Here is a 264,369-nt window from a genome sequence, read left to right as displayed (position 1 = left end):
CCAGACTGATTTTTACCGGCCCACACTGAATGAAAAATTAAATAAAATACAATTGTACTGTACAGAAGTATTGAAAGTAAATATCAAATCATCAGAATATTGATTTATAAAACAGTTTTGCATCTGATGTGACACATGAGCTGATACAAGCAATTCCTGTTTACATAAATATGATGCAACATAAATTAATACTTTTTAAATTATAGTCATCAAAATATAAATATCATTATCATCTTTTCAAAAAGATATTGGCATTTGATGTGACATATGAAAGCTAGTTTGTTTGCAGGCTTCTTGTGTGTCACTGCTAGTAATCATTTAGGCAGGCGTAGTTAACATAACACTTACCCTACTTGGGCACTTTATGCTAATTTCCAGTGAGCGGGAAGTGACGGAGTTTGGCGACTATCAATGTCAGATGTTCTCTTCTTTGCAATTTTTTTCTACTCGCTAGCTCAATCACTCAATCACTAGTTAGAATAAATGACGAGAAACGTAATAATTAATTAACTGCGGTGTCTGGTATCCCCATTATTTATTATGCTTTTCTGGCTTCATATAGAGATATACAGTTATGCCCGGAAATAACTGGACACTGACACAAGTTTCTTTTATTTTGGCTGTTTACCAAAATATATTCAAGTTACAGTTAAATAATGGATATGGGCTTAAAGTGCAGTCTCTCAGCTTTAATGTGTGGGTATTCACATCCAAATTGGAGGAAGGGTTTTGGAATTACAGCTGTTTAATATGTAACTTCCTCTTTTTCATGGGACCAAAAGTAATTAGACAATTGCTGTTTCATGCCCAGGTGTGGGCTACTCATTCATTATTTCTTCATCAGTTACGCAGGTAAAAAGGTTGATAAGAGGAGTTGATTCCAGGTGTGGCATTCACATTTGAAAGCTATTACTGTGAACCCACAACATGCGGTCAAAGGAGCTCTCAATGCAAGTGAAACAGGCCGTCCTTAGGTATATTCTGGAGAAAAGAACTGGTCACAACATCTGGACACAAAAAGGACTGGACGTCCATGGAAGACAACAGTGGTGGATGATCATAGGATCCTTCCCATGGTAAAGAAAAAACCCTTTACAACATCCAGCCAAGCGAACAACACACTCCAGGAGGTAGACATATCATTATCCAAGTCTACCATGAAGAGAAGAAGCAAAAACAGAGGGTTCACCACAAGGTGCAAACCATAAGCCTTCAGGAATAGAAAGGCCAGATTACACTTTTCCAAAAATCATCTACAAAAGCCAGCCCAGTTCTGGAACAGCATTCTTTGGAAAAATGAATCTAAGACCAACCTGTACCAGAATGATGGGAAGAAAAAAGGATGGAGAAGGCTTGGAATGCCTCATGATCCGAAGCAAACCACATCATCTGTAAAACATGGTAGAGGCAGTGTGATGGCATGGGCATGCATGGCTTCAAATGGCACTGGGTCACTGGTGTTTATTGATGATGTAACAGAAGACAGAAGGAGCAAGGTGCATTCTGAAGTGTATAGGGATATACTGTATTGTCTTTTCAGATTCAGCCAAATTCAGCAAACGTGATTGGACGGCTCTTCACTTTACAGATGGACAATGACCCAAAACATACTGTAAAAGCAACCCAGGAGTTTTTTTAGGCGAAGAAGTGGAATGTTCTGCACTGGCCGAGTCAATCACCTGATCTCAACCCGATCAAGCATGCATGTCACTTGCTGAACACAAAACTTAAGGCAGAAAATTGACAGCTGCAGTAGAGGCCTGGCAAAGCATCAGAAAGAGGGAACCCAACGTTTGGTGATGTCCATGCATTCCAGACTTCAAGCAGTCACTGCCTGCAAAGGAATCTTGACAAAGTATTAAAAATGAAAATTTTATTTATGATTGTGTTAATTTGTCCAATTACATTTGAGTCCCGGAAATAAGAGAACTGTGTATGAAAATGGTTGCAATTCCTTAACGTTTCATACAATATTTTTGTTCAACCTGTGAATTAAAGCTGAAAGGGTGAAGTTCAATGGCATCTAGGTTGTTTCATTTCAGTTCCATTGTGGTGGCGTACAGAGACAAAACTATGAAAAATATTTCCAGGCCTAACTAACAAGTGAAAATTCAAGTGGGAAGAGTGACAAAGATGACAAACAAATGTTTTAATACGATGCTATGAATTTAAATGGAGAAATTGAGCAGTACTGGCCTGACACTAGATCTTACTGGACCCGGGCCAACAGGCCATCGTTAATGTTGAACCCTGCAGTCCAACCAACTTTCAGGTCTCAATTATATGTGTCTCTAAGTCTCTGAGATCATAGTTTCCCCACTGGAAGAGAGCCAGAGGGTCGGTGTGTTAACAGCCATCACAGGAGGAGAGAGAGATCGAGACAGACTCCCAGGAAATAGAGTAGGAATACAGTACACTATGATTCAGCGTGTGTGTGTGTGGGCAGATATTCCCTTTTCACCAACAATACAATGATTCCTCTCCTCTACTGTGATGGAGCCCATGATGAGGAGGTTAGTGTGCTTCAGTCATACTTCTCCCAACCTCTCCCACTCACATGCATTCACAGAGTATTTCAATAGCTTTTCTCACTGCCCTTCTCAAATGCAAAATGTTAAAAAGCAACTTGGTGTATGGTTGTTGACAGAACCTGAAATATCTCACACATCCATTGTGTGTCAGGAGAATGGCTTTCCCCTTATATTCCATTAATGTTGCATGTCCTTGTTGAATTATTTATTTGAACATTAATGCTTTGGCAATTGACAAAGGCTTTCTTGAATTATATGTGCTCACTCAATCTAAACTGAGAAATATTCAGAATCTAATGAATATCTAATGGGATATAAGAGATTGTTTGCATGCATTTTTTATCACTCCATTTAATATTCATCAGGAGAATGGTTTCTATAGAATGGTTTCTATAGAACCTACCGGAATTCAAAGAGATGTAGAAAAACGACAAACTATAAACACCCATTAGACATTAGAATCCCAGAATTCTGTTGAAAATGACTGCACTAATGTGTGATCTATTCCTCTAAATGCCTCCCATAGTTGTTCAAGTCTCTCTGGCGAAGACATTCCTTGCATATTGTAGGTATCAGCTGGTGTAATCGTTTAGTACTGAGTATTCTAACAGTCCTTACCACCAATAATTATTTTAATCAAAGTCAACATTGTAACACGTACAATAAAAGTAGTCAGTGTAGGGTACTCGTGCCTGTCCCATGGCACTTACTAGGGGGTTAATCCGCTTTTACTTAAAGTCAAGTGTAGCTGGCTGTTTTAATGCCTTGTCAGCCTACTTGGCAGGCTAGCTGTCCGAGCAGGAACCGGAAGAGGGACAGGAGTCAGGACAACTGGAGATCTGGGACCTCTCCTACCTGCCGGCAGGGAGTTCAGCACAGCATTCCACGCAGGGACATAACAACCTGGTCAGGTCCTCTGACCTCGAACTCTGTCACTGCAGGTTTTATCTTCCTGTGGAAGTTATGCAGTTCTAGCCAACTGACTTAAAAATAAACAGGGCTTGGGACTGCATAACTCCCACTTGCCTTTCCTCAGAAGGTGAGTGTGTAACCAATATGCACAAGTTGGCAAATTATGAGTCAATCCAGGAAGGACATACTTCCAGTAAAGCCTGTGACACAGTGATGCAATATGTACTCTGACTTCTTAATAGGGAGGTCACGCACTGAGTCACGGCACAGCCCTGCAACACAACATAGAAAGGCCCAGGGACAATATGAGAAGAAAACAGATAAAGAAAAGAGGGGCTGATGGAGGAAGAGTGGAAGGGGGAGGGGTGAGAGCAGAGGACGGATGATGGAAGACGGGGTGAAGGGGGGTGGGGTGAAAGAGAAGGAGGGAGGATGGAGGAGGGGTGAAGGGGGGTGGGGTGAAAGAGAAGGAGGGATGATGGAGGAGGGGTGAAGGGGGGTGGGGTGAAATAGAAGAAAAGAGGGGCTGATGGAGGAGGGGTGGAGGGGGGTGGGGTGAAATAGAAGGAGGGATGATGGAGGAGGGGTGGAGGGGGGGTGGTGAAAGAGAAGGAAGGATGATGGAGGAGGGGTGGAGGGGGGGTGGTGAAAGAGAAGGAAGGAGGATGGAGGAGGGGTGAAGGGGGGTGGGGTGAAAGAGAAGGAGGGATGATGGAGGAGGGGTGAAGGGGGGTGGGGTGAAAGAGAAGGAGGGATGATGGAGGAGGGGTGGAGGGGGGTGGGGTGAAATAGAAGGAGGGATGATGGAGGAGGGGTGGAGGGGGGTGGGGTGAAATAGAAGGAGGGATGATGGAGGAGGGGTGGAGGGGGTGAGGTGAAAGAGAAGGAAGGATGATGGAGGAGGGGTGGAGGGGGGTGGGGTGAAATAGAAGGAGGGATGATGGAGGAGGGGTGGAGGGGGTGAGGTGAAAGAGAAGGGAGGATGATGGAGGAGGGGTGGAGGGGGGTGGGGTGAAATAGAAGGAGGGATGATGGAGGAGGGGTGGAGGGGGGGTGGTGAAAGAGAAGGAAGGATGATGGAGGAGGAGTGGAGGGGGTAAGGTGAAAGAGAAGGAAGGATGATGGAGGAGGGGTGGAGGGGGGGTGAAAGCGGAGGAGGATTGTAAGAGAAGGAGGGATGTATGAGAAGAAATCATGGAGAAGTCATAGAGAAGGAGGAGGTAGACGAGGAGTGATGGAGGAGGAGTTTTGTGTGGAAATTAAAACCTTTTACCCAGAACCCAAAGACCAACATCTAAACATTGTAAGAACCGGAAAAGGAACCAGACAAGCCTTGTTCAGCCGTCCCTCAACTAAAATGGATTAATATTATCGCTATCACCAGATTTGTACCCAGATCCCCAACATGAGTGACAGTGTCTTAACTCACTACACCACAGTGCTATATGTTTGCTGAGTGTCGGGATAGCATCTCAGCATTAGATCATGTCATGCATTAACATCACGCTAAGTTTGAATATTTCACCATAAAATGTTTTGTTAAACTGACTAACGTTTCTTATAATGTTAACCTCCACCACAAATAGCATCCATGAAATGTATGGCTTTTTCCACTGACAGCTTATTATCCAGCATTATGCTTACTAGTATAACTTACTACTTGGAATTGTCATAAGATTTGAGCAATTTCTAGCGAGGCTGTATATGAACTTAACACAGCCAAAGCTATTTCATGGCACAAAAAGTTTGTTTTTCTTTCATTCGTGAATGACATTGATACAATAACTATCAAAATAGGTGACGATAACTGACTTTTTCGTCAAGAGAAAAGACAAGAGAATTGAGGAAACCCCCACTCTTTTACTGCGCAAGGGTTTTTTATCGTACTTCGAAAATCCACCAGAAATAGTCGCAATATAAACAGTTTTATTTTAAGCTTACTATAACGTAGCTACTGAAGGTTGTAGCCAGCGATGTTTTCTCTATTCTGACACAAAAAGCATGCACAGACGCATACTTCGAAAATCAACCACAAATAGTCACAATGTAACGTGAACAGTTTCATTTCAGGCTTACTATATCGCAGTTACTGAAGGTTGTACCCAGCAATGTTTTTATCTACCGGAACCAATCCTAATGCATAATCTGCTTTGAATGTAACGAGATTCAAATGCCGTCTACGTTTGAATAGTTGCAGGTTCGCGTCTCTAACCACTACGCTGTTCAACAAGGCTTACTCAATTAGTCAGTCAGTCAGTCAGTCACTCAGTCAGTCAGTAAGAGACATTTGCTCTACTTACCCGGCTCGGCTTACACTGTTTGGCAAAAATAAGATTCATAAAGAATATTTTAGGCAAAGCATTGCAGATTGATCAGTAAAGTCTTGATATCTCTGATAAATTTCAAAGGATTGTCCAGAGGTGAGACTAAATCTATCACCATGCAGAAACACTGCCACCCCTTTCTACTAATCTGTAGATCTGAGCTCAACATAAAAACCTCTGCGTTTCTGTCCCTTAAATCATGTCAGATTTAAGGCACTTTTGCAAAGAAGTGTGGGCAAATATTGCCACGTCAAGATATGCCATGCTAATAGACTCCTAACCAAAAAGACTGAGTGCTGTAATAAAATCAAAAGGTGCTTCAATAAAGTATTAGCTAAAGGGTGTGCACACTTTTGCAGCCAGGTTATTGTAATGTTTTTATTTTTCATTTTTCCCCCTCGAAGATTTCAGATTTTCAATTGAATTGTTCACATTATAGGTCACATTAAAAGTGGAAAAGGTTTTGACATGATTTATCTTTGTCTCATTATTTTACATCACAAAAACCTGGCATTTTAACAGGGGTGTGTTAACTTTTTCTGTCCACTGTATGTCTGCATTGTACTATTTTCTAAATAACCCATATAGAGTCTTTGTGTGGATAGGTAAATAGAGACATGTATTAATAGTCATTTAATGTACGCTTGGCTGGCTGGAAGACGGACTGCTTGTTACCATAATCACTGCTGTGCTGAATCTGAGAGGATAGGGGACGGGGGGGGTACATAAATGGGTCTGTTCTCTACATATTCAGTGGACGTTCACACAAACACACACAAAAACACACACGTTCAAAGGTAAATCCAACAAATACTGTAGATTACAGTACACAAAACAAGCCTTTTCCCAATAAGTGAAATGAAAACTGCACAGGCGTCTTCAGCAGCCGGAGAGGGCTCACTACCTGACAGCCCCTGGAACATACAGTGGGCCAGCTGAGACCCCGGCCCGGCTGCCATCCCCACGGTCGGCTGGTTGCTGGGGTTTATTGTGTATCATAAAGAGGATTGAAATTGGGAGTTTCCCCACATTCCATCGCCCACTTTATCTGATGCACAAAGCTGACTGAACCACTAATCCATCTTTTAACTGCAACAGGGAGAGAAAGGGCGAAAGATGGAGAGGCAGTGGGAGAAAGAGAAGGGAGAAAGAGAAAGGATTAAGAAAGAGATGGAGAGAGAGAGAGAGATAGAGATGGAAGGAGTGTTAGGGTTAGATGTATCGTATATTAGTGTATCCATGGCTAATTTATGATAACAGGCCGTTCAGGGTATTGATCTCTGGGTCTCCGGAGGCTAAGGCTCTCTCTGGGCTCAGTCATTCCCCAAACGGATCAATACAGCCTGGGCTGACACACTGCTGACTGGGCCTGACTGGGACCTTCAATGGAACAACCCCCACAATAACGCATCACACATTAACACAGCACAACACATTCAGCACAGAGCTAATCTCGCAAATGCCGTAAAACACACAGTATCTCAGGAAAGCCTCTAACACGGCAGGATTACCTCACTATTAGGGACTAAGCATCAGTATGGCTTGAGAATCGTGCTATTATTCTAGACTGATTTATGCAATGTCCCAAACAACTGCTCCTCTTGAAATGTCCTCAGAAAAATTAAGCTATTATTTGATTGCCTCATTTTGTACAGGCCTATTTCGCTGTCAACAGTCTGAGTCCTGGAAGGCATTCCACAGTCAAACATCACAGGATGTCAACAGGTCCTCGAACCTGGTAAACAGGGCCCAACAGTGTTGTGAAACTGCTCCAGGAAACACCAAGCGGCAGATCTGGAGTAATACACTTTAATACAGGTTAATACACGTTAATACAGGTTAATGCATGTTAATGTAGGTTAATACAGGTTAATATAGGTTCATATGGGTGTTTTTCTCAGACTGAAGGTCTCTCTCTCACTCCCTCTTTCTCTATCTTTCTATCTCAGTGTTTTTCTCTCTCTTACTACCCGCTCTCTCACGCACTCACGTACTAACACACTCATCCATGAGAGGGAATGAGACCTGTCTGTGTAGGGCAGACTTGTTTGTAGCTATTACATGGTTTCTGTCTTGCACAAGCTGCTGACAGACAGCCTCTGAGGTCCAAGGGGAGTACGGCTGTCAGAGAGACTAAATTAATAGCAAACATGTGGAACTCTCTCCAGAGACAGACAGATATAACAAAGGCAGTGAGACTGAGGGAGACACTGCTTCAGCAGTCTGTCAGTGTCTCTGAGACCCTGTTTCTTTTTCGCTCTTGGAAGTTGAGGGTTTGACCCCCGGGGTCACCCCTCAATGACGAATGAATGGATGATAAACCAGTGCACTGGCCAACACGAAGATACCCTGAGAGGAGTCTTTATTTAGCCTAGCCAGTAACCGCACATGGAAAAATAAACACTGCATTTATATCAAGGCAACATGACATGGTGTGTTTGCTTTCACAGTACATACTGTAACATTATAGTAAATACTTTAGCTGGGCCCATTTGTATTCTAGAGTAGTAAGCAGAAATGAGCAGTGTCAGACATTAACCACCCTCGCTAGACAAGGTCAGAAACTAGGCTAGAATTCCGTAATGGTAATTGCATGCTTCTGTAATGAGATTGTGGTAACGCTGGGAAGAATATGACCAGATGAATTACTTCAACATATCATCTACTCCAGGACCTTACATCTGGAGGCGAATGTCTCATGTTCAGGGGCTGCCACGTTAATGTCCAGTGAATCACCAACCTGAATGTACTAGTGTATGCGCGTGTATGTGGGTTTACACAGACAAACGAGAGCTGAGAGAAAAACAAATACATGCGCTCCCATACACACACACGCACACAGATAAAACTGTTGTAATTCAAATATAAGATGATTTCAAATGATCACCCGAGTAAGAGACAGAATTAGAGCCAGAAGCTTAGAGCCGAGCCAACTGGACGATGTTTCTGATAGCAGGAGAATATCGGGTTGACTTCCCAAATGGCACCCCATTTTCTATTCATCACACCCCATATGCACCACCACCCATTCAATATGCATCACTACCCATTCCATATGCACTACACCCCATATGCACAACCACCCATTCAATATGCACCACCACCCATTCCATATGCACCACACCCCATATGCACCACCACCCATTCCACATGGACCACGCCCCATATGCACAACCACCCATTCAATATGCATCACTACCCATTCCATATGCACTACACCCCATATGCACCACCACCCATTCCATATGCACCACACCCCATATGCACAACCACCCATTCAATATGCACCACCACCCATTCCATATGCACCACACCCCATATGCACCACCACCCATTCCACATGGACCACACCCCATATGCACAACCACCCATTCCATATGCACCACCACCCATTCCATATGCATCACACCCCATATGCACCACCACCCATTCCATATGCACCACACCCCACATGCACCACCACCCATTCCACATGGACCACGCCCCATATGCACAACCACCCATTCCATATGCACCACCACCCATTCCATATGCACCACACCCCATATGCACAACCACCCATATCATATGCACCACCACCCATTCCATATGCACCACCACCCATTCCATATGCACCACCACCCATTCCATATGCACCACATCCCATTCCCTGTGTACCACACCCCATTCCCTAGGCACCACACCCCATTCCCTAGGCACCACACCCCATTCCCTAGGCACCACACCCCATTCCCTATGCACTACACCCCATTCCCTATACACTACACCCCATTTCCTAGGCACCACACCCCATTCCCTAGGCACCACACCCCATTCCCTATGCACTACACCCCATTCCCTATTTGAAAGAATTGTCAACACTGTCCGAGGGTTTAATATTAAAACGGGTGCAAGAAAGAACTGGTTCCATTAGTAGAGCAGACAAGCTCCCTCTAGTGTTGAAGCAGCACAGTGATGGTCTCTGTTACACCTGGGACTGAGCCCAGCCACTACAGTTGAATACCCTGCAGAGTGAGGGAGGGTCGTGAACCTCGAACCTAACAATTCACCCTTGGAATTTGTAATTGCTGCAGTCGAAGGCAGTTAGTGTGAGTCATGAAGTAGGATGTTTATATTGACATACCAGGAATTTGAAACATTTACAAATAAATAAAGGGAAATGCATTAAAGTAATTATTTCATCTATATACTCAAACTAATAGGAAAATGTTTTTCTAATATAATCATATGCTTTCTAAATCAGAATCTATCCTCAAACCCAAATATTTCAAACCAATAACTTATACTCTTACAAACTAGTGGCAATAAATGTATGAATGCAGAGAAAATATAGCCAAAATTCAACAAACCACAGCAACCATACCAAACATACCGCCAACATCTACATGTACTGACCATCCTACCAAACACACGGACAACATATTAATGTACTGACAATCCTACCAAACACATCGACAACATATTCATGTACTGACAATCCTACCAAACACATCCACAACATCTTCATGTACTGACAATCCTACCAAACACATCCACAACATCTTCATGTACTGACAATCCTACCAAACACATCCACAACATCTTCATGTACTGACAATCCTACCAAACACATCCACAACATCTTAACTTACTGATGACCTACGAATCGTGTGAACCTCTGGAGAACCCAAACCTTAATCTAAATTAACTTTATTGATCAACCACGTTAACATCAATGCAAATCCTCCCAGCAGTTAATGTGTTTCCGGAGGCAGCTAAAGCTAGATTAAGTTCATAGACAAACATGCCAGTCAGTGCATCCATAAACCCCTTGATAGGAAGAGAGAGAGAAAGGAATAGAGCGAGAGAGAGAGAGGGAAAGAAAGAAAGATTTATAGAATTTTCAAAATAGTGGCTAAAGTCTCACAAATGTACCCACAAATATTGAAAAAATTAAATAGGCCCTCACAAGATTTTTTGCCCCGCTAGGGAAAATGTGATCTACGACTCAAGGGTTAGGTTGAGGGGGAAATGTATAATTGGGCAAAGTGCTAAATCGGAGTTCCTTTCAGGTCTAGGCATTAGCAGTTATGTTTAGGGCTTGGGAACAGGGAAAAGTGAACATGGATTTTCTGAGTGAGGTTTAGATGTCAGGTCCCCACAAGAATAGAAAACAAATAATTGTGTGTGTGTGTGTGTGTGAGTGTGTGTGTGTGAGTGTGTGAGTGTGTGTGTGTGTGTGTGAGTGTGTGTGTGTGAGTGTGTGAGTGTGTGTGTGTGTGAGTGTGTGTGTGTGTGTGTGTGTGTGTGTGTGTGTGTGTGTGTGTGTGTGTGTGTGTGTGAGTGTGTGTGTGTGTGTGTGTGTGTGTGTGTGTGTGTAATTGATGGGGTTTTGGGGAGATTTCCTGCGCAAGCAGGGCCATGTCAGATTCTACACAGGAGTGGACCGGTAATGTAAACACCACAGGAGGCAGAAATGTAGCATGGATTAGGTAGACTTTAACTGGAGTCTCTGATGATTCATCCAAAACTCTGTCAGGTTTAACAGATAATATCCTGTCTTTGGTGCATTAGTGACTGAGGTGTAGGATTAGCTAAATTATGTCAAATAATGAGCAGAGAAAAAAATCCCAGACAATTATAATTTGTGTAATGATGGGTGTGGCAAAGATCAACCTATCTGAGAGCATTTCACTGATGATAATAATAATAATAATAATAATAATAATAATAATAATAATAGGTTTAGCTTCTTAGGCACTTTTCATTATGAAAATTATGTGAAGACAAAACAGACTATGAATATGGGAAGGCAGAGATGAGACGGTAATTTGTGGCAGAAAAAACTTCTCAGGGCAACTTCTTCTAAGCAGTTGACTTGTATGAGATTAAGTTTGCTGTGAGGTCCATACTCAGTGCAGACAGCCCAGATAAAGCATTGGTGGAATGTTCCAAGTGAACGATGAATACACTACAGCCAACTTGTTGTCCATTGCAGTCTTCCTGAAGTGGTTAGAGACACCAGACTAAACAACACCATAAACAAAGTGGTGTGGCTAGGCTGTTCAAATCAAAACACACTAACTAGCTAGTTTGATAGGATTGTTTGCTAGCTAATTAGAAGAGCTGATTTGCCATCGGATTGCCAAGTAGGAAAATACTGTAATTAACAACGTTGCCAGTCCAATTAAGCCATTTAAAAGAAAAAAATTATCAGTCAAACAAAAATTACAATTAGAAATAGAGAAGGCTGAGGAGAATAGGTGTATCCTTCTCTACAGGGAGATATCCATGTTACTCACTAGACCTCACCAAAAAAGACATGATAGTGTTCTGGATACTGACATTTTATTGGTGGACACATGGTGGAACACACATGTCACTGATGAACCCAAGCTTGTTCTGGCTAATCAATGGCTATCCGCCATGTTAAGAGGTGAGGCTCAATGATTAAGTAGCATCAAACACAACTTGACTGTTTCAGATGGGCAAAGCAATGTGTTTAGGGAGTTCAAGTTCCTCTACATCCATGAGGCCAGTTAGTTAGTGACGCAACAAACCAACAGGGACAAAAAGAGAGATGAAGAAAAGAGAAAAGAGAAGAAGAGAGGCAAGGAGGGCATTTCCTAATACTTGACAAGGAGATGGACACAGACACAGTTCGGAGAAGGGCCAGGACAGGGAATGTTGTTGAGACAAATCACTCCTCGGACAAAGCAGCGCAGCTGGAGTTTGTCAACCTCCTCACAGAGCTCCATTAACAACCAGTTAAGGGGTTTAAAGGAGGAGACTCAAGATAAGATCTCAGTGAGGCTAAGAGAAGAAAAAACTGTGACCAAACAGAACTGGGGAAGAAATGAACACTTACTCCTTTACAGCATCCATTTCATCCTACTGATCTACACTGTCAGGGAAAGTGATAAAGGACTCTTATGACAGTAACACCATCCTGTCCACAAACTGGACATCATCAAGAGCAGCAAAGAAAACACGTCAACTTACAGTTGCTGTTTAAAAGGCTAAAGTCCACTCTTCGAGAGGGTTTCAGCAATTAAGACTAAGAGTACCCCTTGACTAAATAATATGTTTAAAGCAGAGTTGTTCGCGTGTATTTACAGTAGGTTTAAATCGGGGTCCATTACACTGACTAGAACATAGAATTAAGCCCACTGTGGGGTGCAACCGCCTCACAAGGCAGCTGAGTGAAATGCAGCCATGTGTTCTGGATGGAGCGCACCAACAGGGCCTGAGGCGCCCAGCAGAGGGCAGCGGACAGGGCCGCCTTGTTCCGTTCCGCTGCAGCAGCTCCTTGTGCAATAGCCGTGGGAATGTTTTTATCAGGGCGGTGCTGATGGCTGCGGGGGCACCAATTCTTTTGTGCTTGATCGTCCGCCTGCTGGCTCAACACCTGTTGTTGGCCAGGAATGCATTCTCCTCGGGCACACGTGAGCTGGCAAAAACATGCTGATCTGAGCGAGACGTGTGTCACCAAGTGTAATAAGGAGTGCGATAAGAAGCAGAATCACTTGCTTTCAGAGTTTTTCAGCAAAGCCACAATCCGGGCGTTGCGAGCATCTTGCACTGCCAACCGAACGACACATGTAGTTCAAGAGCACACCTTTCCATCTTCCCGTAACTGCAACAGAGTGGTTGCGACGAGGCGAGGACATAATCAAGAATTGGAAGTTTGGACGTTTGGGGGGAAAGGACACACCTCATCTTTTCTATTGGTTACCTGTAAAACCTAAACCTTGGGATCCCCCACTTCTCTAAACACATCATGACATTAAGTCAAAACACTAAATATGAATGTCGCTGTATATTCCTTTCTGGACCCGATCTCGCCACTCCCTGACAGGGACATCCAATTCCCGTCGATCACTCCCGTTTCTAATTATAGCCCCATGTCAACACGGGGCTATAATTGGACAGAAAAGATTATGATTGAAAGCAGTGGCAGTCTGGAGTCCGGCATCCATCTTCCATTTCAGATTAGAGCAGTGGAAATGGAGGAGAGGCAGATCTGCTTAGTGGCCAATGAGTGCATGTGTATAATGTCCCTGTTAGCACTATCTAACATAAACCATGGGCCTGCTGCATAAAGATGACAATTGAGGGTTAAAAAAATGGGGTTAAAAAACTCTTCCGGAAGTCTCTAATGGTTTTGATATTTTGATGTTGCCTGGTAGTCTGTAATAAAGCCAAAGCCATGCTGTGGTGAATCATTTCAGCCTGGGGTTCCTCTCCTTGGCCCATGCTCCACAGTTAATAGCGTTCACACAGAACCCTTGAGTTTGTAAGCCCTGTTCAAACGTGTCTAAGTAACAGCTAAGACAAAGGCCTGGTTTTCTGGGTTTGTGTTGGGAATTTCCCCGTTGTTAATGACTTTACCGTGAGGATATTATCCGGCCTGATATCTACTACATCACCAAAAGAAACATCCTAAAATCATATTGGTCTGGGTAGCAAGACTAACACCAAAAGAAACATCCTAAAACCATATTGGTCAGGGTAGCAAGACTTAACAAATGTCGGCCTTATTGTGTATGTGTGGGTGTGCGCATGTTTGTATATGTCACTTCCGTTTGGCACTGGGTTGTGTTTGTGTGAGTAGTAACTCACATGGGAAACCTCCTTCAAGGAGAAGCCCAGTGTGAGAAGTTACTTACAGGATGAGAGGGAATCTTATACTCAGCATGGAACAGAAGACACGACCGTTCTCTGGTCCAGACACAGGAGATGACACTCACTGATCACCTGCCGGCAGGACTGACTTTCAGAACTTCATAGTACGGCACCACACACAGGCAGCAGATGTTGGCCCCGGTAATCAACAGAGGCAGACTTTCCCTTTGAAGCTGGGATAAAATCAGGGTACCTCCAGTTCACTTCATGGGACGTCAAAAATACCAGTGGTTTAGTGAAGTAAATGCAAAGCAAAGTGTAAAGCAATCCCTCCACAGGGAATTCAGTCGTCACTGTGTTGAAACACGTACTTTATAATCACGCAGTAATGCAGATATTGTCAGGCTATCAGTGGATTCAGAGAAAACACACCCTCTTAGAACCACATCAGCAGTTTTCTGGCTCCTGTTTGACCTCCCACAGTCTCAAATCCTCACTCCAAACTTAACCCCAATCCTAAATCCAAAGTGGAAGCCCATTTAACAAAATAATATCCACACTTACTCAGGCCAATGCTACCAAAGACACAAAAACACTTACTGGTTTCACGAAAACGAAAATCAAGTTCTAGTATGCACTCCTAGACACTAATAGCTCTAGCTAGAAATGTTGGATTATTTTGATCCCATTTCTGGTCCGGGAAGTTAAAAGCGCATTCCAGCTGCTGAGGGGCGTTACCGTAACATTCCAGGCCATAGAATCCCCCCCAAATGATCAGGCTGTTGTTAACTCCACAGACAGGAATACTAAGGCAGACTTCCAGAGAGAGGTTATGATAAATGCACATATATTAGCAACTGTAGACAGACAGAGAAGTTTGTGTTTGTGTTCGCGCATGTCCGTGTACGCGCGTGAGCGTGCAAGTCCTTGTTTTCCATGCGTAAACATGTGTGTGTGTGTGTGTACTTATGTGATCTTCACCTGCTCAGGTGACTGTCCTCTGAACTGCCAGGTGAGGTGTGAACAGGAAGTGACACTTGATAATGATTGCAGCTTCCCGCACACCTGTCAACAACACTTCAGGAACAGCACTGACCCTTACTGGAGAACAGCAACCTGGGTGCCTTTCAACAGCTTCAGACAGACGGCCGTCCACCTGCTCCCAGACCGTCCCTTGTACCAAACATGAGACCTGTCCGGGACAGGCTGAGAGAAGGATGGATTCCTGTTGTAGGTTGTTTCACAGCATACAGCCCATAGATGTATTTTACTATTGCTTTCATTCCATCACATTTTGAAGAAAACAGGCATGGGCCTTTTGTTAGCCTGTGGAAGACAAATGACTTGAGGCACAGTGCAAATAAGGCTCAATTCTCCTGAATTCCTGGTTTTATTGGGGAAGTCAAGTCTGTCTCTTTCCCATCTTCAATTCTAAAGTGGGTGAACTGTGTTTAAACTTTCTATCACTCGCTTCTCTCTTAGCCTCTCCTTTATTTTCTCTCTCCTTTACTTCCTCTCACTCTCTTTCTCTTTCTATCTTGTTTAAACTTGAAGAATTCCTGCAGGGAGAAGCGCTAGTCTCCTCTTTGTGTTCGCCAAGAAAACGTCCTGGTTGGAGAGACTCCTCCATCTCTGACAACCCAGTCCCCGTTTTGACCCTCCAGTGGAGACCTCAGTCACTCTTCTCCCCAACTCACGTCAACCTCCGTCACCCTCCAGAGAACCTGACTCTGTAAACCTCTACAACATATACAACTCCTCTTTAAAAGATGATTCCATCTGACCAGGATTGTTACTGCTGCGAACCAAGTACAAGGGGCCGTTGGGATCGTGTTTGGGAACATGATTGGGAACATACAGTAGTGCAGTCTGTTGCTTAATGGATTGGCAGACTGTCATGTATTATACACTTTACTCCACTAAGATCTCCATTGGGATGACAGGATGACAGGTTGACAGGTGACGGCACTGATCAGGGTCGTAAGGAGCATGGGGTTGACATGGGGGACATGTTAGAAGCAGATAAATTGCCCCCCCCCCCCCCTCACAATGATAAGAACACTTTTCAAACATTTGAATTGTGCCCCCCCCAATATGAAACTCACTCCTATGCCCGTGGCTTTGATAAAGGCCAGACAAAGTCCAGCCCTTTGAAGTTACAAATGCATCAAATGACATATTCGTAGGCCTGGTATAACCCCATTACAGGAGCAAAATTGCACCCTATTTCTTGTGTACTGGCAGGAAGGAGTGCACTAGATGGGGAATAGGGTCCATTTGGGTCTCACCTCTATCTACCATCTAGCCCGCTATAGCCACCATATCTGCTGATAGGAGAGGAGAACAAACACGCTGGAACAAACTGGTCAACTATTAACACAGTGAAACACTCTATTACTGACCTGGTTTAGGACAGAGAGCAGCTGGCTGCCTGCTCTTGTTGAGCTCACAGTGTATTATGAACACTCATTAACAACCTCAGACACATGTGCACGCACACAAACAAACACACACACAAACACACACGCGTGCGGACGCACACAAAAAAAACACTAAGCACAATATTTGCACCCAAGAAAATTATGACTTTTTGTTTGAACCTGGTCCACATGTATAGGCGCCACTTACTTACAACTCACACACACAGACACACAGACACACACACACAGCCCTGAGTCCACATAGTGTCTTACTGAGGTACTGCTGAAGCCCAACCAGAATGAACCCAGACCTACCTCACTGCTGACTGCTTCATGATCCCGGTTCTCTCAGTCCTCTCTTCCTGCCTCTTCTACCCTCTCTGAGTAGACTGGGTCTCATGCACCTTTGTCTCAGTCTGGAAATGCAGTCCGCACTGCCCTCTCTCTCTGCTACTTCCTCTCCTGTTCTCCCTCACTCTTCACTTTTTCTCTCTCCCTCACTCTTCTCTTCCCTCTCACTCTATCACCACCTTTCTATCCCTCTTGTCTTTCCTCTCCCTCCCTCCATCGGTTTCTTCGCTCCCCCCCCCAACCTCTCTCTCCTTGCCTCTCCCTGTCTGTGTAGTACGTTGACTCTGAGCCAGAGTCCAGGGGCCAGTATGAGTGGAATTTAAACAGGGAGAGAGCAGAAACAATCGTTTATTTGCAGTTAATATCTTTTATTTCTCCCTGAGCTGAACTCGTGCCTTCATATGGATTACATTCCCCGAGGACAGGCCAGCTGGACTCAAGCACACCCCTCACTCCCCCCTCTCCCCTTGCTCCTTCACTCACCCCTCACTCCCTCCTCTCCCTTGTTCCTTCACTCACCCCTCACTCCCTCCTCTCCCCTTGCTCCTTCACTCACCCCTCACCCCCTCTCAGAGTCTGTCTGTCCAGTCCCTTCCTCCGTCACTCACCCCTTTCTCCATCCTTCCTTCTCTGTCTGTCTGTCTGTCCACTCCCCCTTTCTCTCACTCGCTCCCCCTTACAGCCATGTCGGCTCCCTCGTTCCCCGCCCTCTCCTCCACCTCTCCTTTCCAATCATTAACTCCTGTCAGAGGAAGTGCCAGCTACCAGCTTAACCCCTCCAGCTCCCCAACAAAACCCAACCCCAAGGCCACACCCATAATAGCGTAAACTTCACTGCTGAGGCTGGATACCCAATCACGTGGAGGATCCATGTGGGACTGTGCTGATTGGCTACTGAATGTTACATAACAGCAAACACAAGAGGTATGAAGACATTGTTGAAAAGCAAACACTACAAGTCAGGAAATCATATAGTCCATACTGTGGGCTTTGTGTATTTGAATACAGTTGTTACATTAAATATTTATTGTGCCAATTTATGTAGTCTGCCCTCAAGAGAAAATAACCAGTAGTCAGTTTAGAGTGGTTGTTGGTCTAATCTTAATCCTCCTGGACCAGAACAAACCAGGACCAAGTGTAACCAAGCTGTGGCAAGAATTGGCTTGCAAGTTCCCAGAATTTAAAAAAGACTCACAAAACAAGAAACACACAGAGTAGCTTGTTACTAACTTGTCCCACGTCAGATGACATAATTATGTAGCCTACATGGAAGATTCACATAGAACCAGTTACCTTGTTAGAAGACAGCAAGCATTTGCATTCTTACATTTAAGCAACTTAACAAAGACTGACAGACAGAAAGCACTTACATTAATGAGTGTATACATTATAATTGTATTTCGGCCCCCTGTGGGATTTAAAACGACTTTCTCTACAAACTAAGCTACAAGCCTGCCCCCGATAACCCTAACCCCAGGCCGTCTCTGGAGACGTTCTCCCTTTCTTCAACTCACGAACTACATCAACTCTGACTTCAAAATGGCCAGAGGCCATCCCCTCCTCAAGAAACCAGCTCTTGACCCCTATGATGTCAAAAAGAAATGACAGATCAATTCCAGATTGTAATGTCTCTGACCAACTCCATTGTAACGATTTTCTTGACCTTAACCAGTCAGGCTTTGAAACAGGTCACTCAATCAAGACCACTCATCTGCGTCACAGCGACTCTTTGTAGTGTCCAAGCTGACTCAATTCTCTGTTCTCAACATCTCTGCTTGGCCAAACTCAAGCTCAAACTTGACAAGACAGAGCTGCTCTTTCACTGAACAATGTTCCCGCATTAGCGAACATTAGAGACAACTTATCAGCCAGTGTATGTCCCAAACTTATATTATCATCCGACAATATACATAGCAGGACTCAACTACCATCTAGTCGTATTTTAAGCCGTGACTTTGCAACTGACAAAGGTGATATCTACGCTAACGTAGGTGATATCTCCCGTTAAGCTGTGTCACGACTTTCTCTTTCAAATTTTTATCTCATTATAAAGTTGTCTCTTTTAATTTTGTTTAATCAAAAATGAAATCTTCTCTCTCACCTCTTTTTTCTGATTCCCGTAACCTCGGATTCCAGATATATGCCGTCTACCACTAGCAAAACCATGTAACCAAGCCACGTACTGGGTACCTGCAAATGTTGCTACAGTAGGAAATAAAAGGAGATTCTGATCCTGATTCAGAAAGGAGAACTACCCCTCATTATCTTCAAGTTGTGCTTATACCTTTCATCCCAACCCATGCACTTCATTCTGTTACCTCTTCACACAAGTGTTACCCCTGTTCGTAATGAGTCAACCTGACGCCACCTTGAGATTCTCCCAGCATTATTCTGATGAAGGCCAAGCACAATGCAGTGTTCCACCAAGCCTTCCACACATTTAGTTGTAAGTGTCTGTGAATAAGAAGAAATCGCTTAAGAAACACTTTTCAACCAGCATCAACACAAACACCCAGACCCACAGTCCATCAACAGACCAATACAAAACAACCTCTCTGTTTGGCTGTTTTTTTTGTTTGCCTGTGAATGTTAGCAAACATGTGCTCTGGTTCAGATTATATTTAGTAACCTGGTTGTATTTAATGTAAGATATTAAATAGGTTTCCTAGCATTAGCTTGGTCAATTATATTTTATTGGATGGTACGATGACTAGTCCAGGGACTGTCCCTCTAAACAGAGTGAGTTCTGAAACACAGAAACACAGATCAGATAGTCTCTGATGACCTGATTAAAAATGCCTGTTTCACTCATTGTCCCCATAGTTATTTTGGGTATGCATGCGCACGCATGCATGCGTGCACAGACAGACAGACAGACAGACACACACACACACACACACGCACAGTGCAAACACTCTCGCTCAGACAGGTGGCCAGATTCTGCCTCAGAGTAACCCAAAGGCTACGTGGGGCGGTTGGATGCTTCGGAGGGGGGGGCACTACAGTTGTGACAGAAACTCAGCGGACTAACATGGCAATGCTCTATTTCTCTTGATTACATAACCTTTTCCACAGGCTCAGAAACACACACACACACACACACACACAGACACACACTTTGGAGTTCTAGCTTGTGGGGGGGTTAGTTGAGGCAGAAAGAGAGGGCACAGTGAGGTGTCACAACTAATTACGATCAGCAGAGCATTCAGGTCATGATACACACACAAGAGAACATGGTAAGACACACATCCATGTTGCAGCGCTGACTCCATCAGAAGCCAGGCGATACGGTTGAAACACGCCACTGCTACAAACTACACGTCTGGATCCCTGTCGGAACATGTTCCTCAACTGTTATCGCGTGAAATACCAACACATATGAGGGGTTCACCTCATTGACCCCTCAACTTCAAAATCAACTCAAGTTATTTTTGTGTTTTAATGTTTTGCTAGCCGGTTTAGTATCTCTTCCCCTGCCTGGAGACACATTTTGATACACACGTAGACACACACACCCAGAGACACACACTCAAGATTCAGAGCTATAAATAAAGTCACAGATGTAAGACCTTATTTATGAGAGTCTGGCCAAACAGCAGCCCACCACATCCAGGGGCCTCTCTGTTTGTCTTCTTGCTCCCTCTTCTCATTCCACTGCTCTGGGATTCAATGGCACCCAGAAGCTACTAAACCCTCCTTTTCTCCACACACCCCCCCAACCCCTGAATCTCCCCTGTCCCTAGCCAATTAGAACATTCCAGCACCACATCTTTTGTTTTCTCTGTGGAAGATTAGCTACTAATTTACTGCTAATCTGTAGTGCAACATGACCGCCGGGCAAGAGTGTCTCCCCTCACTGCTGTGTGGGTTTCAGACAGTCAGGGGGCTTATGTAATAACACACACACACACACAAACACAGTTGCATACAAATGAATGCATGCGCACACACACATGCGCACACACACACACACACACACCAGCTGTCTTCTCTCACTGCCTGGAGGAGGCTTTAAGCTTTTTCTACAGTCAGGGTCTGATCCAGGTTTATTATAAATCATCCACCTCATGATCTGTGTTAACCACTAACATTGCACATGTAAAGCGGGTAAAGATGGAGACAGCGTCGCGGACAAGGAAAGAGGACAGGGAGTATTGAGAGGGAGGTGGAGAGGGAGTACGGATGAGAGAGAGGAGGAGGACTACGGAGATCATTCTATTATTGGGAGCGTGACTGAGGAGGAACAGGTACAGACAGGAGGAGTGAATGACAGGAATGTGTTGCTCACTCAGCTTCCGACAGGTGGAGGCGGACAGTCACCCTCCGAACAAAAACACACACGTGCGGTTTCGTGTTGAGACGCGATGTCCCTGCTCAGCGCGCGTGAGTTCTCATCTCTCAAAGAGGTCGACATCGACACCCTGTGGCCACACTACTGAACTCAACACCACCGGCTCAAACTCAATGCGTGTAAGTGTGTGAGTGGACATGTTTCTGTGTGTGTCAGCGTATGTTTCATGTGATTTTCATTGAATGTTGTCATGTTGTCATCACCCACTTGTTTCCCAGTCACAGGCCACGGTTGTCAAAACAAAAGGCCTGTCTTCGCCTTTCCTGTACCTCATCCACCTGGTATTCTACAGCTGCCCTGCCAAAACGTACCTCATCAACCCATCCTCCTCCATAAAGCTGAACTCCTAGGAGGAACATTTAACGGTCGGTTATCATGGACATATTGGCCATGTTGTTATGAAAAATGGGTATAATAAGGTGTGTCTGTTATAAAGAGGTGTGTCTGTTATAAAGAGGTGTGTCTGTTATAAAGAGGTGTGTCTGTTATAAAGAGGTGTGTCTGTTATGAAGAGGTATGTCTGTTATAAAGAGGTCGGTCTGTTATAAAGAGGTCTGTCTGTTATTAAGAGGTGTGTCTGTTATAAAAATGTGTGTCTGTTATAAAGAGGTCTGTCTGTTATAAAGAGGTCTGTATGTTATAAATAGGTGTGTCTGTTATAAAGAGGTATGTCGGTTATAAAGAGGTGTGTCGGTTATAAACAGGTCTGTCTGTTATAAAGAGGTATGTCTGTGTTGTTTTTTATTCAACTTAAGACATTAAAAGCATGAAACATCAGTTGAACAAATAACAAAGCATCGTCCTTGGGCTCGAGAAATATAACCACGCTGACATTTACAGACAGACCTGTGGATGCACGGTTGATAATATTATAGTTTGGTTCATGTTTTATTGCTGTAGAATTTATTTTGATTTACCTTGCTCACAAACACTGAACAAAATCAAGCTGATAGTTTGTGTTCTGCTTTGGTGCAACTTACAGAAATATTTCTTAATGATATAATTAAGTGTTTTATGTATACGTTCTAAAGTTGATGCAGAAACTCCAGATTGCTCTTTGGAACCTTACCTTAACCAATTACAATAAATACTTACACTGACTACTTAATCTTAACCTAATACCTGACCATAAACAATAATAACTAATCCAAACCAACCCTGACCGAGGGCCATTGTTTCACCCAAATACATATTTTCTCTACATAAGATGTGTCACTGTGAAATCTTGCTGCATTGGCCTAGGTATTCAGTTTAAATTAATAGGTAAGGCCAAAACACAGTCATCTGGACTCTATCAAGTTCATACTTGCTGCATTGCAGCTGTGTGTTGTCAGTCTCATTCCATTGTGTGCTCCAGATACTGGGACAGAAGAATGGTTTATGATTGTGCAACTTAAAAAATCCAATCATGGGAAAAATATCTACTGCTCCTTGATGCAGGAAGATGTTTTGAGTTTAAATTTTCCTGTTTAGTAACAGGAAAATGTGTATGCCTATATTAGATATATTAAGAGAATAATCCAATTTGTGGAATTTTCTGACATGAAAAAATAAATGTATATACAAATGTCATGCAATTCTACATAATTTTATCATATGTTGTTTTTAGATTATTTTTTTAAATACCATTAAAAAAATTGCAAATGGCCTGAAAGGCCAAGGAAGAATTCTACAGTAGATAACCAAAGTCCGCTCAATATAACGCAGGAAAAGAAAGTGTCTGACAGATCAGGAACACTCTCCAGGAGGAAGGAGCGGATGTGACAGCCACTATTATCCAGAGAGGACATCATCACCACAACAACAGAGGCTAGACTGCAAACCACTAGTTAGCCTCAGAAACAGAAGGCCCGGTTACAGTTAGCTAAAAATCACCGGAAATGTCTTTATTTAAAAAAAATCACATCACATTTCTAGTATTGTAAACACACAAAGCGTGAACAAAAGTGGACTGAAAATCCAACACTCGACTATCCCTTAACAGATTATCATCTGTTTAAACATGAATCTGTTTAAAGTTTACCCTCCCCCTCCGTCCCTCCATCTTTCTCCTCACCCTCGTCTTCATCTCTGGAGACAGACTGGCTGGGTCTGGCCATTACAGGTCTCTGCTGGTCTGTGGTGTGTCACCACTCATGTAGCTGGGAGCCCGAAGCTCTGTCTTTTCAATCATCCCTCTGTCTGTTCCTCCCTTTGTAGGCTTGCAGACCCTGACAATTTGGAGGTAGTCTAATAATTACTCTAATGGGTAGAGAAGACTTGAAAATGACAGGACGATGACAAGCCTACACCCTAGAATATGGTGCACGCTGTGTTTAGTGAATGATGGGGCTGTGTTGGGAGTGGTCATGGGGAATCAACACATCACAGTCTCCAAAAACCCAGACCCTAGGCAAGTGTGGCATTTCAAAATGGTGGGAGCCAAACGGATGTCTGCAGTAGGTAGACTAATCGCCTCATGGTTTATGTCTAGCGACATTCGGAGTGTGTGGCTCTCAACGACAACCAGAAATGCTCTGATATAGCCTCGCTGATGTTAGTGCTGTAATTGAATTGTCCAACCACAGTGTAATTACAGCTCTTTGGTTAACTCTTTACCACATAGTAGCCGCTAAGCCATAACCACTTCCCCCACCCAGTATCACCCACCTCATTTTCCTCCACAGAAATAAGCAAAAGGAGTCATTGGTGACGACCTACGCGTGTTCAGAAGGGACCACTAGGGGGTCTTGACCACGACTTTAGGATGCTTTAAGGGAGAAGTGTGGGCTGGATCTGCCCCAAGGCACCTCACCCATGGCAGTGCCTTACTTTTGACCTGGGCTCATTGGGCTCAAATGTTTAAGTGTGTAGGAAATAGGACGCTGTTTGGAATGCATGTCTAAACTAGACCCAATAGGGGTTCATATAGGGACATAGAGGTTGGGGAATGACAGGAAGCCCAGTGTATAATCACTGCACCTCAATTCTCCCCAGCTCACTGCTTAGTCTGCCTGGTACGACGACGAAACCACCAAGGCCTGACCCAACGACCAAAGGCTGACCTAAACACCAAGGCTTTGGATGAAATCAAGGGCCAGTGAGCCATGCCAAGGGCTCTTTGTGAGGATAGTGCATAACGTTGGGTTGAGCAGTTGTGTGAAGCACGACGGGTGCCCAGTGGATGACTGACGTTTGGTCCGCACTCTGAAGGATGACATCTGACAGTGACAATCTTCCTCCGCAGTGGAAGATTCTTCCAGAAAATAATGATTAAACATGGCCTTTCAGGAACATTTGGGCACTCTTTAACTTACTTATTCAGACATACACACACACACACAGAATATTCCGGGAAGTACAATAGTAGTATACATCTCTTTTCTCTCATCATTTCCCAGTTCATAGGCCTTTGTATGTCTGTGGGTCAGGATGAATTGCAATTTCAGCCCAGCTAGCCACCTTTTGGGGGAGAATGTGATCGCTCTGTGACCAAAGTCACAGGACATCTACTCAAATGTTTGACTTTATTTTAAAGGTATGCTTCATGATTAGGGGTAATTTCAGTTAAATGCAATTTCTGTATTTCTGTGTGCAGTTCTAAGGAAGTTGAATGTAGCATATGGTTAGCTTAGCAGAGTTATTTGCATTGTTTGAGCAATAGCATACTCCAGTTCAAATCAAGCTTTTTATGATTCCAACGACTAGTTAGTTTTAGTCTTACAAAGCTATACATTATGCTATGCTCCACTAGTTATGACATTGATGATTCTCCACTCTATTTAAAACACTGATACTGTTGCACTCCTTTTAAAACAATGATAATGCTCCACTATTTAAAACACTGGTAATGGTCCACTCTCTTTAAAGCACTGATAATGCTCAACTCTATTTAAAACACAGGTAATGCTCCACTCTATTTAAAACACTGATAATGCTCAACTCTATTTGAAACACTGATAATGCTCCACTCTATTTAAAACACTAATAATGCTCCACTCTATTTAAAACACTGATGATGCCCCACTCTATTTAAAACAGTGATAATGTTCCACTTTATTTAAAACACTGATAATGTTCCACTCCATTTAAAACACTGGTAATGCTCAACTCCATTGAAAACAATGATAATGCTCCAGTCTAGTTCAGATGCAGAGCTTCCCCTTGTCTAGTCAAATCATCTGTAGCTTGTAGTTATTCCCTGGTCATGGCTGTTTTGTTAGGTTTGTTAGGTTAATGTAGTTATTGGAGACAGTGTGGGTAATTTCAGTCCTGTCTTTACTGACACCCCACCCTGCTGTCATCACCTCTACAGGGACTGGCTTCCTCACTGCTAAGGCTAATAGTAGCTCATCTATCCCAACGTTAATAAGCACCTTAGCATTTATTCTCAGCCTATATATACCAGGGCAAATAGCATTCTAAACCTAAGACTGAGATAGTGGCATTCAAACAAGTGAGGGAGGAGGAGTACATTAACTCTTTTTCTGCAACCAAATAAATTCATTTGGGTAATTATAGATTAGCAACCAAATGCTAATCTGAGTGGTTAGCATTGGGATACACAATTAGCCTCCCCACTAGCATGCAAATGAAAGGGGACAGCATGTGGTGTGTGGGGTTAGCCACTGGTATTAAAGAAAATGTCAGTCTTGAGGATGACATTAGCAATGGACAATTGCTACTAATACAGAGCTAACCAGAATGAAAGAAACATAGCTACAGGAAGAAACACCACCCCCCCCCCCACACACACACACACACACTCACACACAGAAACCCTTTAAACAAAACCACATGCTGACCTCAGTTTTGATTGTATAAAAAAAGCATCCTAGTAAGCAGCCACCTGGTAATGTGGCTGGTAATGTGAGAAGAGGAGAGGACGACTGTTACTTATTGGCCCCAGAGCCACAATAAATACTACAGTAAATCTGTGTTCCCCGTCAGTCCCTGTTTCCTATATTATACCCTGTTTTCAACCAGAGCCAATGGGGCTGACCAAAAGTAGCGCACTATGAAGGGATTGGAGTTCCATTTAAACCTAAGGAGGAAAGATGTGTGTGAAACCTGGTATTCCACACCTGCACATTGGCTAGGCCCTATTTAACACTAACCTCATCATAGGACAAAACATTACAGGCGTTTACATATTTCAACATTTCTTTAATAGAACCAACCCATGTGTGGTTATTCATAAGCCCTACCAAAAATGGTTCCCATGTGGTATCACTTAGTTCCAACATGTACCTCTTTATATTTACCAGGGTACCTCAGAGTCTACACAAACACCTACAATCACACATACACACACCTGTACGTACTCTACATCCCCAACTAACACGTGCAAAAACGTCTGATTCACTTTTGGTATGTTTTTACGCACTAAGTCTGCATGCATAAAAAATACAAATGCAATCACAGATTGTATATACATAGCATCCATCGTTCAGTCCCACCCTGCAGACTTGGTTGAACGTCTCCCTTCAGCTGCCCTCTGACTCACACTTGAAAACACACTTGCTTTTCTTCAGTTGTGAGAACATTGTTTGCATCCAGTTTCACTCCCAAGGACGGACAAGCACCCCCATACAAACACCCACACACACACACACACACCCACACACCCACACACACACACACACACACACACACACACACACACACACACACACACACCCACACACACACACACACACACACACACACACACACACTCAGAAAGCATGGCTACATCCGCCGCCAAGGAAACAAGCAAACAGAGGCAGAATCCCATAGAGAGATGCAAATGAAGAGAAAGCAGAAACCTTCTCGTTTCTGCCTCCCTTTATCCCGCTCAGAGAACAGGGGAACGGGAAGCATGTGCTCTACATACCTTGCAGAGTTTCCTTTCCTTATTTTCTCTCTGTATCCCTCCTTCTCTTTGTGCTCTCTTCAGTAAGTCTCAAGTGTTCCTCTTAGTAATCTCCTACAGCGTAGAGAGGCTTGGCTGGAAGGGGGCGGAGGCGAGAGAGGGTTTGGAAGGAGGGAGGGAGAGAGGGAGAGAGAGAGAGGGAGAGAGAGAGAGAGTCAGTCAGTCGGCACGGAAGCGGGAGAATGGAGAGCTCCAGGGCAGAGGAGAAACATGAAACCACCAGTGGTCCTGAAACAATCATCTCTACCTCCCTCCCTCCCTCTCCTTTCAATTTCCCTCCCTTTTACCACTATCGTTAGCTCTCTCACCCTCACCCCTCGTGCTTCCTCTTTCTCTAATCCCCCTTGTTCAACTGTTCCTTCTACTCTTCTCTCTTCCTTCCAACTCCCATTATTTACTGCAACTTTCCCTCTCCTTTCTCATCTCCCTCATTTCTTCTAGCTAGCTTCTCATTTCTCCTCCCTCCCCTCTGCCTGATCTTCTTCTTATCCTTGTTATTTCCTGCCACCCCCCTCACCTCGCCTACACATCACCTTGCCCCCCCTCCATCCCAGTCTTGCTCCCTGTTCCATTCCTTTCCTCTGCCTCCCTCCCTCCCTCCCTGTCCTATTCCCTCCCTCCGTCTCCCTCCCTCCGTCTCCCTCCCTCCCTCCCTGTCCTATTCCCTCCCTCCATCTCCCTCCCTCCCTCTCCCTCCCTCCCTCCCTCCCTCCCTCCATCTCCCTCCCTGTCCTATTTCTTCCCTCCCTCCGTCTCCCTCCCTCCCTGTCCTATTCCCTCCCCCTCCCTCCCTCCCTGTCCTATTCCCTCCCCCTCCCTCCCTCCCTGTCCTATTCCCTTTCTTTCTCCATCTCTCCATCTGGTTCTTTTCCTTCTCTGTCCCTCATTTGAAACCGAACCCCTCCCTTGGTCTTAAGCCGGGGAAAGGCAAAGCTTTTTTCTTTCTTCCCACAGTTTGACCAAGAACAATTTATAGCCTTTATTTGGGTTCTGCCTTCTCCCTGGAGCCTGCCAAAATATCCCCAGCACTGTAAGGGCAAGTAGACATCAAACTAGACTTGATATTTCACGACCAGAGTGTGTGTGTGATTTGTGTGTGTGTGTGTGTGTGTGGGTGGGTGTATTGTAGTCAGAGGGCGTTAAACTAGAGGTGTTAAGGTGAGTCAGTGTTAGTCAGACACAGGTGTGCTGAGGGGGCCCATCCGGAGGCCGACCACAGGTGTGTGTGTGTGTGGGGGGGTGAACAAGACCTAAGAGGGGGTGTGACAGTGAAGCACATACATCAGCATACAGACACACACACACACACACACTTCACCATACAGACAGAAACACACACACACACATCACCACCATACAGACACACACACAAACACACCACCATACAGACACACACACAAACACACCACCATACAGACACACACACAAACATACCACCATACAGACACACACACAAACACACCACCATACAGACACACACACAAACATACCACCATACAGACACACACATAAACACATAAAAATACAGACACACACATACACATCACCATACAGACACACACACACACCACCATACAGACACGCACACACACACACAAACACACCACCATACAGACACACACACAAACACATAAAAATACAGACACACACATACACATCACCATAAAGACACACACACACAAACACACCACCAACCAGACACACACACATCACTATACAGACACACACATAAGCATACAGACACACACACATACACATCACCATACAGACACACACACTCACACATCATAATACAGACACACACAAATCACCATACAGACACACACAAATCACCATACACACACACACACACACACACACATCACCATACAGACACACACACACAAACACACACAAACAACCAGACATATGCACACACACACACACACATCACCAACTGCTAATATTTAACTACAACACAGTCAAACAAATGTACAAGAGCAACAGAGAAGAGAGAGAGAAGAATAAAGAGAGAAGAGAGGGATAAATAATGAATGAGATTGTTTGAGCTGTGTTTGTCTTGGACTGGGCTGCTCTTATAAAGTGGTGAGACAATTGTTTTCAATAAAATCCAATCTGCATCCAGTTTCAGACAAGACTGTCAAAATGTGTTTTGGTAGTAAAATGTCCACTACACACAATCAATTATGCTGAAACAAACACAAACATGAAGGGGGAAAAGTAGTAATATAAAATGCACAATGAATATAAGTTGGAATGTGTTCTCAGGCTACAGTTGTTTATTCCTGGAAAACTGTAACACATCATGTTTATGTGTCAAGGCTCCTCAACAGAGGCACAAGACAAACTAATGTCAACACAACTGCACAGTAACAAATACACCACACACAGCTATGCCAATCCCAAATGATGTGATGGCGTGTCGCATCTAGTGATGTAGAGAAATGTTTCTGCTACACAGGCTGTCATTGGCCCCTGTGTTGAGGAACATGCCAGGCTGACAGAGAAAACACAACTACAAAACTAAACAAATAGACAACTGGCCACATCAATACCTCACAGAAAGGACCAGGGAGCAGCCACTTTCTCCGCCTGCAGGCCTGTGACTCTGAGAGCCTAACAGGTCAGGTTTTAAGTGATGACAGACGCTTTAATAAAAACATTCTGAGGCCATAAAACAGGAGCTAAATGCCCCCCCCCCCCACCCCCAAAGTACACACACACACACACACAGAACAATACAGACATGTGCTTTTAGGTCGACACAGGCATATACAACACAACGGTTGTTTGAGTCACTGTGTATTTGAGGATTGGAGGACGCATTCATGCATTTGATACGAGATTATTTTTCTGTTGTTGTAAAAGCAGCGTGCTTCTCCTACTAGAGTCCTGTAAACACACACACCCTACTTTAGACTGCACTAAATCTCACAAATCTAATTCTAACCTTAATCCTAATTCTAAAGCTCAATTTAACCCAAAGTGTGGTAAGGTTTTTTTGGGGTTAGCGTGCTTGCAAAAGTTGTAAAAACTATATTTTTTGATATGATGAAGCTACATAGCGACAGTGAGGAACCATCAGGGCCCTCTATGCCCTCAGAAAGGGCCTAAGGATAGATGCATATCTGTATATATTTTTGGCAGTTATAAGTTGGAATTTTGTTTTCATAGATGTATTCTTTTTTTGCCTTAATTGTAATGATCTTCCAATTGAATTTCTTCAGTTTGTGTTGGAAAAAGGATAGTTAATATCCAAAAGAAAAAAATACCCAATTAGAACATATCTTTGGTAGTATCTTGGTAGAATGTATCTAGCTGTGCCCTCAGGCTTTGAGTAGAATGCACCAGCCAACGTCATTGACATTAACTTCAATTAGAGCAGCATTTTGGAATGACAGAAGAATCAACCAATCACAAATTCTCTTGTAATAGGTGGGGCAATTGTATGATGCCTCAAGGCCCTCTAGAGGGCCTAAGTACACGTGACTAATTAAAGGCCAATAGCTAGCCTTACCTCGTTCATGCTTGATCCCAGCTAGCTGGCTAGCTTTTTGCAGTGAGCATATGTAAGGATGGGTTGATCTCAATCCTAAAATAAATTATTTCAGATTTAAAATCAAAAGACAAGCTACATGAACCTGGCATTATCCATTTCATAGAGAAGGACAGGAGAATGGATTTGGATTTTAAATGATAATCATAATGGTGAGTGGACTTTTTGTTTACATCTACAGTACACCTTGGTTTTTGTTGCTATCTCATTTATATAATTTTGAATAAAATGTGTAAAATATTATTTCAGCTTTAGATTAGTAGTTGGGTGGTAAAATGTAGTGACATTGCAATTGGAAGTTTGTACAAAAAAGCTAAAATATGGCAAGAAATATACAAATAGAATACATAACATTGTAAACTAGCAGCAATATTAGTGTAGGATGAGGAATATGAAGTATTGAATATTGCCGATATAGTAAGTATAGCAATAATATACATAACTATGTAAACTAGCAGCTAAATCATAAACATGGAAGGCATGCTAGGATCAAAGAATATTCGAAAGCTATCACAAATTCTTGAACGGGCATAGTATTTCGGTGATTGGGAGCTGGGAGGAGTGCTGCGTTTGTTGTGATTGCGATCTGGAGGATCTTGGGATCTGGAGGTTATATGTCATCCTGGTGATGTGGTTGAGAGATGGAATTGTGAACACATATGGCAACGAGTGAAACCTCAAGTCTCCTATCCCACATCCTTTGTACCATTCTTATGACCACGGCACAATTACAAATATAAATCTGATTTCCACCGATGAAAATGGGCTAGCTAGGCGAAACAACTTATCTTCACATAGCTTGTTGAGGTTAAAGATCACGCTCACCTCGATGACATCACTGCCGAAGAACAGAAGCTGTGTAGTGGCTATAGGAAATAGTTTGCTAGCGCCAGTTTGATTTCAGCCAATTCCGCTGGTTGTTTCATCAGAATACAGTTTAAAACTGCATTCTGCATTTATTATAATGGGACGCACAGTTTACATTGATGAATTTGGACGATGTTAATAATGCTAATTAAGGACTGGGACAGAGCTGAATAATGGATTGTTTAAAAAAATTACTGTGTCTGAAGGAACAACTCGGGGTATGTGGACTGTCACCAAAAGATGTTTCTTGAAAGAATTATCCCTTTAAAACATGCATCCAGAGATGTGAATCAAGCCAAATATTTTGTGACTTGAGACTTGACTTGGTAAAAGAGAAAACACTTGACTTTGACTTGATGCCTATGACTTCAGACTCAACTTGATTCTCTTGAGCTTGTTTAGATTTTCCCGCATCTTCCTGGCGTCTTCTCTCATCTCTGTCTGCTCATGATGCCCAACACTATAAGACCTAGTGTTCGATGTTCTCAACACACATCCATTGGGTCAGTGTGGGCGGGATGACACAACGATACTTCACTCTAGTATCACTTCTCTCAATGTCACTCAAACTAGGCCTAGCGTTCAGCTGTCAACATTGGGTCGTCAATTCGGATGTGATTGAGAACTCGCCATCATGGCATCTGGATGTGTTCTGAAAATAGTTACATTTGAAATTTGAGGACTGTGTCGAGGTGTGGAGGTAAATGACAGCAGTATGCAAAATATGCAAAACAAAAATGTTTTGAGACACCTGACATCCTACAAGGACAGGTAAGAATAACATTACGGTGGTGCTTTGCCTATCCAGCTGCGTTAATGTCAGAATGAGATAAAATAATGTATCTAGCGTACGTAATAGCGAAATGGAGAGATTCATTTCCTGGTGATTACTTTATCAACAGTCTGATGGCATCTCCTTTTGTTTTTAGCCAGGTTTTCTGGTAATATTCTCAAATTTACTGGCATGCAATGGCTGTCCCTAGCATTTTTTTTCAAAGTGGACAGCATTTTTTTTTTTTTTACATGGTACACTATTAAAACATACACTCACCTAAAGGATTATTAGGAACACCATACTAATACTGTGTTTGACCCCCTTTCGCCTTCAGAACTGCTTTAATTCTACGTGGCATTGATTCAACAAGGTGCTGAAAGCATTCTTTAGAAATGTTGGCCCATATTGATAGGATAGCATCTTGCAGTTGATGGAGATTTGTGGGATGCACATCCAGGGCACGAAGCTCTCGTTCCACCACATCCCAAAGATGCTCTATTGGGTTGAGATCTGGTGACTGTGGGGGCCATTCCAGTACAGTGAACTCATTGTCATGTTCAAGAAACCAATTTGAAATGATTCGAGCTTTGTGACATGGTACATTATCCTGCTGGAAGTAGCCATCAGAGGATGGGTACTTGGTGGTCATAAAGGGATGGACATGGTCAGAAACAATGCTCAGGTAGGCCGTGGCATTTAAACGATGCCCAATTGGCACTAAGGGGCCTAAAGTGTGCCAAGAAAACATGGTAACAAGGCATGATGGATCCATGTTCTCATTCTGTTTACGCCAAATTCTGACTCTACCATCTGAATGTCTCAACAGAAATCGAGACTCATCAGACCTGGCAACATTCTTCCAGTCTTCAACTGTCCAATTTTGGTGAGCTTGTGCAAATTGTAGCCTCTTTTTCCTATTTGTAGTGGAGATGAGTGGTAACCGGTGGGGTCTTCTGCTGTTGTAGCCCATCCGCCTCAAGGTTGTGCGTGTTGTGGCTTCACCAATTCTTTGCTGCATACCTCGGTTGTAACGAGTGGTTATTTCAGTCAAAGTTGCTCTTCTATCAGCTTGAATCAGTCGGCCCATTCTCCTCTGACCTCTAGCATCAACAAGGCATTGTCGCCCACAGGACTGCCGCATACTGGATGTTTTTCCCTTTTCACACCATTCTTTGTAAACCCTAGAAATGGTTGTGCGTGAAAAAAGATTGTGAAATACTCAGACCGGCCCGTCTGGCACCAACAACCATGCCACGCTCAAAATTGCTTAAATCACCTTTCTTTCCCATTCTGACATTCAGTTTGGAGTTCAGGAGATTGTCTTGACCAGGACCACACCCCTAAATGCATTGAAGCAACTGCCATGTGATTGGTTGATTAGATCATTGCATTAATGAGAAATTGAACAGGTGTTCCTAATAATCCTTTAGGTGAGTGTACATACACACATATACACACACATATATATAGGAAGTTTTAGAGCACTTCATGCTTCCTGCTGCTGACCAACTTCATGGAGATGCAGGTTTCATTTTCCAACTGGACTTGGCACCTGCACACAGTGCCAAAGCCAAGGATACCATGCCAAAGGACCATGGTATCCCTGTTCTTAATTGGCCAGCAAACTAGCCTGACCTTAACCCTATAGAATATCTATGGGGTATTGTGAAGAGGAAGATGCGATACGCCAGACCCAACAATGCAGAAGAGCTGAAGGCCACCATCAGAGCAACCTGGGCTCTCATAACACCTGAGCAGTGCCACAGACTGATCGACTCCATGCCACGCCGCATTGCTGCAGTAATTCAGGCAAAGGGAGCCCCAACTAAGTATTGAGTGCTGTACATGCTTTTCATGTTCATACTTTTCAGTTGGCCAACATTTCTAAAAATACTTTTTTTGTATTGGTCTTAAGTAATATTCAAGTTTTCTGAGATACTGAATTTGGGATTTTCATTAGTTGTCAGTTATAATCATCACAATTAACAGAAATAAACATTTGAAATGTATCAGTCTGTGTGTAATGAATGAATATAATATTCAAGTTTCACTTTTTGAATGGAATTACTGAAATAGATCAACTTTTTGATGATATTCAAATTTTATGACCAGCCCCTGTATAAAATTAAGAGACTACTGCACCTTTTTCTTTCCTTTCCAAAAAAGTTGAAAAGGAAGGTTTTGAGTGAGGAAGAGAAGGGTTAAAATTAAGAGACCACTGCAAATTGAATGCTTCTGATCCTCACTGAAAACATTCCTTTTCAACTTTTTTGGAAAGGAAAGAAAAAGGTGTTTTTCCAGAGCTATGAAATGACATTGTGGGCATTTTATTTTTTTATAAATGAGAGGGCATATCTAATTCATATACAATTTGCGGTGTTTATGGGGAAACAAAACTGGGGAAGCACAGATTCTATATGGAGGACCATTGCCCGGCTTTTCCCCCTCATTGATCCAGGGCTGATTTCATCTAAATACATAAATACTTGACACTTACTTGTGACTTGCAACAACGTGACCTGATCCCATGTATGCATGCGTCAGCCACATTATGCAGCAGTCAGGAAGTTAACTGACTCAAGATCACCATGTTCCGGTATAGAAGAACTAATCGTAAACATTTCCACAGATCTACAGTATGATACGCTCCCATTTGGATTCACTGCTGGTAGCTTCTTTGTTTTAATACACTTGAGGGCACCTTTGAAGAATAATACCCAGAAATCCAGGGCTCGTCAGTTTGGCACAATTTGTTACCACCGGAGCTGACCCCTAAAGCATGCTGGGTAGATCAAGCTCCGGTAGCCTGAGGAAATGCAGGATCATCCTTGGTTGAGGTTTAGTGCTGCTATACTACTTAGACAATTACTACTGCTATACTACTTAGACAATTACTACTGCTATACTATGTAGACAATTACTACTGCTATACTACTTAGACAATTACTATCTCCACTGACATTAATACGAGTGACTCTAATATGAGTGCTACTATTATGTAACAACTTCTGGTGTAAAAAAAGGTGTCAGACACAAAGGCGGAAGGCTGTGGTAACATCTGGGGGTACCCTGGTTCAGTGTGCTGCAGGCCATCCTGACAGCATTCATGTGGGGATACTGCCTCCGTGTCTCCCTACATCTCCCAGTACTGTGACTGAAGGTGAACTGGACACAGCTGGATAAAACCGGATGGAATCTGAGCGAGATCGATGGTGAGAGGTGGGAGGGTGAAAAGGAGAGACGGATGAAGAGAGAGAGGTGGAAAGAAGAGGAGATGGATGAAAGAGGGAGGAGAAAGGGATATATAAATGGTGCAGAGAGAATTGGATGGAGAGAGCAATACATAGCTAGATGAGGAAAAAGGAAACTATTGAAAGGGGTTGACAGAAAAGCCTGGGAGAGGAGTGGGAAAGGATTGACACATTGGGAGAGACACACTCAGGGACCATCAGGGAAAGATAAAGGGAGGGAGGGAAAGAAAGTGGGCGTTTTGAAAGAGAAAGAAGTTGAGAGAAGAGAGCGAGGGAGGTTGAGATTGAAAGAAAAGAGAAATGTTCATAGAGAGAGGACATACAGAAAGTATGATGAATGGAGAGAGAGGGAGGGAGGGAGGGAGGGAGGGAGGGAGGGAGGGAGGGAGGGGGGAAAGAAAGCACTGGCAGAAGATGGAGTGAGACAGAATAGGGCAGTCATGCCCTGAGACCAACAGAGAAAGGTCTTCTGGGAAGATGTTTGGCAGCACCATCATGTCCTCAGAGACACACTGCCAACAGTTGTCATCTTATTTTTAACGCTGTCGCTCACTCCCTCTATAACTCTCTGTTTCTCTCAAGGCCACTCTTTGTCTCTCACTCTCCTTGTCTCTCACTCTCCTTGTCTCTCACTCTCCTTGTCTCTCACTCTCCCTGTCCCTCACTCTCCTTGTCCCTCACTCTCCTTGTCCCTCACTCTCCCTGTCCTTCACTCTCCCTGTCCCCTCACTCTCCCTGTCCCTCACTCTCCTTGTCCCTCACTCTCCTTGTCCCTCACTCTCCCTGTCCCTCACTCTCCTTGTCCCTCACTCTCCTTGTCCCTCACTCTCCCTGTCCCTCACTCTCCTTGTCCCTCACTCTCCTTGTCCCTCACTCTCCCTGTCCCTCACTCTCCTTGTCCCTCACTCTCCCTGTCCCTCACTCTCCTTGTCCCTCACTCTCCCTGTCCCTCACTCTCCTTGTCCCTCACTCTCCTCTCTCATTATGTTTCACTCCCTGTCTTCCTTTCTTTTGCCCTTGCTACCTTCATATTTTCCATCACTTCTCTCTCCATCTCTCTCCAAATTAATTATTGTTTCATTGCGCTTTTTCCAACCATCTCCACCCCCCCCCCCTCTCTCCAAATGTCTCCCTTTTCCTCTCTCCAACCCTCTCCCTTTCGTCTCCTTCTCTAAACCTTTTCCTGTATCCCTCTCTAGCTCTTAGCCTCACCAGGGGATGTAGGGTAATGTAAGATGCCTTGACTTTCCACTCAGTCCCTAAGAAACTACATCTGACTGAGAATTACACAGCACTCCGGGATATTTTCTTAAAGGCTCCCAAACGCATACAGACATGCAAGCTCACACACACACACACACACACACACACACTCACAGTCCTCTCAGTCATTTTTCAGTAATGACTTTAAACTTGAATTCTCTACTGTCATTAGAGTCACAGTGCCAGGCAGGCCTGATTAGCATCCAGTCAGAGGCTCCCTCCCCTCCAGTCAGTCAGCCCCTTGGTCCCAGCCATGGCAGCTCCTCTGAAGCGATTACGGCACCAGGCACGCAATCACAGTAGGCTGACTGGCTAGAGAGGAGGTGGGGGCAGGCAAGAAGTTCGAAAACAGAAACAGAGAGGGGCAGAGGGAAAGACAGAGGAGCACAGAGGGTGACAGAGGACAGACAAGGACAGAGGGTGACAGAGGACAGACAAGGACAGAGGGTGACAGAAGACAGACAAGGACAGAGGGTGACAGAGGACAGAGAAGGACAGAGGGTGACAGAGGACAGAGAAGGACAGAGGGTGACAGAGGACAGAGAAGGACAGAGGGTGACAGAGGACAGAGGAGGATAGAGGAGGATAGAGGAGATCAGAGGAGGATAGAGGAGGATAGAGGAGATCAGAGGAGGATAGAGGAGGACAGAGGAGGACAGAGGAGGACAGAGGAGGATAGAGGAGGACAGAGGAAGAGAGAAGAGGATAGAGGAGGACAGAGGAGATCAGAGGAAGATAGAGGATGATAGAGGAGGACAGAGGAAGACAGAGGAGGATAGAGAAGGACAGAGGAAGACAGGAAGACGGAGGGGGAAAGAGGAAAACAAGAGGACAGAGGAAGACACAGAAATAGACAGAGAGACAAGATTGAGAAAATCGACTTGCAACTACGGGGAAATGTTGATGTCTCACGTATTTTCTGAAAATAGGACTAAAAGTTACGAATAATACCCAAGAAAAACCTAAAGACATTTGGCCGATCCTCACTGGCTTGTAGTTAGGCTTAGCATTAAGGTTAGGATTAAAATTAGCGTTGGAAGTTAATTTAATGATTAAGGCTTTGGGGTTAGGGTTCTACTTCCAACACAACCTTCAAGTAATTTAGCCAATGCATTTATTCAAGGCTTATTGAGGGCATTCATTTTTTTGACACTTTATTAAACTGGTCCCCATGATAATCCAACCCACATCGCAATTGCCCTGCTTTACCAATTAAGCTACAAAGGGTTAAGTTAATGGTTAAGCCTGGGTTTAGGGTTAGGGAAAATAACACAGCAATGAAAATGTATGTGTGTCTGTTTTTGTGAGTGTGTGTGAGAGAGAGAAAGAAAGAGAGAATAATAGCCCAGTTAATGTCTATCAATGTCCCAGTTAAGATCCAGCTATGTCTAGCATATTTACATTACGAAAAAGAATTAAATGCTAGATAGACTTATTTTAGTTTGCATAATAATTTCCATAGTGTTACAAGGAGGGACAGGCTTAATGTTACTGTTTAGTTACAAGGAGGGTTACAGGCTTAATTTACTGTCTCTAGTTACGAGGACCGGACAGGCTTAATGTTACTGTTTAGTTACAAGGAGTGTAACAGGCTTAATGTCACTGTCCAGTTACAAGGAGGGACAGACTTAATGTTACTGTCTAGTTACAAGGAGGGTTACAGGCTTAATTTACTGTCTCTAGTTACGAGGACCGGACAGGCTTAATATTACTGTTTAGTTACAAGGAGTGTAACAGGCTTAATGTCACTGTCCAGTTACAAGGAGGGACAGGCTTAATGTTACTGTCTAGTTACAAGAAGGGGACAGGCTTAATGTTACTGTCTAGTTACAAGAAGGGGACAGGCTTAATGTTACTGTCTAGTTACAAGAAGGGGACAGGCTTAATGTTACTGTCTAGTTACAAGAAGGGGACAGGCTTAATGTTACTGTCTAGTTACAAGAAGGGGACAGGCTTAATGTCACTCTGAAAGTAGAGAATAGGAGAAGGAGTAAGGGCCTGTGATTGACTGACATGAGTTTACCAGAGCTGAGAATCATTATCTTAAATGTTCAACTGTTTGAGCTTTGGTTCTTCTTATAAAACACTGGCTCAAATGAAAAGTTGTGGTCCTTATTTATTTAAGTCCAGGTCAAGCCCTGAAAATGGAGGAAAGGAAGAAGTGAGTGGGTGTGGATGATTCTGGGAGGATAAGAGGAGATGATTAAATGTTATTGCAGCCAGCAGTGCTGTTTACCTCCCCCACCGTTTTCTCTCCCGGTCTCCCCCTTTCTCCCCCTCCTGCGCTACCAATCTAGCATCAGTAAGCTTGGTGTCATCACTTTGCTCCCAGAAAGGCTGTCATCGCGGGAAAAGAAGGAGGAGGCACGCATGTGTGTCAGATTGAGCGTGTGCGTGCGTATTTGTGTGTATCTGTGTGTTTGCAAGCATGAGTGTGTGTGAACTGGGAAGGCAGGGATTATTTCTGACACAGGGAAGCTTATGATGACATGGCAACAGAACTACAGCTGTACTGCAGAAACCCCAGAGCAGCCAGAGATTCAGCCAAATTCACAAATATACAGATCTTTTCCTGATGAACACAGAAGAAACAGATTTCCATCGAAATTGCAGGCAAGACTGAATTAAACTAAAGATAGTGGTGTGAAAAGAATGTGTTACGGGGGTTAAAGAGATTATGATAAATCAAGACAGGGTTTGATGGGTGAAGACAGTCTTATGGTTATGGTGGGTAAAACAGGGTTTAATGGGTAAAGATAATCTAATGGTTAAGGTGGGTAAAGACAGACTTATGGTTATGGTGGGTAACGACAGTGTTTAATGGGTAAAGATGCATTATGGTGGGTAACGACAGTGTTTAATGGGTAAAGATGCATTATGGTGGGTAAAGACAGTGTTTAATGGGAAAAGATGCATTATGGTGGGTAAAGACAGTGTTTAATGGGTAAAGATGCATTATGGTGGGTAAAGACAGTGTTTAATGGGTAAAGATGCATTATGGTGGGTAAAGACAGTGTTTAATGGGTAAAGATGCATTATGGTGGGTAAAGACAGTGTTTAATGGGTAAAGATGCATTATGGTGGGTAAAGACAGTGTTTAATGAGTAAAGATAACATTACAGTGGGTAGATAGCGTTATCTCTGCATCCCGTTTGCTCATGCTACCCTATTACATTACTTGCCCCATTGCACATTTAGAATGCCATTTAGAAATTGGCATTACACTATACACTATACCTGATTCTTTCTGCCCCCCACTATTTGCCTTAATGGCATATTTAGTATTGCCATTTGTACTACATTTGCCTTCATTGAACATCCAAACATTCCACCTGTAATGCACGTATACTTAGTAGTTGTAAATACGTGTGCATTTTCTGCCCTCTATTTGGACTGCTGGTTAGATGTTTACTGCATTTCGTTGTACTGTACTTGTACTGTTCAATGACAATACAGTTGAATCTAATCCAAATACAGTGTTTAATGGGTAAATACAGCATTATGGTGGGGTAGGAGTGGGTAACCGTCCATGCCTTCTTCGCCTTCAGGGTATGGCATAAATACTGATACAAGTATATATTTGTATTTATATTATCTGTTTGTATTATTTCATACGTTTTTTATTGTTTAAACATTAGTTTAGTTGGGTTATAAAGAAAGGAAAATAATATCCAATCAAAAGGCAAGGCCTTCAGAATATATGCAGAATTTAAGAGTATTAGGGCTGTGTTTGGAAATGGCAGTAGAAATAACCAATCACAATTTCACTAGCAATGTGTGGGACTGTTTGTTAAGGGGGAAACCTTGATTATGTCTTCTAGAAGGCTCACTAATGGAGAGCAAATAGTTTCCTTGATTTTGCACACCTTTTGAGCTTTCTGACATTGGCTTTTGATACAGCAGGCATGATAAAGGCAACAACTCTGTTGGCTTATTTGTTCACATTTTTCATTTAAATGTTAACTGTCAACAAAACTTTAGTTTAAAATGTTTTGTCATCTGGTAAGTGCCACATTTGTTTTTACAACAGTAGATAGACAGTATTTTGAGATAGACAGTATTGCATTAAAACTGTGCATTATACTTGATGGCTAAATTATATTTGAATTGGACATAATATAGTTTTGTAATGTCATTTTTGCAGTTAACTAGAATCCTTTTCCATTTTGCTGTTTGTATCTTGTGTTATGTTAGCCAGGTATTTCATAGCATGGTGTGTACTTGGTCATCTACTTCTGTAATTATTTACGCTGCTACTATTTGCTTTAAAAGTTGCTTATCTGAAAGCAAATGGTAGCCAAAATAATTGTACAAGGGCAGAACATTTCAACAGCAAGTTGTTGGCTTTACCAAAATATGGAAGGGGGCTGAAGCTAAATGTCTAAACCGTACTCCTCCTTAACCCAATAATGGATGCTCGTGTCCAGCTTAACCATGCTCATACTCTGGCTGCTTGATTAATATGGGATGTCATCACAAAACAGAGGTATATTAAATGTCAGAAACATAAAGCAAATGGGCTATTTGCTTTATGTACACTGTGTCATCTACTGTATTATTAAAGTTGATAAATATTTTACAGGATCAATATTTTAGAAGACATCAACAGACCAGAGGTGTGTCACAGTGAAGGGGGTGTGCACTTCACCACAACATGGCCACACACTCCCACAGCCCCCCCCCCCCTCCCCCGACCCACCCACAATCACAGATGCTAGGGTAGCATTACATTTCACAATCCACTGCATTTAAACAGGGAAGCTGTGTTTGAGTGGTTATGTACTCGTTTTCACATCCTTACAGGTGTAGTCAAATGTCTGCAATTAAAGGTGAGCTGCTTGTGGTTGGGATAGAGTTAATGTTAGGGCCAGAATTAGTAATAACGGTTAAGGAAAACTCATTAAGGTAAACATTTAAGATCGTTTTTGTGCGTGTAGCTGTGTGTGTGTGTGTGTGTGTGTGTGTGTGTGTGTTATAGTAATCCCTGATCTACAGGCTGTGTTTTAGTGCCTGCTTTCATTCCTCTGCATCCCAACTGAACCATTTCTGAGACCAGAGCCAAAACAACCCAACCTGTGTGGAAAGATACAAGGCAAAGACCCGATAATAACAAGACCTCACTAGTCATCTTCCTAGCTTCATCTTCCTGTGTTGGAACAGGAAGACACAAACCTGGCAACGCTAACCAATCATTGAATACTACATTACAATGAGTTGAAGATAAATTATAAATCTATGCAATCACGACTCAATGCAATCAGGAGTTGGAACTGTTTGGTTTAAACTATTTGATTTAATACTTTAATTTAAACAGATAATAAAATGTTCTACCCAAACCACAGTGTTCACTATTTTTTGAATTGTCTTACTACATTGATAGGCCGAGTAGTTCAAATGACTTTCCAAAACTCCCCAACCCATCACAAATCGACTTTCCCCTATTTTCATGAGTGAGGCACACACAGGTGAATGCTACTCATCTTGCCAAACCCGACTGAGAAAAGTAACGTCGGAGAAATGGGCCAGAGAAAGGAACATTTAGGAGAAAGGGAGTGACAAAATATCCCATCCTCCATCAACTCTCTGCGGCGACACGGCCTTCGGTCTCCAACGTCTCCATTCTCCCTGTCCATTGTATGGATGAGGAGGAGGGGGACCAGAGAGACCAGGGACTGGAGGGAGAGCTTTTGTTTAAGGGTTAGACATGTGGCTGATGGGTGGAGGGGTGGAGAGACAAAAGGGACAGACCATGTCAGGTTGAGTGTTCGGTTTAGGGGTTGGGTGGAAGTGTCTGTGTGTGTTTGTGTGTGTGTGGGGGGGGGGATACAGCAGAAGATATAAGGCTGGGATCCATTCTACCGCACACAATCAGAGAGAGAGAGGGAGGGAGAGAGAGTGAGAGAGAAAGAGAGAGAGAGGGAGAGAGAAAGAAAGTCTGTCTCTCAGATCATCAGTCATAACACACATACAATCTCCCTCACACACAAGCAAGCAAATTCACAAACACACATAATCCCACACAATCACATACTTTCAGCCGTATCAGTTGAATCAGTTGGACAGAAGTCTGGATTTAGTTAGAAGGAGAACACAATAAAACAACCCAATCATCCCTTGATGTCTGACAGCAGTCTGGTTGTACCTTATCCTCATCCTCATCGGTCAACACATCCATGACACTATGCTTCCTCCAGTCCAGTATTCTCTACAACTTTCTATCTTCACTTATTCATCTTGATCTTGATAATATTCATACCACCTACATTCATCTTTAAAAAGGCTGTATAAGAATCAATTGACTCTATAAGCAACAAGAACATCACATTCATACAATGATATTTGATGTTTGGTCAGGGGAAAAAAGTCTATGAAACAAAAGGACATGAATATCTGGGTGAAGTGAAAGCAAAAAGAAGTGTGTCTGCATGAAACTTTGGAGTTAAAGTGAGTGGCTTAACTTAACACCCAAGTCTATTTAAATGTAATAGGGTTCATTACTGTACCTAGTGCCTGCTTTTCAATGAATTATTTAGATGTCTTTGCCACCTGGTACATGTCTGATATAGATGTCCGCTGCAGTGATTACATGAGGTAATTTTTTACCAAGACGGCAGAACTTCTTCTGCCTTTCCATCATGTCCCCTCCACTGCTCCCCTCCTACCTTCAGTAGTGGTCGGTTGTATCCTGTCCCATTCATTAAAGACGGAGTTCTACCTGGCTCCAGGTATAATAAATCAGCATAATAATAGCAGCACCTGTGAATGTTAGCTTCAGCTTCTAGCATTAGTGGCCATTCGTCAATATGGTTAACTTTACCCGGCTGTTAGCGACGCAATGCAGAGTCGGCTGTGTGCGAGCTAGAACATGTCCCAGCTGGAGCTCCAAACGATATGAAGCAGGAATGTGTGTTGTCGTACAGGTTCAGCCTGATGTTAGCTAAAACGCCAATGTGGGTCCCACAGAGAATCCCAAGCCGTGACTTAGTTACAGCTTAAGGTGCACACGCGCACACATATGCATGCACATTAATGTACACATCCAACATGTCAGAGACATTCAGCTATATATCCTGCCAGCTCTCCAGCCCTACGGATGCATTCCATTCATCCCAGCAGTATCCCAGACACTGTGCTTCACTGTTTTAAATAGAGAATTTTACATCACTATCTTGAGTCGCCATATTTCTGTGAGCATTACTACATTCATTGGTTGTTGTCTCTCCTACAGTGTTAGTATGTGTGGGCCTCTGTCTACTCTAAATGGGCCGATGCTGTCCCTGAAAAAACTTGTTTTCAAGGACAAGAGAGAGTGATAGAGAAAAGAGAGATTAGATAGAAAGATAGAGATATAGAATGAAAGAAAGAAAGAGAGCAAAGAGAACAGGAAGAGAAGATAGAACACCCTGGTGCTGCACGCTACCGACTGGACGTGCCAGTTCACATATCAGGACCAAAAACGAACACATTGATAACACACCCACAACACTAATACAACACACTCAGACGTACAGAGTACCCTACACAGTTATCATCTCAACAACTAACACATTGATAACACACACACGACACTAATACAATTACATTTATTTTTAAAGCCCCTTTTACATCAGCAGTTGTCACAAAGTGCTTTTACAAACCACCCAGCCTAAAACCCAAAAGATCAACAACAGTGTTGATGCACAGTAGCTAAGAAAAACTTATAAAGAAACCTAGAGAGGAACCAGGCTCTGAGGGATGACCAGTCCTCTTCTGGCCTCTTCTGTGCCAGGTAAACATTTTAAGTACAAATTGTAGAAATTAATAAATACATATGGGCTGTGTCCAGAGTCAATAAAACATCATCCAAGTCGAGTAGAGTGGCAGCTAGAATCATCAGGCATTGTTTTAAGCTGCAACACAACCAGGAGGACTACAACACACATTGACGACACATCCACACTATTGGAACACTATTGGTAACAAATTCACAAAACGTCTACAACACATTGGAGTAAAAGGATCTCACAAAATACTAACAATACATGTTTGCAAAATTTCTATAATAATTCCACAGCTATCTGCACCATGGCTGAATGAACAGCAGCAATGCCACTTCATTAATCACTGAAGGATAGAGAGAGAGAGAAGGAGAGAGACTGACTACACTCCAACATCCACAGGACTTGCTATCAGAGGATAGACTAGGGTCCACAAACCACACAGGAAGTGAAAAGCAAAGAGTTCAGTAGAATAGTGAAAGCTTTTACCACCCAACTCGCAGGTGCTCTTCACCCTGATACCAGATGAAAAGACATCCGCCTCCTATCACACAGTGAGTAAACGCAACAATTTCCTGTGACTGTGCCTTACAAACACATAAAACCTGCCCACCATCTACCCTGGACTTTAACAGCCTATACGATCAGGTCCACCTTTACAAACGTCCCTTTTGCCTAGACCCTATAAGAGAATGCCTTCAACTGCAGCTTCTTCACCACCGTATCATATCAGTCCTGCACCCATCCTGGCCCTCTGCTGACCCCAAGCTCCACTCACCACTCATTTTCCAAAGCTAAACCACACAAAAACAACACTGTCCTATGGAACAAAAACCTTTAATCTAATCCTGGACAATACGTGGTCTGGATTCCCCTGTCTTTTTATTCTGGAACATATAAGGTCTAGGATCGTCTGCATTTGGCCTGAATCAAAGACTTCACCAACAAAATTCTACCAGAAACATGGTAAAGAAGATGGATCACTGATTGTCCTACTGGTTACACGCAGCTGGTAGATAAGCACATTTTCTTAACAGAGAGAAACGTCCTCATATGTGCTACCTACATCCCCCTCTTTAGTCTCTGGTGACCTAAACTGAAAGAACTGAAAGATAAGCTTAGAAGACAGGGGGGTGAATACCTAGCTGGAGTTGATAGCATTCCATTACCAATATGCCCCTGTCTACCCAACCACGACATCTAACAATAACAGACGGCCAATACAGTTACGGAAGGGTTTCAGAGCACTCCGGTGGTGGGTACACCCCACCCCTCTGCGGCAGTAAGGCTACTTACTACTCTATAACCAACTTTAACCCACACTCTTGGAGCGCTAACATTCAGCCCATTCGCACCACTTCCAGACAAATTCCCAACCTACATGAACAGAGCAATATTGTGCCTGAGACATCAAAACCCAACAAAAGGTACGCTATTAAGAAATGTAATAAAGGGAAGGAAGGTAGCGTAGAAACCTGCCTAAGACAAATGTTTCAAAAACAAATCCCATACCTGCTAGATGTGCTCCAGAAGAAATAGTGTAGTGTAAACACGGCAGTTGAGAGTTTACATGGCCTGTTTGACCTATCCGCCAACGCACCAAATAAAAAACATTCCAGGCAGAAAACCTAACAAAATGGAGGAAAATGGTTTGACAAGAAAGTGTATAACTTTGAGGTGTCTGTGACTTTTGCAAATAAGAAAAAGTTCCTTTAAACCTTTCATTTTGGGCTGGATGTGTAATATGCTGTTTATCTGTAATCTAATTATTTATAAATAGAATCATTACCATGCCTCTGTCAGCCATGAAATTCCATGTTTGAAAGCAAGTAAGATGTAAATCTTATTCAATAATCTCAAAATCAACAATTAAATTAGTTACTGTAAACAATTGCAAAATCACTTACACAAAATACACTGTAATTTTAGCAGTTAAAAACGTGACATGTTCAACTTCATAAGGATTACTCATAAGGATTCAAATGTGTCCCAGCTAACACCCAACCTCTATGGTTATCTAAGTACGTCCTAAAGGAATGGAATTTTGGGCAGGTTACTAACAGTTTTTTTACAGGAGAGAGGGGAAGAAAGATGAAGAAAGAAATTTGGATTAGGTGGGTTAGTACCAGAATGCTGTTCTTGTCTCCTTTCTCCTCCTCTAATATCCTGATTTGCTTAACAAACATCACATCTCAATAGGTGGTCCAGGTTTGATATGGCACATTGGGTTGTCTTGTATTGATTTCTATATTCCTACTTAAGCAATTGGAAAGGCCAATCACACTTGAATGTCTTACTACTTTATTTTGCAGTTCTGTTTAAAAAACAGGTTTATTGTCTTTAGTGTATTTATACTTGGGATATAACTTTTCAACAGGAAAAGTTTGAAAATTGCTGGAGGACAGATTTTAAGCTATTTCTTGTAATCCTCTACCCCTCCCTGGGTCACGTGGTTTGATTTGTGTTCCTGCAGATCTTGGGGATTAGGATTAGACCACTTGAAAGGAGGGGTGTGTGTTGCATTCAATCAGTTAAAGGAGATGTGTGTGTTAGGGGAGGTCTTTGGAAGTGTTCCTGGCAGGATGACTACATGAGGTCATTATAGAACCATTTAGCCTTATAGAGCAGACAGAGCAGAGGCCAATCCCTGAACATTCACCTGATCTCATGTTACACGTCTCTCCCAGTCTCTCTCTCTGTCTCAAAGAGAAAGAGAATCAAGCCCATCTTTCCAATTCTTCTAATTCTCTGCCTCCTTCACAACAGGCATCTATCCTTGCCACTTAGAACTGTGTTGTCTGTACCCTGACAAACACAGACCAGAGGAAACCTGTAGGCACTGGCAGCGCCAGGCTGGGACGTGACGTGACAAAAGCAACCCCAAGAATACCCCCAATGATTCTGGAATTCAAAATAATTAGATCAGGAAAATAATAACTAATTAAAATTTCTGTGGACAAGACTAACTTACTCCATGGAATACAGTATTGACTTATGGTACTAGACATGAGTATTTAGCAAAAAGGCCCGAAATCTGTCTGATAAGGTTATCTGTTATTTGTGGAACTGATTGACAGGGTGCTTTTTCAGACTTGACATCCTGCAAACTTGGGAAGAGAGTGTTATGACTTCAAATAGCTACCAAGGAGAGAGTTTTTGGCAGTGACCCAAACATTGATCCCACAAGATGAGGTATTCCCTCATGATGCAACCATATTCAGGTAATATACTGTAAATGCTGCTCTGTCATCCCAGTTCGAAAACAGGGCATGAAGTATTATATATACAATAAGCCTTCATGCCTTCATGTAAATTTTCAACATTAATGACTTGTTTACTTTATTCCAAAGTTCTTCTGGTCTTGCCATGTAGAACCACAACTTCAAAAGCTAGAAGGATCTCTGAGATTTGCTTTAGCATTTATGTTGTAAGACAGAGAATCCTGGAAGTTGCCTTTCAGAAAGCTGAGACTGTCGTGAGGGCATGCCTTTTTCTCAACAACTGCTGAACCTCAGACACTGAGAACACAGATACCACAGAACATACAACTCATGTTTGTTGACGACCCATCACCCATGGGCAAGGTGCCCCCTAATGAGTGTAGATAGATGGTACAAGGGAACATCAGCTTCTTGGACACTGGAAATCGTGTATCTCTGCAGACAGGAAAATTGCAGACACGTCAAACATATGCTGCTACTGACGTAATCTGCTAGTTACACCTTAACTCTCAGATGAAATATGTGATGAAACTAAACTCAAAGATGAAATGTGTGATGAAACTTAACTCTAAAGGAAAAATGTGATGAAACTTAACTCTAAATGAAATATGTGATGAAACTTAACTCAAAGATGAAATGTGTGATGAAATTTAACTCAAAGATGAAATGTGTGATGAAACTAAACTCTATGAAGAAAACATAATTAAGCAGCATATGAATTAATTAATTTCTCCAATAACAGTAAGGAACAGAAATAATTTGAAACTGACACAAGTTCTGTTATTTTAGGCTATTAACCTAAATATATTCAAGTTACAGTAAAATAATGAATATCGTCTGAAAGTGCAGTCTCTCAGCTTTAATTCACATCCAAATTGGAGCAAGGGTTTAGGAATTACAGCTGTTTAATATGTAACCCCCTCTTTTTCAAGGGACCAAAAGTAATGGGACAATTGACCCAAAAGCTGTTTTATGGACAGGTGTGAGCTACTATTTCTTCATCAATTAAACAGGTGAAACGTCTGGAGTCGATCCCAGGTGTGGCATTCGCATTTGGAAGCTGTCAAAGGAGCTCTCAATGCAAGTGAAACAGGCCATCCTTAGGCTGCAAAAAAAAACAATCCACAAATGATATAGCAAGAACATTAGGAGTAGCCTAATCAACAGTTTGGTAGATTGTGAGAAAAAAAGAACGCACTGGTGAGCTCTGCACCACAAAATGGCCTGGACGTCCACGGAAGACGGTGGTGGTTGATCAAAGGATCCTTTATATAGTAAAGAAAAAAACCTTTACAACATCCAGCCAAGTGAAGAACACTCCAGGAGGTAGGCATATTATAATCCAAGTCTACCATAAAGAGAAGACTTCACGAGAGCAAATACAGAGGGTTCACTACAAGGTGCAAACCACTCATAAGCCTCAAGAATTTAAAGGGCCTGATCAGACTTTGTCACAAAACAAAACAAAAAGCCAGCCCAGTTCTGGAACAGCATTCTTTGAACAGATTAAACTAAGATCAACCTGTACCAGAATGATGGGAAGAAAAAAGTATGGAGAAGGCTTGGAACGGCTCATGATCCAAAGCATACCACATAATCTGTAATACTCGGTGGAGGCAGTGTGATGGCATGGGCATGCATGGCTTCCAATGAAACTGGGTCACTAGTGTTTATTGATGATGTGACAGAAGAAATAAGCAGCCAGATTCTGAAGTGTATAGGGATATATTGTCTGCTCAGATTCAGCCAAATTCAGCTAAGTTGATTGGACGGCACTTCATTTTACAGATGGACAATGACCCAAAACATAGTGGGGAAACAACCTAGTAGTTTTTTAAGGCAAAGAAGTTGAATATTCAGAAATGGCTGAATCAATTACCTGATCTCAACCCAATCAAGCATGCATTTCACTTGCTGAAAACAATGAACAAACAACTGAAAACTGTTGCAGTGAAGGCCTGGCAAAGCATCACAAAGGACGAATCCCAGCATTTGGGGATGTCCATGCATTCCAGTCATTGCCTGCAAAGGATTCTTGAAAAAGTATTACAAATGAACAGTTAATTATGTTTGTGTTAATTTGTCCAATTACTTTTGAGCCCCTAAAATAAGGGGACTGTGTAAGAAAATGGTTGCAATTCCTAAACGTTTCATACAATATTTTTCTTTAACCCCTTGAATTAAAGCTTAAATTCTGCACTTCAATTGCATCTGGGCTGTTCATTTCAAATCCACTGTGGTGGCGTACAGAGCCAAAATTACGAAAATTGTGCCAATTTCATGTGTATTTCTATATGACCTTCACATTTTGGTGCTCATGGGTCTCTTTACACGGAAAAGGAAAACTGTATAATTCTCAAAGTGTTTTTGCTATCTGATGACTTGGCTCTCACCCTCTCCCCTTTGAGCTCAGAATGCTAAAAGAGCATGGCTCCCACATCAAAGGGCTGGTTCTTATCCTCTGCAGCAGGGATGAGCATCCAACCGCCCATTATGAGCATATCTGCTAGAGTCAGGGCCTTGGGAGGATTATTCTGAGCTCTGAAACTCAGCAAGCAGTGACGTGACGTGGCTTTGAAATCCTCCTCTGAAATGACACAGCATAAACTGCTAGTCATCAAACCAGAGAGCAGCTGCCAAAAATAGAGAGGGGCAACATCAACCTGCCTGCGTGTAACCACAATGTAACTATTCACCGCCGGCTTACTCACAGTTTACATATTCACTATTCAAATGAGCTGAAGGGTTGGGAAGGCTGGAGAAATCAAAGGGTGTTTGTATGAGCCTTGCCGCACAGAGGTTTCAGAGGGAGCGGGTTTGTCAATGCCTCCCTGTCTCTTTAAATCTATCCATCTCTGGAGCACAATGAACCACACAGTCAACATAGAGTAAGAAGAGAGAGAAGGAGAGAGAGTGTTATTTTGTTTAGAAAATACCTTGATTATTTTGTTTGTTACAGACAGGCAGATGGACAGAGAGACAAACAGGGAGATAGACGGACTAAACACATTGCAGGTCCGGCTGTCTTATTGTAATCCTATTTAAAAGGTGGATATCTTCTTCCTGCTCACCTCTCTAAGTAAGAATGAGACAGGAAGAAGAGAGAGGCATATATTACAACATATACAGGTCAGAAAGAAAAAAACACTGCACCTTTTTCTTTTCTTTCCAAAAAGTCAAAAAGGAAGGTTTTGAGTGAGGAACAGAAGTGTTCAATTTGCAGTGGTATCTTCACTGAAAACCTTCCTTTTCGACTTTTTTGGAAAGGAAAGAAAAAGGTGCAGTGGTCTCCTAATTTTTTCCGGAGCTGTAGACAGACAGACGAGTACAGACCAGTAGACAGACAGACAAGTACAGACCAGTAGACAGAAATACATGTAGACAGACAAGTAGACAGACAAACGAGTAGACAGACCAGTTGACAGAACAGTAGACAGACAGACCAGTTGACAGACAGACCAGTAGACAGACAGACCAGTTGACAGACAGACCAGTAGACAGACAGACCAGTTGACAGACAGACACTAGTAGACAGACCAGTTGACAGACCAGTTGACAGACAGACCAGTAGACAGACCAGTAGACAGACAGACCAGTTGACAGACAGACCAGTTGAAAGACAGACCAGTAGACAGACAGACACTAGTAGACAGACCAGTTGACAGACAGACCAGTAGACAGACAGACACTAGTAGACAGACCAGTTGACAGACAGACCAGTAGACAGACAGACCAGTTGACAGACAGACACTAGTAGACAGACCAGTTGACAGACCAGTTGACAGACCAGTTGACAGACAGACACAGTGTACAGCCTGCTGCTGGGTACTTGGCAGGTCCCCGATACACCATCTGCTCCTCTGGCACCATCTCTCCTTTTCCCCTTCTCCTCTCCCAGAGCCTGTCCCCATCTCACCCACCTCCTCACCCAGAGCCTGTCCCCATCTCTCTCTCCTCCTCTCCCAGAGCCTGTCCCCATCTCTCTCTCCTCCTCACCCACAGCCAGTACCCATCTCTCTCTCCTCCTCACCCAGAGACAGTCCCCATCTCTCTCTCCTCCTCACCCACGGCCAGTCCCCATCTCTCTCTCCTCCTCACCCACGGCCAGTCCCCATCTCTCTCTCCTCCTCACCCAGAGCCAGTCCCCATCTCTCTCTCCTCCTCACCCAGAGCCAGTCCCCATCTCTCTCTCCTCCTCACCCACAGCCAGTCCCCATTTCTCTCTCCTCCTCACCCAGAGCCAGTCCCCATTTCTCTCTCCTCCTCACCCAGAGCCAGTCCCCATCTCTCTCTCCTCCTCACCCAGAGCCAGTCCCCATCTCTCTCTCCTCCTCACCCAGAGCCAGTCCCCATCTCTCTCTCCTCCTCACCCAGAGCCAGTCCCATCTCTCTCTCCTCCTCACCCAGAGCCAGTCCCCATCTCTCTCTTCTCCTCTGTCCCAGGAGGAATTCTATTGACACACACATTGCACAAGAGAGGGAGCAGACAAAGACATGAATACACACATACAGTCGTAACGAAGACACATTCACCGACACACACACACACAAACACACACACACACACACAAACACACACTGCACTGAGAGGGTCTCCTTTCAGTCCTCAGTGTGTTTGGGGGAGGGGAACTTAAAGGTGCAGTCAAGGACAGAGGAAAGCCTGGCTGAGAGGGAATCAAGTCACTGTACAGGCTTAAATCGACCTCATCCATCTCTCTCTTCCTTTATCTCCTCCCCCATAGGGAAGACTTCCTTCTATCCGTATTCTTTATGCTCACCTCTTTATCCCCTCTCCCCTACCACTAACCCAACAGGGGACATCCTCCCCGCCTGTTAACACCTCCTCCCCCACTCCCAATCTCTCTCTTTCCCTCTCTCTCATTTTCCCCTCTCCTTCCCTCTGTCTCTCTCTCTATCGCTATCTCTTTTCTTTGTCCCTCCTTCTCCCAGTGTGGAGGGGTTGCCTGGCTTCACCTGCTTAACATGTTGCTATGGTAACACCAGGGGGTTTCGGGGGAAAGGTGAGGGATGAGAGAAGCTTTACACTTTAATCCCCAATGCCCGGCATCCATCAGAGAAATTAGATACACAAAACCACACACACTAGGACACAAGACACACACACACACATGTAAAGAGACTAGATCTGGGAATGAAGCCTTGAGTGATAAATATATTACATTACACTGGGGGAGGGGAGGAGGCATTGAGAAACATGTCCCTGACAAACACATACACACACACGTTAACAAAGATAGCCACACACTCCTCAGTCCTCCTGGATCCACACACACAATGCCGTTAAGTCCTTACAGTATATACATACACAAAGACCCTCAGGAGTCTATTATGTGGTTACACTCTGTGACTTAACACAGCGCTTACATCTTAACACTAATCATGAGCCAGCCCCTCTGACTGGTGAGAGTGACATCATAGGTGTCAAACCACAGAAAACCAAAATGATAAGAACACATTATTATTATTATTTTTTAGATCTTAGATATTCCCATCCTTAGTGAGGTTGTTAAAGCAGGAATCATCAGGTGAAACACTAACTAACGCTTTCTCCCTATCGCAGTTTCTGTAAAAATAAAAGGTGAATGTTGGTGTACAAATGTAACCCCTTTGAAATTCATAGACAGAGCTAACAATGCAAAGACTGACCATTCATGATATCAATCATAGTTTCAAACATGTCAGGACTGTAACATATATCTATATATACTTTGTTCTGGAAACATTGGAGAGACACAAGCTGATTTTGGTTGATTCTGATCGGTATAAGGCTTAAAAGAATCTAATTCTCCATGTTCTCCTGTAAATTCTATTCTTCAGGATGAATGAGTGAAAATAAAGCAGCAACTCCTCCTGACTGGCCCTTTAAGGAGACAAAAATATGCTTTTGTCCAACACATGTCTATGATTGGGTAATGAATGAGACAGGGGTGGGGATGAAGGCAAAGCGAGAGACGTTGATTGTGTTCGTGTAGTTCTGCAGCACTGCTCTGCAGAGAACCAAAATATTGGCTCCTCTACCCTGCTCAGTATTCTACTGAAACACTCCATGAGCCTGTGTGTGTCTGTGGTGTGTGCACGTGTTATGTGTGAGTGTGTGTGAGTGTGTGTGTCTGAGTGCACGCAAGTGTGAGTGCGCACTGCTACGTGCCTACATTTCTGATCACACCCTCTGCCAGTCTCCTTAGCTTACTCCCCAAATCAAGTACTGCGACAATCCCACTCCTTGCAGAAACACACACACATTTACACACAAACACACAAACTTTTTCTCATTTCGAATTCTATTTTTTCTAACCATTAACAGCTAACCTAACCTTAACCCACAAACCAAAGCTTAAAGCTAAACCTAACCCTAAGAGTAAAACCTAACCCCTGAACCTAATTCTAACCCAAATCTCAGGAGTTACCCTTAATCCTAATGTGTTTTCTTGTTTCCCACTCATTCTAGGGGATTTTCAGTCAAGCAACATGTCAGTAAAACTTGAACACAGACCTCTCAGTACGACTACCACAAACGACATGTTGACCATCACAAAAGGAAGACGGCAAGTTGTCCGCAAACGCAAAACAACCTTTCTATTTTCATTGTGTCCACAAATCAACACAGAGAACAGGCTGGGGTGGAATGGATGGAAGGAAAGAGAATGTGAGGGGAGGGCGAGATAGAAAGACAAAGCCAAGAAAGGGAGAGAGAAAGACAACATTCGGGTCTAGGGACATAGGGGTTAAACAGATCTCTCTCTACTTTGGGCATCCCGTCAGGCCACACCCCTTGCAGTGGCTTGGCATGACCCTGATGCCATGGCAACCTGAGAGGGTGTGTGTATGTGGATTGTTATGCTGGTCAGAATAGAAAATCCTCAAAATTGTAGTAATCCATTACAAATGGGGCGAAGAGAGCGTCACTACAGCATTGGGCCCAGTCCTCTGTACCCCCCCCCAAAAGAAACAGGTGTCCGGCAAAACCATCGCAGATCTGTGGTACTCAACTTGGCCTAGTCCCGTCTCCACTTTAAACCATCTCCTTCGGCTGCAGAGCCAACAGGTCTGTGGATGACATTGTTATGGGTCTCCGATAGATCCTCCAAAATCTCCACCACCCAAAGATATACCCAAGGATACATACTGTGGACTTCAGCTCTGTACCTAACACCTTTGTCGCAGAACTACTGCTAGACAAAACCCTCCCATCTGAACGTGTCCAGCTCCATCTGTCAATGGATCTCTGGTTTCCTGACCACCACATAAAAACGGGTAACAGAACCCTGGAAGGATTCCTGCTCTCGCCCCTCGACTCGATCTACACCAACAACCTCAAAAAACTTTCTGTCAAAATACTCAGGTTTACTGCTGTCACTCCGGTCGATCTCGTCTCTAATGGCAACAAGACCATGTACCACGGAGTGGTCGACCAGATGGCGGCGTCCCAATAACCTGCATGTCAACATAGGCTAAACTGAGGAGGAGGTGGTTGACTTCAGGAAACGCCCTCTCCTTCCCTCCTTGACACTGGGCATCAGTTGTTAGTTCGGCCGAGTCACTTAAATTCCTAGCGTCCATCATGTTCCAGAAGATCAGGTGGGAGGACCTCGAAGGACCACCAGTGGATGTTTCACTTATGGACAGTCAATCCTGATCCATCTCCACGCACCAGTCGTTGAGTCCATCCTAGCTCCTACATCAGGGTCTAGGTTTGCGTCTGTATCACTGACAGTCAGTCAGTAACTCATTGTATGGTCTGCAGACAGGATGCATGCCAACTGCCCCAATTGGAGGGCCTATGTGCCTCTCTGGGCAAAGAAGAATGCAGGGAACAATTATCCTGCTGGCAGGTCAATCATAACTTAAAGATCCAGCCATCTGATCAGTGTCTTGCCCTGTGTTGTGGCCCTCAATAACCAGCCATCTGATCAGTGTCTTGCCCTGTGTTGTGGCCCTCAGTAACCAGCCATATGATCAGTGTCTTGCCCTGTGTTGTGGCCCTCAGTAACCAGCCATCTGATCCGTGTCTTGCCCTGTGTTGTGGCCCTCAGTAACCAGCCATCTGATCCGTGTCTTGCCCTGTGTTGTGGCCCTCAGTAACCAGCCATCTGATCCGTGTCTTGCCCTGTGTTGTGACCCTCAGTAACCAGCCATCTGATCAGTGTCTTTCCCTGTGTTGTGGCCCTCAGTAACCAGCCATCTGATCAGTGTCTTGCCCTGTGTTGTGGCCCTCAGTAACCAGCCATCTGATCCGTGTCTTTCCCTGTGTTGTGGCCCTCAGTAACCAGCCATCTGATCAGTGTCTTGCCCTGTGTTGTGGCCCTCAGTAACCAGCCATCTGATCCGTGTCTTGCCCTGTGTTGTGGCCCTCAGTAACCAGCCATCTGATCCGTGTCTTGCCCTGTGTTGTGGCCCTCAGTAACCAGCCATCTGATCAGTGTCTTGCCCTGTGTTGTGACCCTCAGTAACCAGCCATCTGATCAGTGTCTTTCCCTGTGTTGTGGCCCTCAGTAACCAGCCATCTGATCAGTGTCTTGCCCTGTGTTGTGGCCCTCAGTAACCAGCCATCTGATCAGTGTCTTGCCCTGTGTTGTCGCCCTCAGTAACCAGCCATCTGATCAGTGTCTTGCCCTGTGTTGTGACCCTCAGTAACTAGGCATGTCTTACAGAGACTGATAAGACTGTCTGTTGTTTACTGTCTTACAGAGAACTACAAACTGTCTGTTGTTTACTGTCTTACAGAGAACTACAAACTGTCTGTTGTTTACTGTCTTACAGAGAACTACAAACTGTCTGTTGTTTACTGTCTTACAGAGAACTACAAACTGTCTGTTGTTTACTAAATGGCTCCACTAGGATCAACCGCAAATGTACATATGGGATATAGTCACATCTCATATCCCATTATCTTACATGCTCACCACCCATTGTATGTAATAGTCAGCTTTGTGTAGTTCTTTTTCATAGATTGTTTTCCTAACTGTTGTTTAACAATAGCAGTACCTTTAAACCAAGTACAATTTGGGGTACTTTCAAACGTTTAAAACCTCCTTAAATGTCTGAATCAGAATCACCTAAGTACACACACACACACGTACACTTACAAACACTACAGTACCTTAATGCTAAGACTGAGGCATTCACATGGTGAGTCTAAATCCTTCATCAATGTCAGGATGTATTAATGCCAATGCTAATCAGACACGTAAAACACACACACACACACACACGCACGCACACACACCACAACGTATGGCTGCCTGTTGAAGTCAATCACGATGATCCTCTGAATCAAAGTCCACCTCATCCCCACTGCTTTGGCTCATCTCTGCATGGCATGGCTTGGATGGGCTTATTCCTGCCCTGAGCCAGTTAACATGCAGCAGTGCTACAGCCCAGCCGCCCTGTCGGAGATAATGGAGAATGGACTGTGCTGTTGTGGTCACGCCACTTTCTGTGTGTGAATACATGTGCAGCGTGTGCCTGCGTGTGAGTGAATACGTGTGCAGAGTGTGTCTGCGTGTGTGTGAATACATGTGCACTGTGTCTGCGTGTGTGTGAATACTTGTGCAGAGTGTGTCTGTGTTTGTGTGAATAGATGTGCAGTGTGTCTGTGAGTGTGTGAATACATGTGAAGTGTGTCTGTGAGTGTGTGAATACATGTGCAGTGTGTCTGTGAGTGTGTGAATACATGTGCAGTGTGTCTGTGAGTGTGTGAATACATGTGCAGTGTGTTTCTGCGTGCACGCCTCTATGTGTCAGTGCGCTTGTGCGTCCAAGGGCGTGTGTGTGTGATGTGATGGCACAGCCGGGGTACCCTCTCGGCAGACGATGCCCATCTCCAGTGGGGCCACAAAACTGGCACCAAAGACCTGGCGACTGGTGCCAGCAACATCTGAGCCCCCAAACCCAAACCATCGCAATAACTCAGTGTCCACCCAACTGGTACCAGGCTTGAGACAACCCTATTACAGAACATCCTTCACAGAGCAAGGCACACAGTCATCACAATATACTCATAGCAGCTAGCACACAAACATGCTGCTGGGACCAACCTACCGCCGTTGAAACCCTAGTCATTAGTGCTCCTCTTGTGTGTTCATGCAAAACCAAAACATGTACTGAACGCGCCACACACGGGCACACACACAAATACAACTGCCCTTACCGACCACCTGCTGATGTGACGTCTCTCCTCTGTCCTCCCAGTCAGTCAGTCAGTCAGGTCAGAACCGTGTACATCCATCCATACATCCAGGAGACAGCACAGAACAACAGGAGAAACGAGACTGCGACCAAGACGGACCCACGGTCTACCTACCCCTCCATGGCTTCACAATGACAGGGGAACAGCAGCTCCGTTAGGCAGAGAACCAGAGACAGACAGCCAGCGACAGCCTACAGTGTGACGGAGCCTGGATACAGGACAATAATAGGCATCCTCTCCTCAGGAAAGAGGGATAAAGGAGGGAGGGAGAAAGGGCGGGGGGGGGGGGGGGGGGGGGGGGGGGGGGGGGGGATGCATTGGAGCATGCCCAGTCGAAAATACCAGGGTATTTAAATGTCACATGACCCCATCCGTGCTGGCAGTAATTCTGCAAGCATTGAAGATGGAGAGAGAGAGAGAGAGAGAGAGAGAAACAGGGAGAGAGGGAGGGAAGAAGGGAGGAAGAATGACAGAGGGAGGGGGGGAGCGTGCTCTTTGGATCGGTGGTGGCTGTGTGACGTCACAGCTGCTCCAGAGAGACGCCTGTAATCTGCTTCCAGGCACCACCCCCCAGGTATCCGAGTCAGCCAATCAGATGAAGACATGGGTCAATCCCAGATGAACCAGTCCTTGGCTCAAAGGTAACTGCAGAAGGAGTACAATACCTCAGAAGAGACCTCAGAAGGACAAAAGAAGCTCTGCTGACAACCATGGAATGGGATGACTCCAATGGAAATCAGCATTTAATCTTAATTGGCACACTGTTCCTTTGAGGGAGAAGAATCGATTCAACTGTATTGGATCTTCTTAAAAAAATCATCACCTTAAACAAGGTTTTAATGCCACATGCGAATCAAAGCATCAGTGATGCCTGGTTTTTATCCCTGCAGCAAACCATCGTAAGTGCAAGCTAATGCACATAGAAGTCAACTCCAATTGAGCATGCTTTGTGGCAGTAGCTCAGGGTCTAAATAAGGCTCCATGGCCCTTTTACTACACCACACACTGAAAGCTACTTGGTATTGTGAAAAACTACCACGATACACGTCAATACATTCATACATAACACAGCAAATTAAAATGTTTGATAATCTAAAGCAGAAAGCCCAGTCCTGTGTCAAAACAGGTCCTCTCCTGCTGAAAAAAGCAAGAGTGACCTCTAGTGGAACATATACTGCCTTTATGACTGAAGCTCCCTCTGGTGGCCAAATACTACATCCAATGGTTTATAAATTCACAATAAAATTATTATCATGTATCACATGGATAAATATGACTTTATCTCCACGTACTTACACATAACATACCTAAGGGCAGCTGATTTAATAAATAAAAAAGGAGTTCACCAGGTGAGTCCATTTAGCAGGCAGGAAGCCCCGTCCCAGATACCACACCTACACACTGAAGCCCTGTCCCAGATACCACACCTACACACTGAAGCCCCGTCCCAGGTAACACACCTACACACTGAAGCCCCGTCCCAGATACCACACCTACACACTGAAGCCCCGTCCCAGGTAACACACCTACACACTGAAGCCCCGTCCCAGGTAACACACCTACACACTGAAGCCCCGTCCCAGGTAACACACCTACACACTGAAGCCCCGTCCCAGATACCACACCTACACACTGAAGCCCCGTCCCAGATACCACACCTACACACTGAAGCCCCGTCCCAGGTAACACACCTTCACACGTTGGCCCCCGTCCCAGATACCCGTTACTGCACCTCTGTTGTTTTAAAAACCACTGGACTTCAAGATTTGCATTTAATATATGTAACTGTCTGTTAGCAAATTTCATTTGGTTCAGAGCCATGGTCTAGCAGTAACTAGTAACAGTCACATCTCCATTCAACTGTTCATCTCCCCACCTGAGAACTGGGTTTAATACCGTCTCCAACCACCACATTTGTCGCTACTGAACTTCTACTAATCATAAGATTATCTGCAGTCAACCAGATGAAATGAGTTTCCCAGAGCTGCATGTCCGCCATCTTCTTCAAGCCCTCATCCATCTTCTTCAAGCCCACATCCAGTGTCCCGCTTGAGTCCAACTACTTCAGAACAGGAAATGATTTGAGGCTAGAAACATTGTTAATAATTTAATATTGATTTATTTTCACTGAATATTAACTTCTAAATGTATAAGGAACAGTTATGCAGAACTCATCCTAAAATGTTTACAAAAATAAAACAATTTCATGTTAATTATACTGACTAAATAACACCAAGTAAAATTTGTTATATTCTTCAGATCGGAGTACATCTTTAATGGTCATTTTTTTCATTCTGAAAATCTCTTCAGAATGTGCATTTCACGTCTCATCGTCCTCTCCCCATGCTCACCGTAGAAGTCATCCCTTTATCCAGAGGAGCGTACTCAACATGTTGACCTGGGGTACAGGTAGGCCATGCTTTAACAGTGGGGACAGGTGCCCGGAGATGGACCGCTTCGATTCCAAGATCATCACTATTAGAAGCAAGCTTTAGAAAGGTGCAGGCGTCAATTCAAAGAAAACAACCGAGGGGCAAACGGTCAATGGATTACAGCGACGTTGTTTTATTCTAGGAAACAGTGGCCAGTGAGGGCAGCAGATGAGAAGAGGCAAAAAAAAAGCAGGTATTCAACCCTCTCCTCGGGGACCCCCAGCCATCCACGGTATTTGATCTATTCAAGAGATAACCCGATTAGACTAGTCAGTTAATCATCAAGCCCTTGATTAGTGAGACCGAAGTGCCTGTTCAGGGATACCAGAACATTGTGAAACATCTGGAGGCCCGAGCAGAGGTTTGAAGACCTCTGGACCAAAAACAAGGTTGAGGATAACACTTACACCTTCATCATAAGACTTCACTGCAGCTCAGAAATAACCACTGTGCACAACCTAGAAATACCTGGTTGTCCAGCGTAGACGGAGCGGCAAGGAAAAAGGCACCACCCCTCCTTTATGTTGCCTTGTACATTTCCGTCGAGGCCATCCACCGCCAGAACAACGCTATTGTACATGATGGTTATTCACTTCCAACTGTGGACTGCAATAAGGAAGTGACACCTGTTACCTGAGTCACTGAACAAGTACAAAGCTGGAACAGGAGCTGGTTCGGGGCAGAAGTGACGCGTGTGTGTGTGTGTGTGTGTGTCTTTGGCGTTATAGTTTTAATACACGTGGAATAGAACACAAGTCCATGGCTAATGAATGACACCAGGAAGACACCCGGACAAACAATGAAGGCATGGTTTCAACACTCCATGTTTTACACACTTAGTTACCATACTGTAAGAACCCTGCTTATGATCACATCACATAAGAACACTTGCAAGCATTATAGGCTGTCTGTCTGTCAGGATTTAAAGGAAGCCTTGACAAACCGGTCCATCTTCAACACCATGGTGACGGTCCAAACGCCCCTGAAGCCAAACGTGCTGCGGGGAAAGATGCGGCACGGCTGCGATCAGGTTGGCCTGTAACCTGAAGCTGAGAACACTACAGACCGCAGACCCAGGCAGCCTGAGCCAGAGAGGACGGAGCGACGCCAAAAGGGGCCATTTAAACCAACCGTACGAGAAAAAATAAAAAAAAATAAAACCACTTTTAAAAGTAAATATCAAGGAAACAGTCTTAGCTGAAGAGTCTGGTGTAGAGTTCTGTTTTCGCATCATGTTACTGAATACCTGCTGTGTTCTGACATAGGGTTCTCCCAGAGGAACCAGTAGGCCGTTCTAGACCCTAATGTTACCAGTACACATTCCTTTCGCACCCCTCCCAGCATACCGCCCTGAATCAGATCATTAATCAGCTAGCCCAGCACACCACGGAGTCGATCAAAGGATAACGGCAATCAGCGGTCACAAGGCGTTTCATCTCATTTAGCCGACACCCTAGCCAGACGAAGACGGTGGTGGTGTCAAGGGGTTTGGAGGGGTGGTGTAGCCCGGAGCTGAACATTTCAGCTGTGATGCTGTAGTCTCTGGTATACAGTGATGCGGAAGGTGGGGCTGAAGACATAACTGATGCTCTCCTCCACCTCATGAACACGCCGGAGGAAACGGCAGCGGTCTCTGGCTAGCTCCTCCCATGGCCCACGGCGGTCCTCGTTGTCTTCGCAAGTGTAGAACTCCTCCACCTCGTCATGGAAACGCACCTGGAAGGAGACAGGAGGAGGCAGCTCAACATCCTGTTCACAGAGACCTCGCAGGACTGACACACCAGGGTCGCCGTTAACCGCTAGCTGACAGATATCTGAACAATGGACTCATGACTATTTAAAGATCTCATCCATCCTCCAAACTGCACGCTCCCCCACAAATGTATTACAGATTTATAGTGCCTCTCAATAGCATTCACTGCTGGGTCAAAATATTCTATCCATTTTGATTTCATGTCATCACAGAGTAAAACGCGGAACAGTCCAAGCAGGAGAACACTCGAGATCCATCGTATGATGTTTACATTGATCGATGTGTGCTGTGTGGATCAGGAAATTGTTTGAAGCCATCGTGTCAAGTCTTTGGGTACAGTTTGAGAGGTTGTTACCTGAAGATCATGAACCACCAAAGGTGGAACTATCTGGAGAAGGGGCACCATTACATGAGAACCATCTCAATGTGTTGCTAGTACTTCCCTTAGTACAGGATCTCTGCTGAAACTTACTAATTTAAATACAACCCATAAATAATTCATCAGATGCGTGTCCTGAAAGAGAAACCCGGACACCACAGAGCAATGAAGCAAGACAGGATGGGCGAGCAACACAGAGGCACCCGTAATCCATGAAAGAGAAGCAGAAAGTGAAGAAAACACTAAGTAATGAGCAACTTTCCAACATGTTAAAATAGATATTGAACTTCCAAAATGATTCCAGGGAATCCAATTATACATAGGATCCTCTGCTTCCATGGATACCAGGGGAAATGATCCTCCTGCTAATTGTTTTACGTGATCGTAGAACTCACTGGAAGGGATCTGAGAAAATTCCATCAGAAATCTAATTTATTTGGGTTATTTTAATAGCAGCTAGCTTTTTACCCACCAGCCCCAGCTTCACATCCAGCCTAGTGCTGCAGTAACTATCTGGAATGAAGCAGAAAGAGGAAAGAGTACAAGGAAAGGAGAAAATGAGGAACAGGCACAAAGAAAGAAGAATAAAAAAGAGCACTAGAGAATAGCACAAGAGAATACGAGGAAAGAGATCAAATAAAGGAGAATAAGCCGAATTAGCAGTAGAACTGTGAAATGACCATGCAATTGAGGGAATGTCATCACAGAGACACTCAATCTCCATTGAAAGCAGCGACCCACTCAGGCTTGGACAGCGAGACGGCCAGCACACACTAGCAGAACCATGGTTAATAACTACGGAGATGAAAGACACAAATCTGCTCCACTTTGGCTGGAGGGTTCCGAGAACATTGTGGAAGCATTATGAGAACGTTATGAGCCACTGCTCTGAGCCAATGGAGGAGGGGGGGGGGAATAAGGCCATCGGAGAAAAGTGATTTCCCTCCCTCTTCCACAGTTATCACGGTTGCTAAGTAACATGGCAGCAGTACTGCGCTTCTAACAGGGATAATGTGGGGCACAAAGGCATGGAGAATAAAGCCTGACCACATCAAAGACAGCCGTGTGATTGGGCTCATGGATGACTAGGTCTACTGTCATGGTCATTATCTTCCCTTCCACTAACAGGGACTGTCCTCCTGGCTTCCATCTATCCAACAGTAGTCAATGCTGTCCTACTGTCAGAAGATGAGATAAGGTAAGGCCCAGGCCCAGGCCCCCCCCACCCCACCCCACCCCCCCCAGGCCCAAGAAGCAGCGGTCCCTCTAGGTTGGAAATACCTGCAATAAAACATGTATAAGGAGTGTTTATCAGAATAAATGTAATTATTCATGACAACCCTTTTGAAAAAATTATATTGTTATAATATTTATAATATTTTCCAAAGGGGGCATCACTATGAATTACATATTTTAATAGACCCTGTTACAAAACTGGATGAAACGTATAAAAGGGGGCCCTGGTGGAAACGCAGCGGAAACCCGTGGGTAATTTATTAGGGCATTATGCAGAGACTCTGTTCTCTGTGACTGTGGTCTCCCTGGAGATGGAAATATGTGGATCTGTTACATCACCAGATCACAGAAGAGAGAGGAGAGGGGTGTTGCATGGCTTTACATCACATGTACAGACAGGCTGATGGGAATTCATACACACAAAAACAGACTGCTAATGGGTAAAACATTCAACCTGCATTCACAGACCAGTAGAATCCACGGTTCTAAACCTATCATTTACAGGAACATTTAAATTCACTAAATTCATTAGAAAAAGTCAACCACATGGTCAAGAAAAGCGCCTTACAAATAAAACAGTCAATTATGACAATCAGGTTAATGTTTTTCGGTCGGCAAGGTGGGACAGCCTAATCTTTGGTAAAGGCAATCAGGTTTGTTTAAAGGGATTTTGTCTTCTTGCAGATGTTTCTCATTATTAGGTCTATGTTTTTAGTGTATGCTAAACCCAAACAAACCATTTTGATCGAACTCTGTAAAGCCAGTAGAATAATGATATAATGAAAGAGCAGCCTGTCCCAGGCCGTTAAACCCAAACCAAATGGTAAAGAAGAATTGCATGTGCAGCAGTTCATTTGGGGAGGGGGCACATTGCTCCCTGCTAGATAACACGTAGAGAAGAGAAAAATGGTTAACTACTCTTTATTTGCTAAATGTTGACTTTTCAAATACAAAAAAATAATACAGCAACCCCCCCCCCCGACCCTCACGCCCATGTTCCTGCCATCTGTTTAAACACAGGTCAACTATATTAAAGACACCACCTGTAAGAGTTTCACTGTACTACCAGCATAAACGGCCAGAAGACATCCGGAGCGAATGCTTTTAGCTAACTTTTAAAATGTTGTTTTCTACAAAACTGTGCCGGAGATATTCCCCGTTGAATTTTTCCCGCCGGTCTGGTCCGACCTATCCGTTTGTATCGACTTGTAGACTAGCTAATACTATTCTGGTCTTGTTCGGGAGGGGAGGAGGAGATAAAGTTGCTTTATTCTTTAAAATTCCTTCAGGAAAAGAGAGGCAGGATTCTACACAGCGCCCCTTTAAAGCACAGAATAATGGAAGGGCTGCCATTTGAAAACGCATCTGACTCCTGATGAATGATTAAAAGGGGATGGGCTGAGAAACATCAGGCTGTTGTGGTTAACAAGTACTCAACAGATTACGAAAAACAAAATGCTTCCTCTTCAGCTAGTCATTAAGCAAAGTTACTACATTGACTTATCTGTTGATACATTGACTCATTAATGTAGTGACATTTTACTACAGTCAAAAGCATGTGAGTGATCTGCTGAGGCTGTTGATACATTAATGAGTGAGTGTAGTGACATTTTACTACAGTCAAAAGCATGTGAGTGATCATGTTCCAGAGATGACAGATTAAAAAGGTTTTTTTTAACTACCCATCTTAAAAAAGCATACTGAGAAACAGGTGAACTGAACTGAAGACCATACTGACCTTTTTTACTCTGTGGCAGCCCACGGTCGTGGTCTCTGGAGTGGGATGGGACTCTGGGCTATAGAAGGTCTCTGAGAAGCCACTGTCCAGTCTCTCCTCTGCCTCTTCCGCCCTGTACTGGGGAGGCGAGTGGCTCGGGCCCAGTCCGTGACGAGGGGACGGTGGGCTGGGCTTGCTGCTCCTCTTACGTGACCCTGTTCCAACCTGCTCTCTAGTCCTTAGCGGGGCTTGGAAGTTGAAGGGGCTGTAAGGGTCTGAGGAGGCGCTGAAGGAGTTCCACAGCCTCAGGCTCTCAGCCTCATCCACGTCACTGCTGCCAGACTCATCCTCGGAGCTAAACTCCTCTTCCGGAGAGCAGGAAGAGAGGGGTTGCTCCCTAGGAGAGACGTGTGGGGAGTTGACCAGCGTGGCTGCGGAGGAGGAGGGAAAAGTCAGAGAGGTGGTGCTGATTGGGGCGGTGAAGTTCTGGGGGTTGTATGGGTCTTTGCTTTGGCACAGTGAGTTCCACAGTCTCTCCGTCTCAGAGTCTGCCTGCTCTGAATCGGACCCATCCTCCGGGTCCTCCTCATCTGATTCGGTGTCTGAAAATTCTGATGAGCCCTCGCTGTCAAAACCATCATCATCTTCCTCGTCGCTGAGTGAGTAGTCTGATTGGCTGTCGTCACTGCAGGGGCTGCCCATTATGTAGGCAATGGCCTTGTTACTACACAGGGGCGAGGGGGGAGCCAGAGTGGCAGCTCCTGCTTCCTCTTCATCCTCGGAGTCTGTGATGTCAGAGTCCTCAACTTCCTCTTCCTCCTTCCCCACCTCTTCCCCCTGCTCCCCTTCCATGCCGCCAGTGGCCGGCGTCTCTCCCCCTTTTCCCTGCTCTGAGGTGATTGTTTCTGGCCCGCTCTCTACAGAGCTCGTCTGTGTTGGCGCGTCCGGTGTGTTGGTCTCTTCCCTAATCTTGGAGATCCCCTGAAGCTCTTCACTGGGAGGGCTCCACATGTACATTCGGATAGCGGAGTGTTCTTCTTCCAGACTGGAATAGCCATTATCCTGGTCAGGGGTAAGAACTGCCACCTCACTGCAGGCAGTGACAGCTCCAATAATGACTAGATTATCAGGGATCCTGCCTGTTTCCCAGTGGTCTAAATGGAGACCGTCAGGGCTAGGGAGAGATACTGGCCGGGTAGCCGTTTGAAGGCATCCATTGTCCATTAACTCCTCTTTGTAGCAGTTGGGTCCAGCGCTTTCGCCGTCCATTGATTCACCATAAACGCGTTGTATAAACAGCTCTGTTGGCTTGGTAACGGTGGTCTTTGTACCAGACTCCGGTTGAAAACAATGGCCGCCGCTGTTGTGATTTACCCTAGTTCTCTCTTGGCTCCTCGACAAATTTGAAAGCCATCCTTGAGCACTGTCATCTGTTCCCCACAGCCCGCCCCACCAGTTACCATCAGTAATACTTTTTGTCCGGGTTGACAACGTGTCCGACGTACAACCGTCGCCACCGAGGACTTGCCTTTGCTCAACGCCTTTTATTTCCTGGGCAGACGCAGCGTTCAGTAAAACATGACTAAGAAACCCTCTCAAAGTTGCGAGAGATCCAACCGGACTTTGTTGTCTTATGTTTAGGTCAATTTCGGTAGATTGAATCCCTAACTCGGTAAGAGATTCTACTGTCAGCCAGCTTGGAGTACTAATACCTGATGCTGCTCGCCCGGCGTTTCCATGCTGGTATTGCAGGTACGCTAGGTGGTGCGTATGGTGCTGAGATCCGGGCATGATTTCGTTCAGTTGACCCAAAAGCGCGCTTTCTGCATCAAAAAAGTTCTGCTTGAAATCCCCACCGACCCACCCTGACAGAGGGACATTGTCAGGCATGGTAGAACGAGCGAGAACTGGTATATACTTTTGCAGAAATGACAACGCGGGCCTAGAAACCACGGAGAACAGGCCCATCCACGAGCTCTCCTGGTTTGGTTGCCGGAGAGAGGGCACTTCGTGCACAGTGGGAGTGGATGGAGGTGTCTGGACCCTAGAGAAATGTTCCTCGCGATTGACGTTTCCAAACATTCTGATCGGCTTGTGGTTAACAATGTTCGAACGTTACTAAGCAATCAGGAATAATGCTTGAGTGGAAGCTTTTCGGTAAGTTACACGTGCAGGAAAACGCAATAACGTTACAAGTTATTTCTCTATATGAATACGTAATTCATTTATTAACTAGAGTGCAAAAATAAAATTTGAAGATCAACACGATTAAACTTTAATATGGCAAGCAATGAAAACTTCGTCGTAAACAGCTTGTCTTGGATTCGTTTGCAACTTGATAACGTTAGCTAGCAAGCTAGTGCTAATAGTTAGATAAGCTATTTAACAGCTGTTAGCAAGCTAGCTAAAGTCATCTAGATTTGAGATTTTGTATATTTCGCAGATAGTTGCTAACGAGAACTCAGAAAATATTAACTTAGTGTGCACTTCTGAGCACTGTCCATAGCTGCCGGTGAAACATCCATTACTGTCCTTTATCCATCTTCTTACACCGAAAAGCAAGCATTAGCATACCGGTTAGCTCTTCTTGGGTTCCAGTGAATAGCATCATCGTCCATGTTGTCCGCGGCTCTCGCGGTGCTCATATCGGGGACATTTTCCTGAGAGTGGTGGTTACACTTCTTCCGCGCAGTAAGCTTCATAAAAACAGTGGTTGGGATAGTATAAACTGAGCAGATACTTGAAGAGTCGTTAAATATGTAGAAGTCCAGTTCAAACGATGATATGTAAGCCATGTTCGTTTGGGTTGGAGAAAAAGCTCGTTAGTTGGGTTCCCGCACGTACACTACTGAAACTAACGTAAGCCAGTTGCACAAACCTTAATCAAATAGACTTCAACGATCGAAGCTCAAGCCTTCACTAAAATTACCTAATCGAATAAGACCGTAAAACAAATATGGTCTTTACTATATTTCGACCGAATAGTTCACCTCAATGTTGTACTAATTATGTGCTATTCTTTTTCAGCTTGTCTCAGTCGTTCTTTCTTTCCCTTGTACGGTCGACGGTATAGCCTGCTTCCTAGAAAAGGATTTCATCAGAAAATCTAGGGTCCATCGCAAAAGAGCCCTCGTAGAGTTTTAGGGACCGTCGCTCATTTACCATCACACGGAAACTTCATGGCGGTTGTGCAATGTGCACTTCATGGCGGTTACAAAATGAAAGTGACTCCTGTAATATATAGAAGCAAAACTCACTGTGTTGAGTATGTGAACGGATACGGGATCTGGTTAGCAGAACAGTGGTGTTGGCAAAATTCAAAAAACAAAAATATATATTTTTTGTAAAACAGATAATAATATGGAAATATATTGAAGTTTTTCAGGAAGATCATTAAAAAAAATCACAATCATGTTTTTATTCTAAAGAGCAATTACATTCAAATTGAATGAACTGACCTCAATATTCCATGTACAAATTAACAGGTTTTAAGGTATGTTATTTGATTTGTGGTGGGATGAAGCAGCAAGAGAAAAATAGGTTCCCCTGAAATGATTGTGGAGAATGCCATTCATTTGGTTTTAAGTCTTTTCAGATCCTTAAACATTAGCTCTTAGGATTATACAGTATATAGACCCCTAAAGGCTTTGTGTATTGAGCACCAAATTTCTGCTCCAATCTGTTTTACTCTCCAGTTACATAAATGCACAGATACTGTACTGGAACAGCACACGGAGCTGAACCCTCACGTTTCTGGAGCATGTGAATAATGAAGTGGCTGAAGTACACTCGACGAGGACACCGCTAAGACAGGGATGGGCAATGTCTGTCGACAGGGGGTTGATTGGAGTCACACTTCTGCCCCAGACCCGGCTAACATGCTAAACTCCTGTTTGGACTCCTGTTTGCTGGGGATTGGGGAAATGTGTCACTACTCTGGCCTGGCAGGATAAACGTGTGTTTGGTTCAGTTTGCAGCTATTAGCTGTCCACTGGTTCGGCCCGTAAGACGTGGCTGTTGCCCGGTTGAGTTGTCGGTGCAGCAGTATATTCTGCTGAGACCACCTAATCATGAATGCATTCATGGAGTATGCGCCATGTCCCCGGTTCTCTGAGTGCTGTCGGCACTGTCTTCTCTGAGGCATCAAATATGCATGAGAAACATTTCTAATTCCCATTTTTCAAAGGAGGATGAACATCAGGAGGATTCTTAATGCTGATTTTCAGATCTTCTGGTCCACCGTGACTGAAATGTATGAGAGTGCCTCATGCCAGGTTGCAAATTGGTTCAGTCGGGGTGGCCTCCATGGCTATAGGAGTGTGCAGATAAAGCAGACTGTAACCTTTATCTTTCTAATATACAGCCAGTATAACACTGGTATTGACTCATAGCCGTTGACTGCCATAGACTCATCATGTATTTCTTTTTCTGTGGGGTCATCATCTGTGGTCTCTTTAGCCAGTTGATCATGCAATGGTGAGCCGTGCTTTGCATCATCTGATGTCATTGTTACCTCAGTAGTGGGACAGAGGCCTGGGTGTTTGGGAGGCAGACATGGAGATATGCAGACTGAGGCGTGGTCTGTCCTCCCTCCCTCCCTTCCTCATAGTTGAGATGATTAACAGGGCACGGCCAATGAGTTAGATTCAGATTTAAAAGATAAAACACAACGGACTGGTTCAGTTTTTGAAAATGTTTTGACTGCCAATGTAAAATATACTTTGATTGGATAATAATCTAATCTCTGAGTCAACACAAGCAATAAACACATTTGGCTGGGATTTAATCAGTAAGGTCTTGTTGGTTGTCTCTAAAAGCTTTGCCACACTTGCATTAGAGTGTTCAATATTTAGCAATTATTCTTTCCAAATTTGTTGGGACTCGGTCCAGGTGCTGGGGATCATGGCTAGGCTGCATGGCTAAGTCTTGCCATGCGTTTATTAAAAAAAAACTATAAGTAAAAAACCTAATTTGGCAATAACATTCACTGTATTCATGGTAAGCAAGTCCATGTCTAGTCTTTTGCCTTTTGTCAGTTAGAATTCTCTCATATTCTGGGAAAAGCAGACCAAAGCAGGTTGAATGTAACAAACTTTTGAAAACATTTTTTAAATAACCCCCAAGTCTTTACAGGTGTCAAGCATAACAATAACATGATCCATCCACCATCATACTTCAAAATAAGAAGGCAATTACTCAGCAATGTGTTAGTTTAGTTGCAAGTTTTGGAATATTTCTCTTCTGTATATTTGTATTCTTTTCCTTCTTACTTTTAGGTCATTACTGAGGAGTCACTACAATTTGGTTGATCTATCCTCATTTTTGTTTCCACCCAACAATTTAACTGTTTTAAAATCCCTTAAGAACAGTGATGGAGTATGAATGATTTAAACCTAATATGTGAATATTAGGTTTAAATCAGTAGAAAAGAAACAAGTGATACAATAAAGTAGAAAACAAACAAGTGATACAATACTTTAAAAAAAGCTCCCTGGTCTTTATATGTGAATCAGTGCTTGAAATACATTTTAGTACTTTACAGACTGACCTGATAGGTTTTGTATGTATGGGGTCAACACACACACGCACACACACACATAGACACACCAGTCTTTTAGATTCAAGTTTATTTTGTTAATATTTAGTGCAAATAAAATTACAAAACACGATCATAAATTCAAAATGCAGTTGTTTAAATCTAAATAATAAAAGCAGGGTAAAATTATATATGGACTTAAAAAAAAATCACATCAATGAACTTCATATTCATATTTACAGTGCACTTGATCCAGTTTGTTTTGTAACATACATTCTGTCCCGTTTTCCCCGAACGCCAGGTCAAAGTGTAGTCTATGGGGGCTGACCTGGAACAATCTAGGTCCAACCTTTTGCCCATTTCTAAATCTACCCCTAGCTATACCCCTAGGCACTAGATTCAGATCTGAATTAATTACACAGAAAAAGTATTTTAGTGTAGTTGGACTTTCATCACACTTAAACCTATGCAATGACTTAAGATCTACACTTAGTATTTAGTATACAGCTAGGGCCTAGGAGCTTGGTTTGGGGTCAGGAGTCCTAACACTTCCAAAGAATCCTTGTCCTGGTCTCCATCTTTTCAGAATTACTGTCTGTATTAATTCACATAAGAGCATCAGGGCCACTAGATTCAGAGTGGATGGTTGGTGGTGCTGGAATATTATTATAAAAATACCTGTATATTACAAATGTATCTTAGTAAGCCCAAAAATATATTGTATTTTAACATAATAATAATTTCAATAATAATTGTATATAAAAATGTGTTATGCAGAACATCTGTTGAAGGAGAGACAGCACGCTAATACATGATCTAGTCTCTTTTTTGTGTGGAAATTATACAGGAACAGATTTCCTAAATTAAACTCCTTTGAGCTGGTGATTTTACAGTATTTTTAAACCAAACCATTATTTCTTACCAAATCTTTGCCCACCCCCCCAAAAAAAATAAATGTAAGGACATTTAATTTTTTTCTGCTGAAGAGATGACTCTACTCTTTACAGTTTCAAGATCAGCATTTAAGGAGACAAGGAGAAGGAAGTCCACTGGATTCCTCCTATTCCCCATAGTGATAAAAATAACATGGGGGTAAATCTGAACCTTTCAATTCAATATCTGTCCTCAGCTTTATAGCACACGAAACACCAACACTCATCTTTCAATCATTTAGTTATAACACACTACAGCGCGTAAAGCTGCACTGCAGCCATATGTACTGCTGTGAAGCTCTGAGCATAGGTTCTTCCTGTTCCAGAAACACACATTCAAATGTTTCTGGAATGTGTTTTCACCAGAGACATTCAAATGGCAGTCAAATAGTTTTTTCTATTTGTGGTTGAGTGGTTAAACAGGTTGCTTTAGGCATCCAGGGATTGTGAGACTGCTGGGGTGTATTTATATTCATACATTTTCCAAACAAGATATTAAGTTGTGGATTGTTTCACCAAACACAAACTGAACAGAACTAAATCATCAAACATATTTTGAACTGTTTTTGTTTTGTTTGCTTTTTTCTGTTGAAAAGTCCTGTAACACATTTCATTTTTTGGCAGGATAAATTTGTCCCTGCACTTTAAACCCACAGGTTCTTAACTAAAGTCTGAGCTCCTGTAGTCATTCAAAGCATATACTGCCTACTGCTGTTTCTAAAACTGATATCTAGTTACTCTTTGAAAAACCTTTTCAGATTTTAAAATAATAACAATGAATCATGAGCAAAGTTTGACATTTAAAGGATAATTCAGGATTTCAGCATTTATTTTACATTTTATTATTTATTCACTGTTATTTTACTGGCCATATTGACTGACAACTAATTTTCATGAACTGCAAATATTTGGGGAATGAGCCAGTTGGATGCTCACTACCTTGGGGCATTTGGGTTGTTATATAGACCATAGGGAAGAGTGCCCCCTACTGGCACTCCAACACCACTTGCAGCAACATTTAGTCTTTCATCCAGGGACCGACCGGGAGTGACTCTACCTAGCTCCAAAGGCAAGGCAAAAGTAGAATGTAGGGTGCCATGTTGCTGGATATTTCAACAGAGTGAAATATCCAGCAAGAAACTGGGTGCAAGAAACGCTGTCAAAAGTTGGTCACCTGCTAAGCAGCATGACTGAATGCTGTCCAGTCAATGTGCTAATGAAACAACCTCACATTTATCATACTGGATGTAGGTATATTAAAGTGGTGTCCACGCATTCATCTGACTCTGGGAAAATAAATTGAGGGCCTCATTGCCAAAATCCTGATTGATCCCTTTAATAAATACTTTCAAAACAAGGCTGGTAAATTTGTCAGCAACATGGAGTCTGATGGTATGTCAAATCTAATCAAATCAAAATTGTATAAAACATTTCAATTGGCAAAGGATGCTGGTACAAGGTCCAAAAAACTGATATTACATTTCAGAATTATTTGAAAAACAAAGACACCATTGAATTGTAATAACTTACAGATGATTTATTTGAGAAAATAAATGGTTTACCATATGGCCATGACCATGTAAATGAGCAGGAACAAACCTGGCCCTAGTTACTGGCAGGTGTTCATGGTCAGGTCACTTCCTGGTCAGGTCGAAACTCCTGGTGATAATTAATGTGATAAACTTTCCTCTAGTGGTGAATGAAGAAAACTGATGTGTTATTCTATTACATTGCCCAAAATCCAATGGGTTGTTCCACAAATAAAATATATCATGCATCCCTTTGATATATCACCAAGTTACACTACCAGAATGTACTCAATTCATGGAACGATCCATTGCAAGAGGTCACAGTCGTTATGCCAAAGTGAAACAGAGACAATGTGTATATCTCACAACAAAATGAGAGGAAAACATTGCTGTCAATAAAGTCCGGTTGTGAACCTCCAACTATGGTAAACTACCAAATGACAATCAATCTCCCCACGGCAGAACACAAATGAGCAGAACAATGTTCCTGAAGACGGGGCCTTTCAGATACGCGCGACGTAACACACGATCATTGTTGTTTCTGTGTTTCCTCTTACATCACGGGACAAGACATAAGCAGGATCCCTTTGAAGTTTGACAGAGTGCAATAATTCCACTGCATGCAGTTTAATGGCGTTCCCCAGTTGACACGGTTTTCTTTGTGATACAGACAAACAGATTCTGTCTGTGGCTCCAGGAAACCGTTTAATGTTCCCCACTTAGACGTTGGTTGTATAGAAGCACACATGCAAAAAATAAAATAATACTAACAATTAGGTTTCTCCCCAAAGACAGCTTTGTTTATTCAATATACAGTACTACACTTGAAATGCAAATCGTTAATTGTGTGCCCATCAACTGTTCAAATAAAGCTCATAGGTACAGCTTGGATTACAACAGCTACTCACCAACGGGTCACACTCGCACCCACGCGCACACGCGCACACACACACACACACACCGTTCCTACCTGTTGTACAGTAGACTAGTTAGAGCTACAGAATCAGACTGGAGTGACATGGACCATGACATTAATGCTAGTTTTAGGGTCCTGACATACCACAGGCAGGTCACAGGGGTCATGTACATCTTCACACCACAACAGAACAAAAGCATCAACTGACTGACTGTTAACAACACCATTCACATATCATTACATTAACCCGGGGGGGGGAAACACAAATCGATGCGTACACCACACAATCAAACTGAGCTCAAAATACTGCTGAACTAACAGAAGGATAATGTTTGTGAAAGCAATAACTTAAGGTTTCCCTTTGAAAGACAACTTGGAAGGGGATTAATACATCCGTTTAACCAGGCGGTGAGCCAGGCAGCTTTCCATTGGCCCTAGCTAAAGGGAAATGATAAAGACTAGGGCGGAATTCACCAAACTAGAGCAAGCCTCTATAAGCCCATTTGATCAACAGACTGTGATGTGACAGACTGTGGACATCATTCAAGTGAATATATGGTGAATTGCTGCCAATTTCCTCACTAAAATTCTACAGCCGGGTCGACTAAAATTGTGTCAAAGCAACGGTAAAGGACATAAAAATATACATCTCCCTTGTCGTTTAACGAGAACCACAACAGACCTCGACGACAGGTGCTTTTTGGAGAATCTCAGGTTAATGTCGCTAGTGAAGCTGCCTTCTGGCCATATTTTCACTGAGCAATAATGCCTTGTGCTTCCTCACACGGTTCCTTTGAAGCCATGTTGTTACCAGACAAACAGACGGGTCATCTGATCATCTTCCCTGGTGCCGGTATCACTTCTTCTTGTGGTCTGAGGCCAGCTTCATTACAGTCCCATGGATATAGTGTTCAGTGACAACTGACCGTCAGTGATTCTAGCAACACACACACACACGTCCAGCCTGGCCAGGATAGGGATAATGACACCCCCACTGGGGGAATAAAGTGGCCCTAAGAGGCTAGACCACTCTGACCTGATCAGTCATTCCTGGCTCCCTCACCCTCCACCTCCCGATCTCAGCGTGCGGACTCTGTGCTGGGCATGCTCAGTTGGTGCCAGTCTGCCCAGCACTGCCCGGGCGTCAGAGTCTTCAGGGGGATGAAGGCCTGGCCGAGCAGGGTGTTTTCCCAGAATGCACCATCCCCCAGCACCCTCAGGTGTATTACCCTCTGTTGCAGGTCCCCTCGGGGGATGCGGTCGTACACCAGCTAGGACAGAAGGGAGAAAATCAGTGTGGCTCTGGTGACCCCGTTGCGAGGTGGTGACCCCGTTCTATTGTCTGGATGGGAACCTGGTCTCACCATCTCATTGTAGGTGGGGTTGCAGGTGCGCCGTGCGGCCTTGGTCTTCCTCTTGCTGGTTTTCTGCGGGTCTGGGAGGAGGTACAGCTTGACATACGGGTCAGGGTCTGTCCCGTCCTGCAGGGGTTGCTGGGAAAGAGACAGACGTGGGCGGGATGAGGGTGTCCGCAAAAAACAGACCAAACAGCTTTAACACCATTCCACTGGCAGGCGGCGCGACAATCCCAAACACTCACCAAGCCTCGTATGTGCATGACCATGATGAACAGCTTGTCACTCTTGTAGGTGATGGACAGCTTGACCTCACCGGCCACTTTACCAGAGACTGGCGGCCAGCATAACTCTGCTGGAAACGACACAGACAGAAGTACGTGAATAAAGCAGAATATATTCCTCAGCTCAAAGCAGCCAACTTAACGTCTCACTCTCCATCTTCGCCAAAAGCAATACGCACTTGAACTGCTCCCAAAGCAAGGAAGAAATGATAAACGATGTAAGCGTGTGCGTGTGTGTGTGTGTGTGTGTGTGTCTGTGTGTACCTCCATGTCTGCCATTATGTGTGATTTCCAACACATTTTCCAAATGTGTGATAATGATAATCACTCTTCTGCGATTGGTTGAAATGACGGGCGCCTCTACCACCCACCAAGGGCACAGTGTGAGAGTCACATGACTGGCAGATCCTGACAGTTCCTCTGGACTCTGCTCTGCCTCGTCTACGCATATTTGTCTTAGTAAGAGGTTAACTGAGCTCTACAACCTTTTGCCAACATGCTGTTTAAATAAGATTATTTACACAGTGGTTCCAATCGATGACCATTGATCTCCTTAGTCACCCCAGTTAGAATCATCCAATGTATAATACACGGTGTGTGTGTGTGTGTGTCTGTATTAAAATCCAGTGTATTTATGTACCTGCAGGTTTGCTCTGCAGTGCGTTCACCACTGTTCCAGGTTTCTCGTCTCTTTGCAGAGGATGGAAGAAAGTGTAGATGAGGTCACACTGTGAGAGAGATGGAGATGGGGGCAGAGAGAGAGAGGTGAGGGCAAACAACAGTTCTATAACCAGCTGAACACAACACTATACGGATATTAAGCGTCGGCATCGATTCTGTTGATTCTGAATGGTCACAACCAAAGAAACAATGACAGGAAGCTGAAATGCATTTGAAATGCCTGTTTTCTAAAAGTTCTTCCTATAGGAAAATAGGATCCTGGAGATGGGAGTCAACCCCCAATTTGAAGCAAATATTAGCTAGCTAAACAATAACTGCATGTACGTGAGCGACAACAAGTGGTAATTGTGCAAACAAAAGGAACGTTTGAAATAATCATGTGGAGAAAATAAATGTTGTCCTTCATAACAGCTTCTTCAGGTGTAACTGTCTACCTAATATCAGCCTTTGCTGCTTTGTCATTTATATTTACCAATTAACAGCCATGTTTGGATACATTTGTAAGAATCCAGCAACGAATTCAGCTACATTTTATGCCCCCCCCCCCTTCTCTTTTGGTTAGACTAGAAGTTGAGGCATGTGTGTTAGGGTGTGTGTTTTAGGAAGTGTGTGTTTGTGTCTGTGTGTGTTGACAAACTGCTCTATTACAGATATAGTTGAGGGAGGATTGCCAGCACTCAGAGAGGCAGGACAGTCCTGATATGGGCTTCCAGGACTCGTGTGTGTGTGTGTGTGTGTGTGTGTGCGTGTGTGTGCGCGCGCATGTTTGTGTGCATATAAGGCAGTAAAGCTGCTGTGTAGCTGCTTCTAAAAGGGAGTGACTGAATTCTAAGAAACAACAGTCAAACTAAAACTACCAACAGACCATGGACTTTGTACAGATCATTCTGCCTACACTTGAACATCTCCTGTCTGTGCACATTACAGTGTTCTTACATGACTACAGTCTAATATAGAAATATCACATTAGTGTTCTTACATGACTACAGTCTAATATAGAAATATCACATTAGTGTTCTTACATGACTACAGTCTAATATAGAAATATCACATTACAGTGTTCTTACATGACTACAGTCTAATATAGAAATATCACAGGAGTGCAAACAATCCCAGTTTCATATACTACATAAGGAGGGGTTAATAAAACCCCGGGCCAACATTCATGGCTCATTATGTACAGGATCAGCAGTATATTCCTGATTGAACTGATTCACCACATGACTAGTTAAGGCTGAAACTGAATAATGAAACACTGAAGTGTCCCAGAGGAGAGCTTTCAATAGAACTGGCTCAGTCAGGGTCCTCATGACAGCATGACGAAAACAGATCAGGTTGGCAGACAAAGCAAAAGTGATTGGGTGCCTGAACCAAAGGTCAAAGGGGACTGTTACCTGGGCGACCTCAGGTGCAGCATGCACCAGATGCCACACGTATCCATTCAGCTCATCTTTCCTCCTATCAGCCATCGCCTCTCCTCGAGAGCGCCCAATCAAAAAACGGCTAGGAAAACTGGAAAAGGCATCAAATAACATGGTTACACTGTACAGTTGGTAGTTACTGAAGGTAGTTAGAATAATGACATATCATTGATTATAGTTCCTACAGTTAGAATAATGACATATCATTGACTATAGTTCCTACAGTTAGAATAATGACATATCACAGACTATAGTTCCTACAGTTAAGATAACAATCAAAGACTCAATATTATATTATAAAATATATTCAAAGACATAAATTACTATTACTTGTTGCAGTTAATGCTGTTCTTTCAAGAGAAGGGTGATGTTCTACATGGTGTATCTGTATGTGTGTGTGCACATGCACGCGTCTGGTAATGCATTGTTACCTGGGTAATTTGGATGAGGGGAAGATGAGACGCAGTTTATTGTGTAGTTCGTAGAACTCCTCAAAGCTCCTTTGAACCAACACTGACCCCTGCTGGCCCTCTCGATCCACCTTCACCACAAACATCTAGCAAGAGAAACATAGGAGTCACAACATTAAGGATGTTAGGAGGAGACACTAAGAGGAGACACATCATTAAGGATGTTAGGAGGAGACACTAAGAGGAGTCACATCGTGAAGGATGTTAGGAGGAGACACTAAGGGGAGTCACATCGTGAAGGATGTTAGGAGGAGACACTAAGGGGAGTCACATCGTGAAAGATGTTAGGAGGAGACACTAAGAGGAGTCACATCATTAAGGATGTTAGGAGGAGACACTAAGAGGAGTCATATCGTGAAGGATGTTAGGAGGAGACACTAAGAGGAGTCACATCATGAAGGATGTTAGGAGCAGAAACTAAGAGGAGTCACATCGTGAAGGATGTTTGGAGGAGACACTAAGAGGAGTCACATCATGAAGTACATTAGGAGACACTTAAAGGAGTCACATTCCAAGGGAGGTTAGGAAAAGACAATTAGAGGAATTTCATCCTGAAGGTTAGGAGACACTTAGAGGAGTATCAGTAGCATTGTGTATATATTGACTCACATATCCTTTGCTGGGGCTGTAGGTCCGGATGTGTTGGCAGACAAAGAGGTTCCGGATGAGTCCATCGGTCTTGAGGGTGTATACACGTGGGGCAAATGAGAGCACAGGACGTTCCTCGGATGAGGCAAACTTCATCTGGGCTAAGTTATGGATGAAGAAGTTCAACTTAGTGGCAACGCTGCCTAGACTGGACTCAATTAATCTAGAGAACGAGAGAAATGAGAAAAGACAGATAAGATTCAGTCTAAATACAAAAAGAAACGACAGAAACACGGCTTATAAACAGTCTATAAGGTCTATAATCAGCATTTATCTAGAGTAGTTCTATAAAGAAAAAGTGTGTAATTTTGTACGTGCGTGCGTACGTGCGTGCGTACCTGGTGAAGTACATTGTGGCGTCTTCCTCAGACTCGTGAGGTCTCAGGGCGTCGTAGACATACTTCAGATCATCCAAGTCTGACAGCTCAGGAATTCCACACGACAACATCTAAACGGAACACAAAGACAAACTTCTGACGTTGTGTTTGTGAGCGTGTGAATGTGTGCATTGTGTTTGTGTGTACGGTGTGTGTGTTTGCGTACCAGTCCCAGTAGGTTGAGGAAGAGGTGTGTGTGTTTGCGGATGAGATTGTAGGCCTCACAGCACAGGTCTACAAAGTCATGGAAGCGACTGGAAGGTTTGTCTCCTCCGTTGATGACATAGGCCATGTCAGAGGTGAACACAAACGGAGCCCGGTCCCTACCAATCACAAAAACACACAGAGAATGACCAATCAGAACACGGTGCTGTTGTCCATCAATATCAGCTGCAAAACAAGACGTGATCCACTGTCCTAACGACAGGGTACGGATACATTGGGAATTATTTCCCAGCCTCCTCTCTGCCCTCCCGGCTCACCGTTTGATGTTGCCGAACATCTGGGCGTGTCCTAGGAACTTGCCGAAGTCGATGTGGAACATGTGCCCGCTGGTTTTCAACATGATGTTGTCGTTGTGGCGGTCGCAGATACCCAGGATGTAGGTAGCCACACAACAACCAGCACAAGAGTAGATGAAGTTCTCCACAGCCTGCATGAAAAAACACAGGACGAGGTAAGTTATGGAACTAAATCTTTTTTGTGCTAGCTTGAGAAAGACAGAGGGAAAGAGTGACAGTGGGAAAGAGTGTGACCATACTTTTTCGTACTCATCCTCTTTTGGGTTGTGTTTCTGGAGCCAATCTGCCAGGGGGCGGTCCTTAAAGGAGCCAGTCACACCATGTTCCCCCTGTATCTTCCTGAGAGTCTCAGCCTGAGGAATCATCTCTACCATGCCTGACAGACAAACAGACAGACAGACAGACAGACAAACAGAGAGTGAGAGAATGAGAGAAAGACAGACAGAGAGAGCGAGAGAGACATGGACAGACAGACAGACAGGGACAGAGACAGACAGACATACACACAAAGACAGAGACAGACAGAGAGAGACAAACAGACAAAAACAGAAATAGACAGACAGGGGGACAGAGAGACAGACAGGGAGACAGACAGGGAGACAGAGACAGGGAGACAGAGACAGGGATATATGAACGTGTAGGGAGGAAGAGAAAGGAAAATGGAAGGAACAGAAGAGATGGGGGTGAGTAGTGTAACATCCCCAACTAAGCTCCCTGTAATATCTTTCTCTTATGTGTGCTTGTCCTTCATCCATCCATCCATCCATCCATCTCTCTCCTCCCCTCTCCGCCCTCCTGTCCTTCCGGGCTCTCCTCACCTCTGCCTCGTCCAGTAGAGAAACATCTAAAGATGACCATCCTCATGTCTAGTCCCTCCTGGATCCAGATCTTGTTCATGATGCGGATGATCTGCAGGGTCAGCATGTCCTGGCGGAGGTCGTCTCCTGACTGGAGGGCAGAGGGAAAAAGATCCAGACATCAAACACAGGTTCTGACAGGAACCACCAGGCTTACTGATTAAGAGTTTAGAATGCATGCCTTGAAGATGACGTTGATGTTGTCTCCTCGAGGGTCCATGTTCTGGAAGGACAGTTTTAGGGGAACAGCGTTGGAGTTGAAGTAAGAACATAACTGCAGGTAGGACAAGAAAAAACAAATGTCAATCACACAGATGCCCACAGATGCATGTTACGTGGTCACAGAAACAACCCAAGCACTGGCAGATACCTTTATGTTGATGGCTTTGACCAGCAGGCCAGGGTTGAGAGGGAGCCGACAGCTGCTGTTGACAGAGAAAAACTGCTTGACCTCCTCGAGGCCCTCCCTAAGCACGGTCTGCCTGCCAGACGGAGATGCATCCCGGACACCCTGGGCTACTTTAGCCAAGATGGAGACCAGCCACGATTGTCTGTCAAACTCCTCCCTCAGACCTCGGCCCACACAGCAGAGCAAGGCCGCCAACAGGTGCTGGTACCGCCCACTGAACTGACTATCCTGAAGGTTGTCCTTCAACAACCTGGGAGAGATGTTCACATCATGAAGAAACACCGGTTTACAACTATTGCACTGTTGAAATCCTTCAGAAACACATCCCATTCTTAATTGTTCCCTTCAGGAAATGAAAGATCTATATGTGATGCGATTTGTGTGAGTAATACTTTTCACCCATTCAGATCTACATTAACTTCAAGGAATGTGGGAAATGCATATCTGATGTAACAGGGCCGAAATGTAATCCATTAATCATTTGGTCCGTTTTGCAGAACACTTTGCAGTGTGAATTGATTAACCGGTCTATTTTTGAGTACTTTGCGTTCTAACGTAGTCAAAACTATTTCTAGGAATCCACTCTGAAAATCATTACTTCTCCATCACTGTCGCTTTGTCATTTCCCAATCTGTCCAGCAGGTGGCAACATGTGAACACATTTCTCTTACTGAACACTGAACGTGTCCTACATGAAAAAGCGCCGTCATTTTCGGCTGCAGTGCTTTCGTGTGCGGATGACTGGGCGTCTCTGTGAGTCATCAACAGTCTGACGTCCATGTGAAAACGGGACATAAAAATGTGCGTGTCTGTGTGAGCTACACAACGGGGTGTGTGTGAAGAATCTCACCAGAAAAGGTAGTGTGCAATTCGCACGTCTCCTATAGCTCTCCGCAGCAGAAACCGTACCAACGGGCAGTCCAGGTAACACTCATACTTCAGGGCCTTGTTGAGGGTGGGGGTGGGTTAGGGTCACAGTTGGTTACTAGCTCCACACCTTCTAAAAGGGCGACTGCAAAGCATTCACAAGATGTCCACAAGGCACTCATAAAGGGTTTACCTGCACCAGCTGCGGTAGGAAGTCCAGCAGTTCGGGGTCAGAGATGGAGTCCATCCACTGCACCGCTGTCCGCCGCAGCTCCTGATCAGGAAACCTGATACGTGTGACATTCGGTTACTGCACCCGCTTTCATTCACAATGTGCACACACTGTACGGCTGCGCGTGTCCTCGTGAATCAACGGTCATTCTCAGAGGATAAGCTCCATCCACATTTCACGGGTAATGTGTGCGTGTGCTTGTGTGAGTGCAATACATGTTCCCCTAAAGGCGCGCTAAAACGGGAAATGACATATAGGCGAGTGATGCCAGCCATGTTGTCAAGCTGAGGTCCTAACACATCATGGCATCAAAACACAACGGGCTGCTGGCGACCGTTGCCCGTGACTACTGTTACTCCGGTAACGGTTTTCCCTGGTGAGTGTCGCCCCAGAAATGATCGCCTGGCGCCTGCACATAGACGCGCGATGGTCTTACGTGGCATGGAGCAGGCCCAGCGCGTCGAGGTGGTTGAGACACGCCCACTGGCGGAGCAGGGCGTAGATGTCTGGCAGACACGCCCACTCCCAGCGGGGGGCGCTGGCGAGCACCAGGGGCAGAGCGCCGCTCTCCGTCTGGCAGAAGGAACGCTTCTCCCACAAGAGACGCTTGTCCTCTGGTGTTAGCCTGGACACAGAGAGGAGGGAAGAATAAAAAATCTCATTACCTGGTATTGATATTTCAGAGGAAAGACAGAGATGTGGATAGAAAGTAGGAGGAGGGAGAGAAAGGGATGAGTAATATGGAGAGTGAGAGAAAAAGAGGGGTATATGAAGAGGGATGGAAGAGAGAGGACATGGGAGGGAGGAGAGACCAGTATAATGTAGAGATGCAGACGAAAAACCTCACCCTTTACTAACTACAGGAAAGAGCAGAAGGTACTGAGGATTTGTTCTCTGTAGTATTAGATAGACCCTCCCCCTCCCCTAAATTAACAAGTAGTATTGTAGATTTGTTCTCTGTAGTATTAGATAGACCCTCCCCCTCCCCTAAATTAACAAGTAGTATTGTAGATTTGTTCTCTGTAGTATTAGATAGACCCTCCCCCTCCCCTAAATTAACAAGTAGTATTGTAGATTTGTTCTCTGTACTATTAGATGGCCCCTTCCAAGTAGACATTTTCAGTGCAGCCACTACATATTAATGCAATCTCTGTTCCGTGTATATGAAAACCTGACTGCTTGTCCTTCCCTTAACCTCACACACTACTGTCAAATGGTTACGCCGATAAAGAGTAATTAGAACGACTGACTGCTTGGAATGTGTTTAAGTTGGGGTAAGTGAGAGATGGGGGATGAGGAGGAGTGATAAAGTGAAAGATAAACAGAAGATGTACTGCATATATCCACTGCCATCTAAAGCTCAGTGCATTCACACTCATCAAACAGTGATGTGCAGCAAAAATGCAGACACACACAAATTAACATAAAGGATGCAAATGTAGATCATTCTCCTGATCTACTTCCTGCTTAGAGCCTTATGGTGGATGGCATTGAAGCCAGGACACTAGTGTAAATGGAATGACTGCACTTTTAGAGAATTCTCTTTAAAGAGTTCTCTGGAAATACTGACAGATCTGGTTTTTATTCATCATCTGGGAGCACTACTAAACGGATCCGGACCCAGGGCTCAAGACTAGAACCAAATGCTTTCATATTGCAACCTTTTATCTTGGCTTTTCGAGAAACCTTTTTAATTGGTTGCACCAGTGCGACTTTCTAAAACAAACAGTGTTTCATGACTTGGTCAAGTGTTAATGTGATAAGAAACTCTGTCCTTGGGTCATGATGTGGTCAAGCGTTCATGTGAACCATTCTGTTCCTGATAAGAAACTCTGTCCTTGGGTCTGTCTGGCGCATTGCATGTGTGGCTGTATGCGAGCCCCTCCCTCCCTCCCTCACCTCTCCTTTGAACGTCCCATCACTTGTCCTCATTGACCACACTGGGACTCCAGCATGCCAAACCACAAGGTATTCACTCAAATCCATGATATTAATAGCTGAAACAACCCAAGAAAAATCTTTTGATAAAAAAAAAAAATGAATGTTCTCTACAAGGTGCCTAACTGGAAGACAGCCTAGTGGTGAAAGCATCTGAACAGTAACAAAAAGGTAACTAAACCAAATTCCAGAGCCAGCAAAGGGACAAAGCTGTTGTTCTGTTAAGGCAGTTAACCCAAAACTGCTCCCAGATCACTGGTGTAAATGAGGTGTTCTGTCAATGTACCTGGTGAAATAAGGCTTAAATATTCAAATAAAAAAGCAGAGACATTCCTGGTGATAGGGATGTCAAGAGAGTAGAGGATGGGCCTATTTTAAAGTGATTATCAAACAGCACATTCCCCCTCCATCTGTCACAGACCCCAAGAACCCCAGAAACAGGAAACCGCTTGGATGCAAACACCACAACAGTGATCCAGGATAATCACTGCCCATCTCACAACACAGATATCATTGATTATGACAGCCAATAGGCTAGACATATCACTCACACACAAACACACCTGTCATTATCGCCTTTTTGTACTGCTGAGTTTCTCTCTCAAACACACACACACACACACAGGGACAAAAGAGGAGAGGGGGAGTGAGGGAAGAAGAGAAGAGGGGGTGGGTAGGAGAGAGGAGGTATATTATCTAGGGGATATTGGCCACCAGCTGCTGCTGCTATGACATCACTCATCGACTAAAACCCCTCCCCTTCTCACCCAGCCCCCAACCCCCAGCACCCCTCCCTTCTCACCCATCCCCCAGCACCCCCCCCCAGGTCCCAACACCATTCTCAGACCCATAGCGGAGTGACAGACAGACGGGCAGGCAGAAATAGACTCACCAGAAGAGTGATTTCTTGTGCAGAACATCCTGCAGTTGTCTCTGGCTGTGCTGGTCCAGTCTGGAGAAGTCATACTGGGGGCAGAACTCACCGGGAGCCGGCGTACTGAAGAGCACCTCAAACGACGACGTGGGGAAGTCCACCTGACCAGAGAGGTTAGGGTTAAAGGATTTCATTCGATTTTTTTTGTCAACTGCACAGACGTTTCGACAAAAACGTCACATCTGCTTTTAGTCCTCTGTAGCTCACTTGACAAGAGCATGGAGCATGTAAAGCCAGGCCTGTGGGTTTTATTCCCATGGGGGACATTACTGGAAAATATGGAAATGTCTGCAGTCAACAATAAGTGGCTCTGGATAAGAACATTAATGGCAGACATATAAATATAAACTCAACACCTCCAAATTACAGAATGGACAAGGGGACCGATACTGTGTCCATAGAATGGCCAGATACTGTGTGTGTGTGTGTGTGTGTGTGTGTGTGAGGGGGGTTACATTTGGATTAACTAAAGACAAATGTATGCCAGGCCCCAGATATGTCTCATGCAATGTGGGGTGTGTGTGTGTTCTCCTCTCAGTGAAGTATACCACTGTATATCTACACTAAATAAGGAATTGATAAAGAGACACACTGGGTGTACACCAACACACAGCCACACACTGGGTGTACACTAACACACAGCCACACACTGGGTGTACACTAACACACAGCCACACACTGGGTGTACACTAACACACAGCCACACACTGGGTGTACACCAACACAAAGCCACACACTGGGTGTACACTAACACACAGCCACACACTGGGTGTACACTAACACACAGCCACACACTGGGTGTACACCAACACACAGCCACACACTGGGTGTACACCAACACACAGCCACACACTGGGTGTACACTAACACACAGCCACACACTGGGTGTACACTAACACACAGCCACACACTGGGTGTACACCAACACACAGCCACACACTGGGTGTACACCAACACACAGCCACACACTGGGTGTACACCAACACACAGCCACACACTGGGTGTACACTAACACACAGCCACACACTGGGTTTACCCAAACACACAGCCACACACTGGGTTTACCCAAACACACAGCCACACACTGGGTGTACACCAACACACAGCCACACATTGGGTGTACACTAACACACAGCCACACACTGGGTGTACACCAACACACAGCCACACACTGGGTGTACACTAACACACAGCCACACACTGGGTGTACACTAACACACAGCCACACACTGGGTGTACACAAACACACTGCTGGCAGGAAACACACTCAACCAACCCGATCAGGACACAAAACACTGTAAAATAGTTGGTGGGTTTGGAGTTGAATTGAAGGTAAGTTGGGTTTAGGGTTAGAATTAGTGATGGGGTTTAAGGTTGGGGTTAGGGAAGAAAAGGTTAAGAAGACAGGACTTTAAATGAAAATATTATTTTGTCCCTGACAAGGACAGACACTCCCAAAATGTGTGTGTAGTGTGTTTGAGCAAGCCAGAGAGTGCAATGTTGGGTCGTGAAGTGAGGAGGTTGTGTCAGAACAGAGAGTTTACAGACAGACAGGGAGATCAGGGCCATCTGACCTACTTCCATGCCCCTTCTGCTGGATGAGCTGTGTGAGTGTGTGTGTGTGTGTGTGTGTATGCCAACGACCACCTCTGTTTTGGTGTGTTTATCATGTGGATAGTATTCTGGACCAACAGACAGGGCACGTCCCCATAGCTACGAAACAGTTCTGCACACCTCTACGTGAAAGCCTTTCATAGGCTCCTGATTGAAGCCAGCCAGTCACTATCATCCAGTACAGTTAAACACTGGGTCAGAAGAGGAGGAGGGAAGAGAGGAAAGGATAGAAAGAGAGTGATTAGGATAGTAGGGAACCACACCTTAAAAAACAATGGGAGAGAGAGGGAGGAAGGAAGGAAGGAAGGGAATAAAAGGTGTGTGTGTGACTAGGCCAGTACCTGCAGGATGACGCTGTCAGGCTGGCTGAAGTTCGGGGAGCTAGAGCGAGCCTTACTTCCTGGAGTTGAAGGCCACAGTCCCAATAACTTCCTCCCACACGTCAAGATACTGGGTAAGAAACAGGATGATGGTCATCACTCTGACACACACACACACACACACACACACACACACACACACACACACACACGGTCTTGTGCACTACACTACTCACTGTCTGAAGTTGAACAGGGGCATGGTGACCCATCCCAGAGGTTCAATGCTGCGACGCTGTTTGCTGCCCTTCTCCTCCGCACCTCCAGGGGGCGGCAGAGCACTCGCGTACAGAGTTACCGTCAACTGGGTCTCCCTTGGTAACTGGTTGATCTGGATTGGGAAACACACCCTGTAGGAAAATACAGAGATATGAGAAGAAAGGAACAGAGTAGGAGGGGGAGAATGTGGGGAATAGAGAAAGAGAGAGAAAGGGAATAGAGGAGTGTGTGGCAGATCATAGAAAGGGGGGAGAGACACATAATGGGTTGTTGTTGATTGCTTGTGAATTACTAGAACTGAGTAAACTAGAACTATTCTTACTGCAGGCTGTACAGGTTAAAGAATAATTCAATGGTTGCCTATGGGCTAAACCCATGGGGGGCCTGCAAGCAAGCTTTGCTAACATGAACATGTTCCGTTCCATGCCTGATTGTACTGTATAGACAGGAGCCACATGATCAGTGTTGGGGGTCAGTCAGTTTTGATACACATTTTACGGTAACAGAATGTTCCCATTGTACTGTTCCAGTAATTATTACAGTAATTATTACTAAAATATAACCGGAATTAGTACTGTTAGACTAATTCCAATAATATTACAGATATTTATTAACAGTATTAGAGTTATTAAGCTTTCAAACTGTCCAACATTACTGCACCCTCTGTATAATATTGGGTTGGACATCCGTAACTCTCTGGAGACTTAGTGTGTTTACATTTCTAAGGCCACACTTCTCGTTTTACCGGTGCTCCTACATTGTCTTACAGATAAATAATGATCACCTACAATCAGATTACACTGTTTTGGCCCAGGGCACACAGCTGTGCAACATGGCATTCCAGTTCTCTGTTAGCAAGAATCAACTGCCCGAAACAAAGGGAGGTTAAGAAGTTTCACCCTGAATTAGGGTCTGTCAATGTTTTGAACCCTCATTGCGCCACAGCCCCCGAAAAAAAATCTCAAGTTTGTCATTCAGTAAATAGATCAGTCTTAGACTCAGTCTTAAACGGAGTTGTAATGTGCTTCGAAACTGTGCGCCGCATTTTATCATTGTCCCACAGTAAGGCAATACAGCAAAACCTATTCGTAAGGAATTTTCATTCATTCCATGAAATAACTTAAAATCCTGTTGCCCAAGACTAATCGTTTTTGTTGAGTTTGACGAAATCTGACTATAACTCCTTTACAGTGAAGCAGATGAAAATTGGCTAAAGCGGCTAAAACACTGACCACAGCTGCTGGGCCTGAAACCTCATTCTAACAGCCACGAAGGCTTGATGCTAATGGCTTGAAGGCTTGGTCCAATGGTGTTGACATTGATTTACTAGTGTAATGTGTAATGTTTTACATTGTAATGTAAAAGTAATATTACCAATGTAATTATTTGTTGTCCTCTGGGGAAGTACTGCTGCTTCAGTGTGTCGTAGGCAATGTTACATTTTTTTGAGCAAAATCCCCTGAATTGCCCATAACAGGCTCTTAAGATGAGTCGTCCAGCCAAACAGTTTACATTCAAGACTTAAGCAACCAACTGACCAAGAGCAGTACTAAACAAGGATTCAGACGTTGTGAATCCATCCTGAACAGATGTGTTGCAGGAATCTGCTGCCAGGTGGAACATTACTCAAGGATTTTAAATCCTTAAAGAAAAAACGATCATTTAGATACTACACCCCCGGTCCAAACCAGCAGTCCAGCCAGAACGAAAAACGACCTGTCAGTGTTTATTCCATTTGGTCTCAACTGCTCCACCGGGCCACGCACGGAAGTTCTGCTGTCTGGGAGGCACCACTAAGCACTCTGAAGGGTTAATAAATCCACCCGGATACTGGAGGACTAAAAATATCATTTCAATAGAGGCTCAAAATAACCCCAGGGATAATTCCTCAGGGACCGGAGGTGGAGAGATCACCGAAGAGACACTGGATGTTGCATACTGTATGAAGCCAAGGGAACTATTCACATCCTGCAAATAGCAAGCCATCATAAACTGTTTACATCTACTTCAATAAGTGGAGGCACACAGGCACGCGCTCGTTCACGCGCTCACGCACACACGCGCACGCACGCGCATCTCTAAGGTTGGTTAAGGTGTCTGTAACATCTGATGTGATCTGTACAACTAGTTAAGTAGCTAATGAAGTCTGTGGTGATAGGCTGTAAGTTTAGTAAAGGTTCTCATCAACCAATCCCATCCTTCCCTCAGCTAGATAGGAGTCCTACTGTTTTCCTTGCTCTGGTCTCTGCACTCGTATGGTGTTGCTACAGTATGGTTCGTTCGTCAGATTGTGGCTGTGAAATGTCTGTTGTGTTTCAGTTGTGTCAGGGCTTCTGTCTTGGCTAACATGTTCATAGACTGCTAAAATCTGTCATCATTATTATATTTCTAGAACTTAGTTGTTAGTTACTTGTTGTGTTTGACTCATTAACTGTTAATTGCCATGTGGTTGGGTGAGTGTTTAGGCTAGAGGCCCTTGGGTATACATACCCCCGTAGAGTACTTCTTGTCTATACCCCCTAGGTAAGATCTGGGCGGACCACCACCTGTATTTATTTAGTTAGCCAGGCTGGTTTTTACTTATTTAGCCAGGCTAGCACCAGCCCATCACCACTGTTCCACCACTGTTCCACTGGGCTTAATTTAAAGTTGTTTCTAAGGTCTGTGGTGGTCGTGTTAGGTTGTGTACGTACCTCTGATCCCAGACCACCAGGTGAAACAGGTACTTGCTGACCTGCTGTTTGCTTGTGTGTTGTGGGGCACAAAGCTCCTCCCCTCCATGGGTCAGGGAGCAGGACAGGAAAAAACCCTCATAGCTGGCAGGAAAAGAACAAAGGAATCAGTCAATGAGATTGTAAAGCAGATGATAGGCCAATGGGATACGAGTGTAGACGATTGGCCAGTGGGGTTTCATAATGAGAAGCTAGGTCGGTATATCACATAACTTTGAGCCAAGTTGGAGCCATATTTGTGTCCGTATATGGGTCAAGTTAGCAAATTAGTGATAAATCTCTATGTATCTCTCTTTCACCCACCCAACCAGTCTCTCTCCATCTTCCCATCCTTCTTCTTTCCACCTTATCTGACCCTCACCCTCCCTGACTCCCCCACTCTCTCTGCCACTCCTCTCAAATTTTTTATGAAAGTTGCATTATTAAATGGGCACTGGAGTACAGGCTGGGTGACTTTCTAAAAGCAGAATAAGAAGAGGCTAGTCCCTACAGAGGAGGTACAAAAGAGCGGCCCACCAAACAGCACTGGGACAGAAAAATAAACAGATAGGGAAAACTTTCCATGTTAGTGACTCAAAAGGAAAGCATTCATAAATCTTTTTTTTTTTTTACGTTACAAATCTTGTATTTTAGCTACTTATTTCTATCAATAAGGATAAAAACATTTGGTAACAATGTCCAAAAGAAAAATTACTCCTATCTGATAATCTGGACTACACAGAGGATATACATTGTGTGGAAGATTTTGTGAAACATGTATTTGTCTTCACACACAAACATATACGCCCAACAGATGGTACGCAACACTGACGGACTGTTACCCAGTGACCAGCAAGTGCTTAGACCCTCCCCGTTGGGTCAAAGGTGAGGCAGGGTTCCCAGACTGTCAATCAAACTTCATCAGGAACCAATCACATAACAGCATCAGTTTCAGGGGGAGACACAAAATAGCCAGACAACAGGAGCCTACAGATAGGAGGAGGCAAGCCATTCCAGTACCCAGCAGGAGACACCAGGGAGGTGACAGAGTCAGTGGAGGCACCAGGGAGGTGACAGAGTCAGTGTGTGGGGAGGTGATATGCCAGGGAGATGTGGAAAATTCAGGGGGAGGGGTAAGGCTAAGATTAAAACACTCAGAACAAAACAGAAGGACAGGAAAACTGGGTGCAGGAGAGGATGGGTGGCGGGGGGGGGGAGGGGGCAGATTAGGGGAGAAGCAGTTTTGGGGGACGTTTCTCAGGCCTCTCTGTGTATGTTGCTATGCTCCTAAATACATGTAATCCTCATGGATAATAGTGGAGAAATCCAGCCTGAACAGCTGGCCCTGTGTGTGAGAGAATGTGTTCGGGGCATGTGTGTTACAGGGGCGCGTGTGTGTGTTACCGATGCTTGTGTGTGTGTGTGTTACCGATGCTTGTGTGTGTGTGTGTTACCGGGGCGCGTGTGTGTTACCGGGGCGTGTGTGTGTGTTACCGGGGCGTGTGTGTGTGTTACCGGGGCGTGTGTGTGTTACCGGAGCGTGTGTGTGTGTGTGTGTGTGTTACCGGAGCGTGTGTGTGTTACCGATGCTTGTGTGTGTGTGTTACCGATGCTTGTGTGTGTGTGTTACCGGAGCGTGTGTGTGTTACCGGTGCGTGTGTGTGTGTGTTACCGGTGCGTGTGTGTGTGTGTTACCGGTGCGTGTGTGTGTGTGTGTTACCGGTGCGTGTGTGTGTGTTACCGGTGCGTGTGTTACCTGGCAGCCCATGTGATTGGGATACGGTGAGCCGCGTAGACACTGAAGGACAGCACGTTGGTGACCAGCCCGGCTTCCTGGGTGGGGGCCGTGTGGCGGCTGCTCTGCGGTGTGGTGTGAAAATTGGCGTTGAACGTGCTGCAGTACAACTCCACCAGATCCAGAACCGCTGCTGTCAGCTTCTCCACCACTTTCTCTGTCGACAAGGAAGGGAAACATTTAGGGGCACATAACTGATTAGCGGACAGTCATCCGGGCAGTCCTACACTAAGTGCATTCAATTAAGGAGGGCTAAACATCCACTTCACCCAAGCATTAGGAGTCAATGTTCTTCAATAATACAGTAACAGTCGTGTCCAGAATGAAGCAGGTTATATAGAGCCACTGATTCACAGCCGTGGTCTCTCTGTAACGCACCTCATACATCTCACTGCACTTCTACAGCTCATCACTCCTAAACTCTATGACCTCTGTTGTGTGATTCAACCTCTTGATAATCTATCGTTTCTACATCACCAGAGGAATATCAAACACTAAACATTACCCCATCATCACATGGCCCTGCCCCAAACGCCACCCTATTCCCTTTACAGTGCACTAGCTTGGGCTCATCAGGGTGTTATTTGGACCACAGGCCCACTTGGCATGGGTTCAGTGTTTACACGCGTCTCCTCAGACAGCCAATGGAGCAGCTCGGCTCTCCCCATGGTAATATCCCTTATCTCTGGCGGACTGACACAAAAGAGAGGATGGATGGAGGAAGTGCTTCGTGTATCTGTGTCCTGTATGAAGCGGTCCTTCCTGTTTGCCTGACTACATCTGGTGGATGACATCCTATTGCCTGTAGTGCACTTCACTAGAGCAAAGGTTTAAAGCAGGGCACTATATAGGGGATAGGGTGGAATTTAAGATACAGACTGGGCATCCATAGAGGAACAGCTGTGTAGGACGTCACAACAAGTCAAGGACATGTCCGCTCTGACACGCGGTGGTGCTACTGTCCTCCTTATCCCACTCTGCAGTGTCTCTGTCCTCCTAACCCCACCCTGCAGTGTCACTGTCCTCCTAACCCCACCCTGCAGTGCTACTGTCCTCCTAACCCCACCCTGCAGTGTCTCTGTCTGTCCTCCTAACCCCACCCTGCAGTGTCTCTGTCTGTCCTCCTAACCCCACCCTGCAGTGTCTCTGTCTGTCCTCCTAACCCCACCCTGCAGTGTCTCTGTCTGTCCTCCTAACCCCACCATGCAGTGTCTCTGTCTGTCCTCCTAACCCCACCCTGCAGTGTCTCTGTCTGTCCTCCTAACCCCACCATGCAGTGTCTCTGTCCTCCTAACCCCACCCTGCAGTGTCTCTGTCTGTCCTCCTAACCCCACCATGCAGTGTCTCTGTCCTCCTAACCCCACCCTGCAGTGTCTCTGTCTGTCCTCCTAACCCCACCCTGCAGTGTCTCTGTCCTCCTAACCCCACCATGCAGTGTCTCTGTCCTCCTAACCCCACCCTGCAGTGTCTCTGTCTGTCCTCCTAACCCCACCCTGCAGTGTCTCTGTCCTCCTAACCCCACCCTGCAGTGTCACTGTCCTCCTAACCCCACCCTGCAGTGCTACTGTCCTCCTAACCCCACCCTGCAGTGTCTCTGTCCTCCTAACCCCACCCTGCAGTGTCTCTGTCTGTCCTCCTAACCCCACCCTGCAGTGTCTCTGTCTGTCCTCCTAACCCCACCATGCAGTGTCTCTGTCTGTCCTCCTAACCCCACCCTGCAGTGTCTCTGTCTGTCCTCCTAACCCCACCCTGCAGTGTCTCTGTCTGTCCTCCTAACCCCACCCTGCAGTGTCTCTGTCTGTCCTCCTAACCCCACCCTGCAGTGTCTCTGTCTGTCCTCCTAACCCCACCATGCAGTGTCTCTGTCCTCCTAACCCCACCCTGCAGTGTCTCTGTCTGTCCTCCTAACCCCACCATGCAGTGTCTCTGTCCTCCTAACCCCACCCTGCAGTGTCTCTGTCTGTCCTCCTAACCCCACCATGCAGTGTCTCTGTCCTCCTAACCCCACCATGCAGTGTCTCTGTCCTCCTAACCCCACCATGCAGTGTCTCTGTCCTCCTAACCCCACCCTGCAGTGTCTCTGTCTGTCCTCCTAACCCCACCATGCAGTGTCTCTGTCCTCCTAACCCCACCCTGCAGTGTCTCTGTCTGTCCTCCTAACCCCACCCTGCAGTGTCTCTGTCCTCCTAACCCCACCCTGCAGTGTCTCTGTCCTCCTAACCCCACCCTGCAGTGTCTCTGTCCTCCTAACCCCACCTTGCAGTGTCTCTGTCCTCCTAACCCCACCATGCAGTGTCTCTGTCCTCCTAACCCCACCCTGCAGTGTCTCTGTCTGTCCTCCTAACCCCACCATGCAGTGTCTCTGTCCTCCTAACCCCACCCTGCAGTGTCTCTGTCTGTCCTCCTAACCCCACCCTGCAGTGTCTCTGTCCTCCTAACCCCACCCTGCAGTGTCTCTGTCCTCCTAACCCCACCCTGCAGTGTCTCTGTCCTCCTAACCCCACCTTGCAGTGTCTCTGTCCTCCTAACCCCACCCTGCAGTGTCTCTGTCCTCCTAACCCCACCCTGCAGTGTCTCTGTCCTCCAAAGCCCACCCTGCAGTGTCTCTATGCTTACTGGCTTATTAAAGGAACTTACCTCGGTTCTCTCTAACAATCAGCACTGATGGATCCTGAAAAAATACAAAAAATTATCCCACAGAGGTACATTATATATTTAATAAATGTACTCCCTTTGGTTCTCATGTTATAGGAGTGCCGTATCAAAGAAATGAGTTAATCTTTAGGTATTCAGAACCCACTTACTCTGACCAAACAAAAATGTGGTTTAGTAATGAAAAAATTATATCTTATGTTTCTATCCAAAAACATGGATTTCGTCTCTTCAAACAACATGTGTTGTTTATAGAGGAGTTTCGCAACAATAATCTTTATTTATTTTACTTTTAGAGCTATTATTCCTGATATTCCACCAGGTTACATTTTTTAGCATTACACAACTTTTCTAGTCTTTTGTTGCCGCTGTCCTAACTTTTTTGAAACGTGCTGTTGGCATCAAATTCAAAATGGGCACTTATTTTTCCAAAAACAATAAAAATTTCTCAGTTCAACATTTGACAACATGCTGTCTTTCTACTATTTTCAATTAAATATAGAGATAAGTGATTTTCACATGATTGCATTCTGTTTTTATTAGCATTTTACGCAGCATTCCAACTGTTTTGTAAGCGGGGTTGTCGTATAATACAGTAGTACACATTTTGCTACTATGAGTATTGGAATACAGCTTTCATGTCATGTCTATCTTACCTCTATTTTTTGTGTGTGACAAATTTAAGAATGATATCAAGTTCAATGGGAAATCCATGAAGTTTGTGTTTACCTCCATAGTTTTAACCATGTTTTGAAGCTCTACATTGTTTATTTACATGCACAGCAATTAAAAGACGATATGCTTGTGTGTGTGTGTCTGTGAACATACTTTCTGAACTCTTGGCTGCAGACGACAAGGGCAGGCAGGCAGCTGGTTGAGGGCAGAAGTGATGTCAGGCGTTTCTACAGCTGCCAGTGAGCTGCAGAGAGCCTTCACTGATTGGACGAGCCGTTCTACGTGTAAGCTCATCTCCACCTATAGGGAGTGGGTGGCAGGAAACACAAAGGTCAACTGAACACATCTGCTCTCGGAATAAAAAAGACACACCTGTTTGCCTACAATTTCATGTGTGTACATGTTTTCCTAAAATATTCCCATAAGGATTGTAAAACAAGGCACACTTGACCTTCCAGGAAATCTCAGCTGGGAAAAGGCTAGTTTTTAGATTAGGAGGTTCAGGATAAAAGTTACAATTGGGGTTGGGTTAAAATTAGCGTTAAGGGTATTTATGTTAAGATAAAATATGATTTTAAATAGAAATTATTGTTGGGGTGCTCACGAGGATAGTAAAGTATTGTGTGTGTGTGTGTGTGTGTGTAAGAGTGTGTACTGCTGCAGACTGTTCATGTGTAGTGGGTTACCTCTGACAAAAGGAAGGATTCAGCCTCGTTGTGAAAGGTATCCAGCAGTAGAGTCAAAGCCTCTCTGTTCAAACAGAGGAAATATTAGTTAGACTGACAATCACGCCTCTTCCAATCAAAGGCCTGGTATTGCTCTTGGAAACAAACCTTCTGTAACATATTAGAAAAGCTGACTGGGCTGATCCATTTGGTGTCCACACCATGTTTATTTCAATTCATTTCACAGGCACCCAGGTTATCCAATCAGATGATGGATCTCCTTCAACGGTGCATCTCTTATTTAGTAAACAGTTTGAGCACTCTAGACCCCTCCCCCTCACCTAGTAACAGTCTGTTTGATTGGTCGCTCTTGCAGCAGGATGCTGTGGTTCATCGTAGAGGCAGTCTTATCATCTTCCTCCTGTTAATCACAATACATTAACATCATCTGATGTGTGACTGTGTGTGTGTGTGTGTTGGAAGAGACAAATGTCTCTTCCAACACACAGAAACACAGAAAAATATAGTAGTTGTTTCTGTTGGTGTATTCACTTGTAGACTCAGTGTCTTCACTACTATTTTGTTGTATTTATTTTGGTCTGGTCATTGTGTAGTGTTGCCAGTTTAAAAGAAATAGTGATTATGCTCTGTAGAAAACTGAAATAAACACAGGCAATCAATTCAATCAATGGAGGGACACATGAAAAGCATGCTTTTGGCCTTATTTCTGCTTGACAGGTATAGCCTATACATGGAAGGAAGCAGCTAGCTACCTAGCTACACAGTATCTATGTCCAGCACTACTAGCTTAGGTAGGGTGACCAGATGCCCCGTTTTTCCAAGGATAGTCCCGTGTTTCAGTCCATTTTCAGGTGTCCCAACTTATTTATTTAGAAACAAGAAACCAGGCAAGCCTAGTTCAGCCGGCCTGCAATATAAAGTGTTTCAAACCCGGGTCGCCCGCGTGAAAGGCTGTGTCGTTAACAACTACAACACAGAGCTGTATGTGCTACTATAGCCTCTTGTCTCTATCGTGAACAAAACCTCTTCTGCCACTGGCCGTTTTAATAGTTAATTGGCCATTCGTGAATGAAATTGATACAGTTAAAGTGACTAACGTTTCTCACTAAGTTCACCTCCACAAATAGTGGCTATGTATTACGTTTTCCACTGGCCGTTTTAACAGCGTATTAGCCAGTAATAAGCTTTACCAGTATCTACTAACTTACTGGAATAGTCATAAGAACTTATTTTTTTAATTCATGGTAAAACAACATACTTTTTTCTTTCATTCATGAATGACATTTATACAATAACTATCAATAAAGGCGACGATAACTAACTTTTTCATCAAGTGAAAAGATGAGAGAATCATGGAATCTACCAGAAAAAATTAATAAATGTCGTTGCTCTCAATTGATTTGAGCGTAGGTCTTCCATATGAGAGACAACGCTATTTAACAAGGGGTAGTCTGTCACTCAGTCACTCACTCACTCACTCAATAAGAGACATTCGCTCTTCTTAGCCGGCTCCGCTTACACAGTCTGGCAAAAATCATGTTTTGGCCCGTATTTTCACTTGGTCCTGTTTTTTGATTGGTCCGACCTAGTGCCCATTCGAATGTGACTGGTTGTCATGATTTGCCACCACTGTCAGTCTTAAAGTTCCTTATATTTTACAGACTATGAGCCAATCACATTTCAGTTCTCACGAGCTGCCAAGCCCAAGCGGCTGTGCGCAAAAAATCCTAACTCGCTATAACAACCATCCATGAGGGCAATGTTATTTGTTCGAGTAAATTTTGCATTAAAATACACAGCTTTCTATGACAAACTCATTAAAGACAAGTGGACTCTGAGAAAGATTGGCTCATGCGAAAACAGGCCATCGGACTCCACACCCCATGAATCAAATTAGCAAAAGTGAGTAGACTGTTACGTTATTACAGTTGTTACTGTGTACACCTGAAACAAAGGCAGTGTTAATTGCCGGACCGCTTAAGTGGAGCCGGCCAAGAAGAGCAGATGTCCCTTTCTGAGTGACTGACTGACTACCCCTTGTTAAATAGCGTAATGGTTAGAGAAGTGGCCCTGCAAACGATTGGTCTCGCGTTCGAATCTCGTCACAGTCAAAATAGTATTCTGTATTTGGATTTGTTCTGGATAGACAAAAACTTTGCTGGCTTCAACCTTCAGTTGCTACGTAATAGTAAGCCTGACATAAAACAGTTTACCTGCATATTGCGACTATTTCTGGTGGGTTTTTTCGAAGTATGCATCTGTGCATGTTTTTTGGGGTAATACAGACTTTACAAAAACCCCTTGGGCTGTAAATTGTAGGGGTTTCCACGATTCTCTCGTCTTTTCATTTGACAAAAAGACAGTTCTTGTCACCTAAACTGATTGTTATTGTATCAATGTCATTTACGAATGAAATAAAAACAAATATTTCTGTGCTATGAAATGGAATATCTTTGGCAGTGTAATCTTCAGTCTTGGTAGCAATTGCTCAGATCTTATTAATATTCCAAGTAGTAAGTTAGTAGATACTAGTAAGCCTATTACTGGCAAATAAAGGGTTAAAATGGCCAGTGGCAAAAGCCATAAAGTTCATAGATGCTATTTGTGGTGGAGGTAAACTTAATAAGAAACTATTTAATTTAAAACAATGCTTAATGGTGTCTAGAGAAATATTCAAACTTGGCGTGATGTGAATGAGTGACAAAATGATCTAATGTTGAAATGCCATACCGGCACTCAGCAAATGTATAGTTCTGTGGTGTAGTGGGAAAAGACACAGTCTCTCACATGGGACACCCGGGTTTGAATCCAATTTGGGAAAAAAAATTATCTGAACTAGGCTTGCATGGTTCCTTTTCTCAGAGCTTAATGTGTTCACGTTATCCGGAATGCAAACACTCACTTGTTCTTGTTTCAATCCAAGTCATTAATTTGTCACATATGCAATATTCTGTTATAGTATACCTTTTACAGTGGAAACAGTTAATCTTTGCCAGAGAGAGGCAATGTGTTGTTCTGAGTGAAACGCTCTTTTGTTGCTTCAATGCAATTCACTCGGTACAAACACAATGTACTGTATTTGTGTACTGGATAATATGATTTGATGTACGGTAAAGTAGTAGGCCCTTCTTTTTGTGCATTGTGTGTAGGTGGTAGGTGGGTGGGTGTGTGTGGTGTGCGTGTGAGGTGTGGGGGGGGGGGGTGAAATGACTGTCCCATATTTCACCCTCTTGAGTCTGGTCACCCTAAGCTTAGGCAGGAAAGGCAATAAAAATGAGAATTCTGGACCACATGTTATAACGTTAGCTGCTAAGGTTAACTACAGTTGCAAATAAACAATTTCTCCTTTAAGTACAAGCCCCTTGTTAGAAGCATGGACAGTAAATATAAGCGGCTCTGATATCTGGCAGAGCGCGGCCTACTTGTTCCCTTTACTTTTTGTGTTTCAGCGAGGGGACACTGTACCCTTGATTGTCCCACATTCAGGGGCTGTTGTGATATTTGGGGCAACACGGTGGTCCATAGTTACAGCTTCTGACCAGTAATTGAAAGGTTGATAGACCGAAACCCGACCCAGCAATGTGAAGAATCTGTCATTCTGTCCCGGAGCAAGGTAGTTAACCCTAATTGCTTCCAGGTCAGTGGGGCCACATGCGAATGTGTTTTCAGTCATACTAACCGGGTAAAAGGTACAGTACCGAACAACATGGTTGGATCCTTTTTGATAGGGTGAATTCAAGCTTGGGATCTTAATAAAGTGTGCTTGCGTAATGAGCTTGTGCATGCATTTGTGTGTGTGTGTGTGTGTGTGTGTGTGTGTGTGTGCGCTGCTCACAGTGCGACACAGTTCAGTGTTGACAGATCCTCTCTTGGTAAGAAAGAGACAAATGTCCCAATCAAACTTCAGACACTGCTGAATATACTCCAAACCTGCCATCGTCTGGGAACTGAGGAGAGGGATGAGACACAGAGAGGGAGAGGGATGAGACACAGAGAAGGAGAGGGATGAGACACAGAGAGGGAGAGGGATGAGACACAGAGAGGGAGAGGGATGAGACACAGAGAGGGAGAGGGATGAGACACAGAGAGGGAGAGGGATGAGACACAGAGTGGGAGAGGGATGAGACACAGAGTGGGAGAGGGATGAGACACAGAGTGGGAGAGGGATGAGACACAGAGTGGGAGAGGGATGAGACACAGAGTGGGAGAGGGATGAGACACAGAGTGGGAGAGGGATGAGACACAGAGTGGGAGAGGGATGAGACACAGAGTGGGAGAGGGATGAGACACAGAGTGGGAGAGGGATGAGACGCAGAGTGGGAGAGGGATGAGACGCAGAGTGGGAGAGGGATGAGACGCAGAGAGGGAGAGGGATGAGACGCAGAGAGGGAGAGGGATGAGACGCAGAGAGGGAGAGGGATGAGACACAGAGAGGGAGAGGGATGAGACACAGAGAGGGAGAGGGATGAGACACAGAGAGGGAGAAGGATGAGACACAGAGAGGGAGAAGGATGAGACACAGAGAGGGAGAGGGATGAGACAGAGAGGGAGAGGGAAGGAGAGAGAGATCTGAGTAATAGAACAAATACATTCATCAGAAATACAATGGAAAACTTTGCCTATTAGAGAGAAAAATGTATCCATGGGGACAACAATACTGTGATGCTGCTGTACTTAAAAATACACTGAGGAAATCTACAATAATACATGCCATTCATTGGTAGGTGATTGTTTTGCTGCATAGATGAGGAGGGAAAAGAGGGGGAGAGCTGAAACATCAGTGCAACAAAGCAGCAACTTGATTGACAGCTCAGTTCAACAATGACATCAGTACACAGAGGAAGTCCCGCCCACTTTTACCAGGTTATCAGGGGAAAACATACTTCCTTCTGCTGTTCAGCTGTAGGCCTGAAAGACAAGCGTGCAGCGCCCAAGAACAAACAGAAGCGCACATACAAACCTAAACACACAGACACACTCACACACACGTCTTTCCAGAGGAAATCAGCAAGCTCAGATGCGTTCTACAGATGCTCCACAGTGAGCCTTATGTGATGTAGTTCTAGCCCAGAACAGCTGCATGTGTGTGTGTGTGTGTGTGTAGGTGTGTAGATTTGTTTGTATGTACTGTATGTGCGTTTCTTTTCTTCTCGAGCCCAGAGCAGCTGCATACATGTGTGTGTGTGTTGGAGAGGGGGCATGTTTAGGGGGAAGCCCATTGTGGCTAGACATGCAGTTACTGTGGAGGAACAGGCTAGTGTCTGTGGGTGTATGGAGGAAGGGCCTACTGTCAGTCTATGTGTTCTTAAAATAACTGTTTTCTGCATGTGTGTGTGTGTTTAGAGGGTAGGGGCTAATGTCTGTGGGTGTATGGAGGAATGGCCTACTGTCAGTCTATATGTGTGCTTACAGGAACTATTGTCTGCCTGTTTGTGTTTAGAGGTAGGGGCTTGTGTCTGTTTGTTAGCATGTTTGCATGTTTAAATGAAGGGGCTAATGTCTGTGTGTGTGTGTACAGGGACAGGGGCTTGTGTCTGCGTTCAGGGGAAATACATTGAGGTTTAGTTCAGCCCACAGACATCAGTAGAGCTTGTTAAAAGCAGCCACAATTGAGGGCTTCCATTATACAGTGTACATTAGGACCAGAAACCAAACACACACCATTCTGTCTTGACTTTTCAAAACTAATATATTGTGTCACTCAAATGCCTACTTTCTCAAACTTAATCACCATAAACTAAGTTTTATACCTAAACCTTCTTGTGAAGTTTGCTTCTGAAAAGGTACGTAGAGGTTGTCCCTGAGAAGGGGCTAGTCACAGTTGGTGGGGCTCCCAACATGTGCCACCGGAATCCTACAAAAGCCCACGTGCTGCTCAACCTTCCCACGTTATCCCAAGTCCCTGTGCTCACTCCGCTGGCTTCCAGTTCACAGCTCGCATCCACTATAAAACCACGATGCTTACTGTAAGTACATAGCCAAGGGAGCTTCCCTTCACTAACGTCAGGCAGTGCTCAAACCCTACATGTCCACCTCTGCATTCCGCCACATATGGGCTCTCGGCCATCCCTCCACTCCAAGAGGTCAGTGCCCGATCCGCCCAGTCAAACCTGCCCTTGTCCCGATGAGGCCAGCACGGCACGGCATGGCCTAAAATAAATAACCAGCCACCCTGTCCGTTGCCATCATGAACGAACGCTTGCTATGTTCACGTATCGTCTTCCTTCTGACACAGACGTCTGGTGAAGGCTACTTCACTGAGTAGAATGTATTTACTACTACAGAGTTGTATGATTGCCCCATCTGGCTTATGCATTTTAAATGCACGCAGTGGTTGCAACCCTCAACTGAATGACTAACATGGAAATGCAGATATGGAATCAAGTGCACACATAGCTCAGATCTCTCCCTCCCAAAAGAGACCGAAAACTAAAGTACACTGTCTGTTTGATAAAGCCTCAACATATTTTCAGAGACCTCTTCCATGTACACCCTCCTACACACACACACACACACGCGCATGCATGCACGTACGCGCACACACACAAACACACACACACACACACACGACAGGATTGAGAGCAGAGCTATAGCCAAGGCTCTCCTCAGTCCTGATAAGGCCCTCTGCCTTACAGAACAGCCGTTTAATCACATGCATGTGTGTTCACACTCTCCACCTCTCGGTCCCACCCGGTCCCACCCGGTCCCACCCGGTCCCACCCTCGGGGCCAACTGAAGACGGCTGGTGATGTATTATGATTAGTGACAGTCTCTTCTCCTCATTCCACCCTGACCGGGCCTGCTCCGCGGTGGGGGTGGACCGGACGGCACCGCCTCTCCCTCAGCACAGACGGGCTGCCCCCTGGCACCCATCCACAATGGGCCGGGCATGGAGCCCGGAGAGAGGGAGGGAGAGGAAGAGGAAGAGGGAGAGAAAGACAGACAAAGGGGGGAAGGGGAGGGTGGAACAGAGAGGAGGGAAAAGAGCTTTGTGTTACCAAGCCAACGGCTTGTTAGGAGTGTGAACTGAAAGGGTACGTGCCTGTGTGTTTGTGTGAATGTGTTCGTCTTGCCTCCGTCAGACAATGACCTTAAAAACACTCAAATACTGTAAGCCTGATGCCAGCTGCCTGTTTTAATCGTACTGTAGAATGCACACAGTCATAACGTAGTAGAGCGCACAGTCATACCATAGACCAACAGGCAGGAGAGAAAAAATAATGGAGAATAGGGAAGGCGTGAAAGAGGCAAAAAGGAAGGGGTTGATGGTTTTTCCTTACTTCTGTAGGAACTCGGCCTGACCACAGACTTTGAGGAGATAGTGGTCAACATCAATGTGGTCGAGGTCATCATGAGCGTAACATAACGTCTGGTAGATCAACAGGTCCACCGTTGATGACACTAAGACACAGAGATTAAAGCCGCTTTACACAACACACATTTACATATTACGGTAACAGAATCAGAGGCAAAGATCAGACAATATACAGACATACAGTACATTACAGTACATTAAGAGAGAGAGATCTAGAGAAGTATTACGGAAACAGAATCAGATGCAAAGATCAGACAGCGGATTTACAGTACATTACGGTAAGAGAGAGTACAAGGGTGTTCTTTTAATTTTAACTGTCTGATCTGACTGTATTGGTGGAGAATGAAAAATGATTGGTTAGCAGGGGAACCCACAGTAACCTAGCTATTTTACTGACAGGAACAGTGATCAGCAAAATACCTAGTAACTGACAGATGGTGTTTACCACAAAGACACTTACATGATGAAGCAGCAGGAAACAACTACTGTGTCTGACAGGATTGGAGGTTAAAGAGCGAGTGAGACATACAGACAAAGACAACAAACACCACATGCAGAGCAGAACAGTGTATAGATTGACCATGTACAGACTCAGTGAGCGCAACCTGACCACTCAGTGAGCGCAACCTGACCACTCAGTGAGCGCAACCTGGGAGAGAACAAGCTACAGAGCAAATCCTCCTAACACAAAACACCTCTGGATACTGAATGCACACTAAACTACTATATACAACTTACCTACCAACAATTCAAATTAGTCGTCCAAAATTATACTCAGTTTCTGGCATCTTCCACAATATTTGGAGACAACATCTGATCACCCAACCTGGAAAATCCTTAGTCAGTTTGTCAGAAAGGTAGTAAAAAAAATATTTCCAGAAAATGTGCAGCTGCCAAGAACAAAACCAAACATAGACACAGATGCTGTAAAGGAAACAAAAGAATCCCTGAACCTCTGCTTAAACCTTAGCACCTGAGAGACAAGGCAAGACCAACATAAGTCAACATCCCAGTCAAGATCTATCTTAGAATTCTCCATCAGTTATAGGACCCATTGTCGTCTATGGTAGTTACATCTGCTGTTCACTTTCTAACCAGCTGCTCCTAAAGTATCCCCAGACTACAGCACAAAACCACAAATAAGGCAAAAATCACAATCCAATAAATATCTTTTGAATTGCACACTCACCTCAAGGAGAGCGATTCACCATAATAAAGCCTTCATTACAGAGAGATTAACTTAGAGGAGAACCATGTAAGCAGCAGGTTTTGGGGTTCGGTTTACAAACACTAACAAACCCAACAGAACCTCATGACAGCGACATAGCTAGACCTAACCAAATCATAACAAAACAAAAACCGAAGTATTTCACACATTAAATAATCAAGTCCCAAAAAATCTGAAAGAATTGAAATGCTACCTTGCCCTTGAGAGAACACAGTGGCAGAATTCCTGACAACTGTAACTGACACCAAATTAGGCAAAGCCTTGGGCGACCTCGTGCAGACTCCATGATCATAGCCTTGGTATTGAGAGACGAAGCTATAGGCAGACTCTCTCGAATTCAAAATAAGACAGTCCACAGAATTAGGTGAAAACTGAGCTTTACTCCCTAACCTCGAGCCAAATGTATGAACATATAACATACAGTACTTCCCACAGATCATGCAGATACCGCAATGTATAATCAGGATTGACATATTTTTTACAACATTGTACCACTAATAATATAATGTAAATAACCCCACTCTCAATATTCCACATCCTGGCCAAAACATTCCCAGGGGAAAACTACAGTGGCTTGGACAAGACTTTGGGAAGCAAACATCCTATTGGCTTAGTGTGTGAGAGAGAGGTGACAGCAGGTTGAACCGGTGTGTTCAGCAATGAGTGTGTCACTCACCGTCACAGGTAAAGGTGATGGGTTCTCTGAAGTGATCACTGATGACCGTAACCTTGACGCTGACCCCTAACCCCTGCTGAAGCTCTTCGGGCCCCACTGAGGGTGACCACACAAACCCAGAGTTCTTAGAATGGACGCTGCACGGATGTGCCGACCTCAACCTGAACAGAACCACAACAAACAGGAATTATTAGTTATTAACAGGTAACACACAGCCTGACAAAGAATTGACCGTAACCGCAGACAGCCATTACTTCAGGCCAGTTTGACCACAACCACAACAATATCCTTACTGAGGATGACAGGGTGATGGCGCGACACGTTGATACTTACACGTCAAGCATGTGACAGAAGGCAGCCACCTCCTCGTCTCTCTCCTCCGACACCTGGAAGAGTTCGTAGCCAAAACCGTTCATCCTGGGACCCAGGGACACCTGTCAATCACAGAGTCAGTGTGACAGTCAGTCATGAAACTAGACTTTAATAAACGGGTCTGGACTGAAATAAGCTGGGTTAAGACCAAATGACACATTGCAAGAAGTTCCTCTGTCCGAATGGAAGGTGGACCCCTGTGGTACTATCCCGGCGTCAACAGCAGAAACAGTCTTTAAATGACCACGTACCATATTACCCAAACAGATGAAATCACAAACCTAAAATGTCTGGAACGGTGGATGTCTTCCATAGGTAGACAGAAGGTCTACTTAAACACTGTACTAGCACAAGTGTTAAACAGACTGTGTTAAAAAAAAAAAAACGTCTTGATAATTTTTGTATTTCTGTCCTGTTACAATCCTGTAAATCAATGCATTAGAAATTATAAATTGCAAACTAATCTATTTAATGCCATCAATCACTAATCTTTTTTTTTTTTAAGAAAGCCCAAATATTAACTAAGGGTGAGATAATGTTCACAATAGGAAAAGGCTGTATTTAATCTAAGCCATGTAATGAAGCTGTCAAGAGTGTCATAACCCTGTCATAGTTACCGGGTCGGCCGACACTCGGCGGTGGTTCTTGTTACTCTTCTGCACAGGTACATATGTACGGGGGGGCACCTGAGGGGGGAGGGTCTTACTCCGAGCTACCGGCTTCCCTGACTGGTCTCCGTTGGCCCGCCTACCCCTTGGCGACGACCAATCCCCATTGAGTTTGGAGAGGGCATCGTTGAGGCTCTCGTAACTAAGCATCTCCCCGGACGACAGTTTGGGCTGGTCCACCTCAGGGGTGAACAGGTTGACATCCCGGGGAACTGTAGTTTGTCTGGGGGCCAGGAGGGACTCAGACGACTGGGCAAGGGGGGTTCTGGGCGGTACAGTGGGGGGGACGTCACCTGGAGGAGGGTGGAAGCCTTTTGGGGGGGCCAAAAGAGGACCATAGCTAGACCCTGACCCCCCATAGCTGGAGCTCAGGTAGTCTCCCTTTCCTGGACTCTCCAAGATATAGAGCGGCTCTTTCCTGTAGATGTCCCGTGGAGGGGTGGACCTGGCTGGGGAGGGCCGCGGAGAGTGGGACCCCCCAGGCTGGAGGTGGTCGAGGGAGGGGTCAGAGCCAGACAGCCCTCTCAGCAAGCTTCCCCCTCCGGGAGGACTGTGGCCGGGACGGGGCGGGAGGGCGGGGCCATGGCTCTGGCTCTCCCGAGGGGGCAGCACGGGCACTCTGCCCACACCCTGGCTGCTAGGCCCCTGGCCGTCCACCCCCTTGTCCTGCTTGAGTCTGGACAGAGCATCATATTCCATCTGGAGGGCTTCGGCCAGTACCAGCTCTCTCTGGCTCAGGCCCAGGGAATCCAGGCCCCACGGACCATCGCTGTCTTTCTGAGTCTGAGCTGCCGACATGGTCCCACAGGGGGAGCCACCGCCGACAGGAAAGGGAGGGAGGCGAGGAACACCGGTGCTAGGGCTTCCCCAGAAGAAACATGGAGCTCAGAATACACTCTGGAACGGGAGAGAGAGGGAGGTTATCAGAAAGAGTCAAACAGAGGAACCAAAGTCAATGTGAGAAAAGACTAACGGTTGTGAATACATGCCAATGTAATGCCTGGTTCAACTCAGCAGAATTACAGGCCAGATTCCTGATCCCCCCATGGGCATGTTTCAACCATAATATGGCCTCACTCCTTCACGGTACACAGCTGAGGAAGTGCCCCATGAGCACTGAAACATGTCTAAAGGAAAGAAGGTGGTTCAGCATTCTCTAACCTTATACACCTCTTCCTCTTACCCTCTCTCACAGGAGATTCACATACGACATCCCTCTCCATCACTGTCTCGGTCCTGAACCAGACAAGCCAACACGAGGCTAGCAAACCTGGCTTGTCTGGTTCAGGACCGAGACAGTGATGGAGAGGCATGTTGTATGTGAATCTCCTGTGAGAGAGGGAAAGAAGAGGTCTGTGAGAAGACAATGGAAGACAGAGCTATAACGCCGTTTTTTACTGCCTCTGTTACACACGAAGGACGGGGGGCACCTGACCTTTCCTCACCCCGGTTACCATGGAGACCAGGCGGGCCACTCTCACAGAAACACAGAGTCTGACCTTTGACCCAGAACACCCTCCTTCAGGAAGTTCTCACTGGTTGGGTAGGCATTAAGTGATGGAATTCCAAAGAAATGGAGAGGCCTTTTCAAGTCTGCTCAATTTGCAAGATAACTTTTCTTTCATTTTAAATGACAAATTAAAACAATGACTCCACCATGGTTTGACAGTTAAATATTGTCTCAATAAACACTTATAATCACATATACAGGCTAGCCATAGTCAGCAAAAGATCAATGAGCAAAATCTACCCTCATAATAGGATGAAGGCTAAGCAGAATGGGAAGCTAAATGAAGCTATTTGGAAAACATGGTTTGTTTTGTATTATAGCACTCAGGTCCCAGGGAGAGAATATGCTGACTCAACACAGAGTGTAACATATGGGCCATTGGAAAAGCAGACTGAAACAATACAGTCCTTCCAACAAACCTTGTGTACTGTGTGCGTGTGTGTGTGTGTGTGTGTGTGTGTGTGTGTGTGTGTGTGTGAAAAAGAGAGAGGGACAGAGAGTGAGTGAATTTGAAAGTGGAATTTAAAACTTTATCAGCACACAACCTATCAACACCTTTGGCAAACAGCTTCCATTTCATCACTCTGTTCCTTTTAAGAGCTTTTGTAAAATGTGATGTGGCCAGATACATTAGGGAAATAGATCACTCCTTCACTGAACCAGACTGGCATGAACAAAGCATGTGAGAATACATTAGAGACAGCTCATAACTCCTGTACTGAACCAGACTTAAGGTGTGAGGAAGCATGTCAGCCAAAACCCAAATGTGTTTATAAACACAGGCTCAGCTCCAGACATCAGCAGATGAAGAGTTTGACACACGCACAAACACGCACACGCACACACGCTAAATCCCCAATGATCCCATTGAACAGAGCAGTCCATTTGCACATTGACGCGAGCTTCCACCATATGCATATGTTTCCCAGCGCTGAGGGAGTGGAAATGGTTGCTAATTAGAGCCTCCACTGGCCCCTTTCTGCAAGTCTGCAACGATGCAGCTTTTATTACTGAAGTGAAAAGCCCCATGACATTTCTGAGAAATCTCAAAGAAAATAATGGATAGGCGTACCAAATTATTTAAAGCGTGCAGTATATAATATTTAATTTGAATTTCACGCCTGTTTTATTTAAAAAGTAGAACATGAATTAGATCAAGTCTGTCCTGAAGTTGACTGTCACACACACACACCTGGATTATCATAGGTTTCTGAATAAAAAGAAATACAAATATAAACTTGAGGAAACAAGTAAAAAAACACTTCAGGGATACCTATACTTGGGGAGACACAAAAAGTTATTTCCATTCAAAATCTAATCTTCCCTAACCCTAAACCTAACTCCTGACCCTAATTGTAACTTTTTGCCTAAACCTAACCCCAAAGAGAGAAAATACCCTTTAACCTTGGGGTCTCACCAGATGAGAAAAAAATGTGAACACACACAAGAGATAGGGAAAGAGAGCAGTAACAAGAAAATGCAGATGTATGCTGTCTCTCTTACCAGAAGATATTAGTCAACTGATCCACTAGAACAATTCGGACTATTCTGGAGGCTCTGGCATGGGAAGGCCAACAGGGCCTGACCCAATAGCCCAGAGGGAGCAGCACAAAATGAGATCAATGAAAGAAGGGAAGGTGGGGCTGGATCCTACCCTCCATGGATTCTTCACACAGGGGGCAGACTGCAAGGCTTTTAGCCCAGGGGAAGCAACCCAGAGTGGGGCTGAGGAGAGTGGAGGGAGGTGGATACAGAGGCAGCGTCACATTGTTGGAGAAAGATGAACTGGGAGTGGTTAGAGAATGGGGGACTGAGGCCAGATTCAACCCCCTGGAATCTGTCCCCCAGAGGGATATAATCCCATTCAATTGGGGGGTCCCCAGATTGAAAGAACAAAGGATGAGTAGGGGGGGGTCTGTGTGTGTCACGTGAGTACGGTCAGACTCAGACACGTTCACACGGCTTTGCAATACAGAGACAAAGAGGCCGCTGTCATCGCCACACCCCTCCCCCTCCGACCCACCCACCCACTGGCCAAAACTATTAAACACACACACACACACACACACACACACGAAGCACTGAAGAGATACACCAGTATCCCTCACTCATCCACCCCCCCCCCCTCTGTCATCCACCATCAGCCCTTCGTCAGTCATTCAACATCAATCTTCTTGTCTTTCATCCACCAACCACGCTCCAATCCTTCATCTCTGTCCCCTAAGAGTCTTTAAACAACCTGGACTGACAAAGCGTTTCGGAGTCAATAGTGAAGACCTGGTTTTAGAAAATGTGTCAGAGTCTATAGTTAACAAACCTGGTCTTAGAAAATGTTTTGGAGTCTATAGTTGACAACCTGGTCTTACAAAGTCTTTCAAGGCCTATAGTTGACAACCTGGTCTTACAAAGCCTTTCAAGGTCTATAGTTGACAACCTGGTCTTACAAAGCCTTTCAAGGTCTATAGTTGACAACGTGGCCTTATGAAGTCTTTCAGAGTCTAAAGTGACGACCATTGAGCTTGATTATTGTTAACAGAAGCAAAGACTCTCTATCTATCTCTATCCTTCGTTAGATTGCTTTTGTGTGTGTGTGTGTGTGTGTGTGTGTGTACCTGCATGTAGTCTTAAAATGGATTGGATACTGTACACCAATGCCAACTCATTCAGTCAGAAAATTAGTCAGCACTCAACATCCCACAGTATACAGCAGGGGTATTAAAGACAGACCTTCAAAGCCTGTTCCACTCCCTTTTTCCTCATTAATCAGGGACAGAAAACTCCGGCCCCCGTAGAGCAAGAGTTCAATATTCCAGGACTATGGTACGAGGTGTGTATCGGCAGATAGAAGCCATGGCAACATTTTACACTCCCTTGGCATATGTCCCAGGTTACCATGATAGATCTTAGCTTTGGTTTTCAAAATAAACACAAGAAAATCAGGGCAGGATAAAGTCAAAGTACACCGCAACTGGAACCTACGACTTTTAACACTTCATTAGTAGATCTCCTGATGTAAAGCAAGTTTACTGTGCGCCGCGGTTGACATCGACATGATATAAACAACAATAATACAAATGCCATTGAGGGCATGTTGTTTCCAAAGACATATTACACATCATTATCAATGATGTTAGACTGAGGTCGCCAAGGCCAACAGACTCCCCAGCTAAACCCAGGTTAACTCCTGACATCAGTGAAATGTTGAAGACACTTAGGATTAAGAGGGGTTGTTAGACCAGTTAGACCAGTAGTGTTGAAGCGCATGCATTGTTAACAATCAGGGGCTTTAGGAGCAGAAATGCTAATATTAAACGTCTACACTGCTAAGAATAAACAGGGAATAGGAGTGGGTTTATTCAAGGCTGTGGAGGTGTGGATCATTTCTAAATGCTTGTAAGCTATTTTATTAGCTGCAGTTAGGCGATCCTACTTGGTGCGAGCTGAGCTCGGCCAAGAATCACGTCATGTTATGTGAATATCTCCAATAAAAGCAATAGGCTTTTATATTATGGCATAACTTCCTCTGTTTGGAGCAGAACAATAGGACAGTTGATCCCAGAATGGAATTAGGTAGAGCCAATCTTTCCTATTCATTTAGGATTAAGGCCTGGCTTGCAGATTGCTCCTATTAAGGCATATTGCCGGGTCTGTTCAACAGATGGTGATGAGTATGCACTTTGCACTACATTATGCTACTTTAGACCAGGCTCAACCTCTGAATGTATGTCGTGTGGCTTCGATTATCATTTTACAATATATTGAATCAGATTGTTATGGAGAGAAAGAACCTGATGCCAGGTCCAAACCTGGCCACCTGATAAATACAAGTCCTGAGGTATGATTAACTTTGATTATAGCATGACCTGTCACTTTAAGGATAGGACTGGCTTTGGAAAAACTGATCCTGTCAGTTGTTACTAGGCTGGGAGTTACACCAGCTGCAGTTTGGTGAAGAGTGGGAGAAAGACAGAGAGCCAGGAAGAAAGGGGGGGAATGAGAGCCACAGGGAGGGTGGGAGTATGCATGTGTTCTGGGTTTGGGGCATCTGGTTCCCATATTCCAAAGGTTACATTAATTTACAGATCGGATAGAAGGTAAACACTGTCCTTCATAAAGTTCAATGCAAATGCTACATGGTCATATAGCTTTTAGACATGCATAGCGACCTGGCTCTTAATAACATGTTTTTTCTCCTATGGAAGTGAAAATAAATCAATTACGTTTCTTTCGCTCTCTAGTTTACAAAGTGATGTCAGCCGGACATTTTGCATGCATGTTCAATACTAAGGCTAGGTGTGTATTGTTTATTTTTCGTTATAAACCTGACACATTATGCACATATGCCACGCGCTTTTAAAACTCCCAACTCCTTCCTTAACATTGGCACAATTAGCCCAGCAACATCTGTTTGAAGTCACAGTTCGGTGGATATTTCGTGACATGGCCGACTGAATGAAACCTACCCACTTGACAGCTTGTGACTTCAAAACAATGTCACAGCGCATATCTCGCTTTGGTTGGTTTCACCGTGGCACCCACCTAACTTGTCACGCTGTTTCATGTCATAGCCGAGGTTTGATTACTAGGATACGTTGTACCAACACAAAAACATCTCCAAATATTTATTTATGTTGCCCACATTGTGGGCCTAGCCTATTTTGTTTATCATTTCGTATACTGCTTCGATAATGATTATAGAATCATCTTAATAGCTAGACCCAGTTCCTTGGTCTGCCATTGAACAGTGTTAGCGCGACAGCAATAGCGCAGTCGATATTTTACTGCAAGCAGAGTATGAGCGACCAACTTCATTTCTCACGAAATGCACCATGCAACAAAACACATTTTTCCGTTTGCTATGTAACGTCTGCGTGGACGTTGATTATGAATTCCAGTAGAAAAATCCCGTACCTGCTTCTGCTCTATGGCCGCCAACGGGTTGGTGCCATAATATCCGAATTATTCTGCTTTCAGGCTGCTCAAATATTGATTCCACATATTGTTGTTTCCAAACTGTATCCAACAATTAATCGGCCGTAGTTCCCGGTGTCTGATATTGTTGATATAATACGCATAACCCCGATCGCAAATTCGTAACCGCGTCCCTAATTGTTGAACAATACAGCAGGCTCCTCTCGCCACCATAACCCAGTTATTTTGTCACCGAGTTGCTGAGGTTTTAGGTTTTTCTGATGCGCTGCGCATCGCTTTCTCATCAGTGTTTGTGGTGTGTGGTGGTTCGAGGGGTGTGTGGTAATAACCTGGAGGAACGTGACCTCTGGCGGTCAGATTGTATAAAGCGTCCCCTATTTTCTATCACCATTTTTAATCATATCATAATTTCACAGTCAAAACAAAATAATAATACAGAGACGACGGATAATACAGACAAATCAGAGGAGAAGGTGACAGTGTGCAAACAGGCAATACATAGGCTACACTAACACAAACATGGCGCAAAGAATACATTACAATAAAAGGGACAAAACGTGAGATTCGAAAAATATCAGGGATTCCAGTATTGAACGTTTGCCAGGTGGATTGAGCACTTTATCAGTAATGAATACAGTCTGGTGAGGACAGGTATCTGGATTCAGGGCTGGGTGGAGATGTGGGCCTCTTCATGAGCATGGAGTTGGGGAAGCCCTGAAGAAGATAATACACTTCAAAGCTTAAAGGACACATACTTGAACTAAAATGACAAACATAACATAAGCTTGCACTGTGAGTTTTCACCTTGTTCTCCAAACATGAGTCCACCACCTGGAAGTCCATTGGCTGACCATTCCATTCTATGCCGCCTGACTTGCACCAGTGACCTTGCCTTGTGTTACCTCATGTGTGATGATCCGAAGTGACTGCTGCTGCTGCCAAAAGAAAAACTAGAAGAGAAAGTTGGGACTCCTTTTGAGAGCCCATTAGCCCAGTACCCCCCCCCCCCCCCCCCACCTAGGCTTATGGCATTAAAGTGATGGAGTGATCAGTGTTAATTCTGCTTTTGAATAATTTAACAAAGTTTGCTTGAAAGTGATTAACACTCTGTACAAATGCATGCACTTGTTATCCTGCTACAATTACGCCTTGTCCAAAGTGTCACACGCCTCATCGTAAACTACCCATAAAGTGCACATTCAAATAGGAGACAACACGCTGTATTTGTGTGTTGTTAATGTATCATGTGTTCTGCAGTAGTAAACTAGGTCACACACATTTATCTTTATGACATTCTCTCTCTTTCCATTAAAAGTAAAATATTCCATGAATATAAAACGAGGGTGATACATTTTATTAAAAAAATCCAATACAGACAGACAGCTGTGGTGAGTCCACAGAGAATCTTTCTAGCTCACACTGCTGGTTGTGGTGGTCCTGGGTGACAGGGAGCTATGCCCTGCTGATGAGCCATGTTGTCCCAGAGTGGTCCTCTGGAGTGTACTGGGATCTACGCTGAGCGAGGACGCAGTCTGTCAAGATGCTTGAAACGCTGCTGGATCTGAGGACCTGTGAATGTTTGGACCTCCTAACGGGGAAACGGCCCAGATATATGCTTTCATCACAACTGTGTTAAAACCGAGTTCAAATTCACTTGGTTTCAACTATGGGCGTTTCGAGTTACTGACTGATGACTGATGATGTTGTCTCATCTGCATAGCCAGGTAAAACAGTTTGGGGGATAAGGTCATTTGCAATGGCAGACTTACCTAGACACAGTTTAGGACAATGTACATATTATCTAATTAGATTGCTGGTGTAGAAAAAGCCCCCAATTAAAGGCACTGTAGGACACTATTTCAGTCACTGGCTAAATCCCATATAAATTGCAATGAACCCCATCTTCGTCCCCTCGGCTCTAAAGGAGTAAAGGAGCTGCTAGTGGAAGACAACATATAGGGACTGTTTAAGCAACAAGGACATGTTACACAAAATCCACTTGAGCCAACATTCACAACACAATACACAATACTTCAATTTGTGACCATATGGAGTGAAGGAAAATTAGATTAGATTAGATTAAACTTTATTTTAATTGAACAGTGCTAGTACAGTACAATGAAATGCAATTAGCATCCAACCAGAAGTGCAGAGGGCAGAAAATGTACAAGTATTTAAAGGTATATAGGTATACGTATATTACCAATGGAATGTGTAATGTGCAATGAATGCAAATGCAGTACAAATGTCAATACTAAATTAAAATCATATTAAAGCATATTTTTTACCTGAACATTCATAAAAAAACCTAGGCTATTGAATGCAGCTCAGTTTCCTCCAATATAGCGTCAATGTTGGGAAGTACCATAAAACAATGCAGGGGACGGATGGAACCAATTAAATTAAGGAAATCTGCAAGACTTCAGTAAATCCCCGCTAAACATGTCACACTGTCCTCCCCTCTGCCCTCCCAAAAAACTCAACCCTCCCCAGAGCAAAGATAAACGTTCCAAAACCCAGCCCAGTAAAAATCTGCCGGCCCCTAGTAGGAGGATGAAATAAGAATTTTTTTGTGAGATAATATCTGCCTTATTACTTTAATAGCTACATAAGCCTGCCCTCTGGAATTAAAGGGTAATCTTGAATTGGTATGAACACAATGTCCTTTTGATCTCATGGATGATCAATTGTAGTTCTGTCTATGAATCTGAGAAAGATAGCATTATCTTCAGCTGCAGCTCATAGCTGTTGGACAAGAAAAAATGGTGCTTTATCATTTGAATACACACATGTTTCACAGCATTTTAGACAAAATGGTGCAACTTCTCTTATGCATTCCCACATTTCTCGTAGTTACATGAACACACAACAATCTAATACAGTACAAAATTATTTTGAAAGGTTTTAGCATGTTTTTTGGTTGATTCAGTTCACATTTAAGACAGATGCATATTTGAGTTCATCTTCATACAGAGAGTTGTGTTTTTGTATTCATGTTTTTTCATCCATCCCTTTTTTCCTCTCTTACACATTATGTTGTCATATCCAATTGTATCTCCAGCCCCGTCTCATCGGAACAACTCCCTGTCTATTTGAGAGAGAGATTGTGGCAAGCCTTCTTCTGAGGTTTACTTGACAGAGCCCTTTGCATTTTCCACCAGGAAGTCTTACCAGGAAGTCACATGGGTCACATGTGTGGGGGCATGCTCAGTCATCTTTAATTCACAGATTGTGTTTACAGATTCCCAATCAACTACATTTTGTAGGCGATTACATTTTGGAAATGCATTTTCAGTTTTGCAAAATGCCACAGAATTCTGTGTTTTGAGATATTTGTATAAATCAGCATTGTTCCAAGAAATGGTTTTACTTCACTGAGAAAATTGTAAATTGATCTGCTGTTGGGATTTTTTTATGTGTGTTCATTCATCATACTGTGAGGTAAACCCTATGTTTTTAAAAGGTTATTTGAGAAACCATTTTAACGTGGATTCTTTGGAGAACTCTAAAAGCCACCCTCAGTAAAAGATCTCCAGATTTTCCAGGAACCTTTTCTTCTTGCAGAGTGGCATTTTGACATAAGATAGTGACTGATGCATGTCCAGTCATGTTTTTAGTTTTTTGATCTTTTCTCACATTTATATAGTCTTGATACATTTAATGTGAAGAGCATCACCTTGTCAGCATTATGCTAAACACGAGGTACAGTACATTACATTTGTCCTATGCTACTTCTCTTCATGTCCTTCTGTTTGCTTTAAAGTTGATATTTATAGAAAAACAATGCGTAGTTAATGTTCTACCCAGAAATAGTCTTATATTGTCCAAGAAGATTACACGAAGACACCCAAACACACACTCACACTCTCTCTCTCACACACACAAACATATTTGCAAATATATTTTGGGGGCTTTTTAGTTGTTTAAGGGGAGAAGGCTGAAGGAGAGGTCGCAAACCATGCCATATTATATGAAGAGATGGGCAGACCACCTACTGTCGTTGTATGACTCCTGTGCAGATGTTGGGCAAACCAGTGAGTAAAAGTAGGTTAACCGCTTAATGATGTCTTAACATTTTGATCCAAGCAGAATTATTGTCTTCCAGCTTGTCCTTTCCCCCACAATGCAGGCCACATGCCCACACCCTCTCCTCTATCTGTCTCTCCCTCTCCCCCTACTCTCTGGCTCTCCTTCTAATTCTCCCTCCCCCTTCTTTTCTCTGACTATCAGTTCATGACTAACATAAAGTTCAGATGAACTTTGAGAATAATTAAACATCATAATAGACTTGTTCTTTTGTTCCTTCCTTTTTTCAACTGTGTTCAGTAGGATTTCAGGCGTGTTAGAGAAGGGAGGAGACAGGGAGGGAGTGTGAAAGAGGGAGAGAGAGAGAGAGGAGGGAGTTGGAATCGAGAAACTGAGAGGAAAGTAGAGGGATGGAGCCCATCTTTTGTAAAGGGTATCAAATTAACAACATGCCAAGGGCTTCCATTTACAAAAGCTTCAAGGGCTTATAGCTCTACCAAGAAACCCCTCCACAGCCCCCCATGGCTTCCAACATAATCAAGGCGGATTTGATAACCTTGGAAGATTGGGGATGGGGGGTGGGAGGGTTTATTCTCTGTCTGCCCCCTGCCACCTTGTTGTGTCAGTGTGGGTTAGGGTTAAAATCTTTTTCTGAATGTATTCTGTGTTTTTCGTATTTGAGGTGTTAACTGCATCATGTGAGTATAGTAACCTTGGGTGCCACATTAACAACTCTGATTGAAACTAGTCATATCAGAGTCTCGTTCTCCATCTCTTTCACCATCTCTCTCTCTCTCGCTTCCTTCTTTCTCTAATTTAATTTTGAAAAGGACTGGAAAGGTCCCCATATTAATGGCCACTTACAACCTCCTTCTCCAGACAGCTAGGATACAGTACACACCTGCTCTTCCTTTGTCTTTGGCTGAGTTGCAATCTTGCAGTCTACAGTGGATATAAAAAGTCTACACACCGTGCCAGGTTTTTGTAATGTAAAAGAGTGAGACAAAGATAAATCATGTCAGAACTGACCAATAAAGTGAACAATTCAATTGAAAAACCAACTGAAATCTTTGAGGGGGAAAAATAAAAAATACAAAACTCACAATAACCTTGTTGCATACGTGTGCACACCCTTAAACTAATACTTTGTTGAAACACCTTTTGATTTTATTACAGCACTCAGTCTTTTTGAGTCTATTAGCGTGGCACATCTTGATGTGGCAAAATTTGCCCACTCTTCTTTGCAAAAGCACAAATCTGTCATATTGTGAGGACATCTCCTGTGCACAGCCCTCTTCAGATCACCCCACAAATGTTCAATTGGATTCAGGTCTGGGCTCTGGCTGGACCATTCCAAAACATTAATCTTCTTCTGGTGAAGACATGCTTTTGTGGATTTGGATGTGTGCTTTGGGTCGTTATCGTGCTGAAAGGTGAACTCGCTCTGAAGGATTTGTTCCAGCTGAAGAGAAACAGCCCCAAAGCATGATGCTGCCACCACCATGCTTAACTGTGGGTATGGTGTTCTTTGGGAGATGTGCAGTGTTGTTTTTGAGCCAAACATACCTTTTGGAATTACGGCCAAAAAGTTCAACATTGGTTTCATCAGACCATAACACATTTTCCCATGTGCTTTTGGGGGACTTGATGTTTGTTTATGCAAACTTCAGCTGGGCTTGGGTGTTTTTCTTTGTAAGAAAGACGGCTTCCATCTTGCCACCCTAACCCATAGCCCATTCATATGAAGATCACAGGAGATTGTTGTCACATGTAGCACACAGCCAGTACTTGCCAGAAATTCCTGCAGTTCCTATAATGTTGCCCCTTGGAAGCCTCCCTGACCAGTTTTCTTCTCATCTTTTCATCAATTTTGGAGGGATGTCCAGTTCTTGGTAATGTCTCTGTTGTGCCATATTTTCTTCACTTGATGATGACTGCGTTCACTGTGTTCCATGGTATATTCAATACTTAGGAAATTATTTTGACTGATATCTTTCAACAATGAGATCCCTCTGATGCTTTGGAAGCTCTCTGCGGACCATGGCTTTTGCTCTGAGATGCAACTAAGAACATGTCAGGAAAATCCTACAAGAACAGCTGAACTTTATTTGTGATTAATCACAGTCACTTTAATTAATGGCAGGTGTGTAATGATTTCTATTTAACATGAGTTTGAATGTGATTGGTTAATTCTGAACGCAGCCACATGGTGTGCACACGTATGCAACCAGGTTATTGTAAGGTTTTTAATTTAAAATGTTCCCCCTCGAAGATTTCAGTTTGTTTTTCAATTGAATTGTTCACATTAAGAGTGATAAGTCATATTAAGAGTGGAAAATGTTCTGGCATTTTCACAGGGGTGTGTAGACTTTTTATATCCACTGCATTTACATTACCAAGAATATGAAATCTCAGCCCCACCAGCTTGAGCCTGTATGCGAGACTATCCAAGTCTGCTACTAGGAGCTGGCACATTTCTTCAAGTCTTGGTCCATGTAGCCATTAAAGTAGCAACATATCATTCAAAATGTAACATGTAGTCTCTTTTTCCTCCTCCATAACAACACAATCTGGCTAATTAGGGATTCTAAATATTTTGTACCAGATTAAGCCACAAAATAGAAATACGATTGAGATGTGCACCTTTTTATTAATGCCAAACAAACACAGGAACAGATAAAGGCAAATAGAGAAATGGAAAACAAAAAAAAATTATGTATAAAATAAAACACATACACGTATATACAGGTGCTGGTCTTATAATTATATCATCAATATAGAATATCATCAAAAAGTTGATTTGTGTCAGTAATTCCATTCAAAAAGTGAAACTTGTATATTATATTCATTCATTACACACAGACTGATATATTTCAAATGTTTATTTCTGTTTATTGTGATGATTATAACTGACAACTAATAAAAATCCCAAATTCAGTATCTCAGAAAATAAGAATATTACTTAAGACCAATACAAAAAAAATATTTTTAGAAATATTGGCCAACTGAAAAGTATGAACATGAAAAGTATGAGCATGTACAGCACTCAATACTTAGTTGGGGCTCCTTTTGCCTTAATTACTGCAGCAATGCGGTGTGGCATGGAATCGATCAGTCTGTGGCACTGCTTAGGTGTTAAAAGAGCCCAGGTTGCTCTGATAGTGGCCTTCAGCTCTTCTGCATTGTTGGGTCTGGCGTGTCCTCTTCACAATACCCCACAGATTTTCTATAGGTCAGGTTAAGGTCAAGCGCATTTGCTGGCCAATTAAGAACAGGGATACCATGGTCTTTAAACCAGGTACTGGTAGCTTTGGCACTGTGTGCAGGTGCCAAGTCCTGTTGGAAAATGAAATCTGCATCTCCATAAAGTTGGTCAGCAGCAGGAAGCATGAAGTGCTCTAAAACTTCCTGGTAGACGGCTGCGTTGATCTGGGACCTCAGAAAACACATTGGATCAACACCAGCAGATGACATGGCACCCCAAACCATCACTGACTGTGGAAACTTTATACTGGACTTTAAGCAACCTGGATTCTGTGCCTCTCCTCTCTTCCTCCAGACTCTGGGACCTTGATTTCCAAAGGAAATGCAAAATGTACTTTCATCAGAGAATATTACTTTGTTCAAAACCCTTTAATGATGAAAAAGATTTTGAGGACCGTGACGTCGCCCGGTATGGTGCAGCCGGGGCCCCACCCTGGAGCCAGGCCCGGGGTTGGGGCTCATATGCGAGCGCCTGGTGGCCGGGCCTATCCCCACGGGGTCCGGCTGGGCTCAGCCTGAAGGAGCGACGTGGGGCCGCCTTACCGTGGGCTCACCACCTGCAGGAGGGACCATAAGGGGTCGGTGCGTAGAGGATCGGGCGGCAGTCAAAGGCGGGGGCCTCGACAACCCGATCCCTGGACACAGAAACTAGCTCTAGGGACGTGGAACGTCACCTCGCTGGCGGGGAAGGAGCCTGAGATTGTGCGTGAGGTTGAGAGGTTCCGACTGGAGGTAGTCGGGATCACCTCTACGCACGGCTTGGGCTCTGGAACCACACTCCTTGAGAGAGGATGGACTCTTCACCACTCTGGAATTGCCCATGGTGAGAGGTGGCGGGTTGGTGTGGGTTTGCTCATAGCTCCCCAGCTCTGCCGCCATGTGTTGGAGTTTACCCCGGTGAACGAGAGGGTTGTTTCCCTGCGCCTACGGGTCGGGGATAGGTTTCTCACTGTTGTTTGTGCCTACGGGCCTAACGGCAGTGCAGAGTACCCAACCTTCTTGGAGTCTCTGGGAGGGGTGCTGGAAAGTGCTCCAACTGGGGACTCCATCGTTCTACTGGGGGACTTCAACGCCCACATGGGCAACGACAGTGACAACTGGAGGGGTGTGATTGGGAGGAACGGCCCCCCTGACCTGAATCCGAGCGGTGTTCAGTTATTGGACTTCTGTGCTAGTCACAGTTTGTCCATAACGAACACCATGTTCAAGCATAAGGGTGTCCATCAGTGCAAGTGGCACCAGGACACCCTAGGCCGTAGGTCAATGATCAACTTTGTTGTCGTTTCATCTGACCTGCGGCCGTATGTCTTGGACACTCGGGTGAAGAGAGGGGCGGAGCTGTCAACTGATCACCACCTGGTGGTGAGTTGGATCCAATGGCGGGGGAGGAAGCTGGACAGACTCGGCAGACCCAAGCATACTGTAAGGGTCTGCTGGGAACGTCTGGCCGAGTCTCCTGTCAGAGAGATCTTTAACTCCCACCTCCGGCAGAACTTCGACTGGATCCCGAGGGAGGCTGGAGATATTGAGTCCGAGTGGACTATGTTCTCCACCGCCATTGTCGAAGCGGCCGCTCGGAGCTGTGGCCGTAAGGTCTCCGGTTTCTGTCGGGGCGGCAACCCCTGAACCCGGTGGTGGACACCGGAAGTAAGGGATGCCGTCAAGCTGAAGAAGGAGTCCTATGAGGCCTGGTTGGCTTGTGGGACTCCTGAGGCAGCTGAAGGGTACCGGCAGGCCAAGTGGAATGCAGCCCGGATGGTTGTGGAGGCAAAAAGTCTGAGGCCATGGAGAAGGACTATCGGCTGGCCTCGAAGAGATTCTGGCAAACCGTCCGGCGCCTCAGGAGAGGGAAACAGTGCCCTACCAATGCTGTTTACAGTAGAGGTGGGCAGCTTTTGACCTGGGGATGTCGTTGGGCGGTGGAGGGAGTACTTCAAGGATCTCCTCAATCCCGCCATCACGTCTTCCATTGAGGAAGCAGAGGATGAGGGCTCAGAGGTGGACTCGTCCATCACCCGGGCTGAAGTCACAGAGGTAGTCAAGGAACTACCTCTGAGATCTGCCCTGTGTACCTCAAGTCTCTGGATGTTGTGGGGCTGTCTTGGTTGACACGCCTGTGCAACATCACGTGGCGGTCGGGGACAGTGCCTCTGGGATGGCAGACCGGGGTGGTGGTCGCTCTTTTTAAAAAGTGGGACCGGAGGGTGTATTCCAACTACAGGGTATCACACTTCTCAGCCTCCCCGGAGAAAGTCTATGCCAAGGGAACTGGAGAGAATACAGCCGATAGTAGAACCTCGGATTCAGGAGGAACATTGTGGTTTTCGTCCGGGCCATGGAACACTGAACCAGCTCTATACCCTCTACGGGGTGCTGGAGGGTTCATGGGAGTTTGCCCAACCAATCCATATGTGTTTTGTGAATTTGGAGAAGGTATTCGACTGTGTCCCTCACGGCATCCTGTGGAGAGTGCTTCGGGACTATGGGGTCCTGGGGCCTTTGCTAAGGGCTGTCAGGTCCCTGTACGACCGAAGCAGGAGCTTGGTCCGCATTGCCGGCAGTAAGTCAGACTTGTTCCCAGTGCATGTTAGACTCCGGCAGGGCTGCCCTTTGTCGCCGGTTCTGTTCGTAATTTTTATGGACAGAATTTCTAGGCGCAGCCAGGGGCCGGGGGGTGTCAGGTTTGGGGACCACACAATTTCGTCTCTGCTCTTTGCGGATGATGTTGTCGTGTTGGCCCCTTCAAACCAGGACCTTCAGCATGCACTGGGATGATTTGCAGCCGAGTGTGAAGCGGTGGGGATGAAAATCAGTACCTCCAAATCCGAGGCCATGGTCCTCAGTCGGAAAAGGGTGGCTTGCCCACTTCAGGTTGGTGGAGAGTGCCTGCCTCAAGTGGAGGAGTTTAAGTATCTAGGGGTCTTGTTCACGAGTGAGGGAAGGATGGAACAGGAGATTGACAGACAGATCGGTGCAGCTTCTGCAGTAATGCGGTCGACGTATCGGTCTGTCGTGGTGAAGAAAGAGCTGAGTCGCAAGGCGAAGCTCTCGATTTACCAGTCAATCTACGTTCCTACTCTGACCTATGGTCATGAGCTTTGGGTCATGACCGAAAGACAAGATCCCGGATACAGGCGGCCGAAATGAGCTTTCTCCGCAGGTTGGCTGGGCGGTCCCTTAGAGATAGGGTGAAAAGCTCTGTCACCTGAGAGGAGCTCAGAGTAGAGCCGCTGCTCCTCCACATCGAGAGGGGTCAGCTGAGGTGGCTTGGGCATCTGTTCCGGATGCCTCCTGAACGCCTTCCCGGGAAGGTGTTCCGGGCCCGTCCCACCAGGAGGAGACCCCGGGGAAGACCTAGGACACGCTGGAGGGACTATGTCTCCTGGCTGGCCTGGGAACGCCTCGGTCCCCCCCCGGAAGAGATAGAGGAAGTGTCTAGGGAGAGGGAAGTCTGGGCATCTTTGCTTAGACTGCTGCCCCCGCGACCCGGCCCTGGATAAGCGGAAGAAGATGGAGGGATGGATGGAACATAACTTTGGACCACTCAGAAGCAGTCCAGTCCTTTTTGTCTTTATCCCAGGCGAGAGGCTTCTGACGCTGTGTCTAGAAGCACTGACTCCAGCTGCAGTCCACTCTTTGTGAATCTCCTCCACATTTTTGAATGGGTTTTGTTTCACAATCCTCTCCAGGGTGCGTTTAACCCTATTACTTGTACACTTTTTTCTACCACATCTTTTTCCTTCCCTTCGCCTCTCTATTAATGTGCTTGGACACAGAGCTCTGTGAACAGCCAGACTCTTTAGCAATGACCTTTTGTGTCTTGCCCTCCTTGTGCAAGGTGTCAATGGTCGTCTTTTGGACATGTCAAGTCAGCAGTCTTCCCCATGATTGTGTTGCCTACAGAACTAGACTGAGAGACCATTTAAAGGCTTTTGTAGGTGTTTTGAGTTAATTAGCTGATTAAAGTGTGTCTTCCATATTGAACCTTTTCACAATATTCTAATTTTCTGAGATACTGAATTTGGGGTTTTCATTAGTTTTCAGTTATAATCATCACAATTAAAAAAAATAAACACTTGAAATATAACAGTCTGTGTGCAATGAATGTATACATTATACACGTTTCATTTTTTTAATGGAATTACTGAAATAAATCAACTTTTTATGATATTCTAATTATATGACCAGCACCTGTATATATATATATATATATATATATATATATATATATATATATATATATATATACACTGAAATGTGCCAGTGTGTGACTGATATAGGCTAAATTCTCTGGCTGTCAATGCCCACACTGTCTTTCTAACAGAAGAGCATTGTGGGAGATAGAATGGGTTTGGGCCAAAGGGGACGGATATGGCTAGATGGAGTAATCCACACGCAGCTGTCTGTCTGTGACAAACGTGATATTCGTTTTTTTCCCCCAGAAACAATCAGATGAGAGAAAATAATATTGTAATGCCCGACATTTATTAAAAACAATACAATAAAATTAGCAACACACCAGCAGGTTTTATTAACGCCCCCCGGCAGCCACACCTGTCCAGCGGTGTCCCGGGGCGCGCATTATGCACTTTTCCTTCTCACATCGCGGGAGTGTGGACCAGAAGCGCGTCAGCGCGCGATTGAGCAGGGGTACAATAGAGAGAGGAGAGAAAAAGAGGGAGGAGGATAGGATCCATGAGAGACCTGTACCGCATTACACGAAACGAACACAGGCACACACACACACTCATGCACAGTACATGCGACATCAGAGCTGACACACAGCGGAGAGAGAAGGCGCGGAAACAGAAACAAAAACATTTCCGCGGCCAAAAGACACACCATACAGGTAAGCTACAGCGGCACTGTATTCATCTTACAGGCTTCTAGTGATAGCACGTAGTCTACTTGCGCATCGGGTGTTGTCATTTCGTCTAGCCGGTTTATGAAGAGTTGTCGATGGGGACATGAAATGATGCAGTGTCTGTGATAGGATGACATGGCTTCGGTGAAGACGTAAAGGTTGTCGGCAAAGCCTTGGCCTTGCCGGTAGACTAATCTGCAGTCGTTCCTGGCCGCAGCCTTCCCTCACGTGGCCAAGCCGAGCCCAGTGCACTGCGCATCGCTGCATGATGCTGCGGCTGCGGTGAGTGATTTTTGCTGCTGTGCGCAAATTATAAAGAGGGTCAAAATCCGTGGAGGGTACAGTCGTTTATTCCCCATAAACACGTGACATTTACGTCGAATATGTAGTTACACCGTTTGATACAATACTGAATTGGAAAGGAGATAAACTAGCTATTTAATAGTTGTCAGCGAGGTTGTTTTGCTAGGCCTGCTGCTGACGGGATGGCTGGTCGACTGGCCTACTGTAAGTGATGAGAGGGAGGATGATACTAGCGGTCCCCAAAGTGGAAGAGTGTTGTCGCCACAGAGAATCTTTGAGCAGACCAGTCATGCAGAGATAATTCAAGTGACCTGTTTGTTTATCTACCTCATTTCATGTCACCACACGAGTGGCCCCTAGCTTTTAGTCAGGAGAATTTATTTCAGTATTGGGATTTATCCATTCGTTAGGCCTCTCTATAAGTACACACTAGCTATTCACCGGTTAAAGGCTACATTTTGGTGGAACTTAACACAGCTTCAGCTGAGTTTAGTTAATCTACTGTATGTAACAAGTGCATGTAGTAAAGGGCCAATATGCTTTCGGTATCCAGGATCAAGTTTACCCACCACCAATCCTTAATATTACCAATGAAGAGGGAAATGTATAAATGACCTGTGATCAGATGCCAGAGCAGAGGTCCTCTTACTTCATAGGTCATGTAATGAGCTTTCACGCCATCATGTGTGACATTGGGCCATATGATGTAACCTTCACAGGGCTGTATTGGCTGAATAGCTACATCTGGTCTCTATCTTTAATTTCAGTGTGAAATTCTAGAGCATACAAGGTCCAGAGCCTGCTGGTTTTCTGTTCTACCTCATCATTAACGGTATCCACCAGGTGTCACAGATCAAAATATGTCCCTGATTAAAGGTTTGCAATGACAAAATGTGATGGAACTGGCTTCAAGGTTTAGAGTTGAGTCTGAGAGTTATGGAGATGCATATTCAGTCTCTCTACTACATATCAGCGTGTATGTGCACATATGTGTGTACTTGAATTGCTATTAAAGTGAGTTCTATTCTATTTAAGTGAGGATATTTTAAGGACCTTTTTGCTGATTGTCACACGGACATACAATTCTTTAAGCTGTGGGCTGTGGGAACATCTGTCCCTGTCTTCTCCGTTCCAGCAGGCCGTCTCTGGGTAAACAACTTAGGATCCATGCTGAATTTAGAAAAGCAATCACAGTAAACAATAAAAACATTCTTTATTGAGCATTTACATTGCCTTATGGGCACCAGAACATCTTAAGGCTACTCTTCAGGGCGTTCCATGAGCTTGCTAGTCAGAAGCAGGTTTACCTAACTCTGAATATCCTGTGCTGGTGATTTCTAGGACCAGGAAGTTTGGGAGTCCCAATCAGCTTCAGTGTGTAGAAGAAAGTGATGTATGTGAAAGTTTTCACCAGTAATACATCTCAATGCTGCATCCAGAAGGTTACATTCAGAAGGTTAAATATTGATGCTGATACACAAATCACATGCATGCATAGCACATCGGTATCATTTTGCACTGAACATCCCACACAATTTAATTTCTGTGCCGACATGACCTGTATTTCTGTGACTGTAAATGTGTGTGTGTGTGTGTGTGGGGGGGGGGGGGGGGGATTAGGTGTAGTCACATTCATAGTTGCAGTCACAGTTACAGGTAATCACAGTCACAGTTAGTCACATAGTCATAGTTGCAGTCACAGCTACGGGTAATCATAATCACAGTTAGTCACACAGTCATAGTTTCAGTCACAGTTACAGTTAATCAGTGTGACAGTCTCACAGTTGCAGTCACAGTTACAGGTAATCAGAGTGGCAGTTAGTCACACAGTCACAGTTACAGGTAATCAGTGTGACAGTCATACAATCATAGTTACAGTCAGAGTTATAGGTGATCAGTGTGACAGTTTGACACACAGTCACTGTCACACAGTCATAGTTACTGTCCCAGTTACTGGTAATCAGAGTGACAGTTAGTCACACAGTCACAGTCACACAGTCATAGTTACTGTCCCAGTTACAGGTAATCAGAGTGACAGTTAGTCACACAGTCACAGTAACACAATCATAGTTAGAATTACTGTCAAGGGCTAACTTTATATTAAATACTGAATGCTCGAATGTCATTATCTTACATTCTCACCATCCATTGTATATGTATATTTGCATTGATTTAGTGTACTTGGTCCCTATATGTTGTCAACATCTAGCAGCAACATTATAGTAAGGAGGATTCTGGGTATTTGTACATTTTACTAGTTTCTGATTCTGACTGACTTGGAGGTTGACTGACTGGTTGGCTGATTAACTGGCTAAATGGCTGTTTGACTGGCTAAAGAGTTGACTGACTGATTGGTTGAATAATTTGTTAAATCCTGCTCCTCAACTGCTGCCTTATTCTCTCTGTTATTAAGTAACAATGTCAGACCCACACACACGCAGGCATGCACACACATGCGCGCACACACACACACACACTCACGCACAAACAATGCCTTGCCATAATGGGAAATTGGACCCCTGGAGTCAGATGTCTACATTTGGGTGGAAGGCTGTGGGCTTCTAATAACAAAAAAACGAGATGCGTGTGAAGGTTTGGAGACAGTAAAATTCTTTGAGGACTGTAACGAATCAATCACAACTTCCTACACCTGTATGCTCTCCACCTGGTTTACAGGCCAGGGAGGAGCTGAATCCCTCCTACAACTCCCACAAAAGCCATTTGGATCTACCACAGTGGAAGGAACGATGAGGAGTCAAGTTGTAATTGGGCTAACTGACTTTGGTGGTCTGTTCTGGTGGTGGCAGCTGAGGATTTGTGTTGCAGTACACATGTTTCACCACCAGGTGCTGATGTTTCACCTAAAACACGAATGGTATTGAATAGATGGGTGTTTATTTGGCCTATTTCAGACAGACTGGGTGTATTATATGTACGTGCAATAAAAAAAAATCACCTTGTTTGCTCGACCTAGCAACTACTTTGTTATTTACCCAACATCCTTGACCGTAGTGCCACATGCTGCACTTGCACAATGCTCTAATATTTACTGACTGGTAGCAGAACAGACCTTCTCCAGTATCTCTCACTCTCATCCCTAAACAACCATTGGATGTTGATGTCTGACATTGGAACTGGAGCATGTCAGACATTACAGTGCTTCTCCTACTTCCCTTAATACCAAGTTTAGGTTGAAAGGGCGTCAAACCCACAGGTTTTCCCACTATCATCTCACAGGGATGTTTTTTGTGTGTGATTCCAATATGATAGTACCAAACAGAAAGTGTATTTTTAGCGCTTGGACGTCTCTGTAGTGAAAGGTCCAACTGTTAAAATGTGTTTTGTGTAAGCATTTCATTCGACATATGTGGCATGGCATTTTAGCAAGTGTCATTCCGCCTTTTCTGTGGGTTCTGTTATTGTATGCTGACCATAGATCTATGTTACATTGAATACATAGGCCCAAAAGGGATTTAATTGTGTTTGATAATGTGTGCTAGTTTTTGAATAACTTTGGACTGTCACAGTTAGTCAGTTAACTGGGGTGAAGTGTTTGTAGTATTAATGAACACATTTCTATATTAACTGCATGGTCTGATGGGAGAGAGAGAGAGGTAATGAATAGATGGGTGTTTATTTGGCCTATTTCAGACATACTGGGTGTATTATATGTACGTGCAATAAAAAAAAAATCACCTTGTTTGCTCGACCTAGCAACTACTTTGTTATTTACCCAATCCTTGACCGTGGTGCCACATGCTGCACTTGCACAATGCTCTAATATTTACTGACTGGTAGCAGAACAGACCTTCTCCAGTATCTCTCACTCTCATCCCTAAACAACCATTGGATGTTGATGTCTGACATTGGAACTGGAGCATGTCAGACATTACAGTGCTTCTCCTACTTCCCTTAACACCAAGTTTAGGTTGAAAGGGCGTCAAACCCACAGGTTTTCCCACTATCATCTCACAGGGATGTTTTTTTGTGTGTGATTCCAATATGATAGTACCAAACAGAAAGTGTATTTTTAGCGCTTGGACGTCTCTGTAGTGGAAGGTCCAACTGTTAAAATGTGTTTTGTGTAAGCATTTAATTCGACATATGTGGCATGGCATTTTAGCAAGTGTCATTCCGCCTTTTCTGTGGGTTCTGTTATTGTATGCTGACCATAGATCTATGTTACATTGAATACATAGGCCCAGAAGGGATTTCATTGTGTTTGACAATGTGTGCTAGTTTTTGAATAACTTTGGACTGTCACAGTTAGTCAGTTAACTGGGGTGAAGTGTTTGTAGTATTAATGAACACATTTCTATATTAACTGCATGGTCTGATGGGAGAGAGAGTTTGCTCTTTTGGTCTCATATTTAATTTTGGAAAGATGAATGTAAAAGAATACATAAAAAATATGAATGTATTTTTGTAAATAGATATTGTAAATACTGTAAATATATTTCCTTAGTCGTGTGTGTTCATATGTGTCTGAAACCACATATTAATGTGATTAAAAAAAGACTAACGAGGTGTAGATGTACTCTATATGCTTGCCCCACTGATTCATCTCTGTCCATCATACTGTTTGTGGGCCATATGGTGTCTTTCTCCGCGATCCCCATCTCGGGCATGCCATCCCCTGATTGGGTCACTGCTTGTGATTGGGTCACTGCTTGTGATTGGGTCACTGCTTGAGTTGTGGGTAGACCCTTGGAGGTGTACAGCAATAGGTCAATTAAATCTGCATTAGAGAACTCTGCTATCCTCTCAGTGGCTCTCCTGGCAATGTTTACGTGTTTGTGTGTGTGTGTGTGTGTCTGTATGTGTGTGTGTGTGTGTGTGTGTGTCTGTGTCGTGTCTTCTCCATGGCTCAGCTGGCACTGGACTGAGTCAGGCAACATGAACTGCAGGTCTGAATTCAGAACCTGGCACTGAAGTCTTATTCTGCCGGTCTGTTGGAGACAATCTGAACACACTACGTGTTGTTTACAGCTCTACACACACATACAAAGACACACACACACACATCTACCTACCCACCTCCCTCCCAAACCCTTCCCTCCTCACCTCTTGGCCTCTGATGTTTCCCATGGTAGCATAGTATGTATTCCTAGGATGGTCCAGAAGACTTGGTTTCCAGTTTCTATTTTTACACACGAAATAGAAACTACTCCCTGAGGGTAGGGCAGAGCAGAGAGGAGCGGGAAGGGAAGAGGGGAAGGAGACAGAGAGAAGTGCGTCTGGGCGAGGATACTTTCAAGCCCAGTGTTTGGCAGCGAGCCAGGTTGGAGGGGAACGTCCTGTAGACTTTGACCCAGGCAGGAGCAGCCAGAAGGGGGTTGGAACACTGGCACGGCTCCAGGGTTGATCCAGGCCTCCACTGAGACGTCAGCCTGGAGCCAGGGAGACGGAGGGATAGAGAGAGGAAGGCAGAGAGACGCTGAGACGAAAAGAGGGAGCGCGAGCGGGAGAAGCTTCAGTAAGCAGACACTGTAGGGAGGTGAGAGTGTTCCCTGACCCTACAGCGTCTAATGTATGGTGCGCGGTTTGCTTTGGCAATGGAAATACGTTTCCCGGGCCAATAATGCCCCTTTGAAGTGGTTTTCCATAGAGCAGACAGCATGAGGAAGGCATGGACAGAATTAAGTGTGAATTGGACTGATATGACCACTATAATGCTCTGGGTGTTTTCAGGTTATGGCTGGGGTTTGTGGTGTTTCTCCTTAGAGCAGTTGTATGTGTGTGTAGTCTATCTTTTCCTTTAATATTGACACAAATAATGTGTCCATTTGACTTCTGAAGTTCTGAAGTGTGAGCCTCACACTTGGGGACCGGGGAAACCGGGTTAGAGCACTCATTTTCCTCCACTCTGAAAGCCTGGAAGCCTCTGGCACTTGCTGCAGTGGTGGTTTGTCTTTGTTGGGATGTTAATTAAGGGACGGATTGGCTGAACCGTGTACATGAACCAGACATGAACTGGATTGTGTAAAACCCCTGGAGGCCGGCATGAGGCCCTGCACCACGGGTATGACAGTATAGATACATTCTTTGACTGCGTTGATCACCAGTTCCTGGCGTCAACCCGGCACTGCGGGTGCTGTGGTATACGGCTGTTATTCTGTGGCTACGTGTCCAGCGCTGCATCATGCATAACAACAGCCACACCCATCTAGTGGCCCACACAACGCTGACTTGGCCGTCTGTGGTGCTGTAAGTCCAATTACTTTACCCATGGTGCATCGCTCCTGCCCTCCCCAGTGTGTCTGTGCGTGCCTGAGTGTGTTTCCTGATTCACGCCTGCCCTCCCCAGGTTGTCTGTGTGTGTTTTCTGATTCACATCTGCACATAGCACTGCATCATTGGAACATATTTATCGAGGACATGTCCAGCAGGTCCCGTTTGACAAGGACAACAGCAGAGCATGGAGACACTTGAGTAAATGTGTTCAGAGATGTTTCTAACACTTGACTTGTCTGACAACTAGATGTGTGTGCTTCCTGTGTGCTTACCTTATGACTTGTCTTATATTTTTTATGCATCATACCTCTCCCTACGTAGCATCATACCTCTCCCTACGTAGCATCATATGCCACCCTACGTAGCATCATAGCTCTCACCTACGTAACATAATACCTCTCCCTACGTAGCATCATAACCCTCCCTACGTAGCATCATACCCCTCCCTACGTTACATAATACCCCTCCATACATAGCATCATACCCCTCCCTACGTAGCATCATACCCCTCCCTACGTAGCACCTGTTGACCTTTGAGCCCATAGCTGTGTTGATGACAGATGAAGAGCACACACTGTCTTCATGGCCTGAACCTGCCAACAAAGGAAAGCCTCTCTCTTGTCTGATTGGCTTATTAACCCCATGGATTTTTGCCAGACATGTGTGTATGTGCACCTGGCGTGCTGTCTGTGGTGCACTGATTGTGTTAACCCATCAGTGGATCAATGAAAGTCACATCCCGACTGTCAGCTGATATTATTGAATTTGTTACATTGAGAGTGGGAGTGGGGCTGGATATTTTGAACCCATGACCGCCAAGGGGTACAGAGGTGTGTGCACTTTAAGGAATGTAGGGGTTGGAGGGTGAAATGTGACCCAAAAACCTTTAAGGGTCACAACATAATTTCTGTTGAGTGTCCGAGCTGAGAGAGAACAGAAGGGGTCTCTGAGTGTATTTGAATTGATTCCTCCGTTGAACAAATCTCCTGCCTGGTTAACACCGGTCCTGTTCAACCAATGGTGTTAACAAGGGTCTGTAGGGAAAGGATCCAGTGGTTCTTAGCATAGAATGAATCCATTCTTACACCATGGTTCTTACTCCATCACCTCTTTGTTGTCCATCATTAACACCAGCCTCACCATTTGCATTTCTCAACAGAAGCAGCTGTACTGTTGAGCAATAGAAGTGTTTTTTGGGATACATTTCTTCTTGCGACACACTTCTGTTGTTCAACAGAACAGCTGCTTCTATTTGAAAATGCAAAAGCACCACCCTCCCTCTCTTCTATCAGCGTCCCGAAGACCGCAAAACTGGTTTACACATCCACACGTCCCACAGCGTCCCACAACAAACTGGTTGACAGATCCACACGTCTCACTTGGGAAGTATTTCTGATCTGTCTGGCAGTTTCTTCTTCATTCTGGTTAGCATTATTTGGTTGTTTCGATGTATCGGCGTCATGATGGTCAGCTTGATTTGCATTGACAATTCTGGGGTCCCCCAACAGACTCTGAAAGCAAATGAAAAGCCTACACAAGACTGGACATTGAAAGGCCTCTAATGCATGCACAAAATTCTGCAAACAAACACACAACACTTCCTAACGGAAGCTGTGAAACAATTGTGCTAATTCTTTTGGCACCCTAAAAAAAATTGTGGGGTGACTGTCTGAAAGCTTTGTATCATTTTGGATTTAAAATGCTGGAATACAGACACGAAAAACCAAACATTTGTCAATGTCAATATACTTTGTGTTCAGTGCAGTTGCCCAGAACAGTTGAATCTGTTTCATTCATTCCCCTCACAAAATAAACTGTTTTATTGTGTATAGTGTACAATGTGACAATGTGAAAAACCTGGATTCCAGCCGACCCTTAATTCACCTCCCCAAGCAGGTGTGTCTGTCGGCCAGATAGCACTGGAGTGATGGCGGCTGATGGAATAAGGTCAGGGGTCATAACCCTCCATTAGGGAAACATGTTGTATGCAGGGGAGTGGAGGAAGGTGTGTGTGTGTGTGTGTGTGTGTGTGTGTGTGTGTGTAGTCTCCAGGTGCTTGTTGAAGCTACCCTAGATGAAGCAGGTCTAATTAGTGGCATTTTAATTGTAACTAATGATGATGGTCTGTTTTCCTGTGTGGATAAAAGGCTCATTGCTGTAGATTTGGAAAGTGAATTGTCTGCATTGTATGAATGGTCCATATATTGTGGATATTGTAGATAATACTGCTTGGTTTTCGAAAATACAGGGGCTGGGTGAATGGGTTGGTGAATCCCCCCCCCCCCCCATAGTCACAACAACCAACTGCTGTCCGTTCCTGATCGTCTACCCCTTTCTCTGTCTTGGCAGTCTGTCACCATCTACTTGTCCCACCATCTTTCCCTCCATCTCTCGTACCCCTTCCACACCTCTCCAGCTCCCCTCTCCTCACCCAGCAGATGGACGGTGGTGGCGCTCTGAGGGGTGAGGATGTCTCTATGGGGTGTGAGGTGGGGGAAGTTTGGGTCTTTTGATATTTAAACTGGCCCTCTGCTGGCCTCAGGGGACATACCATTGTCTCCATTGTTCTCCCGAAAGTGGGCCAAGAACTAGAAAATGTAGGGGGGGCCAATGGGGGTTAAGGATGAGGAAACGATGGCAGGATTGATTGGTAAGAGACTAATGAACACTGGACACAGGGAGGAATCTATAAGAGAAAGATGGGGCAAGTGATTGGAAGTGATGTTCTATTTATTTGACTGGCTGAAGTGTTTTTGTGGGATAGTAAATTATGGTGACCATAATGTGATATGGACTCAATGGACCATGGAGAAGGAAAGGTCTCGTAAATATGAATGCTGTATTTCATCCAGAAAATCTCTCCCCACTTCCCTCTCTTTCACTCTACCTCTCTCTCTCTCTCGTTATTAAAGTTAAAACAGATCAATTGCTAGCTGTAAAATATAATACCCACAGCTAGTCAGTATATTGTTAGAACAGGAAATAACATCCACAAAAGTGAAGGGGGGGAGGGGCCTACAGCCAAAGGCAGATGGATGCTGTCATTACAGGAATTATAATGAAGGTCATGCACTGTTTGGCCACACTGTGCTTTTAGTTCCTTAAGTGTGCCATGTTGAATGTGAAGCTCGCACCAATACAACATATACAAGAGAAAGCTCGAACAGCCCACGTCTGGAATACAAATACTTGGTTCCAGTCTTGAGCACCGGATTGTTCAGATTGTCGGAGGCTTTGGGGCTAGAAGGTGTTAAAATGTTATTTGTAGTTAGGTCTGGAAATAATTGGACACTGACAGTTTTGTTATTTTGGCTGTTAACCAAAATATATTCAAGTTACAGTTAAATAATGAATATGGGCTTAAAGCGCAGTCTCCCAGCTATAATTTGAGGTTATTTACATACAAATTGGAGGAAGGAATTACAGCTCTTAGGAATTACAGCTCTTAAATATGTAGCCCACTCTTTTTAAAGGGACCAAAAGTAATTGGACAATTGACTCAAAGGCTGTTTCATGGACAGGTGTGGGCTATTCCTTCGTTGTTTCTTCATCAATTAAGCAGGTAGAAGGTCTGGAGTTGATTCCAGGTGTGGCATTCGCATTTGGAAGCTGTCGCTGGGAACTCACGACATGCAATCAAAGGAGCTCTCAGTTCAAGTGAAACAGGTCATCCTTAGGCTGCAGAAAACATAAAAGACCCATCGGAGAGATAGCAGGAACATTTGGAGTGGCCCAATCAACAGTTTGGTACATTGTGAGAAAAAGAGAATGCACTGGTGAGCTCTGCAACACAATAAGGCCTGGATGTTCACGGAAGACACCAGTTGTGGATGATCGTAGGATCCTTTCCATGGTAAAGAAAAGACACTTTAAAACATCCAACCAAATGAAAAACACTTTCCAGGAGGTAGGTATATCATTTTCCAAATCAATCATAAATAGAAGACTTCATGAGAGCAAATACAGAGGGTTCACCACAAGGTGCAAACCATTCATAAGCCTCAAGAATAGAAAGGCAGATTAGACTTTGCCAAAAAACATCCAAAAAATTCCCAGACAGCACATATCTGGAACAGCATTCTTTGGACAGATTAAACTAAGATCAATCAGTACCAGAATAATGGGAAGAAAAAAGTATGGAGAAGGTTTGGAACAGCTCATGATACGACGCATACCACATCATCTGTGAAACACGGTGGAGGCAGTGTGATGGCATGGGCATGCATGGCTTCCAATGGCACTGGGTCACTAGTGTTTATTGATGATGTGACAGAAGACATAAGCAGCCGGATTAATTCTGAAGTGTGTAGGGAGATATTGTCTTCTCAGATTGAGCCGAATTCAGCAAAGTTGATTGGACGGCACTTCACTTTACAGATGACCTGTGACCCAAAACATACTGCGAAAGCCACCCAGAAGTTTTTTTAGGCAAAGATGTGGAAATTCTGAAATGGCTCGAGTCAGTCACCTGATCTCAACTTGATCGAGCATGCATTTCACTTGCTGAAGATAAAACTTAAGGCAGAAAGTCCCAGGAGCAAAAAACAACTGAAGATAGCTGCAGTAGAGGCCTGGCAAAGCATCACAAAGGAGGAAACCCAGCGTTTGGTGATGTCCATGCGTTCCAGACTTCAAGCAATTATTGCCTGCAAGGGATTCTCGACAAAGTATTAAAAACATTTTATTTATGATTGTGTTAATTTGTCCAATTACATTTGAGCCCCTGAAATAAGGGGACTGTGTATGAAAATGGTTGCAATTCCTAAACCTATCATACGATATTTTTGTTCAACCCCTTGAATTAATCATTTCAAATCCATTGCGGTTGCATACAGAGCCAACATTATGAATATTGTGTTACTGTCCAAATATTTTCGGACACTGAAATGTTTTACTACCGGGCTGATTTGTCTGGATGAAATCCCTTTGATGACCCCAATGAGACTGGAGTGTATGCGTGTCTGCTTGTCAGACTACAGAAGATGTTTAATGAAATACAAAACTCCAAGGCTTCAGAAAGTATAATCGCTGGAGCTGGAAACAGGACATCAACTCATTCATCAACGGCATATCATGTGACCCAAATAAAAGGCAATTATCTGGTTTGGTTCACACCTCCTCAATATGAGAGCATAATCACAGTTTTACGTCATCAAACGTAAGTCAATGATAACTACATTAATTCAACTACCAAATCCTAGATATTATGATCAACCTGGAATACTAAACCACATGCAGTGTAGTGGCAGTGTAGAGCCAATCAGGGGCTGGATTTATAATTTGTCGTTTTGTCATTTGAGGGAACACCCCTTATGTTCCTAAATGCTATACAACATCCCAAGGGGACTAGACTCTGTATACTCATCATATGTTCACTAACACACACACACACCACACACACAAATTGTTTCCCGGGAGACTAGTCATGCTGTATTCATAAAGCATTCATAAACACACAGGGCAGGGTTGTAGGATGATTGACAGACAAGCAGATGAGCCCCTGGGGTGTCAACAGGCTGTCATTGTTGCACCATAGCTATAGACAGAGAACTGTGTAGAAGACGTCCTGTAGGGTTGGGTATGTATGCTTTACTACACACTACTGTAACACACACACACACACACACACACACTCACACACATGCATGAACACACATTCACACTAATCCACATGGGTAAATAGTACACACAAATTCACATACTGTATGCATGAACACAAACACACATGATATTCCCCATTATCAATGTTAATTTGATCTCTTTAGACCCATTAATAGCCTTGTTTCCACCACAAATGACCCGGAACTTTGAGTCCCATGGGACTGCTATTAAAGGAACTAATATGCTCTATTTTCTTAGCCATATTTTAAATGCTCTATCTTCATAGCCACATTATAAATGCTCTATCTTTTTAGACACATTATAAATGCTCTACCTTCTTAGACACATTATAAATGCTCTACCTTCTTAGACACATTATAAATGCTCTCTCTATCTTCTTATAGCCATTATAAATGTTCTCTTTATCTATTTAGCCACATTATAAATGCTCTATCTTTTTAGACACATTATAAATGCTCTATCTTTGTAGACACATTATAAATGATCTATCTTTTTAGACACATTATAAATACTCTACCTTCTTAAACACATACAAAAAAATATATTTATCTTCTTATATCCATTATAAATGTTCTCTTTATCTCCTTAGACCTATTATACATGTTCTCTCTATCTCCTTAGACCTATTATACATGTTCTCTCTATCTCCTTAGACCTATTATAAATGTTCTCTCTATCTCCTTAGACCTATTATAAATGTTCTCTCTATCTCCTTAGACCTATTATAAATGTTCTCTCTATCTCCTTAGACCTATTATAAATGCTCCCTCTATCTCCTTAGACCTATTATAAATGTTCTCTCTATCTCCTTAGACCTATTATAAATGCTCCCTCTATCTCCTTAGACCTATTATAAATGTTCTCTCTATCTCCTTAGACCTATTATAAATGTTCTCTCTATCTCCTTAGACCTATTATAAATGTTCTCTCTATCTCCTTAAACCTATTATAAATGTTCTCTCTATCTCCTTAGACCTATTATAAATGCTCCCTCTATCTCCTTAGACCTATTATAAATGTTCTCTCTATCTCCTTAGACCTATTATAAATGCTCCCTCTATCTCCTTAGACCTATTATAAATGTTCTCTCTATCTCCTTAGACCTATTATAAATGTTCTCTCTATCTCCTTAGACCTATTATAAATGCTCCCTCTATCTCCTTAGACCTATTATAAATGTTCTCTCTATCTCCTTAGACCTATTATAAATGCTCCCTCTATCTCCTTAGACCTATTATAAATGCTCCCTCTATCTCCTTAGACCTATTATAAATGCTCCCTCTATCTCCTTAGACCTATTATAAATGCTCCCTCTATCTCCTTAGACCTATTATAAATGCTCCCTCTATCTCCTTAGACCTATTATAAATGCTCCCTCTATCTCCTTAGACCAATTATAAAAGCCTGATTTATCTTCTTAGTTGCCTGGCTACCTGAAGAGAGGGTTGAAAGAGGGATGAAGAGAGGACGAAAGGGATGAAGGAATAAAGAAAGGAATGACGAGATATAATGGGAGGGACAAAGGGAGATATGAAGAAAGGTGTGAAAACAGGAATGAATAGAGGGATAAAGAAGGATGGAAATATGGATACAAATTGAAATTAAGGAATGAAGATAGAGATTAAGGGATGAAGAGATGAACAGAGGGATGGAGAGATGAACAGAGGGATGAAGAGATGAACAGAGGGATGAAGAGATGAACAGAGGGATGAACAGATGAACAGAGGGATGAACAGAGGGATGGAGAGATGAACAGAGGGATGGAGAGATGAACAGAGGGATTAAGAAATGAACAGAGGGATGGAGAGATGAACAGAGGGATGGAGAGATGAACAGAGGGATGGAGAGATGAACAGAGGGATGGAGAGATGAACAGAGGGATGGATATCTGTAAAAGGGAATAGAGGAAAGTACAGGCAGATTTTACATATTGTTATTTGTCCTTTCGGGTTGACCGTACAACCAATTATGTCCCAGACCTGAATATGTCAACCAGCTAATAGGAAAACACGGCCCAGTAGCTAAGGTGATTGGACAGGCACTGACAAGAGTCAGAATGAAAGACCAATCACTGGAAATGCCATGTGGTGAGGGAGGATGGGTACCCAGAATTTTGATCGCTGGGTGACCACTGACTCTACAATAATTAGACTGTACTGCTCTTTATGACTGCAGACACAATATGGAGCACACACACACACACCCACACACACACACACACACTGATAAGAGGGGGACACACACCAAATTGCTTGTCATTGTGAATGATATGTCATTACTGCTCATACCGGTGTTATGAATTGTCTCAAAATGGTTTGAACCAAATGAAGGCATGGTGAAGTTCAAGGCTATAACCCTAAAGGTCAATGATTCTGGATGAGAGGTGGGGAGATGCTATTATCTTAAGGGTGGTCAGGCATTTAGCAGTCTTTATCCTCATTTAACATTGACTGGCCATGGCGGTTGTGTGTGCATGAGTGTGTGTGTGTGTGTGTGTGTGTGCTGGTAGGTTGAGAGTTACTGTGGTTATCTCCCTAGGATGGGAACCTTGACATAGATCTGGCCACACACACACCCACAACACACACACACACACACACCCACAACACACACACTCCCACAAACACACACCCGGAAACACACTCCAGAGAGAGAGGTGAGGTGTGTTGACAGGATTATGGTAGGTTTTGTTTAGAGGCGATGAATACAGACCAATGGTTTTAAAGAACTCAGACCATTTGTAGGGTTGTCATTGGAATTCAACATTCATCATCATCATATTGTCAGTTAATTTACAATTGGAACGTTTTTGTGTTTGGCAGCTGAGAAACACTGCTGTCGTTTGTTTCATGAAAGCGTAATTGAATATGGCTTTTGTTTTATCCCAGCAGAAACACGTTATTCCAGTAATCTTGACTGTAGACGAGGATGAGTTTAATCAGGTGTGCTTAGGCTGTGGTACAGTGAGTTAATATGTAACCCTGTCTGCTGTGGTCATCTCTGACCTCTGGGGTCTGTCTGCCTGGTTCAGTAGAGTTGGGTGTCTTTTTATAGTTCAGGCCCCACGGGTCTCCTGTGATGTGTGATGCATGTAGGTCACCCCACCACCTCACTGCACATACATACACACACACACACACACACACACACACACACACACACACACACACACACACACACATACATACATACATACATACATACATACATACACACACATACACGCACGCACACACACGCACTGCATCAGCAGGGGTCATCTACCGTTGCTCATACAGACACAGAGGACTGGAATGGGTAAAGTCTATGTGACTGTTTCAGGTTTAAGGTCTATTTGTCAAGTGCACTGAAAAACACGGCTTCATCCTGCAAAAATGAAATTCTTGTGACATGGCACCCTACAACTACGTAGTGAGAGTTAAGAAAAATCTATAAGCAAAAATATAGCCTGACCAAAGAAAAGACAAATAAAGCAACAATATACACCGATCAGCTATAGCTTTATGACCACCTTCCTAATATTGTGTAGCTTTATGACCACCTTCCTTTTGCCGCCGAAACAGCCCTGACCCGTCGAGGCATGGACTCCATTAGACCTCTGAAGGTTTGCTGTGGTATCTGGCACCAAGATGTTAGCAGCAGATCCTTTAAGTCCTGTAAGTTGGGAGGTGGGGCCTCCATGGATCAGACCTGTTTGTCCAGCACATCCCACAGATGCTCGATTGTTGTGTTTCTTAAACCATTCCTGAACCATTGTTGCTTTGTGGCAGGGTGCATTATCCTGCTGAAAGAGGCCAATGCCATCAGGGAATATCGTTGCCATGAAAGGGTGCACATGGTCTGCAACAATGCTTTGGTAGGCGGTACATGTCAAAGTAACATTCACATGAATAGCAGGACCAAAGGTTTCCCAGCAGAACATTGCCCAAAGCATCACACTGCCTCCACGTGCTGGCCTTCTTCCCATTGTGCATCCTGGTGCCGTGTGTTCTCCAGGTAAGCGAGACACACCCATCCAGCCGTCCATGCGATGTAAAAGGAAACATGATTCATTAGACCAGGCCACCCTCCTCCATTACTCCGTGGTCCAGTTCTGATGCTCACGTGTCCATTGTAGGCACTTTCAGCTGTGGACAGGGGTCAGCATGGCGGCCACGCAGCCCCATACGCAACAAACTGCGATGCACTGTGTGTTCTGACACCTTTCTATTATTACCAGCATTAACATTTTCAGCTATTTGAGCTACAGTAGCCACACAGGCCAGTCTTCGATCCCCACGTGCATCAATGAGCCTTGGCCGCCCATGTTCACAGTTTTTCCTTCCTTGGACCACTTTTGATAGGTACTGACCATTGCAGACTGGGAACACCCCACAAGGGCTGCAGTTTTGGAGATGCTCTGACCCAGTCATCAAACCATCACAATTTGGTCCTTGTCAAAGTCGCTCAGATCCTTACGTGTGCCAACAGGGTAAACTAGCAACAGTTGGTAGAATTATTGAAGATATTAGATACATATGAGTATAATAAGCTTATGAATGGTGGCATAGACTATAACTATGTAGTGAGAATTTAAGAAGAACAATTTATACCCAGCAAAAATATAGCAAGAAGATAAAGCAATAATATACAATACACTGTACATAGCAGCAGTTTAAAAAGAGTACTGTAAACTAGCAGCAATATTGGTAGTAGTATTGAACACTGTAGATATGGCAAGTATGGCAGTAATATACAAAAAAGTATAAACTAGCAGCAATTTTGAAAGAGTAGAAGCATCGAGTATTATAGATACATATGAGTATAATATGCTTATGCGAAGGAATATTCTAATGCCCATTAAAAGTACCTGAAGGGACATCAGAGCAACTGGAAGGTTTGTGTGTGATCAGTATGATCATGGATCATTCCTCTGTTCCCATCTCTGTATCCGTCTCTCTTTTCATGTCTCTTGCACACACACTTTTTGTTTTCCATCTCTTTCCTCTGCTCCCCTTTCCTTCCCATCAAACATGTAGAATGCAATTACAGGCAGATACCCAGAGCTAGTGGCCTTTGGGTTGTGTGTGTGTGTGTGTGTGTGTGTAGTGAGGTGTGTGTTATTAGTGGTTATAACTGACTATAATCCCTTTATAACATGTCAGGGGGGAGGAAGGGCTCACAGCATGTCTGTAGTATTGATCCGTGACGGCCACTTTTCTTATTTCATAATTGCCATTCACTGTAGTGCCATAACTGGTAAGCCAATAACCATATAAACCTTGTGAACATGGGGCAGGATGGACAACAAGACAGCGGAATAAATCAGAGAGCCCCTGAGCCGTGTCGAAACTACAGACTGAACCGCTGTGATCCATCACAAGTACATCTTTGTTGATAAAGCATGATTCTAACACGTCAAAACTCAGCAGTGTTGGCGCAAGGTCATTGACCAGTGAGCAGCTGTCTATGTGCCTGGTCAACGTGGGGGAAACATTATGATGTGTGCAGCCATATCTGAAGAGGGGTTGCGAGGACATAAGCTCCTTCTTGGGTGTTACAATGCTGCGGCTGAACACCTCATTGAGGTCCTTAGTGAAGTTGTGTGTGATAATGTTCCACCATTCAGAGGTGATTCGGGAATGGTTTTGGGCCAATCCCTGATTCCTGACCCTAGACCTGCCCCCATAATCTCTTTTTCATTAAGGAGGTGGAAGGTCTATGACCACCGCCCCCATGAGCGCGTCACCCTCCTACACCTCATGGATAAGCCATGTCATGACATCACTAGTGACCAATGACAGAATATTTTTCCTGCAGTGCATGGCAAAATTAAGATATTCATTGTGACGTGGACAAGATATCATGGCCAAATGCCGAAGACAGAACTGAAGCAAATTAGTGCAGTGCTATACTTTGACAATTATTGTATTTCTTTCTGATAGTATTTGTTACAGTTGATTAGACAAAAAAACATGTTGCAGTAAAAGTAACTTTCTTTGCATTAATTATTGTAGATGTCTTCACTGACCACAGTTTTGATTATGGGAATTGTTTTCTATCAGTAACGTTTATTTAGTTTTATCTAATGTGAAAACAGTGAAATAAACTGTAACATATTACCTTTGGCTCTTCAAAGAGTGATTTTGAAACACATGTCTCAAAGTGTTGGCAACATACTATAGATAATAGTACCAAAGCAACTGAAAAAAACTAAGGCAGATAAGCCTTAAGTGTGTGTGTGTGTGTGTTTGTCAATGCACAGGTCCACATGTTCCCTCCTGGGTTATTGGCTTTAGGATTTGTGAACTTTGTTCTGGAACACGTGTTCTTTTCCCTGGAATAAGCAACCTGCAAGTGTTTCTCTGAACGGAGAAGGAGGAAGTATGAAAGGAGGACAGAGAGAGAGGGGGAAAGGGAGAGGGGGAAAGGGAGAGGGGGAAAGGGAGAGGGGAAAGGGAGAGGGAGGAAAGGGAGAGGGAGGAAAGGGAGAGGGAGGAAAGGGAGAGGGAGGAAAGGGAGAGGGGGAAAGGGAGAGGGAGGAAAGGGAGAGGGGGAAAGGGAGAGGGAGGAAAGGGAGAGGGATGAAAGGGAGAGGGATGAAAGGGAGAGGGATGAAAGGGAGAGGGATGAAAGGGAGAGGGAGAAAGGGCGAGAGAGGAAAGGGAGAGAGAGGAAAGGGAGAGGAGGAAAGGGAGAGAGAGGAAAGGGAGAGAGAGGAAAGGGAGAGGGGGAAAGGGAGAGGGAGGAAAGGGAGAGGGATGAAAGGGAGAGGGATGAAAGGGAGAGGGAGAAAGGGAGAGAGAGGAAAGGGAGAGAGAGGAAAGGGAGAGGAGGAAAGGGAGAGAGAGGAAAGGGAGAGGGGGAAAGGGAGAGGGGAAAGGGAGAGAGATGAAAGGGAGAGAGATGAAAGGGAGAGAGAGGAAAGGGAGTGGGGGAAAGGGAGAGGGGGAAGGGAGAGAGAGGAAAGGGAGAGAGAGGAAAGGGAGAGGGGGAAGGGAGAGAGGGGGGAAGGGAGAGAGGGGGAAGGGAGAGAGGGGGAAGGGAGAGAGGGGAAAGGGTGAGGGGGAAGGGAGAGAGAGGAAAGGGAGAGGGGGAAAGGGAGAGGGGGAAGGGAGAGAGAAGAAAGGGAGAGGGGGGAAAGGAGAGGGGGAAAGGGAGAGGGGGAAAAGGAGAGGGGGAAAGGGAGAGAGAGGAAGGGGAAAGGGAGAGAGAGGAAAGGGAGAGGGGGAAAGGGAGAGAGAGGAAAGGGTGAGGGGGACAAGGAGAGGGGGAAAGGGAGAGGAGGAAAGGGAGAGAGAGGAAAAGGGAGAAAGAGGGACAGTAAGGCTTGATGACCCCATACTGGTTGCACCTTTAGTCTTGACCAGTACTAATAATAGTAAGTAGGTGGAACGCCTCACATCCTGTTGGTGTTTCTGACAGAAAACAACGAATTAAACAAATGGCTACACCCAGGAGGTCGGGTCTTCTGAACACCCTGGAGGTCGGCTCTTCTGAACACCCTGGAGGTCGGCTCTTCTGAACACCCTGGAGGTCGGGTCTTCTGAACACCCTGGAGGTGGGTCTTCTGAACACCCTGGAGGTGGGTCTTCTGAACACCCTGGAGGTGGGTCTTCTGAACACCCTGGAGGTCGGCTCTTCTGAACACCCAGGTGTTTGGCTCTTCTGAACACCCTGTAGTTTTGGCCTGTTTTACAGTGTATGGAGAATTGACAAAATTAATTAAAGCTTAACTCTCATTTAGTAAACCTGTATATTTTGGCCTCTAAAACCCAATGTATGTAAAGCTATTTCTAATAAAATGTGTCAGGTTTGAAATATGTTTCAAATACCCCTTCTATGGATGTGTTTGTCTGGACATAAAAAAGGACCATACTATTAGCCCTCATCAAGAATACATAAATAGTATAAGTTATAAACTAGAGGTGATTAGATTTCAGATTTAACCTTATAACACGTGTTTGCAACTTTATGCAGAACTTTCCTTGTTTTTTCATGTGTAAATTGATTGAGAAATTGAGAGATACGTGTGTGAAAGCGTGTCTGCGTGTGTGTATGTGTATACATATGTGTGTCTATAAAATTGATTTGAGGCAGATGGCCCATTTTACAGATGGTCAGTCAAAACCAGACCAGTCCTGTGTTTTCTTATGTTGTGTTGGCTAGCTGATGATTAGACATGCAGGCCCCTCTCCTCCCCTTCTCTCTTCTCCTTTTTTCTCCTCCCTTCTCCTCCTCTTCTCTCTTCTCGTTTCCCCTTATTTTCTGTGTGTGTGTGTATATATGTCTGTCTCTATATGTGTGTGTTTGAGAAAGCTCCAGCAGGTGTGGGAGTCTGGTTGAGTTGTCTGCTCCAGTGTTTGTGTAAGCACAAGAAATGGGGAGTGAAGAAAGTGTGTCAGATCAACAAGGACTGTGCGTGGCTTGACCGTCTGCCCGTATGTTCCTCTGATCCTTATCACCCATATGTCTGATGGTTTGTTGAGGAGGAGGTGGACAGAGGAAGGAGGCGGGGGCTGTTCCCAGCACCCTGGCAGGCGTCCTGGCACTCGGCTCTGACCCTTGTCTCCTTCTGGCCTTCTGGCCCCGACACTCATTAACTGACGAAATGACAGCACCTCCTGTTGCTGCGGGGGCTCTTAAGACATGCCGTGTGTGTGTGTGTATGGGGGGGGGGGGGGGGGGGGGGGGGGTCAGGGGTCGGGGGTCAGACAGTAGGGCGGTGGGTGGCGGGTCGTGTTGGACTGACAGTCAGGGAAGTGCTTCTGTTACAGAGTGTGAAGACAGATTCCCCCTGGACAGCAGAACCGGCTGTCACGACTGACTGGGTTAAAACATGTCTGCTGTGCCGCGCTGGATGGGCCTCCTGCCTCACTCTCTCCCTCTGTCTCCTTTTCATGCTCTGTGACTCTCCCTCATTCCCCTTTTCTTCTACCTTCTCTCTTTCTCCTGCACTCTCAGTAGCACTGTCTCAATACCAATCTCTCTCTCTCTCTCTCTCTCTCTCTCTCTAATTCAATATGATTGAATGACAACTCAACGTTGCAAAATAAAAATAAAGCACCCATTGTATGAAAAACACAGCAATAAGAATAGTATATAGAAAAACCCCTCTTAGAACTCTCTCAGCCCGTTCATATTGGTCTCTTTGTGTTTCGGAAGGGTCGCAGTTCACTGTAACATTTTCTTTGTGTCGTTCGGTGCATAGTATCGTGAAATAAGTGAAGACACATTTAGACCACCAATAATAGCAAGCCTTTCATTTCAGTGGGTTCAACTGCATAGAGACCAGTGAGGGCCCTCTTATCACCACATTGGACATCTGTTGTCCAGTTTCTGTTAAGTGTGAGTGTGTTTGGACCTTCTGCTGCTGACAGATCAACAGGAAGTTGTCTGTTTGTGAGGAGGCGGAGGAGATGAGTGATACGCATCACCGTAGTCATGACAATGCTTAACCAATTATCGTCTGGGCTTGCTCCCCCTCCTCTCCTTCTCTCTCTGTCTCTGGATGATTCTCTCTGTCCTTTGTCTCATTTTCTGCACTGGTTCTGTTAACGATGGCTGTTGTGTGCTGTGAGAACACACCTCAGGCAGGTGTTCAGCACACTCTGTCCTTTGGTGAGAGGTCGCATCTCAGTAACGGAGTCACACAACCGAGTCAGACATGTTAGAACGTACTGGCCCTTAATATGGTTGTGAAGGTTTTAAAGACAGTTGTAACCTTCGTTTCGTCACAAAATCAAAAGCACATTGCACTTATCACTAGGCTGACCACTAACCGCTACTGATCCTCATAAAAAGTTCAAAATGCATCAATGCTTTGGTATAAGTAAATACAATATTTACAGGTTATAAAAACAGGTGGAGCTGCAATGCATTAGATGTTGACTACAAAGAGAAGTTAGGGAACTCTACTCTACCCTGATTTAGTAATGTGTTCCTTGTTGTTTTCTCTGAATACATAGTAACTGTCTTGACTGCATCAAAGCCAGAGAAGCTAATTAAAGTAGTTAGCTAACGTTAGCAAGGCTAATTTAGAATACATACATCATTTTCGCGGAATTGCTAGCTTCAATGTTTTGGGGCTTTAGCCTGCCCTCCCCATTTTTACTTTTAGTTCTGTCATTTTAGTTCCCTTAATTAGCCGGCTGTATCATAAGAGCTTGCCACATAGAGGCTCCTAGTTCCAGTTTGCTCTCATCCAGACAGTAGAGCATACGTGTTCATTTCTTTTTTGTTCTGGCCCTCTGTGGAAATATAACCCACAACAACGGGCATTGTAAGTTCTGTGCACTTCATGTGCACGTCATGGGTCCGCGTTGACGAGTAACTGGATGACAACACAGCTCTTTTATGAAAAGGAAGACACAGCAGCAGCATGGCATAGACAATTAGCATGCTTATTCATGAAGAAATTTCCGATTTTTTTTTTCTTAGAATTTGAACGGAAAACCAATGTTTCAGAACCGGTCCCGGTCACCGCCCAGTGACGTGGTGGTAGCATGGATCCAAGCAGCCTTGACCAGACACTCTTTTTCCGCTCTGTCTCTCCAGCCATGGCCTGGTATATCTCCTCATAAAACCAGTCAGCCACTGCCTCCATGTCCACAGGTCTTATGGCCCCATTAAGTCACATATAAGAGTGTGTGTGTGTGTGTGTGTGATTCATGTGTCCCTTAGCTGTCCTCCTGCACATTGGTGTTTCAGAGAAAGCCCCGGAGATGAATGAAGTCGGGGCAGTCCTCGGCACCTCCAAGACCCTCCAGCAGAGCGCCCATCTGCCCAGCCCACCAGCCCCACCCAGGGCTCTCCCCTTTGGGGTTAACCTGCTGACATGTCCCCTGCTGCCCCAGGGTTCAGTGTCCAGAGAGGACGGCGATAGTCAGTAATACTGTTTCATTGTGGTCTGTGGCATGGCCTACATGCAATGCCCGCATTACAGTTATGCTCAAAAGTTTGCGTACCCTTGGAGAATTGGTAATATATGTACCATTTGTAAAGAAAACATGAGTGAGCAGGCAAAACACACATTTTATTTCTTATGGGATTCACATTCAACTTTAGGTCATAACAGAATGGCACAATCATAAAACAAAACATGGCAACAAAGAAAGAAAATGAACTGACCCCTTTAATTGCCATTTTCACCTGTCTGCATACATTTATTCCTTAATACTGTGTATTACCCCTTTAGCATCAATTACAGCATGCAATCTTTTGTAATAATTGTCTATGAAGCCCAGAATTCATGCCTCCAGGTCATGCAAAGTCTTTGGTTGTCTTGCATGAACCGCACGTTTGAGATCTCCCCAGAGTGGGTCGATGATGTTAAGGTCAGGAGTCTGTGATGGCCACTCCAGAACTGTAGGGTCAACTTGGCCTTGTGCTTAGGAACATTGTCGTGCTGGAATGTCCAAGAGTGTCCCATGTGCAGCTTTCGTGCAGAAGAATGCATATTATCTGCCAGTATTTTCTGATAACATGCTGCATTCATCTTGCCATGAATTTTCACAAGATTCCCCAAGCCTTTAGAGCTCACACCCCCCAAAACATCAGTGAGCCACCACCATGCTTCACAGTGGGGATGGTATTCTGTTCACTATAGACCTTATTGACTCCTCTCCAAACATAGCGCTTATGGTTGTGACCATAAAGAAATGTTTTGGTCTCGTCACTCCGAAGCTGTGAGGCGTGTCAAGTTGTTGTTCGGCTTATTGCAACCAGGCTTTTTTGAGGCATTGGCGCAGTAAAGGCTTCTTTCTGGCAACTCAACCATGAGGCTCATTTTTGTATTCAAGCATTGTCGTATTGTGTTCCTTGAAACAACCAGACTGTCTTTTTCCAGAGGAGCCTGTATTTCTCATGAGGTTACCTGTGGGTCTTTCTTTGTAACCCAAACAATTTTTCTGGCAGTTTTGGCTGAAATCTTTCTTCGTCTACCTGGCCTTGGCCTGGTAATAAGGGATCCCTGAATTATCCACTTTATTATAAGTGATTGAACAGTACTGACTGGCATTTGCAAGGCCTTGGATATCTTTATATATCCTTTTCCATCTTTATATAATTCCTTTACCTTGTTACACAGGTCTTTTGACATGGCTCAGTATCTATCTTGCTCAGTGCATCCACGTGAGAGCTGAAAAAGTCATTGAATATTTATTCACAGACACTAATTGCTATTTAAAACACCACAGGTGTGGGAAATTCACCTTTAATTGCCATTTTCGATTTGTTAGCTAGCGGGCAGCTGACGTTTGCTAGCGGTTAGCTGACGTTTTCTAGCTAGCTACAGTAATAAATCAACCAACTTTTGCAGCTCTTAGAATTCGAGTCAACGAGAGAAGCTTGCAATGCAATGCATGTAGTGTTCCTTACCTAGCAAGGTGACTGTTCAAATGCTGGCGTGAGTTCAAATGCTGCAGAGTACCGAAGTCACGTGCAAAAAAAACTCACGCTGGGGGGTCGGTAAGGGATATTTGAAACTCACGCGTGAAAAGGTTAAAAAGAAGCCAAACAACTATGTGATAATAAATGGCTTCATATGATCACTATCCTTGTATAATACAGTCATATTTTTAAAATCAATGCCAAAATGTCACAATTTCTGCCAGAGTATGCATATTTATGAGCACAACTGTATTACAGTCAAGAGCATAGGAGGCAGACCACCAGAGACACAACCCAGACAGACGCAGACTCTGATAAAGAGTGACAGGACACCCTATGCATTCACTGTGTCTGGTCAGAATGACTCATCGTTTATGGTCATTTGAACCCTTGATGTTCTGTAAATAGGCTTAAAGTCCTTGGTCAGTGGCCCTGAGCAGCAAAAGTAGAGAAAGTAATTTAAATTCTGTTGATTTTGTTGTTCATCCTTACCGGTCTAGTATAGATATCTGGTTGCTTCATGGTGGTAAAACCATGTAAAAGCTCATAAAGCCTGTCCTGAATTGGAGTGTAACTACGTTGTGGTATATCTTCATTCAGTGTTCTTCTAAATGCAGTTCTACAGTTTTCTATCAAGGCTAAACAAACAAATATAGTCCCACACACACACACAGACACACACACACTCTCACACACCCACCCACCCACACAAACACACTCACACCCCAACACACACACACACACATACACACACACTCACCCACCTACTCACCCACCTACCCATCCACACACAAACACCCACCCACACACACTCACACACCCACCCCCACACAAACACTCACATACCCACACACACACACTCACATACCCACCCACACACACACACTCACATACCCACCCACACACACACACACACACACACTTGGCGTATCTACAAACCTTGTGTTTAGTTGCTAATGAATCTCTCTCTTGCACATTGATTACTACAAGAGGAACAAAGGCTTCTGGGACATCCTGTTTGTCCCCCAGTGTTCCGCTCCAGGGGTCTAGGCCAGCTTAAACACTCTAATGCTGTTAGCTAGCGCTCCAATTATTATTTCATTTTTTCTCTTTCACTCCCTGCTCTCTTCATCACTTGTCTTCCTTGATCATTCATGTCTGTCTTTCTCAGTTTGATAGTAACTAGAAGCCCTGTATTCTCCTGTTAAACCCTGATGACAGACTCACCTCTCTCTGTCTCTACCATCTCTCTGTGTCTCTCTATCGACTCTCTCTGTGTCTCTCTATCGACTCTCTCTGTGTCTCTCTATGGTCTTTCTCTCGACTCTCTGTGTCTCTCTATGGTCTTTCTCTGTGTCTCTCTATGGTCGTTCTCTGTGTCTCTCTATGGTCTTTCTCTGTGTCTCTCTATGATCTTTCTCTGTGTCTCTCTATGGTCTTTCTCTGTGTCTCTCTATGGTCTTTCTCTGTGTCTCTCTATGGTCTTTCTCTGTGTCTCTCTATGGTCTTTCTCTGTGTCTCTCTATGGTCTTTCTCTGTGTCTCTCTATGGTCTTTCTCTGTGTCTCTCTATGGTCTTTCTCTGTGTCTCTCTATGGTCTTTCTCTGCCATTCTTCTGTCTCTAAACTGCCTGTCTCACTCTCATGTGTCTGCCTCTCACCCTTCCTTGTTTCAGGCAACCCCCTCCTTTTCTGTGTCGCTTTAAATATTTAAACAGCTCAATTAGTGTGGTACCTGATGCCGATCAGAGAAGCAGCCTTTTATGTTTGACTGTCTCTGTGTGTGTGTGTGAGTGTGTGTGTGTGTGTGTGTCAACCCTCTTTGCTAGCCCCTTGTGTACTGTAAAACAAAACAAGCTTGGACACACAGACAATAGTGGCTAGTCTCTTTATCCCCCATGTTTTTCTCTTTCCTCTCTGTATGCAGACCCTTCACCCACCACACAGAGGCCCCCCCTTTAACCAGTACCTCTGGGCTAGCTAGCACAGGGCCCACACTACAGACGGAATGTGATACATTCTCCCTCCACCGATAGAGAAAACCCACTGTGGCCTTTAGAAACACAGACATAACACATCCAAGCCAACAGTGTGTGTGTGTGTGTGTGTGTGGGTGGGTGTGAAATGTTTTTTTCCATATCACAACTCCCCCGGAGACACCCTCAGAGAGTGAGGTCACAGCCATGGAGTCAACCATTATTGTCAGGGAACAATTAAGCTTAACCTTTAAATGTATACAAGGACCCTGTTTTAATTAATTTGATTCAGTCTGTTATAAGAACGGTAGCCCTCAATGGGGTCTGTCGCCAGGTGTCTTACAACTTTTAGTGTGACCTACTAACATGGAAATCTGCTTATTTTTTTTCTTCTTCATGTAACCTATTAAATAATTAAGTGGTGCTAATGTGGGTTTAAATTTGAATCATGAAAATAACTATAGTTGGCACCCTATTTTATATTACATAAAAACCTCTACCCATAAAAAAAAGATGGTTGAAAGCTGGTATACAGTATCTCACAAAAGTGAGTACACCCCTCACATTTTTGTAAATATTTGATTATATCTTTTCATGTGACAACACTGAAGAAATGGCACTTGTAAAGCCATGTTGAACTTCCAGTGACCAGTCTGAGGGAGGGTAAGAGCGATAACACCAAATTTAACACACCTGCTCCCCATTCATACCTGAGACCTTGTAACGCTAATGAGTCACCTGACACCGAGAAGGGAAAATGGCTAATTGGGCCCAATTTGGACATTTTCAGTTAGGGGTGTACTCACTATTGTTGCCCGTGGTCTAGACATGAATGGCTGTGTGTTGAGTTATTCTGAGGGGACAGCAAATTTACACTTATACAAGCAGTACACCCACTACTTTACATTGTAGCAAAGTGTAATTTCTTCAGTGTTGTCACATGAAAAGATATAATCAAATATTTACATAAATGTGAGGGGCGGGCTCACTTTTGTGAGATACTGTACAACTTGAAGGGCGTGTCTACTTAGCACAGATCACATTTCCACGTGAACCCACATGCCAGATGGTTTCATTTCATATGCCTGAGGTTGTCAGAGTGACCTACAGAGAGAGAATGTAACCACAGAGGTTTCTGTTGTTCTCGTCATCTAGGTACATTTAACTTCCAATGAAACATACATTTCTCGATTGCTTACAAGAATGCAACATGCACCCCCAAAACTCACTAAAACCCCCGAAACGCTTTATACATGTCTCAAAACAAGCTTGTTCCACCAAAACACTGGCAACAATCCTCACTCAGAAACACACACTGTCACTAATAACACACTGACCTAAAAAACACTAACAACAGGGATCATTACATAAATTATAAAGTTTTATCTTGCAGGTTTTTCAAAATAATTTTTCACATAAATCAGTATTTGATCATAGAATAAGAAAAACACCTCACTTTAATGACTTTACTAAAGTATATGGAACAAGAATGAATCTCAAATGCAGCAATTTGAAGGAATATCCTTTAAATTTTCTACATCCTGTAGAAAACATACATGTGTTTTTGCCAGGTTGAATCCAGCTTCATCCACAAAGATGAATTTATGTGCAGTTTGACTGTCTTCCATCTCCATTACTCTAAAAAAAACAGTAGATCCATAGTTTTACAGTACTTTACAGTATGTGTAAATACCCTGTTTGGTTATTGAACAGACATCTTACCTGGATATATTGATCCCGGAGTTCTTTCACACATTCGCCATTTCTGTCAAAGGGCACAATGTACAACACTTGGGTCGGTTTTCAGTTGAAACTGCAATCAACTGTATTTGGAGTGACTAAATATTCTAACATAATTAACATTTTCTAACAAATATCAAAAATTAAAAAATGTCTTTATATTTCAATATGGTTACTGCAGAAATGCACAACAGTTGCCATCCTTCTGTTTTGAATGTGTTTTTAACCATTTTGAGAACAGTGTTTAAGCATTGGAGAAAACCTGTGCTGTGAATATATTTTTTTGCTGGTGGTTGAGTTTGAATGAGAAAAGAGTTCATGGGTTTTGGGGAAATGTGTTCATTGAATTCATTTTGTGTGAAAGCAATGAGAAATGATTCAGTTTGGTTCGCATACACTTCCGTTTGGCTGACTGTGTCAAGAGTTTTGTTACTGTAACTTCTGTACTGTTCCATGCTTGTAAGCAATTGGGAAAAAACTGTAACAGTCTGTAAAAATCTGTTGTGTTGCTATGCGTCCGAGTGAGATCGTATTACAGTTTTTTACAGTTGCTAGGACACATTTCCCAGTACTTAGGTCACTTTTTCAAAACTCTTCACACAGTTCTCCAAACCAACTTTCAGCTCGGCACAGCAGTTCATTTCACTTTCAAAATGCACTAAAACTACCAAATCACTTCATACATGTCTCAAATCAACTCATTCTTCCAGAACACTAGCAAAGGTTGACAGACAACAAACACACTTTGTCACCCACAAAACAATGACCTAAAAAACACTAACAACAGGTGGCATTTTACAATTTTTTCTTGTATAAAACAAGGACACATCTCTGTTTATAATTCACTGCAATGTATGTTACTGGAATGAATCAGACATGATTCAGAAAGCCACAATATGTTTTATGTCTTTTATTAATTATTTATTTTTTGCAGTAATTCCAAAATACAAAAATTTGTATACACACCATCCACTGATACAATAGTAATGCTAATCTACTCGGTCTTCTCCATTTGGCCACAGGTTCTCATCCACATCACATCTTATGTCATCTAGGGCAATACACCTAGGAAAGAATCTTCTGCCATGCCTGATCCATCCCTGACAATCTTCTGCTGTTATGTCCAGGCATCCAGCTTTCATTGCGTCCAGGAGGGATATTTGATCTTGTGGATGGTGGTCATAAACCTTCCACCTCCCTGAGGAAAATAATTCCTCTATGGGGTTGAGGAATGGAGAGTAAGGTGGGAGGAAAAGTGACACCATTCTGGGATGGGCTTCAAACCACTCGGTGACTGCACGGGAGTGGTGAAATGCCACATTGTCCCATACAATTATAAATGTTGGCTGATTTCTTCTCTCCATCCCTTTCCTCACCTAGCACAACCCTTCCATAGAGGTCATGCAGGAACGCAAGGAGACATTCAGTGTTGTATGGCCCAATTAGTGGTTTGCAGAGGTGGGGGACTCGAGTCACATGACTTGACTCGAGTCTGACTCGAGTCACAATTTTCAGGACTTGTGACTTGCTTGATTAAAGTATGAAAATGACTTGACTTGACTTTGACTTGAGAGCAAGTTACTTGAGACTTGACTTGACTTGAAGTGGAAGACTCGACAATGACTTGAACTTATAATAAACAAACAGGAATACAATTATTTTATATGTTGTGACATCAGCACCACTAATCAGCGTATGTGCCTTTAACGCTGCACAATTCAAACCGCGCCAAACATGGCAGTAACGTTAGTCGAGCTCCACAAACAGTATCGTTTGGATACAAGGACTTTGAACTGGAACGTGTGGATAAAAAAATATTTGCCAGATGCAAAATATGCAACAACGTCAAATTTCATTCGTCATTTTAAGAACCACAAGGAAAGGTAAGAAAGTAATCTCTTTATATTCAGTTTCACTAAGATCTATAACGATTAAGTTACTAATGTAATGAATTAATCTTTTGTTTGTTGCATATTATGTTTGGTTTTTTCTTGTTAGAAATGTGACCATTATCATTTCTGAAAACGTCTGGTAAATAGATGTAAGGGAATTTGACTATAACAGTGGCATAGCCTGAATTTTACAGTTTTTTACAATCGCTATGACAGTTTTTTCAATACATTTAACAAGTTTCCTAAACTCTTAACGCACCAACACACCTAAAACACACAATTGGCAAAACGGTTAATTTCATGCTCAAAATCACACATTGTAAACTAAACTCCAAAACTAATTTACAAAATACAATAATACACTAACACAATACACTATGTCTAACAAAACACTGCAAACATGTTTCAAAATCAAATAATTATTCAAAACACTAACACTCTCTTCCAACAGGAACATTTAGTCAATCATAACACAATGACAAAAAAAACACTATCATCAGCTGAAATTACAGAAACTGCATTATTTTATGTATCAGGTCTGCCCTTATACAATAGTATATTGTATTGATCATAGATTGTGTTTTGCACTGCAGTTTCTTTTGATGCCTCTCTACATTTTTGTTTTGTTGGGTTTAGTAAATGCATGCATTTTGTTTCTTTTGCTGCAGAAATTCAATACAAAAAATGAATGACCATCTTAGAGTAGCTTTATAGAATGTGCAGTTTATGAAAAAAAAAAGACAGAGACAGAATTGCTGCAGGATATACAAACAGAAAAAGCACTGGAATAATAATAACAAAAACAAAGTAATCTTCTAATCTGCCCGGTCTTCTGCATTTCCATTGCCACATGTTCTCATCCTCTACCTTGCCCCACTCCTCTCCCTTGTCCTTGCCCCACTCCTCTCCCTTGTCCTTGTCCTTGCCCCACTCCTCTCCCTTGTCCTTGTCCTTGTGCTTGTCCCACTCCTCTCCCTTGTCCTTGTCCCACTCCTCTCCCTTGTCCTGGTACTCATCTTCCTCTCCGTTGTGCAGGCATTTCTTTCTTTCTTTCTTTCTTTCTTTCTTTCTTTCTTTCTTTCTTTCTTTCTTTCTTTCTTTCTTTCTTTCTTTCTTTCTTTCTTTCTTTCTTTCTTTCTTTCTTTCTTTCTTTCTTTCTTTCTTTCTTTCTTTCTTTCTTTCTTTCTTTCTTTCTTTCTTTCTTTCTTTCTTTCTTTCTTTCTTTCTTTCTTTCTTTCTTTCTTTCTTTCTTTCTTTCTTTCTTTCTTTCTTCTTTCTTTTCTTTCTTTCTTTCTTTCTTTCTTTCTTTCTTTCTTTCTTTCTTTCTTTCTTTCTTTCTTTCTTTCTTTCTTTCTTTCTTTCTTTCTTCTTTCTTTCTTTCTTTCTTTCTTTCTTTCTTTCTTTCTTCTTTCTTTCTTTCTTTCTTTCTTTCTTTCTTTCTTTCTTTCTTTCTTTGTGTTGCTCCATATTGTTCCTTTTCCACATAAAATCAGCCCAAAGAGTACTCTTTTAGAACATATGATCATGCGATTGAAAGAACCTCAACACCTGAGTGTGCTTCCTAGATGGGAATCAGCTGTGATTTATATATTTGCATAACTTCAATAAGCTGTAGGTTTAGAACATGGTGTTATCTGTTCTGACATACAGTGTGAAAGCATTTGTAAATTTGACTGTAAAATTACATTGTTTTGGTCTTGGTTGAGCTTGTGTGTAAAAGAAGTTCAAGCATTTTAAATTTGTGTTAACTGTATGCATTTTGTGTCAAAGCAACAAGAAATGTGTTAATTGTATAGCCTACAAAGATGGATGTTGTGCTAGCCGTGTTAAGAGTTTAGGAAACTTGTTAAATGTATTGAAAAAACTGTCATAGCGATTGTAAAAAACTGTAATGTTGATGGGCATCTTAAAATGAGCGGGCATGTATATTATTACACGTAGGCTATAATATCTGTATTAAATGTGCGCATTTTCAAGTGTTTGTGGACTGCGCGTGGAAACTTAAAAGCATTGTGCTTACACCATAACAGTTAACTTTACTGCATGAAAGGCTAACATGGAGGCGCCGATGTGATTACTAGCACCTAAACATTTCGAAGAGTTTTATTTTTTTACTCATACAGACAAGAATAATTACAGCGTAATTACATATTAGGCAGTTTTTCAGTCACAATAATTAGTTTATAAGGTTGTTATTATTAGCCCTTATTACATGGATTGGCTGAATTCCAGTGCAGAATGCGTGTTATTTCTTCAGACCGTTGCCATGAAAAACAGCACGTTGCTATGGACGCAGCAGGATTCTAACCAGAGGCCGAACGGTATTTGATTTTGAAATCGAGCTTCGCACCGAGCGCATGTCAGAAACAGAGGACAGTGTGTGTGTGTGTGTGTGTGTGTGTTCATCTCTTTAGTACTGTGACTTGACTTGACTTGAAACTTATAAGGACTCGACTTGACTTGCTTAGGGTGAACCCTTGACCCTTGAGACTTGACTCGAGACTTGATGGTTAAGACTTGAGACTTGCTTGGACTTGACCATGTGTGACTTGTCCCCATCTCTGGTGGTTTGTGTAACAGCAGTCCATATTGCTGCGCACATTGTGATGTTGGCAGTCCTCTGGCCGGGGACATCCACTGTGGCTCTCTTCCCAATCATGTTCAGAGTTCCTCTCAAAAGACACAGTGTACAACTGCTTCATCCTTACCTGATGTTTTTTCAGGACTCTAGAAATAGTTGTTATGCTTACACTGTGAATATTTGCAAAAGTAACGTTGTCTGCCAAGACTCTGTCTCGAATCTCAATGAGTTTTATGTCATTGTTTCTGATGACCACATCAACAATGGCAGTTTCCTGCACATCAGTGAACATCCTTCCTCTCCCACCTGTGTGAGGTAACCATTGAGTCCTAAGCAGATATGCAAAAGCAATTACACAAAAGTCTATTTACTTCTGTAATGTGCAACTCAGTCAAATGCCCTTGCAGAATACAAGTTACCTGTTGGTTTGCTGGAAAACTCTAACAATAGATGCCATTGTTTGGCTGCACTCTCTGACCAGCCTCTCTCATTGAGAGACCATGATTTACTACATGATCAATTACAGTAGCTCAGATCTCATCTGAGACTACAGCTCTTGATCTTCCTCTTATTCTTCTTCCACCACACATACGTGTTCCTCGCCCCCACCCAGCCACTCTTCTTCCTCTTTCAGCCACTTGTCTATTTCTGGCTGGGTCCATTTTCTGGCTGGGTCCACATCACAATGCAAAACTACTCAGCAGTTGTCTCCTTTTTGTAAAGAAATTGAAAGAGTAACAACTGTGTAGATGTTCATCTACAATGAGAATCAGCTGTGGTTGGTCCAATTGACCAAGTGTTTTTATAGCATCTCATTTCAAGATTTAAAATATATTTCATTAAAATATGACTGTAGAATTGTAGCAAATTCCTGTCATATTCGGCTTTGTATTATGTTATTGTTTTGAACTTAAGTTTAACAGTTTTGAAAACAGCATGTAAGCATGTGCAAATTGGCCTGTAAGTACACAGAGTTTTGGCGGTTGTTGTGTCGAAGTGAGAAAATAATTAATATAATTTGAAAGATGTAGTCATTGAATGCATTTTGTGCCAAAGCAATGATAATTGATCCTCAGTTTAGCCCACTTATACTTCTGTTGTGCTCACTGTGTGAAGAGTTTTGAAAAAGTGACCTAAGTATTGGAAAATGTGTCCTAGCGACTGTAAAAAACTGTAAGTGCTTTTGCTCAAGGGCAGCTAGATGGATTGCCTTGTCGATTTGAATGACCAGCCTTTGTGTGTGCTTGTGTGCGTGAGCATGAATTTTGAAAGCAGGTTTTGCTAAGTTTTTTCCCAAAATGGCCAACACTCCTGTAACCATAAACATAACAGTACAGAACAGACTAAAGAATGTCTAGTTGAATGTTAACGATCATGGACTGGATATATTACACCGTACCACTATGCTCTAAGCATCCATTACTCTCTATGTTCTCTAGCTTGTTCACTCAGGCAGAGGTTGTAGGGAAGGTCAGAGGGAGGTGTTCATGGAGTGGTAGGTCCTGTCTTTGATTTGTCCACACATAAAGGGGACATTTTTTGATATTAGAATCCTTTTTCAAATGTACATTTGATTTGTGGATTGCATGATAGTTATAAAGTGATAGTAGTAACTAAAATCGACAGGAATAATTGGTAAGAAAATAGTACACAAAAAATAAACAATATCATCAGACAGGTGTTCTGCTATGTTACAGTGATTGCACAGCCATTCATATAGGGAGATGTGTGTTACTACAACATTAACCAGTTACTACAACATCAACCAGTTACTACAACATCAACCAGTTACTACAACATCAACCAGTTACTACAACATTAACCAGTTACTACAACATCAACCAGTTACTACAACATCAACCAGTTACTACAACATTAACCAGTTACTACAACATCAACCAGTTACTACAACATCAACTAGTTACTAACACAGCCTCTTAAACTCTGATGTTGGTTGACACTGTCTTGGAAGAGGGTGGAAGTTGTGAAAAGGTGGTGTGATAAGAAACAACCAATAGATGTTGTCATCAGAGATCTTTAATAAGCTTTCTGTCAGATTCCCATATTTTCTATATTTACCAGCCACTATAATCTATTATCAGCCACTTTCTTTTTACTTTTTCTGTGCATGTATTGTTGACAATTTGTGTGTACTTATAGTGGGCTAGTTGTGTGTTTCTGTGTGGAGGCACAGTGTCAATGAGTCAAGAGAGAGAGAGAGAGAGAGAGTGTTTCCTGTCTGTTTGTACCTCTGAGTGTGTGTTTCATGTCTGTTTGTACCTCTGAGTGTGTGTTTCATGTCTGTTTGTACTTCTGAGTGTGTGTTTCATGTCTGTTTGTACCTCTGAGTGTGTTTCATGTCTGTTTGTACCTTTGAGTGTGTTTCATGTCTGTTTGTACCTCTGAGTGTGTTTCATGTCTGTTTGTACCTTTGAGTGTGTTTCATGTCTGTTTGTACCTCTGAGTGTGTTTCATGTCTGTTTGTATCTTTGAGTGTGTTTCATGTCTGTTTGTACCTCTGAGTGTGTTTCATGTCTGTTTGTACCTCTGAGTGTGTTTCATGTCTGTTTGTACCTCTGAGTGTGTTTCATGTCTGTTTGTACCTCTGAGTGTGTTTCATGTCTGTTTGTACCTTTGAGGGTGTGTTTCATGTCTGTTTGTACTTCTGAGTGTGTGTTTCATGTCTGTTTGTACCTCTGAGTGTGTTTCATGTCTGTTTGTACCTTTGAGTGTGCGGAAGGGAGGTGGTTGTTAGAGACTTAATGTATGCTTTAATCATATGCAAGGATTTGCATTGTACTGGTGGAAAAGGGTGGGGGTTATTGATTGGTTGGTTGCATGTGTTCCGGGGCAGTTGATTGGATGGGGATGGGATGAGTGAGCAATGGACAGACGGGAGGCGAGATGCCGGCCAAGGTGACGAGGTCAAACCAAGATGCTACGGGGGATTTCTAACCCCTTCCACACCCATCTCATCCCCCCGCCAATCTCCTAAACGAGACCGGACCCCTCTGCACCCAACCTGACCCCCCAAGCAGAACCAGGACACTGTTAGGGATATTTAACAGGCTGTGCCCTGACCCCCCAGCAGAACCAGGACACTGTTAGTGATATATAACAGGCTCTGCCCTGACCCCCTCCAGCAGAGCCAGGACACTGTTAGTGATATATAACAGGCTCTGCCCTCTGACCCCCCCAACAGAACCAGGACGCTGTTAGTGATATATAACATTTTCCACGTGTCTATCCAAACACACATCCTAACACCCCCCTCCACACTCCAGATGCACACACACTCCACACTACTCTGTTTAGACACACCTACCAACAGACCCTCTCTGGTCTACCTGCCCCCTCCAGCCATGAGAAGGCAGCTGTCCCCCCCAGCTGAGGGTCAACCACGGTGGGCTACAACCCCAGCTACGCCCGGGGGTTGGGCCAACACGCATGAATAAAGTCTGGGTGTGTTAGTATACATGTGTTTGTATGTGATCGACTGTTTCTATACTGTAGGTGTGTGTGTGTGTGTGCACGTGTGTGTGTGTAAGCTGTGAGTGTGTGAATGCGTGCGATTGAGCATGCATGCGTTTTTCTGAGCATGCCGGGGGAGGAGGCATGCCCTGGGTCTAATGAATAATTCATGAGGTGGGCAGGGAGAAAGGGAAGGGGGCGGTGGCAGATGGAGGATTGACGCGTGTGTGTGTGTGTGTGTGTGTGTGTGAAACGAATCAGAGTGAGAGGGACATAGAGGGAGAGTTAGCGGAGGCATCAGGCCATCTGTAATGTTATCAAATCAACTTGCTCGGTCTTACTTCCCCTGTCAATGGATGTTGAGGACAAGCAGGACTAACTCAGGCTGACTCAGGCTATCTCAGGCTAACTCAGGCTATCTCAGGCTAATTCAGGCTGACTCAGGCTAACTCAGGGTTATTGTCCTGGATGTAGTGGACAGTTCTGTGTCTCATCACTGAGGATCACAGCAACACTTCCTGGGATGGGGAAGCAGTGTTCTGTAGTGGAGCTCATATTCGCCTGGTCATCTACACGCCTCACAGGTAATCTGTCTTTCCTTAGCAGTATGTGTGCCTGTGTGTGTGTGTGTGTGTGTATGTGTGCGTGTACGTGCGTTGTGCTGTCTTTACCCGATGGAATAGGTTTTTGTTTGAGTGCTCCGCTCTGGCAGATTCAAAGAAAGACACAGGGATGGTAATTGCTGTGTGTTTGAGGGTGTGTGTGAGCGTGTTCTCATTTGTGTATTGTGGTTTGGCTCCTACCTGTCTCTGTGTTTCCTTTCATTGTACCCAGCTATGGTGCCTATGCCCTGTTCTGTGGGAATCTGCTTTGTATGATCATAACATGCACATTCTACATGTTGTCTTCTTCTTCATCCTTAGAATCCTCTCTTTCATCCACATGGGTTTCATCACTTCACTTCAATTACTGACTTATTAATAAGAGCGTGCTGTTTAAGACGCTCTCTCATGGCAATCTTTCTCTCTCACTCTCTTTCTCTCTCTCTCTCTCTCTCTCTCTCTTATATACTTTTATATATCTATATACTTTTATATATCTATATACTTTTATATATATATAAGTATACTTATATGTATAAATAGTATAAGTGTTAATAATGTGAAGCAGTTTCATTACTAATAGATGCACAGAAAAACACAGACAAAACAGTCATGTGTCTGACACAATGGATTGCTGGTATTGATGTGGGTTTGGGACCCCTGGCTGGTTCTATGAACCATGTCAGTTTAGTCAAGTGTTCACATGCCGCTGCCCATCATTTTCTTTAACAGTCAGTCAGTCTGGTTGTCCGTGTGGTGGTCTGGCTGTCTGTCTTGGCTGTTTTTCCCCGGCTTTCTGTCGGACATGTTTTCTGTCTCTATTGTCTGTCTGCGTGTCTGTCTCTTTGTCTGTCTGACCCTCTGCTTATCTGTCTGTCTGTTTTCCTAGTGTATGTGTGTACTGTCTATGGCTGCTGCCTCTTGTGTGTTCTGGGTTATGTGAAGGGTTTGTTTATAATACCTATAGTTGAATACTGTATGCTTCATGACCCATGCATTGCTTAAGTTCTGTGTTATACAAGAGTAAAGAGGAGAGGGACACTGTGAAATTTGGTAGTGCAAAAAGCTGTGTACTGAACCTCTCTGTAAGCCCATTTCTTATGTACATTGTGGCTAATGTGAGAGCGTGATGGAAACTGTCACCTGATACACTGCCTTGCTTCATAGAAATGTCAATTCTGCGATAAACGGTTTGTCTGCCTGAGCACTCGAAACTGTTCAAACTGGTGTACACTGACTTTTGATGTTTGTCATGGTTTACTTTGACCTTGTATGGATGGTAGTACTACCTCACCTTCCTTATATCTGTGAAGTAAATATTTTTTGATACTCTTGACTCATGACAATCTTTTTCAGTAAGATTAGAAGAATTTCCACAACAGCAGTTTTCCAGCTTTGAGCCATTGTCTAACTGCGTGCACACACAGATACACACACACACACACACACGAAGGCAGACACCCACAAATATATCTGCATGCACACACACAGACACACCCGCACACACACAAACTCAGCAGAACTGGAGCCTGTAGTCATGGCAATGTCATCATGAGGTTGTTATAACATTGATGCTGTTGAGTAAGGTTTATTACTGGCAAACAACACAAGGACATGGTGTTACCAGGCTAGGACTCTGGGATGGGACATGTATAGAGTGTGTGTGTGTGTGTGTGTGTGTAGGGTTCCAATGTACATTGTATTGGAGTAGGGGGTAATCCTAATATACAGTATGAATGAGATGGGGGGAGCTTAGAGAGGGGTGAGGGAGGAGATAAAAAGAGGTGAGAGAAGGGAGAGAGGAGAAAACGATTGGGGAGAGAGGAGAGAGAAAGGGGAGAAAGAGGAGAGACGGGGAAATGGGGAGAGAGGGGAGATAGTGAGAGAGAGGGGGGAAAGAGGAGAGGAAGAGGGGCAAAAGGGGAGAGTTGGAGAGGGAGGGAGGAAGAGAGAGAATGAGGAGGGAAAAGAGAGATCTTAGAGAGGGAGGTGGTAGCGAAAAGAGAGAGAGAGGGGGGGAGGGAGAAAAATCAGGAGAAGAGAGGGGAGCGAGAGAAAAAAGGAGTGGGAGAGAGGGAGGGGGATGGAGAGAGGCGAGGCTAGAGAGGGAGAGAGAGGGAGAGAGAGAGGGGGAGAGAGAGGGGGAGAGAGCGCTCCATCCTTTGTTCCCATGTTGTTTGTGGAAGAGGCTAATGTAGCCAGAGAGAGAAGAGGACAGAGAGGTCTAATGGATTCAGACGGCCTTTCACTGTTAATATTTGGACTGAGGCCTTCATATCATTCTGACCATCCCCCCTCTCTCCAACCCTGGGGGGCAGATCAGAACATATTCTGCCTACAGGACTGTCAGACTCCTCTCAGATAGACAGAGGGGAATGAGACTGTGTATGTCAATCCAGCCTTCTGAGTCCTGAGAGACTGGTTGAGTGTATTGTATGGCTGGAGAATACTGTGGCCTTCCATCCTCCCTCATCCATCCAATCCTCCATATCTCCCCCTCTAGCTCCTCATCCTCCCTCATCCATGCACCACTCTGCCTTCGTCTCTCTACCCCCACACCCCCTCCATCTCTACCCCCCCCCACTGCATGTCTCCATCCCTCCCCTCCATTCCTCTCCACCTCTCCACCCCTCCATCTCTCATCCCATCCACCCCTCCATCTCTCATCCCATCCACCCCTCCATCTCTCATCCCATCCACCCCTCCATCTCTCATCCCATCCACCCCTCCATCTTTCATCCCCTCCACCCCTCCATCTCTCATCCCCTCCACCCCTCCATCTCTCCCCCCCTCCATCTCTCCATTCCTCTCCACCCCTCCATCTCTCCCCCCCTCCATCTCTCCATTCCTCTCCACCCCTCCATCTCTCCATTCCTCTCCACCCCTCCATCTCTCCCCCCCTCCATCTCTCCATTCCTCTCCACCCCTCCATCTCTCCCCCCCTCCATCTCTCCATTCCTCTCCACCCCTCCATCTCTCCCCCCTCCATCTCTCCCCCCTCCATCTCTCCCCCCCTCCATCTCTCCCCCCCTCCATCTCTCCCCCCCTCCATCTCTCCCCTCCTCCATCTCTCCCCTCCTCCATCTCTCCCCTCCTCCATCTCTCCCCCCCTCCATAAAACCAGTGTTTTATGTAACAGAGATTTGCCATCGGTGACTCTCTTTTTCTGTCGTGTAAAGTTAATCTTTTCACCACGTGTGTTTGTGTCACAACACCCGTTAAGCGTTTCACTTCCATCATGGTGTGTGTGTGTGTGTGTGTGTGTGTGTGTGCCTGCGTGCATGTGTGCGAGCGTGTCATTGGATAAACCCATCAGTGGAATAAAAAACACCACATGCAGCAAAAAAACCAAGCAGAGAACCGTCCCGGTTTCAGTGTGACAGCATTCAATGAGCATCAGGGAAGCGTTCTGTCCTGGGCGGGATGTAGCCCTCAGAGAGACACCCCATTACCTGGTGTCGCCCTGATGCAACGAGGTAATCCGAGATGAGAGCAGGAGGCAGGACCTCTTCACTTTCCAGGTGGGGAAGCAGATGTTGTGACCATGAGCCAGACTCCTACCCTAAAGGCCTCCATCTGTGTGTATTATCCCTATGTGTGGATGTTAGTGGCATTCTTATGCAAAGCCCCCTGGGATACTGTAACACAATTTTAAACTTTCACACACTTTTCACACTACATAGTATTTACGCTATATAGTATAACCTGTTGTAAAACACATTTATTTGATATAGTATATCCTGTGGCAAATCACATTTAGGATATATAATATAGCCTGGTGCCATCCTAGCATAACCTGGTGGCCTTGAGAGATTCTTTATACTGTAGTGTTTAGTATGGCCACAGACACCTCTGTCTGTTTGATTTTCTCTCTGCAGTTGTCTGTTATCTACTCTTCTCCTCTACCATTGTCTCTTCCCTTCCTCTCCCTCTTAAAACCAGCCGACGTCTTCGGCTGGCGTGGGGAGGTTGGTGGAGGGTAAACAAAGTAGTCTGGGTTTGGTCTCCCAAGACTGGAGCTGCTAGGCTACTAATTTAGAACTAATCATAGTTATGCTAATGACAGTCACATTGTGTCCATAATGAACGCTCTAAGAGTGGTTATGTGGTGATGTCTTTGTGTCTTAGAGGAACCGAAGGCAACGGTTAGCTTCTCTGGCCACCGTCTGTTGAGATAGGCTTGGGGAAGATCTAAGTCTTGAGATTATATTTAAGTCAAACAGACAGTTAGCATTAAGAAATAGCAGCTCATCAGCATGCGCATATATTATCCTCCCCCTGTCCCCATGACTAACTGTAGCAGCCCCCTTCTGCCTTTAGGACACACACAAATTCACTATATACCTACATACACACCAACACATGAATACACAAACATACACACACACACACACACACCCTCACACACATACAGCACACACACACACATGCTGCACTTCTGCTGGGTCTCTGGAGCTGGGGACCTAGCAGGGTCAGAGAAGCCTGCAGATAAGGAATATCACCGGGAATAACACTGGAAAAATACTGGAATAACGCTGACACTGATGTCTGGGGCAGTCGGAGTACTACAGGAAATATAGCCAATATATCATTACCTGAGAGAAAATATACATAAGGTTTTAAAATAAGGATTTTAAGTAAGGTTTTAAAAAAAGGTTTGGATTTACTGTAAATGCGCAGATACAATATTGTTTTAGCATTATCAGTCATTGCAATTTTCAAAGGAATTGTCTTTCACACGACTATAGCCTGTGTTGTGTTGTGTGACTTTCCATTAAAGGCTGCAGTAACATTTAGATTTAGAACTGTCCCACTGTTAGGCAATATTTTCAGATATTACTACATCACATTTCATTTATTCTACTTGATTTTAGTCAAGGCTAGAGTTTATTGTACCCATTATGTAAGCCATTCTATGCCTGTTCTATGCTTAAAATAGCATTCCCACCATGCAGGCTGCATAAGGTCCATATGTCCACCATGAAATGAGAAATGGGATTATGCTGGTGACGCTTCCATTCATACATTATTGTCCTTGAACAATGTATTGTTTTTTGTTTCATATGATTAAAAACCAAGCTCTATGATAGGCTGAAGTCAATCTCGGCCTGTGGGATTTCATAACCAAAACTGCTTTGACAGCAATACATTGTTTCTGTTTTATCCAGACCATTTTATTATACAGCTCTGGAAAAAATTAATAGACCACTGTACCTTTTTCTTTCCTTTCCAAAACAATTATATTTTATGTTATTATATTTTATGATGTTATCTGGAAAAACTGTAGCCAAATATTAGTACTGCATAGACTGCATGTTATTAAATAAACTATATTCATCTGAATGGACATTTGTGTCCTGCGCATTTGATCACAAAAAGATAAAAAGACCACAAAGGGTGTGTGCATGTGTTGGTGGATGTGAGGTATTCTACTGTGTTGTAATGTGCTGTCCAAACTTGTGAATGTCTTTTCAGTGTCGTCCTTTCAACTACATGTAGCCTTATGGGGGCGTTGTTAGAATGGGGATGCTTTTTAGATTATGAGAAGCGACCCTAATATCAGTGTGACACCCCTCCCCATTGTAATTAAGATCATATTTGCTGTTGGCCTGATGTACAAACTCACAAATGAAATAAAGCTCTCCTTTTCCTCCTTTTAACATAATTAATGGTTGGTGGTCACTCATATTATACAACAGTTCATTAAGGAATTTATAAAATGATAAACTTTCACCCATGAAGAATTGGTTTTGACATCCTGACCTGAATAGGCCACATGGATAACCTCTCCTATTGCCCAAGGCAGAAATGATGTATACTTGAAGTGTATTTTTTTTAGAACCACTTGTGTTGTATTTTAGTATACTTATAATTAGTGCTGTCAAACGATTAAAATAATTGTTCACAATTAATCGCATACTCTTCTGTAGTTAATCGCGATTAATCGCAGTTTTTTCTTAATACACATTTCTGTTTAAAAAGCAGTGCATTTTATTGCAAACTATGGACAACCATCCCCTGTGACAACCAGCCAGTGTGACAACCAACCCCTGTGTCAACCAACCCATGTGACAACCAGCCAGTGTGACAACCAACCCCTGTGATAACCAACCCATGTGACAAACAACCCCTGTGATAACCAACCCCTGTGATAACCAACACCTGTGATAACCAACCCCTGTGATAACCAACCCCTGTGATAACCAACCCCTGTGATAACCAGCCAGTGTGATAACCCACCCCTGTGATAACCAACCCATGTGACAACCAACCCATGTGACAACCAGCCAGTGTGACAACCAACCCCTGTGATAACCAACCCCTGTGATAACCAACCCCTGTGACAACCAACCCCTGTGATAACCAACCCATGTGACAACCAGCCAGTGACAACCAACCCCTGTGATAACCAACCCATGTGACAACCAACCCCTGTGATAACCAACCCCTGTGATAACCAACACCTGTGATAACCAACCCCTGTGATAACCAACCTATGTGACAACCAGCCAGTGTGATAACCCACCCCTGTGATAACCAACCCCTGTGTCAACCAACCCATGTGACAACCAGCCAGTGTGACAACCAACCCCTGTGATAACCAACCCATGTGACAAACAACCCCTGTGATAACCAACCCCTGTGATAACCAACACCTGTGATAACCAACCCCTGTGATAACCAACCCCTGTGATAACCAACCCCTGTGATAACCAGCCAGTGTGATAACCCACCCCTGTGATAACCAACCCATGTGACAACCAACCCATGTGACAACCAGCCAGTGTGACAACCAACCCCTGTGATAACCAACCCTTGTGATAACCAACCCCTGTGATAACCAACCCATGTGATAACCAACCCATGTGACAACCAGCCAGTGTGACAACCAACCCCTGTGACAACCAACCCCTGTGACAACCAACCAGTGTGATAACAACCCCTGTGATAACCAACCCATGTGACAACCAGCCAGTGTGACAACCAACCCCTGTGACAACCAACCCTTGTGATAACCAACCCCTGTGATAACCAACCCATGTGACAACCAGCCAGTGTGACAACCAACCCCTGTGACAACCAACCCCTGTGACAACCAACCAGTGTGATAACAACCCCTGTGATAACCAACCCATGTGACAACCAGCCAGTGTGACAACCAACCCCTGTGACAACCAACCCTTGTGATAACCAACCCCTGTGATAACCAACCCCTGTGATAACCAACCCATGTGACAACCAGCCAGTGTGACAACCAACCCCTGTGACAACCAACCCTTGTGATAACCAACCCCTGTGATAACCAACCCCTGTGATAACCAACCCATGTGACAACCAGCCAGTGTGACAACCAACCCCTGTGACAACCAAACCATGTGACAACCAGCCAGTGTGACAACCAACCCCTGTGATACGTTGTAATGATATTTAGGGAAGTTTTTCAAAGACTAAATTACATTTTGGGGAAGTAGATATCATTGTATCTAATTACACCGTTTGCCTTTCCCTTCCACTTAGTATCACATTGGGTTGTTTCAGGGTTGGATCTGATTGGCTGTGGTGTCTGTCTCTTGTCCGGTCTGTTGTTGTACCGTGCCAGACAGATGTGATCCCCAGTCCTGAGGTAGAACAAATGACTCTTAGAAAGGCCCAGGGTGCGTTTATGGGAAACTGTCTTGCTCAAGGACAGAAGAATAGGGTTTTCATATTGTCATCTCAGGGATATGATGTAATCTCCAGGAACTGGTCAGATGCTCCAACCAGCAGGTTACCTGTGACCCCTTCTCTGGTTGAAAGTAGTGCAATATAGGGAATAGTGTGAACTTTAGAATTTTGAACTAGACAGAATAGTCAGAGAACAGAAAGCAGAACACTCAGACAATGGAAAACCTAGAGAGAACACTCAGAGAGCAGAACAATCAGAGAACTGTGCAATCAGAGAACCGTACAATCAGAGAAAAGAACAGAGAGAATCCTGATCCCAATTGGTCTGATTGCAACTGATTTGCTGGCTGTGTGTGAGCTGATGAGGGTGACTTGTGAGTGAATGACAGTGGGTGGGTGGCATAATGCTGGATGGAGATCTCTTCTTTTCCATAATGCCTGACTTCTGTTACAGCAGAGGCTGGGCTGTGGCAAGTGAGTTGTCTATGCTGAAGCGAGATAGCACAGGTGTGTCTCGTGGCCTTAAGTGAGCTCAGAGGGAGGTGTTGGTAGAGCCTGGGGGTTTGCTGTTGGGGTCCGTTTCTGCTGCTTCTTATTATCTTCCTGATGGATTTCTGAGCCTTTAATTAATGGCTTTGTCAGCAGCTCTCACCCTGTTTTTAAAAACACGGGCACATGTCCACTCAGTCACACAATGCAACACCTCCATGCACACACACACACACACACACACACACACAGGCTCTCCGATGCTCGCACACTCTCACACTCACTCACACCTTTCAACCACTTCACAGTAACCACAGATGGACAGAAGGATGAGCACACACAGTCTCGTGTCAGTGTTTTAGCGCCAGAGTCCCCGGGGACTGTAATCACTCTACCCCCTGTCGCCAGTCACGGACAGAGGAGGCAGAGAGGGAGAGCAGTGGGGCATTATGGGAAGGACACAAAGAGAGGGAGAATGAGCGGAAGCAGAGGAGCATTATGGGAAGTAAACAAAAAGAGTGAGAGAGAGAGCAGTAGCAGAGGAGAATTGTGGGAAGGAGACGACGTGCCGGTCCCCAGAGGATGTAACCGCTACCAGGCTCTCAACTGAATCTAACGGAATCCATCTGAACAATGTTCTGTTGTAGAAGGGTAAAATGAAGAGAAGTAGAAGGAGGATGAGGTCCCAAGAGGCCGTAAAACTGCTGGACTCACCAGCCACTCCAGAATGGCTTTAATCACCACGATAACCCCAAGCAGATGTGCCAAAACTGGTAAATTAGGCCTTGCAGCATTTCCCATACAAACATATTTAACACGTTTAACAGATGACCTTATCCAGTAGTGAATACACAGTTTCATACTGGGCCTCTGTGGGAAGCCAAACCTCTACCCGTGACGTTGAAAGGACTACGGTCTTACCAAGTGAGCTGCACAGGATCCCTTAGACACTGGTCTTTATGGCCAAAGTAATCTATAGTAAGAGATGAACACATTGTAATTACACACAACTGCAACATTTTTACCACAACACACTTTACCACTGCACACCTTACTTGAGCACATTTTACCTCCGGATACTTTACCGCAACACACCTTACTTCAGCACACTTTACCGCAATGCACTTTACTGATACACACTTTACTTGAGCACACTTTACCCCAACACACTTTACTGCAACACACTTTACCGCAACACACTTAACCACTACACACTTTACTTCAGCACACTTTACCACAACAGAATTTATCGTAACCCATTTGGAATGCTTGTACAAAATGGTGTGTACTTCTACTGTAAGTCACTTTGGATTAGAGAGTTGGATAAATCACTTAAATGTGAATGGGTGTGTGTTACAAACTGTAGGGTCCCTCTAAACTGAACAGCAGCAGCAGAATCTGTGGGAGCTTCATTACATATTCATGACTGGCCTTTTATTGACCTCAGCATTCCACACAGAGAACACGCGTATGGAAGTACTGTCTAAACTGTCATTATCCCCCCCAAATACTCCTGTATCGTCTAGAGAAGGAGCAGAATAAATACTACTGTCAGGTCTAGAGAAGGAGTAGAATAAATACTATGTAACGTCTAGAGAAGGAGTAGAATAAATACTACTGTCAGGTCTAGAGAATGAGTGGAATAAATACTGTGTAACGTCTAGAGAAGGAGTAGAATAAATACTACTGTCAGGTCTAGAGAAGGAGTAGAATAAATACCACTGTGAGGTCCAGAGAAGGATTAGAATAAATAGCACTGTATTATCGGTAGAAGGAGTGGAATAAATTATCCTGTAAGGTCTAGAGAAGAAGTAGAATAAATACTACTGTAATATCGGTAGGAGTAGAATAAATACTACTGTAATATCAGTAGATGGAGTAGAATAAATACTACTGTAATATCAGTATGAGTAGAATAAATACTACTGTAACATCTACAGAAGAAGTAGAATAAATACTGTTCATTCATTATGCATGACAACCTCTTTAGGGAACACTACATTATCACTGTCTGCTGTCATCAACATAATTATCAATGCCGTTATCTCAATGCTGTTATCTCAATGCTTTTATCTCAATGCTGTTATCTCGTCAGTTCAGCAACAGTAAAATAGCCTTTCAGGGAGAGCAGTTTGTCTTCCTGAGAGACAAAGAAAATGTCTTGCTTTTTGTTGGATTTTGCAACAAGACATGATGAGAGGTCATCTTTGCTCAGCCTACAGGACCAGGGGAGTTTTTTTCCCCTCTGTACCACACGCGCACATGTTCACAGAAGCACAAACGCGCGCACAAATATGCACGCACAAAACACACACGTCTGAGATGATGGGCTTTGATAATGGGGAACACACCTCTAGCCTCTCCCTACCGCTGGGAATAGCCTTCCCTTGGTAGAGCTGTTGCTAAGGAGCCTTGGCGACCAGGGCTGTCTCTATTGGGCGAGGTGGGTTCTGGGGACGAGGAGGCAGGGATGAGAGGGCGATAAGAGGGGGAGGAGAAAGTGAGACCCAGATGTGATAATGAGCTGGTGTGCTACTTTTCCATTTCAGAGAGGAGGATGAGAGAGAGAGAGGGCAGGGGGGGGTTGGGGGTAAAGTGGGTGAACAGAAAGATGGCGCGACGAGGGGGACCAGGGAAAAAGGGAGGTAGAAGGGTGAAATAAGGATGGAGACAGCAAGCCTGAGATACTTGGTGAGCAGAGAGAGAGACAAAAAAGAGAGAGATAGACAGAGTCAGACAGTGGCCAGACAAACCCTGTCTTTTATTTGATTTCCGTAAGCCCTGTTCAACACACACACACACACACACACAGTTTTAAGATCTATTATTTAACCTTCATCCCTAAACCAGTGGCCTCGTCTGTTGTAGAGTTACTAAACCATCACTGTATGAGAGAGTGGGGCTGTAATCCTCATCTATTGTAAAGTTTCTAAACGAGTCAGTATGGCTATAATCCTAAACCCGTGAGTGTAATGTGAGAGTGGCTTGGCTTCTCTGAAAAGTGTTCCCATAGCAAGAGGACTTCTCACTCATGCCGTTGGTTTATTTGGTCTGTTTCTGTGTCAAGACATGTCTCTTCCTCACTTCGCAAGGTGTTTGGCCGGCTGTCAAGACATGCTGCCTGGTTTTGAGGACTCCTGACTCGTCATTTGTTTCTAGTGTGTCTGACAGGTTTTTGAATAGACCTTCTGCTGTTTTCTTGTCGAGGGACAGCACCACACCAGCACTGACGTGCCTAGATCTTTCAGGAAGGAGCTCCCAGAGCAACAACTGCCAGTCTGTGTGGGTGCTTATGTCTTCATTAGCATGCAAGATTGCTCTTTAAAGTATGTGGGTTGTAATTTTTTCCCCTTGGTGTGTGAGACTGTGTGTGTGTGTGTTATGTACATAATTGCTTCATTTCAGTGGTGACACAGCTTAGAGATGAGGGGGCATTAAAGGGGTGATGGGGGGTCTTTAATATTTCAAACAGTAAAGATGTTTGTCAACTCATGTAGCAGAATTAGACAAAACAACTGTCTGTCACTAACCATCTCTGGAATTGTGTGTGTGTGTGTGTGTGTGTGTGTGTGTGTGTGTGTGTGTGTGTGTGCACGTGTTCCTACATATACATTTATTGGTCAGGGTTAATCCAAAACATGGGGATTTTAGTGTGACTGTTACTATACTATTACTGTTACTATAGTGTAGTGTGGTATAGTGTGACTATTACTATAGTGTAGTGTGGTATAGTGTGACTATTACTATAGTGTAGTGTGGTATAGTGTGACTATTACTATAGTGTAGTGTGGTATAGTGTGACTATTACTATAGTGTGGTGTGGTATAGTGGGACTGTTACTATAGTGTGGTGTGGTATTCTGTGACTATTACTATAGTTTAGTGTGGTATAGTGGGACTGTTACTATAGTGTGGTGTGGTATTCTGTGACTATTACTATAGTTTATTGTGGTATAGTGTGAATATTACTATAGTTTGTTGTGGTATAGTGTGACTATTATTATAGTTTTTGTGTGGTATAGTGTGAATATTACTATAGTTTAGTGTGGTATAGTGTGACTATTATTATAGTTTTTGTGTGGTATAGTGTGAATATTACTATAGTTTAGTGTGGTATAGTGTGACTATTATTATAGTTTTTGTGTGGTATAGTGTGAATATTACTATAGTTTAGTGTGGTATAGTGTGAATATTACTATAGTGTGGTATAGTGTGACTATTATTATAGTTTTTGTGTGGTATAGTGTGAATATTACTATAGTGTGGTAGAGTGTGACTCTGGGTAGATACCATAAGTCCAGACTTTTAATGAAATATTCCTATGAGTGGTTGATAATGACTGAAGCTAATAAAGTAAACACAACATCTTCATGTTCATTTGCACATTCATTCATCTATTTGTATATTTTGCCGTTTGTGTGTGTGTGTGTGTGTGTGAGAGAGAGATAAAGAGAGACTAGGAAAGACTTTGACACCGGAAGCTTCTTCATTTGAAGGATTTGGTGGAATCCTGTAGCCTAGCCACGCATCGGTCCTTCTCTCCTCCAGATTAGCGTGATGGGCAGAAGTTGACGCAGGCTATCAGGAATATGTGCTTTGTTCTTGGTTGTCGCGGACAAGCATGTGACAGTGTTGAAGAGATCACATTTACTTAACATTTACATTAGCAGAGAACTCCTCATTGTATTGTAAGTGATAAACAGTGTACTGTGTCTGTTATATCCTATAGATGGAAATTGCTTGAGTGTATCTGTATGTGTACAGGTGTGTGTGGGCCCCCGAGTGTGTGCATGTGTGTGTGTGTGTGTTCATCTGTTATAGTCCCTGTGTTGCCGCAGGTGGTCCGGTCATAATTTATTGACGAGGCTTACACAGCCGGCCAGTTGGACACAGGAAGAGCTTTAGCTGGCCTCACTCCAGGAGCCATGGGATTGATTCATTTGGGATGGAGCGGCTTGATGTTTCCTCATGTCCCCCTCAGGGCTGGACACACACACACCCTCTGTCACTCCTAGATTTTCTTTCTTCCCTGATACTGACATTAGCCATGCAGCCGATTTTCCAATTCCAGAAGGAGAAGAATACATAGACTGTTCACATATCTTCTCCTCTCACCTCCTCTCCCCTCTTGGTCCCTTCCCCCTTCCTAACCCCTCTCCTCATTTCCTTTCTCCCTCTCCCCCCTCCTCCCCATTCAAACTAGGTCATTCTGCAGCATAGAACCATTGCTCCTGCCAAGCATGGCATCCACACTCCCTGTGCTTGGCAACCAGTCCTTCATCCACTCCTCCCATCATTCTCTCTCTCCTTCATCCCCTCCATCTTACCTTCCCTTGGGTCAGTAAATACTATTCTCTACTCACTGCCATTTCCAGTGCTATCCTTCCTCTTCCCCAGTCTCTAAACTGGAGGGTTGTGACGGCCGTGGGGGGATAATAGCTAATAGCCTGGACCACTGTCTCCAACTCTAAAACACACACCAACCTAATCTCAGTTTCCTGTGTATATTTGTCGTATTCTGGATGCACAATCTATTTAGAACTGCATTCGTTTGTGTCATTGCAGGTTTTGAGACAAAAGGAAAACAAATGAAATACGACTATTTCCTGTCAAGGGTGCAATCGCCTTGAACTGGCTTCACCGACGGTGGTGGCTGGACCCAATAAGCTGCTGTCTGCTTTTCCTTTTCGTCAGGAGTGGCAAAGAGAAGAAAGGAGGCACAGTGTTTTTCTTTGGATTTTCCCCCTAAAGGGTTGCGTTTTAATAGAGGCAGCACATGAAACCAAACACTGTAGCGTAAAAGAAAAACAAACATCCGCGAAAAAAAACTATTAAAAGAAGGAACACCCCCTGAAACAGTCTGCCTCTGTCCTTGTTCTTGGTGCGGCCTCTTCTTTCAGTTGTCCGTCCCATTGTAAGAGGCAGCTCCTCTCTTCTGTCTTCTCTAGGGTAAGGCCAGAATAGAGAAGAAACAACAAACATCATCCCCAGTGTTACCACCCCCAAACTGTTCTCCCCCAACCTCTTTTACAGCACAGCTGATGAGCCCCAATCCGATGCAGATGTTTGCTCATTAGTGCTTGCCAGCCATGCCCTGTGCTGGAGTGTTATGATGAGGCAGCTGTCCCTGGTCCTGACCGGTGAACCTTTGGTTTTTCCTCTGTTGGTTTTCCCCTCGCTGGACCCACACTTATTCTGTACCTGACAGTGACGTACTGTCACAAAGGTCGGCACAAAATCGGTTACTGTTTACCGTATAAGGACCTAGATCTTGGCCAATGTGAGGAATCTCTGTAGAGGTGGATACTGGGGCCCGTGTCAAAGATTCTACTTTGGGTCTGGGTTGGTCTGTTGGTCAACAGTGGTGGTCCATTTGTCCTGGACCCTCTACGCAGTCTGTGTTTCTCCTGGACCCCTCTACACAGTCTGTGTTTCTCCTGGACCCTCTACAAGGTCTGTGTTTCTCCTGGACCCTCCGCACAGTCTGTGTTTCTCCTGGTCCCTTCACACTGTGTGTGTTTCTCCTGCTTAGCTGGCTGGGAGGGTTTTTCATGTCCCTCTGACTAGGAGTCCCAGGTGGATGTGGAATTTGAATACATGGAGAACAACAAACATTTATTCCCCTCAGTCTTTGTCTTTTATGGAACAATCTCTATGGAAATCTTGCTACATGCTTTCCAGAGTCTTTACAGGCTTTGCTGGTTTCACTGATGAAGTAGAGCCTAGTAGTTGCAGTAAGTCGTCTGACATGAAACATCTCGGTCCCTCATAGACTGTTTTACATTTCACTATGCTGTGGTCCTTTGACTTAATCTTCATGCTCAAGTTCACTGCCGATGACCTCAGCTGATTGGTTGATTGTTTTGTATTGTGGGTTAATTGGGCGGGAAAGAAATTATTTGGGGGAGAAAGCTTTCTAAACATGAGTCTAGTCTCAAACTAGGGTGCATTATTATCAGTTATCGGCCTTTGTAGCTCAGTTGGTAGATCATGTGTCTGGGACTGCTAGAGTTTGGGTGAATGAAGGTGCAGGCACGACATGTTGCTCTCGATAGGAGTGTCTGATGAAGTGTTATTCTTTTTTTTAAGGATTGTAACAGAATCATTTGGAACCAATTTCCACACATGGCGTTACGCTCTGGCCAGAGTATCCATGTCTAAATGCGTGCATTAAATGCATCGTGTCAAGGGCCCTAGTGATGACATTTCCTGTCACCCCCCACAGCCATGACGGACAGACCCTAGAGTGAAGTGTGGAAGAGATGATGGAGGCGTAGGAGGGGTTGAGTTCTCTGCGGGATGAAGGTTGGAGGAATGGATGAGTGATGTGAGGGGATGGATAATGACAGGAGGATGGCTAGCTGGAGGTGGTCACAATCTGTCAGGGATCACATTGACTGATCTGATTCACGCAGATCGGTCAATGTGATGTTTCTGTACTGCATGTGTCACCTTAAAAAAAAGACAGAGGGAAGTCAATTGGAAATCTGTCTACGTCTCTGTCTGTCTCCCTAACCTGTCCCTCCTGGTGGTGATGTCGTTGACTTAATATTCTGCCCTGATATGATAAAGCGAGGGCCTGAGGACACACACACACTCACACACACAGCAGTGTGTGCTGTTCCACCAATCCAGGATATGATCCTGTGTCTGTAGCACCAGTCCAGTCTGAGAGCAAAGAGACTTTGGGGCGGGTTGTGTGTTTAGCCTTAAAACTACAGTAGTACTACAGCAATACTACAGTAATGCTGTGGCCTGCTTAGTACAGTACTCACCATATACCCATCCAGAGCACTACTGCTGTGCCCTTCGGCCATGCTATCCACTAAACCCAGAATACCTCTGCCCCGCCCAAACAGCTGCTCAAGCCAATCCAGTACACTTCACGTGAACTCTGTGTCATGGGCTGTAAGGTCATGATGTCATATCCATGACTTAACAGCATTATGAGCGCTATTCCATTCAGTGTTAAGTAGTCTTTATGAACAGTGTTATGAAGCCCTTATGAAATGTAATGAGGTTTTGAAGAAATTGTGTGACTGTATGTATAACCAAGGAATCTGCAGACAAGGTGTTATTTTAAGTCAACACATGGCACCTTGTGCAGTGGGTGCGTGTGCATGTGTGTGTGCACATGTGTGTGTGTGTGTGTGTGTGTGCATCCAATAGTGAGTTCTGTGCACTGTGCTCACTCAGTATGCCGTCCTCAGGGCAGTCTGAACAGTAAGGAGAAAAAATAGGCTGGGATGTTGGAGTCTTTGGCATTTTGTTGGGTCTCTGCTCTCCGCTTCCCAGCTGTCTGTCCCTGGTGAGCTTGGTGGAGACCTGGGGCCATGCGGTCTGTCTCACACAACACACTGAAACAGCGTAGACCCAGGAACAGTGTGTTTGGCTCAGTGTCAGACATGCACATAGAAACACACACACACAGACCGATTCAGTGCATCTGTGTACTCCCGAGGTGTGCAGTGGTAGTGGGATATTCCTGTGCATTACTGTGTTCCAGCGTTCAGGCAAACAAAGACATATTCTTCCTGCATTCAGGCATACAGACAGATAGTCTTCCTGCGTTCAGGCATACAGACAGATAGTCTTCCTGCGTTCAGGCATACAGACAGATAGTCTTCCTGCGTTCAGGCAAACAGGAAGATAAGTTAAGTGTCTGCAGATTTGGATAGAAACAGCAGGCTGTCCGGAGCTTCTAACACATCTTGTGTTCCATTTATGTTCCAAAGAATTCACCTAAATGTGTGTCTCTCTCTCTCTCGGCAGGTCTGAGTAGCGGCTGTTGGAATTAGTGGGAACGCTGTGGATATTGCTGACACATATACGTAAGTCTCAGAAACATTATAACTGTGTGTGTGTGTGTGTGTTTGTCATTAACTGGTATTTGTCCAGATCTTGTCTGTCTCTTTCTCTGCCTCTCAGGCCTGTCTGGGTTTGTCTTGGTCAATCCGTCTGTCTGGCTGAGTCTTTCTGTCCGTCTGGGTCAATCTGTCTGTCTGGCTGAGTCTTTCTGTCTGTCTGGGTCTATCTGTCTGTCTGGGTGAGTCTTTCTGTCTGTCTGGGTCTATCTGTCTGTCTGGCTGAGTCTTTCTGTCTGTCTGGGTCTATCTGTCTGTCTGGGGGAGTCTTTCTGTCTGTCTGGGATTGTCTCAGTCTGTTGGTCTGGGAGGTAGTGTGTCGGTTTATTTCATTTGGAGGTAGGAGTGTGTCCGTTTATTTAATCTGGAGGTAGGAGGAGTGTGTCCATTTATTTCATTTGGAGGTAGGAGGAGTGTGTTGGTTTATTTCATTTGGAGGTAGAAGGAGTGTGTCGGTTTATTTCATCTGGAGGTAGAAGGAGTGTGTCTAGGTTGTGTGTCCTAAAACAGGCTGCACTGTGTATCTGTAGGTGGTTGGGGGTGGGGTGGTTTGGGGGGCTGAGGGAAATCGTGTGTGATGGGTGCTGGGGTATTTATAGAGCTGGAACAGGGGGCTGCCTCTGGCCTGATTTGGGGGAAGAGAATGAGGGAACGAGGACGGGGAGATGGAATAGGGGCAGTTACTGTGTCAAGGCCGAAGGCGATGCCACTAAGAGATGGGCAGAGAGAGAGAGGAAATAGAGAGGAAGTGAGAGAGGAGCATGACCCTTGGCTTGACTTTTGGCTTGACCCTAGGCACCAGGGGTCATCCTCACAATGCTGGGTACTTATTGAGTGTTTAACCCTTCATTAACCCTCTCTGACAGGCAATAATGAACTCTCAACACACATACACACTGGGACACTAAACTAGCACATGTACTGTTACACACATACACACTAACACAGAGACACACTACCACAGAAACAAACTAGCACATATACTGTTGCACTCGTGCATACAAACACGCATGCACACATACACAGTAACACACATACAAGCTAACACATATCGTTACAAGCATACACGCTAACACACCTACAGACCAACACGCTAACCTGTAACACACTGCATGTGACGACATGTCACTTTGGATAAAAACATCAGTATATTATATGACATTATTTCCAGGCGACAGGTGGACCTGTTTTACTTTAGGCCTCTCCAAGACATTGTCAATATGTGTACAGAGAAAGTGGCTTTGCCGTTAACATGCTGCCAGCCTGTTGGGCCACTGTGGTGTTCAAATACCTTCAGTGCATCAGGCAACGGACCTACACTCACACTTCACACTGTCAGACTTGAACACACACACACGGTCTACTACACCAAAGCATATTCAGTTCAGCTCTTCTGCCCTGTCTCTGCACTACATTTTAGTTAGGGATTTCTTCCTGTGGTATTGTCACTGCCCAAACTAGCAGGAGGTTGGTTTCAAAGCCAAACAGTCCACATTGGTAGTTACAAACAGATCACTCTTCAAAAAGCACTTTTACAGCTCCAGTAATAATGTGCATCAAAAAATTATTTATTACCCTGCAGATAAAAGCAAGCACAAAATAATTTAGCGAAAAAAACTTGAAACCTATTCCTAAATAATGCTATGAAATTAAGACATGCTAGTGTAAATGGGTCTGAAACCACTTTCTTCTTGGACCGTGGCTATACCACAGGACTGACAATGACAAGGTCAAAGACTTTAGTGCTGCCCTTCCCTGTCTCAAGACCAACATTCATTTGCATCAAAAGTATCTGTCTGAATGCAGGAGACAGAGAGAAACGTGCCAACTGCTTTGGTAGTATATTATTCTATATACAGAAGAAACAGACAGAACCAGGATTGGAATTTCATAATTTTAGGGGCAAGGCCATTTGGCCTTCACTGTCACAAAAATGATGTTTAGGCCACAAATCCACATTGACAGGGCACAAAGTGAAATAATAAATCAACATATATAGTGACTTATTTGTCACTTTGAGCATGTAATTCTGCCAGGTCAAGTGATGTCTAATCTAACGTTATTTCTCGGAACTTCTCGGAACTCAAAAAGTGTTCAGGTGTATTCTCCCACTCGGAGGTCCGAACTCTCCCACATCCCAGTTGCTCATGAACGCACCTTCCAAAACAAAGAGCTTTGATTCAGGTAAGCACTGAAAAGGCAGAAATACAGAAGAATCCGATCTACTGTACAACCAGGCGAAGCAGAAATACAGAAGTAACAGACCTACTGTCGAACCCGGCTAAGCACATAAGATTAAGACCTGGAACCAGGCTAAGCAGAACAAGATATGCTCTACCATTAGAACGAAAAAGATCTAAAGTAAAGGCCATCCCGGCTGTTCTCCAGAAACACAAAGACATCCAAGGCTTCCCCTCTATGATCCCACATTAGTGAACCAAGCTCTTGTTCTTCCCAGTGTTGTGTGTCTAACAGATGGAAGGAACACAGCAACACCAGGGGTGGGTGGGTTCAACACAACAGAAGAGACTGAGTGTTTCCCATGTGTGTGGAAGCCCTGTACCACTTAAAACAGGCTGTCCTATTCTCATGGAGGACACACACACACATACACGTACACCACTCCAGTTGGAGAGGCTGCAGGATAGCAGAGGCCCAGGTTTCAACCCCAAGGCCCCAGTGATAGAACTTGGCTTGGCCTGATTGTTGGGAGGCTTCTTTAAACTGTTGTCTGTGAGGGCACCTGTGTTTATGTGTTTGTAGGTCACCTGGAATCACCAATAACCCATATATGCAAAGCAGTCCCAGCTGAGCCAAGCAAAAACTACCACCAAAACAGTCCAGGGGGCTTGGTCTGTGTATGCCCAGGTGTGTGTATTGTGTTTGGAGGGTGGAGACAGGCATTCTTTAGGTAGAACTGTTACGCTGGCTTGCACGTGACACAAGAGAAACAGACAGAGAAATGGAGAACGGGAGGGAAAGACAGAGAGACAGGGTCGAGAGAGAGGATGTGATTGGAGAGAAAGGAAGAAAGACGGGGGTGAGAGGTGAGAGGTGAGGGGAAAAGGAGAGGATGAGTGAGTAGAAGAATACACAAACAAATGTTACCATTACAAGAAAGCGTTTAAATTAAAAAAGAGATGACAGAAATCTGAAATGCAGTTATCGTTTTGAGAAATATTGTGTCATACTTACCTAGAATTTCAGACGTTTTCTACATATTTTCACATCAATGCACAGTCAGTCTGTTACAGTCAGTCTGTGTTAATCCACACTTACAGAGCTGTGAGTTTTATCTGTGTAATGTTTTTCCTTTGTTGTGTCTCCACTCTCTTTATCAGACTGTTTCAAAATGCATACTTCTGTTTGTCCTAGAGCATAGGCCTATAAAGATTTTGGATGTCAACTAACATTTTTCCAGTGCGATTCCAAACCTAAGAAAGCTAAATAGTAGGTATGAACAAAGCTCACCTGAAGGGAGGTCGGGAAAACACATAGGGCTGGTTTCGCAGACATGTATTAAGCCTTGTCTATTACTGAAAAATCAAGTTCAATAGAAAAATCTGTTGAGCTTGTTGTTTTAGTCCTAGACAAGGCTTAATCTGTGTCTGTGAAATCGGCCCCCAGTTCTTTTTTCGGCTTTCTTGGTTGCACAAAGAAGTACGACCAAAGGTCTTTATCTATTGCTCCCTTGTCCTTTATCATATTGGTATTGTGACAAGATATCTTTTGTATGTAGCAATATTACATTTTCAATGAAAAAAAAACAAATTTGTCATTCGACATGGTAGATGTGTATATTTGTGTACACACTTTAGCCAACTCATTTGTTGCTGTTAAAGTTAGCTTATACATTAGGCCAATTTCTCTAGAGTAACTTCAGTTAATAAAAGCCTCACTCCCCGGCAAGGGCAAAATGAATAGCTCTTTTCAGGAAAGTGAAACACTCTCACGTGTGCTCGGTTTTGAGGAAATGACATGCACAAAACTAAGCTTCAAATGTAACGCCTTTTAAAAGCTCTGCTGTTTACAAACTAGAAAACGGCTAGGCTCTTTTGGGTGTCTTCGGAGCGCTCTTAAAAGAATGATTGTACGCAGGCATGCATTTTGAAAGGGGTGTGGTGACCGGCGCTCAATAATTTAGCTGGAATTTTGACCGTGTTCAGGTTGCAAAGGAGCTGGGGATTGTGTGCCTGTGTGTGTGCGTGTGTGTGATTAATGTGTGCGCACAGTACAGTATGTGTGTGTGTTTGTGTGTGTCATTCATCGTGTTTGAATGTGTGTGTATCAGTTCGTTAGGGCGTGCGCATCGGCGTTAAGTGATGAAGCCAAAAGAATGTCCTCTTCTCTGGGGCCAGATTAGGTATTTTAGCGTTGGGTTGACATACTACCAGATGGTGTGTGTGTGTGTGTGTGTGTGTGTGTGCGTGTGTGTGATTAATGTGTGCGCACAGTACAGCATGTGTGTGTGTTTGTGTGTGTCATTCATTGTGTTTGAATGTGTGTGTCGGATGTTCTTTGCATATGACTATAAAATGTATTATTGTATTGTGCTTTAATTTAACATTTGGTTGTAGAATCACCCAACCGATAGTTGGATGTACTTTGTCTTTTACCATGGGCTACGTTTGTTTCCTGGTCAGTATCTTGTGTGTTTTCTGCTTTGTGATGTTGTTTCGTTTGTTGAAGTGTCAGTATTGGGGTTGCTGGGATATCTGTTAGGGGTTAGTGGGCTGGGTGTTTGGGTTTATTGGACTGGGTGTTTGGGTTTAGTGGGCTGGGTGTTTGGGTTTATTGGACTGGGTGTTTGGGTTTAGTGGGCTGGGTGTTTGGGTTTATTGGACTGGGTGTTTGGGTTTAGTGGGCTGGGTGTTTGGGTTTATTGGACTGGGTGTTTGGGTTTAGTGGGCTGGGTGTTTGGTTTTATTGGACTGGGTGTTTGGGGTTTGCTGGCTGGGTGTTTGGGTTTATTGGGCTGGGTGTTTGGGTTTAGTGGGCTGGGTGTTTGGGTTTATTGGACTGGGTGTTTGGGGTTTGCTGGCTGGGTCTTACTGGGGGTAAGTTGACTAGGTGTTCGAGGTTAGTGGGTGGGGTGTTTTGGGTTAATGGCTGGATTATTTGAGGTTAGTGGGCTAGGTGTTTCAGGTTAGTGGGCTAGGTGTTTCAGGTTAGTGGGCTAGGTGTTTCAGGTTAGTGGGCTAGGTGTTTCAGGTTAGTGGGCTAGGTGTTTCAGGTTAGTGGGCTGGGATTTTGTTGTTAGTGGGCAGGGCTGGTACCCTCGTCTGAGCTCTGGTGCTGTGGGCCTGGTGGTGGTGTGGTCAGACGGTGGAGGATGAGGGCTGAAGGGACGGGCTGGCCTGAAGAGAAGCAACTGGTCTGTGTAATGTCTTCTTCCGTCCTCTCAGGAGCTTGTATCCGGGCAGCTGCCTCAAGGGAAGCTGGGCCTCATCTGCTAATGTAGGCCATCAACACTGTCACTCTCTCTCTCTCTCTCTCTGTCTCAGGTCAGAGGCATATCAGAAGCCAACCAGGAGTTGTGAAAGGAGAGGAGAGCCAATCTGAAGGGAGAGATGATGGCGCGGGGCGGGCCTTGTGCCCTGTCTGTGATGTCATTTGTCCTAATGCTGTGGCAGGAAGCGTCTTCTATCGAGGTTCCTCTTGACCGTATGTCCATTAATCACATCACATCACAAACACATCAAACCAAATCGTTCTCATACAGTGTAGATACCAGTGACCAACCCAATGATTTTAACACAAAATAAAACAATGTTTTCATGCCAATGTCGCGTTCTACTGTTCCACAGTGCATGTGACTACACTTGCTGTTAATGTGGATTGAATTGTATAGATAGTTTACAACAACAAAATGAAAGTAGTGGATTTGACCTGTGCATGTTCCAACAGTTTCTGAGCCATCCTTCATGTGCATCCAACAGCAGAAGCACATGGGCTTCTCAAAAATAACATGCTCACTGTGAATGTTTATTAAAATATTACATTCACATTTCAGGTGTCCATCTAAACAGGATTATTAGAGAAATCATTGTTTTTCTGCAAAGCCTGTAAACATGTTAATCAATATATTATTCTAATGACCAACAGTATGTTATTGTTCTCGTAACCAAGGTTTTAAACAGTGAATCAATTCAGTCCATACGATCTAAGGATAATCCAGCTTTGAGTTACGGATTGCTAATTTAACGTCTTTACATGACCTTTAAATTATGTGAATGTTTTCAGGCAGCACCAACCCAGCAGACATTCACCTAGAAGAATATGCCATTGAAATGTACAGCCGAAATATAGAACATTAACCTTTGATAACCTTATCAGAGCGGGTGATTCCGTAGTTTGATCAATTCTGACAGTTTTTCACATTTGGCTGACTTCTTATTACCATTCACCTTATATTGTCCCTTTTTGATTTCAGCATCAATACATGGACCATGCAAGCCTCATGAACTCGCGGGCACACACGCTCACACATACACGCATACACACACTGTTTTCTCCATAACAAGCCATTATGGCGAATATGATAGCTCCTGACTCCACGTTCCATTTGACTAACTCCAGTGGGAATATGAAACAAAGACACAAAGGAAAAGAGAACTAGTTGTTTCTCTCTGGTCACTATGGCTGTTTGTTAGTCACAGGAGCATGATAGCTGTGAATGTCTTACAATGGCCTTAAGACAAAGTATTAGATTGAGATAAAGCCCCATGGGCACCTGCTCTGCAGCAATTAAAGGCGCGCACACACGCACATGCGCACACACACACGCACCCACACAGCCATCAGCTGTCATCACCTCTGTAGGCTCCAACTCATCTCCCCCCTACGGCGCCATCTTTCTCAATGTCTCTTTATACTCTACGACCTTTCACCCCTGGCCTCAGGAAGCTCTATTGATTAGTGTCAGACTGAGGACAGACATACACACACAAACACTTAACAGGCAGAGAGAGAAGCCCCCCCCCACAGAGTAAAATACATAATACCGTCATAACCCTGTGACCTCTCCCAAACACATGATGACCTGGGAGACTGAGATAAAAAGATGAGAGAGAGAGAAAGTGCACTAGAGACAGACAGATGGAGAGAGAAAGACAGAGACAGATGAATATGTAGAAAGTTGGTGAGAGGAGGGGAGACATACGAGAAAGGAAGATGTTAGAGAGAGAGGGAGACATACAGACACAGAGAGACACTGAGTGGAATGTCTCTGTGTCTGTGAAAGACATTGAGACAGAGAGAGGGACAATAAGCTACAGACCGAACGACAGACAGAGATAGTGAATGATACAGACAAGGATATTGAGAGAGACAGAAACAGAGAGATTGAAAGAGACAGATGTAGAGAGAGGGAAAAAGACACGCAGAGAGTGAAAGAGACATACAGGCACAGTGAACGAGACAGACACAGGAAGTGGAAAGAGACAGACACAGAGTGAATGAGACACACAGAGTGAATGAGACAGACAGAGTGAATGAGACAGACACAGAGTGAAAGAGACAGACACAGAATGAAAGAGACAGACAGAGTGAATGAGACAGACACAGAATGAATGAGACAGACACAGAATGAATGAGACAGACACAGAATGAAAGAGACAGACAGAGTGAATGAGACAGACACAGAGTGATAGAGACAGACAGAGTGAATGAGACAGACACAGAATGAAAGAGACAGAGTGAATGAGACAGACACAGAGAGTGTGAAAGAGGCAGAAGCAGAGAGTGAACAAGACCAACAGACAAACAAAGAACATGGTGAAAGGGAGTCAGGCACTGTGTGAAGACAGGGGTTCTTTCAGTCCTGCTGATTGACAAACAGGGACAGAGTTACTCCTGAGAGTGGTGTAGGACAGAAAGGTGTGGAGAGAAGTATTTTTCTCTGTTTATATTCAGCTGAGCTGCCAATGCTGACCTCTATTGATAAGGGTTGTCATTTTGGCGTTCTGACATTCCTTCTCTTCACCCTTCCTTTCTAGGGTGTCACGGTTTTGTGAAGAGATGAAAATCATTCCAGCTAAATAAAAGAACTGGGGATTGGGTTTTGTGTCTGTCTATAGGCAGCTGTCCCTGCATAGCCTTGGACACACACACATATGCGCGCACACACACACACACACACACCCATGCTGGAACACGCAGACACACCATGCACTCTTGAGCATGCATGCACACAAATATACACATTTTAAAAGTTTTATTTGCGTCCACAAATCAAATGAAATAGGATTCAAACATTATAAATGAAATAGGATTCAAACGTTATAAATGAAATAGGATTCAAACGTTATAAATGAAATAGGATTCAAATGTTATAAATGAAACAGGATTCAAACGTTATAAATGAAATAGGATTCAAACACTATAAATGAAACAGGATTCAAACGCTATAAATGAAACAGGATTCAAACGTTATAAATGTTGTTATTTGCATTGACAGTCAAGGACAGGAAGAGCACCAGTCTTCCTGTAACAGCAGGATAATCTTCCCAGTAAACTGGTTGAATTTAAATGTCAGTTGTGGCCATTAACAGGGCAGGCATGAAGTGTGATTGATAGATGATTAATTCACTTAGAATGCAATTTTATTTTATGGTCATCTGTACTATTTAGCTGTTGTCACAGATTTTCCCTAATGTTGTTTTATTTGTCGCTGGTTATCTTACACGATGCTAGTAGACAATAACAAGCACATGAACTGACTTTCCATATCTTTACTGCCTCCTTCCTGAACGTGAACTCTGTCCTGACGTGGAATCCACCAACAGGTAAGTTTCCATTTCATTGTGCTCAATTGTTTTAGGACACCTTCACCATCCTTTTAGTAACAAATACACCTCAGCTAACATGGATGTAACCGTTTAATAACATTAGCAATTCTTGGTAGAAGAACACTTTTACTAGATGATTGACTTAGCTGACATGCACACTCAATAAAAACAGAACTGTCACTACCATACCTAACTCAATCACCATCTTGCTGTAGACTCCTCCTACAGGCCTGAGTTCCACCCGCTAATATTACTAACAACAACATCTGTATCTTTCTCTCGTTCTCTCCCCCTGCTCCTCCCCCTTTTGCCTTCCCTGGGACTATAGCAAAGATCCAGCAGGACCGTAAGTGTTTTTTTTGTTTAGTCCAGATACAGTGCCGATGCAGTATGCTCATGTTATGGTCCATGTGCAGTAAACCCACAGGAGGTTTTATTTTCCCTAGGAAAGCGGCTTACTTTGTAAATCTCTGTGTTAAATGTCCATTAGAACCCAGCTGTTTACTACAGGGTGCATGAATTCCTTCTCTCCTTCCCTCCTCCGCTCTAATGGAAGCCTCCATCTTGGCTAGGGAACTCTGACTTGGGCGATTGTCTCTAAGAGTCCGGTTCCACTTGAGAATAATTCACACACGACACACACGCGTGCACGCTTGTTATCTCCCATTTCATCACATCTTGGCGAGGGATTCTTTTTCTTCCTGTAGTTGTGGAGTGTTGGTGAAGTGGCAGAATGAGCAGAATGAGTGCCTGGTGCTCAGTGATCTAGAAGTGGAGCAGGCCAAAGAAACAGTGGGGAATAGTCTGGCTTAAATGGCCAATTAAATATGGATTCAAGAGTGAGCACAGCTGTTAGGCCAGAGGGAGGGGAGTCCGCAGAGTCAATGGACCCAACCATCTATACACATTCATGCCTGGATATTCCTTATGCGTGTGTGACCTAATGGGGGTTGTGTGTTGTCTGGTGCAATGCTTTCAGCCCAACACTAAACAAACACCAGGCACCTTTTATCCAGGTCTTATTTTTGATTATTATGTCAGCTAGGTATCTAATAGTTCAACTAGAATGAAAGCCTACACACATACACACACACACACACACACACACACACTTGCACACAGGCCCTCAGGGATCAGGACCAAAGCCTATTGTCGCTGAGGTTGCCCATATCGATCTATTGTATCTTTTTATAATCATCATTTAATAATAAAAATGATGTATTTCTTTTACAGACAGCTTGTGAATATAAGTAGCATCTCAAAGTCGCGTTAAAAATCAAACCAACAAACTGTGTAAGAAAACAAATGCAGGGATCTGCTAGTTGTCGTGGACGTTTCTTCCACAGGCTCAGGTGACTGGTAAAGTGTATGTGGAGTTGAAGAAGCCATGATGGTGCATCTAGCCAGGCACCAGGCTGCTGTAACTGCTGTGGTTCTACCTAAACTGCTTCTAACCATGTCTGAGAATACTGAATCCGTTCGGAATACCATCTGAACGCCCCCGTCCGTCTCTCCTTCCAGTGAAGCAGCCCCCCACTATCGTGAAACAGTCACTGAAGGACTACATTGTGGACCCGAGAGATAACATCATCATTGAGTGCGAGGCCAAGGGGAACCCCGTGCCAATGTGAGTTGGACACAAAGGCCTCCTCTCATCCCCTTGTCCCTCATCCATTGCCTTCCTCCCCTCTCAGCTTGTTACCCCCCCCCCCCACACCCGTTCATTCTCCAGGTTTTTTGTTTGTGCTGGTTGGTGTGTCACATCCCTGGTCTTCTCCCGGCTGGAGTAGTGGATCCACTTGTTCTCCATCTTTCATTCTTTCTCTCATATTCTGTAAATCTCAGTTTTTATTTGGTTTCTTTTGTCCTGTTTTCCCTGTGTCTTCCTGTCACTCTGCACCCCCCCCCCCCCCCTGTCGTCTTTTTTTTTTCAGGTTCTGACAGTCATACAGTGTGACAGTCATTAGGCAGGTATAAGCATGAATAGACCAGATCATCATTGTTCTGCCAGGGTGCCATCTAGGTCTCTTCTTCACTGTCTACCCTAACCCAGGACCCATTCCAACCCCTTAGTCCCTTCTTTACCATCTACCCTAACCCAGGACCCAGTCCAACCCCTTAGTCCCTTCTTCACTGTCTACCCTAACCCAGGACCCAGTCCAACCCCTTAGTCCCTTCTTTACCATCTACCCTAACCCAGGACCCAGTCCAACCCCTTAGTCCCTTCTTTACCATCTACCCTAACCCAGGACTCAGTCCAACCCCTTAGTCCCTTCTTTACCATCTACCCTAACCCAGGACCCAGTCCAACCCCTTAGTCCCTTCTTTACCATCTAACCTAACCCAGGACCCAGTCCAACCCCTTAGTCCCTTCTTTACCATCTAACCTAACCCAGGACCCAGTCCAACCCCTTAGTCCCTTCTTTACCATCTACCTTAACCCAGGACCCAGTCCAACCCCTTAGTCCCTTCTTTACCATCTAACCTAACCCAGGAACCAGTCCAACCCCTAAGTCCCTTCTTTACCATCTACCCTAACCCAGGACCCAGTCCAACCCCTAAGTCTCTTCTTTACCATCTACCCTAACCCAGGACCCAGTCCAACCCCTAAGTCTCTTCTTTACCATCTACCCTAACCCAGAACCCAGTCCAACCCCTTAGTCCCTTCTTTACCATCTAACCTAACCCAGGACCCAGTCCAACCCCTTAGTCCCTTCTTTACCATCTACCCTAACCCAGGACCCAGTCCAACCCCTAAGTCTCTTCTTCACTGTCTACTTTAACCTGGGATTCAGTCCAAACCCCATGTCAACCCAAACCTCCTATATTTATCTCTTTCACATCATTGATACATGTTTTTATATTTTGCTTCACATACAGACGTTAATCTTTTTCACTCCTAGATGTTTGCTTTAATTTCACCCATAGACCTTTATCTCCCCCCGAACAAACATTAAATACTTGCGTGAGACGGTGAGATCACATTTCACACACACCTAAATACACACACACACACACACACACACACACACGCACACACACACGCACGCGCGCGCGTGCATGCAGTGACCTGTGGTTATATAACCAGGCCCTGTCCATCTGAGGACAGTGGTCTCATTCAAGGGTGCTTTTTGTTTGTATCAAGTCACATTCAGGGTCTACGTAACACACACAACAAAAACAAACTGTTACACACACATACACACAACGCAGACGACTGCTCTCTCTCACACACACACACACACACACACACACATACACACACAGCACTCTGGCTTCCCAGGAAAGTAATTGTGCCCAGTTGACTGTTCATGCTCATGAATCATTCAGGGAGGGATCACTCACTCATTCAGTCCCAATCAGTCCTGTTGGCCTCCATGCAGCCTCATAGAGAGCCATTGTTTTACACTCGGTCGTGTCCTACCGCCCAACTCATACAGCATACTACAGATGGGGCTATGGGACCAGCCTCTGCTCTACTCTATTCCACTCTTCTACTCTTCTCTTCTTTGTTCTCTCTTTTCTCCTCTATAGTAAAGTACAGCACAGTCCAGTGTGCTGAATATATATCACAGTAAAAATGTATGAACAGCAGATCAGGCAGTTGTGTAACCGCTTGCTGTATTCATTTGTTGACCATAAGAGCTAGTGGAGAAAAACACATTTTCAGGGGGTGGTTGTACAGGATACAGAGGAAGTATTTTTCTTCTGGCTCTAAAAGCATTTCTAGTCTTCTCGGAAAGTGCTTTTTATTTCTGCATTGCTTAGGCTTAATCTGGCTTCAGTGCCAATCACTCTACTACTGGCTGAAATATAAAGAAGCATTAAACAGATGACGTGAACTAGAGCAGGAAGAGTTTGTCAAGGGTGTTAAGATGGTGATTGAGACCAGTGTAGATGTGATCCTAGAGTTATGTCCATGACAGTGGACCCTGTTTTGGTGTGTTCTGTTTCCATGGTGACTCAGGTTCTCATGGCGACGGAACGGGAAGTTTTTCAACGTGGGAAAGGATCCACGAGTGACAATGCGGAAGCGATCGGGAACACTGGAGATTAGCTTCCGGAGTGGAGGGAGACCTGAGGACTATGAGGGAGAATACCAGTGTTTCGCCTCCAACGACTTCGGAACAGCGTTAACCAACAAGATCCTTCTACGAGTCTCCAGTAAGGAGACGTTTTCATGCATGAGCACGCACGCACCATCCTGGGGCAGTCGGTTGCCTAGCCTTTGTGTTGAATTATCATGTTTGACACGTAAAATGAAGGAAACGGCAGTGTCTTCTGAGTAGTATTCAGACCCCTTCTCTTTCTCCATGTTATTAATCAACTGAATTTATAATTCATAAAACAGACTTTTTCCCATCAATAATAATGAATATATGAATGTTACTCCTGTTTCCCTTTGTCAGAATCTCCTCTATGGCCTAAGGAGGTGTTGGAGCCTGTGGTGGTCACTGAGGGTTCTCCTCTGGTCTTGTCCTGTAATCCTCCTCCTGGACTACCTCCTCCTCTCACCTTCTGGATGAACAGCAGTGAGTCTCCCTCTGTCTGCCTGTCTGTCTCTGTGTCTGTCTGCCTGTCTGTCTCTGTGTCTGTGTGACTGTCTGTCTGCCTGTGTGACTGTCTGCCTGTCTGTCTCTGTGTCTGTGTGACCGTCTGTCTGTCTCTGTGTCTGTGTGACTGTCTATCTGCCTGTGTGACTGTCTGTCTGTCTGTCTGTCTCTGTGTCTGTCTGCCTGTCTGTCTCTGTGTCTGTGTGACCGTCTGTCTGCCTATATGACTGTCTGTCTGTCTGTCTCTGTGTCTGTGTGACTGTCTATCTGCCTGTGTGACTGTCTGTCTGTCTGTCTCTGTGTCTGTCTGCCTGTGTGTCTCTGTGTCTGTGTGACTGTCTGTCTGCCTGTGTGACTGTCTGCCTGTCTGTCTCTGTGTCTTTGTGACCGTCTGTCTGCCTGTGTGACTGTCTGCCTGTGTGTCTCTGTGTCTGTGTGACTGTCTGTCTGCCTGTGTGACTGTCTGCCTGCCTGTCTGTCTGTGTGTCTGTCTGTCTATCTGTCTACAGGTCTGTCAATTTCCCTTTGTCTCTTTTCATTCTCGTAGGTGACAAAACCTTACGTCCTCTCTTTTCTGTGGTCACCTGCGTATTCTGTTCCTGCCAGTCTCTCTCCTGTCCTCCATCTTTCTCTCTTGTTAATGCCGCAGTCTTTCCTGCTCCTGTCTAGAATCCTTTCAAACCTTTCACTCTCAAGCTGCTTTCACATTCTCTCCTTCGTCTCCCTCTTCTCACTCTGTCCTCTTGTTGTGTGTTCCTGCTGACCCACCGTGAATGTGTGTGTGTGTGTGTTTTAGTGTGTGTGTGTGCAATTCTCTGACTCGGCTTGGTGAAGAGCTGAGAGGGCAGAACTCAAGAGCATACAGAAGCCATTTTAAGAGCCCAGAGTCAAGTGGTTCTTCATGGCTAATGGTGTTTCTATATTCTCCGGACTCTCCTCACCTCTACTCACATTACCCACTCAGTTCATTTGACGAAGCCTTTGTTAGCCATGCTAAGCTAATTTGTTCAAATCACAACCCCATTTATACGGCCTTCTAGAAAACCCACAAAATAGTGTATTCACTTGATTCAATTGTCTAAATGTAATTTCACCACATCAGCAGACGAGTCATAATCCCATTCAACTTTTTCATTGTTCATTTATTTTTATTCAAACAGGCAAATGAGGTTGAGGTGTGCTTTGTCTGTTTCAGTGGGCTACAATTGGTTCTCTTTGTAATTCTGTCTTCTAAACCAGCGATTAGTGTGCGACTTGGGACCTTTCAGCTGGGCGGAGAAATCAGATGAATGATCATGTGATTGTAGTGGCTCTGTTAGGTAACCCGGTGTTCATGGCATTATGACCTGAAAATGGATTGAAAAGAATGGATGCAGTCACTACTGTAAGTCTCTTAGTCATTTAGCATAAGAGCGTATGCTAACTGACTGTAAATAACACTGCAGTCAGAACATTCTGGCACATTGGGCTGTGACAATTACACGCTACCACTACATTAGCCAAACGACTGGGTGTTGACTGAACCTTGGGCGTCGTCATAGTGACCAGATTGTGCATCATGGTTACCAAGTACGTGATCATCTGGCCGCAGCGTCTGTCTGTGCTAGCATCACCACAGAGCCCAAGAGCAAGACGACCCAGTCCAAATGTTACATTACCACTCTCCGCCAGAGCCGACTAGATCAAACCTAGCTGTAACTATAGATATAGAACAGCTAGGCTAGAACGGACCTAGAAGGCACCATTGACATAGAATAAGTATACTAGAACCGACCTAACTCGCACCATAGTCATAAAACAATTAGACTAGGTTTGATGTAGCTGGTGCAATATATTTTGAACTAATATATTGTACTAGAGCTCAACTGGCTGTTACCATATATATAGAACAACTAGATTAGACTAGAGCAGAACTAGGCGGTATCATAGATAGAAATAGAAGCGTTGTGTTTGGAACAGCTGGTTGGGAACAGCAATTTGATTTGTGTCAATCTGGTTAGAAATAACCCTTATCTTTCAGGAGATGAAAGCTGCGTGTCTGGTCCGGTCTTGTGATGCCTCTGAAATTAGATCGTGTTACGGTTGATTATGACGTACTATCTATTTCTCTCTCTCCCTCCTTCGCCCGTCCCTCTCCCACCCCTTTCCTCTCTTTTTCTCTCTCTCCACAGACATGATGTCTATAGCCCAGGACCGGCGTGTGTCCATGGGTCTGAACGGGGACCTGTACTTCTCTAATGTCCTGGCTAAAGACTCCCAAACAGACTATAGCTGCAACGCACGCTTTCTCTTCACCCACACCATCCAGCAGAAGAACCCGTACACACTCAAAGTTCAGACCAGTAAGTGGACACACAACACAGGTCAAATCACAATACCAGATCAAATACCAAATTGAGACCCGAATCTCACTAAAACCACCAAGTATTTGAATGGAATCCTGCTCCATTCAATACTATTGAAAGGGTAATCTATTCTACTGCGTGGTGGACCTGTTTACTTGAAATATGAAATATGGGATGGCTCCCTCTAGAGGTAGCCCGGTCGCATAACATGTACAGCATTTTGGGGTCTTCTCAGCGTGTTGTCTGTGTTCACTTTCCACTACTTTCTTTAAAGTTTATTAGATAGTCGTGTGTTGTGTAATCCTGTGTGTATTTCCTGAATGTGTGTGTTCAATATAGTGACTGTGGTGTGTGTATGTGTGTGTGTGTGTGGTGTGTGTGTGTTCTTCATGCTGACTGCCTTGTGTGTGTGGGTGTGGTGTGTGTGTGTGTGTTCTTCATGCTGACTGCCTGTGTGTGTGTGTGTGGTGTGTGTTTTCAGAGGAGCCATATAACGACACTTCCTCTGTCAACTCCACTGACCTGTACAGTGGTGAGTTCAGTCCAGAGCCACTCTTCCTGTTCCTGCTCCTCAGCCAATCAGTACTCATTTCAACTTCCTAACACACCTAGCCATGTAGACTAGCCTGCTACTGCTAACCAGTCAGCACAATGGACCTGTTATATGGACCATAGTCTAGAATGTTATTCTCAGCTCATGAGATCAGAATACTGTCAGCAGCATTCTTTCCAGACTGATGTAGCTTTTTATTAGCAAGCTTATTAACATTACACTGTCCATCTTAACAACTAGCTCATCAAAACTAAATTGAATTCAAGTCGGGTGTGTTTTGTTCACCCACCCTAATGTCTTCAGTAACACTTAACTCTGCCCAAGGCTCCTTAAGTCCTTTATCCTTGTCTAACTGTCTCTCACAAGCTGACATGTTGCGTATGCACTAACTCAGCTGCTAAAAAGAGCTAAGCAAGAGTCCAGTTGAGTTTGTCCCTAAACTCAATCAACGTCAAGCCTGGCTTTAAAGCCTTTCCAAATGGTGTCAGAGGTGACTTTATAGCTTTAGGGATTCTCCCTGGGGTACCTAAGTACTTTCTAAAGTATCCCTCCTTTACCCCTTCAGCCTTCCCTGCAAACACATAAACCAACGCTCCACCCCTGCATCTGTTGAACTGGCCGTCACATAGAGGATTAGACAGAGTGAGGCTCATCCCACTGCATAAAGCCCGTTTCTCAGTCGTCCATAGCCAGAGGGCGAACCAGTGACCTGACCCTGGGGAGGGACCCATGGAGGGATGAAGGGACACCCCACATAGGATGACTGAGGGCCATGTATTAGTAATAGGCTGAGCAGACACAGAACATCTGAACTACACACAGAATTAATTACACTCAAGACATGTTAATTAATAGTTCTAAGCATTCAAATGCAAATGTATACATATTTGAGCTTGGAGAGAGCGAGGATATGGTGGAAGGATAATACTGCTTAAATTAATCTTCCTCCCTCCCTGTCTCACACACACACACGCACGCAAGGAAGCACGCAGACACACACACACACACACACACACACACACACACACAGGCGCGCACGCAGACACACACACACACAGGCAGCGGTGGTTAGCTTGTCCCTGGGGACCAGGCCTAGTTTTACTCCCAGGATTGCAGTGCACCATGGGAGGCTATCCTTCAAGAAGTGCCATTGGCTACACGTTGCCATGGCTAAAATGTCACCATAGCTACTCGTCATGTTGACAGCGTACATATGTTCTGTTCCAGTTGTCTGTACTAATCCTTAGGAGACTCTGTCCGAGTGTCACTAACAATAGCACTGCCATTCTCTTTACAGGGCACTGGACATGCTAACAGATGTGCTAACAGACATGCTAACATGATTTATTCCTGCACAGTTCAGATCTGCATAACAAATGAATTTAATGCTGGTTGTGCCTGGTTCTGTGTAGAACCAACACTCCTGAGGCTGGTTTTCTGTAATGTGGGCTAACCTTCTAACTCAGTGTGATGTGTTTTGCGTTGGACAAACTAACTTTGCTCTAGATTTTGTACTGTTTCATGTAATTCATTATTTAACCGGGTACTTCTTTTGTTAAAGGGTAAGTATTTTGTTTTGAAATGTCTCATCACAACTCAACATTTGTAATATATTATGTTTAATAATACATTTTATGACCAACACCTGAATCTGACCAGACGTATGGTTCAAATATTGGCAGGAGAAACTGTTAGTAAATGAACACCAGTTAAACGCCTAAAGCCCTGTGGCAGTGTTGTAACTTCAAACTCCTGTTACAATTTGGGAACTCATTGGTCCCAAAATAGGTTCTTTAATTACAACTGTTTCCAAAGAAATTGGGGATGCTGTGTGAAGAACAGCAGGATGCAATGATGTGCAAATAATTTAAACCCTATATTCAATAGGAAATAGTATAAGTCAAGAGGGCTTCATGAATTTAATAGTTTTTATTCTTTTCAGCAGTTTTTTCTTTTCTTTGTTATTGTAATGTAATAATTTGATAATTTGAAGTTTGTCAGGAGTTAATATCTGTTGTCTCTTCATAGTGAATGGGGAGAGAGGGAGAGAGAACTTTGATAGCTGATATTTTTCACTTATTTATTTCTTTTCTAAATTGTGATTTTCTGGTGCACTGAAAGTGGGAGGTCAATGCTCTTGTTTCTTGGCTGGTTTAAATGGCCACTCTTCAGGGGGTTGGGTGAGAAAATAACAGCTAGCGCAGGCTAGTGAAAAAAAAACGGAAAACGACAAAACCTTACGAATTACGGACCAAGCTGAGGACAGTCTGCGGTTGTGGATGACAGAGACGTTGACATAGAAGCATGGAATAATAACCTGATTAGTCTTATTTCGCTGCATAGGAGCTTATACACGCGCGTTATGAACAGTTACTGGATTAAACATTAAACTCCAGTGACTGTGTCTTATTACTTTTGGAATGGACATGTTGGGTGAATTTTCTGTGCTAGGGCACAATAGTAACTGTTTTCTGTTGGCACGTAAACCCTTTTCTCTCTCCGGTCCCCAGGTCGTAAGGTCACAGAGACCCCACCTGCCTTCCTGTCCCCTACGGGAACCGACAGCTCCATGATGGTGCTGAGAGGAGAGAAGTTGCAGCTGGAGTGCATCGCCTCTGGGGTGTGAGTGACTGAAATGCGCACACATTCACAAGCTCAGTCACACACAAACACTCTGGTAAAATGACCCCCAATCTCACTCTCCTCTTTTCCTAACTCACCGTTCTTCTCACTCTCCCACTCTCAGTCCAACCCCCAGTATAAAGTGGTTTAAGAAGGGGGGAGACTTGAACCAGAAGGTCAAACTGGAGAATTACAATAAGACTCTGCAGATTGACAGTGTTTCAGAAGAGGACGCAGGCGAATACATGTGTATGGCCAACAACCAGATAGGAAGCATCCGACACTCCATCTACGTCCAGGTCAAAGGTGAGGACGGGAGGAGACGTTGTGGGTTGACTGGTGTTGCATGTCGATCCGTTGGCTAGACCGTCTGAACAATGGCCTCGATTTTACCCCACAGCGGCTCCTTATTGGCTGGACAAGCCATCAAACCTGGTGCTAGCTCCCAATGAGAACGGTCGCCTGGTGTGTCGGACCAATGGAAATCCCAAACCTGACATTCAGTGGCTGGTCAACGGAGAACCCATTGGCAGTGACAGTGAGTCATTACCGCGTGTGTTGTAATGACCGGCGGGCGTCATGGTGAACCCACTCAGCGCTGGATCACTGCTGCCAGCCAGTTTCCATCCACATCTTACTCTCTTGACTCCAACGTGTCTTTTCTTCCCCTGTTCCACCTGTCCTCCAGGCTCCTTGCCCAACCCCAGCAGAGAAGTGGTCGGGGACACCATCATCTTCCGCTCGGTTCAGACGGGCAGCAGTGCTGTGTACCAGTGCAATGCCTCAAATCAGCATGGTTACCTGCTGGCTAACGCCTTTGTCAGCATACTGGGTAAATGAGAGGATGGTTTTGGTGGTGATTATGACTGATGGCGATACGAGGTTAAGCTGTAATTAAAGGCCTCAATTATTTGACGTGTCTCTCCTTCCTCCCCTTCGCCCCGTCGCCCTCTTTTTCTCCCTCTCATCCCCTCCCTCTCACCCCCCCCCTCTCATCCCCACCCTCTCACACCCCCCTCTCATCCCCCCCCTCATCCCCTCCCTCTCATCCCCACCCTCTCATCCCCACCCTCTCATCCCCTCCCTCTCATCCCCTCCCTCTCTTCCCCACCCTCTCATCCCCTCCCTCTCATCCCCTCCCTCTCATCCCCTCCCTCTCACCCCCCCCTCTCATCCCCCCCTCTCATCCCCTCCCTCTCATCCCCTCCCTCTCATCCCCTCCCTCTCATCCCCTCCCTCTCATCCCCACCCTCTCATCCCCACCCTCTCATCCCCTCCCTCTCATCCCCACCCTCTCATCCCCACCCTCTCATCCCCACCCTCTCATCCCCTCCCTCTCATCCCCTCCCTCTCATCCCCAACCTCTCATCTCCTCCCTCTCTCTTCTCTATCTGTCTGTCTGTCTCTTTCACCAGACATGGCTCCCAGGATGTTGGGACCTAAGAACCAGCTGATAAAGGTGATTGAGAACAACAGGACCTTCCTGGACTGTCCCTTCTTTGGGTCCCCCCTGCCAGAGCTGCGCTGGTGAGTTTATGGGACTTTATTAGAATCCCTATTAGATGGTGAGTTCATAAATATTTTTTTTAGGATGCCCATTACCAGTCAACAGAACAGATGTATGTGTGTGTGTGCGGGTGTGTACGTGTGTGGCGATGTAAATATGAAGTGAGTGTTCAGGGTTTATTTCATACCCTGATTGTTTCCCTTCTGTGTGTGTTTCTAGGTTTAAGAATGGCCAGGGAAGTGGTCTGGATGGTGGTCACTACAGGGTGTACATTAATGGGACCCTGGAGATCAAGCGGGCCCTGGCTGAGGACCAGGGCACATACACCTGTGTGGCCAGCAACATCCTGGGCAAGGAGGAGAACCAGGTCCGTCTGGAGGTCAAAGGTTAGACAGCAACTAATCATCACTTTATCCTTTGACTTCCTTCTCTTTGCCAAATAGCGGTTGGGTTGTCATCAAAGAGTTAAAAGTGCCTTATCGAACAATGTTGATTTTGATGTAATCATCCAACCTTCTAAAAACGTCCATCACAACTCACCTTCTCTCTCAAAGCAGATTACGCAACTTAGATGTTCAAATTGGTCATTTTAATTCTGTGATGTATTTCTCTTTTTCATTCATCCTATTTGAAAAATGGCATTAATGTAATTTATTTTGTTAAACCACTTCACCTGATTTAGTTGCTGTTTAGAATTCTTCTCAAATTCCTCTTTCATCAGGGATAAGGGATCCCATTGCTTTCCATTTTTATCCCTCTAATTTTCCCGGATATGCGTGCGTGCGTCTTTTGTGTGTGTTGCTTCCTGGGAGCATTTCAGAACCGACCCGTATCGTCAGGGCTCCAGAGCATCAGTCAGCAATCAGAGGTACCATGGCTCGTTTTGACTGCCGGGTCAAATCAGACGCCTCCCTACCAATCACTGTTACCTGGCTGAAAGATGACAAGCCTCTCTCTCTCGGATGGAGGTAAAACACACAACACCAAGTCAAAAACAGCTGTCTCCACTGAACCTTTAAAGGCACAATCTGTAACATTGTTTTCCAATGTGTCAATGGGACGCGATGCAACCTAAACCCGCAAACACCCTTAAGCTGTGGTTGTAGTTAAACTGTTATAACATGTAAAAGTCTGGATCTATAATGACATTGAACAGTGATATAATAACATATAGAAGTGATGATATGTTATGCCATGAAACAGTGATTTAATTACATATAGAACTGAAGATCAGCTGTGTCATAGAAGAAAAATGTGATGTATAAACAGGTACAAATGATTTATGTAAAAGAACAGTGATATAATAGCATGTAGAAGTGAGGATTTGTTATGTCATAGAACAGTGACGTAATAGCATGTAATGGTGAGGATGTGTTATGTCATAGAACCGTGACGTAATAATATGTAGAGGTGAGGAGGTTTTATGTCATAGAACTGTGATGTAATAATATGTAGAGGTGAGGAGGTTTTATGTCATAGAACCGTGATGTAATAACATGTAGAGGTGAGGATTTGTTATGTCATAGAACAGTGATGTATTATGTCATAGTACAGTGACCCAGTAACGCTTTCTCTCATGTCACCAGGTTAAAGAAGGATGAGGATTCTCTCTCTATCCCCAGTGTTAACGAGGGGGATGAGGGGGTGTACACCTGCACTGTTAAAACTGAAATCGACCAAGACACGGCCTCAGCCCGCCTTACTGTGCTAGGTACACACACACACCCTCACAAGCATGCTCACCATACACAAACCCAAGTACACAAACGTCCAAGTCCTCTGCATGGATGTGACTATACTGGACTTTCATTAAACAAATGATTGTATAGTAAAGCTTTATTTTCCTAACATTGTCATGCCTCATAGATATAACACTTTCTAGGTTTTAAAGACTAATGAATACATGAATGTGCCTTGAAAAGTATTGCATTTGTTTACTGTCACTGTGTTTAATCTCATTAATGGATGCTATCACACTGCTTCTGCTTATAGTTGTATGCAGCCCATCAGCTTTGGTGGTTTCCTTGCTGTCTCTGTAGGGCTCCAAGCAGAAGATTTACCCATGTGCAGATGTAGGATCAGCACCCCCCCCCCCCCCACAACCATAACTGACACACAATCAGAATCTAGGTTTAGTTCCACCCTAAACCTGCAGTATTCTAGTAGAAAAGGTTGAATTCCACCCTAAACCTGCAGTATTCTAGTAGAAAAGGTTGAATTCCACCCTAAACCTGCAGTATTCTAGTAGAAAAGGTTGAATTCCACCCTAAACCTGCAGTATTCTAGTAGAAAAGGTTGAATTCCACCCTAAACCTGCAGTATTCTAGTACAAAAGGTTGAATTCCACCCTAAACCTGCAGTATTCTAGTAGAAAAGGTTGAATTCCACCCTAAACCTGCAGTATTCTAGTACAAAAGGTTGAATTCCACCCTAAACCTGCAGTATTCTAGTAGAAAAGGTTGAATTCCACCCTAAACCTGCAGTATTCTAGTAGAAAAGGTTGAATTCCACCCTAAACCTGCAGTATTCTAGTAGAAAAGGTTGAATTCCACCCTAAACCTGCAGTATTCTAGTAGAAAAGGTTGAATTCCACCCTAAACCTGCAGTATTCTAGTAGAAAAGGTTGAATTCCGCCCTAAACCTGCAGTATTCTAGTAGAAAAAGGTTGAATTCCACCCTAAACCTGCAGTATTCTAGTAGAAAAGGTTGAATTCCACCCTAAACCTGCAGTATTCTAGTAGAAAAGGTTGAATTCCACCCTAAACCTGCAGTATTCTAGTACAAAAGGTTGAATTCCACCCTAAACCTGCAGTATTCTAGTAGAAAAGGTTGAATTCCACCCTAAACCTGCAGTATTCTAGTAGAAAAGGTTGAATTCCACCCTAAACCTGCAGTATTCTAGTAGAAAAGGTTGAATTCCACCCTAAACCTGCAGTATTCTAGTAGAAAAGGTTGAATTCCACCCTAAACCTGCAGTATTCTAGTAGAAAAGGTTGAATTCCACCCTAAACCTGCAGTATTCTAGTAGAAAAGGTTGAATTCCGCCCTAAACCTGCAGTATTCTAGTAGAAAAAGGTTGAATTCCACCCTAAACCTGCAGTATTCTAGTAGAAAAGGTTGAATTCCACCCTAAACCTGCAGTATTCTAGTAGAAAAGGTTGAATTCCACCCTAAACCTGCAGTATTCTAGTAGAAAAGGTTGAATTCCACCCTAAACCTGCAGTATTCTAGTAGAAAAGGTTGAATTCCACCCTAAACCTGCAGTATTCTAGTAGAAAAGGTTGAATTCCACCCTAAACCTGCAGTATTCTAGTAGAAAAGGTTTAATTCCACCCTAAACCTGCAGTATTCTAGTAGAAAAGGTTGAATTCCACCCTAAACCTGCAGTATTCTAGTAGAAAAGGTTGAATTCCACCCTAAACCTGCAGTATTCTAGTAGAAAAGGTTGAATTCCACCCTAAACCTGCAGTATTCTAGTACAAAAGGTTGAATTCCACCCTAAACCTGCAGTATTCTAGTAGAAAAGGTTGAATTCCACCCTAAACCTGCAGTATTCTAGTACAAAAGGTTGAATTCCACCCTAAACCTGCAGTATTCTAGTAGAAAACGTTGAATTCCACCCTAAACCTGCAGTATTCTAGTAGAAAAGGTTGAATTCCACCCTAAACCTGCAGTATTCTAGTAGAAAAGGTTGAATTCCACCCTAAACCTGCAGTATTCTAGTAGAAAAGGTTGAATTCCACCCTAAACCTGCAGTATTCTAGTAGAAAAGGTTGAATTCCGCCCTAAACCTGCAGTATTCTAGTAGAAAAAGGTTGAATTCCACCCTAAACCTGCAGTATTCTAGTAGAAAAGGTTGAATTCCACCCTAAACCTGCAGTATTCTAGTAGAAAAGGTTGAATTCCACCCTAAACCTGCAGTATTCTAGTAGAAAAGGTTGAATTCCACCCTAAACCTGCAGTATTCTAGTAGAAAAGGTTGAATTCCACCCTAAACCTGCAGTATTCTAGTAGAAAAGGTTGAATTCCACCCTAAACCTGCAGTATTCTAGTAGAAAAGGTTGAATTCCACCCTAAACCTGCAGTATTCTAGTAGAAAAGGTTGAATTCCACCCTAAACCTGCAGTATTCTAGTAGAAAAGGTTGAATTCCACCCTAAACCTGCAGTATTCTAGTAGAAAAGGTTGAATTCCACCCTAAACCTGCAGTATTCTAGTAGAAAAGGTTGAATTCCACCCTAAACCTGCAGTATTCTAGTAGAAAAGGTTGAATTCCACCCTAAACCTGCAGTATTCTAGTAGAAAAGGTTGAATTCCACCCTAAACCTGCAGTATTCTAGTACAAAAGGTTGAATTCCACCCTAAACCTGCAGTATTCTAGTAGAAAAGGTTGAATTCCACCCTAAACCTGCAGTATTCTAGTAGAAAAGGTTGAATTCCACCCTAAACCTGCAGTATTCTAGTAGAAAAGGTTGAATTCCACCCTAAACCTGCAGTATTCTAGTAGAAAAGGTTGAATTCCACCCTAAACCTGCAGTATTCTAGTAGAAAAGGTTGAATTCCGCCCTAAACCTGCAGTATTCTAGTAGAAAAAGGTTGAATTCCACCCTAAACCTGCAGTATTCTAGTAGAAAAGGTTGAATTCCACCCTAAACCTGCAGTATTCTAGTAGAAAAGGTTGAATTCCACCCTAAACCTGCAGTATTCTAGTAGAAAAGGTTGAATTCCACCCTAAACCTGCAGTATTCTAGTAGAAAAGGTTGAATTCCACCCTAAACCTGCAGTATTCTAGTAGAAAAGGTTTAATTCCACCCTAAACCTGCAGTATTCTAGTAGAAAAGGTTTAATTCCACCCTAAACCTGCAGTATTCTAGTAGAAAAGGTTGAATTCCACCCTAAACCTGCAGTATTCTAGTAGAAAAGGTTGAATTCCACCCTAAACCTGCAGTATTCTAGTAGAAAAGGTTGAATTCCACCCTAAACCTGCAGTATTCTAGTAGAAAAGGTTGAATTCCACCCTAAACCTGCAGTAGTCTATGTGAAAGATGCACCCATAAGCGGGAAAGCACAAAAATGAGACACAGAGATGTGATTGAAATGGGGCAATGAAGGGGGCTACATTTATTTCTTCTTATTTCTCCCAACAAAGGCAAACGTACAGGTTTCCCAAACAAAACAAAACAAAACAAAAACAAACAACTACAACTGCTCATCTGTCATAATCCTGGCAATCGAGGCCTACGTCATAGCCTGCGCCTCACTCCCAATCTGTTCCCCCTTCAGCACCCTTCTCCAGGTCCTTAAGAGAGCAAAAAAAAACAATCAGTTCATTGGCTGCATGGCCGTAATGAGGTCCGCCCCCAGAAGAGGGCGCAGTCAGACCGCCCTGTCTGGCTGATCCCTCACATCTCATAGTAAAAGGTTTAATTCCACCATAAACCAGCTGTAGTCTAGTAGAAAAAGGTTTAATTCCACTCTACTCCAGATGTAGTCTAGAGGACTGAGGTTTATCTTCACCCTACACCAGCTGTAGTGTACAGGACTGAGGTTTATCCTCACCCTACACCAGCTGTAGTGTACAGGACTGAGGTTTATCTTCACCCTACACCAGCTGTAGTGTACAGGACTGAGGTTTATCTTCACCCTACACCAGCTGTAGTGTACAGGACTGAGGTTTATCTTCACCCTACACCAGCTGTAGTGTACAGGACTGAGGTTTATCCTCACCCTACACCAGCTGTAGTGTACAGGACTGAGGTTTATCTTCACCCTACACCAGCTGTAGTGTACAGGACTGAGGTTTATCTTCACCCTACACCAGCTGTAGTGTACAGGACTGAGGTTTATCTTCACCCTACACCAGCTGTAGTGTACAGGACTGAGGTTTATCCTCACCCTACACCAGCTGTAGTGTACAGGACTGAGGTTTATCTTCACCCTACACCAGCTGTAGTGTACAGGACTGAGGTTTATCTTCACCCTACACCAGCTGTAGTGTACAGGACTGAGGTTTATCTTCACCCTACACCAGCTGTAGTGTACAGGACTGAGGTTTATCTTCACCCTACACCAGCTGTAGTGTACAGGACTGAGGTTTATCTTCACCCTACACCAGCTGTAGTGTACAGGACTGAGGTTTATATTCACCCTACACCAGCTGTAGTGTACAGGACTGAGGTTTATCCTCACCCTACACCAGCTGTAGTTTACAGGACTGAGGTTTAACTTCACTCTACATCAGATCAAGGTTTTACTCCAACTTACACCAGCTGTAGTCTAGAGAACTGAGGTTTAACTTCACCCTACTCTAGATCTAGTCTAGTAGAAAAAGGTTTAAGTCCACCCTAAACCTGCAGTAGTCTCATACAGAACTGAGGTTTAACTCTACCCGACACCAGCTGTAGGCTACAGAACTGAGGTTTAACTCTACCCTACACCAGCTCTAATAGTCTAGTTTTTTTTTTCAAAGTACTAATGCTCTGACTAACCTTAAACCTTTGACCTCTGACTTTTACCCCCCTGCACCTCTCACAGAGGACGCCTCCCTGTTTCCCTCACAGTCTAGTGCCTTGCCTACAGGTAACATCCATGGCTATTTCTACCTCTCGTTCTCTCTTTCACATTTGGGTCCTTCCCTAACACCTCTCTCTATCGCTCTCTCTCTCTCTCTCTCTCTGTCTGGTTCTTTATTTCTCTCAATTTACTCTAATTACAATAACCATGTGTATTTATGGGTGAGGTCACACTAATGTTTCAATGTTGTGTATGAGATAATATGAGTGTAATTGTGTTTATGGCTGAGGGACTGTATGTGTGTCCGTGTGTCAAGGTCCCATGTATCCCATTTGGTAATAGCATAGCACTTTTCCAGTTTTGTGGTTTTAATTCTCATAAAGAGCCTGTATGAAAAAGCATGAAAATGTCTTCTATAAGTTGGTGAGACTGTGGACCTGTGTGTTGTGAGAGTCTAACCCCACGGCGCTCCGCTCTGCAGACCGTCCCGACCCCCCCACAGACCTGGAGTTGTCTGACCCTGCAGCAAGCAGCATACGACTCACCTGGATACCTGGAGATGACCACAACAGTCCTGTTACACGTAAATACACACACACAATACCTGTCACCCATAGATACACACACACATAACCAGTCACCCATAAACACACACACACAACAGCTCACCCATAGACACACACAAGACCTCTCACCCGTAAACACACACACACACACAAAACCTCTCACCCATAAACACACACACAAAACCTCTCACCCATAAACACACACACAAAACCTCTCACCCATAAACACACACACACAAAACCTCTCACCCATAAACACAATGTATCCCCATTGCATCATGTCTTATGTCTCACCTCTTCCCCCATCAGGGTTTGTGGTTCAGTTTGAGGAAGATCATTGGGAGCGCGGCAAATGGCAGAACCTGTCTAGTTACCCCGGAGACCTAAACTCTGTAGTCCTGCAACTCTCTCCCTTCATAAACTACCAGTTCAGAGTCCTGGCTGTGAACTCTGTGGGCCAGAGCCGACCAAGCCGACCATCACAACGATACCAAACCAGTCCGGCCCGTGAGTTACACCGGGCAGGGAGGGACAGGGTTTCCATCTGGTGTTTTGTGGGTGGTGTTTTAGCCATGACATGTTTGTGTCCATGTTTGCCTCGTGACGTATTTGTGTCCATGTTTGTCTCAGCTCCGGACACTATCCCTAGTGACCTGAAAGGCTGGGGCACCAACAAGAATAACATGGAAATCAGCTGGGAGGTGAGTGAGTCAGGGGGCTTATCCTTGTTTGGCTTAATCCCAATACCCCCCACCCGCTCACTTCATAGTGTCCCTTAGTGGGGGGATATCCCTAGAACACCATTATAATAACCCTAGGGAATGGGACAGCACTCGTTGTAGAGCTCTAATGACTATAGGGAATAGGCCATCACTACTGGTAGAGGTCTAATAACTTTAGGCAATAGGCCATCACTGCTGGTAGAGCTCTAATAACTTTAGGTAATAGGCCATTACTACTGGTAGAGCTCTAATAACTTTAGGTAATAGGCCATCACTACTGGTAGAGGTCTAATAACTTTAGGCAATAGGTCATCACTACTGGTAGAGCTGTAATAACTTTAGGTAATAGGCCATCACTACTGGTAGAGGTCAAATAACTTTAGGCAATAGGCCATCACTACTGGTAGAGCTCTAATAACTTTAGGTAATAGGCCATCACTACTGGTAGAGGTCTAATAACTTTAGGCAATAGGCCATCACTACTGGTAGAGGTCTAATAACTTTAGGCAATAGGTCATCACTACTGGTAGAGCTGTAATAACTTTAGGTAATAGGCCATCACTACTGGTAGAGGTCTAATAACTTTAGGCAATAGGCCATCACTACTGGTAGAGCTCTAATAACTTTAGGTAATAGGCCATCACTACTGGTAGAGGTCTAATAACTTTAGGCAATAGGCCATAACTCCTGGTAGAGGTCTAATAACTTTAGGCAATAGGCCATCACTACTGGTAGAGGTCTAATAACTTTAGGTAATAGGCCATCACTACTGGTAGAGGTCTAATAACTTTAGGCAATAGGCCATCACTGCTGGTAGAGCTCTAATAACTTTAGGTAATAGGCCATTACTACTGGTAGAGCTCTAATAACTTTAGGTAATAGGCCATCACTACTGGTAGAGGTCTAATAACTTTAGGCAATAGGTCATCACTACTGGTAGAGCTCTAATAACTTTAGGTAATAGGCCATCACTACAGCAGTAGAGCTACATCACTATTGTAGAGCTATTTGTAGAGCTCTTATAACCCTAGGGAACGAAACCTCACCAGTAGTAGAGCAACATCACTATTTGTAGAGCTCTAATAACCCTAGAGAACGGAATATCAGCAGTAGAGCTACCTTGTCCTTTATTTCCACAGAGCACAGAATATACTCGTGATGTGCTTCGGGTCCCTGGTATTGTGAAAATACCAATGCTGACTGTTTTGAGTACAAGCTAGGACCCGGTATCTCTATTCCTGTGTTGATTAGAAATAAAAGTAATCGAGAGCATTCAAGTTATAAAGTAAACCTGTCTAATCTGATAACTGTATACGAAAAGCACATATGATCGCTTCTATATATATATATATATATATATATATATAAATAAATAAATAAACCTGCCTACTTGCTTACATGAACTAGTGGTATAGCTCATGGAATGACACATCACCAGTAGTAGAGCCCCATCACTAGTGGTACTGTAGAGCTAGGAAATGGGACATCGTTACAACAGTGGGAGCATTGCAGCTAGAACATTAAAGTTCATAAACAATCAGCTACATATCTACATATCCAAACTATATATGGTTATTTTCATCACCAAAGGGACACAGTAAAGAAGAGCTCACAATGAAATAAAACTGTTGACTACTGTAGAGCTACATTTAATACAGTGAGGGGAAAAAATAATTTGATCCCCTGCTGATTTTGTACGTTTGCCCACTGACAAAGAAATCAGTCCTTATTTTTAATGGTAGGTTTATTTGATCAATGAGAGGCAGAATAACAGAAAAATGCATGTCAAAAATGTTATAAAGTGATGTACATTTTAATGAGTGAAATAAGTATTTAAACCCTCTGCAAAACATTTCTTAGTACTTGGTGGCAAAACCTTTGTTGGCAATCAAAGATGTCAGACGTTTCTTGTAGTTGGCCACCAGGATTGCACACATCTCAGGAGGGATTTTCTCCCACTCCTCTTTGCAGATCTTCTCCAAGTCATTAAGGTTTTAGGCTGACGTTTGGTAACTCGAACCTTCAGCTCCCTCCACAGATTTTCTATGGGATTAAGGTCTGGAGACTGGCTAGGCCACTCCAGGACCTTAATGTGCTTCTTCTCGAGCCACTCCTTTGTTGCCTTGGCTGTGTGTTTTGGGTCATTGGCATGCTGGAATACCCATCCGCGATCCATTTTCAATGCCCTGGCTGAGGGAAAGAGGTTCTCACTCAGGATTTGATGGTACATGGCCCAGTCCATCGTCCCTTTGATGTGGTGAAGTTGTTCTGTCCCATTAGCCGAAAAACACCCCCAAAAGATAATGTTTGCACCTCCATGTTTGACGGTGGGGATGGTGTTCTTGGGGTCATAGGCAGCATTCCTCCTCCTCCAAACTAGTTGAGTTGATTCAAAAGAGCTTAATTTTGGTCTCATCTAGCCAGAACACTTTCACCCAGTTCTCCTCTGAATCATTCAGATGTTCATTGGCAAATTTCAGACGGGCCTGTACATGTGCTTTCTTGAGCAGGGGGACCTTGCAGGCGCTGCAGGATTTCAGTCCTTCAAGGTGTAATGCGTTACCAATTGTTCTCTTGGTGACTATGGTGCCAGCTGCCTTGAGATCCTCCCGTGTAATTCTAGGCTGATTCCTCACCGTTCTCATGGTCATTGTAACTCCACGAGGTGAGATCTTACATGGAGCCCCAGACCGAGGGAGATTGACAGTTCTTTTGTGTTTCTTCCATTTGCGAATAATCGCACCAACTGTTGTCACCTTCTCACCAAGCTGCTTGGCGATGATCGTGTAGCCCATTCAAGCCTTGTGTAGCTCTACAATCTTGTCCCTGACATCCTTGGACTGCTCTTTGGTCTTGGCCATGGTGGAGAGTTTGGAATCTGATTGATTGATTGCTTTTGTGGACAGGTGTCTTTTATACAGGTAACAAGCTGACATTAGGAGCACTCCCTTTAAGAGTGTGCTCCTAATCTCAGCTCGTTACCTGTATAAAAGACACCTGAGAGACAGAAATCTTTCTGATTGAGAGGGGATCAAATACTTATTTCACTCATTAAAATGAGTCCTATAAAAATCCTATAAAAAATAAAAATTTTAACATGCGGTTTTCTGGATTTCTTTGTTGTTATTCTGTCTCTCACTGTTGAAATAAAGCTACCATAAAAATTATAGACTGGTCATATCTTTTTCAGTGGGTAAATGTACCAAATCAGCAGGGGATCAAATCATTTTTTCTCTCATTGTACAGCTACTGCAGTAAAGAATAATTTCAAGTGACTGTCTGAACAGCAAGGCAACATACAAAGTATTACATGCTGTAGTTTCACAAGATCTGCTTTATTTAGGAGCCCAAACAACATGATACAACATAAATAGAGATTTATACGCCCATTTACAGCAATTACAGCTTATTAGCTAATGTTAGCTGGTCTGATAACTTTTAATATAGCAATTTGTTTTAATAACACCTTGATAGAAAGTCAGCAACTGGATTTTTGTTGCTTGGAGTGAGAACTAGAGAACTGAAAAGGCCCTTCCACTTGTTCAAACCTAAATTAGAACACCTCTCAAAGTCAAGGGGGATAAAGCCTGTGTCACAGTTTCAGCCTTTACCCTGAATGAGCAGCCCTTATTAAGCCAAGGAAAACATTATTGATGTGAGACCAATCATTTTGTCTTCCATGTGTGCTCAAGCCCTTGTTGGACACAGAGCGAAATGGCCCGAACCTGAAATACTTAGTGTGGTGGAGGCGGAAGGATACGGGAGAAGACTGGAGTAATGTGACCACGGAGAAAACCAAGCACATTGTCCAAGACACTGAGACCTACGTTCCATATGAAATCAAACTTCAGGCCAAGAATGACATTGGACCAGGCCCCGAGTCTAACATCATCACAGGATACTCAGGAGAGGACAGTATGTTCACACAAACTATACACTCATACACATCACCTCACTCTGTACAGTAACTTTTTTTCTGTTTCCCAATCCCTCTCTCTCCCCCATCTCCCTTTCTCACTTCTCCCCCAAAGCTTTGGGCAATTCTGATGATCTTGTGTGTTTTCCCCCAGAGCCTACCGCCCCTCCCACTGACCTGCGGGTTTTCAAGCCTGAAAGCACCAAGGTCAGCATCCACTGGACCCCAGTAGACCCCAGCACTGTGCAGGGAGAGTTCAAGGAATACAGGGTGAGAACTGGACCGCACAGCTGAACACACACACACACACACACAGACACACACTGTTCTGGTCCTCCTACCGTGTGGTGATCATGAGTGTGTGTTCCTTCTGGAAGGTGTATTACTGGCGTGAGGCCAGCATGGTGAAAGGCCTGCATGTCAATAAGGAGAAGAAGACTAAAGGCTTCTACAGCACCGTTGCCCAGCCGACAGGCATACTGACTGACCTTCATCCTTACAGCCACTACCGCATGTTCATGGTGGTCGCCAACACTCGCTATGAGGGCCCGCCTAGCAACCATGTGGAGTTTTACACCAAGGAAGGAGGTGAGTTTGATAGAGGACAGCTACAACGGTCTGCACCGTCAGGATCACTTTCCTACACCCTTTAGCCCTCGCTGTCCGGCTCTACCGGCTCCTCTCGTTTGGGTGAAAATCTTTCCTAAGTCCTCCGTCCTCTCTCCTCTGTGGCCTGAGGACTGGTAAGTGGGCCAGAGATTGGAGGAGATTCGGTAGGCAACCAGTGGAAGAGTGTTGTCCCTGCCTCGATTGTTGCGTTTCGTTCCTTGCTCTACCACGTATCTGTCGCTTCCCCATTGGACGAGCATTTCTAGGGGGCCGAGGACGTTTAAAACGCGACTCCACTTATCGTTTCATCAGTGTGAATGTCTTGCAAAGCCATATCCACCACTGTATATGTCATTGATGACACGTCAGTGAAGAATGGCAGGGTCATTTTATGGGAGCTGTTCGAGAAGCTTAAAAACTTTCCATTTTTCTCTCCTTGTCTGTATCCTTTTTGTAGTGCCGGATGTTCCTACGTCCTTGAAGATTGTCCAGAGGAGTACAGACTATATCCGCCTGGAGTGGGAAAAACCTGTGGAGCCTAATGGCATTCTGATAGGATACACACTTAAGTACCAAACGGGTGAGTCCTTCTGATTGGATAACCCCTCAAATACCAAACAATTGATACTTTCTGATTGGATACACACTGAAGTACCAAACAGATAAATCCTTCTGATTGGTGATCCGTTCTCAACAGTGTTGTGTTGACCATGGAACAACTTTCGTTTAGATCTGGCACGTTTTTGGTTTTATACAAATGTAAGTGTATTATTATAGAAGGAAATTATGGGTCTAGCTGACTGCGGTTTTGCCTTGGATGTGTTCTGTTAGTGAATGGGTCACAAGTGGGCCGCATGGTGATAGAGAGCTTCCTTCCCAACGTGACGTCATACAAGCTCCGCCTGCCAGACCGAGCCCTGCGCTACAAGTTCTACCTGGCTGCCCGGACACAAGTGGGCGCTGGGGAAGTCTTAGCTGTGGAGTCTCCACACTTCACCAATGAGGGTAAGTCGCCTCCTCGCGTCCTAAACACACGTTTGTGTGGACGTGCACACAAACACACGCGCACACACACAACACACTCACACACACACACACAGACACACACGTGCTCGTACACAAACTGGTTTCACTTCCCCGCAGGAGCTTACACACACATAAACACATTTTCGTACTTCAGGTAAGTGGTGAAGACTGTTCGGATATGCAGTATGTCACCAGATTGCATGTTCAAGTCTTTCCTGGGGCACATAGTGTATGGTTTGGGTTTTTCTTCATCTTTAATCCTGTTACTGGTATTGTGGATCTATTTCTGGTATACTGTTCTATAAATGCTATTCTGGTCCAAGTAATGGTATTCTAGATAATGTAGGAAATCTTTGCCGTGGTGGCGAAGACACATGGTTAGCAAGCACTTATCTGTCAGTCTTATCTTCTCGTTCATCACTATGATATAGAAACAAGACATAAATACTCAATGCATCAAATCCTACGTAGTCATAGAAATGTTTGAGCTAAACAAGGCGGCGTTTCTCAGTCAGTCTTACCTCTGTCGGGGGGAACTGGGCTAGACATGACAGTGCCACTGTTTGACACAGTAGTCCGTGTGAAGTGAGTGGGCCCAGTTAAGACCTGCCCGGCTCATAGACTCCAGCCTGCTGCCTACAGGAGCAAATGCACAGGTGTTCATCACACTGACAGCCATTCAGACAGCTTGTTGCGCAGAGAGCGATGGTATCTCCAGACCCTCTCTGCCCTCCGTCGACGGGCCCAACGATGGGGTTTGACAACACACACACACACGCACGCACACGCATGCATGTGCATCTGTAGTACACCGGGCACACATGCACACGTTCACACGCACCTAATGGCACACTAATGCATAGTGTGTGTTCGTAATGGTCACATGCACAAACCCGTGCACAAACAACCAAATAGGCACTTTTAACACAGTGCTATTAGGAGCAATCAGTCAGCAGTCTCTGTGAGTGCCGGATCGTGTAATATGCTTTGTTTTGGCATGTCTGTCTGTCCTGATGATCTTGTGTCAGAATGTTATTTTTTGTCTCCTGTGTTTTTTCTCTCTTTCTCTTCATTTCCTAGTGTTTTTTTAACGCCTTATCTGTCTCAGCCAATTCTCACTGTCGTTTTCCTTCCTCTCAACAACGGCTGCAAAGGGAATTACAGTGCACTACATTTACCTGTAAACCACCAGAACCAAGGATTTTCTGTAATCTGTGTAATCTAATCACAAGGCATCTAGTAGGCCTTTTAGGTACTACATGTCTGTGTTACAGTATGTCTAGGACTTAATGATGTTATTACATGAAAATATCATTTCTAACTTACAAATAATAAGAACAACAATGTTTAACATGATCTGTATAGACATGATCTGTATTATCTATATTTAATATCAGATTTATTCATACCTCTTTTTTATTTTATGTTGATATGTCGTTTTTGTATATTTAGGTGTCCAACTGGTGCCAGGTATTGTAAAAAGTTAATAGTTGGAAGAGCTGCTGAGTAAACAGAAAATAATTGCAGTGTGGAATTTGTACTTTTTTCAATAGCTAAGCTATTTTCACTTAAACTATGTGGTCTATATAAATTACCAATGTCAAAACAGGCTGAAAAATTATTTCTATATTAGACCATTTAAAAAATTGGTAAATTACTGATAGCTTTGCAACCTTACACCTATCTTTCCCTGTTCTCTGACCTGTCTCTCCCTCGTCTCGGACCTGTCTCTCCCTCTTCTCGGACCTGTATCTCCCTTGCTCCTGTATGTCTCCCTGTCATTTGTCTCCATCTCATCTTCTACCCCTCCTCTCTGACTGCCTCTCCTTGGATGTTGACAGAAGACTTTTTCAGCTCAGGTACTGACCACTTAGGTGTACGTCATGGGAACGGCACAGTCTCTCTTTTTTGATCCGTTTTTCTCCTCCTCAAACCCGTTTACCCATATTGGTGTCCAGTTCAACTGAATGACCATGCCATCTTTATTTTTGCTTACCATTTTGCCTTGCTTTTATGTCATGTTTCAACCACGCTCTACTAATTGTGACGGTACAGACTCAGACAATTTATATCTTACAGAGATCAACCCATGAATCTGTTAAATAGGGGTTTGATAATCTTACACTGTAACAAAGAAAGCACATTTATTGTGAACAGGCAATATTCATTCTAAACGTCATTTTACCAAATGCTGGCTTCCCATCTGACCTTTGTCTTTCTGTCATGTTAGTCTTGCTACTTTGCCATAATCTGTTGATTCAATAGTGCATCTCTGTGTGCTTTCAAGGATTGGACAAACCCACAGTACCTTAAGTTTCCCTTTTGACCTGGACCATAAGGACAACAAGAACCTTTAAAACCCATTTTCCCATGTGTAGAAGATTCAGATATGTTACACCCTTATACACTTGAATACACTGTAAAGGTAAATACACTGAGTGGCCTTAGAGTCTCTGCTTCAACATCAGTTTGAGTTGAGTTATGAGAGGTCGCGTATAGGACTACAGTTTTAGTCAGGATCATCTGTAGCGTAGCGCTTGTCGCTTTTTCTAATGTTTGAACTTTGAACCCAATCCCTGATGGCGCACTTTTCAACTTGAATCATGAAATCATTTCCTGTCCGTCACAAGCCTTGGGTCTTGTGTACTGACTGAGCCGACAAAGGTGTCAGCCCGCACTGACGTTGTCTCAACTCTTTGGGTGGTGTGTGGGTGTTTCGTGATGGTGCGCGTGTGGAAGAGACTTGCTGGAGCATATCTCCAGGGGGCAGGGCTGGCTGGGGGAGATATCAAGCTTACCCTCGCTTGGATGGCTCCACATCCAATGTTCTGTCAATTCACTCACTCACCTCTGCTTGCACTTCAGCTTTCAAACTGTCACGCTTCCATCTCATCCTTGTGTGTTTATTTGTGGGCTGGTGAGCATTCCCCCGACTCCACCTGGTTTCTCTGTTGTCACTGGGTCACCAGTAAGAGATCCCAGACCTTGTGGTTTCAACCCCCTGGAAAGCAGTTCCTCTGGTCTCAGTTTTGTGACTGACACGGCCTGTAATATGCGCGTCTTTTTGACTGCCTTGGCTTATGGCCAATGTTATCTCTGGCTGTTGGTTTAGCGTTTCCGGGGCCACAGGGGTCCTTGGTCACCTGTCTGCACTGATGAGTTTGTGCCTGCTGCCTTCTTTTCCTCCTCTACCTCCCCTCACATGATTGGCTTTCCTTGGCATGCTGCTTATTTTGGGGGAGTGTGAATGAGAGAGGGGGGAGGGAGGGAAGTTCAACAAGTACATGAGTTCAACTGCCCTCCAGTCTGGTGGGACCCCCCCCCCCCCCCCCCAGTGGAGATCAACTTTAAGGTAAAAGGAGGAATTACTTGTAGGTCCTGCCTGTGTGTTCCGTGAGGAGAAACGGTGATTGATGATGCTGTGCAACAATGTCACAGAACAAAACAAGGCTCCTATGAAATAACAATAATGGGTCTAAATTTGGATTTCCCATAACTTGCTGTTTGTTCTGAAATAAATCACACAGCCGATAGAGTGCCTCGGACTGTTGGAATGGTCATGGAATGGAATTAAGGGTTGTCATTACATTATTTTATCACTTGGGGGCACTGTTATTCTACTTCATTTCCTTTAACGTAGGTTGTGTATATTAGTGAATCATTTATGGATACCAAGTCCCAGAGTCATTGTATCTCTTCGAACCACCTAAACAATAATTATCTCACTCTTTAACCACCTACTGATGCCTAAAGGCCAAATGATCTATACCTTTTATATTTTAACCTAATTTGAGTACATGGACGGTTCTAATAATTGTCCGTCAACAGTGCTAGTTCTGGGAAATCCATAAAAAAAAAAATCAATTGTTCATTGACTTTCTCTGTGTCCCTCGACTGTTGTGTGAGTTTTACCTGTGATTCCATGGTTTTGTCTTTAACCCTGTGTTCTCTCCCCCCTGCCGCGTAGTCACACCTACAGACGACTCCTCGTCCACAACTGTCCCTCCTCCGCCACCTCCTCCTCCCACCACAGCTTCCACAGCCATTAGTACTTCAACTACTACTCCCCCTACCCCCGCTACCATGATTACCACAACTACTCCTACCGCGACTACGAGTACCACGACTGCCGCGCCTACTGCAGCCACTCCTGTGGTGGTTACCAGCACCAAGAGGGCAGATAAGAATGTGTTGGGTACATACTGAAGGCCTGTTGTTACGTCCAGTTCAACCATAGCACAGTGCTTTCCTTCTTTGGCAGTGTAGACGTCAGTATGGATTGACAATGGACTCCAGGGGATGCTGTCATGGGCCATGGTGTAATTTATATACACCCGATATACAAGGGAAATTACCCTAATAGACTTATTATAAATCGTGTTTTATTGGCTACTCCCTCCCGACGAGGAAGGAAGCATTTGGAGTAGCTGGCTGTATTCCAATACACCACTTCATTACCTTGTCATATCTCATGGGAGATGGGATAGAGGAAAGTAATTTATAGTATTGGAACATAACCATTAACTCGGCACTGTTCCGTCGGGCTGTGAGAACCCAACACGGATCCATTTTAGTTGGAGGGTTTGTTAGGGCCCAAGGCGGTGTTCCTATTAAGAGGATCCTTGGGTTACTGAACACCTCTATTACAGATCAGAGCACGCCATCAGTGCTTAGACACACATAATGATCGTAAAGAGTCCCTTGTTGACACCCCCTAAAAAGTCATAAAATTGAACATTGGCCTAGTCCACTGTTTATAGGGCAGCCCTAACCCCAAAACCACTGTATGATTGCAACCCTGCGCGTGCTATTGGTGTAACACGGCCCTCTCTGCTCCACCCGGCCCCCCCGGCCCCGCCCCCTGACCCCGCCCTCTGGCAGGCATTGCTCCTGGGAGGGTGATCTGGAACCTGACGGTGGAGCCTAACAGTAACTACGCTAACGTCAGCTGGAACCACAACTTCCCGGGCGGCAGCAGCGAGTTCCAGCTAGAGTTCACACTGGACAGTAAGACCTGCACCCGGAGTTTGTGTCAGAGTTATAAGCTGAACCGTCACAAAAGTCCCAGCGTTTGTTTCCGAGCTTATGCTGGATGATACGAAAGCACCCAGAGTTTATGATCTTCAGCATTGGTCAGTTTTTGGGGAACACTGATAATTAGTAGTGGGTCTAATATGTTTCCATTTTAATAAGCCTGGAGTTGGCAATTTAGAGGACAGTTTTATTGATTCCATTGCAATGGACAAGCTGAATCAAGCCCAGCTCAAGTATCAGAGGATATTTAGCATTTTCATTTGACCCGAGTCTGATCATATCAAATCTACAGTTCCATTTCCATCCTAGAAAGAAACATCAATAGTGAAGTAAGTCTACAGACAGTTTATATCTGTTGAGAATGTACTGGGCTTTCTGAAGGGAACTACGAGGCATTCCTGGAGAAGGGAAATACACCAAATGGACTTTGTTAATGAAATCCAGTCCAATTCATGACAGCCCTTCACTCTAGAGGAGAAATTAGACTTTTATTCAAGCGACATTCTCATCTCTATTCATAAAACTCCCTGTCGGGCAGAAAGGTAATTTCGTAGGAGAAACTCTCCACTGTCATTTCATTTTGCTGCGGCAGAGCTGAGTTGAGTTGCCTATAGAAGTCAGATTATGATCTCTCTGGCTTCCCATAGCTTTAGATGTGGGTGGAATATGTAATATACTGTATTCTGTGGCATTTCCATTTGAATAATTAATGTGTTATTTATTTTATAGCACCCCCGGATTCTATTGCACTTTGATTGCAGGTTTTGAGATTTTCTTCTTTAAAAAATCCTGACTAAAGGCTTTGTTGAATTTGTATTTCATGTTTGTCTCTCTCCAGTTGTAACAGAAGTTCCTTTCAGAAAGTGTTTTCTGTGGCTCAGGGAGAAATGAAGAGGGATCTTGGTACATTGAGAAAGAGATAAAGAGAGAAACCCAAGGGATGGGTTGCTGTTCACAGGCAACTTTGAAGAAGTTCCTTTTATTTGTCAGCATTATGGAATTATATCAATGACAGTCAACTACCTGGTAGAACAGTACTAAAAAAACATAAAAAAGAAATATCAATGACAGTTATAGTAAAAACTCTTTCCCTATATCCCTGTGTATACCTAGAAATAAAAGAGATGAGAAAGAAGGAGAGAGAGAATCCCATCTCAAATTGATGTTTCCTTTTACTAGGGGGAAATATACTGTAATAAAAATCAGTCCTTAAAATATCTGAAACCATCCATGCCCTCATCTTGATATTCTACACAATATACTATAGTAAACTCTTTATACTACAGGGAAGGCATTGTGTGTCTCAGGAAGAGTGTTTTTTGCGTGTGTGAGTGCGTATTTGCACGTGTGTATGCGTGCGTGCGTGTGTGTGAGTGCGCGTGTGCCCATTCCATTTTTGCAAAGGAGGAGGTGTTACAGTGATATTCACTCAAGCGCATATTGATGTTTCTTTTTTTCCTCCTCGAATTGTATGAATCAAACAGTTGAAACAGAACACTCCCCCACGTGTCTCCCCATCTCCACTGCCCTCTGCCCATACCCCCCCCCACCCACCCACCCCCATTGGGTTTATGTCCACAGTGTGTCGTGTTGTTCGGCATCCAGGGTTCCTGCCCACGGCTGCTGCTGGCTGTATGGCTGTGTGTCTGCTTGTCTGGCTTGGCTTTTGCATTGGCTGTAAATCGTCACGGTGATGAAAGGGGGAGGGTGTATTTAACACCCACACTTCACCGGTCAGGACCTTGTCACGGCGATGACTGCTGGCTCCACTCTTCCTGTATCACTATGCCGCTACCGATAGTGGAGATCTTATCAGTTCACTAACATCTCGACTACAGGCTTGGGTTGCATGCTGCAGTGCCACCAGCGTTATCTCACCAGGGGGGCATGGACATGCTTTCACACGTCACGCAAGCTAATCAAGACACCAAGTCAATGCCGTTGAGGAGTCTTCCCTCCGTACCTGAACGGGGGGCTGCAAGCTGGCTGAATTTTTGGATCTCTGTGTTTTGGGGACGCCAGGCTGCACACTCAGTTAAATATATGTTGGTTGGACATTCGGCTTCTAACTTGAACGTCATGTATGAGCTATCATATGGAATGTGGTCTGTTTTTGCGTTAGTCAGACATACTTATCGATTCTTTACAGTGCTTCACGTGTGTTTCGGGGTTGCATTTCTTTTTTGTATGCTTTGGTTAAGCTGCTTGAAATGCTGCAACTTTGGAATGATTTGGGTCGATTGCTGTGCGGTGATGTTATGGGGTCAAGGGTCATAGCATGGTGCATGGTGTCACCAGTTTGCGTGCCCCTCCGGTCATCACCAACCCGTGCCTACAACTTGGTGATGTAATAAGGGACACGTCTTTCCATTGGAAAGATGATGCGTTTTGTTTTTTCACCGTCGGTGTGTATCTTTTCCCCATTGAGATGAGGGGAAGGCTATGGGTAATTGAGACACAGTGCTTTTATACCTTCCCCCTTTGCTGTCCCAGGATATGGAGTGTTCCATAATGGTCCATTTAAATTCCCCCAGTCAAGGTAATACAACATACTGCTGCCAATTCAGCTGTGAGTTTAGCCTAGTAAAACTTTGATGTCCACAGTATTAAAGTTGCCTGAAGGAACACCTGCTCTCCAGCTCAACCTCTTTTCTCCCTCTCAAATGTCCCATTTTTACATTATCTTTCTCAGGATAATTATCCCCCAAGAGAAAAAACTATTTTCACTTTCACAGAGAAGAAATATTAAATATAAACAATCCTTTAAAAGCAATGGAACTCTCTTCCTTATAGAGTTGGGGCACTTCAAGTTACTTTTCGAGTCTATTTATTCCATTTAGATGGCCTTATATGTGACACAGGCTTAAAGATGAAGCTATTAGTCATAACAAGGCTCTAAATAAGTGGAGGTTGGAAAGGGTGTGTGTGTATGTTGCATTAGCTCAGTCTCAGTTCACTTCAGCGGCCCCCATCTCATAGGGTGAAACACTGTCTCGCCGTGTCGCATCAACCCACTATACCTTTTCCGGTTTGCCTCGTTACCATGGCAGCCTGGCCACGCCCCGCGACGGAGTGTGATTGGCGCCTCTCTTGTGTCTCCAAGGCAACGGAAGTATGTCAAGCGTACCTGTGAAACAGCCGCCCATTAAGCTGGCCGGGTTGATCGAAGGGGCCAAGTACCGTCTGAGGGTGTACTCCAGTGAATACCACAGCATCTCCAGCAAAGTGGTCACCTTTGAGACCAGCACAGGTGAGACTCCACCTGCCCAGGGGAGGAGGGATGGGACATGGTCAGATCATGTCCCATCAGATAGCCTGGGGGCAAGTCTGTGTCTGCATCAGCCCACTGTAGAAGACTATAGCATGCTGATGCAGAGACATGACGGCACCCAGGCTACAGGGACCTCATGGATCTCCCGTTTCCGAAGAATGGCATCTTTTAGTTGGGATCAGATCACTGTGGTGTTCCAGCCAATTGAGAGACGGTTAGTTGATGTATCTTGGTGAGCTGGTATTGAAATGCTGTCATGACTTCCCTCATCCATCAAGCCATTATCCACCAGCGGTGCAGCGAGACTGCTTTGTCCTCATTCCGTTTTCAAATGGGTTTGTCTGAACTTCGGGAATACCTTAGAAGAGTCTGTGATTTAGCTCTTTGTGATGTTTTGATTTACCGTCAGACTCTATTCTGTGTGGTAAGAATAATGCAAGTTCTTTGTGAACAAACTTAACTTTAACCTATAATTGTCTCATATCTTTGTTTTGTTTTCTAACCAAATTTACTTTGCCAGTTTCACACTTCTCCAGAACTGGCAGAGCTGGTATTTGGTTTATTATTATAATTGTCTTGTGTGATTTTCAACATGTAGGTCTTCATTGTTTTCCTGATGCAATTCTCAACCTGTAGTCTCATCTGTTTATAATTTGATATAAGACTGGTGTCAGTAATAACAGTATTCAAACATCTTTGGGGTTGCTTTGAAAGTGTGCTGTGCCTGATATTATTTGCACTTCTGTTCAAATGACTCATTGATCAATTTGCACATTTTAGTGTTGCTTTATTCAAATGCAAATCTCATATTTTCTGTCAGTTTGACAAAATGCAGAAACATATAATAGTGTTTTGGATATATTCACTGAGAGACCAGCCTGAGCATTTTGCAGTAATTGCTGGAATTCTGGATTGATACAATGAAGGTTTTGGGTTGTCATACATTGTGTGGTTGCTTTGTTTTGATTTGAACAACCTTGGATGATGACAGATGATGACGTCGTCTATAATGCCATGGACACGTTTGAGCCACAATGCACTCATTCTGTTTCTCCCTCTCTATATGTTTCATCTCTCCTTCCTGTATGTGTGTGTTTGTTTGTGTGTGTGTTTCAATGTGTTTGTCTGCTGACAGCCTACATTAAAGACCATGTGGACATAGCTACCCAGGGCTGGTTCATTGGGCTGATGTGTGCCATCGCTCTCATCATCCTCATCCTCCTCATCGTCTGCTTCATCAAGAGGAGTCGTGGAGGCAAATACCCAGGTAAGGGTTAACACAGGGGAGTTACATACCCAGGTAGTGGTTAGCAGGGGATTTAATTCCTCAGGTAGTGGTTAGCAGGAGGGTTAATTCCCCAGGATATGGTTAACACAGGGGAGTTAATTCTCCAGGTCGTGGTTAACACCGTGGAGTTAATTCCCCAGTTTACGGTTAACACAGGGGAGTTAATTCCCCAGATCATTGTTACCAGATCTAGTATCCAGATGGTGACTCAGTATAAAAACATTTGTGTCAATGTGTTTTGTCTTTTCTTCAGTACGTGATAAAAAAGATCTTCCTCTGGAGGGAGTGGATCAGAAAGGAGAGGATGGATCATTTGACTACCAGTAAGCATTTCTCTTGAATATCACAACTGGAAGTACATTTTCTATGACCCACTGTTGCCCTGGGAGGTTTGAAGTGTGTTGCACCAGATAGTGAATGATTTGTGTACTTAGAGCTTCCATTGCTCCTCTGTGCTAATGGTAGCTTGATATGAGTGTGTATCATCTAGGATTGTCTTCTAGGCAAGTCATGTTTAAAGATCTATGTCAGTGATTTCATCATGAATGTCATTATTGGTGTTTAGGCTTTTTAGGATTATGTGTGGTAGTGTTAATTTACGTCTTGGAATGACTTGGGTTTAGGTCTTGTATTTTGAGTGGGGTTTTGTAGTGTAATCATGACTTAGGTCTAGTAGTGAGTTAGTATGAGTTAAGTCTAGTAGTGCAGTTATGAGTTAGTATGTTAGGTCTATTAATGGCGTTATAGGTTAGTATGTTAGATCTGTTCATGAAGTTATGAGTTAGTATGTTAGGTCTATTCATGAAGTTATGAGTTAGTATGTTAGGTCTATTAATGAAGTTATGAGTTAGTATGTTAGGTCTATTAATGAAGTTATGAGTTAGTATGTTAGGTCTATTAATGGCGTTATAGGTTAGCATGTTAGGTCTATTCATGAAGTTATTAGTTAGTATGTTAGGTCTTTTCATGAAGTTATGAGTTAGTATGTTAGGTCAAGTAGTGTAGTCATGAGCTTGCATTTCAGGTGTAGTAGTAAGGTAATATGTCAGGTATATTAGTTTAGTCATTAGTGCTGTCATGAGTTAGTATTTCAGGTCTTAGTGTGAATGTGTTTAGTAGTGTGTTTTTCTTGGAAAGTAATTGACTGTCTTTTGCTCATTCCAGGTCCCACTGATCTGTCTCCACTCCTTCTACTCTATCTGTCCACCTCTACTGATTAATAAACCCTGTAACTTAACTGTCAAGTCAGCTGTAACACTCTAGCAATTACCATCTCTAATCACTGATGACATACATTATATTGAAACGGGGCAGAAAGCCCATGTTCTTGCACGCTACAGCAGATATATAGGCAGCCGTGTACACACTTCAATGTGTATTAAAGAGTTTGTCACCCTTTATGGACCTGAATACCTAAGTGACATTGCTGAAACAGCCTGTCTGGTGTGTATAGTGACTGTGCTAATGCACCAAGACCTTTGGCCAATGACTGAGTCATTAGTACTGGCAGAGAGTCTGTAGAACGTTAGAGGGAGAGGAAGGTCCCTATAACTCTGCGCAACCTGCACCCCAAGCCCTTAGATGTTTGTAGAAACCAGAAATGGAATGGGCCTAATTTACTCAGGCTTTGTCAGCATTATCTACCCAAAAAGGATACAATGGTTTAGGCATGCATATTTAGATTAATTTGAGGAGAGTTGATTTGCCTTTGTCTATGAAAATGAACTGCACCTACCACCGGGACGGCTGTGTTTAAGCTCTGGCGTTCGGCTTCACAGCACAGTCCTGTGATTTAGTGTGATGGTAACATGTTTGTGCGCACGAGAATACCAAAGCTGTTCCCTGCTCTCATCTCTAATCAATATGTGTATTAATATGACCTTCTTTCCTTCAGGGAAGGTCAAGTCTAAGTTTCCTCTCAGACACAGATCCAATAACACTGCCACTAATCCTTTTGTCTGACCAAATGTCCTGTGTTTGTGTGCCAGAGTGTGTATGTGTGTGTCTATGTGCTTGGTGTGTGTGTGTCTTGCGTGCACGCGTGTGAATGTGTGTTTATGTAGCCTATGGCTCTCATCCGCTTGTGTATTACCTGGAGGTTCTCTCCCTTCCTCATTTTCTCTCTCTCTTTCTCACTCTACTACCCTCACCTCTCCTCCCTCTCTTCTCCACGCCAAAATGGTCATCTGTCCCTGACAGGAACGAAAATGAAAACGAGAACAGGTACTTTGGTTTCGGCACGGCATCCACCTCTCGGCCTGCGCATGTCAGGGGCAGAGCCTCCCCTCCTGACTGGGTGGGCGTGGGGGGGGGGGGGGGGGGGGGGCTGCCTGCGGGTTTCGGGGTGAGCCTGGCCTAAGCAGTGTTAGAGTGGAGGTGCTGGAGCTAGGCAGTACCTGTGATGTTTTATAATTGTCCAACATCACCTTTGAGGTGGAAGTGACACAGCAGCCAATCAGAGACCTTGGTACTCGGGGTGTCAGATGTGACTGGGGTGCAGCTGAGACTGTGGTCCAAGGTGTTGCAAATCCACAAAGAATGTTGTGTTGTTCACAGTTAAAACAACTGGCAAGGAACTTCACCAGGCTGTAGCCCATCTGTAGTTCATTAACCAAAACATCCATATGTCTCAGTCAATGACTCTTCTGAACTATGGTCTATTTCCATAACATTAAGAACATCTGGTCAATTATCCCTTCAAGTCAGGTTACTGAATAGGACAATTCCACTTTAGCACTAAATCGGGATCTAATTCACAAGGCTACAAGCTATCAACACTAAAGCTAATCTTAGCCGAAATATATAGATTATCCTTGGTCTAACTTTGAGGTCAAAATAATCTATTGACTGTGTTGCACTACTGCTGCTTTGCAAAACATTAAAAGCAGAACAATAGCTATTGTAGTAGGTACATAACTAAAACCCAGTTAAAGCAAGCCTGCTGGTGGAGTTTTTTTGAAAGGGACCGATCTTACTTACGGTTCTTCGGGGTTGACAGCAGCCGGTATTAAATATGGGGCAAATGAAACTAATCATAGCCGTGGTATAAGAATGGCCTCAAGCTCATGATAGTCAAGTAAGAAAAGCATATTAGTGTTCCAGGCTGAGTTGAAGTATGCACACAGGTTCTGCCAAGAACACACTTTAAAAGTCTCTTCTCATTAACAGAAAGATAAAACTGAGTTAGAATTGCAGCTAATTAACTGAACTCAGGTTTTAATCAGGTGGTATATTTAATATATTTTCCGGCAAATCCAGATGATTTACAAATTACAGAGTAAGAGAGGAAGTTCTCATTCCTCCACTGAAAATAGAAAAGGTTTCAGTTGATCAATTGATGGAGAGATCTTGAAACTGAACGTCAACATCCAGAGAGGTCCTGAACCCTTTGTCTTTGTATAGGTTCTGATTGGGTTTTTACCACCTCCAGGTTCATTGCTCTGTTTTTTATCCGCTTGCTGACATTTAAAGTCTGGAGCCAACAGGTGCAGAGGTGAAGGCTGACGACGAAAATCAATTCTAGCGGGTAGATGTGGAGAAGGTTTATGGGGGGAAGTAGGAAAGGCTTTTGTTAGTTTGACACCCTTGAAGAACGTATTATGGGAACAACACCTACGATATCCTTTGACTTATCAACGATGAGTGTCAGTGCTCCCCATGGTCGTCTTTGCATGCGTCTCCTGTCTGTTCTGTGGCTTCGTCGAACTCCGTCTCCTGGCGGATCAAACTGCCATGTGGATGAATGAATCATGCAGGGGTAAACTGATGCGCAGGTATAATTGTCATCATGGATGAGGTATAGACCCTGTGTATTACAGGCTCCTTAATTGGGACAGTTGGGTCTCTGCATGCGTGTGTGTCTGGCCCGGGGTGGCCGACCTGAATCCTGGAACGCCTCAGCATGTGGACGTTTTCAATCCAGCCTAGCTTAAATACATTTGATTTCACTTTCTGTGGTTGGAATAGAATATAACTGTGGCTTGTGGGTTCTATAACCCCGTTTCTAAAACAGCTGGGACGCTGTGTGAAATGCAAATAAAGACAGAATACAAGGATGTGCAAATCAATTATTCATAATTTTAATTGAAAATTAAATTTTAATTGAAAAAATGTCAAATGTTGAAATTGAGAAATGTTATTGGTTTTGGAAAAATACATGCCCACATTGAATTTGATGCCAGCAACATGTAAAAAAAGTTGGGACAGGGGCATGTTTACAACTATGTTGCATTACTTTTTCTTTTACCAATACTCTGTAAGCGTTTGGGAACTGAGGAGACCGACTGTTTTTTTTTAAAAGTGAAAATGATTGCTTAACATAGGATTTCAGCTGTTCAATAGTTCGGAGTCTCCTTTGTCATATTTTTTGTTTCATAATGAGCCAAATGTTTTCAATCAATGGTTGAGAGGTCTGGACTACAGTCAGACCAGTTTAGCACCCAGACTCTTTTACTTTCTAGCTGAAAATGCCAGGCCTTCCCTGAAAAAGATGTTGTTTGGATGGCAGCATGTGTTGCTCCAAAACCTGTATTGGTCAGTATTAATGGTGTCTTCACAGATGTGCTAGTCACCCTTGCCATGTGCACTAATGCACCCCCATACCATCACATATGCAGGCTTTTGAACGGTGTGCTGATAAGCTGGATGGTCCCTCTCTTTAGTCCATGAGGACACAGCGTCCATGATTCCCAAAAAATATTTCAAATTCTGATTTGTCAGACCACGGGACAGTTTTCCACTTTGCCTCAGTCCATCTTAAATGAGCTCAGGCCCAGAGAAAGTGGCAGCAGTTCTGGATCTTGTTCATATCTGGTTTCTTCTTTGCATGGTAGAGTTTTAACTTGCTTTTGTGAATGCAGCGACGTACTCTGTTCACAGACAGTGGAAGCGTCCCTGAGCCCATGCACTGATTTCCACTACAGAATCATGTCTGTTTTTAACCCTTTGACGCGTACGATCACACCAGTGTGATCAGGCTAGAGTGGTTCCTGAAGCATACGATCACACCGGTGTGATTAGAACGTATTGTTTAGAACGCACAATTAGAACGCCTAGGTACAAGTAACATAACAATGGCTGGTCAGGCCGCGCTATTATTTACTCACATTTAGCTCAAACAGTGTTTATAACTTTATTTCCTGATTGTAATTGTTTCAAGACCACACTATGATATTAACCAGGTAGCAAGCATTAAAATCGGGACAAGAAGTGTTACTTTCGTACCAACAGACAGCCAACACTAGCAGTTATATTTTTCTACAATAAACATAATACACAAAAACAAACGATATTAGTGACTACTAAAGAGCATCTTGACATTTCCGTGATTTTCAAAGATCACGGCTATCCAGTATTGGTTTTTGGCCTTGTCCCTTGCATACAGAGAACTTTATTCTCTGAATCTCTTAATGATATTATGTACTCTAGATGATGAGATCTCCAAACACTTTGCGATTTTATGTTGAGAAACGTTATTCTTAAATTGTTGTGGTGAACCCCTCCTCATCCTCGCTTCCGACAGACCCATCCCATGACCTTTTAACACCCAATCATGTTACTGACCTGTTGCCAATTGACCTAATTAGTTGTGTGATATTTTTAGCATTAAAACAACATTTAGCATTTAGCGCTTTTTTGCATTAAAACCACTTTTCCAGTCTTTTGTTGCCTCTGTCCCAACTTTTTTGAAATGTGGTGCTGGCATCAAATTCTAAATGGCCATATATTTTTCAAGAAACAAGAGAATTTCTCAGTTCCAACATTCGATATGTTGTCTTTGTAGTATTTTTTATTCAATATATTATTTAAATGATTTGCACATAATTGGATTCTGTTTTTATTTACATTTTACGCAGCATCCCAACATTTTTGGAAACAGGGTTGTAGATCATAGACAAAGACACCCTGATTGTCTTTTTTAAAGCTGGTCTAGAACTAAAGCTTGAACATACCGCAGCACTCCAAGACTCAGTCTGTCCACCCCTAGTTTAAGCGCTTCAAGTTTGACACCTTGTGGTGAAACAAACTCACCGGTTCCGTCCTCCCTATGCCAACTGCACAACTATTAGGCACAATGACGTAGGCCTGGTCCCAAGCATTATGTGTGACTTGAACCCCGCTCAGTGTCTTCCCATTCAGATGAAGAAGGTTTAAGTCGCACTTAACACCATGGACTAGAGATGACCTTGAATTACATAATGGTCAGATAGAGATCCCTTTTCCTTTGGCCAGGATGAACCTGACCCTGTATCAATTAGTAGAATTATTGTGGTTTTATTTGTGCTTTTTGTTTGTTTGACATCATATCTGCAACTGCACTATGTGTGAGAATGGTGTTTGACCTGCCAGTAAATATGATGGGCTTACTCATCCTTCGGGTATACCAAACTCTCTCTCCAAATACAAACATATACAAATATTTGTTCACATATCCTCAGTTTTGTGTTCTTCCTCAACTTACAGCTGTTTCTTTTGTCTTCTGTTTGGTTTGTTTCCATTGGTCCAAATCAAGTTGTTCCCTCCAAAGGTATGAAAGGAGTGCCGTGGCAGCCTGTCCCGCACAGTGCATACCGCATACAGAATAACCCGAAATAATGTGCTTTATTTACTTTTTGAAATTGCTCCAATTTAATCGATTAATATGTAGCCTCACTAATCACACTTCTTATCAACATTTTCAATTGACAAAAAATTTACAATTTGGTTTTCAATCAAATCAAAACCTTACCTCAAACCTATTCTTACCAAGGCTTAAGCAGCCAAATCCTCATTTAGTTTCCAAGAAATTGATGATTCCAGTCAGGTCTAAGTAAGCTGGGGTGGAATGTAACAAACAATCAATATTGACATTTACACAATTGATTTCTTTAGTCCAATTGTTACGAGCTGGATAATGTTTGTCTTTACAGAAAAATGCTCAAATAACAGAGGTTGAGAATGGTTTGTTTTGAAAGTAATTTTAGATACCACAGCATATTTTTATGGAATAAAGTCTTCCCAGTTACTTTTTCCACCTTTGCACCTTTCTCAAAAGATCATCTAATCAGATAATTGAATCGTTCTACACTCTCTTTCTAAAGATGTTTTAAAGTCAAAGAATGCCTGGACATTTATACTCTCTCTAAACCCTCTAGCTTACTAATATTTCTTGAACGATAAGGTCAACAAACGAAAGCTGGCAAACCCGGAACTATAGACAATCTTTTTAAATGACTTTGCCACTCTGGTAGATTTATTCAATTACACACGAAGATACAATCTGTAAGTGTTTCACTGCTACTGAAGCATATAGGAGATATCCTCATGATTTGACTGTAATACTCTTCCTTTGAGTGAATTCAGAACTGTGTACGGTAGTTTCATATTTGCCAGCAGCAATGCTTATCACCTTATGGTTTGATAGATCTTAGGGAATTTGAGGGTTGCAGACATCTATATCGATAATTTCTCCATTTTAATCAAGTCAACAAAAAAATCAAGGTGGTCATTTTCCATGCCTGTTTAAGGCCAAAATCTACATATGTATGAGAGTGAACTCAATGTTCTCACACTCCTAATCAATCCTTCTCTCAGTATATTAATCGATTAAAATAAAAAAAAAACAATGTTTCCCATGCATTAATACAGTTTCTTCTCATCTGCTAGGGTCTGTCCTCTTCTGTCTCTGTTTGCTCTCTCTCTTTTTTCTTACCGCTATTCGTTTTTTGGACAATTTATCTTCTGTAGACTATTTCACTATTTTGTACAATGCCTGATTCCTTTATTCTCTTTCTTTCTCTCTTTTATATTTTTAGACAGGTGATTCCTGTAGTTCCATATAGACTTTAGTCAGTCTCTCTCATTATTAACACCTGATGAAGTATCTCCTCTGTTTCCTTGTTTGAGGTCAGAGCAGGCTGGTTGTTGGGTTTATACAGTTCAGCATGGTTGCCTTGGTAATTCTTGGTTCATGACCTTGAGTGCCCATTTGATGACAGCTGACTTGGCATGGAGTGTGCCCACAATTTTGGTCTGAATATATACAGGCCACCTATATAGCAATGAATGGTTCTACTAACTCACCAGCCACACAGTCCCACACCAGCAGCTAATAAACAAATATGGTTTGGTTCTAGATGGATCTTCTAAACCTCCAAATATGATGGAAAAACTGTTTAGGAGCTAAACTTGCATCCTTTTCTGTTCCGCGCCTTTCTGCTGTTATGCTGTTTGCTTGCGGTATGAGTTTAGAGAGCTCATCCTGGTTAGTAGCCCCAAGGCCCCACTGCATGACACTTCTCTCTGGCTACTGCAGGGTAGAAGACATGGCAACATGTTCTGAACTGAGATACGCACACCTACAAAAATATGAACATTCACACAAATCCACAAACACCTACAGTGCTATGATTTGCGTGTTGCGAGTTGAAGCTTCATGCACAGATCTCACATCAGACCATAGCCCAACTTGAGCAGCATGTGTACAAGAATGTGTTTGAGTAATTAAAGACAGCATACAGCTTCCCACAAGACGCACAGATGCTGTTCTTCTACACTACTGTAGTTAATGCTTTCAAATTTCAGCAAGCTTCTGTTATAGCACTCGAGTTGACCGTTGCCAGTGTTTTTATATCGTAGCTAAAGGCAAGTATCGATGTTCCAAAATTGGTTTTTGGAAGTGCTTTTGTTTCAGCCTGACACTGTATGACCTCGGTTACAGTCTGCACTGTTCCGTAACAGAGACCGCCGCGGAAAACTACTAAATCAACACTTCTCTTGTTTAAAGATGTTCGTCTCCTCGGTTTTACTCTGACACCTCACCCATCCTCTCTCTCCCCTCTAAACTTTGGGATGGGTTATCATTCACCTGCGGTAATGCTGGTCATGATGACATCACAAGCTGAGTCTAACTGTTGACCTGTTGACCTTTCGCAGTAGTGACGAGGACAACAAGCCTCTGCAGGGTAGCCAGAACTCTCTGGACGGCGGGGTGAAGGAGAGCGACGACAGTCTGGTGGATTACGGCGAGGGAGGTGACGGCCAGTTCAATGAGGATGGCTCCTTCATCGGCCAGTACACTGTCAAGAAGGACAAGGACGAGACGGAGGGCAACGAGAGCTCTGAGGCCACCTCGCCCGTCAACGCCATCTACTCGCTGGCATAGCCCCCCTGCCCTGGCTGGCCTGGAGACCTGCATATCACCCACTAGTGGTTGGAGGGTGCTATTACCACCACTGCTTCTACCACACGTACACACACAAATCCACATGTGAATATATAAATATATGAATCTATGAAAACACGTATAAACACGTACACACATGTCGCCTGCCCGGAGGCTGTTTGGCCTCTTAAAGCGGAGGAAGATACCGTTTCTGTTAGAAATAATGGGTTGTGAATGGAATGGAAGTTACCAGAAACACGTAGCCAAGCCATGATGTTTGGTTCCAGAAATCTGGTTTCCCAGGCCAAGTTTGAGAATCTTGAACAGTACGCGTCACTCTATGCTATTCCTCCTGTCCCTCACACAGACTTTAATGTGCCTGAAGGGCTGGCCACTGGAGAGAGAGGACTAAGAAGCAACGCCAAGGTTTTCAAGCACTTTGTGTGGCTCTAGAGCTTTATTTGTTTTGAACATCCTCAGCTTTCCCCACAACCCACCTCTTTCTCCCACATATGTCCTCATGCCCCCTGTGTCTTTACTCTGCAGCCCCAGGGTAAAGACACAGCTTGTTCTGTCAACATATCAGTTACGGACCACCAACATAGCAGGATATCGGCAGATATGTTTATCATATTGATACTTCCGCGATGAGAGATCATTTGTTGTTCACAACTCGTACAGTAGAGGAGTCATTTTAATATATGAATGCTGTTAACGTTGCTAGCTCACCTCGCTGCCAAACTATGCACTACTACCAGCTTGTTTTTGAGTGAAGTCTGGGTATTCATTCTAATGTTTATTTTTCAGTGTTGATTCTCACATGTTTTAAGAAGAACAATTTCTTAGTGAAATGCTATCATTCTCTTGCCTTCCTGCTGTGGTACATATACTTTTATTTCACCTCCATCAAGTTGTGTGGAGATATTCGAAATGGCAATGGCTATAGCAATGCCATTTCTGCCTCAAGCTATTTTATACTACTGGCCACGACTATGTCAGTTATAAATGACATATATTTAATTTTAATTTCAAGCATGGTAGTAAATTAGTGCAAGAGACAAAAGAGGAAGTATCTTGGACCGAAGATTTGCTTTGCTTGATAACAAACAAATGACTGACTGACAATACCTCATTTTTTAAAGTCACTGGGGACACAAAAATCTGATCAACCATTTGAAGATCGCAATATAATGCTACATCTTGGCTGCTTCCTGCACTTGTCCCACTTAGCCGTATGCTGATAGACACACCTGAGATGTCGGAGGGTTTCCACAACCAATTCACCAATAAAATATGCAGACCTGATCTCCCCCATATAATATTTGATAACATAGAAACATTTAGCCAGCAGAGGGTTAATTTGAATCTGACAATGTGTAGGGTTACTGGTCTAGCAGAGGGTTACTGGTTTTAAATCTGTTTTATTTAGAATTGACTTAAGCAGACAATTATGCGTAGTATGGGCTTCTATTTACATGTAAATAAAAACAAACAGGACAGCAAACAACTGAGCAAATTGAGCAAATATGAAATGTGAATTCCCTTCACAATTCACCAACAAAATAAGTGTAATTCTTTAAAAGGAAGAATTTGATTGGAGAATTACCAGGGGTAACACTTTCCCTTAAGTTGAAACGTATTACCATATAACTGCTATGTAAATGCACATAATCAACTGTATTAATACCACAGGTATTACATTGTATTTACTTTGTTATTACAATAGCATTATGATTTATCAGCATTTAAATAGCATCCTACAGGATGTTTTGTAATTACCTCTTGATTTTTTTCCAAATGTAATAACCAATACCGGTAAATTAGGATTCTATTGTATTTACTATACAAGGTAAAACCTGTGGTATTATTTTGTTGTTAATATAATTGTTAATGTATTTACACAGCAGTTACTTAGTAATAAGTGTCAACTTAAGGGAGTTAAGTGAAAGTGTTACAGAGTTAGTTTTTCTTAAGAGTGCCCAGTTGTCTTTAAAGCACTGTTATGAGGTCTGGAATGTCCAAATCCCCTGTTCTAAACGTGGCATTTGCCCTCCATTCCATGTTGTTTTAAATGTGGCATTAGCCCTCCATTCCAGGCATCTCCCTGGTGAGTCTGTCTTCCCCTCAGACAGACTGTTTCTTAATGTTATGGATGCTTTGCTTCAATGAGAAATTAATGTCAACATTTATAATTGGTTTGTAATGAAAAATAATGTAAACATTTGCAATTGGTTGTTACGGGATTTGTCCACAGAAGTAATCAATCCCTGCTCCATCTAAGGTTACCAGATGGGAGAAGCTAAAATGTAGCATTTTATCATGTGCAATGATTTGGTTGGATTATTTGGAACTGATTAGCTATCCTTAAACTGTTTCTATGGTATGGCTCGGTCATCTGTCTGTACATCTCTATGGCAACTGGTGCTTGGGGAAGGGGACCCACTTCCTGATTACTTGCTGGTTAGCATGGCTGTGATTCTTTGGCTTGGCTCTTTGTCTGCTTCTTTTAAAACTATTGTTAGAGCCAGGCTGAATCTGCAGGGGAGGTACGTTTAGCTCAAGCCAACAGAAATTGGAATATTTATATATTTAGGATACATCTGGGAAGGTATTGAATGTCCCTGCTGATACCGCCTGGTTGTATTTATCGTTGACAAGTCTTCATGGACAAGTCATTGTCAAGCGAGTGGGAAGATGTTTCAAACAATGCAGCGGTGGGCAGACATTTTACCATTTGACCCTTCAATAGTAGAACTCATTCATGAGTCGTCCTCTATGTTTCACGTCTAGAAAGTGTAAGAAAGGCACCCACATGTATTACAACCACACTACTGAAGTCTCACTAAATCTAATAGATCTCAGCTAACAAAGTACAATTAGCTAATGGAGGTCACATCATATTTCAGATTTTAATTTATATTTTAATTTGTTACATTTTGTTGATAATATTAATTAATATATTAGTAATTCACTTATTGTTGAAAATCCATCAATTGAATATTTAACTGCCTTGATATTTTCATATCAGAACTAACTCTGAAATCCACAATAAAGAATTTAACGGAATTAGTTGTAATTGTAGATTAGAGGAAATGACAGATATTTTTTGGTGATGGGTATTTACGCTGTTAACAGCATTGACTGTCACCATTATAGAGGTTGTGTTAATCTATTCATTGTGCTGCTCTTCATGTCGATAATTTCATGTTGTAGTACTGTTATTATTCCATGTTTTATTAGAATTTATTTAATATAACTTTTACATGACACAGAAATGTAACATTGCCTAATTATTTGTCATACCGTTACTGTACATGTAGGACCTAAACAATGAGATGTCTTTTTCTTGTAAATATCAGAAAATCTCAATAATAAGTAAAAGAATCACGAATCTGTATCTACCATAAAAAAATGTACCTGGTGTATCCCAAAAATTATGTTGTGCACCTTTTTATTGTAGCTTTTATTATGATTTGGAATCTTCTCCAAAGGTTTTGTCCCTAAGAACTTGTTTTGAAATATATGGCCTTTGTCTCTTGGTCGGTTAGTTTTCTGTCAATTTCTCAATCGAAAGACACATAACACAATGTTGTGAAACAGGTTTTACAGTAGTCAATCCCTTTATGGTGTAAATAAAAGTCATCATGAAATGTTTAATTGTAGCATTCTGTGCACACATCTTCAATGCATATGAAAAAGGAATTTGTTAAAGTAATGAATAGCCAATTTCATCCATTTTGTTCTTGTATTAAGGTGAATCCATTGCTGCAGACTCATTGTCCCATCAGGCCTTCTGCTCCACCCCTCCTGGTGGCAGTCCAATGACTGGTGACCTTTTTAACAGGAGTATATTTGGTCCTGCATTTCACTCACTTAAGGAGATGTATTTTTTCCTGCTGTCATCCAATTCTTAAAAAAAGAGAATATATGTCCAGCAACCACCTCTGTGATCTGATCTCTTGTCTCCAATACCTCAAAGCAATTACCAACGTTGGACCCATATTTTAATTTTTTTTATGTGTCACTTTGTGGTAGTTCACTGTGACCTCTGGGTAGTGACTGTAGTAGCCAGCCATGCTAAGACACCTGACCACTGTATCAGCATGAAGACACAGGAGACCAGGAATGCTGTCAGAGTGCCCTTGCTGTTGCTGTGTTTTGCTCTTTTCAACAGTGCAAAACTAAATGCACTCTCAGTCCCCTCCCAAAACATCAACAGCCCTGAAGACTGCTGAATCACAGAATGCTTAATGACTGATTTACAGCTTCCAGTTATGAACTTTTGCCTTGAACTCCCTGTTGACTGAGTTCTGGCTGTTTAAGCCCCTCCCCATAACAGCCTTTCTTCTTGTGTGGATTCTAAATAGGGAAATTGAGAACCTGTGAGAAAATATAAAAAAAAGAGAATTATGCATAACAGCTGATACAGTGCTTTCTTATAAATTTTTATGTGTTGTGTTTGTTCATTTAATGTGCATAAGGAGTAGGTTGTCTTCTCATTCCATCTGTAATGTATCCATCCTCTAGAGACCCTCCTCCCCTACCAGAGCAAATCACTTTTCAACTATCAGTGGGTAACAAAAAGCAAAGGTAAAGTATCTATGTACATTCTCACAGCTTTGAGCAAAAGTGTGATTTCATCCATACAACGAGACGCACATAACAATTATAACATTTGAGCTTGGATTGTTGTTAATGTATTGTTCATATCCTTGTTATATGATATAATTTTAGTACTTTATTTCTGCATTTTACTTTTACAGTTATAACTGTATCAAAGCAGCTTGTCAGTCTTGCTACTACACGTAAAAAGAACAGCTTTTGTAAGGTAGGCCTACATCTAATCAACAGAAAAATGGCATATTAATATATTCACCATGAATGCGTGAATGATGACATGTTGCAACTTCTGCTAGAGATGCCTTCTTTATAGTAAAGCTATCTCGTTTTCTCTACCTCCTAGCTTCTGTCTTTTTCTTGTTTTTACATTCTGTCTATGTCATTACTGTTACTCGTTAATCGATTTCCCCAGTAGGGAGCAGAAAATAATTTGAAATGTATTTCCTTAGAGTAGATTAAAAAAAATTCTGTTTGGAGGTTTCGTTGAGCATTTAACTGATGCACAAATCCACAGTTTTTTGCGACACACAATGTTTTGTAAGAAATACTAAAATCAGCCTCCATAAAAAATACAAATACACTGTAAGAGCTCGATAGAGTTCTATAGTACTACTGGACCCACTCTGGCTTTAGCCCACCAAAAGGCCCTACCGTAAGTCTAAAATACTGATTTATCTTCTAATGCAGGCCTAAAGTGGATTACACAATTTGTAGAAAAGTCCCTGCCTTACATCGCTTACTGGGGGCTTCATCACTCATACTGTTCACCCTTTTATTCAACATTGCTATTAAACTGGCAGGGCTTCTGTTCTCCCTCCACACCGACTACAAACAGAAATAACAGTGGCAAGATTAATAAAATCAGCACTACAATAAATCAGCTGGCAGGCTGAAAGGGGGGTGGGGGGGGGTCCAGAGTGGGCCAATGGCATGTTTTATTAAAAAGGGCTGAATACATTCTGTCTGCCTTGACCCCCGCCAGGCTAGTACATATTAATGTCCTAAACACGCTGCAAAGTCACAGACCTCTCTTTATCCCCATCAGATACGTCACCCATAAAAGACATTAGTGAACATTGCAATGGCTGTTGCTGCCAAAAGTGACACTGCTCCGGTTCATTCACGTGACTCCAGTTAGTCTGCTAAATGATGCCTTTCTCCGCTCTCTCCATAAAGACAGTTGGATTATTTGGATGGAGATTGGGAAAGGGAGGTTTTTCAGACAAACTGCGTTAGCATTGCGATAAGGTTTAACCTAGGAAAGGAAACACTGCGTTAATGTCTGGAATTGGAGACCATGTGATTATCCTTCTGTATACAGCGGGTTATGAGATGTGTCCTTGTGAGATTAGGTATTATGAGCTCAATTGTTAATGAGATTCTGCTCTAAGTAAATGTCATTGTTAAACATGAGGCCTGGTCTTCTTTCATACATACACATCTTTATATCCCGTAATTAGCTTGGACTAATGATTCTGTCTCGTACAAGCAGTACAGCATTTCAGACGGACACAGCACTGCACTCGGTTCATACATTTGAGAAAAAATACAATTTTATTTTGCTGTTTTGTATTTTAGCTCATAAACCTTAATTCTGTACTGTTACTTCTAATGTGCCTTTAATTTATCAGCGTTGTCATTCACTAGGCGATGTATGGTACTACAGATCTGGAGTATTGGATTATTTGTTTAATTTACTGGAACACAGTAAAGCTTTTCATAAAGAACATGGAACAGAAGTTGTAGATGTTGCTTTACAGAGATTTAAAATAATACAAAATTCACTACACTGCTGAGACATTCGAATACAGGTGTCATTAAAGAAGGACAGAATCCAATACAGGAGTCATTACTTATAGGAGTCATTACACAGGGACAGAGTCTAATACAGGTGTCATTACACACCCACAGAGTAATACAGGAGTCATTACATATAGGAGTCATTACACAGGGACAGAGTATAATACAGGTGTCATTACACACCCACAGAGTAATACAGGAGTCATTACATATAGGAGTCATTACACAGGGACAGAGTCTAATACAGGTGTCATTACACACCCACAGAGTAATACAGGAGTCATTACATATAGGAGTCATTACACAGGGACAGAGTCTAATACAGGTGTCATTACACAGGGACAGAGTCTAATACAGGTGTCATTACACACCCACAGAGTAATACAGGAGTCATTACATATAGGAGTCATTACACTGGGACAGAGTCTAATACAGGTGTCATTACACAGGGACAGAGTATAATACAGGTGTCATTACACACCCACAGAGTAATACAGGAGTCATTACAAACCCACAGAGTCTAATACAGGAGTAATTTCACAGGCACAGAGTCTGATACAGGAGTCATAACACAGGGACAGAGTCTAATACAGAAGTCATTACACACCCACAGAGTCTAATACATGATTCATTACAAACCCACAGGGTCTAATACAGGAGTTTTTTCACAGGCAGAGTCTAATACAGGTGTCATTACACACCCACAGAGTAATACAGGAGTCATTACAAACCCATAGAGTCTAATACAGGAGTCATTAAACAGGGACCGAGTCTTACACAGAAATGATCACACAGGGACAGAGTCCAATACAGGAGTCATTACACACCCACAGAGTCTAATACAGGAGTCATTACACACCCACAGAGTCTAATACCAGTGTCATTACACACCCACAGAGTCTAATACAGGAGTCATTACACACCCACAGAGTCTAATACCAGTGTCATTACACACCCACAGAGTCTAATTCAGGAGTCATTACACACCCACAGAGTCTAATACAGGATTCAATACACAACCACAAATTATTGTACAGGAGTCATTACACACCCGCAGAGTCTATTAAAGGAGACAACCCTAATCAGGCAACAGTGTTGCTTTCCTGCTTAGGGCATGTGCAGTCTGCATGGAAAACAGGAAGAGATGAGATGAAGAGATGAGATGCAGCGGTAGAATTAAACCTTGCCAGGTAGCACTACAGTACACTCCCTTACCTGTAACTGTCAACGGACGACTCAACACATGCTGTCTCTTCATCTTCCAGGGTTTTGTGCTGCAGAGGTACGACTCCTCTCAGAGGATGCCGCCCCAGACATGAATCACATTTAAGACAGGTTATCCAGCCAGGGCATTTGTTTATGGTCATGTTTTGGCAGATTGTCATTGATTGAGGTTTTGTCGACTGCCACACTGTGTTTTAGGTACTGGTTGGCATAATCAAATCTCCCCTTCAGGGATCCATAATACGGACTCATCCAGAGGGTATGTCCCGTCACTGCCAAAAGCCCCATCCAGCCCTCTGTGGAACAGCGATTCATGTTGAGCCAGCCTGACCGTTCGTCTTGCAAGAGCACTCCGCTCCACTGGCAGGCGTTTGTATCACACGTTGAGGTGCATTATCAGAGTAATTGGAACACATGGCTGCCCTGCACTGAATAAATGAATTTCCAAAGGGAGGGGTGGAGATCATGCTGTTTCTTCCCCCAAGCCATTGTTCTAGAGCCAGACAACTGGGGTCTTTAAGGATGGCAGTAGTCTATCAAAAGATTGATGACATGATGAAAACTCACAAAGCAATTCTGACAACCTGATTTATCTGTGCTCCATAAGCAGTGTGTCTGTGACGTGCAACTAGCCACAGCCTGTCCATACCAAGCTGACTTTGACTGGAGTCACTGTCTATGGTAAATGTCCTTCACTTTCCCTAGGGCACCCTATTTCGTCTGTAGTACACTACTGATATCCATGTGTAGTGGGTCACTTATATGATCCAATAGGATAGCATTTGGAATGCATTCATCCTCCTGGTTAGTAATTTCTGAGGTTAAAGGAGAAGGGGTTAGAGTATCAGGTCCATTCCATTGACACGCACCATCCAACCATCCAAACACGCACTCCATTCTCCCACTCTACAGTACGTTCCAGGTTTATATGGACCATGTAATGAGTGAATAAGAAAGCAGAGGATGTTTATTTTCAGAAAACAAAAGAATACTGCATTATGTGGTTAACTAATTCAGATAACGCAATAATAATAATAATAATATAGGCCTAAATGCTCAAGCAATACATTCGTTGTGTCTGCTCAGACTGCTGTAATTCCACGTTTATAGCCGCACTGTGTATAAACCGCATCAATGCGCAACTTAGAGAGAGACGTGAAAACAGCTTTCATCATATCTATTTTGACACATGTTTCAGCATCATGGACAGAGATCAGGGGTTTAATTGTCATTAGTCATTTGTTTAAACTTCACAGAAAATAAAGAAATGCAATATCTAGTAGGTAATCAAGGGATGTTCAAAACCGCAAAACAAAAGTGATATTTGGCACAAAATAGGCAAAGTTGTTGTAGTTTAAAAGTACTAAGGCCCAACCACACAGGCTGATATCAGTCTTCAATAACACATTTGAATTAATTTGTTACCGTTAATAACACCTACAATAACGGACATCATTTGTACAGGCTATTGGATACTTATCTAAAGCAGCTGGGCAAAATGCTTCCATAACCAATTACACACCGTAGAAAATCATGGAGGAAAGAACAAGTTCACTCACCGACACTGATTTTCACTGATGGGTTTGTTGTGAATCAGCGGTCTATTTTATTCTTATAGTTAAATAGACCTGAATGAGTGTGTTTTGTGCATACAGTAGAATATAATAAAATATGCATAAAATGACCTTACAGTGCAAAACTTTCAATTTCAATAAGTGCTCCCTAAAGTTCTATGAGACACCCGGTCACACAATTCACAGGTCCAAAAACATTCCAGTTATGCTGTTCAGATTGTATTAGTTTTGAATGGTTAGATTTATATGCACTTTGTTTATATACATAAAAAAAATTATACTTTAAATGCAAATGTTTAATAGCATTCTTTTTCATAACAAATTGATGCATTTTAAATACATTGTGGTTAAGGTAGTTTATGATTTTTGGTGAGCTGAGCTGAACGAGCCGGCTCACTGAAAAGAGCCAAAATGCCCATCACTACTGGCAGCTAATATAACTCAAAAAGTGAAAGAAATATTTAGCTTCCAGTCATTCAAACTACGCTAAGTTTAAATTCTCATCTTTCAAACGCAACTCAAACTAAGTTGAGGGCCCTTTGCCTTCCAAAGTTTTAGCAAACGTGTCTTCAGTGGATAGAGCGTGTCAAGCTCAGTGAAGTCAGGCCTTAACGAGTTACCCCGCTGCCAATGTGAACCTCTAAGAAACCTAGTGGAAAAAAGCACCACACCATCAGTGTAAAGTAGATCTAGCAGCTTGTTTGTTTTAGCATTGTGATTGGGATCTGTCAGAGACCAGGCTGGTTCTGGGTTGTGTTGAGTTGCAGTAATGATGTGTCTTCACTTTCTTTCTGTCTGTTTGTCTCTCTCGTTCTCTCTCTTTCCCCTCTCTCTCCTCTGTGATGGAACAGAAAAGCAATCTGCGGCTCTGGTTGCTTCAGCTGCCAGCTGATCCAGGGGAAAATCTGTCTTAGCTACGCCCAGTCCTCTTCACATTCTCTCTTAACCAGATAAGCTAGTATACTGTATAGATTTTTATGAATAGCTACTGGTATTGGAGTAGTGGAAATTATGTAGAGAACATTAAACTGTCAAAACTACACGCTGAATAGTAATATGAGATACAGTATATCCATCAAGACTTTGTATTTTGTATACTCCATCTTCATTGTTGTCATGGCTAGACACAGTGCTTTGCATTAGTTGAATAAATGACCTTGAACACATCCCAGTTGCTGGGAGCCAGGAAGAGATCAATCTGTTGAAAATATAAAGAATGTTCACCACACTAGATCTGGAAAAGCTGTTTGTTTCCGAGCCAGTATAAATTATCACAGGCGCTTATTAGTCGTGCAGTTTACCTAGATTTCTTCCATGCCTTTTCATTGGACCATAGTTCATCTGTCCATCTAGTTGTCTTTTTATATGCATAATCATTTATTTCACATGACTATGCTAACCCAAACCACGCTGTATTGTAAATATTCTATAATGTATAGGCTTTTTTTCACATAGGCTTTAGGTTCATGACCATGGCTTAACCAAGCCAGGTCCCGCTGAGCTCAGATATAAGCCGGTCCCTCCCTTTTCCCTTCAGACAGTGGATGGTCCACTCTAATGTACTTGTTTAATTACATCAGAACACTCCATCCTGAGATTTAAACTCAGTTTATCAATCCCTGAGTCAGGGTACACATCCCTCATTGTTATAAATGCTTCCTTCTGCCTTCTACCAATTATTCTGTGTTATTTGTCCACTGTTGTTCATTAGTCTGAGAGGAAGGGGAATAATAAAGCCTGGGACTGGGTGCAATGTGGTGTGTAATGCCATTACTGTTCATTTGTCATGGGGAGCTGTTTTAACGTTGCACAGCTCCCTTCGAGAGCTTAAAAGCCACTAACCCACAGCCTCTATCAGTCAGGCCTGAATAATTGATGTCACTTAAAGTGTCTGACCAAAGAAGGGGACAGGATCTTAGAGAGAGACCATCTTAGGGAGTGAGCAAGGATCCCAGACAGTGAGAGAGACAATATCTCAGACAGGGAGAGAGACAGGATCTTAGACAGGGAGAGAGACAGGATCTTAGACAGGGAGAGAGACAGGATCTCAGACAGGGAGAGAGACAGGATCTTAGACAGGGAGAGAGACAGGATCTTAGACAGGGAGAGAGACAGGATCTCAGACAGGGAGAGAGACAGGATCTTAGACAGGGAGAGAGACAGGATCTTAGACAGGGAGAGAGACAGGATCTCAGACAGGGAGAGAGACAGGATCTCAGACAGGGAGAGAGACAGGATATTAGACAGGGAGAGAGACAGGATCTTAGACAGGGAGAGAGACAGGATCTTAGACAGGGAGAGAGACAGGATATTAGACAGGGAGAGAGACAGGATCTTAGACAGGGAGAGAGACAGGATATTAGACAGGGAGAGAGACAGGATCTTAGACAGGGAGAGAGACTGGATCTTAGACAGGGAGAAAGACATGGTCTTAGGGAAACATGACTAGAGATGAAAGGGGACGCAGATCAGAGAAAAGGAACGTGGGGTGACAGCTCCCTCAGACACAGGGTCAGCAGAGGTGAAGGGAGATTGAGCAGAGGGAAGAAGACAAAGGCGGGTGACGGGACCAGATAAGGAGGATTGTTGCATCAAAAGTTTAGCTCTCTCAAACTGTTCTGATGGACAGCAGAGCCTGAATCTTGTCTTGAATTGTGTTGACTTTTCCATTCCAGCTACGTATTTCTCCTAGCAAAACAATGGGCATTTTAAGTCATTTGAAAGCCCATCATCAGTCATCCTGACATCACCTCTCCCTGGTTGTTTTGTTCCAATCCATTTCTCTCCACACCTGCCTTAATGTCTCCCTTTTCTCTGCACCCCTCTCTTCTTACTTGCTCCTGCTCTCCATCCAGTTCCTCTAAATCCCCACCCGTAGGCTAATCTCTATCGCCTGTCCATCCACTGGTTTCATCCCTCTAGTCTCCATCTGTTTTCTCCGTTCCTCCTTCCCTCCCTGTCTTGCTCTTCATCTGCCCCTCCCTCTATGGTTCTGTTGTCACCCTTTTTCACATGTCTTTTCATTCCTCCTCCCCCCCCCCCCCCCTCTGCCCACCTCTCCCTCCCCCCATCCCCCCATCCCCCTCTCCCCCTCTCCCCCTCTCCCCCTCTCCATGTCATGCGGGTGACAGCAGAGTGGCCCCGTAATGAGCTGCTAGCGTACACACTGGTCAGATGCCAGCTGACAGTCATTAGCTCATAAGACAGACAAGGACCCCCGCAGCCCTTCCTTTCTTCCCTCTCTCTCCTCTCGCCTTACCCCAGTCCAGCCCCAACACGGTACCGCATGGCAAGCGCTGCTAGCCAGAGCCAGACAATATACCCAACAGACAGCATTCCCACTGGGAATACCAGACCTCGGTTAGCCTGACGTGGCAGGGGGATGGAGGAGACAGGGGGGTTAAAACAAGCACATCTTTTATTAATTAGCCGGACCCCTAAAGTGATCTTTATTAATCATTCAGGTATGCATTTCATTATATGTGCTGTCACTTTGTGTTTCATCTGGACCAGTGGTTTAAATGCAGTTAGAGTGTTAACACTTAGCTTGCTTTATCATGTTCATTGTCAGCTTCAACTGTAGAGAGCCCTACTTTAAGTTCCTCAAACCCTGCTGAAAACAGAACGTCTTGAATCTTGATGTGTAGATACTTTTGATTAATATCTAGTTGTTGCAGATTCCGGTGATATCTTAGCATTTTGAGTGAAATTAGTCAGAAGTGCTTTATAAAGTAGTTTTTATTCAATCTCATTTAGAGATTAAAGACACTGTAGCTCTGCAACTGCGTTGTAAATGTGACCAGCCTTTATATTCTTCTTAGTTCTTACATATTGTTCTTTGCTGTCATTGTGCCAGGGAATATATGCAATAGTGGCTGCAGAAGGGAGCCCAGACAAATGGCAGCTTCACTTAGACTGATTAAACTGTATCAATTAAATGATTTGTATGGTGGCTGGATCTGAAAGGTCATTATTTAACAGAAGTTTTTAGGAAACACTTCCTCCCAAAGTGAAGTTTACAGGACTACAGGTGGGCCCATTAGGAAATCCTGTTGGAAAACCTCCTGAGATATAGTGTGTGCCACGGAACGAAAACCTTTAAAGACTTCGTATTATTTAAGACTAGTGTACAGAGTTCAATGATAAAAAAGAAAACTCACAGAACTCAATTAACAGATCAGTGGTCTATTCAGTGTAGTTTCTAAGCAGTAAGTATAAGTCTACAATCCAATTCTAGATCTATAACCCTACAGTTTGACATACGTAGTTAACTGTGTTCCAGAAGGGATGCACACAATTCATGTTTTTGATTTAACCGACCAGGAAGAACAAATGTGTTGAATTTAGTCGATCACTGAACAGTTAAATATATCAGGTCGGGCAGCTAGTTGCTCTTTATTTATGATTCTTGATTAAGTTCTGTGTCCACGTGAGTTGAAATTACCAGGTCAAATTGACCCATTCCGGAGCTTCACAGTGGTGATTAATCCAAGGCTCCACATGTGTACAGCTGTTTGGTGACAGGTCTATGGTACCATTTAGGTTCACAACGTCTGTCCACAGATATCCTGAGGACTGTTGTTCTGGAACACCGTAACTGTAGTGAGATGCTAGACTCCTTAGGGGCAGGTTGTGCTCCTCAGACCAGCGGAGGTCAACAGGCTAACAGGTTTATCATGTATTTAGGGCAAGTTTCTCTGGCAATGACTGGATGGACTTTGACATGTTGGACATATTGGAAGCTAAACGGGTGATTGCTTGTGACAGTTTCTAGTGGTTTCCCTTCTTAATTCCAATTGAGAGCTCATTTCATTGACTGGCCTGTCTGGTGTGAGTAGACTAATACAATGCGGAGAGATGCCAATCACTCTTCCACTGGCTGCGATTGCTGCTGACTCATTCCTCCCGTTCCTGAAACAACCGGACCTAAGTTCACTTGAAGCTAAATCTGTCGAGATGGTCAACACTGGACCATATCCAACAGCTGCAAATTCCCTCTGTCTCTGTCTATCCCTCTCTGTATTTCTTAATCTCGTAGATTGAATCAGTGTTAATGATTCTTGACTGCCTCCCCTCATCGATCCTCATATCACCTCATCTTTGAAAAGCCCAGTGTGATGTCACTGATGTATTCATTACTCTCTGTCGTTACTGTGTTAAGCCAGTCTGTTAGAGGAACAGAAAGCTTCTTCTCTTAAAAGAAAGACTGATCAACCTGCAGCTCGCCCCATCAACCTTGGTTACCCTCAAAGCCCAGGATCTCTCTTTCATCTCGATATCAGACCTCCCATCGTGTTTGACTTCTTTTCTCTCCTCCGTCTCCTCTCCTCTCCTTTTCATCAGGGCCGGGCCTGCCTCGATGACACATCTCTTTCATCCACCAGAGCTCATTTGAGTCATACTGGACAGTGAGGAGGGGGTAGCTATTTTTCACATTTCTTGAAGCATGATGTTGCTCCCAGTCCATTGAAATGTAATGAGGGACACCCTGGAAGCTGTCATTGTATGGAATATAATGAATATTTAATTGTTCTGAGACATGAACCCCTCAATCCCTGGAGGGGGTTTGGAGGAGGGTGGGGTATGGCCTGGAGGGGGTTTGGAGGAGGGTGGGGTATGGCCTGGAGGGGGTTTGGAGGAGGGTGGGGTATGGCCTGGAGGGGGTTTGGAGGAGGGTGGGGTATGGCCTGGAGGGGGTTTGGAGGAGGGTGGGGTATGGCCTGGAGGGGGTTTGGAGGAGGGTGGGGTATGGCCTGGAGGGGGTTTGGAGGAGGGTGGGGTATGGCCTGGAGGGGGTTTGGAGGAGGGTGGGGTATGGCCTGGAGGGGGTTTGGAGGAGGGTGGGGTATGGCTTGGAGGGGGTTTGGAGGAGGGTGGGGTATGGCCTGGAGGGGGTTTGGAGGAGGGTGGGGTATGGCCTGGAGGGGGTTTGGAGGAGGGTGGGGTATGGCAGATCTCACTGTGAACCTCGACGGCTGCATGGTCGTATCCCAAAAAACTGTAAAAAACCTTGGCGTTTCCCTTGACCCTGACCTCTCCTTTGAAGAACATATAAAATATGTCTCAAGAGTTGCTTATTTTCATTTTCGAAATATTGCAAAAATTAGAAATCATCCATGCTTTCGTTACTTCTAGACTAGATTACTGCAATGCTCTTCTCTCTGGTTATCCAGACAAATTAATAAATAAACTTCAATTAGTGCTGCACACGGCTGCTAGAATCCTAACTAGAACAAAATTTGAACACATTACTCCTGTATTAGCCTCTTTACACTGGCTGCCTGTTAGGGTTAGGGCTGATTTTAAGGTTTTACTCTTAACCTATAAATCAATACATGGACTTGCTCCTACTTACCTTGCTGAAATGATCCAGCCATACATACCTACACGTAACCTACAATCGCAAGATGCAGGCCTTTTAATTGTACCTAGAATTTAGGTGTTATGCTGCTATATTATTGTGCTGGGGGATATGAGGGATGTACTACTAACTTTTCTCAGTCTCCTCCAGTTTTAAATTTTAGGAGGAGATGAGGTCCTGGTCCACACCTGCGGAGTACCTGGTTTGGGGGGCCCGTTGCTGTCCCTGTCCTTGTCCACCTGGTCATACTTTTGACCTAGTCTAGAATCAAATAGACTCTGGATTTAGCCCAGAGAAATGTATTTATTATTCTAATTGGACTCTTAATATCTCACCCGGCACAGCCAGAAGAGGACTGGTCACTCCTCTGAGCCTGGGTCCTCTCTAGGTTTCTTCCTAAAATTCGGCCTTCTTATGGAGTTTTTCCTAGCCACTGAAATCCAACACTACTGTTGTGTTCTCCTTGGGGTTTAAGGCTGGGTGTCTCTGTAAAGCACTTTGTGACAACTGCTGTTGTAAAAAGGGCTTTATAAATAAATTTGATTGATTGATTGATATGGCATGGAGGGGTATGGAGTAGGGTGGGGTATGGCATGGAGGGGTATGGAGTAGGGTGGGGTATGGCATGGAGGGGTATGGAGTAGGGTGGGGTATGGCATGGAGGGGTATGGAGTAGAGTGGGGTATGGCATGGAGGGGTATGGAGTAGGGTGGGGTATGGCATGGAGGGGTATGGAGTAGGGTGGGGTATGGCATGGAGGGGTATGGAGTAGGGTGGGGTATACTTCTTGAGTCATTTTGTATTATATTGGTCTGTGACTTTGTGCATGCCTGTCTGGCTGCCTATGTGTCTGTCTGCCTGGCTGTGTCTTTCTGCCAGCCTGTCTGTCTCCACACCTTAGACCAACCTTCTTAAACATGAACCCCTACACCTTAGACAAACATTCTGAGACATGAACCCCTCAACTTTAGGCAAACATTCTGAGACATGAACCCCTCAACTTTAGACAAACATTCTGAGACATGAACCCCTCAACTTTAGACAAACATTCTGAGAAATGAACCCTTCCACCTTAGACAAACATTCTGAGACACGAACCCCTCCACCTTAGACAAACATTCTGAGACATGAACCCCTCAACTTTAGACAAACATTCTGAGAAATGAACCCCTCCACCTTAGACAAACATTCTGAGACACGAACCCCTCCACCTTAGACAAACATTCAGAGATCTGGACCCCTCCACCTTAGACAAACATTGAGTCCTGAACCCCTCCACCTTAGACCAACCTTCTGAGACACGAACCCCTCCACCTTAGACAAACATTCTGAGACATGAACCCCTCCACCTTAGACAAACATTCTGAGACACGAACCCCTCCACCTTAGACAAACATTCTGAGACCTGAACTCCTCAACTTTAGACAAATATTCTGAGACATGAACCCCTCCACCTTAGACAAACATTCTGAGACCTGAACCCCTCAACTTTAGACAAACATTCTGAGACAAGAACCCCTCCACCTTAGACAAACATTCTGAGACCTGAACCCTCCAACCATGTTGTACTGGATCAGTGGCAGTTTTTCCTCATATTCCTTCTCTCCAGATAATGGAGCTTAATGAGTTAAATCCCATGGGACTCATCCACTGAGATAGTACAGGTTGGAAGTACTGTAGGGGGCCTCATATGTTGTGCTTTCCTTGTGACAGCGTCCTCTTGTTCTTTGTCATAATTGAATCACCATGCCTGATTGACAGAGCCGTATGGGATCATTAATCAGATTCGGGTTACGCCTGCAGCCATCTGTGTGTCACAGAAACTGACCCAGGTCCCAGTCACTTAATAGGACATTGGATCGATAGGAGTCAAAATCAATGGACAAAGAAAAAAAACATCTTTGTATAAGGCCATCTCATCAATGTAAAAGGAACCTGACAATTCCAATAATGTCACAACTGAATCTAGAAAATGTTTTTAAGACAAAATAGAAAAGTGCTATTTGAGAACATACAAGGTTGAAAATTGTGACAAAGGATTTCATGGGTAAGAAGAGAAGTTTGAATGTAGACAAATGCTGAAAATACATCTCTGACTCAATGTCTTTCCTCTTTGCTTTTACTCACCAATCCTTGCAATGACTAACAATGAGATGTCAGGTCAGAACTCACTTGTTATAGGTAAGATTAATAAGAAAATGCATGGCCTCATCAATTAACCTGCTACAGAGTAATGTCTGTAGAGTCCGGCTGAATTCCTTGGTAATCAAATATCTGGTCTTTCCTCTGCGATATATCTGAATCTCTTTATAACTGCTTGTGTGTGTGTCTGTGTGTTGGCGTGGGATGTTTGTGAATCTGTAAGCGAGTTAGGCTGTCCTTTCTGCGGGAAGCTGAGGTGTTGTTTTTGTCTGTTGTTCTGCCTGGCTTGGCACAGGTGTGTGCTGACTCGATAACACCGGTCATGTGCCCCTGATGTATTGCACATCGCAGTCACACACACACACACACACACGCACACACTCCCCAGGGTGCATCCAACATACGCCTTGTCAGCAGATGGCACGGTTGGCAGTGCCAAAGCGCCAGTCCATCATTCCCACCGTGGCGAATGGTTTTATCAGGAAGACTTCTTGGACAGTTTCAAGAGACGACGATTCTGACAGAGGTACTTTCTGCTGGGGACTCGGGGTCCCTTCCACTTCTAGTCATATCTGGTTAACACGAGTTAAGGGAAGGTCTGACCCGCACACAAATGAAAGCGATTCTCTGCCTTATGCCTTGTGATTGCAGCTGCTTTATCGTTTCCATTGACGTGTTATCTATTTGCCTCAAGTGGTATGCTAGTTCTGACAGATTTGTGGAGCCGTTCTTACCTTAACCACCTCAGTGTATGTGAAGCTTCTGTCACCAATGTTAAAAGATGATGTTTATTTACTCAGCTAAAACGTTTTTTTACAATTCGCTCCTTCAAAAACCAAACTATCCAAGTAGCTATATGAATAACGCACCTTCTGAATTCACCCAGGATGTATTTTTGTTTCGGTGTATGTAGTGTCATTAGATTTTTGTCTTTTCCCTTGAATATGGAGTTTTTTGTTTGTATATAATGTTTATTATTGTTCATGTTTTTTTTGCATTATTCATGTGGTTCTGTGTGTTGTCTTATTGAATGGCTTTGGCCAGGACATCATTGAAAATGACATGCACGTGTGGGCCTGGGGCCATGTAGGTTTTCTTAGAGGTGTCTCACAGCCACATCCAGACACACAACTGAGGAAAAGAGACAATAAAGAGAGTTTAGAACCTCTGAAGCTCTCTGATGCCCGCTACCAAAACACAAGTAAGAATGTACCACCCCCCCCCCCCCCCCCCCCACACACACACACACACAAACACGCACAAACACATATGCACGTGCACACACCCTACTTGGTTTGAAAGCCAGCAAGTGAGTGAGTGGCCTAACTTCTGTCGGATTTTGAGTGTCCCGTGGTTCTCCTGGGAGAGACAGGACAGGGGTCTAGGATGGGTCCTGGTTCTGTACCAACTACCAGCAAACAAGCATCTGTCATCTAAATGCTAATTCACTCTATGAGTGAGAAAGAAAAGACACAGGGATAGAGATATTAGAGAGAGAGAGAGAGAGAGATATTAGAGAGAGAAAGAGAGCACGTGTCCATCTGCCTTGCCAGCCTGTGTGTCTGTCTGTCTGCCTGCCTGGGGTTGGGTGTAATTGAAAGAAAGAAAGAGGTAGCTCCATCGATTGCCTGTCTTCAGCAGGTCAGGCTGGGAGGGGGTATGGCTTGGGTGGGGTATGGCATGGAGGGGTATGGGGTAGGGTGGAGTATGGGGTAGGGTGTGGTTTACGGGCTGGCTGGCTCCAGGATGGGTTTTACTAAGTTTCAGGTACAAGGGACACTCTTTTCTTGAGCCATTTTGTTTTATATTGGTCTGTGACTTTGTGCATGCCTGTCTGCCTACCAGTGTCTGTCTGTCTGCCAGTGTGTCTGTCTGCCTACTTGTGTCTGTATGCCTGCTTATGCATGTGTCTGTCTACCTGTGTGTCTTTTTGCCTGCCTGACTGTCTGCCTGTCTGTGTGTCTGTCTGCCTGCCTGTGTCTGTCTGCATGCCTGCCTTTGTGTCTTTTTGCCTGCCTGTGTGTCTGTTTCCCTGTCTGTGTGCCTTTATGCCTGCCTTTGTGTGTGTTTGTCTGTCTGTCTGCCTGTGTGCATGCTTGTGTATATGATGTGTTGTCTATATACTGTATATTACATACTTCAGTAGTGACAAAACCAAATCAAAAGTTCCCAAACCTCCCCACAATCATATCCAATTTCTACGCCACACTGTGATCATTTCCCACACATCTTACTCTCTTTTCAGTCTCACCCAAATTGGCCAGCATCTATCTTTGTCCTGCAGTGAAGATGACAAGTTTTTGTTTTCCAATCTGGCAGGAAAGAAAAGTTTAGGTCTACCACAGCTGGGTAAGACATTGTCATTGACAAGTACTGAGCGAGGACAGCTACAGTGGGGAGAACAAGTATTTGATACACTGCCGATTTTGCAGGTTTTCCCACTTACAAAGCATGTAGAAGCCTGTAATTTTTATCATAGGTACTCTTCAACTGTGAGTGACAGAATCTAAATAAAAATCCAGAAAATCACATTGTATGATTTTTAAGTAATTCATTTGCATTTTATTTCAAATTAAGTATTTGATACATCAGAAAAGCAGAACTTAATATTTGGTACCGAAACCTTTGTTTGCAATTACAGAGATCATACGTTTCCTGTAGTTCTTGACCAGGTTTGCACACACTGCAGCAGGGATTTTGGCCAACTCCTCCATACAGACCTTCTCCAGATCCTTCAGGTTTTGGGGCTGTTGCTGGGCAATACAGACTATCAGCTCCCTCCAAAGATTTTCTATTGGGTTCAGGTCTGGAGACTGGCAAGCCCACTCCAGGACCTTGAGATGCTTCTTACTCTTTAGTTGCCCTGGCTGTGTGTTTCGGGTCGTTGTCATGCTGGAAGACCCAGCCACGACCCATCTTCAATGCTCTTACTGAGGTTGTTGGCCAAGAACTCGTGATACATGGCCCAATCCATCCTCCCTTTAATACAGTGCAGTCGTCCTGTCCCCTTTGCAGAAAAGCATCCCCAGACTGATGTTTCCACCTCCATGCTTCACGGTTAGGATGATGTTCTTGGGGTTGTACTCATCCTTCTTCTTCCTCCAAATACGGCGAGTGGAGTTTAGACCAAAAAGCTCTATTGTTGTCTCATCAGACCACATGACCTTCTCCCATTCCTCCTCTGGATCATCCAGATGGTCATTGGCAAACCTCAGACGGGCTTGGACATGCGCTGGCTTGAGCAGGGGGACCTTGCATGCGCTGCAGGATTTTAATCCATGACGGTGTAGTGTGTTACTAATGGTTTTCTTTGAGACTGTGGTCCCAGCTCTCTTCAGGTCATTAACCAGGTCCTGCCGTGTAGTTCTGGTCTGATCCCTCACCTTCCTCGCGATCATTGATGCCCCATGAGGTGAGATCTTGCATGGAGCCCCTGACCGAGGGAGATTGACCGTCATCTTGAACTTCTTTCATTTTCTAATAATTGTTGCCTTCTCACCAAGCTGCTTGCCTATTGTCCTGTAGCCCATCCCAGCCTTGTGCAGGTCTACAATTTTATCCCTGATGTCCTTACACAGCTCTCTGGTCTTGGCCATTGTGGTGAGGTTGGAGTCTGTTTGATTGAGTGTGTGTACAGGTGTCTTTTATACAGGCAACGAGTTCAGACAGGTGCAGTTAATACAGGTAATGAGTGGAGAACAGGAGGGTTTCTTAAAGAAAACTAACAGGTCTGTGAGAGTCGGAATTCTTACTGGTTGGTAGGTGATCAAATACTTATGTCATGCAATAAAATGCTAATTAATTATTCAAAAATCATACAATGTGATTTTCTGGATTTCTTTTTTTTATTCCGTCTCTCACAGACCTCTACATGGTTTGTAAATAGGAAAACCTGCAAAATCGGCAGTGTATCATATACTTGTTCTCCCCACTCTATATGTAGAAGACTAAAGAGAGGTGGGCCTTAAAGCGATTCTTTGGGATTTTGGTGCTTTGAGTATATATTCCTACCCAGTCAGACAAATTAACAGAAACCATTTGTATGTTTCTGCATGCAGTTTAAAGGAAGTTGGTTACTTTAGCACAAATGATGAGTGCTAGATAGCTCCTACACTAAAGCTGGTGCATCATTTATAGTCTTACAAAGCTTCACATAATAATCAATATTTTAAAGAATGTCTTCATGTTATGGAAAACAATAATGTTTAAATCACATTTCTGAATTTTCACCTGTTTGTTAATGGAGATGTACTGTGTATTGCAGTCAATATTGTATCTTTCCCAGTTGGGCTCTTTGTGCACCTACAGCCAAAATGACACAGACAGACAAATGTCCTGATTATGAAACGCCATGTGCAGGAAAGAATGAGGAATTTCAATAGAATCTTGTCTTTACACTGGAAGTGGCAGAGGTACTAATTCAGGCACTCGTCTGGACTACTGAAACTGTTGATAGAGCCAGTTTTCCCATGACCCTCTCCTTTTCTGTTCAAGCCACTGGCTTTCAGTCAAAGCTTGTGGGCACCCTAAGGCCAAGGTGCTTACCATTGGAGCAGCCAGGGGAGCTCTCCCCTCCACACCGTCAGACAACGCTCAAACCCTACATCCTTACCCACAGCTCTTTGTTCTGCGTCTTTTGTTGGCCGTCCCGCCCCTAATCACCTCCCAATCCTGCCGCTTCAATCTCTTCTCTGTCACTGTACCCAGATGGTGGAACCAGCTTCCAAATGAGTCTCGAACAGCAGAGCCCGTTTTCAGAGAAAATGTGACAACCCTGCCTTGTAACAGAGCTCTTAAAATAACTCCTCAGAGCCACCCTCTCCATTACCTTTGTGAACTAACGCTTGCAGTGTTATTAATTTGTGTGATGTTGCTCCTGACACGGACTACCTCATTAGCTACCTACCATTGTGTAGGACGTACAGTACACATTAATTCATGATAAGTCGGGTCCCAAAAAAACGATATCAAAACCAGCGACTGTGTCAAGCATGTGCCCCCCGTTGCTTCTGGCCAAAGAACATCAACTGGGATTACTGGTTCATTTCCAGAAACATTCTGCCTGTTGCATCACCACCACTGAATCACCCCAGTAGGTAACATGTTTGCTGGGTGGTGCAGTAGGCAGGGTCCATACGGGTGGTCAACTCTATGGTCATCACACTGAATGATAGACTTGTGTATAACAGGACAACGTGACCTTGGGGCCCGGGACAGAGACCTCTCAGGTTTCCACTGGGCTTTTAGACATCATTAGAAATCCCAACTATTGATCCTGTACGGCAACAGATGGCCCCAGGCAGCCTTAGGGGAAAGCTGAGCGAGTGGGGCCTGGGTTGAGGGTGTGTCCGTCTCTGTCTGTTACCCGGCTGACTCATATACTTTATTCTATGTGCCTATGACTGATGATGACACTTCCTGAGATTATCAATACTCTGAGGCGGTGAGCGATTCTGAAGAGGGACATGGAACACTCAATCACTCAACCCGAAATGGGAGTTATGAGAGTTCAAAGGTCACATTTTAAATATTTTGTTGGTTGCGTCCACATTATGACGGGTGTTGTCACGGTTAAAACCGCATGCACGTGTACCGAGCTCCAAATTTATAATGATCCAGTTTTTTTTTTACCCCTACGTTCAGAAAATTTGTGTCATCTACAAAGATCTCAGATGTATCGATAGTGGCTCTGTATTTAGCTATATGGGGTGGACCCGCTCCACAGTAAAGACACTAGGTAAATATTTCATCCTCCATTACCATATGGTTTTGGTCTACATCTGCCCACTCCGATGGTAAGCTGCGAGGCATTGTACAGTAGCGCACACAGAAAGGGCTGCCAGCTGCCCACCATCGAGGTCCTGCATTACTCCAGAGGTAGTACGTGTGCACCACTTACCCCTCCCACACCAGTCACCCACTGCTCCAAAGTTCTGCTCCGGCAGGTGGATCAAATCTTGCCATCTGAACGGTTTGTTTCCCCTCAGCCTCAAGCTGACAAGCCTACTGTATGTTCAGAAAGTCCATCTGCCTGAAAACTGTTATCTAACTAAAAAAATTGCACTTTACCCATTGCCTTGCATGTAGATGGATCCAAATACTGGAACTGTAATATGTGTCCATCCATTGTGTGTAATGTATATAGGATTTACTCCCCAATCATATTCTGCTATCTTTATTGCACTTCAATTGTACAGTAGGTCAACATTGCATAGATGTGGTGTGTTCTTTTCTAACATGTTGCCTACAAACTAGCAACAGCATTACATCAGATGCAATTCTGGATATGTGCACTTTATATCTACTTTTGGTCTACTTTATATGTACATGAAGGTGATTCTGATAATGATTAAACCTTTAATTAATGAAATATATATACAGCTCTGGAAAAAATTAAGAGACCACTGCAACGTTTTCTTTCCTTTCCAAAAAAGTCGAAAAGGAAGGTGAGGAACAGAAGGGTTCAAATTAAGAGACCACTGCAAATTGTTCCTCACTCAAAACCTTTTAAACTTTTTTCGAAAGGAAAGAAAAAGGTGCAGTGGTCTCTTAATTTGTTCCAGAGCTGTATATATGTAATGTACAGATTTAAAGTTCTATTAAAGGCATCCATCTAAAAACTGAGAAATCAGGGTTTTGGCACCAGTATAGCACAGCTACTTAATTTACAGTTTGGTGTGTATAGCCTTATTACCAGCTGGGACAAATGGTTGCTTGCTGAGGGCCACATCACGGGTGGTGGAGGTGGGAGGCATTGGGGTCATGTAGGACCTTAATGGAATGCCAGTGGCAGCCAATGTAGCTTTTTTGGGTACCATACATTGTGTGGCAGACTATGTCTGCAGTGGACCGATGCAGACCCAAACCAGACAGTGATGGAGTATGTGAAGATGGACACTACGATTGATGCACAAAAGGCGGATCAGGATTGACTGGGAGTGTTTTTTTCTTTTAGCTGCTGCAGCAGTACATCCACTGCTGTGCCTTCTTGGTTATCACTGCAATGTGATTCTATCACAAATAGCTAAACATGGCTTCGAAGCTGCATCCAATGTTGGCATTGCTGATGTAAAACATTATGACAATTTAAACCTTCCTCAGGTTGAAGGCTATACAATAGAGAGCCATTACCTAATTTGCTTAAGTATCTCCAATTGTCTCTAATTTTCTTGTCTAGAAAAGACTCCAGTAACACGGGTGTGTTTACAGCCCAGCTGAGCCAGGGGCAGGCCACTCTGTTCTAAGAGTGTTGCAGGTTTTTTTATCGTCTAAAACATAACGTGCTACAGGCACACAAAGGACCATGGCTGAGCTTTTCTGGCCTTCAAGTGTACATGAAATGTTCTTAAATGGCTCTGTAAGTATTTCAAAATGTTTTTTGATGCCTCCTTTCCCAGTTGCTAAAAATGCTGACACTTTGAACATTATGTGTGGCAGCAACCGACTTTATTTCTTGCTTTTTGTCTAGATTGTAGGCAATTCTTTGAACATACAGTGTATATACACCCCTGTTAAAATGCCAGGCTTTTGTGATTTAAAAGAATGAAACAAAGATAAATCTTTTTCTTTTTCACTTTTAATGTGACCTATAATGTGAACAATTCAATTGAAAAACAAACTGAAATCTTCAAGGGGGAAAAATGCAAAATAAAAACCTTACAATAACCTGGTTGCATAAGTGTGCACACCCTCTCATAACTGGGAATGTGGCTGTGTTCAGAATTAACCAATCACATTCAAACTCATGTTAAATAGAAGTCATTACACACCTGCCATCATTTAAAGTGACTCTGATTAATCACAAATAAAGTTTGGCTGTTCTAGTAGGATTTTCCTGACATTTTCTTAGTTGCATCTCAGAGCAAAAGCCATGGTCTGCAGAGAGCTTCCAAAGCATCAGAGGGATCTCATTGTTGAAAGATATCAGTCAGTAGAAGGGTACAAAATAATTTCCAAAGCATTAGATATACCATGGAACACAGTGAAGCATGGTGGTGGGAGCATCATGCTTTGGGGCTGTTTTTCTTCAGCTGGAACTGGGGCCTTAGTCAGGGTGGAGGGAATTATGAGCAGTTCCAAAAACCAGGCAATTTTGGCACAAAACATGCAGGTGTCAGTTAGAAAGCTGAAGATGAAGAGCAAGTTCACCTTTCAGCAACGACCCAAAGCACACATCCAAATCCACAAAAGCATGGCTTCACCAGAAGACGATTAACGATTTGGAAAAGCCCAGCCAGAGCCCAGACCTGAATCCAATTGAACATCTGTGGGTTGATCTGAAGAGGGCTGTGCACAGGAGATGTCCTCACAATCTGACAGGTGTGGAGTGCTTTTGAAAAGAAGAGTGGGCATATTTTGCCACTTCAAGATGTCCCATGCAAATAGACTCCTACCCCAAAAAACTGAGTGCTGTAATAAAATCAAAAGGTGCTTCAACAAATAATTAATTTAAGGGTGTGCATACTTATGCAACCTGGTTATTGTGAGCCCCCCCCCCCCTCCAAAGATTGAAGTTTGTTTTTTAATTGAATTGTTCACTTTATATGTCACATTAAAGGTGGAACATTTTCTGACATGATTTATCTTTGTCTCATTCTTTTACATCACAAGTACCTGGCATTTTAACAGAATTTTTAAATCCACTGTTTGTTGCTGAACTAGTCAAGTTGTAAGGAAGAGGATTAGTGCCAAGCAATAATAAAAAAAAAATAAAACCATCTCGAGATTAAAGTCATTATAATGCGAGATTAAACTTGTTACATTTTGAGAAAAAAGTCGAAATACAATCTTGAGAATAAACTCATTAAATATCGAGAATAAAGTTTAATAATCCGTTTTATGGTATCCTGGGAAACCACGAAACCTCGATGAATCGCGCGTAGGTGAAGCAAGCAATAACGTTGCATTTGTCCACTGGTTGTCAATTCATGTTGGACAAAAGCGAGTACATCGCGCAAATTGGACAGATTTTTTCTTCTAAAAAGACCTAGCCGCTTGCAAATTCTCTTTAAAGTTCGTAGGCTAATTATAATTCTGTCATAATTAGCTAAAGTTGATAGTATTTCTTTGTTACTGAAAGAAAGTCTATAATAGCTTGACTAATTGATCCAACTCTGCCATGTCCTCTATCAGTAGGCTATGCAATGCACACTGATCGAATGCGTTATTCTCTACATTTCATTTCTATTTTTATTCTCGATATTTAATTAGTTTATTCTCAAGATTGTATTTCGACTTTCTTTCTCGAAATTTAACGAGTTTAATCTCGCATTATAATGACTTTAATGTCGAGATGGTTTTATTTTTTTATTATTGCTTGGCACTAATCCTCTTCCGTACTCTTCCGTAAAGTTGAAACTCAAAATTAAATTATAAAAAAAAAATTGAATATGTATTTTGTTTGGCTACATTTACATTCACGTCTGTTATAGATAACAGGACAATGACTTGCATGTGGCAGTCGCTATTCTAAAACCACTGGATACAATCTACCTGCTTAATTATATTATGAGAAGAAGATACTCACCACCGCTTTCTGTATCAGAAAGTAATCTGATGGTCATATAAAGTCAACAGAATAATCCATTATTACCATTTTGTTCATACAGCTATGATGCACTTGCTTCCTATAAACATCACTTTTGTATTAATAGGCAGAAATGAGGCACCAAACTCGTTTGCAGGGATGATGAACTTTTATTGTCCCACATGCTTCTACCAATTTAGGTAAATGCACTTTTTTTTTTTTAACATAATGACATGTTTGGAATAGCCTAAAATACTCCTTTCATCTTGATTCCCTGGTGCCGCTAGAGCAGTCTAAGAACCTATTTATCTCTTTTATTTTTACATTTTTTAATCAGTACTCATCTGCAAGTGTAAATTCTTTGTTCCAAAAAAGGTAATTAACGAAGTCAGAGCATCTGCTAGGTGAATGTAGTGAATTAAATGTGATGTCCTAAATCACATCTCTCCGTCTCATCCAACCCAGCTCCATTTACACTCCATCTACTAATGTGAGACAGAAAATAATGTAGACGTATCACAACACATTGTCTTAACCATCTTAACCCAGCAGACGCACGCACGCACGCACCCACAGCTGCGTTTGACATGTGACAGGCTGAGGTGATTTGTGGGGTGTCATGTGGCCCAAGCAGTCACAATGAAAATGAATATGACAGCAGGGACCTGCAGAGAGACAGGCAGAGAGACAGGCAGAGGCAGGAGTCAGAGGAGGGAGGCGGAACTCTAAACTGGATGGGCGGTGAGGAATGGGGGGGGGGGGCGTGAGGGAAATGTACCAGGGTACAATAACATTTGAGCGAGGCAATCCTTTGTCCCAGCGTCAATAAGGCTTCTGAATGTTCAAAACCTCCAGCAGTAGGACGGGCAGGCTGGCCTACCTATGACCTCTTTTAGGGAGCTCATTGAGCCTACTGATGAATTATTGATCTCGCAGGAATTGCACTGTTCTGTCTTTATTTTATTTTCTGTATTTATTTCTTATTTCATTACGGTGTATGTGTAATGTTTACATACTTGGCCAAAACGACACCCATACTGGGATGAGTAGTGGGTAGATGCGGTACACCGATATGAATAGGACCAAGCTCTCCAGACTGAGCAATGTGGGTGAGGTTGGGCTTGAGGTGGAGAAGGAGAAGGAGGGGCTGAAGGGAAAATCTTTTAAGCCTGAAGGTTTGGACCTCTAGGGATGGGTGGATAGGAGGAGGGGAGGGGAGAGGTATTTCGGCCTAAGCTCTCAAGACGGGCTCAGGAGAGGGGGCGAGCCTGTGTTTGAGGGGTTGAAGGGAGAGAGGATGGGTTAGAGGTTTTGGGATGAGAAGGCTCAGTAGTGGGCTAAGTGAGATTTAGTGAAGAGTGTGTAAGGGAGGGTAGAGAGGGAGGGCTCAGGGGTATTATAGTAGGTCTGAAAAATGAGAACATCCATCGGCCATGTAAAGAGAGACAGGAATCGGGAATGATGGGATAAACCTCCCGGAAGAGAGGCAAATAAATACATTTGAGACCCTTTTACCACAAACGCACATATCATGTCATTCGTCTTGGTGGCACTGCTCATTTAATTTTTGCAGGCTACTTCCTTGCAAAGAAAAACAGATGAAGACAAAATCATCTAGATGCTGTAAATAAGATGACCCTAAACCCATTTCCCTAGCTTAAAATGTGGTGACTAACTTGTATTTTCTAAAAATGTAACAGCCCTGTTTATTATGTAATCTCCTCAGAGTCAGACTGAAAGGAGGGTTGTTTACACATTGTTAGGTTTCAGGAGCATCGTGGGGAGAAACAACAGAGTGCCCTCCGTAATTATTGGAAGAGTAGGTATTTTATTTATGACTCAATTCTCCAAAAGTTGAGATTTAAATCATACCGTCGCCATGGGAATAAAGTACGTTTTTTATACCTAGTCCCCCGAAACTATAGTGACAGATTAATATCATGTCCACATTCAGTACTCACGTTTACAGTTTTTTCAACAATAACACTGGACTGAACAGGTACACTTCCACATTAAGGCCAGGTTAGTCATCGAGATGTTGAAAATATTCCAATGAGTCCAAAATTCACACATCTCAATAGCAAATGTAAATATCAATTGGCTGCTCATAGCCGAGCAGTGAAAAATCGTCCCGGTGGTTATGAAACAAGCAGAAAGTCAGCTCCTCTGGAGTGGATGTAGATGTCAGTTGGCTGTTCAAGGTGAGTGTTTAGAGGTCAGGACAAAAATAGCAGCACGCCAGGTGGAGTGTCCATAGGAACAGCTTGAAGCCTTCCGTACAGGTAGACCTGAGACATTCCTAGGGGTCGTGTTGTCCTGGAATGAGTGAATGAGAAAGGGAGAGATAGAGGAAGAGATAAAAGGCAATACAGACCCATGATAATTAGAGAAGACCTAAAGAGAGAACAGACAAGTGGAAAATAACCAGACAGACTGACCATTGCCCACCAGTACATAGACTATTACAACACAGATCCAGGAGACACAGGGAGGGACCAGACTCATAGTGGCCTCATGCAAACACACTGGAGAAGGTCAGCCAGGCAGGAAGTACATCCACCCACAGAACCTACAGCACCAACAGACCACTAATTAGCTATCCTGAGACCAGTCCGGCGTACAGCCCGTGAAGATGTCTGGAGCCCAAGGGGAAGTGAAACTGGACAGTGACTCAACCCACTCATGTAGAGTTCAGTGGGGGGTGTGGAAGGGGGGGGGTCTGGCATGACATAATGCAGCTCCTCAAGGATGGCAGGCCAGTGACTCCGGGTCTGTGGCATTTGTTGGACATTCGCGGGACGTTGTTTCAAGGTGTCCTGGGAGTCTTTGTCTTGTACCTGGGTTGTTTCTAACGGTTACAAAGACGGTGTCCATATTCCATGTGACATTTAATGACGTGTAGGTGGAGTTATGGTCTCATTGTGGGTGTCTATATTTTCACAAGTACACATGTACAGCTATGATAAAATGATATTCAAGTGTACTACACACTTGAATATCTCTTAATTTCTTCCGAAGCTGTATATAGGTTATGGAGCAACATGTGCTACCATCCAGACAACATGTTTTTCAGGGAAGGCCTTGCTTATTTCAGCAAGAAAATGCCTAATCACATTCTGCACATATTACATATAACAGCTTGGCTCCATGGTAAAAAGAGTCCTACAGCAATTGGTCTGCTCAGTTCCCAAATGCTTACAGAGTATTGTTAAAAGAAGAAGTGATGCAACACAGTGGTAAACATTTTGAAACGTGTTGCTCAAATTCAAAATGGGCATGTATTTCTTCAAAAACAAAATCATTTCTCAGTTTCAACAATTGATATGTTGTCTTTGTACTCTTTTCAATTAAATAGAGGGATAAATGATTTGCACATCATTGCATTCTGCTTTTATTAGCATTTTACACAGCGCCCCACTTTTTTGGAAACAAGGTATGGTATGACAAGGTGTAAACTGTGCTCTTTTTGTAAATTACGGGTTTTGCCTTTGAATGTTCATTTAATCTAATGGGTTGATTTTATAATCTTTGTTTGCGGTTGGTGTATGTGAGGTCACATGTCTTATAAGACCACGCCTGCTGGACATTAATTAGACATGGAAATGAAAGTCAGTCAGAAATTTGAAACAAATAGAATTTGCAGAGAAGAAACATGTTGTAGAGAGCAGCTGCATAGTGACTAAGTAACCAAGTGAGTGAAATAGAGATGAATTCATTTAGAGTGCAGAGTCACAGTGTATCTCGAGTATCAAACCGTGCTGTCTGGGCTGCAGTTGAATCACTGAGACTATTTACAGTGTGGATACATTAATACTCAATGACTCCGACATGTTATATTTCATAAATCGTCTGGTTCTGACCTCATATTTAGCTTTAAATTCATACATTTTTAATAGTTTTCAAGGACAACCAGGGCTACAAGTCTAACAGAAAACAATTTGTCATGAAGAGTTGCCTTTCTGAGTACTATATAATAATAAAGACATATATAAAGAGTCCTGTAAAGCAGTTACCTAATATTAAAGTACACTTTCTGTCTAAAAGGAATAACCAGCTAGTCAGCAAGACTGTCAATTAATACAACCCCCCCAAATTGGACCTGTCCCCCACCCATTGACAATGTCCAAATACTTCTGGAGTCATTCTACCTGTATTAAACTTCAGTTTAAATGTAGTTGCTGGTTTGTCTCCCTCACATGGGCAAATCAGAATACCGTAGTTATGCAGGTCAGTGGTAAGGTTGTTGGGAGAAAGCAAAAAGGCTCTCTGAGACATTTAGAAAGCATGCACACATAAGAATGGTAAATAAATCACTGTGGATCTTACACACCCACCGAACAGCCCCAATGCAGTACTGCCATCAGGGTGCAGGCTCCCAGTGTTTACCAGCTAGAGCCAAGAGAGCTACTAACTGTTTTATATCAGCAACCATACAGCTTTTAAATGAAAATGTGACATACTGCTTGTTCATCTTGGGAAGCACAGGTCTTTATAGAAATAGATTTTTGTGATTTACATTACATTTAGTATATACCTTGTAAACATTTGTATCAGTCTGGTACTGTATGTACTTTATTACTGTACTGTTTATATTGTATTCAACCTGCCACATCTGAAGTTCTTTCTGGGTAAAGAAAGTAATTAAATTCAATATTTCTGTTTTTGCATCTTTAAGTTTTTTAATTAATCTTGCACTGTTCCTGACCTAGCAGTCTTAAATGCAGCTTGCAGGGGACAATGATCCCACTACAACAATCCCACTATAACAATCCCACTATAACAATCCCACTACAACAATCCCACTACAACAATCCCACTACAACAATCCCACTACAACAATCCCACTATAACAATCCCACTATAACGATCCCACTATAACGATCCCACTACAACGATCCCACTATAACGATCCCACTACAACGATCCCACTACAACGATCCCACTATAACGATCCCACTATAACGATCCCACTATAACGATCCCACTACAACAATCCCACTACAACAATCCCACTATAACAATCCCACTATAACAATCCCACTACAACAATCCCACTATAATAATCCCACTACAACAATCCCACTATAACAATCCCACTATAACAATCCCACTACAACAATCCCACTATAATAATCCCACTACAACAATCCCACTATAATAATCCCACTACAACGATCCCACTATAATAATCCCACTACAACAATCCCACTACAACAATCCCAACAATCCTGATTCTTGCAGGATTCCTGTAAAAGAGTTTCATTTATTATCAAAAATAAAAATACTGAACGAGTGGATTAGTGGTTGCTGCACTCAAAATGGTCAAGTTCAAAGGGTCAGACTCGGGAGAAACTATCAGTTTGAGTAATGACCACAAAGCCACTTTTAATTAAATGACTTGCATATTAACTTTCAATGGGTTACTACAAAAGTTTTGAGTAATGACAGCGCATTGGGTTTTAAAGTGTATAATTGGCACACGGCTTCGATGTTCTTCATATTCCCTATGAATCTTAATACGCTTGCTATGGGTGTAATTCATACGCTGCATTTTCTTTCGCAATTAG

The 264,369-nt window shown here is 43.7% G+C and overlaps 3 protein-coding genes across 22 annotated transcripts; 1 reads left to right on the top strand and 2 right to left on the bottom strand.

Annotated features, from left to right (window-relative positions):
- Positions 1 to 60,385: 60,385 nt before the first annotated feature.
- On the bottom strand, positions 60,386 to 68,900 carry LOC105016799. The gene is made up of 2 exons (XM_010880861.5): positions 65,825 to 68,900; positions 60,386 to 62,434 (listed from the first exon to the last, which is right to left on the bottom strand). The coding sequence occupies exons 1-2, from the start codon at positions 67,883 to 67,885 to the stop codon at positions 62,240 to 62,242; spliced, it is 2,256 nt and encodes a 751-aa protein (XP_010879163.2). The 5' UTR covers positions 67,886 to 68,900; the 3' UTR covers positions 60,386 to 62,239.
- Positions 68,901 to 71,425: 2,525 nt separating this feature from the next.
- Positions 71,426 to 113,416, bottom strand: pik3c2b (phosphatidylinositol-4-phosphate 3-kinase, catalytic subunit type 2 beta). Of its 2 annotated transcripts, none has more exons than XM_029113900.2 (32): positions 113,120 to 113,416; positions 106,648 to 107,595; positions 105,992 to 106,092; positions 105,659 to 105,819; positions 103,720 to 103,840; positions 100,275 to 100,386; positions 96,760 to 96,839; positions 96,440 to 96,503; positions 95,907 to 96,053; positions 95,064 to 95,097; positions 92,388 to 92,583; positions 90,614 to 90,736; positions 87,881 to 88,051; positions 87,666 to 87,774; positions 85,669 to 85,811; positions 83,275 to 83,463; positions 82,800 to 82,893; positions 82,590 to 82,684; positions 81,701 to 81,989; positions 81,512 to 81,604; positions 81,292 to 81,421; positions 80,713 to 80,849; positions 80,435 to 80,604; positions 80,119 to 80,275; positions 79,914 to 80,023; positions 79,537 to 79,738; positions 78,889 to 79,013; positions 78,431 to 78,548; positions 76,996 to 77,083; positions 76,317 to 76,426; positions 76,081 to 76,209; positions 71,426 to 75,987 (listed from the first exon to the last, which is right to left on the bottom strand). In XM_029113900.2, exons 2-32 carry the CDS (start codon positions 107,494 to 107,496, stop codon positions 75,796 to 75,798), a joined length of 4,839 nt encoding a protein of 1,612 aa, XP_028969733.2. In that variant the 5' UTR covers positions 107,497 to 107,595; positions 113,120 to 113,416; the 3' UTR covers positions 71,426 to 75,795. The 2 variants fall into 2 exon arrangements, with proteins under 2 accessions (XP_028969733.2, XP_028969734.2); XM_029113901.2 differs by having other exon boundaries at positions 76,317 to 76,423.
- An 11,647-nt stretch (positions 113,417 to 125,063) lies between these two features.
- Positions 125,064 to 236,510, top strand: nfasca (neurofascin homolog (chicken) a). Of its 19 annotated transcripts, XM_020055567.2 has the most exons (36): positions 125,064 to 125,279; positions 125,424 to 125,576; positions 179,009 to 179,067; positions 184,605 to 184,764; positions 188,218 to 188,235; positions 189,411 to 189,516; positions 191,857 to 192,053; positions 192,299 to 192,421; positions 194,614 to 194,784; positions 195,269 to 195,319; positions 197,851 to 197,962; positions 198,087 to 198,268; positions 198,363 to 198,500; positions 198,651 to 198,794; positions 199,378 to 199,489; positions 199,689 to 199,855; positions 200,290 to 200,437; positions 201,056 to 201,180; positions 206,003 to 206,047; positions 206,463 to 206,564; positions 206,857 to 207,054; positions 207,178 to 207,248; positions 210,962 to 211,184; positions 211,340 to 211,455; positions 211,563 to 211,773; positions 212,252 to 212,374; positions 212,626 to 212,799; positions 214,662 to 214,679; positions 216,788 to 217,015; positions 217,702 to 217,827; positions 220,958 to 221,104; positions 222,261 to 222,392; positions 222,667 to 222,736; positions 224,613 to 224,636; positions 228,925 to 228,939; positions 231,327 to 236,510. In XM_020055567.2, the coding sequence occupies exons 4-36, from the start codon at positions 184,671 to 184,673 to the stop codon at positions 231,553 to 231,555; spliced, it is 4,140 nt and encodes a 1,379-aa protein (XP_019911126.2). In that variant the 5' UTR covers positions 125,064 to 125,279; positions 125,424 to 125,576; positions 179,009 to 179,067; positions 184,605 to 184,670; the 3' UTR covers positions 231,556 to 236,510. The 19 variants fall into 19 exon arrangements, with proteins under 19 accessions (XP_019911126.2, XP_019911125.2, XP_019911127.2 ...); XM_020055566.2 differs by lacking the exon at positions 125,424 to 125,576; XM_020055568.2 differs by lacking the exons at positions 125,064 to 125,279; positions 125,424 to 125,576 and adding an exon at positions 161,744 to 162,065 and having other exon boundaries at positions 214,665 to 214,679.
- Positions 236,511 to 264,369: the final 27,859 nt, after the last annotated feature.

The sequence above is a fragment of the Esox lucius genome, chromosome 17 (genome assembly GCF_011004845.1).
Source record: "Esox lucius isolate fEsoLuc1 chromosome 17, fEsoLuc1.pri, whole genome shotgun sequence".
Taxonomy (NCBI): domain Eukaryota; kingdom Metazoa; phylum Chordata; class Actinopteri; order Esociformes; family Esocidae; genus Esox; species Esox lucius.
Note: the sequence above shows the minus strand (reverse complement) of the source record. Positions and strands in the feature narration are given on the sequence as shown.

Coding starts and splice junctions, on each gene's coding strand:
- nfasca (XM_020055566.2), top strand. CDS start 184,671: ATGATGGCGCGGGGCGGGCCTTGTGCCCTGTCTGTGATGTCATTTGTC. Junction 194,785..195,268: donor CACACTCAAAGTTCAGACCA/GTAAGTGGACAC, acceptor GTGTGTTTTCAG/AGGAGCCATATAACGACACT. Junction 211,456..211,562: donor GAGAGTTCAAGGAATACAGG/GTGAGAACTGGA, acceptor TCCTTCTGGAAG/GTGTATTACTGGCGTGAGGC.
- pik3c2b (XM_029113900.2), bottom strand. CDS start 107,496: ATGTCGGCAGCTCAGACTCAGAAAGACAGCGATGGTCCGTGGGGCCTG. Junction 90,737..92,387: donor CCAATCACATGGGCTGCCAG/GTAACACACGCA, acceptor TTTTCCTGCCAG/CTATGAGGGTTTTTTCCTGT. Junction 76,210..76,316: donor TCATGCACATACGAGGCTTG/GTGAGTGTTTGG, acceptor TCTCTTTCCCAG/CAACCCCTGCAGGACGGGAC.
- LOC105016799 (XM_010880861.5), bottom strand. CDS start 67,885: ATGTTTGGAAACGTCAATCGCGAGGAACATTTCTCTAGGGTCCAGACA. Junction 62,435..65,824: donor GCTGCCACAGAGTAAAAAAG/GTCAGTATGGTC, acceptor GTCTCCTTCCAG/GTGCGTTTCCATGACGAGGT.